Source organism: Neofelis nebulosa, chromosome 16, assembly GCF_028018385.1.
Source record: "Neofelis nebulosa isolate mNeoNeb1 chromosome 16, mNeoNeb1.pri, whole genome shotgun sequence".
NCBI classification, from domain to species: Eukaryota; Metazoa; Chordata; class Mammalia; order Carnivora; family Felidae; genus Neofelis; species Neofelis nebulosa.
The window spans coordinates 11,770,774-11,985,311 of NC_080797.1; the positions used below are offsets into that span (position 1 = coordinate 11,770,774).

Consider the following 214,538-nt stretch of genomic DNA (forward strand, 5'->3'; position numbering starts at 1 on the left):
CACGGCTCATCAATGGCTGTGGTGTGTGTGAGCCAGCTGGTTGTGCCTCAGAGTTGACATTTCCCTGGCCGAGCTCCTCTTCTTAGAAAGAAAACACGGGATGTAGGGCAACTCCAACAGCTGTGTTTAAATGCCAGACTTCATTTGACCTTCAGAAGCAGAGAACGTTGTCCTGTTTCTCACAAACATTCCCATCTCTTCTCAAGGGAGCCCCGTTACTTACAAACACGGCAATTCTACGATGACCATGACTGCCAGGCAGCATTGTGCACGTTGTGCACTGCCTAACTCCAGGCGGAACACCAGTCTACGTAAAAGTACCCTTTTTCTGTTGCACAGTGCTCAACCTGTGCAACAGTGCCTGGTGGCCCTGAGCCTCCAGAAATATTTCCGCTGGGTAGACAGGTGAGTGGGTCCCCTGAAGCTTTGAGAGGGCGGATGTGCTTGCCTTCTTGTTGATATGCGTCCCCTTGAGCAGGAGAAACTGACCAGTTCCACAAAAGGGACCTGGAGGTGGATGGCCCACCCTCGTTGATGAGCATTGCGTATGTCCCCAGCACGATGTCTCACTTACCTTCCCCTCCCCCCACATTCCAGCGGGCCCAGACTTGGCTTGTGTTAAAAGTCTCCGCAGCAACCCTTCCATATCTGACTCTTAATTTCTTGGGGCGGGGGGAATCTTCGATGTACTCGCCCCTGTGTCTTCTGTCTCCTCTCCTGGTCCCTGCCATCTCCCTCCGCCACCGCCATTGTCCGGGTTGCTCAGATCCCGAGCCCTGAGTCCTCCCTGACTCCGTGACGTCCCTCCCTGCCACCGCCCAGGTCAGTAAGTCCTGGTGGTCCTGCCTCCTAGATACACTTGGGTCCCCTCCTTCTTCACCTCCCTACCTCCTAGGTGTCCAGGCTGGCCAGCATCCCTCACCTGATGGGGGGTCCAGCCTCCTTCTGGCCTCCCTGCCTCAACGACGCCCCGCTGCAGACCCTTCTTTTCCCTGTGGCACCCAGAGGGGCCTCTAAGAAATTAAATTGAGAGAAGCCAGACCCCAAAGGCCCCCTACTGTATGATTCCTTGTATATGAAACGGCCAGCAGAGGCGGATCCACAGGGACAGAGAGCAGGTGGCTGGTTGCCAGGGGCTGGAGGGAGGGAGGATGGGGAGTGACTGCCCCGGGGTTCGGGGCTTCCTTTCGGGGCGGTGGGAGTGTTGTGGAACCAGGTAGAGGGCAGCGACTGCACAACACCGAAAGAACGAGATGCTGGTTCATCTGCATACTGAAAACACTGAATGGTGGATTTTATGTTATGTGTGTTTTACCGCAATCAATACAGAGTCTGATCAACCGCCCCCCCCCACGGCTCCCTAGATGCCCTCACAATAACCCCAAATTCGGTGTCGGGCCCCCAGGCTCCAGAGCCTCACCGGCCCCTGGAGGGCTCGTCCTCTGCATATCCCCGGGGTTCCTCCTCCAGGCCTCTGCACGGTTTCCCCTCCCCCTTTCCTCAGACTTTCCAGGGCTGCCTCTTCCCCACCTTTGAGGCTGCACCCCTGCTGACTCCTGAGTGCCTGGGACCCAGTCGGGGGTCTTTGTGGTCTGGATGAGCCGAACATACCAGCTGGGTGGGTTCCTCTTGCCCCATGCGGCTTCTGGCCACTGGCTCGCAGGGGCCTCTGGCCAGCTGGTCAACCCTTGCCCTCCGGCGGGCCCGCCAGAGCTGAGCCCTGAGCACGGCCTCCTGAGAGCCCGGCTTCGTCTTCGCCCCTCAGAATCCTTTCTTCTGCCAAAAGATTCATCCCTTTGGCACGAGCAGCGTTGGATTCTGCCTCAGTGCTTTCTGCTTCTGCAAATCCTCCGGGCTCCCATGCCCCTCCCTGCTAATACCCGTGCCCTTGAGAACTTTCGACTTCTTCTGGCTTCGGGGAGGGGTTGTCCAGAGAACCAGAATCACACCCGGCGCTTGGCACACACCACGGGCTAGACCACGGGGTAGGAAGGACAGCACCGGGCTTGTTCTGAAACGTCCCTACCTGTGTAGCGATGGTTCCTAAGGTGAAGGTCAGGAACGTCTGTACCTTGTCAGCTGCTATGGCTGCCTTGAAACGCCCTCGAAACTTTACCCGAAAGTCACCTTCTCAGTGAGGGGACCTTCCTACTTAAAATTGAACCCCCCCCCCCCATGCCCTCCCTGCCTCATTTTTCTTCAGAACCCTCATCACCATCGATGAACGGGGCAGAGGCTTTCCTAGGCCATAACTGCCTTGTCTGAATTGTTGGGGCGATGCTCACAGACGGTCAGAGAACAGCCAGCCCGCCCCCCTTGGCTCCTCAGGGCACAGTCCTGGCTGGGCCTCATCTTTCCTCTCCAGGACCATCGACGGCCCTTGCCCAGCTCCCTGCTCTGGCTTCTTGCTTCCAGACCTCCCTTGGAAGGGGCTGCCCAAAGGCAGACCTTAGCACTCCTCGGCTTAGCACTGACCGGGTGGCTTCTCAACTTCCGCACCGCTGACACTGCGGGCGGATAACCCCCTATTGGGGGAGCTGCTCTGACCATTGTAGGACGTCCAGCATCCCTGACCTCAGCCCCTGAGATGCCAGGAGCACCCGCCCTTGTGACAATTAAAAATGTCTCCAGATGTTGCCAAACATCCCCTCGGGGCAGAACCGCCCTTGGCCAAGACATCACCTTTTCTCTTAGGGATAATTTCAAGCAGATACAAAATCAGGGAGCACAGGGTGAAGAACCCCCGGGACCTGTCACCCAGCTGCAGAGTTATCAACCCCTGGTCAACCTTGTTCCATTCCCACACCTACCCAACACCCTCTTTATTACTTTGAAGCAAATCTCAGACATCGTATTAGTTTGTCTGCAAATATTTTGACAGTTCCCTCTAGAGAACAAAGACTCGGGGCACCTGGCTGGCTCATTTGGCAGAGCGTGCGGCTCTTGAACTCGGGATCATCAGTTCAAGCCCCATGGTGGGTGTAGAGCTTATTTAAAATAAAATAAAACAAAATAATGGCGTGTCTTCTAATCTATGGGCTTCTTGTTCATCTCTTTGATCCCTTGCAATTTATCTGTTGGAGAAACCACCTCTTGACCCCCCAGAGTCTCCACAGTCTGGATTTTTCCTGGCTGCACGCCTGTGGTGGCGTTTGGTATGTTCTTCTGTCTCCTGTATTTCCTGAAATTTGGTGGTTGGGTCCAGTGTTTACGCAGACTCGGGGTGGATTGTTTCTGGTGAGAAGGGTTCGGAGGCAATGCTGGGTTCTTCCATCAGGAGACGCACAGTCTCTGGTCTTCCTGTCTCTGATGTCAGCGGCTGCCTGCCTTAAGCCCTGGCAGGCTGCTTCTCCAGCTGCCCGGTGCCTGCCTCGGCCTGCCCCGGGCTTGTTGCGGGACCACACCGCTTGCCTGCGAGATGTTTCCCGGGCTGCCGGGGTGGGGTGGAGGTGGAGGCAGGCTCTCAGAGGCTGTGCCTGCTCTCCCCAACATCGTGGGCGCCTTAGCTGGGCAAGCAGGTCTCGTGCCTTGAAGGCCGTGCTGTGCACCACGGGAAAACTCTGTGGCCAGGACTCTATCTCCCAGAAGTCAGAGGTGAGGACTTCTCTCCCAGCCCTCGGGCAGTGGTGGTTTCACAGGTAAAGGGGAGAGAGAGGGCACCGGGGCAGCAGCTACAGCTGGGTAATGGGACGGGGGGTAGCACACAGGCCCCATCCGGGACCCGAGACTGGTGGAATGCTGTGGGCCCAGGAGGAGCAGTGGGCGGGCCTGCCTGCTCTCGCTGGATGCCGGGATGTACCCCTCCCTTACGTATCAAGGCACCTAGAGACTTTAGTCTGAGCTCCCTGCTTTGGTGGGAGGACTACACAAAGCCGGGTGCTGTGGGATAAGAAGGGAGAGCTCTGCTGGGCTGGGTGTCTGAGGACCTCTCAGAGGGAGCGACACTTGACCTGCATCTTCAAGGACATCTTCTTCCTCTGGACACGTCGTCCGTGTGCAGTGGGGCCCACAAGAGAGATGTGTTTAAACGCTTTTGTCTCCCCAAGGCGGTCAGCCTGCAGCTGGCACTCACCATGTGGGAATGGTCTGGAAGGGTCCAAGGGAAGAGGAAGCCACCGTGGGAGTGGGCGACAGCCACAGAGGTGGGTGGGAACTAGCGAGTCAGGGCTCCTAACACCAGCTCCTGTGGGTTGCCCTGGAGGACCCGCTTTACGTGGATTGTTTTATCACAAGAACCCTATGAGAATGGAAGTATTATTGACATTTAACAGACCAGCAAACTGAGGCACAGAGTGGTCAGTGATTCACTCCAGTCACGCAAGTGGTAGAGGCGTAAGTCAAACCCAGTTCTGGGTGATTCTAAAGGTGTAGAAAATGTAACTGACTGTGGTTCCTTAAGTAAGTCAGGGATCAATTGTCACCTAAAAGATGACTGGAGGTGGGGTCGAGGGCTGGCTTGGCAGTTGCACAAAATCATCAGAGCCCCAGGCTCCACCGTCCTGTTTATGGCTTCCATCGCCAAAGTCACCTCATAGCCCGAGATGGCTGCTGGAGCTCCAGCTGTCTCATCTGTTTTATAGGCAAGAAGAAGAAGAGAGGAGAAGGAGCACAGACCTTCCTCCTACTCTAATTGGCTCTTTAAAGAGGGTCTCTATTAGTCCCACTCAACAGCTTCCAGATCATTGGCTACCGCAGCTCCAAAGGAGGACGGGAAATGCAGTCTTAGTTGGGCACGTCGCTGTGCAAAGACCAGAGCTCTGTGAGCGAGGAAGAGGGAGATGATATTATAGGGCCTCCCTCCCCACCTCACCAGCCCCCAGGGGAGCCATTTTCCACGCCTCCCAGTTTCCCCGGAGCAGCGTGTCCCAGGACGCATGTAATCCAGACCCACCGATGGGAGTAACTTGAGGCTTTGAAAGTCATTCAGCCCTTCTCTTCTGGACTGCTTTGCTGGGGGACGCAGGCCCAGAGAGGCATGTCCTGGGCCGTGTGCTGCAAGATGAGGTGCCACAGTCTCACCGCTCGTCCCTGGCTTTGCCTGTGGTCTCCTACGGGGGACCTGCGGCACCGTCTGATGCGCGTAGAATCTGTTCTCGTTTATTACGCCGGTTGGTGGTTTCGAGCGTGTGGGCTGGTGTCAGAGAGACCCGGCTTTGGCCCTTGGCTCCGCCTTTCCCTGGTTGCATGACCATGGGCAAATGTGCTTGCTTGTTCGTGAATTTTCATCCCCTCGCCTGTGAAACGGGCATCACGATTCTGCCACACGTATGTCGAGGGCTTATTTGGCACCAGCCCTTCTGAATGCTCCATGGACACTAATATGCTGAGCCTCGCCAGTGGGCCTGTGAGATAGGGACGGCTGTCATTTCCATCGTATAGGTGAGGAAACTGAGGCACGAGGAGTTTAAGTACAGCGAGGGAATCACCAGGCTGGGAGAGAAACCTTATCTGACCGGAGCTCACTGATGTCTGTGACGGGCTCCATTTAGCACCTCGTGCATAGTAGGTACTTGGCACACGTTGGCTAATGCTACCCTGTTCCCCAGTCCCCTGGCCTTTGGTGCCCACACTTGGCTAAACGTTGTCTGCCTGGCTCTTTGTAGTTCCATTCGTTCCACTGGCTGTTTTTATTTCTATTTCCTTGGAATTCTGGATTCTAGATGTGCGTCTCAGTGGTCATTTGCAGCACGCATGAGAAGACCAGGGCTTTGGGGCGATGTGACAGCTTCCCAAATGGGAGTAACTGGGAACGCGATGTTCATTCTGCAGAAACCAGTGACCCAGCTGCCTTCCCTGGGGGAGTGGCCCATGGACTCTTCTTTTGTAGCTTTGCCAGGGTGACTGGGATGGTCTCTGCTGGGAGAGGCCATGCCAACAGGGTGTCATGTCTATGCTGAAGGCTTACTGGGAAGAAGCACCAGGACAGGGCAGCAGGCAGATGTGGGAGAATAGGGATGGGAGCCATGAACTCTCCTGCCATTATTTCTTCACAGAGCCTCGGGCCTGGAGAAGACCAGGCCTGGTGGCCCTCTCAGCCCTAGGACAATGGGACTTTCTGACAACAGCCCCAGAAACAGGACTGGGGATTGAGGCAGACCCCGCCGACCGACTTCCTAATACCTATTCTGTTTGTGCTGACAAAACATCGCTTGGCTTTTTAATCAAAAGAGCCAGCCATGACCATTCTGTCACCAAATGCTCATGCTGATCATGTGACCCAGGCAATCGGTCCCGAAGTAGAAGGTCTGCCCGGGGCATTTCTGGGAAAGCTTTTGCTCTCCGGACGAAAAGAGGCAGGTGTAGTTAGCATGGCCCGTGGCCTTTCCCCGTCCTTAGACTTGTCTTGTATCCAAGTGTGAGGACTAGGGCCATGGCACAACCATCTTGTGACTCGGAGGCCAAAGCACGAGGATGGAGGGTGAATTATATTAGGGAAGGTGGAGTCACAGTCCCTGATCCTAGCAGCTGCTTGCTTCTGGTTGTGTTATGTGAAAAAGAAAAAGAACCCCCTGCCTATTTGTTTAAGCCTCTATCGGTTGGGTTTTGTTTTTTGCAGGCGAATGTGTTCCTAACTGATACCGAAGTGAAGGCAGAGGGTGGGTTGGGCCAATCAGGGACCCTGCGTGCTCAGAGAGGCTCATAACTGCTCCTCAGGACTGCTGTGTGCTAAGGCCTTTACTGGGCCTTGGTGACATCCGGCAAATCAGGCCCAGACCCTTCCCTCTAGGGGGTCATGGTCCATCAAAAAAGAGGACACAAATTGTTCATTGGTACAGACTGTTGTACAATGCTCCGGGTATAAGAAATCCCTTCCCTTTGCAAAGTCAGATGAAACCCTACTCGAAGGCCCACGTACCAAGCTTGGCAAAAACTACAATTGCTCAGGATCACCAGGGAGCTTAGGGCTTGGTCAGCCCTAAAAACTCGAAGGGGACCTTTGTCTTCCGCCTTTCACATTTCTGCGGACCCGGTCTGGTTTTCGTTAAATAAGATTAGCTGCTATAACGAGGAAACCCCGAAGTCTCAGGGTACAGCACCATGAAGATTTATTTCTTGTTCATGGGAGTTGGGTGTGGGCTGGTGGGAGCTGGTGAGCACATGGGGGTCAGCTTGGTGCAGCCTTTCCGTCTTGTGGCTCTGCTTCCTCTAGGTAGGTCTTCGGGGTCCTCTCATTCAGCAGGGAGATGGGGAAGGAGAGATGAGGCCGACACATAGGAGGGTCTTTGGCCTGGGAGTGATGTCATCACTTCCTCTCACGTTCCATTGGCCGGAACTTGGTCACGTGGCCATCCCTTACAGCAAGGGAGGCTGGGAAATGGAGTCTCGTTGTGTGCCCAGAGATACTGTGGACACCTGTTGGCCCTCAGAGGTGATGGCCAGCGGTCTCCCTTCGTCATCTCTCCAAGCCCCTGTCTACAGCTGTTTCTCCTCACAGAGCAGCCAGTCAAGGCCCTTGGAGCACCTGGACCTTCCCAACATAAACACCTGAGCATGGGCCATCTCCAGGAAGCCCACTTGACCGGGGAAGGGCCCTCTTCTCTGGAGCCACCCACACCTGGGGTTAGAACAGGTTTCTCAACCTCGGCACTATTCTGTTTTGGGTTAGATGGCTTTTGGTGGTGGGGGTATCCTGCACACGGTAGGATGTGAGCAACATGCCTGTCCTCCACCCACAAGATGTCCATAGCACCTCCCAGCTGTGACAACCAAGTCTCCAGGCGTTGCCCAATGTCCCTGGGGGTGTGTATGTGGCAAAATCGTACCTGGTTGAGAACGCTGCATTAGGAGATGCCAGAACTTTAGATAAAAAAGGCTGCCTTCTCCTTGGTGGACGGCTGAGGTGCAAGGAGGGAGAGGCACACGTTGTGTCCTGGCATGTCTGTGGCAGCAGAAAATAAAACCAAGATGGCAACTCATTTACCAGAAAATCATAGTTAAAATAACAACGAGATGAGATCAACATTGTAACGAGGTCTCTGTAGGGCTGGGCGTGTTCCAAAGGCAGGACCGTCAGGTCAACTGCACGGGATCAGGGTGCTTTTCAAAGGAGGAGACACTTCCACCAGGTCACAGGCTCTCTGTCCCTATTGTCCCCGTACAGGCCCACTGTACCACTGGTCACGCTGCAATGATTTGCTTCTTCTCTAAACCCTGCCTTTTGTCCTACTGTGTCCCAGTGCTGTGCACATAGTAGGTGCTCAGGCTACTGAATGAATGAAGCAATCAATCGATAAATGAAGGAACTGATCCAGCACAAGAAGATTGAACTTTGGTCTGTGCAGTAAGGAGCCATTGCAGGGTTTTGAGCAGGGGAGTTGCCTGCTGTTGGGTGGAGGCAGGGAGGCCAACTGTGGTGACTGTTCAGGTGGGAGCTGATGAGGGCCGAGAAGAGCTCTTTCAGAGAAACAGTTGTTGATGACTGATTCGTTGTGGCAGGGAGGGAGAGAGGGAGGAGTCTGGATGGTGCAGAGAATGGGGGCCTAGGGTCACGGACTAGGAGTGGAGGGGGCTGGGAGCGAGGCGCCTGGAAGACCACACACCCCCTTGTGGGGAGGAGTCCAGCAGGTGGGAGAGTCTGGGGTCTGAAAGGGAAGTTCAACTGAGCAATGGAAAATTAGGAGTCATTCACGTGTAGTGCCTGGAAGAACAAACACGTAATTCTACTTTTCGGAAGCTGGCTGTAGCTGTTTCTGCAAACACACAAGGCAGTCACAGCCCTGATGTTCTGAGAAAGAGCAACTTTCCTTTGGAAGAATAGTCGAAAGAGCTCTTGGCTGGGTTAAAGGTCTTGGGTTTGCCTGGAAGCAAGGTCGAAGGGGGAGAAGTGCTCCATTTCCCCCAGAGATGGGGAATGGGTGTGTGTATGTGAAAACGCCGGAGGGCAGGAGCAGGCCATTAAGAGACAGGGTTTCCTCAGAGACAGGGGCTGACACCCTTGAGAAGCTGAGATGGCCAACATTCCGTTTGAAATGACTCCTCCTGTGTAATTACCCTTTACGTTTGAACTCCATAATAGAAAGGTAAATAACCCAATTAGAAATGGGCAAAGGATCTGAACAGGCATTTCTCCAAAGGAGATAAACAGATAGCTGACAGCACAGGAAAAGATGCTCAACATCCTTAGCCGTTAGGGAAATGCAGATCAAAACCACAAGGAGATACTGCTTCACACCTAGGAGGAGGGCGAGTATCAAAAAGACAGAAACAAGGGGCGCCTGGGTGGCTCAGCTGGTTAAGTGTCCAACTTCAGCTCTGGTCATGAGCTCACGATCTGTGAGTTCAAGCCCCGCATTGGGCTCTGTGCTAACAGCTCAGAGCCTGGAGCTTGCTTGCTTCAGATTCTGTGCCTCCCTCTTTCTCTGCCCCTCCCCTGCTCATGCTCTGTCTCTCTCTCTCAAAAATGAGTAAACGTTTTTAAAATTAAAAAAAAAAGGCAGAAACGAACACGTGTTGTTGAGGCTGTGGAGGAGTTGGAGCCCTCACGAACTGCTGGTGGGAATGTAACATGGTGTAGCCACTGTGCAAAACAGTCTGGAAGTTTCTCAAAAGCCTCAGTATGACTCAACAATTTCACTGCTAGAGAACACCCAAGAGAAACGAAAAGGGAATCCATTAAAAAAAGAAACAAAACCAATCAACCCGTACATGAAATGTCCACGGCAGCGTTATTCACAACGGCCAAAATACGGAAACAACCCAGTATCCATCAACGGATGAACGGATGAACAGAATGTGGTATGGCCATGCGGCGGAATATGATTCAGCCATAGAAAGGCATGAAGTACTGATACGCGCTCCCATGTGGATGGACCTCAGAAACGTTATGCTAGAAGACATCCGGATGGCCAACAGGCACATGAAAAGATGCTCAATGTTGCTCCTCATCAGGGAAATACAAATCAAAACCACACTCAGGTATCACCTCACGCCAGTCAGAGTGGCCAAAATGAACAAATCAGGAGACTATAGATGCTGAAGAGGATGTGGAGAAACGGGAACCCTCTTGCACTGTTGGTGGGAATGCAAATTGGTGCAGCTGCTCTGGAAAGCAGTGTGGAGGTTCCTCAGAAAATTAAACATAGACCTACCCTATGACCCAGCAATAGCACTGCTAGGAATTTACCCAAGGGATACAGGAGTACTGATGCATAGGGGCACTTGTACCCCAATGTTTAGAGCAGCACTCTCAACAATAGCCGAATTATGGAAAGAGCCTAAATGTCCATCAACTGATGAATGGATAAAGAAATTGTGGTTTATATACACAATGGAGTACTACATGGCAATGAGAAAGAACGAAATATGGCCCTTTGTAGCAACGTGGATGGAACTGGAGAGTGTGATGCTAAGTGAAATAAGCCATACAGAGAAAGACAGATACCATATGGTTTCACTCTTATGTGGATCCTGAGAAACGTAACAGAAACCCATGGGGGAGGGGAAGGAAAAAAAAAAAAAGAGGTTAGAGGGGGAGAGAGCCAAAGCAGAAGAGACTGTTAAAAACTGAGAACAAACTGAGGGTTGATGGGGGTGGGAGGGAGGGGAGGGGAGGTGATGGGTATTGAGGAGGGCACCTTTTGGGATGAGTACTGGGTGTTGTATGGAAACCAATTTGACAATAAATTTCATATATTGAAAAAAATAAATAAAAATAAATAAAATTAAAAAAAAAAAAGAAAGAAACGTTATGCTGAGCAAAAGAAGCCAGACACAAAAGGTCACACGTGTTGTGTGATTCTTCCAAAAGATGCGAATCTGTAGAGATAGAAGGTAGGTTAGTGGCTGCCAGGGGCTGGGGCGGGGACGGGGCGCAGGGTGACGGCTACGTGGGGTGATGGAAATGTTCTGGAATTAGATCGTGATGATGGTCACACGGCATTGTGAATGTGACTAAAAACGACTGACCAGTATACTTTAGAATGGTTAAAATAGTTCTTTGAGGAAGATGGGGTGGCAGCTGCAGCAGAGGCGGGGTCACCTACTCCTGCCCCTGCCTCCCTTCTGTTCCCTCTCCCCGAGGAACGAGGAACGAGGAACCGGTCAGTCAGGAGGCCACAGCACGGCTTCCGCTTCTTGAGATAGTGGAAAGACAGCCGCGGAACCAGAGGTGGCGGATCACCAAATTAGGATGACTCTGAGCAGCCATAACGTAAAATCTTTGGAGAAGGTGTGTGCTAACTTGAGCAGAGGTGCAAAGGAAAAGAATCTCACTGTGAAGGGACCAGTTTGAATACCTACCAAGGCTGTGAGAAACACTGCAAGAAAAACTGTCCGTGCTGAAGGTTCTAAGACTTGGGATCTTTGCCAGATGAGGACCCACAAGCCACTCACTGGTTGACATTGTCCTGCGGCTGCTCGGCAGACATAACCTCCATCAGCAGCGAGCCAGCGGTCAAGGTTGAAGTGACCACTGCAGGTGATTTAAGCGGCATTTCTCATACATCGATTACCAATTGTTAAAAAAATAAAATAAAATAAAATGGTTAAGGGGCACCTGGGTGGCTCCGTTGGTTAAGTGTCTGACTCTTGATTTTGGCTCGGGTCATGATCTCATGATTTGTGAGTTCAAGCCCTGTGCTGGGCTCTGCTCTGACAGTGCAGAGTCTGCTTGGGATTCTCTCCCTCCCTCTCTCTCTGTCCCTCCCCTGTTCGCACTCTCTTCTCTCAAAATAAATAAATAAACTTTAAAAGAAAGAAAGAAAAGAAAATGGTTGATAAAATGAAGTTTATCTCGACACAAAAAAATTTCTTAAAGTAGGTTCCATGCCCAGTGTGGGGCTTGACCTCATGACCCTGAGATCAAGAGCTGCGTGCTCCACCTACCGAGCCACCCAGATCCCCCCCGCCAATATTTTCTAAGTATATGGGAAGTCTCTGTACTTTCTGCTTACTTTCCCCGGAAAGCTAAAAGTACTCTAAGGTGTATTAATTAACAAAACACACAGAAAAACACGAGGTGGCCATGAAGGGTAGGAAAGCTGTAGCCTTGGGCCCCGTGGCACCACCTGCAAGCTACTAGGTGTGGGGACCCCCTCCCTGTGCATCTACCGTTGTCACCGCCAGCCTGCACCTCCCTGGCCCCGCCACGGTTCTCCCCTTCCTCTTTCTGAATGACTGAGCTTCCCTTTGGTCAGCAGAGGCTGCCTACAGAGAGCCGGTCAAAGGGCTTGTTTGTTGCCTTTGACCCTCATGACAAGCCCGTGAGGAATCGAGGGTTGAGGGAGGTCAGGACATTTGCCCAGGATCAATGAGTGGTTAAGTGGCAGAGCCTGGCCGGGCGGGACCGCGGGTGTGTCCGGTCCCAGTGTGCACAGGAGAGGGGCGTTGCCGTTGGGTCAGTTCCCAGGCAGCCCCTGGACAGCAATGCCCTGAGTCTGGAGACAATACACCCACTGGCCTGGAGACACAGAAGCACACTCACACATTCTGACACATGGACGTATACTCCCCCCTGCACGGATCACACCTACACACACCCGCTGGCACCGAGATACAGGCAAACACACATGGACACACACCTGCACTCACACTGAAACAGTCACATCCACGTGTGAACTAGACACGCACTCGCACAGATGCTGAAGCACATTCGCCCACCTGGAAACACACACACACACACCGAAACGGACATTTATACCTACACAGTGAGACATAGACCCAGACAACTCATACACACACAGACACGCACAAACGCGGAAACACAGACAGACCCAAACAGTAACACACTCCCATGAGGGGCTGGGCTCGGTAGCTGGGCTCCAGCCTGCAATTTAAAAGTGCTGATTACCTAAGTCCTGGGCTGGAGGAGGGGGAAACAGGCTGGCTCTGAGTTTCCCGTGGCCTGTGGGTCACTTTGACCCGGCCAGGCCTCACCACAGGCACTTAGCCATCTGGTGCCCAGGCAGCCGCCTCCAGCTGCTCTCACTGGGGAGAGTAGGAATCAGGGAGAGGGCAACTCGGGGACCAGGGCGGAGTGCTCCTAGGGGCCGCTCCCCTTAACCTAGGGCCACGTCTCCTTCCAATTGCTTAACCTCAGACTGTCAGAGTCCTTGAGTGTGGCGGTTACTGAACCCTGACGGTCACAGCTAACGGTAATAGCAGCAGCAGTGACAGCATTACTGAAGAGCATCGATTTGCTAAACATCTTCTGTGCGCCAAGCACCGTGCTGAGAGCATTGTCACCTTCGATCCTCACAACAAGCCTAGGAGATCAGTACTAGCCTCGTACCATTATGCTGATGAGGACACAGAGGTCTGCAGAGGCAAAACACCCTGCCCAAGCTGGTCTTAGAACCCAGGTTGTATCAGTCAGCTCTTGCTACAATAATGCTGCATAACAAACCAGCCCGGACGCAGGGGCTTACGGAGAGCGTTTATGCTCCTGTACGTGTCTGCAGGGTGAGGGTAGGTTGGCTGGTCTAGTGTGAGCTGGTCTCTTCCATGTTGGTTTGTTCTGGGGCCCAGGCTAAAGGGGTGGTGGTCACCCAGGATTTGTGCTCCTCATGGTAGGTCACCAGAGCACCAGAGGGCAGAGCATACCGCACAAGCCCATTTGAGGGCTCTGTTTATGTTATGCCCATTCCTGTTCCATTAGCCAAAGCAAGCCGCCTAGGCCCAAAGTCAATGGCGCGGGGAAGTCTGCTCTCCCCACAACGGGAGGGGAAGAGTGAGGGTGAATACCCGCTGAGCGACAATTCAATCTGATGCTCAGGTTTAACTCTGAAACCCAGGCTCACCACCCGTATGTGACGTTGCCTCCGTGGGCGGATAGCTTTGCACAGGATGGGACATTAAGGGTCAGGCTTCCTGAGGGTGGAGGTCCTGGCTCCGACACTTCCTGGCTGTTGCTTAAGCTTTCTGGGCCTCACTTTTCTCATCTGTGCGACGGGTTGTGTGTAGTACCAATGGGATGATGTAGATCAAGTGTTTGCCAGGAGGCCAGCACGTGGGGAGCCTTCAGCAGACAGCAGCTGATGTTACTGGCTGTTGTCTCTAGCCGTTCTCACCTGGGGGCCGCAACCCCCTTCCCAGAGCCATCTGGAAATGTCTGGGGGGGGGGGTATTTCAAAGCGTGGGCCGGGGACACTCCATGTTTGCAAGACCCGCCCACACCACAAAAAATGGTCTCGCTCAAATGCTGAGCGCCCTCCTCCGGAAACCGGACAGATTCTCACGCGGGCACTCGGTGTCACAGATGGAGAGATCGAGGCCCGAGGAGGGGTGGGGGCTAGACCGGGAGGTGGCCTTGGGGTTCCTCGGTAAATACAGCGAGTCAGCTTGCCGCTGGGATGCCATGTAACAAGGACGCATGGAGCAGGCAGCGGGGGTCACTGGTGAGGGGGTGGGATGACAGCTTTCCCCGGGGGTGGCCCCACTGGAACTCAGCTGTACCGGCGCTACTCTCCTGAACCGGGCTGCCAAGCCCCAGATTTATGAAAACAAGAACAGGCCAGCGGGTGACGACACGCACACCTCTGCGGAGGAGCGATCAGCCGCTCACAGCGATCAAAGCTCACGGCCCCAGGATGGGCAGCGACACCACGACACCAGGCAGGGGGAGGGGGCGGGGCGCAGCCGCACTTCGGTGACGTCCTGGCCGCCAGAGGCACAGCCTCGGGGAATCATGGGAGACAAAACCCACCCGAGGGGCAGTCTGCAAAATACCCTGTGTTCTCCCAAAGTGCCAGTGTCGTGAAAGACAAGGTCAGGCGAAAGGAATGTTCCACATCAAAGCCGGCGGAAGGCAACACGTGGTCCTGCGCTGGAGCCTGGATCTGATGAGAAAACGCACCAGGAAGGATGTTTTCGGGACAATCGGTGAAATTCGAATGTGACCTATATGTTGGATATGATCTTGTAGCAATAATACACTTCCTGATTTGGGTCACAGTCTCGAGGTTTCGTAGGAAAACATCTTTGTTCTTAGGAAATAGCCACTGAAGTATTTAGCGCCGGGAGTCTGCAATTTACTTTCAAATAGTTGATAAAAAAAAATGATTACATATGGGGTGCTTGGGTGGCTCAGTTGGTTAAGCATTCGACTTCGGCTCAGGTCATGATCTCACTGTTCATGAGTTCGAGCCCCACATCAGGCTCTGTGCTAACAGCTGGGAGCCTGGAGCCTGCTTCAGATTCTGTGTCTCCCTCTCTCTCTGGCCCTGCCCTGCTCATACTCTCTCTCTCTCAAAAATAAATAAACGTTAAAAAAACAATTACATATAAACAGACAAGGCAAATGCTGGGAAACGATAATAGGTAAACCAAGGTGAAAGGTATATGGGTTTATTGTATAATTCCTGCAAGTTTTTGGGGGGTTGGGAAATTTTCCAGGTAAAAAAGTTTTTAATCACTTAAAATGTGCAGCAGTCTGGTTCGTGTCATTAAGAAGTTCAAGAGATTGTTAAAGATTAAGGCTCATGTGTCTTTTTGAAAGAAGGCACAGGAAGTGCATTGGTAAATAGTGCAAATAAAACAGTATTCTAATCAGAAAGAAAAGCACTTGGGGAAAATGCCCCAAATTGTAAATAATGGGAGAAAAAAACCAAATTAAGTAAGGTATCATTATTCAACTATTAAATCAATGTAAATATGTTTGGAATAATAATATTCGCTGCGGGCAGGTCAGGGAAATGGAAACTTCACCCTTCTGCAGAGGCACAAAGCCTTATTTATTTTTTATTGAAGTATAGGTGATGCACGATGTTGTGTTAGTCTCAGGTGTATGACATCGTGATAGGACAAGTCTGTCCATGTGCTGTGCTCACCGCCAAGTGTAGCGACCGTGGGTCACCACCCATCGCTACTTTTTTCAACACCACGGACTGTATTCCCTATGCTGTGCCTTTTATCCCGGTGGCTTCTTCATTCCAGAGCTGGAAGCCTGTATCTCCCCCTCTGTCTTCACCCCCTTTGGCTCATCCCCCCCAACAGCTCCCTCTCCCCTCTGGCAACCATTGATTTGTTCTCTGTATTTATGGATGTTTCTGCTTCTTGTTTGTTGGTTCGTTTGTTTTGTTCTTTGGATTCTGCATATAAGTGGAACCATATGGCCTTTGTCTTTCTCTGTCTGACTCATTTCTCTTAGCAGAATGCCTTCTAGGTTCATCCATGTCGCTGCACTCCTTGGGAAAGGAGTTTGGCTGTCTGGACCCTTTGCCTCTGGGGGTGAATCCTAAGGAAATAATCCTAAACCAGACTTCACGCATTAAGATGACCCATGTGCCCCAAGAGGCAATGTCTTTGCTGAGGCCTCTCAACCCTTAGTTCTCATTGCTTTCCAGCCTCCTTCCTGGGTGCACCCCTGCTGAGATTTCCAAGTCACCTAGCATTTGGGGCCACGACTGCCTGTTCCTGTACCCGTGGCAGCCCCTGTTTGCCTCCCCAGCACTCAGTAGCGCTCAGAGCTCCACCCCCACCCCCACCCCCACCAGAGTGTTTCTGGAACCAAGCCAATAAATGGGAAATGCCATCTTCTCCTAGAGTCCAGTCACTCGCCATTCCCCGGCCACCGTTGCTTGATTGGGGTGGGCCACCTGACCCAAAGGTATAGTTCTCACACCCTCAGCCACCTGGATGGACACCTGGCTCGCGTGGAAGCAACTGGATCTCATTTCTGAGGTTTATTGTTTTTTAGGATTTTATTTTTCAAATGTTTAATTTTGAGAGAGAGAGCGAGCGAGCAGGGGAGCAGCAGAGACAGAGGGGGACAGAGGATCCGAAGCAGGCTCCACGCTGACAGCCCGACGCAGGGGCTCAAACCCATGAACTGTGAGATCACGACCTGAGCTGAAGTCGGACGCTCAACCGACTGAACCACCCAGTCGCCCCTTTTAGGATTTTATGTTTAAGTAATCTCTACACCCAATGTGGAGCTCGAATTCACAACCTGGGGATCAAGAGTCGCCAGCCAGGTGTCCCTCATCTTTGGGGTTTAAAAAACAAACGTATTATCTAATTTCCAGACGTTGGGAGATGTTCCAAACATTGGGATTTGCTTGCTAGCTTAATCCCAGTGTTTAGGAAAATAAACTATGTGATTGGAATCCCTTGAAATCTGTTGAGATTTGCTTTATGCCCCAGCATATGGTTGATTTTGCCAAGTGTTGTATATGACCTTGAAAAGAATATATGTTCTGCACTTGCTGGAAGGACATTTTTTTTTTTTTTTTTAAGTAGGCTCCACGCCCAACATGGGGCTTGAACTCACGACCCTGGGGTGGAGTCAGGTATTCTACTGATTGAGCCTGCCAGGTACCCTGAGGGCCATTTCTGAGGAGATCACGGTATAGAGCTGGCTCGTCATGTTCATGTTCAAATATGTAGCCCCACAGGGTTTTTCCTGCTTTTCCCCTCAGTTACCGAGACAAACATTTTAACTCCACAAGATATTTTTATTAGTTTCACCATCTAACTTATTTTATTTTTTATTTTTAATGGTTTTTATTTTTTTTTATTAAAAAAATTTTTTTTTAACGTTTTATTTATTTTTGAGACAGAGAGAGACAGGGCATGAACGGGGGAGGGGCAGAGAGAGAGGGAGACACAGAATCGGAAGCAGGCTCCAGGCTCTGAGCCGTCAGCCCAGAGCCCGACGCAGGGCTCGAACTTACGGACCATGAGATCGTGACCTGAGCCGAAGTCGGACGTTTAACCGATTGAGCCACCCAGCCGCCCCTAATGTTTTTTTATTTTTGAGAGAGAGAGAGAGAGAGAGAGAGAGAGAGAGAGAGAGAGAAAGACAGCAAGCGAGCATGAGTGGGGAGGGGCAGAGAGAGAGGGAGACACAGAATCCGAAGTGGGCTCCAGGCTCCGAGCTGTCAGCACAGAGCCTGACGCGGGGCTTGATCTCGAGAACCGTGAGAGGGTGACCTGAGCCCAAATCGAGCTGGACGCTTAACTGACTGAGCCACCCAGGCACCCCCCTCTTTGTTTCCATTTTTGAGGGACGACTTCACTGGACTCAAATTCAGTTTGGGCCTTCCTTCACCCAGTGATTCATTTGGTACATTTGACGAGTGCCTGACCGGTGCTGGGTGTGTGCCAGGTGCTAGAGATCCAGTGGTGGCCAAAGCAGGAAATGCCCTTGCTCTCCAAGAAGAGGAGGGAAGGGTGTGCCTGACAGGGAACAGGAGGTGCAAAGGCCTGGGGCTGGAAGCAACTGAGAAGAGGTCAGTGTGGCTGGAATACAGACAGCAAGAACTGAAATGGCGGGGCCATATGGGACCTCTGGAGGCCATGGTGAGGACTAATGACTTACCTCAGTCCTTAGAGGAGTAGTCAGGCTTCTTAGAAAAGATGAAGCTTTAACTGGACCTTGAAGGGTGGATGTGATGGGAAGAAACAGAGAAAGGAGCAGAAGCACGATGTGTTTTGAGCATTGAGTATTTGGATAAGTGCCGATCCTGCGCTGGATCCTGTGCTGGGCTTTTTTTTTTTTTTTTTTTTTTTTTTTTTTTTTTTTTAAATTTTTTTTTTCAACGTTTTTTATTTATTTTTGGGACAGAGAGAGACAGAGCATGAACGGGGGAGGGGCAGAGACAGAGGGAGACACAGAATCGGAAACAGGCTCCAGGCTCCGAGCCATCAGCCCATAGCCTGACGCGGGGCTCGAACTCACGGACCGCGAGATCGTGACCTGGCTGAAGTCGGACGCTTAACCGACTGCGCCACCCAGGCGCCCCTGTGCTGGGCTTTTTTATGTCGTTTCCCCCGTCCTAGGGAGGCAGGGTTGCACAGTGGTAAAAGGCCAGGGCTGGCTTTGGGCTGGCTGGCTTGAAGCGCATCACTTACTCAGCTGTCTGCCTGTGGGCCAGTCCCTTCCCCAGAAGTTGGTTCCCTCATTTGGAAAGCCAGAATAACACTCCCCGCCTCACAGGGCAGTTCCGAGGCTTAAGCTGAGTCTGCAGCTTTGTAAGAGCTTGAAGAGCTTGGCTGTTTGTTTTAATTGGTAGAGTTTTCTCTTCTGCTGAGCATCAGAGAGGGTAAGTCACTTGCCCCGGGCCCACAGCCAGAAAGTTGGGGGGGAGGGGGACTTCGAGTCTCACTTGCTGCTTTGATTTCCTACTCACAGATCCCATCCCTCTCCGCTTTCCATGGACAGGGTCGCTGGGGCCCAGAAAAGTGGTTTGCCCAAGAACACCCCAAATGTGGGAGTGGTAGAACCATTCATTCATTTATTCCTTATTGAGTGCCTGCTTTATGCCAGGCATGATCCAGATGCCATGGAGAGAGTTGTGTATAAAAGGGATAAGAATCTCCATCCTCGTGAAGCTCACATTCTAGCGAGAGGGACAGATACTACACAGAATAAATAAGTAAACTAAATCAATTTGTTAGATGACTATAGGGGCTGTGGAGGGAAATAAAGTTGGGAAGAGGATGGAGACTGGAGGGGGAGGTTGACATGTTCATAGAGCAGAAAGGTGATACTCGACCTGAAGGAGGTGAGTGAGGGAGGGAGCTCTGAGGACATTGAGGGAGCAGCATTCCAGGCAGAAGGCGCAAGGCAGCGTGTGCAAAGGCCCTGAGGCGAGGGTGTGCCTGGGGTGTTCCAGGAACCACAGAGAGGCCAGCAGGAAGGCAGGGGTTGTCTGCTCTGTGGACGCTGAGGGGTCAGGGATGCCCTGCTAGTACCCACTCCTTGCTGGCCTTCAATGGATGGATTCAGGTGAGCCCTCTTCTCAGCCATAGGAGGTTGCTGGGAGAGAGGCTCCTTCCTGAGCCTGGGGAGGAAGGGAGGGTTTACTCATTACCACTAGCACTGCCCTGCCCCAGCTCCCACCCCAGCTCCCGCTGAACCTGCTCCTCTCTGGTTCCTGGACACTCCTCGGGCACAGTGGGGACAGGGGGGCCTGAATACAGGAGGGAGGTATTGGGCATTGTGGCTATGACTCCTCATTACCCTCCTGTTTTTATTTTCATTTATGTATTTTGAGAGAGAGTGTGTGCACGTGGCGGGGTGGGTGGGGGGGCGTGGGGTGATAGAGGGACAAAGAGCGAGAATCCCAAGCAGACTTCATGCTCATCGATAAGCCTGACACAGAGGCTAGATCTCATGACCATGTGATCATGACCTGAGCCGAAATCAAGAGTGGGATGCTTAACTGAACCACCCAGGCGCCCCATCGTCCTGGTTTTAGACAGCATGCATGAGGTCTCCAGTGCATGATGCCTACTCCCGCCCTCCCATCCCTGCCCCCACCCTCCTCCCCAGGCTGTCTGCTCTGCTGGCTTCTCACCCCCTCTCTTCCTGGGAACTCAGTGGGCCTCTGAGCTGGGCTGGCCCTAGACCCCAGCATGTCCATGAGGGTAATGAATGTGATCTAAGAGCTGAGCCTCCGTTACATACAGAAGAGGCAGACAAACATTTGTTGAGAACCCACGGCATGTTGGGTGCTTTTGTGCTTATTACCGACGCTGATCCCCGTGTCAGTCTTGCTCAAGAGATATTATGCCTATTTTGTGATTCAGAATAGGGAAAGGCTTCAGTTTTACCCAAAGTCACCCAATATGCAAATGCTGATTTTAGTAATAGAAGTCCATTTTAGTGATTACTGGGAGCCACGCAGCCAGATCCAAGGCCAGGTGAGGGTAGGGAGAGGAGGGGAAGGCAATGAAGAAATGAAGAAATGGCTTTTAGTTTTGATCTCCTTTTGTAGCAAGTGTCCAGCCACTGGCCAGCAAGGTCATCAGCAGATGTTTGCCCTGGAGCCGACTAGGAGATGTTGTGTGATAAATGGCTTCCCATATCTGAGGAGTAACCAAGGGGCAAAGAGAGATAACCCTGAGGGTGGAAAAGAGCTCTGTTTGTTACCACTTCAGGAAGGGTGACTTTGGGTTTGTATCATTAATACACACCCTGTTCAACAGTGGAGCGGGCTACTTTTGGAAGTGATGAGTCTCCCATCACTTGGGGCATGTAAACAGAAGTGGCTTTTCTATTTGCCAGGGATGCTGAGAAAGGAATATTCCAGTGAGAGAGGTTGGCCTGGATGATTTCTGCAAGTTTTCAGACCTGGGAGTTTTCCAATGGTCGAGCAAAGCCTTCTGCCCCAAACTATCTTCCGCAGGAGGCTTTTGATCTGAACAGCCCCAATCACATTTGAATCTGCAGTCTGGCTTCTCTATGCCTGGGTGTTTTCTTTTCACAGAAGGTGGCAGGGGGTGGATTAGGGGTGGAGGAGTGGATTTTTCTAGTTGCATCAGCTCTGGTGTGACCTCTGACATTTACCTTTCTTTGTTCCCAGATAAACCAAACACACACAAACTAATTTTTCTGGCTTCATAAAACAACCAGAGCAGCCAGGTAGGTCAGGAGAAAACTGGAGCTTCAGCAAAGTAGACAGGTGGTGGGGGTAGGGGAAAGGCCCTTAGGAGCACTCCACCTTGGCAGGCTCCCCAGAACGGACTCTGGGTCCAGGAGGCCCTGCCTGGACACCCCGAGGAAGAGAGCCCTCCCGACTCTTGTAACTAACTGATCAGGAGGCAAACCAGCTTTTGAGCACCTGTTGGGTACTCAGCTCTGTTGTGGCCAGTGGTAATTAAGTGCTTCCCGTGGGTCAGATCATGTGTGCTGAGTTTCACTGACATGTATTTCCCATTTACTTTGGAGGAAACTGAAATTTGCGCATAGTCATACAGCATGCTCCAAAGCCAGCGTCCTTCCGGCCCTTCCTGTCTTGTTGGTGGACCTGCTCCATCCTAAGGATGTGGTCAAGGTTGGGACTAGGTGTAAAGCAGTCAGCACAGGGGCAAGCATACCAGGGCTAAGGGGGAGAGAAGCAAGCCACCCAAATCAGGAAGCAGCTGGCCTTGCAAACGTCCTGCGTGGGCTGGCAGCTTGCTGGGTGACTGCACAAATCTCTGGGAATCTGAGTCTATTTCCCTATATACGTAACACCCGGCTACAGAAGGGGCTTTCTGGGACCTGACCATCTAAAACCCCACCTACTTTTCTAAACTTCCTTCCCATTCTAGTGGGCACCTCCTCCACCACCACTCCACAGATCATCAGCCCTTTCTGGATTCCTGAAATATCCCTAGTCCTGTCCTGTCTCCTGGCCTTTGCACATACTGCCTCTCTTCCCAATTTGTCCTGCCCTCACACTTCACATGTCTTGCACCTTCTCCTGTGTTCAGGCCTCCCTCAAGGGATTCTCAGGCACTTTGCCTTGTCATCATCTGACCCAGCCCCCAGTTTCCTTCCATCATAGAACTTACCCAAGTTATAATCCGTTATTCATGTTTTGTCTCTTCCATTAGGAAACAGTGAGGGCAGGGACCTGTGTTGTTCCCTACTGTACCTGCAGTACACAGACAAGTTCAGCAAGCGCCCGGTGAGTGTACCAGAGAATGAATGAACAAAGAAGTGGAGGAGGTGTCTCTGACCGAGCCAAAGAATAGGGAGGCCGCAGGGGCGGGGGCCCAGGGTCCCGGGGAGTAGCCTCTGCTGGAGGCTACAGAGTGTGCTCGTCCTGTACCGCCTCTGGGCGAAAGCAAATTTCAGAAGGGGGCAGGGGACCCCGAGCCTGGGCCAAAGTCCAAGTCCGCAGGGGGCTGCGCAGGAAGCTACTTAAACCTAGGACCCGCAGCCTCCGCCTCCGAGCCCCACCACCAGCCAAGGACAGGGAGGCCAGGTCAGTTGCGGGCCGGGTGCGGGAGCGGGGACCGAAGGGTCTAGGCGAGAGCCGCCTCGGAACTGGCAGTCACTGCGGCGCACGACCCTGGGACGTATAGCTCTGGGCTCCGCGAGATGCCGTCGCGAGCTCCAGGAAAGTGGCGCTTCGCGAGGACAGGGGACTACATTTCCCAGAAGGCCGGGAGGAGTTGGGGTCACAGGCAAAGCGCCCCGGGCGGCAGAGCTTCCCGGTACGACAGGGCGGCTTCGGGCGGGGGGCGAGTTGGCGGCGGCCGCGAGGCCCCGGCGTAGGCTCTCTAGAGGCGGCCCGGCTGAGAGCATCTGGCGGCCCGGGAGCGGAGCCTATGAGCAGCTCGGTGGCGGGGCCGGACTGCTGCGGAGGCTTCGGCAATGTTGACTTTAGACAGGTACTGATCGGGCCGCGCGGCTGGGGAGGCGGGGAGAGGGATCCCGCTGCCAGGTGGGTCTTCCGGGCTCTACCGCCGCCGCCAACGCCCAGTGGGCGGGGCCACCCGTTACCAGGCAGCGGGGGCGGGGCGCGGTGGGGGCGGGACTGCGCGCTCGGGGGCGGGGCGCTGGCGTGTGCGCGCGCGCGCGTGCGTGCGAGAGGGATCGTGGATGTCACAGAACGAGTTCCTGAGATTTTGTGTGTGGGGGGCGGTGTGTGTGTGTGTGTGTGTGTGTGTGTGTGTGTGCGCGCGCGCGCGCGCCTCTGGGATTGTGTGGTCAGTTGCCCCAAGAGTGTGTGCCCTGAGTGTGAGTGTGTGGGACTGGGACTGGGCGTGGAAGCGTGTGAGGGAGGCCACGCAGGTGTATTTGGGAGTGTGCGTGGTGGCAGCATGTGGCTGTGTGGGACATGGGAGGCCCCTGCCGCAGTTGCATCCCCCCTTCCCCGGGCTGGAGGCCAGCTCTGCAGCGGAGTCAAGAGAAAGGTTTGCACCCTGGCATCTCCACCCCCTGGCGCTGAGCCGGCTGCAGAGCGTCGCCTCCTTCCCGGGTGGATGGGTGGAAAGAGTTTACAGCCTTTCAGTGTTGTGCTAGGATGGGGTGGGATGGGCCCTGCTGGCTGGAGACCCAGCTGCCCAAGTCAGGCCCTTTGCAAAGTTATAGGCCAGAGAGTTTGTGTGTTCTTGCTGTCTCTCCCCAGACTCCCCCTTCTAATGGCTGTTCCTCTCCAGGGTGTTCCCTCCTGTCAGAGCAGCTTCCTTTCCACCTTTCCACCTTTCCACCTGTTTCACTTGTCAGCCACTCTCTAAGGAGCCCGGGAGATGTGCCTCTGCCCCAAGCGGCCTTTCTTTAATCTAGAGCATCTTACCCCCTTTATTCATTCACTGATACAGCCAGTCTTTGAGAACTTTGAGAGGCAATAAGCCCAGAAGCATAGAACCTTCTCTGATGGGGGTAAAACTGGTCAATGTTTTAGAGAGTAGCTGGTGGAGAGGTGGGATTGAAATCCCTATATCTGTGAGGAGTTGACCTGCAATCTGAGACCCGAGTGATAAGCCAGCGGGGCCAGATGCCGTGGGTGGAGGGACAGCAGGGCAAAGGCCTTGAAGGGGGGGGAGTATTTGTTCATCCAACAAAGAGCAGGCTAGCATCTGACCCTGAGAGAGTGCAGGATGACTTCAAGTGGATAGGTGGCCTCATGAGGATGATGTTATCCCATGGAATCCTTATGCTCTTTTTTTTTTTTTTTTTAATGTTTATTTATTTTTGAGAGAGAGAGAGAGGGAGAGAGACAGAGCGTGAGTGGGGGAGGGCAGAGAGAGAGAGGGAGACACAGAATCGGAAGCAAGCTCCAGGCTCTGAGCTGTCAGGACAGAGCTGGATGTGGAACTCAAACTCGTGAACTGCGAGATCATGACCTGAGCCACAGTCGGACGTTCAACCAAGTGAGCCACCCAGGTGCCCCCTTACGCTCATAAACCGTAAATGACCATCCAGGGATCTCTGGGCCACATGGTCCGTGGTGGGACTGCGATTCTTGTGTTCTGCCTTAGCAAGTGTTAGGAGTTTGGAATGCCAGAGGGACCTGGCTTAGGGGGCGGATGCTTCCTGGATGAATGACTCCGGGTGGAAGGGTGGGTCGCCATTGACCTGAGGTGGGACGTCTTTGAGCCAGAGGCCACCATGGGAGGGGGCAGCGGGCCCAGCACAGGCCCAGTGGAATGCTAGGGTGCTGCCGGCTAATCTGAGCAAGGCCTGTGTTCTAGACCTGGCTGCAGGGGTGAGAATCAGCCACGGGGAGGGGATGATTAACTGGGTGTGTGTGGGAAGGGCTTTTCCGCTCTCTCCCTTCCAGAGCTTGGTGGGGCTGTGCGGTCGGAGAGAACGGGGAGTGTTTCCAGGGACAGGTCAGGGTGACCCTAGCTGACTAAAATTCAGTTTTTTCCACTGCTGTTGATACAGATAAGCTTCCTGTTACCGAAGGATTTTTTTCTTAAAAACGACAACAACACAACATTACTATGTATTTGTCTTGTGGTAGTTCTCCTCCTTCAATCAAAATCTCTCTGTTTTTTTTAATGTTTATTTTTTATTTATTTTGAGGTGGGGAGGGGCAGAGAGAGAGGGAGAGAGGGAATCCCAAGCAAGCTCCACACTCAGCAGGGAGCCCGATGCGAGGCTCAATCCCATGACCCTGGGATCGTTACCTGAGCCGAAATCAAGAGTTGGATGCTCAACCGAGACGCTCAGGCGCCCCCCCAAAATCTCTGGTTTTAATCAGTCCCTGGCCCAAGTGAGCACCAAGGTTTCTCTTCACTCCATGGACATCTGTGCTAGCCCAGCACCATCCGATAGAAATAAAATATGTCCCGTTTATCATTTAAGCTTGTCTAAGGGGCACTTGGGTGGCTCAGTTGGTTAAGCGTCCGACTTCAGCTCAGGTCATGATTTCGAAGTTCATGGGTTCGAGCCCTCCCATTGGTCTCCGTGCTGACAGCTCGGAGCCTGGAGCCTGCTTCAGATTCTGTGACTCCCTCTCTGCCCTTCCCCTGCTCAGCTCTCTGTCTCTCTCTCTCAAAAATAAAATAAACGTTAAAAAAAACAAACAAACTTGTAGCCACATTTTAAAAAGTAAAAAGAGGGGCGCCTGGATGGCTCAGTCAGTTAAGTGCCTGACTCTTGGTTTTCGGCTCAGGTTGTGATCTCATGGTTCATGAGTTCGAGCCCCCTGGTGGACTCTGTGCTGACAATGCAGAGCCTGCTTGGGATTCTCTCTCCCTGTCTCTCTGCCCCTCCCCCACTGGTGCCCTTTCTCTCTCTCAAAATAAAATAAATAAACTTAAAAAATAAAAAAAAGGGGCGCCTGGGTGGCTCAGTCGGCTAAGCGTCTGACTTCAGCTCAGGTCACCATCTCGCGGTCCGTGAGTTCGAGCCCCGCGTCGGGCTCTGGGCTGATGGCTCGGAGCCTGGAGCCAGCTTCCCATTCTGTGTCTCCCTCTCTCTCTGCCCCTCTCCCGTTCATGCTCTGTCTCTCTCTGTCCCAAAAAAAAATAAACGTTAAAAAAAAAATTAAAAAAAAAAAAAAGAAATCAGTGACGTTACTTTTGACAGAACATTTTATTTAGCCTAATACCTGAAAAATATTATTTCGTCATGTGGCACACTGCAGGTTCTCAATAGCCACCTGTGGCAGGTGGCTGCCGTATTCGACGGAACAGGGCAGCCCTTGGGTACGACGCTCTTAACCAGCTAGTTTTTGTGCCTGTTCCAGCTGGTACGGAATGTTGGTTTTGTTTTTAAGTTCAAAAAGTCCCTCGTTGGGATGAGGAGTTGACCTACTGTGACCTCACCGATCAAGGTTGTTCTTGGCCCTCCCTACCCTCCCTGCCATGGGATGCCAGAGCCTTGCTCCCCAGCCTGCCAGTTTGCTGTTCACAGGCAGGGGCGCCTCCAGGACTCAGCAGATGGCTCCAGTGGGGCCTAGGGGTCCCGGCTTCTTGGAGAACCCAGTGTGGCAGGGCACAGTCACATGGGCGCCTCTCATGCCCTTTTCCTTTTTAAAAAAAAAAATTTTTTTTTAACGTTTATTTATTTTTTGAGACAGAGAGAGACAGAGCATGAACAGGGGAGGGGCAGAGAGAGAGGGAGACACAGAATCTGAAACAGGCTCCAGGCTCTGAGCTGTCAGCACAGAGCCTGACGCGGGGCTCGAACTCACGGACCGTGAGATCATGACCTGAGCCGAAGTCGGACGCTTAACCGACCAAGCCACCCAGGCGCCCCTCTCATGCCCTTTTCCATACGGACTCACCTGCTCTTGTGAGCAGATGGATGGTGTCAGGTGTCAAGAGACGCGCTTCAGTTTCTGGATCTGTAAAATGGGGGCAACAGTTGTATGGTCCTCATTTGTGATTCAGGAGCCCGAGTAAACCATTGGAGACAAAATCCCTGTGGCAGGTGTGGGATGTCTTGACTGCCTTTCGGGGAAGATGCTTGCCTGCAAAGAAATTGTTTTTAAAGAATCTTTTGATGTTGGGGCACCCGGGTGCCTCAGTCATTTGAGCCTCTGACTCTTGTTGATTTCAGACCTGACCCAGGGTCGTGGGATCAAGCCCCGCGTTGGGCTCTGCACTGAGCGTGGGGCCTGCTTAAGATATTCTCTCTCTCTCTCTCTCTCTCTCTCTTTCTCTCTCTCAGCACCTGGGTGACTGAGTCCGTTAAGCATCTGACTCTTGGTCTTGGCTCAAGTCATGGTCTCTCAGTTCGTGAGTTCGAGCCCCACATCGTGCTTGCTGCTGTTAGCGTGGAGCTTGCTTGGGATTCTGTCTCTCCCTCTCTCTCTCTCTGCCCCTTCCTCACTCATGTATGCACTCTCAAAAATAAATATTTAAAAAATTTAAAAAAAAGATTCTCCCTGTCAAATGAAATTTTTAAAAATCTTTTGATGCTATTACTTTATTTAAGTAAATATCAGTCCATTTTTTTGGATGACTTATTTTGTGAAGTTCTCAAGGACATACTTTTTATCTTCAGTATTTTGGATCAGTCAAGACAGGAGGGTTGGGGCTTTTTTCTGCCCCTCATTGTAACCTTGGAGAAGTCATTTAAACTCACAGAACCTCAGTTTCTTCTGCTTCTGTTGAAATGATCATGCGGCTCTTCCTTATTTGTCTGCTAATGTGGGGAATCACATTGATGCTTTGATTGTTGAACCAGCCCTGCATTCCGGGGGTGACTCAGGATCCTGATGTGTTAATCCTTTGTATATGTTGCTAGATTTGCTTTGCTTTGTTTTATTGTTGAGGATTTTGGTGGCTGTATTCATGAGGAGTATGGTTTGTTGTTTTCTTGTTGTGCCTTTGTGTGGTTTTAGTATTAAGGTAATGCTGGCCTCTTAGTGTGAGTTGTGAAATCATCCCTCCTATACTGATTTCTGGGGGAAATTGTGTGGTTTTGGTGTTATCTCTTCCTTAAATGTTAGTAGAATTCATCCAATGAAACCATCAGGGCCTGGAGCTTTCTTTTTTGGAAGGTTTTTATTTTTTTTTTTTTTTTTAAATTTTTTTTTTTTTTTTTTTCAATGTTTTTTTTTTTTATTTATTTTTGGGACAGAGAGACACAGAGCATGAACGGGGGAGGGGCAGAGAGAGAGGGAGACACAGAATTGGAAACAGGCTCCAGGCTCCGAGCTGTCAGCACAGAGCCCGACGCGGGGCTCGAACTCACAGACGCGAGATCGTGACCTGGCTGAAGTCGGCCGCTTAACCGACTGCGCCACCCAGGCGCCCCATTGGAAGGTTTTTAAATGTGAATTTATTTTCTTTAGTAGATATAGGGCTATATCTTGAATGAACTTTGTTGGCTTATGTCTTTCCAAGATTGGACCATTTCATCTGAGTTGTTGACTTATGGGCATAAGCTCCTTTATTACCCCTCTAATGTTTGTGAGGTCAGTAGGGGAGGCCCCTCTTGTATTCTCGGTATTGGTAATTTGTGCCTTCCTTTTCCCTTGGTCAATGTAGCTAGAGACATTTTTTCCCAAAATACATGTTTTGGGTTTGATTTTTTTTTTCCTCTGTGTATTTCTGTTTTCAGTTTGATTGATTTTTGCTTTTATTTTTTCCTTTTGCTTGCTTTGAGTTTAATTTCCTTCTCTTTCTCTATTATGTTAAGAGTGAAGCCTATGTTACTGTTTTGAGCCTTTTCTTTTTCATCAAGATAACACTTATCTCTTAGCCCTCTGGCCCGCAATTTCTGATATTGCATTTTCATTTTCGTTCAGTTCAAAATATGTTAAAATTTCCCTTCAGACTTCCCCTTTGACCCATGGATCATTTGGAAGTGTGTTCTTTAGCAAATATCTGTCTGTTATTGATTTCTAGTTTAATTCTGTCATGATTCAGGAGCATTCTTTTATGCTTTCTGATTCTTTTATTTATTAAAAACTTTTTTAAGTTTACTTATTTATTTAGAGAGAGAGAGAGAGAGCACAAGTGGGGGAGGAACAGAGAGAGGGAGAGAAAGAGAATCCCAAGCAGGCTCCACGCTGTCAGCACAGAGCCTAAACCACGAGATCATGACCTGAGCTGAGATCAAGAGTCAGACGCTTAATGACCGAGCCACCCGGGTGCCCCCTGATTCTTGGAAATTTAAGATTTGTTTTACAGCCCGATTTGGTCTGTCTTGGTGAATGTTCCCATGCGCCTGGGAAGAATGTGTTTTGCTGTTATCGTGGGACGTTCTGTGAACGTCAGCTAGGCCAAGGGGTTGACAGTATTGTTCAGGCCGTCCTCGTCGCTACTGATTTTCGCTCCTGCTGCTCCTACCTGCTCCCTCCTGCTTCCTAGCTGCTCCCTCAGTTCTGAGAGAGGTCTCCAACTGTCACTGTGGATTTGTCTGTTTCTTCTTTCAGTTCCGTCGGTTTTTTCTTCATGTGTCGGCCTCAGTTTTTAATCTGCAAGATGGGCATGTCTCACAGTGTTGTCGTGTGGACTGAATAACACAGTAATAATAACTAACATGGATCCGACTTTGCCAGGTGCCAGACACGGTACTAAATGCTTTCTTCGAATTATCTCATTTAATCCTCCTGACAGTCCTGTGAAGGAGGCACCGCTACCTCAAAGCTTATGGAGGGCAGGATACCTGGGTGGCTCAGTCAGTTTAGCACCAGACTCTTGATTTTCTCCTCGGGTCATGACCTCACGAGTTGTGAGGTCGAGTCCCGAGTGAGGCTCTGTGCTAACAGTGTGGAGCCTGCTTGGGATTCTCCCTCCCTGTCTCTCTGCCCCTTCCCCCACTTATTCACGCTCTCTCTCTCAAAAATCAATAAATAAACACTAAAAAAACCAAAGTTTACTCGGGCTCGTGGGGGGTGGCTCAGTCAGTTGAGCGTCCGACTCTTGATTTCTGTTCAGGTTACCATCTCATGGGTTCGTGGGATTGAGCCCCACATCAGGCTCTGCCCTAGAGTGCGGAGCCTGCTTTCGCTGTCACTCTTTCTCTGCCCCTGCCTTTCTCTGTCTCTAAAAAAATAAATAAATAAACGCGAAAAAAAAAATAAAACAAACAAACAAACAAAGCTTACTGAGGGCACTTGACTTGCCCAAGCTTATGAAGGGTTTGTGGAGCCCGACCTGGCTGGGATGCACCGTGTCTTAGGACTGTGCTCTCTGTCCTGCCTCATTAAAGCCACGGCTGGATGCCCGGTAACTTCCCAGTGAAGGTCAGCTGGCTTATTGTCATGATTACTCTTAATATATGACACTTATTTAAATAAATGTACTCAGCAGCATCGGCCTAGTGGGGTGTGTCCTGGGCCCTTGAGGGTGAACGGAAGAAAAGGGGTCTGCCGCTCACGATCATGTTGCGGAGTTGAGAGGGCACCCAAGGTGAGGTGAGGGCCTTGAGAAGCACGGGACCCGTGGATGCCACTCCCAGGCCTGGGGCTCACTGATTAGGGTGCACGTGAGCCGCCAGAGCGGTTTTGCACTTGGCCCGGGACACACGAGTTGAGTGAAGCATGAATGAACATCTTCCCCCTTCCTGAAAGGAGTTGCGGATTTGGGGGAATTAGAGCAGCTGCTGGCCATTTCTTTTTGTTGTGGGATTTAGGAACGCTTCAAATGCCAGCTGGGGGCTACCTTTCTTGGATCCGTGTCCCCTCTCTACCTTTTTCCTCAGGATGACTGTATTCCCGGAGGGCCTCTCCAGAAGAGGCGAGATGTCTGCCAGCAAAACAGGGAGGGGACAGAAGAGCCTCAGCCTTAGAAGCACCCTCTGCACCTTGTACTCTGATACTCGTTCTCTCCTCTGCCCAGAATGTGACCTTGGGGGCGAGGGGCAGTCTTGTCACCCCTACGTCATCAAAGAGAAACCCTGGGCTGAGACTGGTCACGGAAGGCCTGCCCAAGTGGTCCTTCCTGGAGGGTGGGAGTACCCTGACCCCAGCCCAGATTGTGAGCTGCCCGGAGACCTTCTTCTGAGCCAGATGCACCCCCCCACCCCGCCCCCGCCCCATGCAGAGGAGCTAAAACGCGGCTGGGAGCCTGCCTGAGTATAAAACTTCTTTGAGGAAAAAGATTCCAGCACATTCATTCTTGTGTCAGACACAGGGCTCTAACCAAAGGCTGCCCAGTAAATGTTGCCTGAATCGACCGAGAACGCCAGGGGCCCGCGGGGTCCCCCGGGAAAGGCAGCCCCCACCCTCACCCCGCTCCTCCTGCCCTTTGCTGTCTGTGGTGTGTGGATCCCACTTGCGATCGATGTGACTTTGACTCTCTGGGCCTCTACTGTTTGTTTGGATGTCACAATGTGACCCTGGGTGCTGTTGACCTGCAGCGAATCCTTCCCTGAAGTGTCCTCAGAGCCTGTAGGCAGTACAGTGAAATTGCCATGAGCCGCTTCCTTGCCGACTCGTAGCGTTTCGGGAGCTGAGCCCATTCGTCCGTGACCTGAGTGGAATTCTTCCGTGGTTGGGTAGGTAGCGCCTCTCCTCTGTTCAAACACAGAGGTCTGCAGTCTGTGACCTTGGAGCGGAGTTCCATTCTTAGAATCAGCCGGTAGAGAAAGCCAGGATTTTTGCTGCTTTAACAAGATTGGGGTAGGGACGGGAGGGGTGCGGGACCCTCCCCTTAGTCAAGGCTGCCCACTTGTGTGCAGGGGTGACCGAGGGACCAGGGACCCAGGACCCTCCTGATGTGCTCAAGTGTGACCCGGGGTGTTTTGTTCTTTTCTGCTGATCCAGTTTTAGGAGGGAGGTCCGCCCTTTCAGGTGAGTTTTGGGAAGTGACGACAATCAGGAAAGGACCTTCTTCAGGTCTCTGGAGTGGGAAGCCAGAAGGGCCTCCCCTCTGCTGCCCGGAATACCCCTGTGGACCATTAGTCATTCTCCCCTGCTGAGCAGGCCCTTCTCCAGGCAACGCAGATCCCCCACTCTCAAGGTGACCGAGGTGACTGGATGCTTCCTTCCCAGCAAGACAGTTTGACCCCAGGGCACGGAGACCTGGGTGGGAGAGGAGGTTTCGGTTTTAACCCATTCAGCCCTAATTGGGGGATCCTGCTTGATGTTACCTGCTGCCAGCTTCGGCAGGTGTTAGCTGGTTAACCTTTCAGTACCTCAGTTTCCCTTCTCTGCTTCAGCTCCCACAAAGGGTGAAAGAAAGAAGCATATTTCTCCTGCTCCTCTGCTGTGTCTCTTTGGGAGCGTTCAAGACTTTTGTCCTTGCCCCACCGGCAGCAAGCAGTGGCTGCAGCACTTCTGAGTCCCAACAGAAAGCCCCAGTTTCTGTCAGGAATCCGGAAGGGCTGATCTGGCCAAGGCCTGGCTCTGCTCTCCTCCTGTGATCTGGGAGCTTCTCTGAGCCTTTGGCTTTCTTATCTGCAAAGTGGGGATTACGATAGTGCTTGCCGGGATGAGGTATGTGAACTTTAAATAAATGCTTTTTGATTGTGGTACCTGGCATCGTGAAGGTTCTTGAAGGAGGTCTTAGTCCTCAGACCCCCGCCCAGAGTAGGGCCTCCCTAGTAGATGCTCAGAAAGACATGGAGTTGAATCCTTAAAAATATCTGCCGCATTTCCAGAGGATGTTGTTTTCCCCCAAGGGCCTGGTGGGGAAATAGGGGACACAGTTCCCAGTTCCCAGGCTGAGGCTCTTGCTCACTTTCCTCCCTGGGGAGGTGTAATTTACACGCAGTGAAATGCCCAGACCTTAGTGCCCAGTTGGAAGGTCTGACACGCAAGCTCCTGACTGGCTGTCCAGGCTCCAGTTGAGATGGGGAATATTTCCATCACCCCAGAAAGTTCCCTGTGCTCCTCCCAGTCAGTGCCCCACCTTGCTTCCCAGGCGGTCACAGTCCAGGTGGCTGCGCCTTCTTAGGCCTGCACTGAACCACCGGTCCGGCTCTCTCCTGCTCAGTGTCCCCAGGCCTGGGTTTCCAGCCGTGACGCCCTGGCCATCGTCTGCACCCTCTCTCCAGCTACCTGGGACTCTGCTCTGTACCTCACGCTTTACCCTCTTTCCTCTGGCTTGGTCACGCTGGCACAGGGTCAGCCCGTGGGACGGGAGGCGCCACGCTGAGGGCACGCCAGGTTTGCCTGGGACTTTGGGATTTCTTGTCCTCAGCCAGCCACTAGCTCGCGGCAAAAAGTGATGAGGAGCTGGGAATCCCAAGGCAGCGCAGGCTGTGTGGGCATGGAACGGGGCCCTGAGAATCACACCCGCAGATAACGCAGTTTGCCTATCCTTGAAATGAGGGTGCTGATGATGGCGGGGGAGAGGGCTGGAGGGAGGGCTGTGGGAGAGGATATTTTACTTCTCTGTACTTCGTGAGAATAGACCACTGCCAGCTGCAGACCCTGCCTGTTGTTCTTTTCATTGTCATGAGCAAACGCTGCCTTAACTGTGCTGGAGGGCAGGCGAACAGGAGCAGAGAGTTCTGGCTTAGAAGAATAGTGGCCCTAAAAGGGAGTCTGGCTAACAATAAAATCCTTGTCTGTCCCGTTGCCGTATGAATTCCCGTGGGAAGTGTCTGCTCTTGTGAAAGCTAGCAAGGGTGAAAAGTACATTTCACGTGTCAGGTGTGCTGGCCCTAAGCTCCGCTGTTTGATGATTCAGAGGGCAAGCCTGGGTCTCAGAGGACCTTCTGTGGGCAGCCGTGGGCGGATGGATCGTGAGGACGCCTGGCTTATAGAGTTGATAAATGGGGTGAGTAGTAGTATCTCGAGGGGACGATGGGTAGTGGAATTCAGGGAAGGGGGGGTCAGGGCTTCAGAACTCCTAGTAATCCCTGGTGCTCCTCTCTACACACACCTCCCACCCAGCTGTACACCCTACGGATGGGCAGGCCCCACCCGGGGAGACTGACCTGTCTTGAAGAGATCCCATCCCTGGGGTTTCTGAGAACCTGAGAAAGCCCTACCCCGCCCCTGGTCTGGCCAAACCACCTCCCGCCAATGCCTGTGAACACTGCTTGATTTCCCAGTGTAAAAGATGCCGTAAAAATATTTCCGAAGCGTGGCGTCTGGGCGGCTGGTGAATCTGCGGCCTCAGAAGCAGAGGGATCCGCCGGCCGCCTGCCGGCTGTCCACCGGCAGAATCTCCACGGTGGCCACTAGGGCAATTTCCTGCCTTCAGTTTGAAACCAGGAGGGAGGGGATCAGAGTCCCAGGAGCACAGGCAGCTGACCTGGAGGGCCCCTTAGGGATGTACCTTTAGCCCCTGCGTTTTGCTCGTGATGAAATGAGAGCCACTCGTGGAAGATACAGAGAGGGAGGAAAAAAATGGCCCTTAGCCTGGAGGAACGATTATGCCATAGGGACAGATGACCAAATCCTCATAACAGGGTGGACACTAAGGGCACAAAAGAGAGGGCCATGGGTGAAGTTAGAGGAGAGGCTCCCACTGGGTCTTGAGGGATGAGTAGGAGTTTGCCTAGAGGTGTCAGAGGCGTGGAGAGTATTTCAGACATGTGCAGACCCATGGTAAAAGGGTCTGGAGCAAGGTGTTTGGTGTGAGTGATAGGGTGGGGCAGGAAGGGTGGCAGGTGAGATGGACGCAGGGGGGTTCATCGCCTGTCAGTGAGCGCTGGGCTGGGTGAGCGCAGGGCAGGGGAGGAGGCCTGGGGATCAGAGCATGGCAGGAGGTGAGGCATGGGAAGCTGGCTGGGGCTAGAGTGCCCCAGCCTGAGGGCAGTGGGATCAGTGGGGTCAACGGACATGTCGGAGTCATGGACGAGAGGCGAGAAGGGTCAATGACGGGCAAGTTGTGGCCGGGTGTTGAGGGTTGAGATGGGGACCGGGGAGGAGGGGCAGTGAGGCAGGTGCTGCTCCGTAAGTGGCTGAGCAGGCCCAGAGCAGCACTCTGGTGGCTTCCCAGACCAGCTCTCCTTCCATCCCCACCCTCAGCCCCATCACAGACTCTCAATGGGCGGGTCCTTCCAGGCCCGGGTGCTTGATGAATGTTTCTTTTCACACAGAAGACAAGAACGCCCTTTGGTTCAGTCCCAGGTTCTAGAGGCTTTGGGGCTGAGGTGTGCGTGTCTCTCTCTAGGGTGGGCAGCCTGTTTTGAGGCCTGTTCTGGCTGTTTTGTCCTTCATGAGTGGCTCCGCCTCTCCTGGCGTGTGCTCCAGGGCAACTTGGAATTTCTGTCATGGCCCGAGGCTTCATGAGGGGCCCGCCCTGAGAGCTTGGTACTGGCGCAGGGGGACCTCTGACCTGGGAGCAGACGGAGGAGGAAGCTGGAAGGCAGGCCAAGGGGTTTCCGGCCTCGTGGGTGTTGGCAGCGCCCGGGGTGCCCAGAGGCTGTGGTCCCTGTGAGGCCAGGGTCTGTTTGAATGTCACCCTTCCCCGTTGGCTGAGTGGGTCCTCCTGCGTCATTTGTTTATTAATAATGGGCTTGTGTGCCCGTGTGGCCACTTTGCCCCTCAGTCACCTTATCCACGTGTTTACTTAGTGGTGCCTTTGTGGCTTTGCTGGTTCATTCATTGGGTTCATTCATTCTTAGCTTTGCCCTTGGCCTCGTAGAGGTGAAGGTTTGCCCTTGCCTGGGAAGGATGTGCCGGGCCGCGTCCTCCATGCTCAGTGACTTCCCAGAATCTTCCCACGCCACACTCTTGGGCACTGTCTAGATGGCAGGCTGAGTTAGGCCGGGAGAAGGGGGCTCGGTGAAGCAAGAGTTGGAGTAGAGGGGGCTGCTTGTCCTCCAGGGCTGGGTGACCTGTGGGGCCGACCAGGTCAGGAGCATTGCCTACTCAATCCCCAAGAAAGGTAGAGACGGAGATATTCCTTGAAAGGATACTATTAAAGGGGCGCCTGGGTGGCGCAGTCGGTTAAGCGGCCGACTTCAGCCAGGTCACGATCTCGCGGTCCGTGAGTTCGAGCCCCGCGTCAGGCTCTGGGCTGATGGCTCGGAGCCTGGAGCCTGTTTCCGATTCTGTGTCTCCCTCTCTCTCTGCCCCTCCCCCGTTCATGCTCTGTCTCTCTCTGTCCCAAAAATAAATAAAAAACGTTGAAAAAAAAAATTTTAAAAAAAAATAAAAAAAAAAAAAAAAAAAAAGAAAGGATACTATTAGGATCCCCAAACGAAGCGAAACAGAACAGAAAATACCATCAAAGCCAACATTATGAGGGGCGCCTGGGTGGCTCAGTCGGTTAAGCAGCCGACTTCGGCTCAGGTCATGATCTCGTGGTCCGTGAGTTTGAGCCCCGCGTCGGACTCTGTGCTGACAGCTCGGAGCCTGGAGCCTGTTTCAGATTCTGTGTCTCCCTCTCTCTGACCCTCCCCTGTTCATGCTCTGTCTCTCCCTGTCTCAAAAATAAATAAATAAAACGTTAAAAAAAATTAAAAAAAAAGCCAACATTATGACAACGCTGTCACTCTGATGGACTTAGACTTATTTTACAATTTAGGCTTATTTTTACTTTGATTTGACGTGGAGAGTCACCATATTTTCAGTGCATTGGCCCTCAAGTCCTTTCTAAAAGCAGAAAGAAAAAGTCCAGAGAGTAATGTAGGGATACAGCAAATACCACTCGAAATCGGAAGTGTCCTACTATCTTTTTTTTTTGATATTTATTTATTTTTGAGACAATGCAAGAGACAGAGTGCAAGCAGCAGAGGGGCAGACACAGGGAGACACAGAATCTGAACTGGGTTCCAGGCTCCAGCCCAGAGCCTGACGCGGGGGTCAAACTCATGAACCATGAGATCATGACCTGAGCCGAAGTCGGATGCTTAACCAACTGAGCCACTCAGGCACCCCTATCTTTTTTTTTTTTTTTTTTTAAGTTTTTATTTATTGTGAGACAGAGAACGAGAGAGAGAGAGAGAGAGAGAGAGAGAGAGAGCGTGCACCACCCCCCAGACACACATGAGTGGGGGCGGGGCAGAGAGAGAAAGGGAGAGAATCCCAAGCAGGCTCCACACTGTCAGTGAAGAGTCTGATGCGGGGCTTGAACTCACAAACTGTGAGATCGTGACCGAAGTTGAAATCAAGAGTTGGGCTCTCTGACTGAGCCACCCAGGCCCCCCCTACCTTTTTTTTGAAGAAAGAAATCAGTGTTCCAAGTGTTCAGCTCTTCTATTTTCTTGTCCCCAGAGGCAGGATGTCGCAATTCTGCCCGTGGGGGGATGCACTGGGGCCATGCCTGGAGACGTTTTTGGTTGTCGCAACTGGGGAGAGCTACCAGCACCCGGTGGGTGAAGGCCAGGGGTGCGATTTGAACACCCTAGGGTGCAGGGACGGCCTCGCCACAGAAAGTGATCCTGCCCCAAGTGTCCACAGTGGAGGGCAGGAGACCCCGCCACGGATGTGGCAAATAGTGTGAATGTGTTAGCATGTTGCATGCCAGTCTTTTTTTTAAAACACACGCACAGAAAGAACATTTAGCACCACGTGGTTTGTGTTATTTTCTAAACATGTGTATATATGCTGTGGGAAATCTACAGCTCTCTTTATTCATTTGACTTTTTTTTTTTTTGAGATTTGTTTAAGGGATCTCTCCACCCAACATGGGGCTCAAACTCACGACCCCCAGATCAAGAGTCGATGCTCCCACTGACTGAGCCAGCCAGGTGCCCCTCATCTGACATGCTTTTCTTTAATGTTTATTTTTGAGGGAAAGAGAGAGAAAGACAGGGTGTGAGCAGGGGTGAGCAGAGAGAGAGGGAGGCACAGAATGCGAAGCAGGCTCCAGGCTCTGAGCTGTGAGCACAGAGTCCCATGCGGGGCTTGAACTCACGAACAGCGAAATCAGGACCTGAGCTGAAGTTGGACGCTTCACCGGCTGAGCCCCCTAGGCGCCCCAGCACATGTTTTAAAGAATATCACAAGTCAGGGCGCCTGGGGGGCTCAGTCGGTGAAGCGTCCAGCTCTCGATCTCAGCTCAGCTCTTGATCTCAGGGTGGTGAGTTCAAGCCCTGCGTTGGGGTCCGTGCTGGGTGTGAAGCCTACTTAAAAAAATATATATGTCACAAGTTGACACAAACGGCTAATTGTTTAAATTCTGTAGTTTCGCTCCGTTAGGAATGGGACACCTTCCATTTATCCTTCTTCCACAGGTGGACAGCTAAGTGGTCATGCTTTTCATGACAGGCGTGCCAGATGGAAACATCTTTGCACATGCGCTTTGCACACTCATGGGCGTGTCTCTGGGACAGGTGCTCGGGAGTGAAATCGCAGGCAGTAGGAACACAGCTTTCAGTTCACAACTTCCTCAGCGCTCAAGACTATCTGTCGTCAGGTTTGGCGAGAGGAGGCTCATTAATGTTGCTTCAGTTTGCATTTACCTGATTGCCAGCCCCTCAGCTTTGCTCCAAAGCCCTCTGCACGGTCCCAGTCACAGCACCTGGTGACCCAGACATTGGTCCTGGCGGGGTCACTCCCCCTGCAGGGTGCTGGCTGCTCATCCTCTCTCAGAGCCACCGATTTCCGGGCACGGTGTCCCCACACTCCGCTCTGCTGCTGCAAGCCCGGCCACCCTTCGACAGGGCACCACACGGCTGATTGGCTTTCGCCTTTTATCTTCCGTTTTATGATTACACAGTAGTAACCTTCGCTGGACTTGCCTGTGCCCGCGCCTCCCGGCGTGTTCCCGGAGGGTAACTTTGTTTCCGAGTTCCGGAGGCTTGTCACTCCTTGTCCCGCAGGTGGGGGCCGGCGGGGACTGGGCAGGTCTCCTGCTGACGCTGGCTGTGTCCCTGCAGGCAGACCTCTGCGTTATGACCCGGCTGCTGGGCTACGTGGACCCCTCGGATCCCTGCTTTGTGGCTGCCATTCTCACCATCGCTTTCAACCCGCTCTTCTGGAATGTGGTAAGTACCCTGCGCCCATATGATCTGGGCCAGCTGCACGGACGGACAGATGGATGGCTCTTCCCTCCCCACGTCTGTCTCTGCCAGCGTGGAATCGTCCTTTCTGTTTCCCCATCAGTCTCAGAGCCCGGGTAGGGGATGCGGACCAGGGAAGCCCCTCATTTTGGGGATCCCACAGCATCCTGACAGCGACAGCCCTGGGCTGCTGTGGGCTGGGCCAGTGGGGCTGTCCTGTGATGCGGCTGCCCAGCTGTGCCCGACGATCTCAGCCTTCTCCTCGGTGAAGTAGACGGCCTCGGCTTGGGGGCTGCCTTCCTCCTCTGCCATGCTTCGCAGGGAAGCAGCTTTCTTGGGAATCCTCGCCCCCTCGGATGTGCTCCAGAAACATGATTATTTGTCCTGAATGAGGCTTCCTGCAAAAGGGTTCGCACATCGCTGGACTTTGTGTGCTGGGTGGCAGTGAAAACAGGAGACAGAGCAGCACCCAGTTCTTCTGTGGGCCCAGGGGACGCCCAGGGGACGCTTGGAGCACGGAGAGCCGGGTGGGACCAGGCTGTGTGGGAAGGGGGCCCCGAACCCTCTGAGGAAGGTGTGGGAATGCAGGACAGTCTCTCCTGCTGTAGTTTTTCTCTGAGATGCCTCCTCCCCCGCCAGGATGTGGGGGAAGCTCGTGGGGTTTCTGGAAGCATGGAAAGGGGTGGCAGCGGTGCCCCCTGAGGCTCCTGCCCTGTGCCTGATCTCGGGTTTGCTGATGCAGAGCCACGGACATCGTGTGATCACCCTTGAGGGTAGCCTGAAGAATAAGGCCAAGCTCAGCGTTAGCAACACGCTGTTCCAGACTGTTTTCATTTCAGGTGACCACTTGGTCCCAGGGGCAGAACAGGACATGTTTTTCATCTGGTTTATGAGTTAGGTCTTTTCTCTATCTGGGGAGGTCGGAGGTGGGTGGGAGCGGGGGGTGGGGTGGGGGTGGGGCTGCTCATCTCAAGGAGGCCGCATTCGGAATGTTCTGTCCCTCCTCTGGCCGCCCTGAACACGCTGGGCCCACCCTGAGGTGGTTGGTGGCGGCCCGCAGCTGAAGGCGACCTGAGGGGCGGGATGAGCTCTGAGGACTTGCTTTGCCTAAAACCATTCCTCGGGCCTTCGGGGACCCCCGCCACACCCCACATGGGACCGCCTCCCTGTTCATTTCTGCTCTCCGTTCCTTCTCTGCCACTCACCGTCCCCACCCCCCAGCTTTCCTCCGGCAGCACAAGACAATGAAGGGTAAAAAGGGTATGTGGCAGGCTGAAAAATGGCCCCCGAAAGATGTCCACACCCCAATCTTTGGAACCTGTAAAGGTTTACCTTGGATGGCAGAAAAGGGGAGCTCTGCAGGTATTAAGGATGTCTGGATGGGGAGATTGCCGTGGATTGTCGGGGTGGCCTGAAATGTAGTCACATGTGTCCTTATAAGGGTGGAGGGCAGAGGGAGATGTGAACACACTGGCTTTGGAGACTGAGGTGATATGGCCACCAGCCAAGGAAGGCGGGGCCACTGGTGGGGAAGGCGGGGCCCCCAGAAGCTGGCACAGGCCAGGACTGGATTCTCACCTAGAGCCTCTGGGAGAGTGGGGCCCTGCTGGCTCCTTAATTTGGCCTAGAGATACAGATTTTGGACTTGTGGCCCACGGAGCTGTGAGAACGTGAATTCCTGTTGTTCTAAAGCACCTGGTTTGTGGTGATTGGTTACAGCAGCCACAGGAAACTGGTGCAGGATATGAGACAGGTTGTTGGTCCCTGCGAGAAGAACCTGCAGTCGGCTAGGACTGTGCAGTGCTCTCCCCTGTTCACCGTCCTCCCCCGGAAGGCCTGGCTTTGACCGCCAGTCCCACTGGCCTCCCTGTGCTGGGGGCTCGGCTCACCCGCCTGCTGGGTGTGCAGTGGGTCCCCGGGACACTTTTTCATGCACAAGCCCCTTCCATTATTTCCCGCTGGGCCTTCCAACAGTGTGGTTTTGCAAGTTCATTTTGAAGTCACTTGGTGGCCCACAGCCAGGTTGAGGTGCTTAAGATTTGCGAGGCAGGCAGCTCGTGTCTGTGCGCTTGTCATAAGGCTTGTTTCTTTTGTCGTAGCGTTTGATTTGCCTTGTTTCTGCAAAAGTTGTACGCTGGCGCAGTGTGTGGTCATTAGCGGGAGGGAGAGCTTTTCGGTCGGTTCAGAATGGGAGAAGTTATGGAAACATATTGTGGTTTAGCGGGCTGCCGCTGGCTGGGCAGTGGGAACGGGACCGGGAGGCTGGAAGAACTGGTCTGAGTGGGACCCCAGCTCTGTGACACTCTGGGGACGAGAATCCCAGCAGTAAGGGAGGTCACACCTGTGAAAGCCTTTGATGAGCATTGATTCAGTCCTCCCTCCCCGTGCTTGGCCATTGTGGTGAGTGTGGTTCACGCAGGATTTCAGCTGATTGTCACAGCAAAGGCTGTTATTATCCCCTTGGGAAACCAGCCTCCAAGAGGTCCACTCATCTCTTACTTACTGATGGCCCACTGCATGCCAGGCGCGGGCGGCACACTGCCCTGGTTCTAAAGGAACCGACGTTCCAGGAGGCAGACACCGTGTGGGTAAAAACACGCACTGCATACAGCAAGATGGGGCTGGGGGGGGCGGCGATGAGGCAGGGAAAGGGGGGAAGCTGGTCAGGGCAGGGGTGACCTTTGAGCAGAAACCTGCCCTCGGGTGGGAGGGAGCCCTCGGGTATCTGGAGAAGAGGAAGCAAGTGCAAAAGTCCTGGGTGGTTTCAAGGCTGGAATCCGACAGAGAGAGCGTGGAGGGTGGCAGGTCAGGGAGGGGGCTGGCCTAACAGAGCAGGCCTTGTAGGCCGTGGGCAGCATGTGCAATGGTTTCTGAGTGGGGAGCCGTGGAATGAATGGCCTGATCTGACTCCGGTTTTCTAGGCTGGCGTGGGCTGGTAAGCGCAGATGAGGGGTGAGGGTGGGCCGAGGGCGGGGCTGGAGGCTGTCACAGCGCTTGCGACCCAATGGTGGCCTGGACCAGGGTGGCACCAGCGGGAGTGGGAGAAGTGGTCAGAGTCTGGGCATGATTTGAGAGCAGGAAGAGTCAACGGGATTTACCCTGGTTTGGTGGGGAAGTGCAAGAGAGTTCTAGCTGGGACCTAAGAAAATAGGTATTTGGTCTTCAATCTGGCTCACAGCTCCCCGAACCCTTGAAATTTCCTAGGTGCTAAGTGTCATCAAGGTGTCTTGTGTGATGTTAATGAGGTGACTTATTAATGACTTATTAATAAGGTGACTTATTAATGAGGTGACTTATTAATGACTTATTAATGAGGTGACCCCCCCACACCATCCTAAGGACTGGGGAAGGGTGCAACCTTGCCAGAGGAACCAACCACCTGACCTCCGGGGAGGGGGGAGGAGCTGGAGGTCAGTTCAGTAGCCAATGGCTACCAAATAATGTAATCAGTTGCCTCTGTAACGCAGCCTCCATTAGAACCCGAAACGATGGGTTCCGAGAGCTTCTGGGTTGGTGAGCATGAAGATGTGGAGAGAGTGGCATGAGAGAGCGTGGGCACTCTGCACCCCTTCCCCATCCGCGCCCCCCTCCCCATTCATCTTTTCCTCTGGGTGACAATTCGTACCCTTTAGTATCCTTTGTAATAAACTGGCCATCAAGCAAATAAAATGGTTTCCTGAGGTCTGTGAGTTGGGCAGATAGTGTCACACTTGCGTTGAATTGTAGGACCCCCCTCCCCCCCTCGCCCGCCAGCTAGCGTCAGAGAATTGGTTGGATGTGTGGGTACAGACTTGTAGAGGGCATGGCCACGTGGGACAACCTAGGGGCTGAGGGCCGTGGGGAAGAGACCTCTGTTCTGCCCGTGCCTGGGAGATTCTCGGTGGGGACGCAGGCCTTGAGGGTCTGGAATTCAGGGCAGTGGAATGGCTGGGGTTGGTGATGATGTCTGGAGTCACAGAGAGTGGCCGCCCAGGCCGAGCCTGGCCTTGGCTCCGGGCCTTCCGATTCTTCCATGGCCCACTGTCTGCCTCCCCGGGGCTGTAGCTCCTTGAAGAAGCTACGCCATTGGCTGGAGGGGCCTGCCCACTTGTCAGTGTCGCGGGTAGATGCGTAGGCACATCCTCCCCACCGGCACTGGCCCCGGGCCCATCTCTCTCTTCTTCCTGCCCCCTTCTCTCCCCGCAAAGGACTCTTTGTTGCTTCTGCCCTCTCCTTGTTGAAGCTTTGGGGAAGCCAACACTATTGACCTTCACCGTTTCTTGAAACCCTGTGCCTCACACTGCTTTTCTGGCTCGCTCGGCTGTTCCTTGTGAACAGCTTTTCCTCTGCCTGTCATTCATTCATTCATTCATTCATTCATTCATTCCACAAACGTTCATAGCACACAACAAACTGTGTGCCAGGCACTGCGCGAGCCTGCAGGACCCAGGGAATAAAGCTGCCCGGTCTCCATTGTTAGAGGTCACAAATAGGTTTGTAATTAAAATGGTGAAAAGGTCAGGTGCTGCAGAGGGACTAATTGGGGCTTTTCCCAATTAGTCATCTCAGGGCACCAGGACCTGTGGCTCTACCTGGGCATGTCCAGGCCCAAAAGAGAGCTTGCTGTTTGAACTCTGGCCAAGAACCTCCCTGTGTGCTCCCCTACCAGGGGCCCAGGGCAGAGATCCAGGGGCCGGCCTTCACTCCTCACTGTTGCCCACCCGCCAGGACCTGTCCTCAGCAGTCCACTTGCTCGCCCGGTCAGCACTGTGGCCTTCCAGCCAGGTTCCCCGGCACCCCCTGTGCCTTTCCAGCCTTCCACTCCGCACACTCCCTCCTTTGTGAACGAACACAGGCCAGGGCCCAGGGCCAAACCACCCAGTGCCCCAGCTCTCAGTTGCTTAAAGGTGCCCCACACCTTCCAGCAGAAGGTGTGAGCCCTTTCCCCGGCCCCTGGCGCCCCTCTGCTGGGCATCCCGTTGTCTGCACACTCAGTCATCCTGGTCCCTTCCCTTCCCTGGTGATTCAGCCTCTTGCCGGGGGCTTCTTGCGTACCCCGTGCCACCTCTTCCAGGCAGTCGTCCCTGCTTCTCACAAACCCCCTCCCCAGCCCACCCTCCGGGTCAAGGTTGCCAACACTGGCACTGTCGACATTCTGGGCCATCCTCTTCTCTGTGGGATGTTTAACACTGTCGCCTGCCTCTACCCACTAGGTGTCCTGACAGCCTCAAATGTCTCCAGATGTTGCCAGGGTCCCTGAGGGGCACAGTTGCCCTGGTTGGTCTGAGTGAGGCAGCCCTTTGTGTCCCCTGCATGTGTCCTGTGTTCCCTCTGGTGTCACTGCTTCCCCTGGGCCTTCCCCTTGGCCTGAGTGTTCCAAGAGAGCCGGAGCAGCCCCCGCCTTGCTCCCCTGTCCCCCCAACCCTGGCCTGTGCCCGGCACTGTGTGCCATGAGGAAGGGCAGAGTTTCTGCTTCACCTCTCCGAGTGTGCGCCCAGCGCTGCCTGCACAGACCTGCAGCCAGCGTTTACTGGGTTCTCAGCAGCTGGCCTCTTCCCCAGTTTTCTGCCCTGGCATCGGAGGAGGGGGCGTCTCCATCTGTGACATTTGCATCTGCGTACTGAGACTCTGCAAAGGAGGGGATCTGGGGTGGTGGGGGGAGTGAAACAGTGGGCCCAGCTATTCACGGCATCTCGGTAGAGATAAGATAGACGAAGCCTTGCGCCGTTCCAGCTCTGGGAACTCCCTCCAGAGTCAGAACGCAGCGAGCCAGTGGCAGGTGATGATGAGGTAGCCTTGAGCCCTCTCGCTGTTTACAAAAGAAAATGGTTTGCAGGCTTTGGTGTCTTAACTATTATCGAAGGCAGATTGCTTTGTCACGGACGTCAAAGCTGATTGAGCCTATCAGCATGTTTGGACCCGTGCTACACTCTCGCCCTTGGGAGAGCTACAGGGGCGTTACTATTGATCCGGCTGGGACGGCAGGTGGGAAGGGGGACCCCCGACCAGCCTGGCCCAGCTTTCTGCTCCTCTCGGAGTGCCTGCTGTCTCACACCCAAGCCTGCTTGTGGGCTTTCTCCTGCCTGAGACCCACCACCCATCCTTCCAGGGTCCACGTGCAGCGCCCCTCCTGCCCCCCCCCCCCCACAGAGCCCCCCACGACCGGCTGTCCCACACTGCGTCCCAGCCTCAGACTTCTCTCTCTGAGGGTGGGATCTACAGCCTGTGTCTAGGGCAGCCGGCACCTGCAGGATGGCCAGCCTGCCTGTTGGCCAGGCCTCTCCTGGGTTTGGCCTTGAACTTTCTGCATCCCCAGAGCCTGTCAGTCCTGGGTTGGGCACCCTATCTGCAGAGGGTGAGTGTGGGAGGAGGCAGCTCTTCCTCTCCAGGAAGTAGGGGCACTGGCCATCTAGCCGGTGTGGGGTGGGGGTGGGGGGGTCCCTCCGCAGGGGGATGTTTTGTTGGCTCAATACCTGAGCCGGCGGCCGGGGACTTTGGAGGGAGCCAGAAAGGCAGGACAGTAGGTGGCGCTGTGGGCAAGGCGAGCGCAGAGCAGGGCAGGTGGGCCTGCCGCCTTCAGTGTGCCTTTGCTTTGCTCCCTCATTTTCTGGTTTCAGAGCCCCAGCCAGCAATCCGTTGGTTAATTTCAGGCGCCCCAGAGGACCCCCATCGGTGCCAGGGAGCTGACCCTGAAGACGCCGCTGGGCTGAAGCAAGGGCACCAGCCTGGCCCTTGGGAGGGCTCCTGGGAGGGAGGCCCGGGTCCCATCCCCTGTAGTTCACACCCCACTCTGGGCCTTGGTTTCTCCATCTGTGAGGTGAGGACCCTCAGCTGAGGTCCTATCGAGCTCTGAGACACTGTGACCCACCCACTTTACCAAGTGCTGCCCTGGAATGTCCCTTTGCTGGGTCCAGGGGAAGCAGACATCCCTGCCCGCTTGGAACCTGCTCTTGGGCCACTGAGGTAAGGGCGTTTATCGGCAGTGCGATCTAAAAGTCAGGGCTTGACTGATGATAAAGCTTGCCGGTAGAGACAGATCTGGAAGAGAGGAGACGAGAGAGGGGTTGTGAATCTCCCGGGCTTGTGAGCTGCATGGGGCCTGCTGAGGTATGGCTGGGCTTTCTAGACAAGTGGCAGGGGTGAAGGGTGGGGGCAAGAGTTGAGAAGACCCAAGAAAAGGGGGTGTGTATGGAGAGAAGGTGGACAGATGGGCCTGGGGCCCCGGAGGCAGGACCCTGAACACTGGCTTGCAACCCGGATTGTCTGCTACAGGCTGGCAGTGAGTGTGTGTGTGTGTGAGTGTGTAAGTGTGTGGCCGTGCACGTGAGAGTGTGTGAGTGTACATGAACGTGTGTGTGTGTGTGTGTGTGTGTGTTCTTTTCTGAGCCAGGGAGTAGATGGGTGTTTTTAGCTGGATGAAGTCCTGGCCACCCCCTGCGGCCCCATCCCTGTCCGAACGGAGAGCTGCACTCGTCGCTCTGTGGGGCTGCGGGCAGTGGCCTGGCGGGGGAGCGTCGTGACATTGGCCATGTCTAACTTTAGATTCTCTGTGTCTGAGCAACGTGGTGATGAAGTGCATATGGCGTCTCGAACTGGGTCAGCTCACAGTCTTTGCCGGGATCCCTTGGAGCGACATAGTTAAGAGCAGAAGTGGGAAAAGCAGAAGGAGGCTGTCTCCTACGTGAAGCCCGGGCGAAACACTGGTGGACCCAGCTTTCTGCAATGGCCTCATCTTTGCTCTCAGCTACCTGATATTCTGGAGATGCCATTTGAGTTTTCTTACAAATTCCGCGCCGGGTGGGGGTGGGGGTCCAAGCACTTTTTCCATTAATGATTTGTTTTTCGTTCTGGACTTTGTGGCTTTGTGAGGACATCAGGCACCGTTAGTAGGTGTGGGATTGAAATGGGCACGTTGGAAAGGGCTCCTGGCTGAGTGGCTTGGGGAAGGGGACATCCTGGGACCCTTCCCTCATGGAGGGGTCCAGGGCAGAATTTTATTACCCTAGCCTTTCCTGGGTATTCTGTGCCAGCCTGCCCTGAGCCCTGAGCCCGAGCAGACAGGGCTGAGCATCCCCTCTGTGGCTCTCCCGCCCAGCTGCACTGCTCGCCCACGTGCCCTGTGCATTCATGTTTCGCCTCCTCCCTCAGACTGAGTGCTCCTGGAAGAGGAGGGCGGCGTCTTGGAGCTCAAGACAGGGTCTAGCCCAGCGCTAGAAGGGATGGATGGAAACGTGTCCTTCCTTCATCGAGGGTGAGCTCTGAGTAGCCCCGGGAGTGGTGGGCCAGGCAAGGTCATGCCTTCCTTTCTCCATCTGTGAGGAGGGTGGCAGGTCCTGACCCCACTAATGCCCCCGTGAGTGCCCTGTCGGGAAGTAATGAGATGCAGCCATGAGCGGTTTAGCAGCCTGGGAGCTGGCCTGCCGGTGTTGTTGGCTTTGCCTCCCTCCCGGGTCTTCTTCTGAGGCCGAGATTCCATGGAAATTTTCCAGGGCTTGAGTTTTTTGTCTTGTTTTATTGCTAACTTGCTCTGTGACCGGAGCAAGTCACTTTGCTTCCCTAGACCTCAGTTGCCTCATCTTAGGTCTGGGGGAGCAGCCTTTGCCCGATTTCCTTGCCATCTGGCAGCAAGGCTGTCGGGGAGGGAATGGGTGCAAAAGGGTTTGGAGGCATGAAGTGTCCGGTGTCATATTTGGCTCGAAGGAGGGGCAGCCGTGGGGGCTGTCTGGTCGCAGGCACACCCGGAAGAGCTCTTGCATCAGTGGAAACTCCCAGGGCCTTTATCCTTCCAGCCACTTCCCCAAGCTTTAGGCCAAGTGTTTTTACTTGTTCCAGAATCTCCTGCCCAGAAAGTTTCCGTGGCCTACAGGTACCCCTTGGAGAGGGAGTTCTAGAGCTGGTGACCCCTTCCTTGTCCCCAGGAGTCAGGAATCAGCCAGGGAGAGACTTTGATTCAGAAGATGAGGGGGATGCACGTTGCTGGCCAGTGCTCTGGGGCCACACCTCACCAAGCGATACCCGCAGGCTCTCCTACGTTGCTGGGTGCCTCTGCCTTGCTGGGGAGTTCCGGTTCACCAAGTTGCCCGAGAGGCGGCCCCGCTCTTGCCACATTTGTCTCCGATTCCTGCCCTCCTCCTTCCCTGTCTTGGCACAGGGAGACTCAAGAGGGCTAAGATGGGAGGTGGTCAGGCGCCGTGACCAATGTGGGGCTTGGGTTCCAAAGCCCCTGGGTGATGCCCCGTTGCATTTCAGGGAAGGCTCCCATGCATGTGTGCCTGCTGGACATGGGATAACAATTGTAGTTTGTTCAATGAGGGGACAGTATAGGCCTGGGGTGCTGGGCTCCTGAGGGCTCCTGAGGTTTTGGTGGTCCAGGGAGCCTGGACTGACTGGGAGACACCGAGGTGTGCACTGGGCAGGGGACAGAGATCATGAAGAGAGGCTGGAACCAAAGCTGAGCAGCTGGTCTGGAAGTCCTGGGTGGAGAGGAGTGGAGAATCCAGGCCAACTGTTGGAAAATGGGGAATTAGGAAGGGCCGGGGGGTGGGGGGCCGTGGGGAAGGCAAGGAGCAGAGGGTGGGAGGTGGAGCCTATGCAAATGTCCCAACGGTAGTTTCCGAAGTCAGGTGCCTCTTGTCCGGGGCTCTAACCCCGTACAAGGCTCTGCAGGTGTTTAGGTGGTCACCCCACCTGCTTACACATCTTTGGTACTTTTCACTCTGTCCCAATGCCCCTGCTTGCAAATGCCGCTTGGTGGGCCCGCTCGTGCCGGCTGGGTGTGCAGAGGCCTCTGCTCTCACCCTCCTGGCCACTGCGGCATGACATTTAAATTGATTCCCAACTGGCCGGGAAATGGCACACACAGCAAGCGTGAGGGTCTCCGGCCTTCCAAGGCTGTGCTCACAGGCAGAGGATCATGGAGTGAGGACCGTGAGGATGCCAGCCCTTCGGCTTCATGACTGGGGCGGGGGGGGGGGGGTGTGTTATCCTTCAGGGTCATCCTGTGGCTTAGATGGGAGTACAGCTTGGTGGGCGGGTGACACTCCGGGCACGTAATAGGCATCAGTCCCTTTGCCTTGAGTCCCCATCTGTCCGCCCATACGGCAGGCAGAGCTGTCATGGGCATTACATGATTAAGAGGCATGAAGGGGATTTGTAAGCAATAAAGCAAAGTACGAGCAGAAGGAGTTAGGTGATTTATAATAAACATACATTTGGTCTTCATTCCTGTTCCTGGCACAGGCTTCCTAAAGCCTTTGAATTTCCTAAGCGATGAGAGCCGCAAAAAAAAAAGTCTCTGCTATGTTAATGAGGTATCTTATGGGAAGTCCCTGGGTCACCTAAGGCTGGGTACCAGTGGAGCCAACCCTGCGTAGACAGTTGGAACTTCCACTCCCATCCCCGACCTCCCAGGAGGGGAGAGAGGCTGGAGATTGAGTTCAGTTCCAGTGGACCATGCTTTGATCTCTCATGCCTGTGTAATGCAGCCTCCATAAAGACCCAAAAGGGTTTGGAGAGCTTCCCCAGGTTGGTGGACGTGTGGAGTTTAGGGGAGAGTGGCGGCCTTGGGGAGCATAGACGTTCCACACCCTTGGGGTGGGTGGTTCAATCAATTAAACCTCCAACTCTTGATTTTGGCTCAGTTCACGATCTCACGGTTCATGGCATCGAGCCCTGGGTTGGGCTCCTCCCTGGCATGGAGCCTGCTTGGGATTCTCTCTCACGCTCTCTCTCTCTGCCCACCGCCCCCCCCCCCAATAAATAAATAAACGTTTAAAAAAAAGAATCTTCACACTCTTTCCCCACACCTTGCTCTCTGTATCTCTCCCCCCTGGCTGTTCCTGAGTTAACATCCTTCATAATAAACTGGTAACTGCGGAAGTGAATTTTTCTCTGTGAGCTGCCCTAGCAAATTAATCAAACTGGGGGAGGAGGAGGTGGTCACTGGACCCCCTAATTTATATGCATCGGTCAGAAGCATGGATGACCACCGGACTTGAACTCGGCATCAGTCGTCAGGGGCAGTCTCGTGGGATGGTTATCCGAGTTAATTGTTTGATGGTCGTGGGAAAAGCATACATATTGGAGGCTACTGTAACTTTTAGTTTTATTTGCTCATGAAGTTTTTTCTTTGATTATTTTATTTTTTATTTTTTATTTTTTTTAACATTTTTTATTTATTTTTGAGACAGAGAGAGACAGAGCATGAACGGGGGGAGGGCCAGAGAGAGAGGGAGACACAGAATCGGAAGCAGGCTCCAGGCTCTGAGCTGTCAGCACAGAGCCTGATGCGGGGCTCGAACTCACGGACTGTGAGATCGTGACCCGAGCGAAGTCGGACGCTCAACCGACTGAGCCACCCAGGCGCCCCTTCTTTGATTATTTTTAAGAGTTGATGTATTTATTGGGGGGGGGGGGAGGGGGGATCTTAAGCAGGTTCTGTGCTGTGCGGCTCAATCTCACAAAACATGAGATCAGGACCTGAGCCAAAATCGAGCTGGACGCTTAACCGACTGAACCACCCAGGCGTCCCTATTTACTCATGAAGTTTTAATTGCCTTTTTTGACCATGCCTCTATTTCAGGCCCAGACTTGCCCCTTCTTCCTGAGGTGGGGGGGGGGGTCTGCTCTTCTCCCTCCAAAAGCCTGGGACTTCTCGAGTATCCTGGTGGCGAGCACGGTGGGTCACAGAGCCCCAGTGGTGGTCACATCTCCGTGGGAGGGGTGAGGTGAGGGGAGAGGGTTTGCCCAGTGCCGCTGAAGTGCTGAGACCTGTCCCCTGGCCCCCTGCCTGCCATACCCACAGGAACTCATATGGATCCCGGTGAGGCCCAGAAGCCCCTGCTGTCCAGGAAAGCCTGTACCCTCCTGCCTGTGCCCACCCCTTCCCACCCGGCCTGGGCTGGATGCCATCAGTAGGGTGTGACTCGTTACCAGCCACCGGTTCTCGAGGTCTGTGTGCCTGCACGAGGCTAGGCGCAGGGTGGGTTGGTCTCCCCGGAGGCGCCCCAGCAGTTCCAGGGTCAGATGTATGCTGAGGGCCCCGGGGAGCCCCCAGAGGACGTGCTGCCCCGGGAAAGGCAGCTTGAGCTGGGCCGTGGTTCACTGCCGAGGAAGGGCGCTCATCCGAGTTCTTTCCCACCCCGTGGGACCACCTGTGCTGCCTCTACGACCCTGCCTGCCTGCTGAGCAGAGCATGGAGCCCCCCTCCCAACTTGTGCCCAGCGGCGAATGGCGGTGACCTTGACAAACACGTGGGAACACTTAACTGTGTGCCCCATCTCCTGCAGGATGGCAGGCTGAGCCGGCCCCTCAGCTTTTCCCCTGTTTCTGCGAGAAAGACCACTCAGCCTCAGCAGACCTTTTTATAAGGCGTCCGAGGCACTAGTGCCTTCTCGAGGCTTTCTTCTCTTAGCGATGAAGAGCATTGGAGAAGGGCGTTGGTACTGTCCCGAGCAGACACCTCTGTGTTCTGTTCTGTAGAATCTGTCTCTGGTCACGTAGGTAGGAATCTTGGGCATGGTCACAGAGGAGGTGGGTAGGGGTGGGCACCTGCCCCGGTCAGCCAGCTGGTTGGATGCGGTGGCCCTGCTCTGTGTCTCCCCACCAGTCTTTGAGGGTAGGGACCAAGAGACGGTGGCCTACAGTGAAGGGGCAGAGCAGCCCTAGGTAGGAACAGTGCCGTCCGCGGAGGGCACCGCCCCAGATTCTCCAGAAGCCGCAGCTGAAGACCAGAGAGGTTGCTTGGCCTGCCGTGGTCGCACAGCTGTGGGAGCAGAACTGGGCCCGGCAGCTGGGGCTTCTGCTCCTGCGCATTACCCTGCTGCCCCCATCCCGTCCCCTGGAGGGCCTGCATGGTGCACACACAGCCCTCAGTGGCAGCATGGCCTGGCCTGGATGAGGCAGAATGCTGGGGCCCTGCTGGCGGGAAGAGGCCCTCAGAACACCTGCTGGGTGTTCTGCCCCCCTGCCCCTGGAGCCTGGGGTGCTCGAGTGTATCCTGCACTGACTTCTGGGCAGCTCAGCTTCTGGGCTGCTGTAGACGCTGCCCGTGTCAATATTATGACCGCACGTGGATTTCCTGTGGGCAGGGCCACAAGTGCGTGGCCATGAAGGCCAGCCATCTGGAAGGGAAGGCTCTGCTGGGGTACGGCTGACACAGGTGTCCTCGTGGCCCGTCCTCGGTCTGCTCAGCCTCAGGAGCTCAGGGCAGTCATATCCCCCTCCCCTGTCCCCCCACAAGTCCCCCTGGCCCATCTTGCCGGGCCAGGGAGGGGTGGGGCGTGGGTTTCTGAGCATATGAACCTGTCTCGCTGATGATACCTCTTAGCTGAGGGACCTGGGCAAGATTTCTGGCTTCTCCGAGCCTTGGTTTTCTCATCTGTAAAATGGATACAGTAGTCAGGGCCTCAAGGGTTGGACCAGAAGGTAGGCAGAACAGCACCTGAGCCAGCTCAGCGGCTCGCTCTTTCTTACTGTCCCCTTTGTGCCTGGCAGTTCTTCGAGGCCTGGTGGCCGGGAGCTTCTGTTGTGGAGCTGTCCTGTGGCTTTGTGGCTTTCGTCCTTCGGGACGGGCTCAGGCAGGCCTGCAGGGGCCTTCCCACCCAGCTTGGGAGGCGATGGCCTGGTCCAAGTCATGACCGGCTATTGACCGCACGACCTCAGGCGAAGTCCTCAACCTAAGTTCCGTGCCTCGGTTTCTTCATCTGTGAAACAGGTTCACTGTAAGGTTCTGTCCCAGGGTTGTGGTGAGATGAGTGGAGTAATCCACGTGCAGAACGCAGGGCAGTGCCAGGCGCAGAGTCAAAGCCGGATAAGTGTGAGCTGTCGTCTGGGTCCCGTCTGACGGCTGCCGGGGAAATGCTAGGTGACTGGCTGGCATGCTGGCCCTGCCAATCACGTGATGTGACCATGGGGCCTGGAGGAAGGGGCAGGGAATTGTTTGTAGAGGACGGAAGAGATGGGAAAGCGTGCACACAAGTTCTGGCCTTTGCCGGTCACATCGCTCGTGGCCGCCGGGTCCCTGGCCTGTGCCCAGCTGGGCCCAGGCTGCAGGGCCCATGGAGATGGCCGGTGACAGGGCAGTTCCAGAGTGGGGAGGGCGAGTGTGCGGGAGCACGGGGCGGTGTGAGTGGAGGAGAGGTGGGAGGAGAGTGGGCCGCACCTCATCCGAGGCTCGGGAAGGTCGGGGGTGGTAATGGGAGCTGAGGCTGGATGGGTGGTCTCGGGGGCCTTCCGGGGAGTTTGTACCTGCGCTGGGGGTGGCAGGGAGCCGATGGAGGCGGGGAGGCATGACGCCCACTGGATCTGTGGGCACGTCAGAGACCCCGGCCCAGTCCCTGCGTTGTTCCTGGCTGTGTGTGGCTTTGTGTCAGGGCCTGCTTGGTCACAAGGCGTTGATGCCTGCACCTGGGGGCTCTGCACCGTCGTCCTCCTCCTGGCCCTTTTCAGTCCTGCTTTAGGCAAGCGTAGCGTGGTTGACAGGGCCGTGGGGCTGCATAGACCTGCCTCTGCTCCTCAGTTTCCTTGGTGAGGAAACATGCGCATCAGGGGTAGGGCCCAGGGCCTGGTGGTCCACAGGTGGGGGTGGCGGGGTTAGGGGACCGTCACGCGGGGCTTGCCCTTCCCAGGCATGGCCAGGCCATGTGCCCAGGGGTGCGATGTTGGAGCTTTTCCCTGCTGAACCCAGGGCCTGCCCGCTGGGCTCTGTTGGATACCTGCTGGTCACCGTTTGGACTGGCAGTGGTGGTGTGGGGGGTGTCGCACAAGAGACTTGTCCCGATCCTGGCCATCTGGGAGCCTTCCAGCCTGGGCCAGCTGTGTCTTTGCTGTGATTGGCCACGAGGCCGGGTCTTGGCAGGTCTGGCGAGACATCAGGTGAGCTAGAGCGGCCAGTAGGGCTCCAAGGCTCTGACGATCCAGGAGGGCCACCCGGGCCCCAGGAGCGCGTGGGTGATGGAACCTCGTTGTGCGGTTCCAGTCCAGCCACGTACTGACCAACTGGCAGCTGGGACAGGCTCATCCACTCTGAGCCTCAGTTTCCCCATGTAGAAACTGGGGGAGGTAGGCTATAGTACTGTCTTTTTTTTTTTATGTTTATTTTTGAGAGAGAGAGAGAGACAGTGGGGAAGGGCAGAGAGAGAGGGAGACACAGAATCTGAAGCAGGCTCCAGGCTCCAAGCTGTCAGCACAGAACCCGATGCGGGGCTCGAACTCACGAACCGTGAGATCATGACCTGATCTGAAGTCTGATGCTTAACCGACTGAGCCACCCAGGTGCCCCTATAGTACAGTCTTTTCTGCTTCTATGTATTTGAGGCTGTTCTCTGGCTCTATCCTGTGCCCCGGGTTTCCTGGGGATCCTAGCCATGACTCGCCGGCAGGCCTGAATGTTCACCCCACTCCAGAGCCCCAAATATGCCATCCAAACTGCCTCCCCACCCACCATGATGGCCCGTCCACCCTTCATGCCTGTGACACTGGCTTTTGGGCGCTTCTGAGGACCCACTGTTGTGTGAAGGCCCAGAGGCCTATGGCAAGGAGGCTAGCCCTGAACTGCAATCTAGCTAAATGTTCTCCATCCCTCACTCACACCGGGCTCCTGGCCAGTGGACCCCCTTTCCCAGCAACTGCCTGCCGCGGAGTGCCACTGAGGGGCGAGCGTGGCCTTAGATAGGCTGCCCGGGCTCCAGTCCTGGTCCTGCCGGCCCTGAGCAAATCACTTAGCCCCTCTGAGCCCCTCGGCTCTCTCTGCCCTGCTTGACACCCCACAGGCCCTGGGATGCCGGTGCCTTTACCAAGGGCTACCTCCCCCAGGTCCCCGCCCCGAGGGAACCCCTGCCAGTCCTGGACCTCTGCCTCTGCCCGGGTTGGGGAGTGTGGCCCGTCGTGGCACCCAGCTCCCACAGCACCGCTCTCTGCTCCACTCTGCCCGCCACCCCCCACTGCCCACCCTGCAGTCCTGCTGAGGTTTGCTTCGCGCCCTTCATCCCGCAAACGCTCTCAGGGGACTTGCGCCACACAGCTCTGGGAGCTGGCAGGTGTTAGAGACAAATAGGAAGCCAATTCTAGAGCCTGATGATGAACCCACGGTCTGCTATGTTCTGCTAGAGCATCCCTGTCACAGTTCCAGAACGAGACTGCTGGAAATGGCTTTCCCGTGGCCATGGCCTTCAGGGCTCCTGGGCCAGCCCCCGGCTCTCTTCCTCCGGGTCTTTCCATGTGCATCACCAGCCTTGGTCCAAGCGCCATTTTTTTATTTTTCATTTCTGGTCGGTCTGCTGTGTGCATTTTCGTAAGCACCCCATGTCCTTTGCAGAATGAAGCATGGGGTAGGGACAAAGGCCAGCAGAGCCCAGTGCGGGGCTGTTGGGCTTGGGGCTCAGTCTGAGGCGTGGTCTCCACGCAGGGGAAGCCATGGGAGGAGCGAGCCCCCCTGCATGGGTGCGTCCCCACGAGGGGAGGGCTGGGCAAACCGACAGGCTCCACAGAGGTGGGGGTAGAGGGGTCGGTGAGCGCCAAAGGCTCTGGGGACAGCCAGGGGTCCAGCGAGACGGAGGAGGGATGCGGGGTCCGAGATGTAGAGCTCTGGTAGGGCCCTGGGGACCTGCTGGGGCTGTAGGCTTTTCCAGGTTTTTTCAGCATCCTGCTTCCTGCTGAAGACAGAGTCTTGGTTTCTGTTTCCCTGTGAGAGGTGGCAGCCCATGGGCCGTGGTGACAGCATAGTCTACAGAGGCTCTCACTTCCCCCGTTAACAACACCACCAGGGGCTTTCCCTGCAAACGAAGGGCACCTCAGCTCTCTTCTTCAGCTCGGGAGGCCTCTGGAAGGAAGGAGGAGGCTTTGGACAGCACACAGGAATCCGCCGGAAGGCAGGCTCTGTCCCGGAACAGTCCCGGCCGTGGCTGGTACCCCAACCAGACCCTTCCCTCGGGACTTTCCTTTATTACTATTATTATTATTTTAATGTTTATTTATTTTTGAGAGAAAGAAAAACAGAGTGTGAGCGAGGGAGGGGTAGAGAGAGAGAGGAAGACACAGAATCTGAAGCAGGCTCCAGGCTCTGAGCCGTCAGCACAGAGCCCAACGCGGGGCTCGAACCCGCGAACTGTGAGATCATGACCTGAGCCAAAGTCGGATGCTTAACCGGCTGAGCCACCCCGGTACCCCTATTAGTATTATTTTTTAAAGTTTATTTATTTATTTTGAGAGAGACAGAGACAGCACAAGTGGAGAAGGGCAGAGAGAGAAGGAGAGAGAGAATCCCAAGCAGGCCCCACACTGCCAGCACAAGAGCCCGACGCGGGGCACAAACCCCGAAGCTGCGAGATTATCACCTGAGCCGAGACCAAGAGTCGGATGTGTAACTGACTGAGCCACCCAGGCTCCCCCCTGGGGGCCTTCCTGTCTGGGCAATGGGGGTCGCAGGGCTGGGGGTCCAACGGCCCGATGACTGTGTCGTTAACTTGAAACAGACCTGGCCCTGTTATCGGGAATCACGGTCTGGGGGAGGCTCCTTACCTGCCTGTCACCCCCCTTGTCATTTCCCTGCCCCGCTGCCTGGGCAGGTGGTGTGATGTGCGGCCCATGTGTCCTGTCTTCTCCCCGACAAGGAATGTATCAGCTGCTCATGGATGAGCCCTACTTTCCATTGAAGTGGCCGGTGCTTAGAGGCCTCATATGGGAAATGAGTAAGCCAGACGGTCTAGAGAGGGCGCTACAGACACGTTTTCAGAGAGCCTAACGCAGAACAGACTGCCCCAGCTGTGGAGGACACACATCAATGGAGGGCAGCTCAGGGTCTGACTGGGCCCCCGGGGTCGTCATGACAGGCACGGGCGGTCAGCATGGACAGGCCGCCATCCTCGGGGCCGATGAGGCCACATCAGCCTTCAGAGAAGCCGGGAGTGCTCTCTGAATGGCACCCCAGTACAGGTCCTGCAGAGGCCAGAGGAAAGGGGGAGATTCAAACACTCGGCTGTAAATAAATGTCTCCTCTGCCGGACCTTAGAGACGGGGCCCCTGCCCTCTTTTGTGATGCATGCCTAGAAGACTGGTTCTGGAAAAGTTCTTCCTCACTTTTCAGAAGAGGAAACTGTCCTGGGTGGAGGGCACTTGTCCAAGGGTGTCCCATGAGCCAGTGACAAATGGGTGCCTGGGCCTTTGTCAGTGCTGGGCTTTCCTGGCGCTGGAGGAGGTGGTCCCTCGCCGGGCTGCTGAACAGGCTCCCTCTGGGGGCAGAAGCCACGTGTGCTGCAGCTCTGTCCTCCAGCACGTGCCTGGCCCGTCCGCCCCTGCACTTCCCAGTGCCTCCTTCTCTTCCTAGATGTCACCTTTCTTCTTGGAGAGATGGTGGGGGGTACACCCGGGGTGGATCCTAGCTCTGCCACTTACCGGCTGGCCTCAGTTTCCTCCTCTGTGATATGGGCATAATGAGCCTATCTGCTTGTTGGGTCTCTGAGAAGTCAGTGATTTGGTCCCTGGTGCCCGTTTGCACTCTTGCAGATGCGTGCTGTGGTCACATCCCCAGATGGCACAGCGGCTGTGCACAGTCTATCAATGTTGGGTGAATAAAGGCATAGACATATGCCTCCCGCCCCCTCCCCCCTCCCCTCCGCCCGGCCGCTTTCACTTCCGTGCTGTCGGTTCTTGTAAAAAAATCTGCTGACCCTGCACTGGTTGATGATGATACAGTCTTGCAGTGAAAGGGCTCCATTTGCTGGGGCCCAGCTGGAGGCGAGCTTCCCGCACCCCTGCTGGCAGAGCTCCCCACCTGCCAGAACATGCTTCCCCACAGCGCCGCATTTATGCCTCTGGAGCCCATGACAGCTAGCTCAAAGGCAGGATGGGGCAGGATGTAAATGCCTAGGATGTTTACATCTGTCGGTGCCTTCGTCGACCGCCAAGCCCTTCACTTGTTTTCTGGAGGAGGGAGGCCTGATCCGGCACCCGTGGCAGGTGGCAGAGGTGGAGGGGTCCGGGGCCCTAGTGCTGTCCCCTCACACTAAAAGCTGAGCACCTGCACGAGCTGTGACTTCGAGAGAAACAGACAAGAAGAGAGAAGAGAGGAGGCGTTGAAGGCTCCTGGCGTTGCCGCAGCTGACAGGGTTCTGCTGCGAGGCCCCTTGGCTTGGCCTCTCAGTTTGAAGGTTTCATGCCCCCTCCCCCAGGAGCCTCTGACCATCCAGGCTGGCGTAGCCCCCGCCCCCTGGCAGGGTATGTGCTGCGTGGAAGGGACAGCGGGAGGAAGAACCAATTCTCCCCAGTGTACCCCATCCCCTGCTGCAGCAAGGATATGACATCTTTCAAGACAGGCAAAAGCAATAAAGGGGAACGGATAGGTAGCCACAGAAGAAGGATCTAGATTTTGCTAGACTTTCCAAATAGACGTGCAGGGTTGGGATGGTTCGTGGGGCCTCACCTTGCTGAGCTGCTGGCTGTGAAGGATGCTGCGGAGGGCCCACGTGATGAGCTGAGCGGGGTTAGCGGCAGGGGCATCCATGGGCTTAAAAGACGCATGATTAGAGGGGCTCCAGAGGGTGAGGGAGGCGGGAGCATGATTTCATTTGAGGCGTCCCTCTGAAACAAAACCCAGGTGGCAGCTGGGAATGGCAGTCTCCCGTGCACATTAGCCTTCTCTCTCTCTCTCTCTGATCCTCACGGCCTCCAGGGATAATTACAGGATAATTATGGGCGAGAACATGGAAAGAGCAAGCGCTGCCTGCATTCCAGAAGCTAAGCGCTGTGAGCCCAGCTGGAGACCTGGGGGGCCTCTCCCCAACTGCCGGGTGGCTGACAGAAGGGCCGGTCTCCCTCTGTGGGGGCTATCGGAGCCCTGGCCCCCTGTTCTCTGGCTGCAGATCTGAGCCATGGCCCGTGTGGAGGGTGGCTTCTGGGTCCCCAAGAGCCTGGTGCTGGGGCCCCCGTGAGGGGATCTTACAGCCTTTCTCATCCCCAGCCCACCAGGTGCCTTCACACCTGCATGGAAACCTGCACGCTGGTTACTTTGAAGAATGGGTTGAGCTTGGGGTTTCTGGAAGTGGTGAGTGGGGGCGTCGGACCCTGACTGTGCCTCCTGGGTGAGGACCCTTCAGCATTGCCCCTGGCGCGTAGTGGGACAGATATTACTCCAGCCTGTGCCGGGCTGGAGCAGTGTGTTCAGAAAACACTGTTCCCTGAGCACGGATTTGACACCTTCCGCGGTCAGACTGAGACAGCCCCCCCTCTCCTGGGGAGCTTGGAAAGTCAGGTGCGAGATCCAGTGGCCTAATTTTAGACCTTGGGTCTCCATGTCAAAACAGCAGCAGGATAATTAAAAGAAGAAGAAAGAAAGAAAGAAAGAAAGAAAGAAAGAAAGAAAGAAAGAAAGAAAGAGAAAAAAGAACAGAATGACAGGCTGGCCTTGGATAATTAAAAGAAAGAAAGAAAGAAAGAAAGAAAGAAAGAAAGAAAGAAAGAAAGAAAGAAAGAAAGAAAGAAAGAAAGAAAGAAAGAAAGAGAAAGAAAGAAAGAAAGAAAAGAGAAGAAAAGAAAAAAGAAAAGAAAAGAAAAGAATGACAGGCTGGCCTTGGATAATTAAAAGAAGAAAGAAAGAAAGGAAAGAAAGAAAGAAAGAAGGAAAGAAAAGAGAAGAGAAGAAAAGAAAAGAAAAAAGAATGACAGGCTGGCCTTGGATAATTAAAAGAAGAAAGAAAAAAGAAAGAAAGAAAGAAAGAAAGAAAGAAAGAAAGAAAGAAGAAAAGAAAAGAATGACAGGCTGGCCTTGGATAATTAAAAGAAGAAAGAAAGGAAAGAAAGAAAGGGAAAGAAAGAAAGAAAGAAAAGAAAGAAAGAAAAGAAAGAAAGAAAGAAAGGAAAAAGAAAGAAAGAAAGAAAGAGAAAGAAAGAAAGAAAGAAAGAAAGAAAGAAAGAAAGAAAGAAAGAAAGAAAGAAAGAAAGAAAAGAACAGAATGACAGGTTGGCCTTGACCCCTTGTTAATTATGAAGCAAGCACATTTCCACCAGGGACAGGAGGCCTCACCCAGGAGGGCTGCCGTCCATTCCCGCCCGTGGGGCCTCGGGGGTACCCAGACCCCTTTATTTTTTTTTTTTTTGTTTTTTTTTTTTGTTTTTGTTTTTGTTTTTTTTTTGTTTTTTTTTGGGACAGAGAGAGACATAGCATGAACGGGGGAGGGGCAGAGAGAGAGGGAGACACAGAATCGGAAACAGGCTCCAGGCTCCGAGCCATCAGCCCAGAGCCTGACGCGGGGCTCGAACTCACAGACCGTGAGATCGTGACCTGGCTGAAGTCGGACGCTTAACCGACTGCGCCACCCAGGCGCCCCTCCCAGACCCCTTTAAAAACCAATCATGCATATGTTCTTTCTGAAGTCCCTCCTCCCTAGCACAGACGGGCTAATGCAACTGTGTCATCATGATGCGGGTCCTGGAGCTAGGATGCGGGCCCCTCTGCACACGGCCCCAGACGCTACACTTTTTCAGGACCACGTGCCTGTTCCAGTGTTTCTGACCCCTGTCCGCCCCTGCTTCTCGCCGCCTGCAGTGCACCTGTCCCGTCTCCCTCCCGATCTGCCGCTTTCCTGCTGTTTTGGGCAGCCACGCAGTCAGGCTTGTTAGACTCATGTGTGAAGCGAAAGCACGTCAACCCGAGGCAGGAGTCAGCGTTCCCCACGAGCCCCCCGTTTGGACGGGTGAGGGCCCTGGGAGTGGACACCTGCGCAAAGCTGCATACCTTGGTTGACCTTGAAGATCAGCCATCTGGGGTGGCCACCTGGGGTCCCTGCCTTACCTGACATAGCCATCTGCCCCTCACCCCTGGGGACAGGGTCAGTTTGTTGTCTGTAGTATCCCCGCAGTTATTGTGTTTAAAATTGTAAGTGTACGTGACACGTGCACATGATAACAATTCAAACGGTGCCCAGGGGCATAGGGTAAAAATGTCTGCCTTGAACTCTGTTCCCCGGCCCTCCCTTCTGGGAGGTTCTCTGTGCGGAGAAACTCTCTTTCCTACAAGGGTGGCCACCTTCTTTTCCTTCATAAAAGCGGAGCTTGCTGATCTTAGAACAGTAACAGGAACTGGGGCGCCTGGGTGGCTCCGTCGGTGAAGCGTCCGACTTCGGCCCAGGTCGTGATCTCGCGGTCCGTGGGTTCGAGCCCCAGGTCGGGCTCTGTGCTGACAGCTCGGAGCCTGGAGCCGGCTTCGGGTTCTGTGTCTCCCTCTCTCTCTCTGCTCCTCCTCGTACTCTCTCTTTCTCAGAATAAACGTTAAGCGTTTTTTAATAAAACAAAAAAAGAAGAGTAATGGGAACTAATGTTGTGTTTCCTCAGCACTAGGCCCTGTTCTACCGAACTCTTCGAGCAGCTCTTGGCGCACTTGGAGATTTTCACTTTCCTGTCCATAGATCTACGATATTCTTTTCCGTTGCTACGCAGGATTCTGTCGTATGGGTGTCCTGTAATTTATTCGTCTCCCCCATGGACTTTCACCACCGTAAACGGTGCTGTCGTTACACATCCTTATCCTGCTCATTTGGTCACACGGGCAAGTACATCTCGGATCTGCGTTCAGTGGAACGGGGTTCCAAGAACCAGTGTGGCCGTGACTGTGACGGAGATTGGCAGGGAGGCGAGTGCGTGAAGGCCCAAGCCCCCGGGGCTCAGAGCAGACCTCCCCGGTGGCTGGTGCGCCTGACCTCTGACCCCTGAGTGCCACAGGAGACCCTAACCGCTGTCCTAGCCGTGTGTCTGCGCGTCCAGCGGGGGCTCGTGTTTAAGCTCAGTCTGCATGGCAGCACAGGGAAGCTGTACGAGGTCGTCCCCAGAGGGACCGGGCCAGACAGACGTTGTGCTGTTCTGTCTCGTCCTCCCTGCGGGTGACAGAGAACCGAAGACGTCCCCGTCCTCGGAGGTCACGAGAAATGTTCCAGCGGGGTGGGTGATTAGCACAGAACACAGTATCTTGAACCCAGGCTGTACCCTGCGAGAAGAGAGAGTCCTCGTGCTCAGTGCTCTGTCCCCTCAGCTGTCAAGCACTTTCAGGGACAGTCACACCGCTGTGTGAAGGGGATTCGGTTACCTCAGGATGCTGCTTTTTTATGTTCCTTGCTGCGATTGGGTGGAGTTAGCTCACCTCCCTGAGCTCACACTGGCTCCCCGCTTCACAGCCTCTGGGAGGGTGCGTGGGCATGGTTTGGGGGCACGGGGACTGGGGGGCCACGCGGGCTCAGTGTGGCCGTGTGGCGGGGACGGGGACACGGCTCCCTCCCATCTGCTGGGCAGGAAAGCTGACCATCCGCCCACTCAGCAGAACAGAACTGCTTTTGCCCAAAGAATGGCTGAAATGTCTCCGCTGCTGTTGTCACCAGTAGGCCGTGGGTCCGGGAGGTGACCACCTCAGAGGAGCTGGCCGGAGGCACGCGGGAACCCTGGGCTGACATTACAACTTATCTAGGAATCTGAAAGTATTGAGAATAAGACGTTAGTTAAAAATGCCGCGGCTGTTTGTCACTGCAGGGGGTCCGTCCCACTCCTGGTCAGTAAGCCTTCTGGACAAATGTCACTGAGTTTGGGCGTGTGTTTGGCCTGTGTCACCTCTGCATTCCACTGCCTGCCATGGACTCTGGGACAAGTTTGGACACGGGCCATGGGGCCTCTGGGTCCCTCGAGGGCAGGGGCGAGATGATCCCCAGCCCTGCTCAACCCTTCTAGGAATCCTGCTCCCGCCCCCCTCACCCCCCAACCCCAGCCCGCGGGGCTCCCTGTCCAAGGTGCCGGTGGCCCTTGCGGACGGCCTGGTGTGTGCAGTTCGACCAACTCCTGAGTCTTCCGTCTGTGGACTGTGGGTCCTGACCTCCCGCAGAGGGTTCTTGTGAGGATGGGGGAGGTCGATGACGCCCTCACCGCCTGTCTCTCTCTGGGTTTCTTTGGTTCGGCTCATGTGTTGGTGCTTCTGATTCCGTAACACTCTCCGGAGTTCAGGTGTCCTTCTTTCTTTCAGGGCCTTTGTCTGCCCCCTTCACCCCCCCACAGCCAGTTTCCCTTGTCACCGCATTTGCAATTCTCTCCCTCCAGCTCAGTCACTGATTCGCATGATTTAGACTTGTCCCTCCCGGAGTACCGCTGGCTTCTGTCGTGAAGACACCTCACCTTGCTAGATACCAAGTCCGAGATCCAGAACAAAACCTTTGCGCCTGCTCTGTCCCCACCCTTCTTCCAAAGCCCAGGCACTGGGGGGGGGGGCCGGGTGACCCTGGCACTCTCACTGCCCCGGATTTGGCTGTGAGGGCTTCAGGCAGTGCGGACACCCCGGCAGGAAAGCAGGGCGGTCGGAGCAGGACAGAGAGCGCCATGCCATGTCTTCCTGCCCGGAGGAACCTTCTTTCTGTGTTCTGTGTGGGTCTCGTTTTTATCTTTCAGGCCACGGTGTGAGGGTCGCCCTGCCAGGGAGGCTTCCTCGACACCCCCAGCCCACGCTATTCTTTCTGCCAGCACCCATTCTCCGGAGATCGCCAACTCTGGCGATCCACCCCGGAGGCCTTCTGAGGGCCACGCCTGCCACGGGCTGGTACCCCGGAGCCGCCCAGAGGACAGACCCGCAGGCGGGAAGGCCGAGGCTGGCCCTCGCTTGCAGCTGAGTCGGGGCTGGTTCGTAAATACTCGCGCTGTTATCAGCAGGCGTGAACCAGCATTCGGTGCTCCTGCCTGGCAGAACTGTCTGCTGTTGAACCAATTCTCTCGAGTCTCTGCCATCGCTGCTTGTATTAACAGCAAGCTGCTAATAGGGAACATCAGGTGCCACCTGATGGGGGAGCCGAGCTTTGCTGTTAAGGACACTTGGAGCCACAGAGCGGTGCTCAGCTCGGGGGGGGGGCCCAAGAAAGGCCCAGGCTTCCCGAGCCTCGTCACCGGATCGCCCAGTTTCATCCTGCAGGTTGCTCAGACTCGTGCGGAGGCCCAGTCCGCTCCCCACCTTCTCTCTGTCCTTTAAAAGGAGATGCGGGGGGGGGGGGGGGCGGAGAGAAACTGCGCCCGGTGGACAGAGGCCCGGGTCAGCACGCAGCAAATGAAATAATCCCAATTCAGCTTTGATGGCAACTGTGAGGGTAAAGAGACGACCTTCGCCGGCATGTAAGCTTGGCAATTACCGGGAAGTAATTGGGCGTCCGTGGACTGCTCCAGATTGTGAGCACCATCAGGCCACCGACGGCCACGCTGTCTGATCAGAGGCCGGTTCAGCCTTGCCCCTGAATGGAAGCCACTCCTCCCTCTTATGCCCAGACCCCTCCCCCCCAGTGGTAACAATTGTAGCTGTTCACCACCCCCCCCACCCTACACACACACCCCAGGATGAACAGTGGCTTCCTCTGGGGCTGGTTGGCTTTGGAGCATCTCTGTGCTGTGTCCATGAGCAAGGGGCTTGGTGGGCTGGACAGCGTGTGTGTGTGTGTGTGTGTGTGTGTGTGTGTGTGAGAGAGAGAGAGAGAGAGAGACAAGGCTGCTGCATACTGCTGTTCACAGCCCTGCAGATGCTGTATCTTTGTCTTTCTCTCTCTGTGCCCTTAGCAGACTTAGCAAACATTAGAAGTGCTCTGGGTTGCTTAAATCCTGTTATGCCCAGCGCCCCCTGGCCTGGCCAGGGGAGGTTGTCACCAGCTTGAAACCTGCTCCTGCAAATGTCCTGGGGAAGGCCTTGCTGTGCCTGGGAGGGAGCCCAGGCCGTTTGAATGCGCACCCGCTGGGTCCAGGACTGCAGAGCCGGCACCGGGGCCGGAGGGAGAGTGTGGGCTGGGCTGGCCAGGCCAGGGTGGTGGCCATGGTGTCCAGCACATTCTTGCCCCTACCTTGGCTGCGGCACATGCTCTTCTCCCCCAATGCTGTCATTTCCTTTCTTCCCCCGTGACTGGGCCACCGCAAATGCAGAAGTGGCACTCAGCCTGGGCACTCAGCACATCGGGGATTCAGCCAGTGTCCGAGTGCAGGGCACCTGGGAGGCTTGGGGAGGAACAAGGCATGGCCCCCTTTCCCAGGGTTCAGAGGATGCTTGAGGAGATAAGGTAGGTATAGATTTCAGGGCCCAGAAGTTGCTATGCTGTGAGCAAGGCACAGGCAGGTGGCCCGAGGGCTTGGAGGGGACAGAGCAGCCGGGCCACAGGCACAGACCCCCTTCGTCGGGGAGATTTTGGTAGGAAAAGGCAGGCAGGAGAGAGATAGGGTTCTCAGGCAGGGGCAACTTTTTTAATTGACAGATTTTAAACGTGTACAGCAGTGGAGAGAACAAACCTCCCAACACTCACCTAGATTCCAGAACATCTTGCCACATTTGCTGAAGTCATGAGTGCAGTGACACGTGTCCCCTCATCCTTTCATTGTAGTGTCTCTGAAACTGGGGACATTTCCTACCTCAGCGCAACTTCATTATCACAAGAGAGAACATTTTGAGCAAAAGTTGGGAAGCAGGCAGGAGTAGGGTTTGTTCTCGAATGGAATGGATGAATGAGTCATTGGATGTACCCAGCCCCTAGGCCTTGCTGTCGAGAGTCTGGTGGAGGAGCTGAGGCCAAGACCCAGGATGCAGGACAAATGGTGTTGCTCCCCAGGCCGGTGGGAATGGCTCCTGGGGACTGGACCTGCCAGGGATGAGGTCACCAGAGGAGGGTCTAAAGCTTGGCCGGCTGCACAGGTGTGATGTTGGCAGGCAGAGGTCAGGGACAGCTCTTCTCGGTGGCAGGAATGGTATGAGAGAGTCATGGAATCCAGGTGACATGGATGTGCTGGGGACACGTGCAGGTGCACGGCCTCTTGGGGTGACCTGGGACGCCAGGACCGTGTAGAGCTTCATGGTGGTTGCATCTGACCTTTTGAGGGTCCCCCCCGGGGTGGGTGAGGTGTCTCAAAATGCTTTATTTATTTATTTATTTTTATTTTTATTTTTTTTTCAACGTTTTTTATTTATTTTTGGGACAGAGAGAGACAGAGCATGAACGGGGGAGGGGCACAGAGAGAGGGAGACACAGAATCAGAAACAGGCTCCAGGCTCCGAGCCATCAGCCCAGAGCCCGACGCGGGGCTCGAACTCACGGACCGCGAGATCGTGACCTGGCTGAAGTCGGACGCTTAACCGACTGCGCCACCCAGGCGCCCCTCAAAATGCTTTAGATGGAGCTGTAGCCTCATGGCTTGCACCCATGGCTGAGGTCCCACTCGGCGCACTCAACGTGCCCGGGAGAGTCGGGCTTTCCGGCGCGTACGGCCTGGCAGGGGACTGGAGGATGTGCAGGTCAGACGGCCCACTGTGGAAGCTGAGGCCACTGAGTGGCCCTTTGGAGTGGAAAATGCCCCGTGGGGTTAATGAGGGCCCGGGGCCAAGGTGGGCTCACTCAGGAACAGCACAGGTGTGGTCACCTGTCATCAAGCAGTCGCTGGATGCAGCCTTCCAAAGCACATACATTTCTAGCTCCCTTGTCGCAAACACCGGAGGTGGCAGTGTGGTGGCTCAAGCTGCCTGTGTTTCTGCCCCAGTCTCAGGTGGGGGTGAAGTTCCTGTCTGGTGGGAGAATGCTCTTGGCACCCACGCCTGCTGGCCAGCAGTGAAGGAGGCAGCCCCGTTCTGCTGTCGTTGACGGACCTGCGGGACGTTGGAGCTGGTGGGGATGTTAGCCTAACCCCCTGTCCTTTACACACAAGGAAACTGAGGTTGTGATGTGTCCCGGCAAATCGGAGGGACCCAGCCCGAAGGAGAGCTGTCCTGGGAGCTTACTGATTGGAAACATAGGTTCTGGATTCAAGGCTGGGCTTTACTACTGCTTAGCTGTGTGGCTTTGGCTGAGTCACTCACCCTCTCTGTGCCTCTGTTCCTTTATGTGTCAGATGAAGTGCTTTTCTCACAGATCGTGGTGAGGACTCTGGGGGACAATCCCTGGACGGTATCCTGCACAAAGCAGGGGCTCTGCTTCTCCTGAACCCTGTCCAGTGCTCTCTCCAGCCTCTAGGCCGTTCCCAGAAGAGGCATTAAGACTTCTCCTAGCCAGGCTGAGTAGCTGAGTTCCTTAAAGCTGGATCTCTCAGCTCTCCCCAGCACCCTGGTGGCAAAGCTTCATGTTGTTACAAGCAACTGACAGTCACTAGGGTCGCCTTAAATCACGTGCATGGTTAAGCTCAGAGGTCGAAAGAAGGCATGAGCTTGATTTGGCCTCTGCCACAGGGACCAGCCTTGAAGTATTTGTCTGGGAGGTGCCGCTGCTGTGTTCTGAGCGGAGGGGCCCTGGGCCGGAGGTGGGGAGCACCGTCTTCCGCGACTGCTTCAAAGGACCGCCACCTCTAGAGGCGGAGCATCTCGGGGGTTGTCCCTTCACGGTGCCGTGGGCCTGGTAGAGAGCCACGACGCTGTGTTCGGGAACGGCCGGGGCGATGCCATGGAGCTTTCTGGCGGTGAAAGCGGTTTCGGGGTTGAGTCAATAACCGAGTGGGAGTGTGAGGTCCCTCCGAATGCTGGGGCAGCATAGCCCTTCTCGGCAATCCCCGGGGACGCGGTGAAAATGCAGACTCACTCGGCGGGTCCGGGGCGGGGCCCAAGAGTCTGCATTTCTCAGAGGCTCCCGAGGGATGCCCGCACTGTTGGTCTGCGTTTGAGGAACTGGATTGGAGGCGGCGAGGCCGGCCTCCGAGGGAAGGCAGCTGGAGAGGAGCACAGGCGCGTGTCCAAACCCCTTCTGGCCTCAGGAGGCTCCAGAGAGGGCAGCATCTCTGAGGAAAGGAAGCGGAGACCCCTACCCCGCCCCCCCCACCATCGCTTCCCAGTGTGGCCTGGTGGCCTTGGGCCCTGCCCCTCTTCCCCCGACGGCTGCACACAGGCCCGGCCTTGGCTCAGCCTTGGTTCACACTCAGTCCTCGCCCCCTCACCGCCTGCTGAGGGTCGGACAAACGGACGTGGACCAGCCACAGAAACCTGAGAGGCCACGCCCTCGTCTTTCTTCCTTCGTGAAAGACAAGCCCAGCACAACGCAAAGCCCCTGCACTCGACCTGTTTGTGTCCTTGGTACGGCGCGGCCCGTTCTCAGAGACAGGCCCTGCCCAGCTCTGGGCGCCCTGGGAGGTGGGTAGGTCGTGGCAGGTGGGGTGGCAGGGTGAGGCCCGGAGAGGTAATGTGGGGGCCACGGTGAGGTGAGCGCGCTCAGCCGGGGTCACCCGAGCAGGCCAGCGTTCTGCGGGCTGTGTCATGTCGGTCCACGGAGACGGGGCCCCTTTTCCTGGATTAACTTCTAGGGAGCTCAATTAGGCAAACCACTTTCCTCAGCCCGGGGCTTGCCTTAAAGGATAACAAGATTAGCTGCACCTTTCTGGCTCAGACACTAATATTCTAATATTCACTAATGGGGCTTCACTGGCCCTGAAGCACCTTCTGGAAGGCAGCGCTGGGCAGGTGGGGGCCTGGGTGCTGGGCCCCCGTGGCCACGGCCCATCGGTTGGGCTTAGAGCCAGGGTGGGCGGCCCATTCCTCTCCGGGCAAGGGGCTCAGAAGAAATCCTTCTGGGGTTGCAGACCAAGCTGGCGGCCTTGGGCACAGTCCTGGCCTCATCGCCGCACTCTTGGGCAGGTCACTTCCCCTCTCTGAACCTCACAGTCCTTGCCTGGAAAATGGGCACATAAACAGTTCTCGCTGGAGGCCTTGAGAGTATGTGCTGGATTCTGCTTTTTCTGGGGCCGACTTTTCGAGACCAGTGAGTGGCCTTCTGCTGGACGCCACCTCTGTCCTGCTCGCTGGGACTGGGGACCAGGCTCCTGCTCCTGGGGATGAGAACCTGCCCACACTCCCTCCCTTCCCACCCCCCCCCCCCGCCCCGCTGCTGCTGAGGCCTGGTGATCACAGGGGCACCCCGCAAGTAGGCAGACAGCTCGTCGTCACTGGCCTGCTAAGTGGGTGACAGGCAGCTGGCCACGAGGAGGGGTGCCCAGCAGCCACAACCCTGGGGAGCTTCCGAGGGCTCCTCCCGGATGGTGGGCAGCTTGGGCTGTGGGGAGGCATGGAACTAGGGGTGGGAAGTGGGTCTGAGGCTGAGGGGCTCAGGCCTGTGTCCCCTCCGCCCACCCTATAAGCCCCCCCATGGCTCCCTGCCTACCCTCCTTGCAGGCCGCTTGCCTGCATCCTCCGTGCCCTCCCCGCCTGTGGGCTGGGTCCTCCACCCGACTCCTCCTCACCCCTTTCCTTTCTGTCTTGCCTTCAGGTCTCAGCTCAGATTCTTTTCCACGATGGGGTCTCTGTCCCCTCCGCCGCCCCCCCCCCCCGCCCCAGGCCTTCGCCCCTCACAATCTTGTGCCCCCGACGTGCTCCTGGGCCTTGGGCTGTGGAGTGTGGGCGCTCTCCCGAGCGGTGGCTATGTTCCCTGTCACCCCTGTGCCTGGCCCGCGTTTCCTGGCCGCCCCTCTAGGGACTGGCACGGCGGTGGAGGGGACACAGCTGCTGCTCAGTAGCCGCAGCAGGCCACAGGGCGAACGAAAACAAAAGCACGTGCACCAGCAACCCTGTCTGCAGCAGCTTTGTTTACAAGAGCAGAGTCCCGTGACAGCCGAGTGTCCCTCGGCCGGGGAGCGGATAAACCAAACGTGGCTGTCCACCCATGCCACGGATCCCTTCCCTCACAGCCTCGGAAAGGAGCAAACCACTGAGGCGCAGGCACCGGGTCGGTGGAAAGGTCCCCGCCTTAAAAAAAAAAAATTAAAAAAAAAAAAAAAAAGAGGGCACCTGGGTGGTTCAGTCGTTTGAACATCTGACTTCGGCTCAGGCCATGACCTCATGGTTCCTGGGTTCGAGCTCCGAGTTGGGCTCTGTGCTAACAGCTCAGAGCCTGGAGCCTGCTTCCGATTCTATCTCCCTCTCTCTCTGCCCCCCAGCCCCACCCCTGCTCATGCTCTCTCTCAAAAATAAATAAACATTATAAAAAAAAAAAAGAAAAGGGCGCCCAGGTGGTGCAGTTGGTTAAGCGTCTGACTCATGATTTCAGCTCAGGTCATGATCTCATGGTTCGTAAGTTCAAACTGTGCTATCAGCATGGGGCCTGCTTGAAATTCTCTCTCTCCTTCTCTCTGCCTCTCCCCTGCTTGTGCATCTCTCTCTCTCTCTCTCTCTCTCTCTCTGTCAAATAAAGAAAACTTTTTAAAAAATTTTAAAAAAGAAAAGAAAACTTCCCTCCGAGGAGGTTGAGGGGGTGGGGGTTAGAGACTACATGGTTCCACATGTAGGACGAGGGGGCAGAAAACAGGGGTTGTTGGGGCAGGAGTGGGGGAAGGGCCTGACTGCGAAGGGCACAGGGAACTTTCCAGGGTAATGGAAGTGTCCTCTGTCTTCATTTGGCTGTGGTTGCATGACTGTATGTGTTTGTTGGAACTCAGAACTCTGCATTAACAAGGGTACATTTCTTTCTTTTTTTTTTTAAACGTTTTTTCATTTTTGAGAGACAGAGAGAGACAGAGCACGAACGGGGGAGGGGCAGAGAGAGAGGGAGTCACAGAATCCGAAGCAGGCTCCAGGCTCCGAGCTGTCCAGCACAGAGCCCGACGCGGGGCCCGAACTCGCAAACTGTGAGATCATGACCTGAGCCGAAGTCGGTTGTCTAACCGACTGAGCCACCGGGGTGCCCTAAAAAGGGTACAGTTCTATTGTATGTGAGTTTTAGTTTTAAGTCTATAAATCTGACCTAAAAAAAACTCTCTTCTAATTAAAACTAATATTATTTCCAAAAAAAAAAACAAAAAAAACCCAACAAAGAAAAAAGGCTGGCTGACCGTAACTGTTAATATCATTACAGTGATGTTGATGTTGATGTTGATGTTGCAGTTCCACACCTGGCCCCACCTAAGATTCCCAGGAAAGGCCCCAGCTGTGATTGAAACCCTGCGTCTCCAGACAACCACTCTGGCCTCCAACCAAATACTTTCAAATTTCCTTTCTGAGTCAGGCTGAAGTCCGTGTAAATATTGACCAAAGAAGGCAGACTAGATTTTACACTGTGTTTGGTTAGTGGTTGGAGAGCCACTCCTGGGCTATTTTTCCAGCAGCTTTGTACAGGTGGGCCTTGCTTTATTTGAAATAAATTAAAAAAAATTTTTTTAAACGTTTATTTATTATTGAGAGACAGAGAGAGACAGAGCACGAACGGGGGAGGGGCAGAGAGCGAGGGAGACAAGACACAGAATCCGAAGCAGGCTCCCGGCTCTGAGCTGTCAGCACAGAGCCCGATGCGGGGCTCGAACTCATCAACTGCGAGATCAGGACCTTAGCCGAGGTCAGATGTTTAACCTACTGAGCCCCCGAGGCGCTGCGATTTGAAATAAATTTTTAAAAAGATCCTAAATGAAGCATTGTAAGTGTGGTAGGAAAATGCATCTATTTAGATGGATCTCATAGTGGATCTTTTGATAAGGTAATTACCTCTTCCTACCCCTTTAGTGTATATATTAAGTAAAATTTAAAAATAGATTTTTGGTCTGCTTAAGCGAGGGCTGTGTTTTTGAGATATATAAGTCCACCTTTGCCCCGGCCCCGGCCTCCCCGGGACACATGGTGGCCGTCTTCTTATGAAAAGCCACATGGTGTGTCGAGTGAGTGACAAGAGTTCCAGGGGCTGTCTCATGGTGAACTGGGTGTCCTTCCTGCTTCCTGTCAAGGTGGGCACAGGTGGCATTCCTTTAGTGTCCTCCCTCTGCCATGGTGCAGGGATGGACAGGGAGAGCAGATCAGACGGGGTGGGCTACCCTATGGGTTCCTGCAGCCAGGCTGTCCCCCCCTGAGAGCAGACTGGATGCCAGGATGAGGTCCCACCCAAGTCACAGCTGTGTGACCGTCTTCCAAGTCAACAAATGTGGCCCAAGCCCCCTGGAAGGCAGGGTGGCGGGAGGGGCCCAGCACTCAGCCCCGTCCATGTCCCAAATGCAGCAGGCTCCATGGGAGTGGGTGGAGTGCCTTGTTCAAGGTCCCACTGCAGAGTCCGGATTTGAACCCAGGTTGTCCGTCCTCCCCACCCTCCCTGGGCCAGGGCTGCAGCCCTTCAGAAGGCTGTCAGCTTCTCAGAGGAGCAGAGCCTCAGGGCTTTCCTTTCCTCCCTCCCACTTCCCCCTTTCCCCAGACAAATATCAGGGCGGGAGAGGTGGCCACGAGGCAGAACGTGGTGAGTTGTACAGTGATCCTGTTGGGGGCCAGTGCAGGGAGAGGGCTCCGGAATCTGCTGGTCCCTGGGGCGGCTTGCATCTCCCGAGTGGGGTTGGATGTGGGGAAGGGCAGGTGTTTTGGGTGGACGTGCCTTTCCCTGGGCAGGTGACTTCTGCATTTGGCCCTCGTCACCCTGAGGGCATGGGGTCCGGGGACCTGCAGGGATGGGGTCTGCCCTCTTGGGGCTGTCAGCAGCAGGACTAGGGGAGGCAGAGGATCCAAGGCCCGGGAACAGGAAAAGTAGCCAAATAGAGTGTCGCTGTCCAACCCTGGGCTGTTCCAAGTTCTTGTCATGGGAGCTAGGCAGGCAGCAAGGGTTCTCACCTCAGAGCTGGCCCGCAGGGACTCCCTCTCTCCTTCCTTCTTTTTCAAAACGTTTTTTCTAAATATCTTTTTTCTCTCTCTTTTTAAAAATTGTGTTAAGCTGGCGGGGCGCCTGGGCAGCTCAGTCGGTTAAGTGTCTGACTTTGGCCCCGTATCGGGCTCTGTGCTGACAGCTCAGAGCCTGGAACCTGCTTCAGATTCTGTGTCTCCCTCTCTGTGCCCCTCCCCCATGTGCACTCTGTCTCTCTCTGTCTCTCTCAAAAATAAACATTAAAAAAAATTGCGTTAAGGGGCGCCTGGGTGGCTCAGTCGGTTAAGCGGCCGACTTCGGCTCAGGTCATGATCTCGCGGTCCGTGAGTTCGAGCCCCGCGTCGGGCTCTGTGCTGACAGCTCAGAGCCTGGAGCCTGTTTCGGATTCTGTGTCTCCCCCTCTCTCTGACCCTTCCCCGTTCATGCTCTGTCTCTCTCTGTCTCCAAAATAAATAAACGTTAAAAAAAAATTAAAAAAAAAAAAGAAAAAAATTGCGTTAAGATGCACGTAACAGGAAGGTTACCATTTTCGCCGCTTTTTGGGTGTACAGTTCATGGTATTAAAAACGTTCGCCCTTCTGCTTTCTGTCCCTGAATTTGACGATTCTAGGTACCTGAGATAAGTGGAATCGTATGGCGTTTGTCCTGTTGGGTTTATTCACTTAGCATCACGTCCTCAAGCGTGTTCATTGTAGCGCATTGCAGAATTTTCTTCCTTAAGGATGATGAATATCCCACTGTATGGATATACTACATTTTGCTTATCCGCTCATCAGTCAGTGGCCCCTTGAGTTGCTTCCACATGTTAGCTGTTGTGAATGACATTATGATCTCTTTAAGATCCCGCTTCAAATTCTTTTTTTTTAAATATTTTAAATCTTTATTTATTTGAGAGAGAGAGAGAGAGAGAGAGAGAGCGAGCACCAGTGGGGGAGGAACAGAGAGAGAGGGAGACACAGAATCCGAAGCAGGCTCCAGGCTCCGAGCTGGCAGCACAGAGCCCAACGCGGGGCTCGAACTCATGAACTGAAGTCAGACGCTGAACCGATTGAACCACGCAGGCTCCCCTGGGGTGCGAGTTCTTGACAGAGAGTGACAAGTGTCCCGGGCCCCCACGTGGGACCAGGGGTGCTGGTTGTCTCCCAGGTAACTCTGGGGACTTTGGACTTGGCTTAAGTATTTAGGGGAAGCCAAGGACAGAGGCTTGGAGTCCACATCGGGGAGAGGGTGCCGTGAAGGTGACTCCTGGGTTTGTGGCCCTCGGGGGCCAGGCATCCACGTGTATACCCCTCATAGGGCTGCTGTGTGGAGTCACCCGCAGGGGACAGGAAAGCAAGTGTCCACCACCTTCACGAGCGCTCGTCCCACACAGGGGAGACTGTGTCCTAGGCGCCGCGGTCATGTGGGGAGAGAGGACTCCAGGACCCGCAGCCACTCGCTAAGCCAGACCCGTGCCAAGGTCTCACGGACCTGGAGGGAACGGTGGGGTGGCCCTCCCCCCAGGGACCTCACCCTTAGCGTCCTGTTTAGCGACTTTTTTTCTTTCGTGAATCACGCTTCCTGTTGTAACCTAAGAAATCACTGCCTTAACCAGAAGTCATAAAGATTTTCTAGTACGTTTCCCTCCACAACTTTTATAGCCTTGGGTTTTACGTTTAGATTTATAACCCATTTTGAGGTCATTTTTGTACCTGAGGTCTGAGTTCCGGTTGGAAGTTCACTCTCGCCTGTGACTTCCAGGCCCGCCTGTTGCAACGCTCTCCTTTTCCCACCCAATTGCCTTTTGCACTTTGCCACAGATCAGTTGACCTTAGATGCGTGGGTTTATTTCTAGACGCTCTGTTCTGTGCCGGCGATCTATTCGTCCGTCTTTACACGCGCTGTCTCGGTTACTGCTGCTTCATAATCCAACCGGAAATCTGGTCGGGTTAGGCCGTTCTAAGGCCTTTGCATTTCTATCTAATTTACAGTCAGGTTGTATCAATTTGCAACAAGAGGGCTGTTGGGATTTTGTGGGGTGGGGGTGGGGCGTAGAGCAGAGGAGAGCTCTGACCTCTTGGCGATACCGAGCCTCTGGGCCCGGGGACACTGTGTCTCTCTCTCCACGTGTGCGTGCCTTAAATTCTCTTAGCAATGCCTTGCCACCTTCAGTGTGCCTGTCTTGCATCCGTGTATAGATCCTATCAGCTTTTCCTCATAGGTGGTCACGTGTCTGCCGGGAAAGATGTTTTACTCCTTCCTTTCTGATTTTTAAATTTCCTTTCCTTTCCGATTGAGCTAGCTGACACCGTCAGTCCAGCGTTGAGTAGGTGGCGGAAACAGACGGCTGTCTTGTTCCTGATCTAAAGGGAAAGCTTTCAGCGTGGTGTGAGCCGTGGGCTTTGCGTCGAGGCGCTTTGTCAGGACGCGGAAGTCCTTACGTTCCTGGCGTGCCTGAGTTTTCGTCGGGAACACGTGTTGGATTTTGTCGAACACTCTTTTGTATCTGTGAAGGTGATCATAACGTTTTCCTTGTTTGTTTGGTGTATGTGGTGGATTTCATTGCCTGGTGCAATTTTCAATGGCCAAACCAACTTTTCATTCCTCAGATAAATCCCACTTGGTCATGGTGTATTATTCTTTTGATGGGTATAGTGCCAGTCAGTTTATGTACTTTGTTTTTCTTTTTTTTTTAAATTATTTATTTATATTCGAGAGAGAGAGAGAGAGAGAGACAGTGCATGAGCGGGGGAGGGGCACAGAAAGATGGAGACAGAATCCGAAGCAGGCTCCAGGCTCTGAGCTGTCAGCCCAGACCCCGACTCGTGGCTCGAACTCACAAACCAGCAGATCATGACCTGAGCTGAAGTCGGACACTTAACCGACTGAGCCACCCAGATGCCCCTATACTTTTTTTTCTTGAGTGAGCATTGGTAATTTGTGTTTTTCAAGGAATATATGCATTTTTTTTCTAAGCTGTCAAACTTATTGGTATAAACCTGTTCACATGTTCCTTTATTTCCCTTTTAACATCTGCAGACTCTGTCGTGATGTCATCTCTTTCATTCTATTGATCATTTGTGTCTTCTTTTTTCTCCATCAGTCTGGATCGAGGTTTTATTGGTCTTCACAGGAAACCTGCTTCGTTTCACTGACTTTTCTCTAATGTTTTTCTAATTTCTATTTCATTGATTTCCACTCCAAAATTACACTGACGTGGTTTCTATTTTCTCTCCTTTGTCTAGTTTCTTAAGGTGGTTGAGACTAATGATTTCAGACTTTGTTCTCTTTCTTTAAAAAAAAATTTTTTTTAAGTGTATTGATTTATTTTGAGAAAGAGAGAGAGCACGTATAGGGGAGGGGCAGAGAGAGAGGGAGAGAGAGAGAAAGAGAGAGAGAATCCCAAGCAGGATCTGCACTGTCAGCACAGAGCCCGATGCAGGGCTTGAACTCATGAACCATGAGATCATGACTTGAGCCAAAATCAAGAATTGGACGCTTAACCGACTGAGTCACCCAGGTGCCCCTCTTCTCTTTCTGATAGAGATGTTCGGTGCTATAAATTTGACCCAAGTGCAGCTGTAGTGCTGTCCCACAGGGTTTGTTATGGTCGGTTTTTATTTTCATTCAGTTCAAAAATCTTTCTAATTTCCCTCTTGGTTTCTTGTTTTTCCCATGTGCTTTTTTGGAAATGTGCTACTTAGTTTCTAAACGTTTGGGAATTTTTTTTAGAGATCTTTATGTGATTAATTTCTAGTTAATTCCATTGTGGTCCTAGAACATACTGTTATGTCCTCTTGGTTCATTCTGACGAAATCTTCTTTATCCTGGTATGAATGTTTGCCCTGAAACTTACTTTGTCTGATATTAATATAATATGCTAGCTTTCTTTTAAAAAATGATTTATTTGCTTATTTTAAAAATTCCAGTATAAATTGACACGTTGTGACAGGCACCGAGTAATGGACAGAATTGTACACCTGAAAATAACGTAACACTCCAGCTTTCTTTTGACCAGTGTGAGCCTGGTGTCTCTCGTACCATGGTTTTACTTTTCAACCTTATAAGTAAAGTATATTTCTTGTAGCCAGCATGTAGTTAGATCTTGCTTCCTCCCCCCCCCCCCCCCAATCCAATGATCTGTCTTTAATTGTGATGTTTAGGCCATTAACATTTTTTTTTTTTTAATTTTTTTTTTTCAACATTTTTTATTTATTTTTGGGACAGAGAGAGACAGAGCATGAACGGGGGAGGGGCAGAGAGAGAGGGAGACACAGAATCGGAAGCAGGCTCCAGGCTCCGAGCCATCAGCCCAGAGCCCGACGCGGGGCTCAAACTCACGGACCGCGAGATCGTGACCTGGCTGAAGTCGGACGCTTAACCGACTGCGCCACCCAGGCGCCCCAGGCCATTAACATTTAATGTGATTATTGATGTGGTTGAGTTTAAATCAGTGTCCTCCATTCCTTCATGTCTGGTGTCTGGAAATCTTTTGTGTATTTATCTGTTTTTTGGTTGTTTCATGTGAGAGGCTAAACTCCACCCATCTTGACTGGAAGTAGAGAGGACAACTATAATATCTTCATATTATGTAATACTCATCCCATGTTCAGTTTTCTCTGACTGTCTTAAAAGTATCTCTTTACAATTGGTATGTTAGAATTGGGATCCGAATAAGAACTACCTTGCATTTGGTTGCGTTCTTAAATCCCTCATAATCTAGAGTAGTATCCCATCCCTTCTTTCTGTGTCCTTTATTTATCGAAGACACGGAGTCATTTGTCCAGCAGACTTTTCTGGGTTTGGGCGATTATATCTTTGTGATGCTTTTTAACATGTTCTTCTGCTTTAACATGTTCTTTCCTATAAATGGATGGATCTAGAGGATCCTTTATAGAATGTGCTGCGTGTTCATTTGAAATACATGAAGTTGCCAGTATTGGACTATTTGCCCTACTAATGGCCCTGCTGTTGAGCCTCACACTTCCTGTTGCATCATGTCTGGGAGCCCCTCTTTGAGTGACAGAGATTGGCCAGTGGATTCCAGAGGTCGTCCTGGCCCTCCACTGTCCAGACCCCCCCTGTTTCCTGATGGTTTTCGTCGTATTGCATGTCACCTGGGTCCTTATCTCATTGAGGAGTTGCAAAATGGTGGTGTTTTCATCCTGTCGCTCTTCTTGCATTTATTAGCTGTGATTCTTCTGTACATAGAAACTTTTCCTCATCAGTGATTTGGTTACCCTGAAGTGAAGCGCACTTAGCAACGGCAGGATGAATGCTTAATTTTTCCCCTTGTAAAAACCAAGTTTCAGAATACTGTGTCAGTGTCCTAGTAAGCTCCAAAGAGATTGATGATTTCTGTGTGTGTGTGTGTGTGTGTGTGTGTGTGCATATATTTGACATATTTCAACTTGAAGTTTTCGTCAGCGTTCTGACATTTCTGCATGCGTCTTTGTCAGTTTCTATTCCCACATTCAACATCTTGTACGTTTCCTATTATAGACTTGGAATTGGCCTTTGAACCAAGAAGCTCTGGTGACTTTTAGTGGAAAATGATATTTAGAGACCACAATCTGGATGCTACAGGTGCTCATTGCAAATGGAGAGGCGTGTTTTGTGGATCAAGCTAGGAAAAATGAAGTTTTTAGAAAGAAACAAATCATAAGTTCATACTGGCATTCCTACTCTGAAAGTTTTTGCTTAACTTTAGAGATTTTATTTTTGTATCTCTTCTCTTATAGGGGAAGTCTGGCTCCTAAATATGTTAACATAATTTATATATAGTCAAAATAACAATACCTATATTATTGCTAACAATATGTTTACTGGATGCAGTTTAGAGTTTCTTTCTGGGGCTTTTTGTCCTCAGGCTATTTTATTGCATGAGGGAGGATTGGTCAAAATACTATGTTTTCTCTAAATTTTTTTTTTAAGTTTATTTATTTATGAGAGATATAGAGACAGCATGAGTCATGGAGGGGCAGAGAGAGAGGGAGACACGGAATCCGAAGCAGGCTCCAGGCTCTGAGCTGTCAGCACAGAGCCCAATGCGGGGCTTGAACTCGCAAACCATGAGATCGTGACCTGAGCCGAAGTCAGACGCTTCACCAACGGAGCCAACCAGGCACCCCCAAAATACTGTTTTAAATTGCTTGAAAACAATTTCATATATAGTTAGGTCCCTTTATTTTGTTTTTTGATTTTTAGTGATTGCTTTGTTTTTATAAAACATTAAATGGTCTCACGCTCAGGCAGGAGACCTTCTGTGTGCCACGGGCCCCTCAGGTGTGACGGTCGTGCTGCTGGGTTGAAATTTTGCAGGTTGCCTGGGGGTGGGCAGCCAGTGTCAGGTTAATAAAAAGCTTTGTGCCCCGCCTTCCAGAGTATGGCTCGGGGACCCTCTCTCAGGCAGTCAAGTCCAGAAGTGAATTCACTGCAAGGGGGAAAGTCCCGGATGTACCTCGGAATTGATTTATTCACTGAAGAAGCCGGTAGGCAGTGTCCAGTGAGCAGGTAATGACTGCATGAGGTTGTGGGCAGCACCAAAAGGGCGTGTAGCTGTGGAAGCCATTGGATGCGACCCTGTGCCGCTGGTTCTGTGTCGTGGAAGGGTGGCTGGCCCAGGCTTAGGGTTCCAAGGACTGAGAGGGTGCTCTGGTCAGATGGGGGTGGGGCTCACAAAGGAGCCAGGGCTGTGTTCACCTAAAGGACCGGGTAGAGCTGGGTGTCAGGGAAGGGCAGATGTGAGCAGCCCAGGGCTCCCTGGGGCTGGGCAGCCTTGCCTTCATCCAGGGCCTTTGGACCCTCCCCTCTTCATGGACCCTCCCCCCCCTCCCCCCCCCCCCCCCCCCCAACCAGCTTCCAGTCAGTGGCTTCCCGTCCCTCCTGGCCCTTCCAAGCCCTTGCTCATTTCTACTTAAGTTTGTTTATTTATTTTGAGAGAGAAGGAGAGAGAACGAGAACAAGGTGGGGAAGGGCAGAGAGAAGGAGAATCCCAAGCCGGCTCCACACCATCATCGCTGAGTGACGCAGGGCTCGAACTCATGAACCGTGAGATCATGGCCTGAGCCGAGATCAAGAGTCCGACGCTTAACCGACTGTGCCACCCAGGCGCCCCGCCCTTGCTCAGTTTTATTTATTTATTTATTTATTTATTTTTAATGTTTTTTATTTATTTTTGGGACAGAGAGAGACAGAGCATGAACGGGCGGGAGAGGGGCAGAGAGAGAGGGAGACACAGAATCGGAAACAGGCTCCAGGCTCCGAGCCATCAGCCCAGAGCCTGACGCGGGGCTCGAACTCACGGACCGCGAGATCGTGACCTGGCTGAAGTCGGACGCTTAACCGACTGCGCCACCCAGGCGCCCCCCTTGCTCAGTTTTAGATGGAACCGCCTGTGTGGGCCCCACGGAGTCCGTCTATAGGACGGGCAGAAACAGGTCAGAGAGAAGGTCAGAGAAGCTGCTCACCAGTCATGTTGGCTTGAAGGCCTCTGAGCTTTCGTACATTCACACATTCATCATTCACGAGCCCCAGTGGTCACTGGGGTCCTTTCTGTGCCGGACACAACACTAGGTACAGAGAGAGGTGGGATGCCATTCGGACGGTTAAGCCAGGCCCGAACTTCCTCAGTGAGCATGTGCCAGGAGTTCAGAGGTATGAGAAGGTCCTGGTTGTGGCTGGGATGATCTGGGACATTTGGCTCAACTGACTGAGCCATCAGCCTTTCTTCATCTGCATGGTGGTGGCCTGTCAGGCCGACAGCCAAGCCTTCTTTAGGTCTTTCAACTCCCCACCCGCCCACATCAGAATGAAAACAAACAGCATTGCGAACATCTGAAGGTTTGCCACGCTCCAGACGTGTGCTCCAAGCGTTCTGTGTGCATTAACTCACTTCATCCTCACAGCAGTGCTGTGCGATAGTGTATTATGTGATCGTGCACAGCTCCACCGTGCAGGTCAGGAAACTGAGGCAGAGAGAGGGAACGTGATCTGCCCTCGCTCGTGTTTGAACCCAGAACCCGATGCTTTTCGCCGGTGTCCTGTCCCGTTGGCCGCCATGATGAATGCTTAACGGTTGGTCATCTAGTGAAAAAGCCTCTATCTCACCTCAAATGGTGTATTTCAAAAATCCACCCTCAGGGGCCCTCACTGCAAGGACATGTAGGAAATTTAAGAGGCAGGTATGTGTCCAGAAAAGGTCCTCATCAAGTCAGAGAGATGGCTCTCGAGGCCCCAGCGTGGACTCTGAGAGTCTCCTCCCATGGCCCTTGCTTTTGTCTGTGGACTCCCAGAGGAAGGGGGGGCAGGTGCTGGTGCTTTCAGTGACTGAGGCATCCTTGGCTTTAATTATCATTATGAAATTACACATTTTACACGAAAACAGGCACCATTTGTTATGAATGACTTTGTATGGCTTTCTCCCCGTTTTCACTTCAAAACATTCTACTGTCTAACACCACATCTGGTCTATAATAGATCCCCAGTCAATTTGGATGAATTGTGTGTGGATGGAGGCGTGAAGGAGTAGATGATGGATGGGGGTGGGTGTGTGGATAGGTGGGCGGATTGAGTGGAAGGATATTTCTTTTATTCTTTTGTTTTAGAGAGAGAGAGTACGTACAGGTGCCTGAATGCACGAGCTGGGGAGGGGCACAGGGGGAGAGAGAGAGAGAGAGAGAGAGAGAGAGAGAGAGTCTTAAGCAGACTCCATGCTCAGCCTGATGTGGGGGTCGATCCCACAACCCTGGGATCATAACCTGAGTTGAAATCAACAGTCGGACGTTCAACCAACTGAGCCACCAGGTGCTCCTGAAGGATGCTTCTCATAGCCTTCCAGAGCTGGAGACTTGCTCTGGTCTGTCTGAAAACACATCCCAGGGGCGCCTGGGTGGCTCAGTCAGTTAAGCGGCCGACTTCGGCTCAGGTCACGATCTCGCGGTCCGCGAGTTCGAGCCCCGCGTTGGGCTGTGTGCTGACCGCTCGGAGCCTGGAGCCTGTTTCGGATTCTGTGTCTCCCTCTCTCTCTGACCCTCCCCCGTTCATGCTCTGTCTCTCTCTGTCTCAAAAAAAAATAAATAAACGTTAAAAAAAAATTGAAAACACATCCCAGATGTCCCTCTCTCTATCCCTTGTGGCCACAGCCCATCTTCTCAGCTGTTGTCACCCACACCCACTGTGTTCCCAGTGAGATACTCAGACAGTCACAGGATGCTTGGCAGGTCCTGGCACCCCCTGGTTCTAGCAGGTGCCACTGGCCTGCCAGCATCCCCGAGTAAGGATCTCCCGAGGACGCATTCTTATCTGGCCCCGGGCAGAGCAATCATGGAGATCTTCTATAATCTCACAACTCTCTGTGGTAGGCACTCTTCATATTTCAAGCGGAGGGAGTGGCTCAAGGGCACGCGGTCTGTAAAGAGCCCATGGCTCTCAGGCCTGCTGAGCTTGGCAACGACCTTGATGGTTTACACACACAGGACTTCCAGGTCGAGAGTCACTGACGTTCCTACTTCCACGCTCGCGCCTCTGCTCCCTGGGCCTTAAACCCAGCAGGCTTTGGGTCTGAGCGGGAGGGACACGTTGCCGTGCGATGCTGTGGCTCCTGGCTGAAACACATCACATTGTCTTGGGGACTTGCTGAAAGCAGAGTTCTCCTTCCCTGTGGACGCCGATGAGGGTTATCTTTGCAGCTGAGAGGGCCGTCATTCTCAGGGGCACACGGCGGGCCGGGCTTACGCGCTGGAGGCCTGACGTCTGAAGTCACCGTGGTGTGCCTGCTGGAGGCCGTGCGGGGAGTCCTGGCGCGTGGGCAACACACACAGCCACGGCCCTGGCGTGCGCCTTGTGTAACTCTGTCCACACACGCGCAGGCTGCCAGCGGCCAGCAGCTCACCTGCGTGCAGCCCGCCGCGCCCCGGACCGCCGCGCCCGCCCCATCTGCCCGGAAGTAGGCCGCGCAGCCTCTCGAAGGGTTGCTGTGCGCGGGCAGGCCCGCCGTGGCCTCCTTGTCCAGATGTTTCACCTCGGACCGGGTGCCAGGCTTTTAACGGGAAAACTCTGCATGGTGAACTGTTGTTGGGTCACAGGTTTTTAAAGTTCCGTGACTTTGACCCGAACGCTTCTTGGGCTGCCAGTTGCAACCTCTGTCTGAGCCACCGGATGCCTGCTGCAAGGGATACCGAGAACGGAGCCCCGGAAAGTGGCAGAAAGAAGCGTACACCCTATTGGGAGGTACGGGTGCTCACTTCTGGGGACAGACTTTGCAGCTGCCTCCTTTCGGGCCAGACCCAGCATCGTCATCAGCACCATCGGTGGGGGGGAGGGGGTGGGGCGCAGGAGTATAAAAGATGCCAAGCTTGCTCTGGGGGACCAGAGACACGAGGGAGAGACAGTCTCTTCCACCCGGACGAGGCTATAGGGCTGGCATGCTTTCATCCATACGTGCTCTGGTCTGCCCACCATCCTGGGAGGTGGAGAAGGGATTTACTACCTTATTTTTTGTACTTTACAGCTGAGTTGGTTAAGGTAGAGCCGTGATTTGCCTGCAGACGCACAGCCGGCTGGGGGGGGGGGGGGTCAGGAATTGTGACTTGTGTCCCTGGATTTCCATCCCCTTCCATTCTTGCTCCACCCGCCCACGTCCTGTTTCTTCTGCCCCGGCACAGAGCCTGCGGGACACATTTGCAAAAAAAACCCAGAAAATGAATCAACACTTTGGAAGGCTTCCCCGTTACAGAGCTGAGCCTGGTGACCCTTGCTCAGGGGTGTGGGAGAGGCAGGGTTGCCAAATGTGGCAAACACAAGCACAGAGCCCCAGTTCAGTTTGGGTTTTAGGTAAACAGCAAAGGCAACATTTGGGACAACCGATGCTACAGATTATTTGCCGTTTATCTGACATTCAGATTTACCTGGGGGGCCCTGTGTTTATCTGGCAACTTCAGGAGGAGGGAACATGGGCATAGACTAGGGGAGGGCTGGGAACGCCCATCTCCATTTGGGGGATTCTGGAAACCTAGAAGACAAGCAACGCCAGGAACGGTGACAGCAGAGCGTTTGGTCATTCTGCCTCCTGTGCCTACGCCCACCCGTCCAGCCCGCGGGACAGTGACCTGCGTCATTCTACAGCTCGGCCGCTGGCGTCCAGCCCCCTGCAGTCGAGCTGCGCTGACTGCTTCCGGCCTCTTAATTGGATGAAGTGTGCAGCTGGGCGCCCGAGGAAGGGAAGGTGGGGTGGCCAGGCAGGGAGGCAAATTAACCTTGGCTTCAGCAAGGCCACTGGCTGCTGACTTATTGATTGCCTTGAAATAACAGCCCAATCTAACACAGGCTGACCGAAAGGCAGATAGTAGTTATTCATAGGACTCCTCGTTTCCTCTTTCCCACATTGCCTGGTCCCGGGGTCTGCCACTTTTGGTTATTAGATTGCTCAGAAAGCACATTTATTACCCCACTGTTCCCCAGGTGAAGGGGCGGGTGTGGAGGGCCACCTGGGAGATCAGAGGTGGCCATGTGGTCCCCAAAGGGCCTTCGGAGGAAAGACGTCCCATCATCCCCAGAAGAGCCAAGGCCTGGCAGAGGGTCCAGCCTGGGAGTCCAGAAGCCTGAGTACTCGTCTAGGCCCTTCCCAGCCCTCGGTTTGCAGGGCTGAAGAATGGACCCTCTTCCTGGTCACCCAGGAGGGTACTATGGTTATAGAAGTGAGGAGTGTGGGCTCTGGGCCAGGGTCCGGTGTGCATCCTGGACACATCCAGTGAGCCCCACAGAAACAGGGGAGCGTCCCCTCCTTTATTATTATTTTTTTAAATGTGTATTTATTTTTGAGAGAGAGAGAGAGAGAGAGAGAGAGAGGAGAGAACGCATGCATAGGGAAGGGGCAGAGAGAGAGGGAGACACAGAATCCAAAGCAGCCTCCAGGCTCCGAGCGGTCAGCACAGAGCCCGACGCGGGGCTCGAACTCACGGACCGCGAGATCATGACCTGAGCCGAAAGTGGACACTTAACCCACTGAGCCACCCAGGCAGCCCAAAAGGCCCCTCCTTTAGAGGCTGATCTCAGGACCCCGTGGTGTCATACGTAGAACAGTCTGCCAGGGTTGTGACACTGACAGCCATTCTCGTCTGACCCTAGAGCTCAGATTCAACAAGGATTGGATTTTTTAAAAGCAGCTCTATGGAGGTATAGTATACATACTCTAAAATGCACTCATTTCAGGTGTACAGTTTGAGTCTTGACCAAGGGGTGGGCCTGTGTAACCACCACTCTGATCAAGGTATAGAACATTTCCTTCCCCACACGCCCTCTCCTCCAGTCCAGCGCCCCCACGTGGCCTCAGTGCCCAGCCCCCAGCCCCCAGCCCCAGCAACCACCGCTCTGACATCTGTCACTAGAGCGGGTTCCGCCTGGTCTAGAACCTCGTGTAAATGGAATTAGGCAGAAGGCACTCTTTTGCATCTGGCCCCTTTTGCTCAGCGTATGGTCGATGACAAGCGTCCCTTTGCACGGTAGGATGTGCCAGTGGCCCACGCTGTGTCTGTGCAATCCGTACGGTGCGTGGCGGGTTTCTGGGAGGCCGAGCCGTCCCCAGGAGCACAGAATGCCACCTGCTGCCACTTCCATCCTCCTTTTGCAGCTGGACAAACAGCTCCCGAGAGAGAAACGCCTCCCCGAGCGTGGAGAACACGCTGGGCAGTTCTGAGTCCAGCATGCAGTGTTCCCGATTCCCCGTCTAGCGCTTTCCAGACTGGGCTTGCTGGGAGGGTCACAAGCCCCTCAGCTAGAAGTACGTGACCCCTTATGTAATTTCTAACAGATTTCCATGGCCTTTTGAAAGCATAATCCCATCGACCGGGAGGAAAAAAATCAATGGCCTTTAAAGCGGTAAACTTAAAAATCACATACAAGGAACAGATGTGCCAAAGATCGCAGATTTGAACCACAGCTGGCTAACTAGAAGGGTGGAGAGAGGGGCCTTCCCTGGATACAAGGAGCCCAAGGGGTCATTCTGCTGCTCCTCTTTCTGGCTCTGTGACCCCACCAGTGGGAGGCCGTGGCTTCCTCATAGGTAAATGGGCCGTATATCACCCACCGCAGGCTCATTTTGGGGATTAAGCGAGCTCAAGGAAAAGCACTCAAAATTGTGAGATGCTTGAATTCATGGTTATTGTGATTTTTTTTTTTTAATTTTTTTTTCAACGTTTTTTATTTATTTTTGGGACAGAGAGAGACAGAGCATGAACGGGGGAGGGGCAGAGAGAGAGGGAGACACAGAATCGGAAACAGGCTCCAGGCTCCGAGCCATCAGCCCAGAGCCCGACGCGGGGCTCGAACTCACGGACCGCGAGATCGTGACCTGGCTGAAGTCGGACGCTTAACCGACTGCGCCACCCAGGCGCCCCAGTTATTGTGATTTTTATCATTAGACTCTTGGCATTCCCCAGGGTTCTGGGATGGTCACCAGCCCTCTTCCTCCCACCAGAGCTCCCTCTGCCCGGGTGTCCTGCCCACCCTTGTGGCTTGAGTCTGGAGTTCATGTTTTGTTTTGTTTTGTTTTGTTTTTAACGTTTATTTATTTTTGAGACAGAGAGAGACACAGCATGAACGGGGGAAGGGAAGAGAGAGAGGGAAACACAGAATCGGAAGCAGGCTCCAGGCTCTGAGCCATCAGCCCAGAGCCCGACGCGGGGCTCGAACTCGCGGACCGCGAGATCGTGACCTGAGCCGAAGCCGGACGCTTAACCGACTGAGCCACCCAGGCGCCGCTGGAGTTCATGTTTGATGCCAGGCTGCTTCCTCTGGCCAAGGACACCTCTGTCCACTTTTCTGCCGGGCAGTCATGCCTAAAGGGCTTCTCTTTACCCCTTGGTCTGTGCCCCTTGGTCGGCTGCTTTGGAGGGTGACCGTGTCTTCCAGGGGGACCTTCAGCAGGAACCCTGTGCAGGCCACACAACCTGTCTTGAAGTCTGACCACCCCAGACACCCTCTGGATTTAGTGCAAATCTGCCTGGCTGGATTTCGTTCTATGGGATCAGGCACACAGATGGAAACTCTACTCCATGTGCTATCTTGGGAGACTCTGAGCTTCCTGAGGGCCGGCCTGGCAGTTTACTGAGTCTTTGAGCCACGGCTGTACTTGGTGCAGTGCTGAGCACACATCAGTTGGTTGAGTTGGGTTGAATCCTACAAGGCGAAGTGCTTTGTCAACATAAAAGTCTTTTGTGCATAAAAGAACATTATAGGGGCGCCTGTGTGGCTCAGTCAGTTAAGCGTCCGACTTCGGCTCAGGCGATGATCTCGTGGTTTGTGAGTTTGAGCCCCGCGTCGGGCTGTGTGCTGACCGCTCAGAGCCTGGAACCTGCTTTGGATTCTGTGTCTCCTCCCCTCTCCGCCCCTCCCATGCTCATGCTCTCTCTCTGTCTCTCAATAATAAACTTAAAAAAATTTTTTTAACTAAAAAAAAAAGACATTATAAAGCAAGTGAAGACTACAGAATGGAAGAAAATATTTGTGAATCATGTATCTCATGAAGGGCTGGTATCCAGAGTATATAAAGAGCTCGTACAGCTCATCAACAAAAAGATAATCAACCCAATAGAAAGAATGGCAAAGGACTTGCACAGACTTTTCTCCAAAGAAGACAAACGGCCCATGGGTGTTCAATGTTATCATTATTCGGGGGGATTTCAAATGGTGTGATTTTCACACGCACTAGAATGGCTACAGTTTTTTTAAATGGAAAATAGCAAGTGTTGGTGAGAACGTGGAGAAATCGGAACGCTTACACACTGCTGGTGGAAATACAACATGGTGCAGCTGCTGAGGAAAACATTCTGGAAGCTCCTCAGCGAGTCAAAAATAGATTTACTCTATGACCCAGGGATTCCACTCCCAGATACGCACCTGAGAGAAGTGAAAACGCACGTCCACACAAACTGCTACATGCATATTCACAGCAGTGTTATCCATAGTGGCCGAAGGGCAGAAACAACCCAAATGTCCATCCCCTGCTGAGTGGATGAACCCAATGTGGTCTGTCCACATAAGGGGATATCATTTGGTCACGAAGTCACATGCCACAACGTGGATGAGCCTCAAAAACATTATGCTAAGTGAAGTAAGCCAGACACAAAAGGTCGCAAGGTTCTGTTTATGTGAAACCTCCAGAAGAGGTAAATCCATAGATACAGAAAGTAGATTCGTGGTTGCCAGGGGCTGGAGAAGGGGGTGCAGAGTGATAGCTAATGGGCACAGGGTTTCGGTGTGGGGTGATGGACGTGTTGTGGAATTTGACCCCGGTGATGGTTGTACAACTGAAAAACACTTTGAGTTTTATCTCAGAAAATGCTTTTAAAAATCTCAAAATGGCCATGAGAAGTATGAAGTCTGACCCCGCGCCCCCCGTGGCCATCTGCAGGGCACTGAGTGGTGCACTCGCAGCCCCTTGAACGCTCAACCCTTCCTTTTCGAATGAGGCCCCAGCTTCCCGTGGGGTCAGCAGAGGCCGCCTGCCTGGAGCCGGACAAAGGGTTTGTTTATCTTCTGGGAGAATTGAATAGTGATGGCAACAGTGGATCTGCAATCGGGGGGAAGGCCCAGGAACCACCTCACTTACCTCCTTCCCGTAAACTCCAGCCTACACCCTCTCCCTCTAGCCCTCTACCACCCAGGAAATCTGAGGACAGGAGCCACCTCCTCTAGGGAGAGAGTCAGAGAGTCAGTGGCCTTGATCTGCTAGTCACTGTCTCACTGATTAGTTGCCGGGAAAGACAGATTCGTTTGGGAAGTGGAACTGGGCAGCAGACAGAGTCATTGCTGAGGCCGTGATGGAGATAATGGCCCCACCAGCCCCCAGGATCTGGTCCTCCTGTAGGATCCCAGGACCACAGAGGGCCCCCTGGACCTTCAAGACCCTCCATATGTCACACACACACACACACACACACACACACACACACACACATACATTCAGGGCCCAGGTGGGTGACCGGCTCACATAACCAGAGACCGACCACCTTGACTCCCAGCCACTTCCCCTGCAGCATCCCCTGCTGTATATTTGCCTTTTTGCACCGCCCCCGTGCCCCCCCCACCCCCCACCGGGCAGCAGGCGCAATGGAAGTCCAATGGCAGCATGTGTGCGGAAGGAGGCTGGGGTCCTGGAGACAAGCAGAGCCGTCTGTTCATTGCACTCCGCTGTTAGCTGTTGAAAGTTGAGAGTCTAGATAGGATCCGTTTGAAAAACTACAATAAGGATTCTGTGGCTAAAATTAAAGACTTGCAAGTCTGTGCCGCAGGGGGCGCTGGGGAAGCAGAGGTGAGGGTGCGGGTTGCCCCAGGGGTGAGAGCGCCCTGCAGGCGGGGCGTGGGCGCTGGGTCTGTGATCCCCCCTCAGCCTCCCTTCGTTCGCCAGCTCCTGTGTGTGTCTCTGTCCGGCTGCTCCTTCTCTGTTTCCGTGTCATGTGCCGAGACTGTCGGGAATGTGTGTGGCGGGACGCTGGGTTTGGAGCAAGGCCCAGAGGCTGGTCAGAGCCCTGCTCTGGCTGGCGTGTGTCTTCTGATCCAGGTCTCTTTTTGCTGCTCGATGGGTTTGTTGTGTGCTTCCAGAAGGCCCTTGTGGTCCATCCAGACGGGCGATCCCTGCGGAGCCGGGCTGAGATCCACACGCAGCCGCTGCGTGCAATTCTCCCTCCTTGGAATGGGGGCTCCAGAGCTTTAGAGCACAGAGAGACCTGCTCCCCGCTTCCCCCTCGGCCCCGGGATTCTCCCCAGTGAACATCTTATGTTGCCTTATTCTCTCCTCTGCACCGTTTAGGTGGCGAGATGGGAACAGAGAACCCGCAAGCTGAGCAAGGTCTTCCGATCCCCCTACCTGGCCTGCTACTCCCTGGGTGCTGCCATTTTGCTCCTGAACGTCCTGCGCTCGCACTGGTAAGCACTTCCCGGGCCGACCGACCGGACAAAGTCCGTTTCCATTGGAGGCATCCAGGGCACCTGAGGGGGCAGCCCCTGCAGGCAGTGTTACGCGGGTGGGTGCATCCAGATGCGGGGAGTGTTGCGTCCGAACGCAGTCACCCCCTCCCTCTCTGGGCCATCAGACTCCCATCTGCAGAGGAGTCCTCGTGGCCCCAGGAAGGCGACAGCGCCACATGCCTGGGGTGCAGGCACGGAGGAGCACCGCGGACAAGGCCAGGTGGTCCCCAGTCTCAATGTGTAGACCAAGCTGCTGCAGGAGTCCCCTCCAGGAAGTGTCAGGGCAGAAGGCAGGTGACACTTGGGGACTGGGCCTCATGCAGGCTTTTTGTAGCAAGCTGCTCAGCTCATGTCTGGACCTGACGTGTTACCTTCCTGCCAGGAGAACTCATTCCAGATGATAAAGCGCTGCCCTCGGGCCTGGTGGCGAGAGCTGGTGCTGATGCTCAGACAGGAGGCGCGGTGCCCTGCAGGCCACCCCTGAGCCCGGGGTCCTACCTCCACTGCTCTGTGAGAACCGCTGTGGGCGCCACACTGGCTCGTGGACTGAACATGGCCCGTGAGGTGCTGGAAAAAATGAGCGATGATGGCACAGGAGAATTGCAAGGTCCAACTTGTCATGACAGATCAGAAGCCCTGGTGGTCCCGGCCCCCACGTGGGAGTGATCACTGGGGAGCCGAGTGGCGGCCGCTCGCCACGTTCCCCACGCCCTGCCTCCCCCTGTGGGCCCCAGGGAGAGGGATGGCTATCCCAAGGGTCCTGGTCTTCAGAGAGGGCGTGGCCCCTGCCCTGGATTAAATGACACTGGAGACACTTCTCCATAGAGGCCTTATTCCCCGCACAGAGGGGCAAGGGGCTTGGCTCGAGGCCCTGCCTAGGGTGCCTTCAGGCCTGCATGGCCCGTGTGCTGACCAGCTTCCAGGCCCTCTGACCCCAGGGAGCGTTTTCACATTTGTAGTCTCTGAGCAGAGAAGGGTTCCATTGTACAGACGAAGAAAGTGAGGCTTGGCAGGAAGCAATGGTTTGTTCGAGGTTTTCCAGCTCACGGTGCCTGATGTGGGCGGGAGACCAGGCTGCTTCACGGTGGACAGCAGCTTAGGGAGAAAAGACCCCATTCACTTAGGAGGTCACACTGCCAGTGCGACCTTGGGCTGGGCTCATGGATATAGGAGGGGTCAAGGGAGGGGGGTTGGTCCTATTTGCCTACCCTTGCTGAGTGGGGTGTCGCCCCTTAAAATGGAAGGGGGCCCTGGGCTGCCGTCAGCTGGGCAGGACTCAGTAGCACGTTTGAGCCCAAGCTGAGAGACCAGGCCCCCTCTGGCAGATGGGGGGCTTGCTTCTCTGTGAGCCCTGCCCCAGGGCTGCTCTCTGGATTCCAGGCACACACTCCCAGGGCTGGGAGGAGGGCCGGTCACTGTGGTGAGGCCGAGGAAGGGTAGAGGGCTGGAGAGAACTTGCCCTTGTCCTGGCTCCCTGGTCTCAGTGCATGCTGGGTCCCCACCAGGGCCTGCACGTGGCCCGGGGAGGGCTTGGGCCCCACGGCCCTCAGCCCAGAGGCAGCAGACCAGGTGTCTCCAGAAGCATCCGTCAGTGCCCTGAATTGCTACTATCCCTGAGCACCAGGCTCGGGCAGCGTGCTGGGCTCCTACCATGGCTCCTCACGCTTCACCCCAACCCTTTGGGGGTGGGTATGGGAGCCCACGCGTCAGCTGGGGGCCAAGGCTGGTGAGCGGTTGAGCCAGGAGGCAAACCCAGCTGACTCGGATGTGCTGGCCCCTCTCAGGGAGCCTGTCTGTGTCTCAGTGCCGAGTTCCCATTTTCCTGCCCACCTTGGTAACGGAGCCTCTGTCTCACCCCTTGCTGAAGCCGGTAACTTGGGAGGCATCCTTAACTGTTTGTTGTTATTTCCCTGCTCGGCCCAGCAGCACACCTAGGATCCCCCCTGGGGATCTATCCTGGATCTACCCTGGGATCTGGACTTGGGATCTATACCCTGGGTCCACCTCTGAGATCTACCCTTCTCCCTTCTTGTCTCTGGATTACGCGGCATGGAGGCCCTCGGGGATCCTGTGGGGATGGGCATCAACTTGTGTCAGCCCTGCCTAGCACCCCCATCCCGCTCCCCTGTGCGGTAAAGAATGACACCCGGTTTCCTCATCTGGCCCCGGCCGTGTCTGGGTCACCTCCCCCCTTCCCCTGGCAGGGCCCCTTCCCTGACTCTTCCTGCTGCCTCATTTCTGTCGGGTCTGGCTCTCCTCCTGCCTTAGCTCCCGGCATCCATAGCACCTCCCAGCTGCACCCTATGTGTGGAAGCCCCAGTGCGACGACCCGCTCCAGCCACTTGTTGGTCTCCGGGGCTCAGAGGGCTCAGAGGGGCTCAGTGAGCACTCAGGCTCAATGCAGAGTGGACCGAGCCTGCCCTGGGAGGCCGGCTGAACCCTGACCCCGGAGAGAGAGGCCACAGGACGGCTCCGAGGCTCCAGTGCAGCCTGAACACTGAGGAGTGCACCAGACACGTAAACGAGTTGCTCGCTCCTTGGCCCTGTCCTTCTCTCCCCTGGGCCTCACTCACTCTGCTGTGGTCACAGTGCCAGGGTTACAGAGAGGTCTGGCTTTCCCTCCCACCGCGCTCACCCATGGGGACGTGGCTGCCTGGGGTGCTGGGGGCGGGGAGAGGGGGTCTGGCCCAGACAGCCCACTCTTGGCCCTGACCGGCATGTGACCACAGGGCTCCTATGAAATGGGGGGCCTGCCTCCGTCACCTGCACATGCACCCCCGGTGATCCTTCGGTGTCCCTGGCCTGGCTGGGCACGGGCTCAGGTGGGGTGGCCCGTGGGGTTAGGTTGGGGAAGATTGTGGGGTCAGGCCACACCTGTGATGTGGTAGGAAAGAGGGAGCCAGGAGGGGGTCAGAGCCCGGGCAGTGAATTCACGTACCGGGTCGGGTTTTCAATTTGCAAGGGGCTACTTTGCCCTCCTGCGCTAACCTCTCTCACTGTGCAGCTGAGACGGACGTCCCTTTGGGTTCCCACTTGGAGGGGTGCTGAAGCAGGGAGAGGGAGGGAGAGGGGAAGGGATGTGGGGAAGGGAGGGGGAGGGGAAGGGGTGGGGGGAAGAGAGGGGAAGGGGCGGCCGGGGGGAGGGAGGGGAAGGGGTGTGGAGGAAGGTGCCCTCCCAGCAGAGAAGCTGTGCAGGCGGCAACAGCCAATTCGTGTCTGCTCCGGTTACGAGACCCGCACTCCCCGTTGGCTGCTGGGCATGTTCGGGCCTCCTGTGCTGCCCACCAGCCTAACTCTCCTGCGGGGTTCCTCCCTCAATTACTCGGAAAACTCAGCCGGCAGGGCGGCCCGAGCAGGCTCCTTCCTTGTTCCGCAGCCCCGATCGTGGCGCAGTCCAGCCTTGTTAGAGCTACTCTCCAGCTTAACTGATTTTTCCCTTTGTTTTCTTCCCTGAGGAGCCTTTGCCCAGAGGGCCTGCAGACACTCTCACCCTTCGGAATGAACGAATGAGTGAATGGATGAATGAATGAAGCCCATACCCTCTCTGTTCTGCCTCCCAACTAGTTGTCGAACTAGTTCAGGGGTTGGCAAACGGTGCCCCAAAGGCCCAAGCCCACTAGCCACCTGCCTTTTTACGTCTCACGAGCTCCTCTAGGTGCAGGCGGAATCAGACGGTATTTCCTCTTTTGCGTCTGACTTATTTCATTTAGCGCAACATCCTCAAGGTTCGTCCCTGTTGGAACACGTGTCAGAATCTGCTTCACGATGCTAAGTGAAATGAGCTAGACACAAGGACTAACGGTGCCTGATTCCGCTCATATGTGGGATCTCAAAGCATCCAACTCATCGAACCAGAGAGCAGATGTGTGGGAGCCAGGCCCTGGGAGTGGGGGAAGCAGGGGGACATGTTGGTCCAAGGGGACAAACTCGCACTTAGAAGATGAGCAAGTCCTGGAGATCTAATGCCCAGCATGAGGACTATATGCTTAATTCCGTCTCGTATACTGAAAAGTTGCTAACAGAGTAGGTCTTAGAAATTCTCTCTGCGCGCACGCACGCGCGCGCACACACACACACACACACACACACGCGCGCGCGACCACTATGTGAGGGGACGGAGGTGTAACCCACCTTATTTTGCTAATCATTTTATAACATGCGCACATGAAGTCATCGCGCCGTGTGCCTTAACCTCACGCGAGGGGATATGTCAATCCTGTCTCAGTAAAACCAATAAAGAACAAAAGGATTCTCAACTTTTTTTTAAAGACTATCCTTCCTTCTTGAGGCCGAATGATATTCTCTCATAAGCAGACACCATGTGTTGTGTACCCATCTATCCGGGCACGGACTCTTGGGCCACTGTCACCTGTCGGCTCCCGGACTCATGCTGCAGTGGACGTGGGCCAGCCCTGCCCTTGATTCTTCCATACCTAGAAGAGCATACGGTAGTTCTGCGGTTGACTTTTTTGGGGAACTGCCATACTGTTTCTCGCTGTTTGACCTTCCCACCAGCCTTGTTCGAGGTTTCTAGTCTCTCCGCACCCTCGCCAGTGGTTGCTATTATTATTTCTTGATAACGGCCGTCCCTTTTTTTTTTTTTTTTTAATGTTTATTTATTTTTGAGAGAGAAGGAGCACAAGTGGGAGAGGGACAGAGAGGGAAGACGACACAGAATCCGAAGCAGGCTCCGGGCTCCGAGCTGTCAGCAGAGAGCCCCACGCGGGGCCCGAACCCACGAGCCGTGAGATGGTGACCTGAGCTTAACCCACTGAGCCACCCAGGCGCCCCCCGATAATGGCCATCCTTAAGGGTGTGGACTGTTTTGATCTCTGTTCCCTGAGCGTTTTTTCACGTGCTTATTGGCCATCTGTCTATCTTCCTTTGAGAAATGTCTATTCAAGTCCTTTGCTCATTTTTAAGTCAGGTTGTTGCTGTTGACTTGTATACACAGCTTCATTTTAAATGGTTCTATAAGTGTCTACATGGTATCCCAGGTTTTGTCTCTCGGCCTACAAAGCTGAAAATATTTATTTTCTGGCCTTTTGTGAAAAAGTTTGTCAGTCCCTGGACTGGTGGGTGACTAAGATCCCTTCTAACTCAGATCCATAACTGTGTGATTTTCCATGTCAGGTGTCAGCAAAGTTCTTCCGTAAGGGCCAGATTATAAGTATTTTTGACTCTGAGGGCCATGCGGTCTCTGTTATAACTACTGGAGACAGCCCGTCAGCATGTAAAGAGTTGAGTGTGACTGCGTTCCAAAAAAACTTTATTTACAAGCACAGCCAGCGGGGCCAGATTTGGCCACAGGCTGTGGTTTGCCAGCCCCTGCTCTCCATGAAAGGAAAGTCCCATTGCCGCCTTTGGACATCCAGGTCCACCTGGAGGATGACGTCCGGGACCCTGGGAGACGGTGGGAGTCAGAGCAGCCTGGGGGAGGGGCAGGTGCCCTGGGTGGGCCTCAGCTCTGCTCTCGATGGGCTGGCCTTGAACAGGTCACTGAGGCCGGGTTGGTCTCCTGTCTGAAACAGAGCAGGAGTCCTTGATTCTCTCCCAGGAGGGGTCACCCGTCCCTCACTGACCAGCTCCTCGCCGAGGGTGTGGCCAAGCAGGGGATCCTGGGCTGGGGCAGTGATGGTCAGACCTTCACGCTTCATTCTAGGCAGCCAGTAGGAAGTGGGTAACGGAGGATCTGTGATGCCTGGATCAGGCAACTTCTCCGGCAAGAGCTAGAAGGCCCCAGGTCCCTGGTCTCCTGACAGGGGTGCCTCCTTCCTGCAGGCCCCCAGCCCAGCACTGCGGGAGACCAAGCAGACAGGGCCACCTTCAGACGTGTATACACCAGCAAAGACCTCTCTGGCTTATTCTTGCATCCGGGGCCTGGGAGAGCTGGGAGGAAGTCCCGCCGTATCCAGCTTCTTATAGATGATAGCTCCTCAGCTCTCCCTTCTCCCTGGCTTCTCGGTACTGGTGTTGGTGTGGCCCGGGGTCTGTCTTCCGGGCCATGACTTTTCTCTTGGTTGGACTGGCCACCCCAGAAAGTTTCTGGGAGGAGAGAGAGGATGCTCACAAGCAGGACTGTTTTCTGTTCACCTTCCCCACCAGCAGGCTCTTTCCTTCCCCTCTGGCCCTTCTCCCACTGCCCTTCCCTCTGCCAGCTTGGTGATCGGGTGGGTGGGGCTTCCAGAAAGGCTGGTGAGAATCCTGGCAAGACCAGCTCCTGCCCGTAGCCGACAGCCCCCCCACATTATCCTGAGCACACCTTTCCACACATGGCTTCTTTTGATTCTTCGAGATGTGTTCTCTTTTTCTTTTGTCGTAAAATACACATAGCACGACACCTGCCACTTAGCCATTTTAGACTGTATACAGCTCAGTGACGTTTAGTACACTCGTAATGTTGCACAACCACTTTTGGCTAATTCCAGAACTTTTTCACCCCGAACGAAAACCCTGTACCCATGAAACACACGCCCCCTCCCCCCCACCTCACCCCAGGGCACTGGAAAATCTGAATTTGCTTTCCGTCCCTATGGATTTGCCTGTTCTGGACATTTCCAATGTGTCCGTTCTTATCTGTGTGGAAGCCACAGCTTCCGTGGTCGGGGCGGGGCGGGGGTGGGGGGAGAGCAGCAGTGAGGCAGGGTGGGGGGCAGAGAGCACATACAGCACGTGCACGCAACTGAATGGAGCTCAGATCACGTGGCTGTCAAAGCCCTGGGCAGGGGTGGCAAGAGACCACTGAGCAGCGGGTCTGCTGGGTGGTCAGGGCCCCGTGGCCGCTGATGGGGGGCAGGGGGGAGGGCCAGGCATCCTCGTCAGCCGGCCTGCCCCAGCCGGGCAACCAGAAGTGGTCTGGGGGCCTCGGACAGGATGAGTAGACTCCTTATCTGGAGGCCATTAGCGCTGACCTGTTTGTGAAGGAGAGGGAGGCCTGACGGGTTGGGGGGCCTCTGTTGAAGCCCCCTCCCTGCCGGCTGCATCCCCTGCACAGCCAGTCTCAGTGGGATCCTGGTGGCCTGGAGCCAGGGTGGCAGTGTGTGGACAGCCAGGCGGGGCCCGGGCTCCCCGGGGCTGGCACTACAATTGCCTACCTTCTGTCAGGATCGCGGCCTCACGGCAGATGTGCAGGTGCACAGGGCCTCAGGGGGCTTCAGGTATATTGATCAGTCACTCAATGGAGCTGTATTCCAGGACCCTTCAGAATTGCCCGAGGTCTGGTGAAAACAGGGACATGAAAGGATGGGGACAGCCGAGCAGGTGACTTCCACTCACAGCGGGGAGCGCACCTCCAGCAGAAACGGGGCTGGCGCCGGGGCCAGGGCGCCTTCTCCCCCTCCGTGTGCTAGTTGCCCCGGGGGCAGGTGCACGGCGTGCACGGACTGGCCAGATTGGTGGGTGTCAGCACGTGTGCCTCTCTGTCCCTGTTGCCATCTGTGTGCCAGTCATTCCTGAATCCAGGGCCCTGCTGGAACCGCTCACAGGACGTGGACAGGGCAGGCCCGACGGGCAAGTGGCCACGCAAAGGCGCCAGCAAATGGGGCAGATGGGGACCGTTCACTGCAGCGGAGGGCTGTCAGAGGGTTCCGTGAGAGCGCGGCTGGAAAATGGGGTGGGGCCTCCCTGGGGCTCCCGGGCTGCGGGAGGACTCAGATCCCTGTTGCTGTAGGGCCGCGGTGCTCGGCTCCTAGTGTCCCCACTGCTGCCAGGAATGTGGTCCTCCCCACGGCACAGTGCTCTGACTTCTTCCAGGCCAGCGGGAAAAAGTCTCTTGGACTTCTCTCTGCCCTCCAGGCCCTCTGTGAAAGGTTCCCCAGTACATTCCCACTTGACCAGGGTAATCTCCTTTCCAATGAACTGTAATTACATCTGGAAATGCCCTCACTTAGCCCCATCAGGAAGTGATGCCTTGGTGTTCGGAGGGCAGCCCACACCCAGCAGGAGGAATTCTGCGGGCCGGTACTGGGGAGCCCCTTGGAGGCCTGCCCACCCCGTGGTGGAAAGAAGTTCTAGGCGGCGGGAACAGGAAGGGCAGGTGGGGTCAGCTTTAACTCTGCAGGCTGGGGAAGGGCCTTGGTTAGACGTGGGATATGGAGTGGAGGTTCTCCAGGAGGAGGAGGCTGGGGCAGGAGGCAGGTGGAGACGGAGGCCAGAGCTGGGGAGGAGCCAGAGGTCCACGCAGACTCAGAGTCCTGTGATTGGGCAAGTGACTGACGTGGGAATGAGGGGGTCCCCTCAGACACCTTTCATCTCGAATGCCTAGAGTTCTGTCGTGTCCTGCCTGGGCCCAGGGGAACTGTGGGTGGGGCCTGTGTCGGAACCTTTGGAAGCAGAGACCTGAAGCCCCTCAGTGCAGGTGGGAGAGCTGGACAACTGGCTGCTGACCAGGAGGGGGGCCGGGGAGTCTGGGTTAGGCTACTCTGAGGCACACGGGGCCTGGCTGTTGGATTTTGAGGACGCTGCATCTCAACAGGGTAGGTCCAGATATTGGGGTCAAGGCCCAGGTAGTGGGGGCTGAGGACCTCCAGCTGGCAAAAGCAAAAATAAGGCAAAAATAGGGCCCTGCCCCCAGCACAACCGCCCGCCCACCCCTCTGCCCCCTGAGGCCCACTAAGAGGCTGGTTGTCGCCTGGGCTCCTCCCCTGCCCCCCCCCCCCCCCAACCGCTCTGTTTCCTGATTTGTAAGATAAGACAGACCCTCTCTTGGCTGTGATGGGTTTTGGAGACACTTTGAAAAGGTGATGTGTTCATCAAATGTGCGGGATCAGTACAGCATCATAGCCCTAAATTCTAGACACCTGATGACTTTTCAAGGGGTTACGTAGGAGAACATTTTTGTTTTGTTTTGCTTTAGCACTTGTAGGTTTATTTTATTTTATTTATTTTTTTTAAAGATTTTTTTTTAATGTTTATTTATTTTTGAGACAGAGAGAGACAGAGCATGAGCAGGGGAGGGGCAGAGAGAGAGGGAGACACAGAATCCGAAGCAGGCTCCAGGCTCTGAGCGGTCAGCACAGAGCCCGACGCGGGGCTCGAACCCATGAACCCCGTGAGATCATGACCTGAGCAAAGTCGGATGCTTAACCGACTGAGCCACCCAGGCGTCCCTTGTAGGTTTATTTTAATGTGGATTAGGAAAAAAATAAGTCCACGCACCAGACGCTAACGTTCATGAATCGTTTTGCTCAGCGTGGCTGGACCCTGAGGAGCGCGCTAACCTAAGCCTGAAAGGTAGACTGTGAAGTGAATCGCCGTTCAGGTTCGCCTGGAGAACACGTGAGGGCGTCCTTGAAGGGCAGAAGTTTGTCAGCGCTGGCCAGTTGCAGACAGACATGGCCACCGGCCGGTCTCTTGGCCAAGCCGGGTGCCTGTGGTGTGGTGGGGACACAGCGGGCTGCGACACCCTCTCTCCGCCTCCACTCTGGGTTCCGGGATTTCAGGGGAGCAGAGCACAGACATCCTCAAGTCACACGGGTGACCGAAAGCTCAATCCAGGTTTTAAAAATAGAACCCAAGACAAATGAATGAGTCTCTCCACTCCCACCCCCGGTGCAGAATATTTCCAAAGGAAATTGCCTCCTGTTATTTCATTCTATTATGAAGCGTGGCTCATAGAGCCACTCATCCCTCCATTAATTTTCCATAGGGAATGGACTGTGCCTTCCCGGCTTAATGGAGGATCTAGAACACGACGGATCACCTGACTGGGGCCGGGCCCTGCCCTTCCAGGAAACCTGACGCCTGTGGTCCCAGAGAGCCCGTGGGCCAGGCAGTGCACAGGGCATCTGCACAGAACCCTCGGGAAGGGCCTTGCCCGCTTTCTCTGCTGACCCCAGAGAGAATGGCCTGCAGAGCTTTGCGGGGAGTGGGTGCTGAAGGAGCTTGGAAGGTGCTTTCCGCTGGCCCCTTCTCTTCCTCTCTTCCCACTGGAGAAGGCATGGAAAAGGAGCCACACGTGGACAGAGGCCCGGGTCCAGTCTTGGGCAGCTGCCCAGCCGCTTCAGGGCCTTCTGCCCATCACTGGCCCTAGATCTTCCCTTTGTTAGGAATCTCCATCTGCTTCCAAGCAGATGGCTTCTCCTGCAGGGTCATCCCCCTGGGAAGCTGCTCCAGGCCAGCACATCAGCGAGAAGTTTCCATTTTCCTCGCTGCCTTTGCGGCATGCGCTCAGAGCCAGGCGACTCACGGGCTTCTTGGAGGATGTGAGTGAATTCTGGTGGAGGAACCAGAGCCAGCCCGGCGCGGAGCCTGAAACCGAGGCCGGATTCTCTGGAACCCCGTATCGGTCCCCTCTGGGCGGTGGCTGGGCTCCCTCGGCCCCCTGGGCCCCCAGTACCTGCCCTCCTGCTGCAGTAGCTGACGATGTCCCCTGCTCTGCTCCTCCCTGCCAGTGACTTCCCACTCACCAGAGCACATTCCAGATGACCCCAGGGCGCGTCTCTTCCGCAGGCTGCTTTCACACCGAGCTCCTGTGCTGGGCTCTGCCCCCAGCCTCTGCCTGGGCTGTTCCTCTTTCTGGAATTCTCTCTCTGCCCTTCTCCTGATGAGTTTCTTCATCGGATCCCAGCTTGAGCCTTGCCGAGGCCTCTCCTAGGCTCGTCAGGTGTGCCCGCCCATCCCGTGGCGCCTGGTGCTTTATCACACGGTGTCACCCTGCGTTCACACCTCTGTCCTTCCCACTGTCCGCAAGCCCCATAGCAGAGCCCGGCATGTCTCACGCTCACCAGAGTGTGCACAGCCATCGGTTGCAGCTCGACACAGGGTGATGAGGGGTTACCGTCACCGTCTACAGAGGCAAAAGCCAAGGTTCGGGGCACCCAAGTCTGAAAATCGGTACCGCTCTTTGCCAGGGGCTCTTTTATTGGGCTGCCATAAGGTGCCCCCCCCCCCAGAGCACTCGAGGCAGATGGGTACGCTGGGCTGGCCAGGGGGTGCCCTCTCTGCCTCATTTCCCTCGGTTTGGGGGCCAGGGGGCACCCCAGGCAGGGAGGAACAGGTGCTAAACCTGCCAGGGGCCAGGTGGGGGGGTTCACTCGAGCCCACAAGAGCACAGAGGCCTGAGCATCACCCCCACCCACCCACCCACCCACCTACGTACATACTCCGTCTCTGCTGGGTGTGCAGGTGAGCCCCACTCGGGGTGGGGCGGTCAGCCTTACCGGAGCCCGCGCCCTCCTACACACAGGAGAGGTGGGGAGGGTGCGGAGGCTGGGCGGGAAGCTGCCAGTTCCATGGCCTCAGCTGCTGGGTCTGCGGGGCTGAAGGTGTGCCTGCGTCACGGGGCTGCCCAGAGGGTGAGGGCTGCTGGTTTCCCAGAAAGTCAGGTGAGGGCAGAGAGGGGTGGGGCATGGGTGTGGTGACCACGGACAACAACAGGGTGTGCATGACCCTGAGCCGATCCCAGCGGCTTAGCCTGGACCTTCGGGGTGACCCTGAGCCTGGGCGGCCGGAAGGCTGAGGGAGGGCGGTGGTGGGTGGAGAGCCGGGGGCGTGGGCAGCGTGACCGGTGCATAGGTGTGCTTTGACATACGTGTGCCGCTGTTTGACAGGTCACCATGCGGGCCTCTGTGTGCAGCGGGAGGGGAGGGAGTGGGTCGCGGGTGCTGCTTTTCCTCCACTCGATGTGAACCATAACCCGTCCTGTCTGGTGCTTGCCAGGTGCCTGGGAGATACTTGAGCGAAGCAGAAGCAGCCTCTGTTCTCTAAGAGCTGAAAGTAGCTGGGGAAGAGAGTTCGAAGGGGGTGGTTTTTAGCTCAAATCAGGATGGTTTTATGATAATTTGAGTTTCCCAGTGGAATGAATGAGTGAGGATGGTGAATTTGTTCTGCCTGAAAGAGACTTGCAAACAGAGGTACCTTGTGACGGATGGATAGATACAGGATAGACTGATGGATGGATGCATGGGTAGATGGATGGGTGAGTGGATGGATGGGTTGATGGAGGGATAGATAGATAGATTGATGGGTGGAAGGATGGGTGGAAGGATGGATGGATGGAGGATAGACTAATGGATGGGCCGGTGGATGGACAGATGGATGGATAGATAGAGGATAGTTGGATGAATGGATGGATGGATGGACGGATGGACAGAATGATGGATGGACAGAGGATAGACTGATGGATGGGTGATGGGTGGATGATGGAAGGATGGGTGGATGGATGGATGGAGGATAGACTAATGGATGGGTAGGTGGATGGATGGAAGGGTGGATGGATAGAGGCTAGACAGGTGGATGGATGTGTGGGTGGGTAGGTAGATAGTGAGCTGCCCAGCTAAGAGGTACCTAGTAAAGAGTGAGTACAAGTTGGGGCGCCTGGGTGGCGCAGTCGGTTAAGCGTCCGACTTCAGCCAGGTCACGATCTTGCGGTCTGTGAGTTCGAGCCCCGCGTCGGGCTCTGGGCTGATGGCTCGGAGCCTGTTTCTGATTCTGTGTCTCCCTCTCTCTCTGACCCTCCCCCGCTCATGCTCTGTCTCTCTCTGTCCCAAAAATAAATAAAAAACGTTGAAAAAAAAAAATTTAAAAAAGAGTGAGTACAAGCAGTTGTCCTGCATGAGGCAGGAGAGCCCCATGTCTGTTCTGAGTGTTATGATCATGGGGGAGTGGGAAGTATATGTTAGTGGTACACGCATGCACTTGCTCCCACGCACATCCTTTCCTTTGAGTATGCCCCCCCCAGTGCCAGCTCCCCACTAGTGAGGCAGACCCTGAACCTTGCTTCTATGCATTACCATGAGCCCAGTCACTTTGCCCTGCTTGCACCATACCTTCCCACCTTCAGTAGCCAGTTGGAGAACCTGAACTTCCAAACCCACGAGCCCAGTCCCTTCCCGCCTGTTTTCATCACTTGCCATTTAACAAGGCCTCCAATGGCTTGGCCCCAAAAGGAGCTTGGTGGGGGCATTTCAGAGGTGAAAGGAAGACATTAAGGGGCCTCTGAGGTGCCACCTGGGATGCAGCCAGCCCTGCCCAGGGACTGCGGAGGCCGCAAAGGGGGCAGAGTGTGCCCCAGGCTTCTGGGCACTGTGTCCACTCTAGGGGCGTGCGATGCCACCACCACACGCACGCTCTGCCAAGTGCAGGGGCACGTGGGCACAACCAGGGGCATGCATCTTTCCTGATTTGAGCCACATTTGCCTCTGAAGTACTGGTTCTAACTGGACAGGAATCAGAGTTTGCAAACTGGTGGTCTCTGGGCTGAATCAAGCCCGCTGTCACACGGGAGTCTAAAGCAGTTATTGTTGCCTATTGCTAATAATTAGAGTATTTGACATACAAGTCATGATTTCTGGCTTCTTAAAAAAATAAATTTAGGAGGGCCCAGGCTCCTCATTCTGGTCACTTCTCTGGTGGCAGGAGGGGGATGGGGGCTGCAGGGACAGGACGGTGCTCTCCAGGAGCACCACAAGCCACCTGCAGCCTACCTCATTCATTTGGGTCACCGGCCTGGCCCCAGCAGGCTCTGAGACCCCTGGACTGGCTATTCTGGGGGTCACCTGGGAGACAGAGGGGGGGGAAGGCTAGGGGAGCCCCTCTCCCCGGCAGTGATCTCCTGACTCTCCCCCCAGCTTCACGCAGGCCATGCTGAGCCAGCCGAAGATGGAAAGCCTGGATAACCCCACGGCCTACCGCGTGGGCCTTGCGCTCCTGGGAATAGGCAGCACGTTTGTACTTTCCAGCTTCTTTGCACTGGGCTTCACCGGGACCTTCCTAGGTAAGACCCCGAGGACTGGGGGGCACGAGCAGACGTACCCTGGGCTCAGTGGGGAGCAGGGGCTGGGTGGCCGACCTCCCTGCCCTCTGTGACATCTTCGTGGGGTGCACGGGAGGACCTTGCCACCTTCTTGCTCTGCCACTAACTCTGGGGCTCAGGGCGCCTTCCCTCCACCAGGCCACTGCCTGGTCAGCTTGGGAAGCTGGGCTCTCCTATCTCATCCAGCTGGTCGGCCGCCAGGCCAGGTGGGATTTCCGCTGGCTGCATTTGGGCCCCAAACCAGGGCTGGTGCGGGTCTGGATCGGGTGTGGCATAAGGGGGTGCTGTTCCTGCTCTGCATTTCCCACTGCCTACGGCTCAGGTGCTTTTGGGCCGGGAGCCCAGTGCTGGCCTAGCTAGAGGTCCTCATGACCTCAGCAGCTTCTAGCAACTTGGAAGCCCAAGGAAGAGAGCAGCCGGGGAGGCTGGAAGAGCAAGGGCAGTCTTGGGGCCAGGAACGGAAAGGAGGCGGCGGCCCACAGAGGGGGCCCAGCAGGCAGCCGGCATGTGGGAGGTGCCCACCCCTCTGATGGGCTGATCTGGGGGGTCCCGGGTCCTCGCCAATCTCAGCCCCCAGCCCACTTCATAGACCTGGCCTCAGTTTCCTCCAGTGCCCAGGGCTGTCCCCGGCACCCTCCTGGTTTGCCTGGGTCTCTCTATCCACAGTCGCCTGGGGCCCCAGGGTACTGCGGGCTGCAGCGGGGAGCCTGCAGCTCTGAAGGAGCTTGTGTTCACAGGCGGACGAGACCTCCGGGAGCGGCGTGTGCAGGAGGCCTGTGCCGAGGCCCGGCCTGGGCCTGTTGGGCACCTGTGGCAGTGGGGCCCGCAGGTGGTTTAGCGCCTCGTGCTCAGGCCAGAGCTTTAGGGTGCCCGGTGCTAGGGGAGGGGCACGCAGGCAGGAACCTGGGAGGAGAAGGTGGGAGCTCCTGGGTCTGCCAGGTGGGGGTGGGGCACTGGGCCAGTGGGAAGGAGGCCTGGGAGCAAATAGCAAGTTCCGGGACAGAGTGGCAGGCAGGTTGGCCGGGGTGTGTGTGGGGCGGGGGTGGTGGCGGCAGGGGTGGGGGGAGAGGCATTCAGGCGAGGGCTGGAGGTCGGGTGGGGGCCACATCACATGTGTCCCCTAAGGCCATGCAGGGGCCTGAGGCTTCACTCCTGGGCACGTGGAGGCCATAGGAGGGCTTGGAAAGATCTCATCCCAGCAATGAGGAGGTTGGACTGGCTGGATAGTGAGGTGGGAACAGGGAGGAGGTGGGGATCACGGTGTAGGCGTCACAGAGCCGGGGCCAAGGGCCACAGAGGGAGGAGGGCTGCCGTCCTGTCCAGTCCAGGTCCTGGAAGACCAGGAGTGAATAGCCCTGTGGCATGCGGGCCTGGCACAGGTGTGGGCACAGAGCTGGGAAGGAGCCGGTGGAGCCCCGGATGGCGTGCGGGGCAGGACCTGGTCAAGGCGTGTGAGGTGAATCGCCCAGAGGAGCCAGGCAGGGTGGGTGGGCAGTGGGAAGGAGCCTGACAATAGCAGTCACCGGCGGCACACCGCCACCCGGAAGAGACGGCCGGGAAGTGCCGCTGGGCTCTGGATGTAGGGCACAGCGGCCACTTCCCTCCTGTGAGTCAGCCCCAAAGCGGGTTTCTGTGCCATCCGCCTCCAGGCCCGCAGCCCCATTTCCTGCCTCCTGGGAAGAAAGCCTTCCGCAGCCCCCGGGCAGCTCCTGTGTCCCCGCACCCTTTGTCCCCAGACAGCGGACTCCTCTGCCTGCCCCTGCCCTGCTTCTGCCTCGGATGAACAGCACCGTGCCCGTGGCGGTGTGGGCTGCCTACCGGCCAGTGCCAGAGACCGTGTCCCTGTGCCTCTTGGAGCGGCCTCAACGTGAGGCCTCGTCACCGTATCTCGGAGGGGTGGAGGATAGGCCTGTCCGGGGTCGGCCGTCTGATGGTCGCACTCTCCACTGCAACCAGCTGCTCTGGGCTGGCTGCAGGCCGTGGTGGGCAGCTGGGGTGGAGAGGCAGAGCAGGCCCCCTGGATCCCTGGGGTGGGAGGAGCTCACCCAGGCCCCTACTGGGTGAGAAGGGAGGATCTGGGGGCAGAAACACTGGGTAGCAGGCAGGGAAGGGCCTCTTGCAGGAGGTGACATCAGCTGAGGGAGAAGTGCCGAAGGAGGAAAGATGCTCACTAGACAGAGAGCAGGGAAAGGCATCCCAAGCAGAGGGAACAGCATGTGCAAAGGCACAGGGGAAAGGAGCAGATGGGGGTGTGGGAAGGCTCAGTGCCTTAGCCCTATCAGGACCCTGTGCCCTGTGAGGTGTCTGCATGCTGGTGACCCGAGTGGACCCACTGCTTGGGGTGTCCCTTGACCCAGTACGCTGTACAACCTGCTCCTTGGCTGGGCTGGAGCCTCCTGGAGGGCAGACCTGTGGTGCCCACTCTGGGGGCCTCCCTCAGTAACTGCGCAGCCAGGCTGTGACCCTCCGGTCCTGCCCCAACTTGTCCACAGGCGATTACTTCGGGATCCTCATGGAGGCAAGAGTGACCACATTCCCATTCAACATCCTGGACAACCCCATGTATTGGGGCAGCACGGCCAATTACCTGGGCTGGGCCATTATGTGAGTATCGGGCCTTCCTGCCCGCCCTCCCTGCCTCCTGAGGAAGACGGGCCAGCCTTCTGTCATCTGTGGAGCCGAGGTGTTCCTTGGGACTTTCTTCTCCATGGAAACAAACAACATCCTAGAACACGGGTTAGCGAACTTTCTCTTGAAGGGCCGGAGAGGCGGGGCTCCCAGGCCATAGGCAGAGCTCGGATGCTCAAAAGCAGCCGCGAGCCAGTAGGTAAATGAATGGCTGTGGTCGGGGACCAACACCGCTTCATTCTTGGACACTGTAATTTGAATTTCATAGAATTGTCATGTGTCGTGAGATAGTCTATTCTCTGTTTTTTTTTAACCATTTAAAAATGTACAAATCATTCCTGGCCCACACACCACAGACTGCCAACCCTGTCCTGGAACATTAGGGCCGGCAGGTCCTGAGTGACCGCCAGGGCTCATGCTTCACCTTCACGCTGTCCCGAGGCCCCAGGTGGCGAGGCATAGGGGGCGCTGTGCGCTCTGGGCCTCAAACCACGCCCCCTCCGGAGCACTTCCTGTTTGTCCATTTTCTGCGTTAGGGCTTCTTCCGTGGGCAGTTTTTCAGTAGAAAGCCTTCTGCTTTTATTGGACGCTCGAAACCACGTGCCTAGAATGTTGCAGGTGCTCCCAGAGACCAGAAAGGTTCCAGGACATCAAGGGACGAGTCTCAAATGGTGGCGTGTCAGGAGCGGGATGTTTCCTCGCGACCCCTGCCTTCAGGTGCAGCCCAGATCGGAGCGCTGGGCTCTGAGTGCAAGGCGCTAGAGGGGGACCTGTGGGTCTGGCAGGGACCTGTCCCCCTGCCCCAGCCCAGCCCCTCTCACCTGACTCAGGCAGTGGGAAGGTTCCATGCCCCTAGATTCACTCAGGCCACAGAACATCTCCCTAGGCCCCACCCTGCAGCCTCTTGATTCCCGCCTGAGCCCACGCACCCAACATTCCCTCCCTAGCTCCTTAGAGATGCGCCATTGCCTGGGGCTGCCAGACGCTGACCTGGCAGGGCTGCTCCAGGCCTCCTGCAGCCCATCTGTCTCCCACCAGGGGCCCCACGGCTGGGGGAGCCCTGGTGGGCCCCGGGGCAGCAGGATTCCTGGGGGCACTGGGCACCGGGGCCTCCTGCTGTCTCTGGGCCCCCACCTTCCCAACCCCCTAGCCCGAGTGGGACACCCCACTCCCCAAGGTGCACAGCCGGTTCCCTAGGGCCAGCCCTGCCATCACCTCAGGCTCGGGGCCAGGCATGTGGGTCAGTCTGGACCTCAGCCTCCCTGTCTGCAGAAGGAGAGGATCCTTTCTACACAGGGCTGTTAGGGTGTCAAGGTCAAGAGTGTGAGAGCACGTGGAAAGTGGGGAAGTTTCGTGTGGGTGTAATGGAGAAGGGCCCAGTGTGGGGGCTGTCCCGGGGGGTGCAGGCCCCTGCCCCCTGGCCCCATCCTCCTGGGCCTCCTCCCCAGCTCCTCGGGTGCCTGACTTATGGGTGGGGAGGCTCTGCTCACTCCAGGCTCTGCTGGAGCACCCAGACAAAGAGACAGGGTGAGGCCCTGGGCGGAGGAGAGTGGGCAGGGCAGAGGGTCTCTGCACGGTGCACACAAGTCCCGGGGCCCCCAGCCTGGGACTTCTGTGAAGGAGGTAGAGCGGGGGTCACAGAGCCCACCTGGGGCCGTGTTCCCTGCTGGCTCCCGGGCTCTGTGTGGCCCCATGAACTAGTTTCCCTCTCTCCTCCCGGCCATCTGGATGCTGTAGCCCGGCCCCTGTGGAGCCTCTGGGATCAGAGGTAACTGGAAAAAGCGGGACCAGCTGGACAGCAGATGCACCCGGGCTCCTCCGTGTGGCAGTCACCAGCAGGGAGCCTGTGAAGGGTCCCCTGGACCCTCCACATGCAGCTGGGGGTTGGGGGGCCCTGGACCCGTTTCTAGAAAACACCCTGAGAACACTGTCACTGGAGGGCAGGCAAAGCATTTGTCCCCCCCCCCCCCCCCCCCCCCCCCCCCGCCCCGCCTGAACATCGTCCTCTGCAGAAAAGGACATGCTTGGCCACCCGGGCAAGTCTGAGAGGCTGGACGTTCTTTTCATCCCTGCTGCGTCCTGAGCCGGGGGCCGGGGACATGAAAAAAGGGAGCGTGGGCCCCCCTTGGAGGACCGAGCCCTACCGTACAGGCGGTCAGCCGGCGGTCATCGGGTCAGGACCAGGACGGCGGGGGCCCTGGTCCGAGAGAGAAGGCCGGGCGCGGGAGCTGATAGTGTGTTCTCCACAGGCACGCCAGCCCCACCGGCCTGCTGCTGACTGTGGTTGTGGCCCTCATCTACATGGTCGCCATCCAGTACGAGGAGTGAGTAGGCCCGCCGTCACACAGGAGAAGTGTGACCGGCCGAGCGGCCGACAGGAAGCTCAGAGCGGACCCAGTGGGGCCTGGGGTGCCGGGCAGGCAGTGACGCGGCAGCCCGGGCCTCCTGTCCACGCTGCCGTGGGGGGCACGGCCTGGGGCGGTGGCATCACCCCCGAGACCTGCTGATGGAGCCCCTCCCCCTCCCCACAGGCCCTTCACCGCTCAGATCTACCAGCAGAAAGCCTCCTCGTCCCGCAAGAGGAGCTGACCGGGCCTGTGGCCACTTCACTGAGGGTCTGCCGCCCCGGCCTGCCCCGAGTGCCAAGCCCTGCGGTGGGGAGCAGAGCGCCTGGCCGCGGCTCTGTGTTTGCGCCTGATGAGGGCCGCTCAGTGCCTTGGAAACCTCTGCCTCGGGGGCCCTGGACATGCTGCCGTTTGGCCACTGAGCCCCCAGCCTCGCTGCCCCCAGAACATCCTAACTCAACAATAAAGGCACCCTGACGCCAGCATCCCCTTGGGCTCTCTGTCCGGCCAGGTGGGGATGGGGAAGGAGTTTGGGGCTCCTGGGAAGGGAGCATTCCCCTGAGGGCTCCAGGCCAGGCTGGTGTGGCCCTCCTTCTGCCTGAAGCCGCTCAACCCTGAGGCCAGCATCACCATCCGCACTCGGCAGGGCAAGGACTTGCCCAGATGTTTGAGCTTCCTGTGCGTCCCGTCTCACCCCCTGCCCCAGCACCCCGTCTTCCGTCCCTTTCCTTTGGGGAGCCAGCCCAGCCTCCAGGTGGAGGTGTCCTCATACCACCCAGCAGCCCCACACGCCAAGGAGCTCCCAGCCTCTGTGAGCTGCCGTCAGAGACTGAAACACATTATGCTGAAAATGTAAATGGTGACATGATGGTACATGGTGGGGGTGGGAGCCTGTCATCAGCCAAGGAGATCGGGGTGGGGGACCCTCTGAGGAGGGGACATTTGAGCTGAGACCCAAATGAGCAGAGGGAGCAAATGGGAGGATTCCAGGCAACGAGAAGGGTGAATGCAAAGGCCCTGTGGTCAGAACAAGCAGCAGGCTGTTTAAGGGCCCAGCTAGTGAGGAGCATCAGCCAGGAGGTGCTGGGCCCCGTGGGGTCGGGCCAATGAGCGGGCCCAGTTGGCAGCCCCCTGGGGCATTTGCAGAAAGCTGGGCTGTGACCCTCATGCTCTCTGAACCCCAAGCCACCAGGTCCAGCCCAGATGAGCTGGCCTTGGAGACATCATCTTTGTGCGGTGATCTGAGGGCTAACAGAAAAGCCCAAATGTGGTGACAGTGCAACCCCCTTTGGCCTATGAGGGGCCTGGCACTGGATGGAAATATCATGCCCCTGAAGGCTGACGTGGAACGGGCTGTGGGAAGGGACCGGTGAGGCTAACGTGCTCCCCCAGAGCTGCTAGCAATGCTTGAGCCTGCAGGGGGAGGGGAAGGGCCGGGCCGGCTGGACCTCGGACATTCGGCAGGCACCTGCTCTGGGGCCCCGCCCCTCACTGGCTGTATCTCGAGACTACCACACGGGCTGGGGTCACCCCCGTCTGGCAGCATAGGCTCGGTGACCTGTGCCGGAGGCGCAGGTCTGTCTCACCCCAAGCTCACACTCCCTCTCTCCCGCTGAGGTGGGAGGCGTCGAGGAGAGGTGGGGGATCCCGATGCCATGGGGTCGGGGTTCCCGGATGGAACCGGAGGTCCTGGGCCCAGCACCCAAGTCTCCTTTCACCCCCCCACCCCCGGGGTGAACTCAGCATCTCTGGTTAATGCTGACATTTCTCTCCTAATCCCTCGTGAGCCTCAAATCACCAGAGGAGCAGGCCATGTGATCACGTGGGGCCTGTTGGTCAAGCCTGGCTGTGGAGTCTAGTGGACAGGGCTGGCCGGCCCCTCCTCCTGGCCCCAGGCTTACCTGCAGGCCGCCAGCCCTCCAAGGACACAGGATCCGCCTTTCCCTCATTCGTGCTGGGAAACTGCCGGGAGCCCAGACTCCACCTGCCCACGGGCTCTTAAAGCCCCAGCCCCCCACTCTGTAAAGGGGCCACCATAGCCATGCCTGCCTCGTGAATGCACTTACCGCCCAAGCAGTACAGGCTGGGCCTCCCCTGTCACCCAGGGAGCTCCTTGAGCCCTTTTCTTTGGTTTCTGGAATCCAGAGTCTATCTCAGGCCTTGAGGGCCCACAGGAGGCATCTAGTCTGATCTTACCCGATGCTTCAATCCCTGCTTCTGCTGGCATACCCCTAAGAGCAGGGAGCTTACTCCTCCACAGGTCCCTCTGCACACATAGCCTTTAAGGATATGCTGCCCCCCCCCACCCCAATGTCAGGGCAGAACAGAGAAGCCCCAGGTGTCCTGACCCATGGGTCCACACAGTGGACAGCTGGCCCCCCTGAAAGGGTCTGCTGTAAAGGGAGTAGAGCTCAGGCTGCCAGACAGCTGTGATCTGGGCTTGATGAAGGCAGCCTGTCCGAGGGGAACACCAGCTCTTTTTTGCCATTCTCCCGTTCAGGTGGCGGCTGTGGACCAGGGTGACATAGGACACCTTTGTGCAAGGGGCTGGCGGGGATGGGCGCCGGCTGGCACGACAGCGTTCTTTCGGGAAACAGCCACTCACCTCCACCCCCGACGGGGGCCTGCCCGGCGCTCTCCTCGAATAGATTTTCAAGGACGCCTACACTGCTCTTTGCCATCAGGCCCTGCTGTGTTGCAGATTTCTTGCCTTGGGGGCCAGCTGTCCACTGTCCAACGTGCCCTCACCGTTTGGTCAAATATTTTTAAAAGTTCCCATTTCACTTTGAGCAGGAAAATTGCTGCCCTGCCAGTAAATGATATTTACAAGCAGGCTCAGCCTCACAGATGCTGTTTGTTGCTTTATGACCAAACACACAGAAAAGGAAATCATTTGTAACCATTGTTAACCTGGGCAACATAAAAACAAGGCTTGGGCTGGCGGGACGTGGGCGGTGGGAAGCTGGGAAGCTGGGGTGGGGGGAGCAGGGGAGGTGTGCACATGTCCCCCCTTCCCCCAGCGCGATGCCCAGAATGTCCACAGGCGGACCAGACAGGCTGATGGCGACGTGTGTCTTGCCTGACCACAGGGCTCACCTATTGAAAATATGTCCCCACCCCAGGACCACTCGGGTTCAGTCAGCCTGTGGCAGGGCCTTGCCGTAAAGTCACCAAGGCCACCCCGAAGAACAGAAAAGCCTAATTCAATTAACGAAGAGCTTGGCGGTGGGCAGGGGCGTCATCCCTGTGTGCAGGGGTGGGTGCCTGCCTCAGAGTTGGCCTCATTCCTGTGAGGTGTGGGCATTAAGGGGGGGGGGTGTCCAACTCCCAGTTCCTTTCGCTCAGCTGCTTTCTGAAGTTCCAATGCTTCAAAAACATCAGCATGTGTTACTTTTGTAACAAAGAGGTAGGCCTTTGCAAAAAAAAAAAGCCAGAAAAGAGGCAGCCCAAACTAGCAAGCCTCACCCCTGCTTGCTCCCTGGGGGAGTGAGGCCCCACGGGCCACGCACAGTGGTGGGCAGGTGCATAGGCTTTGGGGGACATCCATTTGGGGAATGAATGACCGATGTGCTCAGGGCTTAACTCGGCGCACTTAGGACAAGTCATAACCTGGCATCTGTGAGGTGGGGTGACGTGCCCAGAAAGTACCGGGGATTGTGGCTGAGAGCCCAGGCTGGGCCCAGTACCTGCCACTGGCGCTTACCAGCTGGAGGGGGCTGGGGGCACGATGTCAGCACCAACCTTGACATCTGCCCTGGGATGGGGGAGGGAGGCTCTATCCAGGCTGGGTTCCACCCACTGGATCTCCTTAGGGAGGGCTGGGTTCAAATCCTTGACCTTGCCGCCCTTGAGCCTCTGCTCATCACGGTGGCCTTCCCAGGAGTAGAGGCCACCTCGACTCTGGCCCCTTGGCACGGGCCGTCAGGAAGGAGCCAGAAGCCATTGGATTTCGGAGCCCAGCTGCCCATACGGCGCCTTTGCGGGAGGCAGAGGGAGGGCCCCTCATCTGGGGGTGACGTGAGCCCCTCCCGTGACCACCCCTGCTGGCATCCTTGTCTGGTCCCTTTCTGTGGGGAAAAGCCCTGCCCCACTGTCCGCAGCGGCCCTGCGTGCAGGCTCAGTTCTTTCTCACCTCAGATGGCGAGGGCAGGGTCAAGAGGGGTGGGGGAACCCAGTCCAGCTGGCCTGTCACATAACTCCTGCATAAAGGACACCCAAGGGGTGAGCCCTTGGGTGCTCCTCTTGTGATACGTGCTTTCGAACCCCCTCAGCAACAGGAGACACGAGGCCTGGGGGCAAGTGTGGAGGGGGTGGGGCTATGGGGGGTGTACTCTGAGAAATGGGCCACGGATGTCCCACGGTGGGGGACAGAGCCACAGGAGGGGCGCCGTCGGTGGTTAAGAGCCAGGACCGCCAGTTCCCTGGGTTCAAGCCCCAGCCCCGCAGTCTCAGTTTCTCCGTCTGTAAAATACAGACAGTAATAGCTCCTGCTCCTTAAGGCTGCCAGAAGCAACCATGTGAAAGTGCATGGCACAAAGAAACCCTCTTCTGGCATCGCCCTGCGGAGGGTGTGAGGTTCAGTTGGAACTCTCGTCACAGAGAGGCCGGATAAGGTGAACCCACTCCTGGTTACTGATCAATCTGCCGCCTGCTGGGTTTGCCCCTGCGCCCCGCTCCTTCCAGCCCTGCAATCTCATGGGTCATTTACTGTTGTTATTACTACCAAGTTCCTGCCCCCTAAACCGCATGGACTTTCTCATCCACAATGGGAACCAGAACCGCCATCTTCCAGAAGAGGAACCCGGGACGCAGAGAAGGCGAGAGGCTGCTCTGTGCCCAGGGCCTTCTCATGCACTCACTCACTCGCTCGCTCGCTCACTCACTCCGTGTCTGGCAGGCCCAGCTCCCCAGCTCTAAAATGGGAATGTTCGCCCAAGAGACTCTCAAGACACAAAATGCTACGGGGGAGGGAGGAGGGGACGTTGGCCGAGGCCTGACCAACGAAGGGCAAGTCTCTGGTCCTGTAGGTCCGCCCAGGGAAAGGATGCGGATGCGGACAGCCCCCGCCCGAAAATTCCTGCCCGGCTTCAGAGCATCCCCGGCTGGGCGAAAGGAGACGCTGAGGCCCGCAGTAGAGCGCGGGGCGGTGAACGGCTCATGTTGGATCCCGGCCTGGAACCCTGCGCCCCGCGTCTCCGCAGACCCCCCCACCCTGCCGCTCGTTCCCCGTTCCCCGCTCCAGCCCGGAGAGCGGCGCCTGCGGCCTGCCTGCTGCGCCCGCGGGGCCTCTGCTGCCCTCTGGCGGCCAGAGCGCGCAGCGCCGACCTCGGCGCCAACGCTGCCTCCGGGGAACAGGCGCGCGCTTGCAGACGGGAAGGGGGCATCGGCGGGGGCTGGTTACTCCGTACGGTGGAGAGAAGGTGGGTACGCAAGGGCCTGCGCAAGGGGCCTAGCACTGCTTAGCGCCTGCGATCACGCCGCTGCTATGACTGGACTGCTGTTGTTACTCCTGGGTAAACTGAGGCCCAAAGAGAGTGAGGGTCTGTGTGGGTGCGTGTTTCGGGTGGGGTCCTTGCCCCAAGCCACGAAGGGTCAGAGGCACAGCCGGGACTACAGACCCGACGCCCTTGCGGCTGCTGGGCCCCGCGCGTGGAGAAAGGGGTCCGCGCGCCCTTAGCCCCAGCGGGACCTGGGACTCGGTTTCTCCCCGCGCGCAGCGGGCGGCAGCGGGCAGAGGCCCGCGGAGGTCGCGGGAGGGGCGGCGGGGACTCGCGGGGCGTGACGCACAGAGGCTGGGAGGGCGCGGGGCGGGGCGGCCACGCAGGCTGCATATAAGGGCGGCCTCCAGGCGCGGAGAACCATAGCGAGCGACTTTGTGCCAGAGCCGGAGCCGAGCTCGAGCCGGAGCCCAGCCCCAGCCAACACCCCAGCCCGAGCGGAGCGCAGCCTCCCAGCCGCGCCGCGCCGCGCCCCCAGCCACCCTCCGTACTTCTCTCGGCCCCGCGTTCGCCCCCGCGGCCCCTCCGCCCAATGAAACTGGCCGCGATGATCAAAAAGATGTGCCCGAGCGACTCGGAGCTGAGTATCCCGGCCAAGAACTGCTACCGCATGGTCATCCTCGGCTCGTCCAAGGTGGGCAAGACGGCCATCGTGTCGCGCTTCCTCACGGGCCGCTTCGAGGACGCCTACACGCCCACCATCGAGGACTTCCACCGCAAGTTCTACTCCATCCGCGGCGAAGTCTACCAGCTCGACATCCTCGACACGTCCGGCAACCACCCGTTCCCCGCCATGCGGCGCCTCTCCATCCTCACTGGTGAGCGCGGGGCCGGTTCGGGCGGCGGTGGCGGGGAGGGAGCTGCGCCACCGGGAGGGCGGCGACCCCTGGTCCGAGGGCGCCCGGCGAGGGCCGGTCCCGACGCCGCGCGCCACGTGGAGACGTCCGGGCGTCGCGCGCCGGGGCGGCCCCCCTGTCGGCCCAACTTCAGCTGTCCCCTCGGCCGCCGCCCTCACCGGCTCCTTTTCCGCCCTCCGTGTTCCCCGCAGGAGACGTGTTCATCTTGGTGTTCAGCCTGGACAACCGCGACTCTTTCGAGGAGGTGCAGAGGCTCAAGCAGCAGATCCTCGACACCAAGTCCTGTCTCAAGAACAAAACCAAGGAGAACGTGGACGTGCCGCTGGTCATCTGCGGCAACAAGGGTGATCGGGACTTCTACCGCGAGGTGGAGCAGCGCGAGATCGAGCAGCTGGTGGGCGACGACCCCCAGCGCTGCGCCTACTTCGAGATCTCGGCCAAGAAGAACAGCAGCCTGGACCAGATGTTCCGGGCGCTCTTCGCCATGGCCAAGCTGCCCAGCGAGATGAGCCCGGACCTGCACCGCAAGGTGTCGGTGCAGTACTGCGACGTGCTGCACAAGAAGGCGCTGCGGAACAAGAAGCTGTTGCGAGCCGGCAGCGGCGGCGGGGACCCGGGCGACGCCTTCGGCATCGTGGCGCCCTTCGCCCGCCGGCCCAGCGTGCACAGCGACCTCATGTACATCCGTGAGAAGGCCAGCGGCGGCAGCCAGGCCAAGGACAAGGAGCGCTGCGTCATCAGCTAGGAGCCCCCCGCCCCCAGCCCCCAGTCCCCCCCCCCGCGTCGGTGACCGAACTTGAGGAGGACCTTTTTGTTTCAAAGTCACGTCCGGGCCAGCTCGTGCGCCCCGGGGCCGCGTGCGCGCGGACTAGCGTCTTCCCTCCCTGCGGCCCTGGGCCCGCGCACACTGGGGAGGCACTAACGAAGAAGGGACAGTCATCTGCTCTGGAAGGAAAGAGAACTGGACGAGACTGGGACTCCCCCCCTCCCCCCCTTCCCCGCAGGCGCCTGCCACTCCCGCGACAGGGGGGTCACAGGCCGGCGAGGGTGAATTTGTCTTGTTTCTGACAAAGACAAGAAGGGGGGTGGGGAGAGTGAGTTAACCCCTGTTGGGCTTTGAGAAACCTGTCCTGCCCCCTGGAGGGTCAAGACAGGACACCTGGGGCATTATCTTGTCTGTGATCCTGGGTTGCCATGACAGCTACCGAAAGCCTCTGCCCTCCCAAAACTTAGGGAGGTGCGGGTCAGATCATAGCCAAGTGACTTGTTTACATGAGTGTGTGAAATTGCACAAAGGAAAACAAAACACACACCTTGCACTTTAAAAGTTCTGATGTCATCGTGGACATGAACAAAATCTTACCCAGCTGTTTGTACCACGTGTGTGTATGACCATCCTTAAAGTTATTGTTACTGTTTTTATAAAATAAAATAATTTAAAAACAGATAGTCATGCTTTCTTTGCTTTTGGAAATGGCTCAGGTACAGAAGGGTGAGAAGGGAGGGGTGGGGTTTTTACTTCTGTGGCATTAGCCTCCCCTTCCCCAGACTGGAGATGACCCTGGCCTTTTGAAAATATCGCCCCCACCACCACCTCCATGGGAGAAATGGCTCCAAAAAAGCTCCAGATGATCGGGCCAAAGCCCATCTATGTGGGAATGGTTCCTTAGCCAGGGCGACGAAGGGTTCAGGTCCTTGCTAGAGCTGCAGCCACAAAGGGCCTCTGGGATGTGTCCCAGCTGTTTTGTCCTAGACTCCCTACAGGCCCAAGGCAATGAAACGTCCTCAAACCTGCAACCCACAGTCGGCCTGAGGTGTCACTAGGGCCCTGCTTTCCCAAAGGAAATGGAGCCTTGAGAGACCAATCCAGTGTTGGCCGCTGTAAGAACCGTGTCCCCCAACTCGTCTCCGGGGCCTGCCACGTGGCTGTCTGGAGACAGTTCAGGATCCCCTGGCCACATGCGCCCCTCCAGCCCCTGGAAACACATTGCTGCCAGCGCTGTCTGCACCTCCCGGTCTCCCCTCGGCAGTTGAGGGAACCCGTTCCCGACTCGGGACCCAGCTCTCCCTGCCACTTGTAACTGCAAGTTCGGGGCAAGGGACACCTGCCAAGCCCCAAATTCGTCGCCCCCGAATTACAGAGAACACCCTCTGCGTGGGGTTGCCATGAGGATTGTAAGTGAAGTGTTTGTAGAGTGCTTAGCACAAGAGCTGCCACCCAGTAATGCAAAATCATCGGTGGTCTCGAGAGGTGCTCGGCCCTGGGAAGGGCAGTCAGTACTGTCCCAGGGAGCGGTTTCAGCCCTGCCCTGGTGAGGGCTGTTCCCTGCCATGACTGGACTCCCCTCCGGGCCCAGGGGCCAGTCCCAGGCGGGAGGGGTGACCCACCAGGCCAGCTGCGTCCTCGGGGCCAGACGCAGCTCCGTAGGGAAGTAATTGTTTTTACGCTGGTTTTGGCGTGTATGTGCCGAGGGGGAGGGGGTGCAGAGTGGAGGTTCTCACAGTTTGTTCTCTCCTCTAAGCAAAATGAACATCTTCCCTCTCAACTATCCAAGACAGGTGTCCTATAATGAATTTCTCAGTACAGAAACCAAGATGTCCTGAGAGCAGAGTACAAGTTCTTTTAATTATACTCTTGAAAAATGCCGTAAGTCAAAACCCTGGAATACAGGAAAGGCTCCGTCTCTGCCCCAGGGAGAGCCCTGGTCTGTTTCAGCCTTGCAGAAAGGCCCCGGGGGTCTTGTAGTTCCGTGTGCTTCGTATTTGGTCAGAGCCTTAAAACTGGCCCATACGCTGCTCTGAGATTTTGCGAAAATAACTGATTCAGTTAAATAACAGTCTCCAGGGGGAACTGGTCTAAGAGGTGACTACTACCCACCTCAATTCAGAGCCTGTTCTTCTGCCCGAGGCCACTGAAACCGGATACCCCCCTTCACAGGTCCGCAGGTCAACACAAATGGGGCCCCTGCTAAAAACATCTTCAACCAATATTCCTGCCAAAGAGGTCAGTTGGCAGGCATCTGTTAAGCCCCTGACTTGGTCAGCACAGCTTATGTGCCCATTTCTAGATCTAACCAATACGTAGTTACTTCTCCCCTCATCTTTGACGGTCAAGGGAAGAGCGCAGAAATAAGGGTCCCATCTGGCAGAAATGAGGGGTGTTATCAACATTTATGAACCAGAACCGGGCTGTAGACCTTCCGGGTGTAGGCTATCCCCGCGCCTTCAGAACGATCCAGAACCATACCCTCACACCCGGCTGAGGGGTGATCAGAGCTGTCACTCAGAGCTGCAATTCTCCGAGCAAAGAGCACATCACAATCGCCTCTGTCTGCGGTACAACGCATGTTGGTGGCTGACTCTTCAGTGACCAGGCCAGAGGGGAAACTGAGTTTTTAAACCGGGACCACAGGAATCTGAAACGCTGGAAGAGGCAAGGCCCGCTCACCTGGGAACCTGTGTGAGCCTGTGCAGAAACAACACTACCCTCCGGCCCCGTGGGCAGCACTGTGGGGTCTGAAGTGGGCTGGTCCTTCTTGAGCAAGAAACGACTGAAGGGGATGGAGACAAAGGGAGCAAGACCTACAAGTAACAAGAACACGTAGGTGGCAGAGAACCTGGAGACGGGGGCTGCCCAGGGCTCTGGGTTGACGCCCCCCAAAGACACAGTTACATTCACCGGCTCAAACATAAAAGGGAACAAACTATTCTGGGGGGCGGGAGGAGGGAGGAAACCACCCTGTAGTCTTTCAAAACAGTATTCACTGCCTCACGGCTTTGTTTTACCATTTTAAACCCGTGCCGTCTGAGCGTAGCCCCCATTTGTCCAGTGAATTCTATGCAAATGTGTCATGACACTGCTGTGAACAGAACAATGTGTACCTGGTACACACTGAGCATACCCAGGGGTGGGAGAAGAGGGAGGGAGGAAGCAAAGAGGAGCCGCCTCCTTCCCCACTGCGCGCTACAGATGTGCCCGCGGAGCCCGAATACACGGCAGATGGCCCCTCCCCGGAGGCAGGGGCAGAACCCGCTACCCACTCCCCAGCCTCCGAGAACAGTCTTCCTTCCACCAGCAGGCACTCGAGTTATTATGCATCTAGACATATGGATATATACTCTACAAGGAGGCCCCGACAAAGCCAAGCTCGCACGCTGGCTCCTCACACTAGTCAATGCCAAGTTCAGCTACGGCAGCAGCCACACCAGCCCCCGCCTCTCCGTTACAGAGTTCATAGCTGGAGTCTGAAAGAGCTACGCTCCGGGGGGGGGGGGGGGGGGGGGTGGCGGGGAACACGGTAAGGCCATGTGCTCTCCCCCTTCTTTCTCGGGCATTCCTGGAAGCCAGCCTCATCTACTCCTTGGGGATCTCAAACATGCAGAGGCTCTTGTACTTCTGCAGAAGTTCGTTCTTGGTCCTGACTTGCTCTCGGAGGCTGTGCAGCTGCTGCTGCTGCTGCTCAGGACTCAGGTGGATGCCGGGCATGGTGCTGATGACCTTCCGCATCTCCTGGAACTTGGTTTTGAGGGCGTTCAGGTCCTGGTGGATGTCGGGGCTGTCCTTGTCCATACTGCAGGGAGCAGAGGGAGGTCGTTAGCATTCATGGCTCAGACTGCGGCAACGCCTGGCTTCCCTCCCCTGTACCCCACAGAACTCGCTGTCTTCCTACGTCATCTTTTAGAATGCCTTGTTTTCTATGTCCCCTCACTAGGCTGCGCACCCCCACAGGACAGGGACCAGGTGCTGGGCTCACAACCGGCTCAAATGTAAAAGGAAACAAACTATTTCGGGGCAGGGGGGAGGGGAGGAGGGAGGAAGCCACCCTGTAGTCTTTCAAAACGGCTTTCTTTTACCGTTTTGGTGACAGCTGCTCACTAAAGGCACCCCCACACCTAGGACTGTCATCGCAGCCCCTCTCGGCGCGCCCGCAAAATTAGACGCTGACACTGCATTAGCTCCGAGGGCAGGGACTGTGTCTGCCTTGTTCAGAGCTGTATCCCCAGCCCCCGGGCGCTGTAGGCACTCATGTAACATTTGTTGCAAGAATGAATGCACACATCATTACCAACACCGGGGAGAAATGGCAAGCAAAACTTGCTGAAATACGACATTTCTTCGAATTTGAGACGTTTCCAGGCCAATCAGGAAACCTTATCAGCTAGCAAGAGCTAATTTTAGCTGATGTTTTGATGCTTGAACCTGTTAACATAAGCACCAATTTCCACGGAGCTATTCATACATTTTAAATTAGTTACAAGCTATTGGAAATTTTTCAGCAGGTACCAAGCTTCTCCTACCAGTCATGTAAATTCCTTGCCTTCCGGTCAAGCTCATTTTAAAGACAGGATCATTCGCTTCATCTTCCAGCTAGCTATTGTCAGCTGCCCAGAGATCCAGGCTCCCCTTGTCACTACTAAATTAACAACAGGAACAAAACCTTCACCTAAGATCAAAGAAACAGGCTGTCGGGTGCTCCCGTACATTTTTTAAAAGTGAGTGAGTGGATGAGCTTTTGCAAACAAACAGCTGGGACTAAAACTAAGAGCCAACTCAGTAAGCTGTGCTCAAAGTCACCCTTTGAGGCGTAGGAGGGAGAAAACTGTCAATGATCATTTGTTTTTTTTAATAAGCGTCCATCCCTGATGGGAAATTTCAACCCAGATGGTGCTAATTCACGTTTATTATTCATCATGTCTCTGCTTACGCAGACAGAATATCCATCTTCCCTGCTGATCCACTGGGTACGCTCACACCCAGCAAAGGAGAGGGCCCTGCTCACTACTTCCCAATAGCTCTAACTCAGAGGCAAGAGAGAGAATCGCTCATTCTAGGGACTGTTAACCAGCCAAACATTTCTTGTCATTTGATGCCCTCGCGTTCAATATACAGTTAATGGTACACCTTATCCCAGTTTCTAGGGAGGAGTAATTCACGAGGAGTATTCACGAGAATTGTAAATCATTTAGAAAGAAGCGAGGGGGGGGGGGCATCTTTTATTTTAATCATTTTAGATCTCAGCTCAAATCTACCACTCTGCATGGAATCCATCTGGATCTCTGAAATCATTATACTTGGGTGGCATATGTGTTAACACATTGTTACGAATGTAAGTCCCAAGGGAGTTTTGAGATTTAAAAAAAAAATACAGTTTTAAGAAAACTGATGGACATCATGAGTCTGAAAGGACCCGGTAAAAGCAAACAAATGAAAATACATAAAATGAGAATTTGCACAGAAGCAATGATAATTCAGGTCGGGAAGCAAAACATAACCTGGCCCCCAAAGAAGATTTCATTCTGAAAGAAAAAGTGGGCCAGGCTCAGGATGCTGGCTTCTGAAAACCCCTGAATCTCAAGGGTTGCCCATATCCTTTACCCGGCGAACTTTCGGTAAAGGAGCCCCATAAAAGCTTGCCTGGAGGGAAGCTATGGGGAAAGGGGGGCACGGAGCCTACAGCAAAGGCCCCTGCTGCCAGCTTCTCAGCCTGCCCTAGTTGGTGAAGGTAAATAACCCAGAGCTCCTGGAGCGAGGAAAACACTCTATTCAGGAACTGGCTCGAACCAAGTGAGAACCTGCTAGGCCAGGATGACTGTGAAATACTCGCACCAAAAGAAAAGAGGCCCAAATATTGAGTGAATAAAGGCAGAAGGCTCCAAGTGGGCCTGCCTTTGTGTTCAATGTGAGTCATCAGCCAACTTTAGAAGGGGGGGTGGGGGTGGGGGGGAACAAAAACCAAAAAAACAAGGAGACTAGGCCAGGCCGAGAAGCACGAAAATTGTACAAGTAAGGGCCAGGTTAGGGAACTTCGGTCCTGCTCACAGGAGTTTTGAAAAGGCGGACAAAAATACTACCGCTGTGGCTTGATTGACAGGCCACTTCTTCTCCATCTTTCGAGCACATCCTGGGCGATACTCAGCATCATGTGCACACAGACATTCTGTATGTGTGTCACCAGCCTCGGGGCAAACATCACAGGCTTTGGAAGGTAGCCTAAGAATGGTGCCGAGTACAGCGCAGCTTCAGGTTTTAGTACGGGTGCTTTGGGACTTGAAGATGCCAGCTGGCATCAGCTGGGCAAGTGTGTCCACTGGTAACTCAGAAGCAAAGGGAACCCAGCCGGTCACTGAAGCCAACCTCCTCCCAAACTTGAGACCACGAGGTAGCATGACCCCTTCCCATTTCTTCCTCCTCAAAATGTCTGTGACCCCCCCAGTGTCACGGCCCCACTGTCCTGTAGCTGACCCACCCTGGGACCAGTCCTTCTCACCCTCTCCTCCTTTCACGCTGCTTCAGAGACTGGAGTCTTTCTAAACCAGTGGTGGTGCTGGTGGCGGGGGAGGGGGAGGCTGTTGTTTTTACTTAATAGGTGCTTGAGGGAAAACCAGTTAAAAAAAACAGACTCCAAGGCTTAGAAAAGGAAGGTCCCTCTAATCCACGTTCCGGAGATAACCTCTGTTAACACGGGATACGTACTGCTTCGGACCCGCTTCAAAACATACAGACTTTTTTACTTGCTTTGACAAAAATGTTACCATTCTTGCTTTTTTCACTTAAGTTGCACCTTGGATGTCTTTCCATGTTACCACATGTACAATTATGCAGCTAAATTATTTGGCTACTGATGGGAATTTGGATGTTTGTAACTTACCACTTGCAATCAGAATGGCAACGGACCTTCTGTACCTATATCTGTAAGTCTTGTGCACGTATTTTGATAAGATGATTTCTCAGAAGTCAGTTTCTAGGTTGAAGGTTGTGTGCATTACCATTTTTGACAGACTGCCAAAATGCCCTCCAAAAACACTGTACTGTGACCGTGGACACGACGCTTGTCCCTCACACCCTCAACGACGCTGTTACACAGCCAGCAGCCATTGGTATTTTCCCTGCCTCAGTTCTGCCAGCGCCCAAGAGGGGCTCTGAACCTCCTACCCTTGCTTTTATCTGCCCACAGGATTACATGTGAAAAATGTTCCCTTTAGGAAGAGGCAACAAAAGGCTCTGCTGCTAAAAGAAACTTGAAAAAAAACACTGCTCTACAGAACAGCCCAGAAAGTGTTCATCCACTTCGACCTCTTCAGATGCCAACAACTCCCAGCATGCCCTCCTTCCTGAATTTCAGGAGCCTTGTGCCAGCGGTTCCTGCACATTTTCTCCCTGGAGTCTGGGGGCACCTGCAAATGTCCAAAGTGGACCCCCAGCCTCCTCGGTATGCCGCATTTCAGATGGAGGGCGCTGAGCTGGAACGCTGTGCCCCACATGTGCGTCCACATGCCCCAATTCCATGTGCTTGATGTGCACCCAGCCTCCAGTCCGGCCCACTCCTCCTCCTTACCCCTGCCTCCTCCTCTCACGGGTACCAATTTCTAGACCCTTCCAGACCTGGGTCCTCTCCTCCTGAAACCCTCTGCCCCACCCACCTCTACAGAATCCAAGTCTGAGCTCAAAAATTCCAAGACAACACCTGCCGGGCAAGTCTGCACTTGAAGGGGGCCACTGAGGGCCAGCTACAAGCAGCCTGTGGCCCTTCCAGGCCCAACTTCCCACTCGTCCCCAGACTCCGTGTCAATGTTCCCTGCGGCACCTGTCCTGCCGCACCAGGTCACTGCTGACCTGTGTGCCTGCCTTCGCGGAGTCTGTGTTCCAGGGAGGCGCTCGCGAAGTTATGCTGGATGAATACAGATGAAGTGGCACAGGAGGGAACAGGCTTGTAAACTGGCCCAGAAATAATTCTTCCAAACAGGCTGTAAATATCCCCTGTCTGGGTGCTCCCCCTGTTCACTGGGATTTGCCTGAAGGAGAAGTGAAGGGCACAGAGGGCTCCAGTCACATGAGCACAGACAAACCCCATGGAGCCGGTGGGGTCCTTTCGCAGCCTTCTCCACTGATGTGAGGGCTGCTTCCTGCTCAACCCGAGGACAGGCCTCAGCTGGCAGGGGGGGCCGGTCAGATGAGAATAGACCTTGCTTCGGAAGAAGCAGGTCAGTAACATCCCGTATCCACGAAAGTGGTCTCGCCTGGGCTCTGAGGTCTTGCTGACCTGCCTCGACAACAAAGGGACTTGTTTTCAGCGATATGGCCCCAGCTTGAGAGGTAAAGGACAACGCTCTGTTCTCGTCGCTTAAACTACTTCTGCACTGTCACAGATGGTTCCCCTTTACCTACCCAGCAGCCTAGAACACTTTAAGGAACTAAAAAATTCAACTTGAAAAACTGTTTAAGTACCCACGTTGATAGAATACTTGTACTAGGTGAGCCACAGCCATCAAGGCAAGGTATTGACAATTGCAGTTCAGAATTCCTAGGCTGGGACACTTGGTTCCAGACTTAGATGAGATCTGGCAAGTTTGAGGGGGAAAAGCAATGAACTTTCCCTGGTCCAACGAGCCTCATTTTATTCCTCCTTTGTTCTACATGTACTTCTATAATGTGATTTCTATACATAACAGGAAAGGTCTCAAAGAGTTGGGAGTGCTAACATTTCTTACCGGCGTAAAACTGACATTTCTCTTTCCCCTTTCCTCATTCTTTAAAATTAACACAAATGTGTAGTTTTAATTATTCATTCAACCACGGGGCAGACAGCAGGAGGGCTGCAAGTCTGTGGAGCCTCTCTCCAGCGCCAGGCAGGTGCATCCCAGCCAGGAACACAAGAAGTAGGAGTGCTCCCCACCCCTCCCCCTCCCCGCACCTGCCCTCCAGTGTGGGAGGTGGCCTCTGAGCAGGTCCATAAGCATATGTGGCATTTCCCTGGGCAGAGACAGGGCAGGAGGGCACGCCTGCAGAGGGCCTGGAGTGTGCACAGGGCTCGATGACCCCACGCACACAGACGCACTAGGATCACAGCGACTCGCTCTGGGGCTCTGGGCTCTCTGCTGCGTGGTCCAGGCAAGCCTCTGAAGAAGGTCCGCACAGAGCCCTGAATGGAGTGATACCAGCTGGGAAGGACAGTATGGGAAGAGGAGGGAGCCCTAGAGACTGGTAAGTAGAGAGAAATTAAACTGATAACATGTACAGGATGAACTAGAGACAGGAGAGATAAAGGCAGTTTCTAATTAAGAAGAAACTAAATAAGGGGCGCCTGGGTGGCTCAGTCGGTTGAGCGACCGACTTTGGCTCAGGTCACGATCTCACGGTCCGTGAGTTCGAGCCCCGCGTCGGGCTCTGTGCTGACAGCTCAGAGCCTGGAGCCTGTTTCAGATTCTATGTCTCCCTCTCTCTGCCCCTCCCCCGTTCATGCTCTGTCTCTCTCTGTCCCAAAAATAAATAAACGTTAAAAAAAAAAAAAAATTAAAAAAAAGAAGAAACTAAATAAGATCCATGGGGCGCCTGGGAGGCTCAGCTGGTTAAGTGTCCAGCTCATGGTCTCACAGTTTGTGAGTTCGAGCCCCGCGTCGGGCTCTGTGCTGACGGCTCAGAGCCTGGAGCCTGCTTCGGATTCTGTGTCTCCCTCTCTGTCTGCTCCTCCCCTGATCATGCTCTGTCTCTCTCTCTCTCAAAAAATAAATAATAAACATTAAAATAAAATTTAAGAAGTGACTGTAAGATCCAAAAATGAGGTTGGAAGACCTGGACCATGAGTGTTGTCAACAGACTTGGAGGTAAAGGGACAGATTCCAGCCTAAATGTTCCACTAACCAAATCTCAGCATTTCAGCATTTCCTAGCATCTCAGACCAGCTACAGGAAGCAGGCCAGGAAAGGTCAAGGTGCTATGGGTAAACGTTGCCAAGAAAGGAAAGAGGGAAGAGCAGCCTAGAGAGATCATTAAATGTGCCATGAAGATTTAAGAAGTAAAACAGTTTGGTGCTGGAGAACAGAATGTCCAGAAGTAGAACAGAAAACATATGGGGATTCAGTGCACAAAAAAGGCGGCGACTCAAGCAGAGAAAACAATGAATATTCAGTCAGAGAAGTGGGAAGATGAAAACGCAGGGCCCCCTTCTTTCCGTCAAAATAAATTCCAGAAGCTTCACAGAACTGAAAGTAAAAAATGAAACCGTAAAAGTCCTAGGAAAAGGGGATCAATATTTATCGTCTTATCAGAGTGGGAAGGCCTTTCTAGTAAGGACCAAAATTCAGAAGCCATAAACGTAAGGCTTACGAAATCTGCCCACAGAAAATGATATGATTCCAAATGACAGAAACAAACAAACAAACGAAAACCAGGAACAAAGGCAAAAGAACAGCAACAACTTGGGGAAAATATTTACAATACACTTGACAGACAAAGGCATACCTTCCCCGCTGTACAAAGAGCGCATTCAAAGAGGCACGGCCTAATAGAAAATGGGCAGTTTGCGGGGGAAAAAATACAAATGACATAACAAGTTGCATATGAAAAGATGCTTATGTGATAAAGCAAGACACAGATCAATACGACATATCCTCTCTGACCTATCAGATCAGCCCCAGTGAAAAAGCTGAATGGTGAGGGCAGGGATATGGGGGGAAAGACACAAATACACTGCTGGCAAAGTGCACACTGGCCCATTCTTTCTGAATTTGCCAGTTGTGATCCAAATTTTAATTCACATATCCCTGTGCTAGAAATTTACTCTGGAGACTCTCAAGAGTTTACAAGATGGCATTTACAAAGACGGTCAGTGCAGCTCTGAGTGCAACAGCAAAAAGCCGGAGACCACGGAGTGTCCTCGGGGAGGGAACTGTTGACGGAAAGGACACGGCTTCATGAAATGGAGGGCGGTACAGTCTGGGGACCCGGGAGGGAGGTGGAGGAGGGGAGGGACAGGCCCAGTTGTCATTTTGTGCCTGTGGGTTGCTCTTTGAATCTACCTACAACCGAAAGTTTTAACTTTTTTTACAACGGTAATCTTTACGTATTTTTTTTAAGTTTATTTGTTTTGAGAGAAAGAGAGAGTGTGCAAGCGTGCAGGTGACTGGGGGAGGGGCAGAGAGAGGGAGAGAGAGAGAGAGCAAATCCCGAGCAGGCTCCATGGTGTCCTCGCAGAGCCTGACTCGGGGGCCTCACTTGCGAACCGTGAGATCACGACCTACGCCGAAATCGAGAGCCGACTGAGCCACCTAGGTGCCACTACAACTGTAGCGGTTTTTTTTTTGTTTGTTTGTTTTGTTTTTTAATTTTTTTGTTTTAACATTTATTTAGTTTTGAGAGAGAGAGAGAGAGAGAGAGAGAGAGAGAGAGAGAGAGACCGAATGGGAGAGGGGCAGAGAGAGAGGGAAGGAGACACAGAATCCAAAGTAAGCTCCAGGCTCTGAGCTGTCAGCACAGAGCCCGACGTGGGGCTTGAACTCATGAACCGCAAAATCATGACCTGAGCTGAAGTCAGGTGCTTAACTGACTGAGCCACACAGGTGCCCCAACAACTGTTAATTTTTGAAAAATGCTCTCTGGATGGTAGATTTCTGGGCCATTTTGGGTTAATCGAAGGAGTCCAGTCTACAGGATTGCGATTTGGAGAAACGGCTAAGAGGATGTCGCCCTCTTCACTTAGCGATGGCTGCGAGTGAAAATGAAAAATGAGAAACGCCTGTACCCTCCACTCCGGCAATTCCACCGCTGAGGGTTCGCCTCCTCATAAACGTTCTCAAATACAAGGGTGCTTCCCGGGGTGGCCGGCAACGGCAATAACCAGGAAAACCCGCGAGTGTCCGTGAACAGAACACTGGCTACGTAACTGGTGGTGCAGCCACCTTACTGGGGAAGGCCTTCGTGTGTGAGAGTGGAAAGGTGTCCAAAACAGACTAACAAGTGCAAAACAAACACAGTACAGTATGATCTCAGTTTCCAGAAATTTTTTAAAAGACGCGCATATACAGTTCCTGCCAGGATACTTACAATTAGAAGTTACGACTGGTGAGGGAACTTCACTTCACACGATTCTGTTTGCAACCGTGACTTTTGTGTACCTGAGGGTGCAGTACTCTGAATTCTTTATGAGAAGAGAAGGCCTAAGCTCACGGCAGCGTCTTTCTTCCTCACCTGGCCAAGGAGTAAACACGTAATAAAAGGGCCCCTGGGGAAGCTACAGGGGAGGAAGAGATCAAGGGCCTGCATGACCGAGCGGGTCCTGGCCCTCACCGCCTCCAGCCAGGCCTGCCAGGACGGCGTCCTCACTGGCTTCCAGGCAGAGAAGCCACCTCCATCTCGAGCACTAATCTGACTCCATGGCCGGAAGTCCTCGCTAGCTCCCCATTCCCCAGAGGACAGAACGACCGTGCAGGTGGGGGACATGTGGTCCTTGGCGCGCTGGCTCTTCCCGGCCCTCCAGTTCTCCCTCCCTTGGCTCGCGCTTCCGCCCCAGTCCCACCCCTACCAGGCCGCCGCCGCATCACGTCCTTGCCCCCGCTCTTCCTCCTCCCTTTCATAATTTAGGACTCCCCACTGGCATCCATCCCAACAAGGCTTCCGACTCCTCCAGGCTTCCCAAGGCCTCCTCTGCCTTCACCGACCCTACCACAGTCTGTCTCCTTTCCTCATCAGCCTAAAGACCCAAATACATGCCTATACGTATTGTAACATCACATCCTAGCTTTTTTTTCACGGTGAAGGCATCTTTCCTTCTCTCGGAGTCATTTTCCTCCAAGTGGATTTTTGCTCTTCTGTTTTGTCCTATCTTTGGCTAGGGCTTTTCCTCACATGCTTGGTGACCTTGGCTGCCCAGTCATAAAGTTAAGAGTAAAATACTATTTGGATTATGTGCATAGTGCACTGCTTTCACTATACTAAGTGAAAGAAGAAAAAGGCATGATCCTATGATAAAGTGTTGATTTTGACTTGCATCAGATGGGGAGGGAGAAGCTGAATGCGAATAGAAAACATAAATATTTTATATTGCTAGTAAAAAGCAGGGTATGAATAAATAATGGAGAATATTTAAAAAAAAAAAAAAAAAAGTAAAACACTAAAAGGCTCAGTACAAGCTCTTAGTAAGAGTGATACTTCTTGGGGCACCTGGGTGGCTCAGTCGGTAAAGCATCCGACATCAGCTCAGGTCATGATCTCGCAGTTCATGAGTTCGAGCCCCACGTCGGGTCCCCTGCTCATTCTCCCTCTCTATCTCTTTCAAAATAAATAAATAAACTCAAAAAAAAAAAAAAAAGAGTGATACTTCTTTTAGTTTCTTAAAATGAACTAAGTTCTTTCTTGAGAAGCCCCCATGTCTTTTCTTTGGGGCTGATCAGACACTCCAGAGGAGGGATCTCTGTCTCTTTGGCTGCCAGTCTCGAAGCCAGGTCAGGAAAGAAAGCTAGGGCTGGGTCTCAGAATTCAGTTTGTGAACTTTCTCTTAACCTGTTTTCAGGATTGGCTCCCTTTCTCCAACTCCTGCCATGTGCTTGGTGTTCCCCAGTCCAGAGATGCTCTGGCTTATCTTTAAAAATAAATCTTGGGAGAGAGTAACCCTTTGTCTGCCAAGATGGAAGAAGGGTTGTCACCTGCTTGCTTGGAGTGGGGAAGAGAACTACGGGATCTGACTCTTAAACAGACTTTAGGTAATCCTCCTGTTCATAGTTCTACTTCACCTCTGTTTCCAAGAGGGCCCTGGAACTGCCAACTCCTGAGATTCAGGGGGGAAGCCATGGTCACAGGCAGCTGCTTATGGATGCTTCTTGGGGCTGATGGATGGATGTGCCATTGGCCGTCTATTTTGTGATAGCTGCCTCCTCTCCTGTTCTTTTTGGTTTCATTAAACACTCTTCACTGTCCTTTAAGAGGGTACAGAGATAAACACATGTGATCAGCTCACCATCTTTCAAAGAACACTGCTCTTGAGTATACTTTACAACGATCTCATGATTTAAGTATGTTATCCCATTTCACAAGAGAAGAGACTCAGAGAAGCTAAGATCACCTAGCTCGAATACTATAAAACTGTAATCTGAACCCACTGTTTGAGGTCCATTCTTTTTTTATTCTTAATTTTTTAAATGTTTATTTATTTTTGAGAGACAGAGACAGAGACAGCAAGCAGAGGAGGGGCAGAGAGAGAGGGAGGCACAGAATCCGAAGCAGGCTCCAGGCTCTGAGCTGTCAGCACAGAGGCCAATGCGGGACCTGAACCCACGAATCAGGAGATCATGACCTGAGCCGAAGTTGGAGGATTAACCGACCATGCCACTCAGGCGCCCTGAGGTCCATTCTTATTATTCAGGTATTAGAGAGATGAACTAAGGCCTGGGAAGGTTACATATGTACAAAGATTACAAAGCAAGCAAACATCAGTGTGCGGATTTGAATCCCAGGCTACCTGACTTCAAAGCCCATGTTCTTTCTAGTGTGTACCTTACTGCTCCGTGTTTAAGGCCAGCCCAACCCAACTGCTCTACTGGGGTGCAAGAATATACTCTCAGGGGTCCAGGAACTGTCTCTGCGACTGTATACATCTTGTGTTTTCATTTTTCTTAAAACCAATATATTTGGGTTAGTTTGGATAAGCCATTTATAATCCAGAACTGCCCTGGGATTTGGGGGTCTGCATTTGTGTTTCTTTGCCATATGTCACTGCTGCCAGGAAGTGCCACTTGAGGACCGCAGGCTAATGAGAACAGAACAGAGTCTGCCTTACCCTATCAACAATACGCTCACGCCAAGTGAAGCCAAATGAAGGCAGGGTCTAATGTGAGAACAAAGGCTTTGCAGTTGTTCGAAAAGTGGTGGAAAAGCATGAAGTCATTCCACAGCAAGTGAATCTAGTCTGGCTAAACTCAAAAGAAGCTGGGCCGTTGACACACTGCACCTTCATATCGTGGGGAGCAATTCCATTTCAGCAAAACATCCAAGAGCACGTTAATGTTCACCTGAATGTTACTGTAACAGTAAAACTCTGTTTTAATTGACCTTATTTTGGTTTTTTAATGGCTGAGTAAGTTGTTAGTGTCCCTGACCCCTAGTGCCATGTGGATTTAGTAACATGACAGCAAAAATAATTTAGGCAAACATGGGGATCAAGAAGACTTTTGGTTGTACTTTTTTTTTTTTTTTTTTTTCCCCCTTTACAGGGTCAGTTTGAAAACGGGCTGACCTGAAGCCTGGCCAACAGAATGATACATCACCGTCTTTGGCACTCTGTAAGAACACGGCACTCCAGGGCAACTTGTATCTTTGTTTCTTTTAACGATTCCTATCATCGACCCTCCAATCTCTTTGAATTATGGGTCATTCCCACTCATGTCTTTTTTTCCGTTCAGACTGGTGAGCAGTGTGGGGGTGGAAAGTTGGCCCTTTTTACGGCGTACACCCCACAGCACTTAGCAGTGTGCCACACAGGGAAGATGACCCACATCGGGTGACAAAACGGAGGCTCAGAGAAGCGTGACCTGCTCCAGATCACTGGGATGCAAACTTGAGTAGTGACCGCAGAGCCTGTGCATTTCAGTCCCTACACTGGCGTCATTTTTAGGAACAGCGCCTGGCCGTCACGAGGTCTCGCAGCTGTCGGGGCTCAACCGTTTGCTGAGCTCACGGTGCGACTAGGTGTGGCCTTGGGAAAGGCCTCTTCCCCCGGGTCTGTTTCCCCGTCGGTAAAATGGGGGTGTACCCGAGAGCACCTCGGCCTCTGAAGCTCTGAAACAGGTGACGAGAAGCGGGGAGGGGGAGGGGCGTGTCGTGGCTGGTCCTCTCTTGGGCTCTTACCATTTGATGATGTTGTGAACCAAAGGTAAAAAGGAGTAATTCTCCTCCTCCTTCACGCCGGCAGGTGACTGAGGCCTCGGCGCCGGCGACTGCTGTGGCTGAGGCGCGGCGACCGGAGGCGGCGGCTGCGAAGGCGGCAGCGGCTTCGTCTCGGGCAGCGGCGGCTCGGCCGGCGGCGGTAACGCATCCTCGGCCTGCCGCCCGGCGGCCACCCCGGCAGAGGCCATGGCGCTCGGGACGCCGCCGGTCAGCAGGACCCCGGCGGTCAGCTCACCAAAGCGTCGCGGATTCCAGACGTCACCACCAGGAGCCCGCGGGGCGGGGAGAGGGACTTGGAAGAGGATTGTGCGCGTGCGCACTAGGGCGTGGGCGGGGCGACAGCGCGGGCGGGACAATGGGGCGGGGGGTGGGGCTGCTGTTATTAGGCAATGGGGGTTTGACGGGTCTGGGTTGGCTTGGATTTGATTGTAAAACGGAGCAGCTAAATTATTAAGTAGTCAGAAATAGACTTATTTCAGAAATAACATCTTATTCCTATTCCCATGACGAGGAGAGTCCAAAAGTAGCTAAAAAAGGAAGACTGAGATACGTAAGGCTCCACGCAGCCAGCCCTCCAGAAAGCCTCCCAAAGAACCGTCTGGAACCACACGCAGAGTAAACAACTTACCCACTACCTGTTAAGTGTGTGAAGCACTGGGCTCTACGGGCGTTAACAACCTAGTGATGAAGAACCTACAGCTCCTACACCGCGTGCGTGCCTCCAGGGGGAGAGGCAGCAAACCCTGGCCAAGCAGGTCAGGTCGTGTACATCTCTAAAAGCTCCGCATGGCTAGATGGGGAGGAACTAATAATCTAACATTTAATATGCATCTTCTAGATGAGGGATGCAATGTTAAATGTGCGGGCAGGGGGTGGGGAAGGCAGTCCTGACTTCGATACAAGGCAGAAGGGGATTGACTAATGCGGGGAGTAAATATATCCTAGAGGAAAGTCAGTGGTCAGGTATTCTCCATACCTGTGGGCCAGTTCCTTAAGCCCCTAGGTCTCAGTTTCTTTATCTGTAAAATCTTTAGTTCGAGGTCATGGCAGAGAACTGCTTTCTGACTTCAGATCCATGGCTGACTTCCAAAGGTCTGGTTTGCCTCTAGAATCCTAGGGCAAAGGGAGGGGACCCCTGGTGGTTTTGTAATTATACTTCACAAAACAAGTATGATATGGGAGCTGTATAATAAATTTCTGGGCAATGGGACACCCATCCTAAGCTTAGCTAGGGGGTGGGAGAGGTCATGAGCTGGGAAAACTCCAACCTTCCTCAGTTTACCATCAAGGGTCTTAAAGAGAGGCAAGCAGGCCCACGTTCAGGTAGCAAGATGAGCCATAGCAGTTAAGAGCAAGGTGGCTATTCCCAAGAAAAGCATCGATGCTAAGGTTTTCAGATGCATCAGGAGAGGTTTACGGAGGCGGATCCCAGGGAAGCCAGAGCGTAGAAGGAAGTACGAAGTTGGAGAGTGTGTTAATAGAGGCTCTTTAGTGATGGGCCTTCGTACAACTTTCTGTGGCAAGAATTGCCCAGAACACCCCGGAGGAAAAGCAAGGGGAGGGAGGGTCTGCGCGGTTTTCTTCTTGCTACCCATGGACCTCTCCACGTCAGGGAGGAGTTTTAAGAGTTCTGGTAGAGAGTGGAGGAGAAGGGCTTGTTGGGATCAGACGAGGTGTGCTTGAAGAGGCATCTGGGGAAATGGCTTGGAGCCATCTGGGGGAAATAATGATGGGGTAATAATAATAGTAATTACCACAACCACTGTGGAATAAAAATAGGTACAAGGAAGAATCACGATTGTTATCCCAGTTAATCCACAGAAAAGCTCCAGGAGGCAGATGTTAGTATCTTCATTTCTTAGATGAGGAAACCAAGGCTTATGATGGTTAAGATACTGGCCCCAGGGTCACACAGCTGGCCTGACACCAAATCTATGGTCTTCACCAACACCTAGGAGACCTCGGGTCTCTACTGGTTCTGTAACTTTATGATTCAAAAGGTTGAAGTGAAGTTTTTATTCAGAATTCAAAAAGCAATCTGATACTCATCGATAACAAACCCATGGCAATCGCACATCATCTTTTCCCTCCCGGTGTGTTTTGTAACTTAATCACAAGTCTCAACTTTATCGTTGGCAGAATAATGAGGACATCTCTTTTAAAAAAACCAAAAAACGAAAAACCACTTCAAGTATAAGTAGATATGGCTACAGAAAACAAATTGAAAACGTAGGAAGCATAAACAAGTAGGGTGCATTGACAGTTCGCCCTAAAAATAGTTAATATAATTAGTGGCCAAGAGTAAAGCTGACTTCATAACATTGCGAGCAGATGTCAGAACAATCTGCTTGTGCCGGCTTCATTAAAGCCGAAAAGTGAGTCTGTTCATAACTGCTCTGCCCGGAGTCCAAAAAGGCAGATGCTCCCTGATACGTAAGGACTGTATGTTGTTAGAGACATCGCCAAGTTCAGCTGTTGGGTCATTGCTTCCTTGGGAAGATTTACACTGTTGCTCAAAGAGCCTTCCCAGTCAAGTTGGTAGTTACAAGTTCAGGGCTATGGAGCCAGCCTGCCTTGCCTCCAGGCCCAGCTCAGCCTGTGTGACTTTGGAGAGCTGAAGGACCTCACTGTGTGCGGCCCCATACCCTCCCAGGAGGACTCAGTGGGTTATTACATACAAGTTACTTAGAGAAGTGTCTGTGAACAGTAAATATTCGTTTTTATTATTCAGATGTGGGGCTTGCTCCTTCACCAATGAGCAAAACCCAGGCTGATGGCAACTAAGAGGAATGAGGTAGATCAAAGCTCCCCAATGCGAATATAACACAAACCGTAAATGCAAGCCGCGTATGCTGTTTTCGATTTTCTAGTAGCCGCATTATAAAAAACTCCCCCAAAAGACAAACCAAACAAAACAAAAACAGGTGAAATTAACATCAGTGATATATTTTATTTAACTCAATATGTCCATAATATTATTTAAACATGTAATCAGTGTTAAATGAGTAGAGGTGCTTAACTGTTTTTCATACTGGCTTTGAATTCCACTATGTATTTTGTATTTAAAGTACGTCTCAATTTGAACAGCCACATTTCAACTGCTCATTTCCGAATGCAGTCAGCGGCTACAGAACTGGGTGGTGCCGTCTAAGAGATCAATCTGTATCAACATAGCTCCTAATCATAATAGAGGAAAACAGCAGTTGCATAAAGGAAATAGAGTATATTACTACTTATAAGTGTTTGAAACATGAAAAATGAATACTACGTATTGTCTGTAGATACAAGACACATCAGTAAAAAAAAAAAAAGTGTTTTAAAAGGGGCTAAAGGCTATGCCTCACGTTCATGAGACGGGGGATAGGCATGTCACAGCAACTTCCTGTATAGTGTTATATTTCTTTTATGTGTTATTAGAAGACTTGAAGCAAATAGGAAAAGTATGAATAATTGGCAAGTGTGGGAGCAGTCACGTGGGAGTTTGGTACAGAAGAATCTCGGCTCTGCTTCGATCTGGCCGTGTGACCTTGAACAAGTCATTTCACCGCCTTGTGCCTCAGTTTTCTTATCTGCACAATGGAATCATAACAGCACCAATTTATTAGGGCAACTGTAAGGGTTACGGGAGTTAATGGATGTGAAGAGCTGTGTGAAGTGGCATATGTATGGTAAGCAATATTAAGTTTTGGCTACTACTGCTGCTGTTGCTTTAATTTTTCAGAAAAAAAGCCCCTTCTAATGATTTCTTATAAAACGAATGTTACCACAAGAACAAATACAAAAACCGGGCTGCATCTAAGAATGGAACTTTGAGATGCTCTAAGTGGACCTACGCCACAAATACCCATGAATGTTCTTATGATACATTTCTTCTACGTGAAGTCCAAAAATAGTCATTTCTCAGTCAGACGGACATCATGGGGATTGTTAAATCGATCATGTCATCGGATGATTGAAGGCTTTTTCATCAAAGCCGTATTCTTACACATGATTCATCCTTTTCTCTCATTGCCTAGAGCCTCAGGCAGGTTGGAAAAGCTCCATGATACTTTGATTTTGTGAGTTAAAAAAAAAAAAAGGCAGCAGTCATTGTTGAGGCCAAACGCAGTGCAACATATACCAGGAAGTGGCTGCCTCAAGCCACGATTCACTGTTTAAACGTCAGACAAAAGCCTCTTCCTCGGTCAATGCTGCAGATGGCCTGCCTTCTCTCTCTGAACTAGATTTCATTCTTTTCTTTGTATTCCTTCCAGCCATTCTCTCCTCTAAGACACTCTGTTATGCCCAATTTCTCAAATCATTTATGTTAGTGGTTTCATTTCTTGGAAGCCATCACCTTCGGGCATTTCAGCACACAAATCCGACCATATTCCTTTCAGACTCAGTTTAGTCCTCATTCCTTCTGCTTCTTATTTTCCATCAGACTTCCCCGAGCCTTGGTACAACAAAACGAGAGGAGGAGCGCCTGGGTGGCTCAGTCGGTGGAGCGTCCGACTTGGACTCAGGTCATGATCTCGAGGTTCGCGAGTTCGAGCCCTGCATCGGGCTCTGTGCTGACAGCTTGGAGCCTGGAACCTGCTTCAGATTCTGTCTCCCTCTCTCTCTGCCCCTCCCCCACTCATGCCCTGTCTGTCTCTCTCTCTCTCTCTCTCTCTCTCTTTCTCTCAAAAATAAATAAACGTTAAAAAAATTTAAAAAATAAAAATGAGAGACAATCCGTTCTCAGAACTAGGTTTTTTTCTAAAATAGTCATTATTATTCTGATACTATATTCTTTCCAATCTCTTTATTAAGTCATTTTCTAATTGTTAGTTAGCCAAGGTGGTGTGGGGGTGGTGGTTTTTTTCCTATCTGCCAGCTGCTTCCCCAACGCCTCAACGTTAACCTGTTCTGTTAATCCTTTTTTTTTTTTTTTTTTTTTAATGCTCTTTTTCTCATGATGGCCTGTCTGGTTTTTCTTACCCTTCTTTCCTTTTTGCGTCCCCCCCCCCCACCGCCCCTAGAAGTTACTTTGTTTCCCTCATTGGATTTACTGTAAGTCTTTTGCTTCTTGGTTACTAACCCTGATTGCAAAATTGTAATTAAAAATGATTATGTCAGGTAGCCTGGGTGGCTCAGTTAGATGAGCATCCGACTCTTGATTTAGACTCAGGTCATGATACCGGGGTCATGGGATCGAGCCCTGCCTCGTGCTCCACACTGACGCTGGAGCCTGCTTGATATTCTCTCTCCCTCTCCCTCTGCCCCTCCCCCCCCCCCCAAAATGTTACAAATTATTATGCAACGGGCAACTGGAATGCTAAGGAGGCTGTGTGTCTGGTCCCATTCTGGCCCCGTGGCTGGGCTTCCAGACCTCTTGGGACGTGAGGAGACGGTGTGTAGCCAGAGGCATTCATAACATCCCCAAACTCCAGAATCCAACCAGCTCCAAGCTGAAAAACGGGGGAAGCATGGTGAGGGAACAGCGACATTTGTCCCATTGTCCTTCATCCTCTCCTTACAGCATGACTTTGAAAATGGGGTTCTGCGAGCTGTGAACAGTTCCTGCCGGTTCTCTGGTTCAAACACACTGTGTGCTCCTCGGGGCTGTCAGGAGACAGCCCTGGTCTGTCCAGGCCCTATGTTTTGGGCAGCAGCTTTGTGCCTAGGACTGTGTCAGGATCTGTGAGACAGAAGGGAGGGAAGAGAAGGCTCCAGGCCAAACCGCAGGAGAACAGTCGCGTCGGTTCAGAACTGGAGGGGTCCCGGTGCTTGTCTCTGGTGAGCCCCTCATTTTGCAGACGAGGAAGCAGGAGCCTGGGGAGACAGAATGACTGACTCGTTTCGGGTCGTGCGGCCCGTTGGTGGAAGAACTGGGACATTGACACAGGAATGGGTATGTCGTGCCGACATCAGGAAGAAACCAGGAACCCAAGGGGACGTCCGGCCTTTCGTGACGATGGAGTCTCCAGCCTGTTTATGCCAGACACTCCTCAGCATCTTAACGGGTTTTCAGGCTGGAGAAAATGTACGTTGTTGTTCCGGCTTTGGAAAAATCCAGGGCCGGCAGCAAGGGGCGGGCTTGAACGTAGCTCCCGAGTGGAGTAGATGGGCAAGCGCGCGAGGGTGTCGCGCCTCTGGCTAGCCATTGCTGGTTTGCGTAAGTCTCAATTTTCCAGGTGGCCTTGGTGACAGTTGGCAAGGGGGACTGCTTATGTCACCGCCTGACTAGGGACTGCAGCAAACTGCAGGGAGGGGGGCTATATGGGAAGAGTCGTCCCCAATCCAGGGAGCCGAGGAGCCTCCTGCAGGCGCAGCTTTTGAAAACTCCTTGGCCGCCAAGCTTGTGAAAAAAACAGCAGCGGTCCGAGCGCCCCCAGGAGGCAGCGCTGTCCTCCACGCGGGCCCTGGGACTGTGTGTCAGAGCCACGCTGGTTTCCTGGCCGAGAGCTGGGTTTTCTTGTAGCATGATCCCGTGCGGAAAGCATAAGGGTGCAAAATTAATTTATGAAGCAGTTAAGAGGAGGCCAGAAGCCAAGCAGCGATCGGTAACAGGGCAGCCCCTCACGGAGTGGTCTCAGGCTATGCACAGCACTGGCTGAATCGCGTGCCTTGGGGGACAGATCTGGAGAAGAGGCCAAAACCCACATCTGCCAAGCACTAGCTCCGTGACGGCAGGCGAGTAATTCAACCACCTTGCACTTGGGCATCTCAGTCGTAGCATCCCTCCCGCCTGGGCGTCCAGGGATGAGAGCCCATCCTCGTCCGGTGCCAGGCCCTGTGCCTGGAGCTCAGGGGGCCCCCGACGAACCGAGTCAAAGGTGTGATTCCGACCCATGTCTTCCGGCGGCTTCCTGCTCTTTCCTCTTATGGCTGTGGTTTCCACATCTCGGGAGTTACCTACCCACAGCTCCAAGTCAGCCAGGGGAACAGGACAAGAAAATTGAAAATCAGAGCAGAGAGAAGTCATGTCGCTGCGTTTTTTCTCCTCCCCCCTCCCCCGCACCTTCGCATTTCAGCCGTGGTGTCGGTGACCGGCGCGACCAGGCTCGCGGTATGGTCATCAGTATGACATTGCTCGGGTGATGAGGGTTAGGGTATCAGTCAGTATTGACTGACGCTCTGCCCCGTGCCAGGCTGGCTGTGCATTGGGCGCTATGAGGAGGTGAGGGCCATAAGGAGCAGTGTTGGACTCAGGAAGCCTTTAATTGTGCGGGAGAAACGATACTGCACAAGCGAGAAGGCTCTCTGGGGTCAGCCAAGAGTGAACTTCCGGGTGGAGTTGTTAGCTTACCGGCTATCAGCTCCTCCTGCAGGCAGATGCCCCCGAGCCTGGTCTGAATGATGGGGGCCCCGCCAGGGAGCTGGGCCTCCTGCTCAAGGGGTGGGGAAGACACATGTGCAGAGAAAGCACTCTTAAGATGGCCTTTGTGGGTAGAGCGACAGCAGATTCCTGCGGGATTGTTTTCTAAGGGAAACGGAGGCCAGGCCAGATGGCAGGATGCGGCATGAGCAGATTTGGGGATTGGCACAGCTCGTCTGGAGAAGCAAAAAGCACAGGGATGACAAAAGCGAATCCTCCAAAAGCTACCGTTGAAATCCAAACGGGCCCAGCCCCCGCCCGTCCCCGACAGCTAAACTTCTAAAACACAAGTCAAGAGAAAGCCTGTAAGTGCGGGAAGCTACCTCACGGTGGTAAAGAAGTCTCTGAGAGAAACTAGCAAAACCAGAGAGAAGAGCACATCCTTCAAGATGCCAAAATCCTTCCCGCCCCCACATCTTTGCTGGACACGGGGCACGCAAGGGTTCTCTCCCTTTTTGAAACTCGCCATTTGTCTGAAAGTCTGTTTGGCATTTCGGCAGCCGGCAGCATCTCATTCCCGAAGAATCTGCCAGGTGCGGTGGCCATGAGTGAGACGTGGTTGCTGCTCCTGGAGATCTTGTGGTGATCGGGGGTGGGGGAGGGGGGCAGGGTCGTGAGCAGGTGGAAAAGAGAGATGGAAATAATCTACAGTGCAAGGTGAACATCTCTTGCAAAAACCTTTTTTTTTTTTTTTTTTTTTTGGTCAAATATTATCCATTGTCTACACACGCTCTACCCAGCCTTCATTCCAGCCCTGGGAGGTAAAATGTGATGGGCCTGAACTAGCCTGAAATGATCATCTCATTCCCCTTGGCCAGTGACTGATCCGGAGGTGGCCACGTGGCCTGGTTCTGACTGTTGATATATCAGCAGAAATCTGTTGAGTGGGGCTTCCAGAAAAACTTCCGTTCTTGTATGAAAAGGGGATAAATAAGTGTGGCTGGGGCTGCTCGTCCCTCCTTTCTCTCTTGATGGAATGAGGATGCAATGCTTGGAAATGTGTAGCCATTTTGGGATCATGAGGCTACAATGTGCAAGAGATATGTGGCAGACCACATATAGACAAAGAGCTTGCAAAGGGCAACCTCCGGGCTCCTTAGGTATGAAAAAGAGGCCATTCTATTGCCAGCCCCCAAATTCATCCTTAATGGTAGTTTCCTTAGGTAACTTTTTAACTTATAAAAATATTTATCATTTTAAAATCTATTAACAAAAATAGAGATTCAGTGGAGGAACTTTTGGAAAATGCAAAAAAAAAAAAAAAAAAAGCACACAAAGGAAAATAAAGACTTTCTTCAAACACCTAAAGATATCCACGATGAACAGTTTGTTGCCTATCTGCTCCTGTATTACAAATGTGTATATGTGTTTTTAAATTTTTTTTTTAACGTTTTATTTATTTTCGAGACAGAGAGAGACAGAGCATGAATGGGGGAGGGGCAGAGAGAGAGGGAGACACAGAATCGGAAGCAGGCTCCAGGCTCTGAGCCATCAGCCCAGAGCCCGACGCGGGGCTCGAACTCACAGACCGCGAGATCGTGACCTGAGCCGAAGTCGGACGCCCAACCGACTGAGCCACCCAGGCGCCCCTGTATATGTGTTTTTAAAACCAATTCGGAAAAAAAAATAATTTGGGATCATATTGCCTTGTAATCTGTGTTGTTCGTCCCCTTAAAAATTTGCCATGAATGGCTCCCCATGTCAGCTAATATTTATTCACAACATGGCTTTCTTTCTTTTTTTTTTTTAATATAATTTATCGTCAAATTGGCTTACAAACAACACCCAGTGCTCATCCCAACAAGTTCCCCCCTCAACACCCATCACCCAACATGGTTTTCAATAAAAGGAAGCATGAGGCAAAAACTAACCCAGGGGCACCTGGGCGGCTCAGTCAGTTAAGCTACCGACTCTTGATCTTGGCTCAGGTCTTGATCTCAGGGTCATGAGTTCAAGCCCCCCGTTGGGCTGCACACTGGGAGTGAAGCGTACTTATAAAAACAACAAAAACAAAACACAAAAAAACTAGACCAAAGAGAAAAGACAGCAAATTCGTACAAAAAGCCAATAATCCTCAGGATTGTCTGTGGGACCAGGTACCCTGAGAAATCACAGTGATGCAGGTAGCCTTGGAGACCATTTTTTATTGAAAGGAAGCATTTTTCGCTTTCTCTGGGATTCCTGTTTTTAAAGTTGTCCTGGGACCTCATTTTTAGTCTCTGAAAAATTTTTATTTTTATTATTTATTTATTTATTTATTTATTAAAAAAAAATTTTTTTTTCAACGTTTTCTATTTATTTTTGGGACAGAGAGAGACAGAGCATGAACGGGGGAGGGGCAGAGAGAGAGGGAGACACAGAATCGGAAACAGGCTCCAGGCTCCGAGCCATCAGCCCAGAGCCCGACGCGGGGCTCGAACTCACGGACCACGAGATCGTGACCTGGCTGAAGTCGGACGCTTAACTGACTGCGCCACCCAGGTGCCCCTATTTTTTATTTTTTTTTAACGTTTATTTATTTTTGAGACAGAGAGAGACACAGCATGAACGGGGGAGGGGCAGAGAGAGAGGGAGACACAGAATCGGAAGCAGGCTCCAGGCTCTGGGCCATCAGCCCAGAGCCTGACGCGGGGCTCGAACTCGTGGACCGCGAGATCGTGACCTGAGCTGAAGTTGGACGCTTAACCGACTGAGCCACCCAGGCGCCCCTGAAAATTTTTTAAAGGAAAATTGTTTATTATGATCTCTGTCTGCCAAAGGGCAAATGTAGTAGATTTTGAAATTAGACATATTTATATATACATCCCTGCATACACGCCAATGGGTCGTGCATAGTTCTCTATCAGAGACATCGCTGGCTCACAGACCTGGAAACAGGCTCAGAGCAAGTGACACCCTTTGGCGGCCTGGCCTCGTGGTCTCCTTCTGGCTCCTGGTGTTTCCATCAAGAATGGAACAGGCCAGTCTTTGCTTTCATTCTTTCCTCTGCCGTGGCTTCTTCCAAGTTCAGACAGTAGGCAATGGAGGATTCCCTTCAGAAGGCGTTGGAAAGGGATAGAGCTCCTGCCTCTGCCCTCAGCCTGGCTACAGCCACCCTTGTGTTTACTGCATTGTCATGGGCACCCAGTGAAGCCCCGATGTAAAAACACAAGCGTTTCTTTAGTGGCTGGGGGGTGGGGGGCGGGGAACTTTGAAGGGCGTCTTGGTCGCACCTCCATCCACTGTGCAAAACAGATCTGTAAACACAGCTCCTTCCAGGTGAGTTTGTAATCTAAATACGAACACAGGAGAAGGGGAGATTAGAAATTACATTCAAGGGTAGGGTTTATGTTTTGGTTTTTTTTCTCTCCGCCCCCCCCCCCCCCGGAATTAAAAAACAAGGCATTAGAACTCCCGCATAGGCTTCCAGAGGTCAGTTACCAGGGTTACCAGATAAAAGCTCTAAGTTTTGAAATGTGAAAATGAGGTCCAGCAGAGAGCTAGGGAGGGAAGGAGGGAAGGAGGCGAAGAGAGGGAGGGAGGGGCAGAGGGAGGAAGGAGAGGGAGAGAGGGAGGGAGAGGAGCAGACAGGGGAGGAGAGGGCGAGAGGAGAGGGAGGGAGGCCTGGGAGATTTTGCATGGACAGAGTGCTAAGTGGCAGATCCAGTCTATGAATTTGACGGACAGTTCCTGGGTGTTCCTAAATGCCAGGATGCAGCAGGAAACACGGCAAAGCCCCTGCTCTCACGGACCATTTGTTCGCCGCCAAAGACACTTTCTATTTGGCTCCCACAGTTAACAACAACAACAAAAAATCACCATGTAAAAACCAACAGATTTTTATGGAAACATTTCCGTATTTTCAGCTTCTCTTGAAAAATCCCAAGTTGTCCACACTGCCCCTGTTTTGCACGTGGCAGCTCAGAGTGGGATGGGGAGCGGCTACTTTGTTTAGAGGGGCGGGGGCTGCAGCCCCCCCACCCCCAACAGTCCATGCTCTGTGTGTGCGTGTGCTTTGCCCACTGCTCTATTCGGGCACCCCCAGGACATGGGGGTTCATGCCCCCCGAACCACCTAGTGAGGTTTGGGCCCTTTCCTGAGCACATTAGAGCAGTGTGTATGAACACGTCTCGATCTGGCCACCAGATCGCAAGAAGCTTTGGAAGAAGGACAATGCCCACGTGTCCTCTCAGCCCGTCTCCGCTGCAGTGGCCATGTGTGCGGGAGCATGCCCACTCGCCCGGCTCCTCCTGGCGGCTCAGGCCTGCGCAGGGCAGCGCAGGATCTCATCAACATCCCCGTGCACGGCGTGCAGACGGCGTGCAGAAGTCCATCTGCGCTCACACGGGAGCGGCCCAAAGTGCCAGCAAATCGACGTCAGTGGGGGTGCGTGTGACCGCTAACATCTTGGAGCTGAAGAGCCCCCCGAGGTGCAGTTCGTAAGGCTTCGGGGTCATCTGGTCGAGGGAGCAACCAGCCTCTGGTTGAATGGCATCGTGTGTCCTTGCATGCTGCTGAGACTCGTCCCCCACCTCCTGCCCGGTCCTCCTCCTCCTCCTCACTCACCACTCCTTCCTGGGGTCACCTGCCCAAATAAATCCTCAGGCCCTCCTATGTGGGGAGCCCAGGCTAAGAAAGATGACCCCAGGTGTGGCCCTGGAACGTGGGTCCTCAGGAGGGGCCCCCACTACTGGCTCTGAGGGGGGAGGTGACAGCTGTGACAGGCAGCGGCAAAACAGTCACGAAGTCCCCACCTGTGGCCTGCTGGAACGGCAGGGATTATAGAATTGGATAGTTGCTGTTAGCTCTGCCCTGGGAACCCTAAAAACAAGAACGGCGGGACCGGTTCAGCCACGTATGGATGCGAGGTGTGCCGAGGCCAGGGCCCGGGAACATGTAGGGAGTGCCTAAGGACGAGGACTGGATGGCAGGACGACAGAGCTGCAGAGGAGACAGCACGCAAGGCCTCAGGGGGCCTCTCGCGTGAAAGGCAGGGCCCTGAGGGCACGGGGTGTGCCCCTGCATCCTGGCATGGAGACGCTGTGGGCAAGCCCGAGCACCGTGGAAATCTCCAGAATTTCTCTGAATCCTTCCACAGCAGCAGCACCTCTGTCTTAATAGAAGGCAGTAGCCTTGGGGCGCCTGGGTGGCTCAGTCGGTGAAGCGTCCAATTTGGGCTCAGGTCATGATCTTGCAGTTCCCAAGAGTTCGAGCCCCGCGTCGGGCTCTGTGCTGGGAGCCTGGAGCCTGCTTCGCGTTCTGTGTCTCCCCCTCTCTCTGCCCCTCCCCACTCACGCTCTGTCTCTCTCTGTCTCTCAAAAACGAATAAATATTAAAAAATTATAAAGAGGGGAGCCTGGGTGGCTCAGTCGGTTGGGCGGCCGAGTTCGGCTCGGGTCACGATCTTGCGGTCCGTGGGTTCGAGCCCCGCGTCGGGCCCTGTGCTGACAGCTCAGAGCTTGGAGCCTGTTTCAGATTCTGTGTCTCCCTCTCTCTCTCCCCCTCCCCTGTTCATTCTCTGTCTCTCTCTCTCTGTCTCAAAAATGAATAAACGTTAAAAAAAAAATTATAAAGAAAGGAAGGGAGCAGCCTCCCACAGTCTGGGGACCCGGCACGGACTCCACCTGAGCCGGGTGACTCACAAGACATTCGTGTCCTCCTCAATACCCACTGCTGCCACCCCTTTCCCGGGTCCCCGCTCACAGCCAGGGCCCGGTGCCATGCGGTCTGAGGGGATGCAGACTCCCGCTCTGAGAGGAAAGAGCTCCCATGCTGACGGGATTGCGGATCAAGGAGTGAGACCAGCAGGTGCTTGGGGAACAGAGGTGGGGACGGGTGCTGAGGGTGTTGAGCTGGGCGTGGGGTCCAATAGAACCCCGGGGAGGAGAAATTTAGTGAGACAGAGATACATGCCTATGGCCGGGGATCCCTGTTACAAGAAAGTCCCCTGGAGCTGTTCTCATACCCTGCCAGGAGTGTCCCTAATAAGAGCCTCCGGTAAATTAGACACAGATGCCAGGACCACCTTGGTGCATTATTGCGGAAAGGCTCTTGGGAGTTCAGGGTGGTGGGGAGGTGAACGTGGATATGTGGGATGAGACCGGGGCCCCCAGCTCCTGACTCTGGGCCTCGGGAGGGCCCAGGGGACACCAGCTTCACTAACGCAAAAGGGTAAGGGGGCATCGGCATCTCTGGGAAACTCGGTGACAGCTGTCCTCTGTAAACCGGGGCTGAGAGTGTGAGCTGCGGCTGTGAGGCTAGGCTCCCTGGTATCGATGGGGATTATGTGGTTGAGGCCAGGAGGCAGCTCTTCCCCTCAGAGGCAAGGAGGATGTCATTCTCTAGTCAGCGACAAGGCTGAGTGATGACGGTGGGATATGCAATGACCAACTGAGCAGGGCGTTCCAAGGACCAAGAGTGGTGGAAGCCACACAGGTGTTACCTGGCTTGTGTAACTGAAAAATAAATGAATAATGAAATCAAGAAGCTTCCTAGAAAGATAATGGCTGTGAGGGGTAGGAGCGACAGTTTTAAAGGAGTCAGTTTCTATGCGAAAATAGCATCTATTCAGTTCACGCTTGAGCTAACTGAAATCTGGATAAAGTAACTTCATAGAACCCCAAAAGAAACGTGGTTTTACTGAGAGGGCAGAGATTTCCTTGAACTGATCTATGCCAAAAGTGGCACAGGAGGAGAAAAAAAAATGTTTTCAGCTTATTTATTTATTTTGCGAGAGATAGAGAGAGTGAGAGTGGGGAAGGGCAGAGAGAGAGAGCGAGAGCGAGAATCCCAAGCAGGCTCTGTGCTGTCAGCACGGAGCCCGACACGGGGCTCAAACTCACGAACCATGAGATCATGACCTGAGCTGAAATCAAGTCAGACGCTTAACTGACTAAGCTACCCAGGCGTCCCAGGAGGAAAAATTTTTTATTTTTATTTTTATTTTTTAAACGTTTATTTTTGAGACACAGAGAGAGAGAGAGAGAGAGAGAGAGAGACAGATTGTGTGTGTGTGTGTGTGTGTGTGTGTGTGTGGAGGAGGGGCAGAGAGACAGAGAGACAGAGACAGAGAGACAGAGGATCCAAAGCAGGCTCTGAGCTGATGGCAGAGAGCCTGATGTGGGGCTCAAGCTCACAAACCGTGCGATCATGACCTGAGCTGAAATCAAGAGTCGGACGCTCAACCAACTGAGCCACACGGCAGCCCCTAAACGTTCTCATCTATGGCTTTTGGTGCCCATTTGTAGGCCTGGGGACACGATCGCTGGGCAATGGGTTTGCATGTGTTCAGCTTTAGTAGATACTGGGAGACAGCCTCCCAAACTGGTTATTCCAGTTCACGCTCGCGTCAGCAGTGTATGCGAGTTCCAATTCTCCACATCCTCACCATCGCTTGATATTACCTGGGTTTTTTTTTCACGTTCGCTATTTGAGGGCTATCTGTTTGTCTTGCCTTTCGCAACCTTTTACAAGACAGATTAGGTAACAAGAGGAAGGTGTCATGACAGCTTTTGATTTCCAAAAATGATTACCACAACCTCTCTTGTCCTGTAGAGTTTTTATTGTGACTTTGACTCTCCTTCCATTAAGAGATGGGATCTGTGCCACAAGTCTGGGTGGGCTTGGGATTATGGCCTACATGACACTATCTAGTCTCTGAGGCTGTCATAAATGGGATACGACCCCAGAAATAAACCCTCGTGTATATGGTCCCATGATCTTGGACAAGGGTTACACTTGTATAAGGTAGTCCCTAGAGAAGTTAAATTCAGAGAAACAGAAAATAGAAAGGTGCTCACAAGGGCTGGGGGTGGTGGTGGGAAAGGAAGCTGTTATTCAATGGGCAACTTTATGTTAGGCAGGGTTTTTTTTTTTTTTTTTTTTTTTTTTTTTTGTTACCACAATTTAAAAAAGTGATACAGCTTCTGCCTCTTTCTCTTAGAGCCCACCTCTCAAAATCCTGTAGTCAGGTTGTCAGGAAGCCCAGACTAGTCCTGGCAAGGAGACCACATGATGAGACCCCAGATGTGCGTTCCAGCCTGCAGCCTCGCTGAGGTCCCAGCCGCGGGCCGGTCTCACCCACCGGACCGCGAGTTAAGGCAACGATAAGTCAGCCCCGACTTCACGGCTCCCCGGCTGAGGCCCCAACATGGTGCAGCGGAGACGAGCGGGTTCTTTATACCTATCTCAGTGTCTGACCCACGGAATCCGTGAGCACAACAAAAGGATTATTTTATGCCACCAAACTGTGTGGCGGTTTGTTTCCAGCAACAGTAGCTGGAACAGGTGTCTCAGAAGTCAATTTTCCCCAGGAGCTTCTACTCTAATTCTGTGCGGGGACTTCCAAAAGGAAATGTGAAGGGCAGCCACGGCAGGTTATGAAAGACCAAGTCTCATTCCCTTCTGCTTATTTACAGACAGTTTCTGAGGATAAGCCCTGGGCTACAATTCTCGGCTTTGTTGCCTCCTTGTCCAAACAGCCCTCTGGGGCTTTTCCCTCCGGCAACATTGATCTTGTCCCGGGGTATTCTGAGTTCTCTAGGTCAGGAGGAGATCACCACCAGCACAATAACCTGGTGGTGCTGTCGTGGCCCAGAATGTGTCTGGTGGGTCTCGGCGTTTTCTTTCAGCCCTTCCAAGGAGGGAGAAGGCTCTCTGGGTTTTCTTGTCTGGAGAGAGCAGTTGCGGGAGGGAGGGAAGGAGGCCCAGGACCGGCTCATTCATTCAGCAAGTTCTTGCCAAGTTCTGCAGTCCTGCAGGCTCGGCCTGGAGGACAGACACATCAACCAATTAGAACCAAGTAGTCGGATGTCTACACAAGGTCATTTAAATCACTGATCTTTTCCCTTACACTTTTAAAGTTGGTTATTGCCAGTAAATCTTTGTAAATGTTTCCTTTTAACTTTGATTTTTCTATGAATTTGTAGTTGATTCTTTTGAATTGTCTAGACTGTCAACCGTATTGCCAACAATTGATGATGGTTTTGTCTCTTGTTTTCCAATCTTTCTAATTTGTGTAATCTTCCTGTTCTTGTTCTGTGGCTGGCTGGGACCCCCTGAATAATGGTGGGTAGGTAATGGCTTCAGTAACTATTGTCTTGTTCTTAACTCATTGGGAACATGGCAAATGTTTTACTGTTTTTCTATTGTTTATTTTTTAATGTTTATTTATTTTTGACAGAGAGAGCCAGAGAGCGAGCGGGGGAGGGGCAGAGAGAGGGCGACACAGAATCCAAAGCAGGGTCCAGGCTCTGAGCCGTCAGCACAGAGCCCCATGCGGGTCTTGAACCCATAAACCGCGAGCTCATGGCCTGAGCTGAAGTGAAACGCTTCACAGACTGAGCCACTCAGGCACCCCGCAAATGTTTTACTGTTAAATATGATATTTGCTGTAGATTTGGGGTGAAAACTGTAAGTTAAGGACATTTCCATCTACTTTAGCAATTGACTCATTCATAATTTTCCTTATTTTTCTTTTCAAACTTTTACTTAAGTTCTAGTTAACATACAGTGCAATATTGGTTTCAGGAGTAGACTTCAGTAATTCATCACTTACATACAATCCCCAGTGCTCATCACGAGTGCCCTTCCTAATGCCCAACAACCATCTAGCCCATCTCCCACCTGCCTGCCTCCATCAATCCTCAGTTTGTCCTCTATCGTTAAGAGTCTCTTATGGTTTGTTTCCCCCTCTCTTTTCCCCTCCCCTCCCATATGTTCATCTATTTTGCTTGTTAAATTCCACATGAGTGAAATCATGTTGCATTTGTCTTTCTCTGACTTACTTCACTTGGCCTAATACACTCTAGTTCCATCCACGTCATTGCAAATGGCGAAATTTCATTCTTTTTGATGGCTGAGTAATATTCCTGTGTGTGTGTGTGTGTGTGTGTGTGTGCGTGTGTGTGTGTGTGTGTGCGTGTGTGTATGTGTGTGTGTGTGCGCGCGCGTGTGTGTATGTGTGTGTGTGTGCGCGCGTGTGTGTGTATGTGTGTGTGTGTGTGTGCGCGCGCGTGTGTGTGTATGTGTGTGTGTGTGTGTGTGTGTGTGTGTGTGTGTATCACATCTTCTTTATCCATTCATCAGTCGATGGACACTTGGGCTGTTTCCATAGCTTGGCTATCGCTGATAATGCTGCTATGAGCATCAGGGTGAATGTACTCCTTTGAATCTATATTTTTGTATCCTTTCGGTAAATGATACTTAGTGTGCAATTGCTGGGTCATAGGGTTATTCTAATTTTAACTTTATGAGGAACCTCCATACTGTTTTCCACAGCAGCTGCACCAGTTTGCATTCCCACCAACTGTGCAAGAGGGTTCCCTTTTCTCCTCATCCTCACCAACACCTGTTGTTTCTTGTGTTGTTAATTTTAGCTATTCTGATAGATGTAAGGTGGTATCTCGTGGTTTTGATTTGTATTTCCCTGATGATAAGTGATGTTGAGCATCTTTTCATGTGTCTGTTGGCCATCTGGATGTCTTCTTTGGAAAAATGTCTATTCATATCTTCTGCCCGTTTCTTAACTGGATTATTTGTTGTTGTTGTTTTTTAATTTTTTTTAACGTTTATTTATTTTTGAGACAGAGAGAGACAGAGCATGAATGGGGGGAGGGTCAGAGAGAGACAGAGACACAGAATCAGAAGCAGGCTCCAGGTTCTGAGCTGTCAGCACAGAGCCCGACACAGGGCTCGAACTCACGGACTGCGAGATCACGACCTGAGCCGAAGACGGACGCTTAATTGACTGAGCCACCCAGGCGCCCCTGGATTATTTGTTTTTTGGGTGTTGAGTCTGATGAGCTCTTTATAGATTTTGGATACTAATCCTTTATCAGACATGTCATTTGTAAATATCTTCTCCCATTCCGCAGGCTGCCTTTTAGTTTTGTTGATTGTTTCCTTTGCCGTGCAAAAGCTTTTTTATCTTGATGAAGTCCCAATAGTGTTTCCCTTGCCTCTGGTGACATGTCTAGTAAGAAGTTGCTCCGGCCAAGGTCAAAGAGGTTGCTGCCTGTGTTCGCCTCTAGGATTTTGATGATTTCCTGTCTCTCATTTAGGCCTTTCATCCATTTTGAGTTTATTTTTGTGTCTGGTGTAAGAAAGTGGTCCAGGTTCATTCTTCTGCATGTCGCTGTCCAGCTTTCCCAACATCTTTTGTTGAAGAGACTGTCTCCTTTTCCATTGGATATTCTTTTTTTTTTTTTAATGTTTCTTTATTTTTGAGAGAGAGAGAGAGAGAGAGAAAGAGAGAGAGAGAGAGAGAGAGAGAGAGAGGGAGAGAGAGAATGAGTGGGGGAGGGGCAGAGAGAAAGAGAGGGAGACACAGACTCTGAAGCAGGCTCCAGGCTCCGAGCTGTCAGCACAGAGCCCCACGTGGGGCTCGAACTCACCAGCCATGAGATCATGAACTGAGCCAAAGTCAGACGCTCAACCAACTGAGCCACCCAGGCGCCCCTCCATTGGATATTCTTTCCTGCTTTGTCAAAGATTAGTTGACTATACAGTTGCTGTGTTCATGACTTTACAATAGACTTCATTCATTGGTAAGTTTAATTTCCGCTCAATAGACAGACTTTAAGACTGAAAATGACCAAAATGGTATCATTTGGTGACTGGATAAAGAAAGAACAGTTTGCCCGAGTAACAAATCCTCCCTGAGGCTGGAGTATGTTTGGCAAGTGTGAGAAGTGGTGAGAGGGCCCATCAGGGAAACTCTGCCGAGGACGTCACCCCTGCTCCCTCCATGTAAAATCCTATCACATAACTCTGGGAACATCACACTCCTCATTAGTAACAGAAAAGAGCTAGACAAGGTTTTTGGCCATAAGGTCCTATGGCTATAAGTCTCTGGGGCTTTAAAGGGGACAGGAAACTGGAAGGCAATAAATATTTGAACCTTAAAGTAGCTATTTTGTGGTGGGAATATAGGTAGTCTTTATTTTTTAAAGTTCTTTAGCGTTATTATACGGTCTTTTTCATAAAGAAGGGTGTGTTTGAACTACGAAAGATACAGTACAGCATTTCTGGGTTCTGGCTGCAGAAAAAAGACTTGAGAAAACTGGATTTCACAGTCTGAGTCTGAGGATTACTGAGGAGTATCCATGGCTGACCTTCTGTGGTCCAGGTCAGGTCGTTTTTCCAGCTTGTGTCTGGGGCTTAAGCAAGCTTCCCTTTGACAGGAAAAGGGACCTGTGCATTGGGCTGTTGCAGAACTGGACCAAACTGAACGGAGAGGTCTGCCCCCTGCCCGTCTGACTTCCCAAGGTCTTTCATCTGGTCCAGTAGCCAGTACTTGGCAGCTTCCCACCCTGCTGACTTCTTTTTTTTTTTTTTTTTAATTTTTTTTCAACGTTTTTTATTTATTTTTGGGACAGAGAGAGACAGAGCATGAACGGGGGAGGGGCAGAGAGAGGGACACACAGAATCGGAAACAGGCTCCAGGCTCCAAGCCATCAGCCCAGAGCCTGACGCGGGGCTCGAACTCACGGACCAGCGAGATCGTGACCTGGCTGAAGTCGGACGCTTAACCGACTGCGCCACCCAGGCGCCCCCCACCCTGCTGACTTCTTACAAGCCTCACTACATGAGATCAAGTGTGGGGCAGCAGAAAGTCATTCTGAAACCTCAGTCAAGAGACGTTTCCTCCAGCCTCCATCTGCCTCTCAGGGCAAGGTCTTGGCCAAATGCTCACAGTTCCTAAAGCTGGACAGGCTGGCTTCAAATTCCAGCTGTACCACTTTCTGGCTAGGTGAGCTGCGTATGTATGGAGCCTCCGCTTATTAGTAGATACTAATAAGCATCTACTCTGGAAGTCTTGGAAAGATTAACGAAATCAATCAGGGAAAGGGCTTAGCACTGTGCCTGATACACAGGAAGTGCTCAGTAAGTGCTAGCAGTGGTTGATGGTAATGAAGAGGATGATGACGGGAGCGATGGTGATGGTGCGGGGGATGCCGATGATGATCACGGTGGCAAGGATAATGGCGTTGACGGTGACGATGGCGTTCTTGAAGATGGTGATGACGGTGATGTTGGTGACAATGACCACGATGGTGATCACGGTGGGGTTAGCGATTATGATGATGGCGATGTTGGTGGTAATGGTCTGATGATGATGGTGGTGTTAGTGCTGATGATGGTGATGGTGATTGATGATGACCATGGTTGTAGTGGTTGTCCTGTGTTGGTCTCAGCCTATCAATAGCGATGCTATCCACTAGGACTGACCAGGGCATTCACCTGGGCTTGTATTGTTTGTGGTGAGCCCCCACAGATATTTCCCTGACCAGAGCCAGTGTTGTGGCTGGACCAGCCCTTGTGGTTCTTATTATGATTGAAAGATACACCCCAGCAATAACTATCAGAGAACTTTGAAAACACAAAGTTTATTACCACACTCCCAGGACCACACAGCAAGGTCATGGAGAGAGAGAGAGAGAGAGATGACTGAGAACAGACCAAGAGCTCTGCCTTTATTGGGGTTGAGGGTGGGGAGCCTAGGGTTTTTCAGATTCACTCTTTATTGACAAAATTTGAAACACGGAGCAGGAATTAGGGCGCCGGAAGGGAGAAGCAGAGTGACTCAAGGGGTCCGTGATCTGGGTCACCCAGGACTTTCTAAAAGGGGAACTTCATGCGTAGGGCAGCCTGGCTCTTTATCCAATTGGATAGCTGGTAACTGTGTCACACAGCTGGCACTGTGCTTATTCGACGTGGAAGTCTTTGAAACAGATGCCTCAGCAATCAAAAGCTTAATGTCAGCTACTTACATTATAATCAAAGCAGCTTATTGTCACTGGCCCTTACACTACAGTGATGGCGATGATTATTAGTAACTCCTTCCAGCCTATTCCGGCATCGGAAGAGGGAGGGGGTTGACTAATCAGTCTCCAAGGCCCATCCCAGGGGGTCTTCTGTGGAACGTTTTATTATCCATAGAATCAACCCAAAGGTATTAGCAGCCGGACCACATGTCGGGGCACTGGAGTCCCCTCTTGAGCCTGAGTTTAGCCTTTGCAGCTCACTTAGGCTATAGAACAAGCAACCAGGCCTGATTTCTGTGATAATGTGCAGTCCTACGGGGGCTGAACTTCATTGCTTTAAATCATCTGGCATACACTTCTGGGCTAGGTGTTTAGGGAACAGGGACCCACGAACCCTTCCATCTCTCTAGAGAAAGGATAGCTATTCTCCGTACATTCGTGGGCAAAACTCCACCTCCCTATGGGCACCTGGTGAATTAGCAGTTGACCCCAGAAGGCCTGAACCCCGTCTTAGAGTCGGTGAAAACTTGTGAGTTTCTAATCACATAGCAGAACTCCTAGTTCCTCACTCCTCTCCAACAAGGCCTGGAACCACCTGCATAATAACACGCGCACTGCTCTGTAACTTTGTCCCTGTGATCTTCATGGTGGCACTGCAAAGCTGGGGGTGGTTTTATTACCCGAGCAGCCACGACCCACTAGAGCCCCATGATGGTTAACATTTGCTGAGCCCCGCCCTCACCCAGCCCAGCTCTGGGAGCAGGATGTGAATGCAGTGTTCAGTCTTCATTTTTTATTTCTGGCCACGTCGATGACCTCATTTCCCTGGAGGCAGCAGGGCCGAGCCACGCTCATGGCCACATACATAGCGATGGTGGCGGGGAGGGAAGGCCACTGGAACCCGTCCCTCTGGCTGTGGATGCCTTGCCCTTGCTCCCACCAGCACAGGCTCGAGGAAAGAGGGATGGCTTCAGCTAACGGAGCCACGAAGGACTGAGATCGGGACAGCACACCCAGGTGAAGAGACTGGGACAAAGCTGCAAGCCACCGACCCCCTATTTCTCAGCAGAGTCCTTCCTCACACTGTGACATCGTCGTCTCATTATGGGGTGGTTACTTTGCTGTCTTGAGAAAGTTCTTTTCTTCTCTTGTCTGCTCCTCCCGCAAGGACCTCACAGATGGATGTGCCCAGGATTAGGCCCAAGGTGATTGCAAGAGAAGAACATAGATTCTGCTTTTGGAGGGAGTTTAATTTTATTCATTCATTCATTCATTCATAGCCTAGTGCAGGGCTTGAACTCACAACCCTGAGATTAAGACCTGAGCTGAGATCAAGAGTCAGATTCCTAACCAACTGAACCACCTAGGCACCCCTGCTTTTGGAAGGAATTTAAAGAGAGAAACCAGGGGCACCTGAGTGGCTCAGTTGGTTAAGCATCCGAATTTGGCTCAGGTCATGACCTCACGGTTTGTGAGTTTGAGCCCCCCATCGGGCTGTCCGCTCTCAGCAGCGAGCCTGCTTCGGACCTTCTGCCCCCTCTCTCTCAGCCCCTCCCCCTCCCCTGCCCGTGCTCGTTCGCTCCCTCTCTCAAAAACAAATAAACATTAAAAAAAGAAAAGAAAAAAAATGAAAAGAACAAAAACCACCCCAAAGCAACCTGATCCCTGTTCGGCCCGTCCTCAGACTGAGTAGTACCCTGCCTGCTGGGTATGAGCAGCCTATCCAAGCAGAATGACTGTAAAACAAAGTACATTTGACACCCTCTCTGTGCAAGAAGTCTTCCTCATCCTCCAAATCCGTTTTTTTTTTTTTCCTAATAAAAGAGCTCTGAAAAGAAAAATAGGTCTCAACCCTAAATACTTTTTAATCATCTCCTTATTGGACACGGCCGGGCAGTCCTTCCCCATAGATGCGGGTCAAGGTCAAGGCATCCCTTGAAGACCGAATACTTGAGGTTTTATTAGCTAGACTGCCGTCCCTGGAGCCAGTGTCCTGGAAGGCCATCCTTACCGATAGGATGAGATGAGGAAACGCAAAGGAAAAAGGATCCAGAGTGTTTTAAAACTCCTAAAACGAAGGCTCAGCCCCAGAGCTGCCCGCTGAGCTCCAGGAGCCGTCCCATCCTGGCTGGACCTTGCAGAGCACTTGGCATTGCAGCAGGGGCAAGGGGCCGGGACCGCTGCTGCTCAGTGCGCAGGCGTCGCGGAAGGTCCGGGAGTGGACCTGATGGAGCTGGAAAGAGCAGGGCTGTGCGTGTCCGGAGGTGACAGAGGAGGCTGCCGAACAGGGACGGTCCCTTCCATGCCCTGTCCCCGAGGAGAGCCGTCGCTGTCTCCGCATCACGGGCCCCCTCCCAGCCGTCACCGGGTTTTGTCCTTCGCGGCTGCCGCTCGACACCCTACCCGTTCGAGGCAGTTATGTGACGCTGGCAGATCAGTCTTCCTCATGCTAACCTGTAAGCCCCCCGAGCATCCCAGAGTCACGCAACTCCGCTCTCGGTACTTCCGTGTCCCAGATACTCCTCCACACACCTGCTCCGGGAACTTAGAGAATGCAGAACACGCTGACGAGTTTCTCCCTTGCTCCCCCAAACACGCTCTCAAGCCGTCACTCAGCCAACGTATGTTTCTCTCTACTGGGCGGCCGACACTGTTCTAGACACAAAAGGTGCCCTGAACACGGGACAGACAGGTCCCATGGTCCCGGAGCGGATGCTCACCGCGGGCAAGAGAAACAAGCATGTAAATGCACAGGACAGTTTCAGAGAGAAGTGACAGCTAAGAGCAACGGAGGGCTCAGCACTGTGACCAAGAGTCACTGGACCGACCCTCTTCCCCAAGGAGGTGGCATTTGGGTTTGGACCTGAATGTTGAGAAGGCGACGGGAGCCAGGGAGCCGCGGGGTGGGGCGGGGGGGCGGGGGGGCGCTAAGGGGGGGCCCTGTGAGTCTCAGGTCGTCCTTGAGGGGGCGCAGCTCTGAGGACGAATACACGGGCCCACTGTGGCCTTCCACAGACGCCTCGTCTTCTCTGGCTCCTCACAATCGCCCTGGGAGGTGCGTAGGTCGGGCCGGTGAGATTCAGGAATCGACAAGGTTCGCGTTATCGATAAATCAGATGAGCTCTCCTAGCCTTCCCTGTCTGTAGAGACAAAAATACAATGAGGGCAATTCTCTCTAACGGTTTGCTTCACTCTGAGGTAGTCCATGCAATTCGTGGGTTTCGGTAATTAGGACGGTTAGGACCGAGCGACACAACAGGGACTATTGTCCGCTCCACAGCTCAGCAACAGATGGTTTGAGTTTGAATAAGGCCCATTCGCCTTGGTGCAAATGGCAAAATTCGTGTGAAATGGGATTTTGGAGGCTATGTTAGTGCTGGTGCCTCTTAGTGGGGAGAGCAGCCAAGGCACACAGCCCCTCCCCTGCTTCATCCAGCCTGACCCACTTAGGCAAAATGGGGGCAATGGCGAACCCCAACCCGGGAACACGAGGAGGGCGCCTGGCGCGGTGGGTGGGGTCGCCAGAGTTCCCAGAACCTGCACCAACGAAGGAAGAGCCCAGAGGAGAGCGGGGAGAGGCTGGAACATGCCTGACCCAGGTGGGGACGCACATCGCACCGACCGCAGCTTGGGCCTGACACGGTGCTCAAGCTTTCAGGTTTGGACAGGGAATGGCGATGTGAATTTTCTCTACTGATCCAGTCGCTCGCCTGGGCTGTGGCTGGAGAGTTCCCCAGACCCTGTCAAACAGCGCTGATGACCTTGAAAGCCCACGGATGGGCCCAGGTCAGGGAGTGGCATTTGCCACAAGTCCCTACAGGTAGGCAGGCGGGTGGCAGCAAGAATTCAAGTCTGAGAGAGCAACCCTGATGGGGGCCAGCTGGGCTTGACCAGGAAGCATGGTGTTAATAGCAGCAGCCACACCCTGGGTACCTACTACGTGCCAGATCTCGACCGGGTTTATTTCCATACGGCATCTAATTTAATCTATTTAAAACTTACATCCCGTGACAAATTTTGGTCTACTATATGCGACGCATCGTTCTCGGTGCTAGGGAGTGGGGAGCAGGGGGGACCAAGAAGAATTTCAAGAAGGCTCGGTCTTTGTGGGGCTTCTAAAAGGAGACGAGAAAGACCGCGTTCAAACAGCGGCGTAACCCGACTTCAGACGGTAAAACTATCAGCTCTGGCTCTGATTCGGAGCTGCGCCTTTGAGGCGGAGACTGCCTAATGCACCCCAGTGTCTGTGTTCTTCCGCAGCAGTAGAACCCCACGTTTTACCTGCATGTGTGCGTACGCAGAACACAGATTTCATTCTCCCAGCCCCTCTTTCTGCTAGCTGAAGCAATGGGCTACGTGGTGGCCGAAAGGATGTAAGTAGAAACCATGTACAAAATTTTAGGAAGTATCCTTAAAGGCACAGGGCACGGCCTTCCTCTCTTTCCTCCTTTTCGCTACGTGGATTGTGGACATAATGGCTGGAGCTCCAGCAGCTATCTTAGACCATGAAGGAAAAATAAGCTATTTTGGTTAGCCTTCGTTCTTTGGAGGTTTTATTTCTGTTATTCACAGCTGAATCTAATCCTAATCTAGTCCCTCTTACTGTGTGATTTTGGACAACTGGCTCGACCCTTCGGAGTCTCCCTACTTCATATGGTTGCATGTGTCCGTGGCTTTCCCATTTGAGCGCGTGTCAGAGTTACCTGGAGGTTATGACGACAGCACTGTGCCTGACCTGCAGGGCTTCTGATTCAGTAGGAGCCCCAAATCACACACTTCTAGCAAATTTTCAGATGCTGCTGCGGCTGGCCAGACACCGCACTTTGTGACTGCAAGGCCGTATGCCCACCCCTGCCCCACGCTGTGCAGCCCCCTCAGGAAGGGACCCGAGGGAGGTCTAGACTGCACACACTAGGGCAGCACATCTGGTCTCAGCATGCTGTCAGACATGCCACCGGTGACCTCTCACCTCTGTGCCGACTCCTGAGGCCCTGGGGTCCTGACCTCCGATTCCGGTGGGAGTGAATCCAATTCAAATGCTGTTTACGGAGGGATGCGGCGGAGGGCCCGTGACCTGTCCCCAAAACGGATCTCTGTACGAGCCCGACCTCTGGCACACTCCTCCACCTGCAAGGAAATGACCCCTGCTCCAATGAGTCACAGGGTGGCTCATCACTTGGGCCATCGGGCAGCCAGGACTACCTTCTGGGCCCTCCCTCCTGCCACCATATGACATCCTGCTATTTGTGGTGGCGAGTAGGCGGGGACGGCTCCCTGGCCCAGAGCTGCCAGATGGTGAGCAGAGCTGGGACACGCTCCAGACATGTGCACCTGCTGTGGGAATGTCATTCCCATACTTAGGGGTCACGTGAGAGGTAGGGCGTGAGTCTCGAGTCTGGGATGTCCTTTCTGCCCAGGCCATTCGGTGATGCTCTGCTAGGTCTGAGGGCTGGCCTCATCCTGTCCACCCCAACACATCTCTCCGGCAGAAGACCGATCCTCTCCTCAGGAAGCCGGGCGCCGGCGACATGCCAGGCGCGCCGGGGACAGCGGGGCTCAGCAGCTGTCTGTCCCTCCCCTCCACGCTCCACCAGTTTCGTCCAAGGAGTAGGTGCAGACCTATGAAATTGCCGCTCAGCAGGTGTCAGTGCCAAGGGGACTGGAGATGAACACGCGTCCCTGAGCTGGTGGCTTGGAGGGCAGGTGCGGGCAGGTCCAAGCCCAGACTCTGCTGCTTGGAACTTGCGTGACCTTGGGCGAGAGGCTGAACGTCTCCGAGCCTGCTTCCTCCTCTGTAAAATGGGGGTAAGAAGAGTGTCTGTACCCTGCATCAGCCAAGGTGCTTGTTGTGAGCTACATACACCGGCTCTACTAATGTAAGGAGGTTGTGACACCAGGGCACCAAAAGATAGGCACAAGAACGTTGCGAGCAGTGCCGTTTGTCTGTCATGGTCCCAAACCGGAAATACCGAGTGCCCGCCCACAACAGCGTGGGTAAACCCATCGTGGTACATCCACGCCACCCAGGGAGGAGAATGCAGAAACCCCGACTATGGACAACAGCGTGAACGAATCTCCCCAACATGATGTTGAGCGGAAGGAGTCCGCCACAAAAAGAGTGCAACCTGTATGCTTCCACTTACGTAAAGCTCAGAGACAAGTGGAGCCAATTCAGAAATCCCAAGGTGCTTGCACTTGGGAAGAGGGGTACCGGGGAGCCTCTAGGGCCCTGGCCGTGTTCCGTTTCTTAATCTGGGGTCTGGTTCTCAGGTGTGTTCGCTTTGTCTGAAATCGTTGAGTTGCGTATTTGAGGATCTGTGAACTTCTGGAGCCGGGAGAGGCCTGCCTCAGATCCTGGCTGCTAGTCCTTAGTCCTGGGGCCCTGGACAAGTCACTGGACCTCTCTGAGGCTGTGTCCTCGGCTTGTGCCACCATCACCGTCAACACTGGACACCGCCCACGGGTCCTGGGTGGTCCCACTCCTTGACATCACAGCCCCTAACTCAGAGTCCAGGGTCGGCATGGTCTGCTTGGCCAGCCCTGGGCACCTGCCCATGCCCAGGTTGCACAAGGAGGCTGAGAGCAGGGTCTGGCACAGGGGACTTCCGCAGAGCCCCGGGAGGGGGGGCTCTGCCCAATGAGGTAGGTGATTTCCCAGACGCCCCCCAAGATTCTGATTAACTGGGGAGAAACACTGCCATTATTATTTTTGAGCTCCCCCAATGATTCCAATGTGAGTCAGAGTTGAGAATTTCTGCCCTGAATCTCGATCTTTGAATTCTGAAAACTTTTTAAAGGGAAATGATGAAATTATCTAAAGGGCCGGGGGCCTTCAGAGTTTCTGGCCATTCAAATCCAGTGCACTAGTGTGCCTGGCTTTAAATTGACCTCATGGATGGTCATCGAAGCTTAGCAGCCTCAGCCCTGGAGGATCATCTGCCAAAGGGCTTGTTAGATCAAGTCTGTTTTTTAAGTGGTACTTAAGCGGTTAAAATACGACTCCGTTTACTATGTCAGAACTGCTTTAATTTCCAAACAAGGCAGAGCTGGGGGCAAATAAAATCGCTATGTTTGGGAGCAGGAAGGAGCTGTTCCGGTGACTTTGATGGTCTGGTGATCCGCCAGACACGCAAGAGCAGGTGCCCGGGTCTCGACTGTACTCGGGTTTCATGGAGCATAAAAAGGAAATAAGGAAACGAGGAGGAAAGTGAGCTAATTCTGGGAACAAAGCTAAGACGGCTATAGCTGGGGATTGGCTGGGTCATTGCTTCCTTCTTGAGTCACTTTTGGCTAGTTTTTCCTTTCCACAGTCAGAAAAGACCCCCATATTTGTTTCCCAAGGCTGCCATAGTAATAAATGCCATAAACGGGTTGGCTTACAATGACACGACACGATTCTTTCACCGTTCTGGAGGCTGGGTCTGCGCTCCCTCTGAAAGCTCTAGGAGAGGATCCTTCCTTGCCTCCTCTAGGTCCTGCTGGCCCTGGACATCTCTGGCTTGTCTCTAGTCACTGCCTTCATTGTCCTGTGCGTCTCCTCTTCTGTCTCTTATAAAGACACTGTCATGGAACTTGGGACATACCCCTTGGGTAATCCATGATGAGCTGGGCTCAAGATCCTTCATTACATCCGCGAAGACCCCGTTTCCCAGTACAGACACCTTCCCAGGTTCTGGGACGTGACGTATCTTTAGGGGGGCCCCGCTACACCACCTTAGTTCAAAGTTCATTTCTACTGGAACCTAGACTGGTTCGGGGCTCTGAATCCAAAAGTACACCTCGACTCAGCTCTGGATTCCAGATTTGGGCAAACTGTTGGCTTCTGAACGACCATTCTTAGAGCGGGCCTCCACCGAGCCCGGGGCCACGATTCTCAAACTCCAGTGCTCTGCTTCTGGAAGGTTAAATGCAAGGATGGCGGGAAGTGTCATTTGAAATGCGGATTCCAACTGAGGAGGTCTGGGTGGCGTCTGTGCACATTTCAGTGATGCAGGCAGCTTCTGATCTGTTCAGGGAGACCGGCCCAGCAGCCTCCCCTCCATGCTCAGGAATAAGGACTGAGCCCAGCCGCCGAACCTCCATTCTGCTCCTCCCTAGAGGCCTTCGGAATCCTGGAGGGGCTCTCCTGCCTTGGCTAGGAATTCCAATAGAGCCAGAGTCCTTTCAGGGAAAATCTGCCCTCTCCCGCCCCCTCCCTCGTCCCCCCTGCCCTCCAACCCCTCTTTTCTGTCCTCTGAATAGTGCTCAGACAAGCCCTCGGCCCCACCCTCTGCCTTCTCACCCACACAGTGGGGACAGTGGGGACGGCCCAGGGGACACATATATGGCCTCTCTTCCTCCAGCCAGGGGGGGAGGGGGGCGTGCAGCAGGACCACAAGCGCAGGGACATTGAGGCCAGCAGGTGGACTGGGTAGAGATCACAGGGTATTTTAAGTGGTTCCCAGAAAGTCACGTCATTTCTTCAGCTGCGGAAGCGGAGAGAGCCCTCAGCATTGTGGGCGGCACCAGATGCAGAGATCCTGGGGTAGGGGGGAGGCTACTGTGCCCCAGACACCCTGCTGGGGGCGGGGAGGTGGCTGGGAGATGGTGATGTGAGTGCCCCTGTGCTTAGGAAAGGGCATGGCCCACTTCCTTGCAGAAGTTGGTAGCCAGGTCCTGCCTGGAGGACAAGGACCCATCACCCAGGCCAGGCTCGGAGACCAATGACACAGGGGGAAAGTAGGACAGTCACCTCAAAATGGCACTGCTTGTCTTTGAACTGTGAGATTGCTCATGCAACCCTAAGAGGGAGACTTACTTAATTCCCTTAAAAGGGCCGTGTATCTCACCTAGTGTGACCCCGGGGTCCAGCTGTCTATCGCTTTAACCCGATGGGAAGTGAGAAAGGGGGCGTTGATATTATCTGCAGACAACTACAAACTCCTTTAGAAGGAAGTCATACTCCACAGAGGATACATTCAGTCATGACATTTATTTTCCTTCGGGGCCCCTGTTTTCACTTTCCTCACCATTGTGTTTACACTGGGCTAATGGCCGGCCGGAAGTGCCTTGCCTGATGTGTTTGGCTGATGTCGACGTTGACCTTTCCAGGAATGCTTGCAAACCAGGCATCTCTGGATGGCTTACCACGTCCCTTTCTCTGCTCCCCACCACGCTGCGTCTCCCAGTAAGGAAGTGGCTATTTTAGGCCAAGGGAAAATGAGACGGCAGGATTCTCCCCAAAGGCAGCCGTGCCTGATTCAGGGTGAAGAAGCACCACACCATGCCAGGAAGACAGGACAGCCCCAGACAGTGCCCCTGGATCCAGTCCTTCCGTGGGTGACTTATGGGCAAAAGGGAGGCAAGGAAGGAGGGAGGAGAGAACGTGGTCATTCGTGATTCATGTTCTTTGGTATTAGGCAACCTGGCCCAGTGGGTGACAGTCACAGAGAGGAGACCAATTCCACAAGAGGAATGACTTCTGGAAGTGAGGAGCTCCCCATCGCAGAAAGTATGCAAGCAGGGGCAGGAAGAAGGGATCCTTTTTAGTTACTCTGTGCTGTGAGGAGCATAAGAAACAGAGTCTGAGCCCAAGCATCCCCCTGGACAGGCAGAATGAGACTTGATGTGGGGGGGGGAGTATCAAGGGTGCCGGAGAAGTGGGCTTCCTGGTTTTCAGATGAGGCCCCAATGCCTAAGTCCTTCGGGAAAGCGCCTCTCACTGCCAGTGTGTGGCCCTGGGGGACCGCCTCACAGACCTGCCTCTCAGGGCTGTTGGGGGACACTCTGAGAAAACCAGAGCCGAAGGAATTGCTTGACCCCAGAACCAGAACCTCGGGGGGGGGGGGGGGGGTCGTGTGAGCCTGTGTGAGTTGGAGTTCCTTTTTTTTTTTCTAATGTTGTATTTATTTATTTATTTTTGAGAGAGACAGAGGCAGAGGGAGTAGGAGCTGGGGAGGGGCAGAGAGAGATGGGGACGCAGGATCGGAAGCAGGCTCCAGTGCGAGGTTTGGAGATACTTAAGTCATCATGGTGGAGTGGGGGCATTTGTGGAGACTGCTCAGGATCTACGTTTTGATTCAACTCTCTTGATTCTACTCCCTTGATTCAGACGGCCCACAATCAGACTCTTCCTTGAACTGTAGCTTGCCGGCCAGGACAGGCAATGCTTCGGCCAGGAGCCCTCTGGGGGGACTTCACTGGGGCTCCGAATCCAGGGACTCTTTCTAGACATCACCAGCGGAATGGCGCAGTTGTTCTGTGATGGCCACGGCATGTGCCACGACTGGCAGAAGGCAATTGTTAGATCTTGGAAAATCCCTCCCATTCAGATCTCCCCTCTTTCCCTATCTAGTCCCCCTAGGGAGGGCAAGTCCAAGCCTAAACCTGATTTTGTATGTCCACAAACCCACAGTGATGAGACCGTCCGAAAAGCCCCGTAATATCAGCGCAATTCCGCTCATGAAATTTCAATTCTGTAGCAATCGCTAATAGGGTCATCGGGAAGTGCTGTGAAAATGATCCAAGGAAACTTTCTAAGGAAACTTTCTCGGTCCCTGTGAGGTGAGGAGGTCGTAACACGCCTGTATCAGTCATCTTCTGCTGCGTAACAAATCATCCCCCAAACTTAGTGGTTCGAAACAACAACAAACAGCGATCATCTCATACAGTTTCTGTGGGTCAGGAATTCAGGAGAGGCTTAGCTGGGTGGTTCTGGCTCGGGGTCTCTCATGAGGCTGCAGGCAGGGTGTCAGCCAGGGCTGCATCATCTGAAGGCTCGACTGGGGCTGGAGGAGCCACTTCCAAGGTGGCTCACCCACAAGCCTGGCTACTTGGTGTTGGCTGTTGGTGGGCGTCTTCAGTTTTTTGCCACACGGACTCCTCCATGGGCCTGAATTCTCCAGAGAATGATCCAAGGAAAGCGGGCTGAAGCCACAATGTCTTTTGGATCTAGCCTTGGACTCATTTCCACAATATCTTATCGCTTCCTACGTCAGTTCTACTCAATGGGTAGAGGGCTCCCCCAGGACATAAAATCAATCAGGGGGACAAGGCTCAGCGGGCACCATCTTGGAAGAGCGGCCACAGTGCTGTATGTTTGGGCCCACTTGGGAACACTTGGTCCTCACTCACCTGGTTTGATTCAAGAATAGTTAGAAACTTCTCAACTTTCGAATGCAAGGAGATGGGCTAACCTTTCAAAAGCATGCCAGACCAGCCATTAAAAAAAAATTTTTTTTTTGGTAACGTTTTCTTTATTTTTGAGAGGCAGAGGGTGATCAGGGGAGGGACAGAGAGAGAGGGAGACACAGAATCCGAAGCAGGCTCCAGACTCCGAGCTGTCAGCACAGAGCCCGACGCGGGGCTCGAACTCACGAGCCGTGAGATCGTGACCTGAGCTGAAGTTGGGCACCTAACCGACTGAGCCACCCAGGCGCCCCTAGACCAGCCATTTTTAAGCACAACTGGGTGAAAGGCCAAGTCAAAGTTATATCAGCTGTTCACCCCAAGTGCTTGGAATCTATTCACACTTCCTACCCACAGAATGGCACTGGCATGGGGGATTTTACTTGCCTCATACCCTCATCTGCCCACCATCATCCTCATGCTGCAGGAGTGAGCATGGGGCCCTCGTCTGGCTAACTGTGGTGATCTGTTGCCCTCCCCAAAGTTATTGGTCCAAGAACAGGGCAGGTGACCAAGCAAGGCCACCAGAATCCTTCCACAAAATTCAGTATGTGGATTCTGGAAGAGAGAGAAACTCTCTCTTAATCTGAGCCATGAGGGTCAGCCAAGGGCTTATGGGGTATGGTGGAAGCTACCAGAGGATGAAGAAGAAAAGGAGAGAGGAGATTTTTTTTTTTTTTTTTGAGCACCTGGATCCAGCCATGACTGAAACTGTGCTCTCCAACTACGTAACACAGTAAATCCCCTTTTGGATGGTTTTGCTTGTTAACTTTTGCTTAAGTTCCCATGATGTGGAATTTCCATCATCACAACTAGAAAATTGTGGGTTTTGTAGTGACAACAAGCAAATGTCACCGATTTCACTTCTTTCTGACAGCATTTTTTAAAAATTTTCTTTTTATGTTTATTTATTTTTGAGAGAGAGAGCACAAGCAGGGTGGGGCAGAGAGGGAGGGAGGCACGGAATCCGAAGCAGGATCCGGGGTCCGAGTTGTCAGCACAGAGCCTGATGCGGGGCTTGAACTCACAAACGGTGAGATTGTGACCTGAGCAGAAGTCGGACGCTCAACCCACTGAGCCACCCAGACGCCCCTTTCATACAGTGTTAAATGAGCGACTTGTACCATTTGTCTCCAGCCCACGAAAACAGCCCGTCCTCCGCCACCTAGGGAAAGAAGCCAACAAAAACTCGAAGGAGCATGAACCCCTGCCCCAGCTGCCACCTGGTCTGCACCAAATGCTCCAGCATCCAACCGACCCGGCTCCAGAATGGTCCCCTTGGTATCCTAACCGTTCTCAAGCTCTTCGGGGGCAAAGACTGTGCTTTCTGCTTTCACAGCCAGCTCCTGCATGGGCACTTACACACCAACATTTGAAAATGGCTTCTTAAGTGGACTAAAACACATCAAGCTTGTTCTTTTAATAATAGCCAATGGTGAATGAGCCCCAAGTAGGCTCCAGGCATCAGGCCGAGTGCTTTACCTGCAATATCTGATCTAATCACGTCAGAGGGAGGGGAGTTTCTATTATTATCCTCATTTTACAGGCGCCAAGACTGAGGTCCCAGGAGTAGGTAACTTTCCCAATGTCACAGGCTGCTGGAGGTGGGACCTTGATCTTAACACTAACCTGTTTTACTCATCTCTTAGCCCTGAAATATCAACACACACGCTCACACACTCAATTTTCTCTCGCTGCCCCGGTGGTCTGGCACTGGCCAAGGGCCTGAAACTGAAACGCAATGTTCTCTCTGTGTTATTAGCCATTATCACCCCTAACGAGCCCAAGAAATGTTTTCCCGAGAAAGCCCGGGGTGGAATTCTCGGACAGCTCGAGTGCCCAGGGCCCGGCCTGGTATTTCACAGGCCACTTGTGCATGTCTAATTGTGTTTTCTGTGTCAAAAGGGCAGGCTGTGCTCGTCACAGGCTCGTTAGGACCCCGGCCAAGGGGTTGTTTGTGATTTCAGGGCTGGTGAGGTAAGTGCGGGGTGACGATTTTGTCTCCAAATGGGCCACTTGCCGAGCAGCAAATCAGTGTCCAAGTCAGCACCCACCTCCTTCCCGCTTTCTGTGTTTGTTTTCTGCAAGCTTCTGTTTGTTTTGCTCCTGCGGACAGAAGCAAAAGAGAATATATGGCTCGCAATGGGTGTGGGGAGCAGATTTTTCTGGTCCTTGTTGAAGCAGAGTGAGCCGCATTAGTCTCCTTCTTCTGGGGGCAGGGATTGAGCTGAGCCAAAGCAAAGAGTCCCTTCACTTCACGGGACCTGCTGACGCACCTGCCATGGGACACACATGCATTCCTTCACAACGCTCATAATTAGGCCACCAAATTCCCACCCAGGGCTGCCTATAGCTTTAGAAGAAATCCCAGCATTTTGCTTGCAATTAGGGCATCTGGCCACCAGGAGGACCAAGGCGCCGTGGACAAGACCAAAATGGCAAGGCTCCTCCTTTAAGCGTAATTAAACGCCAGCAAGATTCACCTTCTTTTCCAGTCGTGTTTTTTATATATTGAACACTCTGCATAAAGCAGCACCAAACCAGCGTGGCATTTGGAAATACCTGGTTAATTTTAATTTTTTTATTTTTTTTAACTTTATTTATTTATTTTTGAGAGAGAGACAGTGTACGTGAGTGGGCGAGGGGCAGAGAGAGGGGGAAAGAGAGAGAATCCCCGGCAGGTTTCGCACCGGCCGCACTGAGCTCGACGCAGGGCTCGAAGTCACAAACCGTGAGATCATGACCTGAGCTGAAACCAAGAGTCGGAGGCTCAGCCGACTGAGCCACCCAGGCGTCCCTGGAAGAGAGAAGACTGCTTAGCCTCACCCTGGTTCTCCAGACTTCAGCCCACCAGTCTCCAGTAACCAGAACCCCTGGAAGCTTGTGCCTCCCTGGCTGCTGGGGACCCATCATGATGAGCCTCAGGACCCACCCAACCCTCCAGATGCTCCCTCTGCGTCTTCGAGGAAGCATAAAATTACCTCCAGTTTGGTTTCAGTGCTTGCTGCATTTTCTTGTATTTTTGTTGTTCAAATTTTGGCATCCTATGACGTGGCATATAAGCAGATTCTCCACTCCCCCAGATGCATCATCATGACAGTGCCCCATCCGTCTCCTGATTCTTATGAATGAAGGAGGGCAGCAGGTGGGGGAGAGGCGGAACCTAAGGAGTTAAGAGAAGTGCACCCAAAGGGAAAATGAGCCACAGCCAAGCGTGGGACCCGTCCGTGTCTTCCTTTCATCGCTCGATGGACCGCAGTGTTTGCATCCCCGACACAGACACGGAGCCTGGACCGCCTCATTTACCACCTCAAAGGGGAGAAGCACTATTTGATGTGGTAAAGACTTGGTAACCACTTGGCTTCGGAGGCTCAGGCGGCAACTTGGCCACTAGCTCACAGCTCGGTAGCACTCTTTTGCGGGGACAGAGGGGAGCTGTCCTCAGCCTGGGAGCAGCCCCGGATTCAGCCGGTGAGAAGTGACTCACTCTCACGCAGACTGCAGACTCCATTCCTCCCAGAAGCAATAAACAGCCTGGCCTCTCCCATCCTCAAGGCACAGCGCTTATGATACCGTCAGCCCTTTGCAGGCAAAATTTCCTTTTCTCCGAGTATGGCAGTCAGGGTGACTCATTCTTCATGACCCAGGTTAACCCAAACACACAGGAACAGAGTGATAAAATCCTTGGGTTCCTGAGGAGAGCATGGGGGAACAGCATAAGCAAGAAGAACGTTCTTGAATCAGGGAGGTTCTTGAATCAGAATCCTTGTCTGCTATCAGCAGACGATGGCTTTGACGGTGTCTACCCCTCCCCCAGCCACGGACGGTGACTGAGCCCTTACCGCATGCGGGCGCTGTGCTGGCTCTGTGGAAGATATGGAGGTACTTGGCAGCGAACCCTCCTCTAGCAAGCCCATAGTCTAGTAAGGGAGATAAAACCCTGCTGAAGGGGGAAAATGATCCTTGTCTAAAGAGAGGTGCCTACTAAGTACAGCAGGCACTATGGTTACTTTCCCAGCATCCTTCCCTTCCTTATTCAGGGATGGAGTGGAGATACCTAGGTTTCAGAGAAGGTGGTCCCTATCTGGAGGTGGGTATGTGACCCAGGGCTGCATGATGGAAATGTGGCCGAGGGCTTCTGGGAAAGCCTTACTGCGCAGGCGGCAAGATGGCCGAAGCAACAGCAGCTGTCTTGCAACCAAGAGGCAACTTGAAGACTAATAGTCAACACAATGGGGATGATGAGTGAGAAAGAAGAAGAGATTCGCCTGGATCTCTAACGACTCCATGGAGTAGCTAAATCAGTGCCTGGAGCCGCCAAACTCCCAACTTCTCAAGGTGTGGGAACAATCACCTCCAGATATTTTATGAGGCCACTAGTGGGTGGGTTTCCTGCTACTTGCAGCCCAAAGCATTCCTGACTGGTACATTTGGATACTGGGGGGAGTATGGAAGAAAGAGAAGTTAATTTTCAGGTGAGTGGATTAGGGACAAAGGCCTCCGCACTCTGAATTGTATGGGGCAGGCTGGAGAAAGGGCGTGCTGGAGGAAAAGGCCATCCACGGAGTCATAATAATAATGGCATCATTTATTTAGTACCTCCTATGGTCCAGGGCGTGTTCTAAGGACTCCGTACATATATTATCTCATGTAAAGCCCCGCAGCAACCCAGAGAGAGAGGTTATTATCACGTGCATTTGGCGAAGAGGAAATAGCTGCACAGAAGTTTAGTAACTTTCCTCTTAAGACAAGGAGGCAACATTCAAACTCCAACCAATCTGACCCTGGAGTCTGTGTTCCTCACACAACATACTTCTCTCTCATCTGAGAACATTTCCCGGGTAAAGTGATCGCTAACCCAAGAGCCGAAGGAGGAGTAGGAGTTGAACAGGCGAAAGTTTGGGAGAAAGGAGGCGGGTGGGGGCAGGTGTTGACGGCGGAGGGGGCACAGGGCAGCAGCTGGGGCAAGAGAAAGCGCCGGAACTGATGTGCACGCGTGCTTCTTCGCTGCAGCGCGATTTGCGAGAGCAGACGATGCCGTCCCCAGACAGCAGACAGGTTAAGTCTGTCCCCCATCCGCACAAGGGATGTCACGTGGCCATGTTACAGAATGAGGACGTCACGGCGTACTGATCAGAAAGCCTCTCCAGAAGGGAGCCAGTGAACAGGCAAGGTGAAGGGCAGCACGTGGCCCCCTTTCTTGTAAGAAAGCGGATGGGGAGGGAGCGTCTGGCTCTATTTACCGTGCATGCAGAAAAGCTCTGGAAGGAGAAACGAGAAACTGAAACCGTGATCGCCTATACGCACGGGGCCAGGCGGGGGAGGGCAGCTGTTGGCATGTGGCTCTGCGTTCTGGAACCGTGGGAATGTCACCTATCAGAAAAACATGTAAAGAAGGGGAAGAGAGAGAGAGCACAGGTGGCCGGGGGACCCGCCCAGAAGTCGGTCAGTGAAACTGGGCAGTAGGCAGTCAGGGGTTGAGGGACAGACGGGGAGGTGGGATCAGTCCGGTGCTGAGGTGAAGGGTTCGGCCTTCATCCCATGGGTGGTGGAGGACCAGGATGCTTTTTTCTTTTTTTTTAACTTTTTATTAAGGAAAATGTTAAACATGCACAAATATAAAAAGAGTAGTATGATGAACCTCTATGTGGCCTTCACTAAACTTCAACAATTACCTGCCAATGGTCAATACCCCAAACCATCATCACATCTAAAACAAGGGGGGACCTGGGGGGCTCAGCTGGTTACGCATCTGACTTCAGCTCAGGTCATGATGTCACGGTTTGTGGGTTCGAGCCTCCCGTCGGGCTCTGTGCTGACAGCTCAGAGCCTGGAGCCTGCTTCGGATTCTGTGTCTCCCTCTCTCTCTGCCCCTCCCCTGCTTGCGCTCTCTCTCTCTCCCTCTCAAAACCAAATAAATATTAAATAAAAAAAAAAAAAAAACGATCCCAGTAATTCCTTAATATTGCCAAGTGTCCGACCAGTATTTGAATTTCTGTGATCGCCTCGTAAATGAATGTTTTCCAGTTGGTTTGTTCGGTTTGGGCCAATTCGGGATCCAAACAGGGTCACGAGTGGCGCTCAGTCGGCCCGTCTCAGAGGCCCCCTGTCTGCAGGTTCTCTGTGCTCTCTGTTTGGCCCCCTGCTGGAGAAGCCAGGTGGTTTGGCCTGCGTCCTGCTGAGCACACACTCATGGTCGTGTTCTACTTGTCCTCCTGTCTGTCCCCGCACTCTCTATACACTGGGAGCTCCAGAGTCTGACTAAATCCACATCTACTATTTTTTCCCATTTTAAAAAATTTTCAAGTGTATTTATTTATTTTGAGAGAGAGAGAGAGAGAGAGAGCGCAGGAGGGGCAAAGAGAGAGGGAGAAAGAATCCCAAGCAGGCTCAGCGTTGTCAGCACAGAGCCTGACGTGGGGCTCGACCCCACAAACCATGAGATCATGACCTGAGCTGGAACCAAGAGTCAGATGCTCGACTGACTGGCCACCCAAGTGCCCCCTGTTTTCTTCTTTTGCAAGACTACTCCAGACACTCTGCCGGGGTCCCAGCTGGGCTGCCCGGCTCGTGACTGTCGATCTTTCTGTGGTGCTGAGATCAGTCAGCCCTTTGCCACCTTGCCAGCCGCAGGGGTCTAGGCAGAGAAGGGCTGTGGGCAGATTTGGATTTTGAAGGTCCCGTACGGCGATACTGTGGAGAACTCACACTTGACCTCATCCTCAGGATTTGAGGGAGGAGGCGGGGGAAGGCCCCTCTGGGTCTGGCCTGAAGTACGGGCTGCGGGGTGGAGAGAAGAGGAAGTCTTTGTGAGGACGTATAAAGAGAGACAAGTCACATCACGGGCCAGTGATGGGCTGAGCGGCCCAGGGAGGGTCGCGGGCCCCTCTCTGAGGTCACCGAGATGGAAAACGTGAGGAGGGGGAGGGCCGAGAGGCAGACGGTAAGTTCGATTGGGACACGCGGAAGGCCAGAACTCTGCACGCGGTCAAGGGGGACATGTCGTACAGCTGGCCCGCCTGCGCTGACCTCAGGAAAAGGGCCGGAGGTGGAGGGGCAGATCCTGAGACATCAATGCCAGCTCCTGGCTGAAGCTGCAGGAGAGGGTGGCAACTCGGGGGCCACACGGGCGAGAAGAGAAAGGCCACGTGTATGAGGCGCCCTGCTGACCACGAGTCATAGGCGCCGGGGAGTCCACCCACAGAGGGCTGGTCGCGGTCCGGGGAGGGCGATCTTGGGGGCAGAGCAGATGTGGAGAGCAGGGGGCTGAGAAGTGAGGCGAAGGCATCAGCTCGTTACACCGTGAATCTGATTAGAAGCCTCCCGCGGACTCGGTACAACCACTCGGGGAAACTGGCGGGATGGACCACGGCGGAGCGCGTGTCTGTTCCAGGACACGGCGATTCCACCCCTGGGCCAGCACTGACGGAGACTCGCAGGGACGTGCGCCAGGAACTCAAGAGAGGCCCCAGCAGCCCCGCTCGGCCCAGCACCGGCCGGAAAACCAGGCGGATTAGCCATCAGCGGTAGACCGGAGAGCCGCCTATGCTCCGCTCCGGACCATGGACAGACCGCAACCATCCTCCACCCGCGGCCGACCTGCACGGGCTGGTGTCCCACGGGGCAGCGAGGCACAAAAGGGCTCGTGGGGAAACATCCTATCTATAGGAAGTTCAAGGACAGGCAAAAAAACCCCAAGGTACAGTGTTAGAGGTCAGAGAGCTATGACCTCCGGGAGGAGGCCGAAGGTGCCCTCGGGGCCGGTTGTCAGTGTCGGTGCCCGTGGTGGCATGGGCGTACCCGCCATGAGGACACCCCTTGGGCTATGCACGTGTCTGCTGAAAGGTCAGACTTCACCGAAAGCTTACTGAAGGGTGGCAAACTCCGGAGGTGCCCAGTGACCCCCGAGATAAGCTTCACGCCCTGGGGCGGGTTTCAGCGCGCCTCCTCTGCTCGGCCCCTGCTTCCCACCCCACCCTCATCACCTCCACCCCTCTGTCTGGGACCTCCCACAGCCCACGTCGGACTGACAGGCTCCTGTGCCTCCCGCAGGGCCCTCCAGGGCCTACCCCCAGCGGAGGAAGTCCTAGACTTCTGTCTTCACCGACTCTACCTTCAGGGACTGTGAGGGCACAGACAGACCCCCCCCCCCCCCGCCCCCAGCCTGACCCCTCCACCTCCCTTGTCGCCCCTCCTCAGCCCTGAGTGGAGATACCTCCTTGTTCACCGTGGAAATGTTTGTCAGGCTTAGGTCAGGCTGAACCACGTGGAAAGAGCAGGGGCCTGGGAATTTCTAGAAGGTTGTTTTTAGAACCTGTTTCTGGAACCTCTCTAGAGGTTCAGGGGCAGCAGCTCCCGCTTCCAGCCTTCCCTGACTCACTAGAACAGGCTATTTGGCTCCATTGTGACCAGCAGGACTGTGGGGGCTGGGCTCAGGTCCCGCTCTGCCGCTCTCCACCGCTGGTAAGCCTTGGGCAAACCCTGTCACCTATCTGAGCCATTTCCGCATCTGGTAAACGTGCCTTCCCGTGGGGCTGTCGTGAGGATTACAGGACTTCAGACGTGCCACCCGAACCTCCTTGGCTCTATCTTGAGCACAGATCCAGAATCTGGGCATGTCTTAGCCTCTCCACCCCGATGCAAGCCACCCTCCTCGCTGCCTGAGCTGGTCTTCCTGCTTCCTCCTTTGTCTCCAGAGGCCACACTGCACGCGGCAGCCAGGGGGATCAGATCACACCCCTCCTCAGCTCAGAGCCCCCCCTGTGACTTCCTCTGTCCTCTGGAGAAAAGCCAAATCTCTCCAGAAGGTCCAGCCTCGACCAGTTTCCTGTCACTTCTCCCACTGTCCCCTTCCCTCACTCCACTTTAGCCACACTGGCCTCTTTGCTTTATTTATTTATTTTTTTTCTTTTTGAGAGAGAGGGAGAGAGCGTGAGCACACGGGTGGGTGTGAGCAGGGGAGGGGCAGAGAGAGAGAACCCCAGGCAGGCTCCACGCTATCAGCGTAGAGCCCAACACGGGGCTCGAACCCAGAAACCACGCATCCGTGACCTGGACCGAAATCAAGAGTCGGAGGCCCAGCCAACGGGGCCATCCAGGCGCCCCAGCTCCCTGCTATCCTTTGGACAAGGCACATTCCTGCCTCAGGGCCTTTGCACTTGCGGTTCCCTCTGCCTGCAACACTGTTCCTCCAGGTATTTGGTGGTTCCACTCTCTCCATCTCTTAGCTTAAATGTCACTTCCTCTGTGAACTTTTCCAAGTGCAGCCACCATCATCGCAATACTCACTGTTCCCTCACCCAGCTTTGACTTCCTCTAGAGCTCTTACCACCATCTGCCACGGCAGATATTTTCCTTACTGAGCTGCTAATTGTCTGCTCTTTCTTACTAGGACCACAGCTCACGTGGCAAGGATTTGGACTTCTCTTCGCTGGCATATGCCCAGCACGTGGAACAGAGCCGTGCATACGCTAGGTGCTCGGCGAGGGTCCGGTTGGAGTCCATTCTGATTACTGAAGGCCCGTGCCACACCAATTGCTAAGCGTTTGAATATCACTTCTGGCTGAGAAATCTCTGGCTGCACCTAGACAGCCTTGGGTTTTCGGAGCAGAGAGGAGCCAGCACGGTCAGGGGACATTTGGGGTTGCAGGCAGAGAGGAGCCCATGGGCCCTAAAATATCTTCTTCTTCAGTTGCCACAAGCCTTCGAATTCCACGGAAGCTCCTTTCTCTGGGATTTAACTCACTCTCCGCTTCTCCTTTCGATGGAAACACTCCAGTGTCAGCGCGCCAGGGCCTGACGTGCGTTTCAGGCTGCTCGTATGCGGCACAATAATTCTGGAGAAACAAACCACTCCAAGCTCCGAGTCTTCCAAAATAACAGTTTATCACTGTTTGAGAGTCTTTGGGTCGGCTGGCGACGCTGCTGGTCCAGGCTGGGCTCACGCGCATCGGCCTGACTGCTCCATGAAACCCGTCCCCCGGCCGGCTAGCCCAGGGGCGTCCTCACGGCTGTCTCAGGGGGCCCAGAGCCAGGGGACACCGCAAGGCCTCCGGAGGACAAGCTGGGAACTGACACCCCGTGGCTACAAGACAAACTGAGTCCGAAGGTGGGTGGACCCCACCCTTGGATGGGAGGAATTGCAGAGTCGTCGTCAAAGGCTGTGTGTACAAGAAGGGTGGAGAATGACAGCCGGTTTTTGGCATCGATCTTTTCCGCTGTTTCCAACCCACCTTTTGCGCTGAGGATAAGGCAGAGGTAACAATAAGAAGTGAATAAATGCATAGATAAATCCTGTGACTAAGAGCCAGTTTCTGGGTCCGTTTTCTCTCTTGGGCCTCTGAGCTGTCGGGTCAGAAGTCTAGCTACCTGGCCACAGAGACCACGTGGAGAGACCCAGCCAAGCTCAGCTTTCCAGCCACTTCCCCCAAGCCACCAGGTGTGGGAGGGAAGTTCTCCTGGACCCTCCAGGCCACACCAGCAGGCCACCCGCAGCCAAAGCCACGTGCAACAGAAGGATCACCCGGTGAAGCCCTGCCTGAATTTCCGAGTCACAAAATCAGGGGATCCGATCCCGTGGTGATTGAAGCCACTGGGTTTCGGATATAGTAAATGCCTGAAGCAGGATTTGGACGTGGCTCGTCTAACTCCAGGTCCTACGGCCGCCGAGAACCGGACTCCTCAGAGCTGAGGTGTTCGGTTTGTCAGCAAGGAAGATGGTCTCCAAAGGAAGCTTTGCGACAGCCACGCATGTTTCGAAAATGGGAACGTCAATGGCAATGTTGGCACTGACCTTGACGGCCCGTCACGGGGCCCGGCGCCCCCAAACCCCCCTCCCCCCATCCACTAGGTGCACACGTGAGCTTCCCTGTCCACGCAATGCGGTGCCAAGCATCAGAGACTGCGAGCATTCCGGCCCAATGGCCAGCATCTGTCACCCAGCTCAGATCTGCCTGTGGATCTACGAAGCCTGTGGGTTCCCTGCCTCAAAAAGTGCTGCTCTCCGCCCAAGGCTTATTTATTATTCAAGTCTGCCCTGGAGATGCCTGAGTGGCTCATGCAGAGCCTAAGTAAAGGTGCAGGGTCATGACTGCAGTGACTAACTGCTGGCTTTTGTCCTTGTTCCTTCGTGTCCAAATTGCATCCACAGTTTATAACTCATTTGGTTTATAGTCAAAGAAAATGTAAACACGGGGCATAATGGGAAGCGTGCCCTGACTCAGGTTGCCTGTGCTCCCGGTGTATCCACCCAATGCCCCGAATGTGGGGAGCGTTTGTGCCGGGCCCAGGGCTTGTGTCTGAAGCTCTGTGGCGGTACAGCCACATCGTGACCGCCCCTGTGTGGTTTGGGCTCCTCCTGTTTGCAAAGCATTTGCGTGAGCTCGCCCTTCCCTGCCTCGCCATGACTCGGCACTGTCCTTGGCTTAACTAACGCTGTTTTCAAACCCATAAAGCTGTCTCGGACAAGATTTCCCACTAGGATTCCCAGTGAAGATGCGGCCACTGGCAGTGTGGGTCCAACCTGAAGATATGTCCCGTGTGTTCTGGGAGGTGTTTTGAAAACACAAATCACCATTTAAAAATCAGGATTTCACTTCAGAATGGTGGCAGACCCTGATGGTTACTTCACCAGTATCTGTTTTCCCTATTTCTTTTGGTTGTGTATCCTGATTTTACACAGGGCGACCATGTGCCCAGATGAAAGACTACATTTCCCAGCCCCCCTTGTGGCAAGGTAAGACCATGTGACTCTGGTTTTTTTTTTTTTTTCATGTGACTCAGTTTTAACCAATAAGATGGAAGCGATGGGCCCCTTTTGCACTTCCCTCCTTCCTTCGTCCTGTGTCTGGGAGAAGGATGAGTGGCCTGGAGCTCCAGCAGCCATCTTGAACTATGAATTGACCTTGAGAATAGAAACCACATGCTGGAAGGGTGCAGGAGGGAGAGAGAAAGGCCTGAGTCTCCTTAGTGATTCTAAGAAGCCATGGAACCAGCCCTAAACTACCTGCCCTTTTTTGTTCAGGAGTAAAAACAAAATCAACACAAAATGAAACTTTCTTATAAAATCCACTGTGATTGGGGGTTTTCTGTGACAGGCAGCCAACCTAATCCTGGGACACTGCTTCTCTTGAAAAATCACAATATCTAGTAATCTGGGATGCACTCTTTCTTTATAACAGAACTATTGAGATGTAATTCACACACCAAACAACTCACCCATCTATAGTGCACAAGTCACTGGTTTGCACACCGAGTTGCGCATCCATCATCACTATTTACCTTTCATTACCCCCAAACATTTTCATCACCCCAAAAAGAAAATCTATACCCACTAGCGGTCAAGCCTCATCCCCCCCTCATCGGTCCCACATCATCAATCTACCTTCTGTCTCCGGATTTGTCTAGGTGGGCATTTCACATAAATGGAATCATACAATATGTGGTCCTTTATGACCGACTTCTTTCACTCAGCATAGTGTTTTCAAGGCTCATCCGTGTTGCAACACATGCCAGGGCTTCATTCCTTTTAATGGTTGGATAATGTTCCACCTCGTGGGCAAGAGACAGTGTAGGGAAAACAGGAGGGACTTAATTCCTATAAAGCCACTGGTCTGAGGCAGGGGTTAAAGGTTTCCATAAGCTTAGAGACAAATACCTCCTTCTGGGAAAGGGAACAAATAAGGGATAATGCGTCATCAGGGGGTAAGGGTTGTCGGAGCAAAAATTAGAAACAACAACTTAAAGCCTGCCTGTGCAAATATTTCTATCTTCCCGGAGCCCTAAAAGTGTTGTCCATGAAGAAAGGCACCCTGTGATAGTCTTATATCCACTAAAAAGTAATAACCACAAGATAATGACCGTGGGATTGAAGGATGCTTTTCTAATCCCGGCCCCTCACTCTTTGGATGGGTGCCTTTATAAGCTTACACACTACCCCTTTGGAGAGTGATGTTATATGGCCTGTATATAAGCTATCTCTAATAAACTCCACCTGTTTTCTTTCTCTCAAGTTCAGTGTTCATTTCTATGGCATTGAGACTGAAGAACCTGGTCCTGGGGGTCCAGTAACAGTTACACCACTCTTTGTTGAAACATTCAAGTGACAGACACTTTTCTGAGCAGCTGCCCATGGGGTGAGAGGGGGTCAGGGCTCCTGCTACCGACAGGGTGCAGCTCCCGAGTCCTTGTAGCTGTCCCCCCACCGAGACTGTGGGTGGGCTTTTATCATCGACCTTCAACATCTGTTTTCTTTTTTTAAATGTTTATTTATTTATTTGGAGAGAGAGTGCACAAGCAAGGGGGGGGGGGGCAGGGAGAGAGGGAGAGAGAGAATCTGAAGCAGGTGTAGAGCCCGACCCCAGGCTCAATCCCGCGAACCGTGAGATCATGACCTGAGTCGAAATCAAGAGTTGGACGCTTAACCGACTGGGCCACCCAGGCACTCCCGCCTCTTACAGAAGGTGTTTTATTATAGAAGACTATTTCTTGGTTTCCAAGTCTCTAATAAACGCAGAACAAAAGGTCAACAGAGACAGTCCTGTACTTTTCTTCCATCCAGCGGGCTGTGCCCATGAAGTTCCCATCCAGACCCTGTGGGCATTTGGATTAGCTGTCCCTGGTCTAGTTAAGCTCATCATTTTAAAAAAAGATATTTAAACAAGAGACTGGGAGCATGTCTGGCTCTCCCTCTGAATACTCCCCAGCTGGTTGATGTTCCTTTTAAAAAGAAGGAAGAAGGGAGCATGTTCAGGGAAGGACTCCTTTTCTCAAGGGCTATACTGATAGCCATGATAGGTGGTAATTTGATTTTCCTTTTAATCACCTTAACTGGTGATGTAAAAAGTTGGCAGCCTTAACGCAGCCCCTAAATGTTTTTCTCCGTGTCTTTATTTTTGTGATCCGAGAAACCCCAAGACGGAATCACCCCATACCACAGAGTGCTTTAAGCCTCTGTCTCATTTTGATCCTCAGAAGAAAACCATAAAATACAGAGGGTGGGTCTCTTCATCTCTGCTTTACAAATGACAGACTTCACTCGATTAAAGAATCTGCCTGGGGCACCTGGATGGCTCAGTCGGTTAAGCGTCCCACTTCGACTCAGGTCATGATCCATGGCTTGTGAGTTTGGGCCCCACGTTGGCTCTATGCTGACAGCTCGGAGCCTGGAGCCTGTTTCTGTCTCCCTTTCTCTCTGCCCCTTCCCCTCTTGTGCTCTGTTTCTCTCTCTCTCAAATATAAATAAACATGAAAAAAAAAAAGCTGCCTGAAGTCCCTAGTGGGCCCCCGCCTCCCCACCATGCTGCCTCTGAAATGTCTCTTGCACACAATAATTGGAAATTACCATTTAATCAAAATCTTCAAGGTCTAGGAACCTCCAGATCAGTGACATCGTGGCACATAAGCGGACTTAAAGCTAGACTTCTATCGCCGCTAAGGTGGCTGACACTGCTCTCTCCTCCACCGTCCATGTGACTGGGATGCGGCAGGGGCAAAGACAGGCCAGCCGTGCTGCCCGCACCCCGTGCTGGTTCACGCTGGTCCATCTGGGAGCCGTGCCGAACACTCTGCCTTGCTTTGGGGGAACAAAAGGAAAATGTTGGTTCCGTCTGAGGTTTGCAAATTAGCATTGTTCCAGGGCGTTGGGTTCCATTTAACCCCTTGGAACATGGGAGCGGGTAACCCTTCAGGCCCCCAGGGACTGCTGTGCCTTATGGTGAAATTGTCTTTAATTGCCAAAGGAACAGCCTGCTCTGCCTTTCCCTAATTCCTGGTTTTTCACAGGCAGATAAACACCAGCACTGAATCAGAGCCGGGGAACGATCGCCCCCTCCGAAGGCCTCTGGTGGGGCAGGGTTGGGGTAGAAGCTGAAATACTCCTCCTTTTGGGGTGCTCCCGGGACGCACCGATGAGATGTGCATTTCCAGCCTTCCTCACGACCAGCCCAGATTACCGCTTTGTCCTTCCTTTGGGAAGCAGTGAAAAGCTCTCGCTGAGGATTTTTCTGGCAGGCCACTGTGGGGGTGGTGTGGGGCAATGGATTCCTATTGATAGCTTAATCCATAATTGTTCCCTTTCTTCTTGTCACTGGCATGGCAGAAACCCAAAGTGGGAGACAGGAAAACAGAACCCATTTTGAGCCTATTCTTTGAGAAGCCTATTCCTGGTCCACAAGGCGGGGGTGGGAAGGAGAGAGAGAAAAGATGGTTAGGATTTGGTCCCCCAGGGATCCTGCAGTGCCGATGCTGGGGAAATATGGCTCTCTGGGAGGACCAGAGTGTGAAGGGTGACTGAGGTGGCAGGGTTGGCCCTTAGGGGGAACAAAAGAAGGCTTCCTGGAAGAGGTGCCATCTGGGTGTGGCCTGGAAGGGTGGGAGGAAGGTTTCCGTAGGGGCATTCCAGACAGAAGGAAGAGCTTAAAGCAGAACAAGGGTCTGGTTTCTACTTAAGAAATGACAGTGGGAGAGAAATGAGGAAAAGTAAGTACTTGGAACAGATGAGTGGTGAATAAACACATTAATCAGGGAAATGCAAATGAGGACCAGAGGCAACTATCTTCTCACACCCACTGAACTGGCAAAGATAGAAATCTGACAATGCCATGGCTTAGCGAAGATTCTCGGGACAACAGGAATGTTCACCCACAGCCGGTGGGTGTAAATTGTTATAGGAGCACATTGGAGAACAGCCTAGCATCCTGCTGTCAGGGGGTGCTCGCATTCCCTATAACCCAGCAGTCCCACTCCCCGGTTTTCACATGCTTCGGCCACGCACTCGAGAAAGTTCTCAGCAGCAGCAGCGATCATGATCATGATCAGGATCACTATAGTAAAGACTAGGAACGCCACACATGTTCACTGGCTGCAGGTTTACTCACACCTGGAATCCAGTGCAGCAGGGGAAGGAATCAGTACTTCTCCCCAAACAGATCCTGGGCCCCTGGGCCGACCCTAAATCAATCAGTTTGGTGGATGGGAGGGGATAGAATATGTTAATTGCTTAGGCCAGGCAGGACTCCCTCCAAAGGTCCCATCTAAACTGAATGGCTGGGCTGGGGGTGGGGGAGCATTGGTCCCCAAAGGAAACCGGAGGGGGGGCGTGTACTGTAGAGGACACTGTTGGTGCCCCTCCCAAATCCTCCCTGGCCCTCCACGGGGCTGTCAACATAGGTCTGTGTCCCTGCCCCAGCTGCTGAGCGCTCTAGGTCCCCTGCTTGGGTTCCCTGAGCGCTTCCTGTCCCAAGGGAGAGCTGTCCCCGCTCCCCTTCTCAGGGCAGCCTGCGGCTGGCCTGGGTGACTGGTGAGGGAAGGGAACTCCAGCTTCCGTGCTTCAGGGCAGGACAAACTGGGGGGGGGGGGGGGGGTGTGATTTGCACCTGAGAGCAGCTGCAGGCTCAGGCCCACGACTCCCCGAAAATCTCATCTTCCATTTCCTCCCTTTCCTTCCCTCCCTGGCCAGGTTTCTCCTAGGAGCCTTTGAACCTTTCACTCGGCATCTGTGTCTGGGGGAGTCCAGGCGCGATTTTGTGCAAAGGGAAGTGAACAGAGACTGAGCTGCAAACGCCACAGATGGGAAGGGGAATAAGTGGGCAGAACTGGATTTGATAAACTTGGAGGAGCCGCCAGCCTCTCTGGACTGCAGCTTCCTCGTTTAAAACCCAAAAACACAACCAGGCAGTTTACAGAAGAAACTACCATCAATGTCCAAGAAACATGCGGATATCGCACAGTGCTGCACTCAGAGAAAATAAAACCTTTTTTCATCGGTCGGAGGGCAGGGATCAGAGCGATGGGAGTATTTATTGATGGAAGTATAAATTGGTGTAATCTTTTGGGAGGGTAATTGGATAATATCTACAAAAATGTTAAATGGGGGTGCCTGGGTGGCTCAGTCGACTCTTGATGTCGGCTCAGGTCATGATCTCACAGTTTGTGAGATCGAGCCCCGCACTTGGCTCTTTGCTGACAGTGCAGAGCCTGCTTGGGATTTCTCTCTCTCCCTGTTTCTCTGCCCCTCTCCCGCTCACACACTCTATCTCTGAAAATAAATAAATAAACTTAAAAAAAAGTTAAATGGGAAAACGCTTTGACTTGGCCATTCCACCTCTATGAATTTATCCTCCAGGCGATATCTGCACAAGAACGCAAAGAAATGTGTACAAGCAATTTACAATTGTACAATTTGCAACTTACAAGTGTAAATTCAGCACTGTTGCAACAGCAGCAACTTGCAAACAACCTAAATGTCCTTCAGTCGGGGTTTGACTAAAAATGGCAGGACAGGGGTGCCTGGGTGACTCAGTCGGTTAAGCGTCTTGCCTCTTGGTTTCTGCTCAGGTCGTGACCTCATGGTTCATGAGTTTGAGCCCCACGTCGGGCTCTGTGCTGACCGCACAGAGGCTGCTAGGGATCCTCTCTCCCTCTCTCTGCCCCTCTCCCACTCAAGCTGTCTCTGTCTCTTTCAAGATAAATAAATAAACTTAAAAAAAATTTTTTTTTAATGGCAGAACATTCCTGAGATGGGACACTAATCCACCGTTAGGAAGAAGGTGGTCAGGTTCTGGGTCCTGGCGGGGAAACTTGCCCACGACGTGTGACCAAGTGAGAAAAGCCAATTGCAAAGCAGGGTATACAGTGGAATTCCATGTTTGTAAGGAGTATTTCTAAACGTGAATATTGTAAGTTTACAAATGCATGGAGAACAATCCAGAAGAATACATACTAAGCTGTTCTAACTGTAGTTACTCTTGGGAATGGGGCTGGCAATTTTTTAGATAGCTTTTGGATTTTTTTATTACTATTTTTTTGGTAGTATTTGTCTGATTTTTTTAAGAAACATGGGTTGTTTTGGCCATTTTTTTTTTTTTTAACTTAGAAATTTAAAATAGGAGGGGCACCTGGGTGGCTCAGTCGGTTGAGCCTCCGACTTCAGCTCCGCTGGTGATCTTGCAGTTTGTGAGTTCAAGCCCCATGTCCGGCTCTGTGCTGATGGCTCAGGGCCTGGAGCCTGCTTCCGATTCTGTGTCTGCCCCTCTCTCTGCCCCTCCTATGCTCGTGCTCCCTCTCTGTCTTTCAATAATAAATAAACATTAGGAAAAAATAAATAAAATAAATTAAATAAAATAAAATAGAGGAGTAATTTAGTGCCTGCTAAGAGCTTTACTACTGGTTATGCTCTCCGGTCCTCATAAAAGCCCCACTGAAGTAGGAATTGCTACCCTTCCATTTTCCAGATGAGGAGACTGAAAACCAGAAAGTCACAGAAGTCCCAAGTTGCAGAGCCAAGATCCAACGCCGATGGCCTGACCCCGGGTCTCAGATTTTTAACCATGGTGCTACCGGGCCTCACAAAAGACAATTGAGAGATTACCCTGCTTTGGTTTCAAGCACCTAAGCTCCTCTCTTCAAATAAAATGCTGATTGAAAGCCTGGTTTGTAGAACAGAGGAGAGTGAACTGCTCTGGCAAAGAAGTAAGGCTAAGCAGCCATTGTGTTCTCTCTGGTCCCTTCCTTCAGGGCACTCCCCTCCCCAGGACCCAACGGGTTCCTAAGACCCCACTTTGAAAATCCCCGAGCTTGGTGACTGGGAAGGCCCCTTCTTTTCTTTTTTTTCTTTCTTTCTTTTTTTTTTTTTTTTTTTTTTTGACACGCCAGGATTCTAACAATACTGCTTGCTTTGAAAGGGATTGAAAAGGGAAAATAAAAACGTGTTACTGGGTCGTTCAACACCAAGTGGAGAGTCATCGTGCTTTAAATAAAGAATGAGGGTCAGGTTGCTTCTGATTTAGCCTCGACAAAGAGATGGAACCATTGGCCTCCACCGAAAGCTTTTATGTGGGAGACAGTGTTGGCCCGGTGAATGCTGTTTTGTTTAAAAAAAAAAAAAAAAAAAAAAAATCCGGACCCTCATCATCACCAGTCTGGATTAGTACCTCTCCCCCGACGCCACACACACTTTATTTTTTGTTTGTGTCTTCTCAGAACAGGCGGCAATTTCTGTCTGTTACGTTCACCGCTACACCTCCAGCAGTGCCGGCACACGGCGCATGCGCGATAAGTACTTGTTGAATGAATGCACGAATGAACCATCACAGGCCTGATTGGTTGATTTTCCTGCAAGGAGGCACCAACCCACAGTCCTTAGCCACATTGGCTCAGAGATTTGGGCAACAATCAAGATAAATAGTAACATTGGATTTTAACCCATCGAATTAAATAACTGTGAGTCCATAGTGATATAAACGGAGGATTGCGTAAATAAATGGGGAAGAAGGGGCAATTTTTGCTCTCAAAAGAGTCCCACTGAATAAATATAGCGAGTCACTGCAGTGTTAACTGTCACAGAGGAGATCCACTCACGGATGCTAATATTAGTGGGAGAATGTTTAAGGAGGAATGAGACTAGTGCAGTTATAAAGTACGTCCCTCCCAAATATTTATTAATTACAGAGGTAGAAATAATGGCTCCACAGTGGGAGAGACCTGTCAGACACCACTTTAACCAAGCGGTCAAGGTTAACATCCTCAGCCATGGGACACCCTGAGATCACATACCTCCTGAGAATGAGGTACCAAGAAGGGCATATGGTCAAGGCTGTGGCACTTTTTCCAATGATGCATAGCCTCAGTCTAATCATGAAGAGACATTAGGCAAACCCAACATGAGCAACGTTTTACCAAATACCTGACCAGTGCTCTTCAAAAATGTCAAGGTCATGAAAGACAAAGAAAGACTGAGGAACTTCTACAAGATGGGAAGAGGTCGAGGAGACGAGACAACTTAAGGCAATGTGAGATCTGGGACAGAGAAAGAACATGGTATAGGGGTCAGCAAGCCACAGTCTGTGGGCCAAATGTGGCCCTCTGCTCACTTTTATAAATAAAGTTTTATTGGCACACAGCCAAGGCCATTCATCTCCGCATGGTCTGTGCTACAACAGCAGAGCTGAGAGATTGCAACAAAAATCATACGGCTCGCAAGGCTGAAAAAAGCTATCTGGTCTTTACAGAAAGCGTTTGCTACCTCTTGCATTAGAAGAAAAGCTGATGAAATCTAAATAACAACTACAGTTTAGTTAACACCATTTTAACAATGTTGATTTCTTAGTTTTGAGAATTGCACAGTTAAGCAAAACTGGAAGAAAGGTACATGGAAACTCTACTATCTTTGAAACTCTTCTATAAATCTAAAATCATTTCAAAAATTTAAATATTGTGGGGCACTTGGGTGGCTCAGTTGGTTGAGCGTCCAACTCTTGGTTTCAGCTTAGGTCACGAACTCACGGTTAGTGAGTTTGAGCCCCGCATTGGGCTCTGCACTGGGATTCTCATTCTCCCTCTCTCTCTCTCACTCTCTCTATCTAAACAAACAAACAAACAAACAAATAAATAAATAAACTTTCCTTTAAAAAAATTTAAATATTGTAGAACAAATATTGTTAAAATATCAATACAACCCAATGCAATCTACATATTCAATGCAATCTCTATCAAAATAACACCAGCATTCTTCACAGAGCTAGAACAAATAATCCTAAAATTTGTATGGAGCCAGAAAAGACCCCAAATAGCCAAAGCGATCTTGAAAAAGAAAACCAAAGCAGGAGGCATCACAATCCCAGAATTCAAGCTATACCACAAAGCTGTAATCATCAAGACAGTATGGTACTGGCACAAGAACACACACTCAGATCAATGGAACAGAATAGAGAACCCAGAAATGGACCCACAAACATATGGCCAACTAATCTTTGACAAAGTAGGAAAGGATATCCAATGGAATAAAGACAGTCTCTTCAGCAAGTGGTGTTGGGAAAACTGGACAGCGACATGCAGGAGAATGAACCTGGACCACTTTCTTACACCATACACAAAAATAAACTCAAAGTGGATGAAAGACCTAAATTTAAGACAGGAAGCCATCAAAATCCTTGAGCAGAAAGCAGGCAAAAACCTCTTTGATCTTGGCCGCAGCAACTTCTTACTCAACACATCTCCAGAGGTGAAGGAAACAAAAGCAAAAATGAACTACTGGGACCTCATCAAGATAAAAAAAAACCTTCTGCACAGTGAAGGAAACAATCAGCAAAACTGAAAGGCAACTGACAGGATGGGAGAAGATATTTGCAAATGACATATTAGATAAAGGGTTAGTATCCAAAATCTATAAAGAACTTACCAAACTCAACACCCAAAAAACAATCCAGTGAAGAAATGGGCAAAAAACATGGATAGACACTTCTCTAAAGAAGACATCCAGATGGCCAACTGACACATGAAAACATGCCCCACATCACTCATCATCAGGGAAATACAAATCAAAACCACACTGAGATACCACCTCACACCTGTCAGCATGGCAAACATTAACAACTCAGGCAACAACAGATGTTGGCGAGGGTGCGGAGAGAGAGGATCTCCTTTGCATTGCTGGTGGGAATGAGAACTGGTGGGGCCACTCTGGAAAACAGTATGGAGGTTCGTCATAAAACTAAAAATAGAACTACCTGTGACCCAACAATTGTACTACCAGGCATTTATCCAAGGGATGGAGGTGTGCTGTTTCGAAGGGATACATGCACCCCCTTGTTTATAGCAGCACTATGAACAATAGCCAAAGTATGGAAAGAGCCCAAATGTCCATCGATGGATGAATGGATAAAGAAGATGTGGTATATCTATACAACGGAGTATTACTCAGCATTCAAAAAGAATGAAATCTTGCCGTTTGCAACGACATGGATGGAACTGGAGGGTATTATGCTAAGTGAAGTTAGTCAGAGAAAGACAAAAATCATATGACTTCACTCATATAAGGACTTTAAGAGACAAAACAGGTGAACATAAGTGAAGGGAAGCAAAAATAATACAAAAACAGGAAGGGGGACAAAACAGAAGAGACTCATAAATATGGAGAACAAACTGAGGGTTATGGGAGGGGTGGTGGGAGGGGGGATGGGCTCAATGGGTAAGGGGCACTAAGGAATCTACTCCTGAAATCATTGTTGCACTATATGCTAACTAATTTGGATGTAAATTTAAAAAAATAAAAAATAAAACAAGTTAAAAAATAAATAAATAAAAATTTAAATATTGTAATGAAAACAAAATAGCCCAGATGCTTGGGCAGGAGGGAGATGTGGGCAAAGGAGGCCAGGCTCAAAGCCGGCCATGGGGCGCCACTGTGGGTGTTGGACGAGGGATTCATCTCACTTGCTTGGGTTGCAAGACACAGAAACCCACCCCAGACTACTTGAGGCAAAGGGGGATGTCATTCAAGGCTAAAGGTGTGGTTGTAGCTGTGCCTCACCGGAGCCTGCAACCAAGACCTTGAAACCAAGAAAGCCACTGTGTGTGTGTGTGTGTGTGTGTGCGCACACACACACACACACACACACACACTTTCAAGTGTATTTCTCTGCATCTCTGCATCTCCAGGTCTCTCTGATTCTCTGTGTGACTCTTTCACTCCTACCTCTCCTGGTTCTCCGTGTCTCTCTGTCTGTATGTGTGTCCTTTACTCTCTCTCTCTCTGGGTCTCTCCTTGTCTCTCCCTCATCCTTTCTGCTGGTCTGGTCTCTGTGTGTCTCTCAGTGTCTCCTTCTTGGCCTTCCTGTGTGTCCCAGGGGCACGTCTTCTGTGTAGCTCGTGTTTCTTCCCTCGCTGTTGCATTACTTCCCAGTCCATGTCTTCCCGTGTCTCACTGGGTCTCTCTCGTCTCGTGAGACTCCTCATCTCTCTGCCTCCCTCTGGACACCTCCAGCATCCCTCTCTCCACACTGCGCATGGCACCCAGGGGGATGGCACCCAGGGGGATGATGCCCCGGTGGCACCACTGGGCCCAACTCAACCTTCCCCGGTGACGAGATCTGGCTGCCCATCCCAGGCCAGAGTTCATTCTTGGCCCAATCAGTGGTGACCAGGGGCAGGGGCAGGGGGCACAGCCTGAGCTCCGGGGCCTGCACCTGGAAGCGGGATTGTTACAGCAGAGAGCGCCCCAACACCGTGGTGTGGAAAAGACCGATCCAGCAACAGGCAAAGGACCCATGGCTGGGGGCAGGGAACAGGGGTTTAATGCTCACGTGAATCTCTGCAACACATCACCACACAGTGGTTTAAGACAACAAACATTGATTCTCTTACATTCTGCGGGTCGGAGCCCAACACGAGTGGGCAAGTTTACATTGCTTCTCGAGGCTCCATCGTCACCCCTCCTCTCTCTCTCTTTCTGACCCTCCCGTCTCCATCTTATAAGGACCCTTGTGGTGACGTTGGGCCCACCTGGATATTCCAGGATACTCTCCCCATCCCAAGATCCTTAACTCAACCCCACCCACAAAGTCCCCATGTAAGGCAACATATTCCCAGGTTCCAGGGGTGAGGATGTGGACATCTTTCAGGAAGAGGGGGGGCATGGTTCAGCCTCCCACACTGATTATCCACTAAGGTCAGACGCTTTGCATACAAGATGCCTATGCTACCTCTGGCCACATGTGCCCATCCAAGAAGGAAGATGAAGAGGAAGCAAAGAGAAGCACTGCTTTAGATAAGGAAACCCTTTCCTCAAAATCGTTACCACCTTTCCACTTGGGTCTCACTGGCCAGAAACCCAGAAATCTGTCCGTTGGCATTGATCTTTGTCAATGCTTTTTCAGCATCGATTGCTATGAGCATGTGATTTCTGCCTCCACTTCATTCTACCAATATGCTGTATTACATTGACTGCTTTTCACATGTCAAACTGTCCTTGCATTCTGGAAATAAAGCCCACTTGGTCATGGTGTATAATCCTTTTAATATGGTGGTGAACTCGGTTTGCTGGTATTTTTGCATCAATGTTCACAGGGGAAGTTGGTCTGTAGCTGTCTTTTCTTGTAGTGTCTTTGCCTAGCTTTGGTATCTGAGTAATACCTCTTAGAATAAGGAAGGGAATCTCCCTTCTTCAATTTTTTGGAAGAGATTGAGAAGGATTGGTATTCTTTGAACGTTTGGTAGAATTCACCAGTAAAGCCATCTGGTCCAGGACTTTTTTGTTGTTATTGGGAGATTTTTGATTACTGATTCAATCTCCTTACTAAAGACGTGTTGTACCAGAATTTGAACCCAGATTTATATACTGCCATAGTCTCTGGTTTTACGAGTACGCTCTGTGTGTGTGTGTGTGTGTGTGTGTGTGTGTGTATGTACAGGTATGCACATGTGTGCAGCTACAGATAATAATGTGAAGAGAAGGTATTTTCTGCTTTAGAAAAAAACTCCCTTAGACTATGTGTGACTCAAGAATAGAAACTGTCTTATTCATTATTTTACCCCAGTAAATAGCACTCAATAACTTTCATCCTTAAAGAAAGCCATTTTTCCTAACAACTTGCACTAATTACACAGCTTCCTCCAATATTTATGGGACTTCCTTTACCATATCTTAGTTCAGGTTTCACTAAAAGCAGAGCCTGTAACAAGGCCCTGGGTGCAAAGAGTTTATCTGAAAGAAAGGTGATCCCAGGAAGGGAATGGGAAGTTGGATAAGCCAATAATAGCTGTGTTGTGTTCATGAGTGGGCAACAGCTGTGAACTACTGGGGTCCGTTCCTGCTAAATACACTCAGAGAGCTGTGTCTCTGTGCAGTGGGGAAGCTGGGACGTTGGTTCACCAACTCCTAATGCCTAATGGTGAGGGTTGTCCCCAGGGGCATTAACTGTCCTGATTTTCAGAATTGTGCCCATTGGGGGTGGGGATGGGGGGGAGGTTGCTAAAATAAAGAAGAGAGACCCAAGCCCTTGACTCAGGGTTCTGGCTATCTATAGCTGCCAACAAACTATCCCAAATGTAGTGCATGAAATGACAAGAGTCATTTTGTTACAATCCCTTATAACTCTAGAGGTTGCCTGGGCTCAGCTGGGCGGTTCTCGCTCAGGATCTCCCTTGGGGTGATGGTCAGGTGGAAGCTGGGGCTGGGAGCATCTGGAAGGCTTCATTACTAACATATCTGGTGGCTGGTGCCAGCTGTTAGCTGAGACCTCGGGTGAGGCTGTCAGCCACAACACCTCCTGTGGCCGCCCCCGGTGGCTTGGGTTCCTCACAGCATGGCAACCGGGTTCCAACAGTGAGTGTCCCAGGAGAGCCACACAGAGCTCCCTTGTGACCTAGCCTCAGAAGTCACCTAGCATCACTTCTGCCCAGGTCCCAGGGCACCCAGATTCAAGAGAAGAAACAGAGCCCACCTCTTTGTAGAGGAAGTGCTGACTCATTGAGAGGAGAGCATGTCCAAGGGGAAATATCGTGTGGCCATCTTGGAAGACGCAAGCCCCATATGCAGGCAGCTGACCGCGTGCTGGGGACTGGAGCAGCAAGTGACGGCGGCTAGACCGAAGGACACAGGGAAGGGGCGGCAACCACCTCCCCTCCCCCCTCCCCTAGTGCCCCTCCTGTGGGGCTCTCATGTGGTTGAGTCCCCAAGGAGCTCTGCTGTTCATTTATGCAGCATATCTCTGTGTCAACTAATATTTGCTGAATGTGTGGATGAACACGGGTGTGGCTGGGTTATCCCTTTAACGGGCATGGCGAGGACACCAGGGGCGGCTGGATTGGGGTGTTTATTATGTTCCGGACATTTCTCCAGAACATGATGGACGGGTGCAAATGAGGAGCTAGGAGGTCTGGATTCAAGGCGACGCATGGGAAGGAGCCAGAGAGCAGGAGCCCGAATTCTAGCTCCAGTTCTGGCTGTGGGCACGTCCTTGACCGTTCAGCACCTCCCAGCCAGACTGGAGGCCCACAGCCCCTTCTAAGCTCAGATACGTGCTATGCTTCATTTAGCAAATGAGAGCTACCCCTGTCCCAGAAACTCTGACGAGCTCACCGTGGGGTCTTGTTAGCTTTTGGGGGGCCGTGGTGGCCACAAAGGGTGCATCGCCATTTACAGATGAGGACACCGAGGCTCACAGAGCCCCTTGCTCGTGGTATCACCTACAGGAGGGAGGAAGGGGCTGTTCAGGCATCCATGTGCCAGACTCCATGCTTGGAGATTAACAGATATCAACTAGTCAGTCCTAATTGGAAACCTGTGTGTCAGATCATGTGTCCATTTTACAGATGAAGAAATCCAGGCTTGGCAAGTCGAAGTGATCTTGCCCACAGGCAGGCAGGAAGTATGGGGTGGAACTGATTTCCACTGTCCTTCGTGCTTTTATCGTGACAGAGTGTCCAGGCTGGCGAACTTCCTTACGCTTCCCTCTGCACACAAGGCCGTCCCGATTCCCAGGGGAGCGAAAGACCCTCTGCCAAGCTGGTTATTTCCCTAGGTGCCCACAGAGATCTGGGGGGGGGGGGGGGGCGGGCAGGGAGGGCATTTTCTCCCTGGGAGGCAGGTAAATGTGTCCCCCTGGCACCTTGGGGATTTTCCACCGGAACCTGTGACCCGGCTATTTCAGGAAAGGTTTCTACATCAACGCAGTGGGCAGTGAATGCGTCTGTTTGTTTTGCTTTACCTCTCCTTTTTTCCCCAAGATGTGTTTGGCAACAGCATATGAGCCCTGTAATCCTCGCTCCAGCTGTGCCTCAGCACAGCGTGTCCCTACGGACGCCAACGGTCGCCAGACAAACGTGTGGTGGGGGTAGCTGGGAGCTGGCTGGACATCAAACCTCCCGTGACACCATCTGGAGTTACATCACCGGGACGGCACCAGGCCGGGGAGGGGCTCAGGAGATCCACCTCTGCTGGGCTTGTCCACACTCCGGGGAGCCCCAGGTGCCCCATGGAGGAGGCCACGGCCCACACACCCCATCTCTGCCTCCAACAAGCCTCTCTGCTTTCCTTGGTCTTGTGAGGTTCTGCGTAGGTTCTGCTTGAAGAGACACTTCCAAGCGGGGAGGGGGTGCAAAGCATCCGGGCTCCATCGAATCGCTCCCCTGGACGGACTGGGAAGCGGCCCAGAGAGGGCGCAGGGTTGCCCAAGGTCACCGGTAAGTGCGTTCTGCCCACCACGCACGTTCTCCCACCCACTGGGAGGAGACCCACGTGGGGATGGCCCGCCACACTCCTCTGGCCCCTGGCTGACTTGTCAGAACTGACGCCGGCTGAAAGCCGCTTGTACCTTGTGGACCACCTCTCCTGGGCACCGGAGGGCCAGGCAGAAACGTCTAGTGTCTGTGCAAGCCCGGTAGTGTTTCTTGGAGCCACCTTTGAGGTAGCCTGGGCTCCCTCTTCCCCTGTATGGTCTTTCCAGAACCCAGAACTCCTGGCTCCTAATCCACCCCTCCCTGTGTGTTCCGGAGAAATGTGCAGACCCGGACAGGCACCCCAGTTCTGCTGCCTTTTGCAAAGCCACCATGCGGGTAAGAGGGGTCGCCCAGCCGCACATGTGGGCCTTCCAGGGTTCAATCTTAGTTTCCTGCCATCTTGGAATCGGTGACTTGGACAGAGTCGATGCGGTGCTTCCCATTTCCTGGGTGCTGCCAACCGAGTCCTGAGCCCTTTCCTGTCCACAGTCTCACGGGTCCTCAAAAGAAGCAGAAGCCGGGAGGAAGGGGGGGCGGGGGGAGGTGGAGGGAAACAGTCCCTCGCAGAACGCTTACTGCGTTCGGTACCCTCAGCTCTGCGCCCGTTACCCCCATTTTACCCTCATGAGGGGCTCTGCACGCCCCGTGTTCTGGCTGGGGAACTGAGGCCCAAAGAGGTAAGCGACACAACTCTCCGAGCTGCCGTGGGCGTGCGTGACAGCTTGGGTGACGCCAACAGCACCGCCTCCACGTCATTGTCCCGACTCTGGGTTTCCTCGGGGGCAGAGGTGTTTGGGGTTAGGAAATGGAGATGTGGCTCCAAGCCCAGCTCTGATGCTGCCGACCTTCCGGACCTTGGGCAAGTTCTACGGCCTCTCAGACCCTCAGTCTCCTCATCTAGGAAATGGGAATGACAGTGCCCACGTCTCAGGTAGTTGGGAAAAATACAGAGCGCGTTGGACACCCTGAAGTCCTTGACAGACTCAGCCCTGCCCTGTGTTGGGGGGTAGGTGACATTGGTCACCCTCCTGCAAGCCTGCCTGGTGACAGGCTCAGGGACCAGGGGAAGCCGCTCTCCTTCCGCGGCATTTGGGACAGCAGTCAGGCTGTCCTGGCTGGAAATAACAAGCTCACAGTTGCAACAGGTGACCAGGGACAACTGTATAGGGTTGAACTGGTAAGCAGCACCATCGGAGGAAAGCAGTGTGCCCCGGGGCCAGCAAAAGTGGGGCCTGCCACCACCCCTAGGCCTGAAGGGCAAGAGGAGGGAGGAGAGAGCCGTCTTCGGCAGAGAACGCAGCCCCCGCCAGCCCTCGGCCTGGGAGGGACTCGGTGGACAAGCGCCCCAGACTCTGTGCAGCCCACACTCATTCCCCCCGCTGGTCCCACCCCACGGGCAGTCAGAGCGCAGGGGGTCAGTGCAGGCCAGCCTCCTGGGGCAGGGGTGGGGGGGTGCAGGACACGGATGGATGCCAGGGGTGAGGCGGGGACAGGGAGAGTGTGCCGCAGCCTGCCCTCACCCCGCTCCTGGATCTGGGGCGGGGGGGGGGGGTCCTGCAATTTCACCGCCCCTCTTGAAGCAGGTGGCTTCGCCCAGCTGCCGATGTGCTGCTTGTTTTTCTTCCCTCTCCACCCGCCCCTTTCCCCTAAGCCCCCATTTCGAGTCTGCAGTGTTAATTGAAAGGCAGCCGCTGCCAGATTGCCCTGAGAGCGCGGAGAACAGGGCGGGGAGGAACGTGTGTGCTGCTTGGGCACCGCCGACGGAGCAGGGAGCTGGGAGCTGGGAGCGTGCAGAGGGGCGCGGGGTGGGCGGGAGTTGGGGGCCCCTGCAAACATCCTCCAGGCCTCCCTGGACCAGGCTTCTCCCCGTGAATACACCTGAGGTGGAGTGTGGGTGCAAGGAAGCTGATTTTTTTTTCTCCCGGATATATTTTTAAAACCTCTGTTTGGATGGCCCGTTGCTATTCTGGGCACCGGGGCCTCTTTTCCAGCCGCTTCTGATGAATAATCAAAGGCAGGGGGGCCGGCTAGACACTTGCCCTCCGCAGCCTGCCTCCTGGGACCCCTGCTCTTCGTGGTTTTCTTATTTCACCCCCCCGCCCGGTGGGAGACAGAATCCCAGCGCTGGCTGGAACCATCATCTGTCCACTCCGGCTTATTTGCTGGTTTGACCTGCAGAACCCTGATGCCCCTCAGCCCCTCCTCCTGCCCAGGGCCCCTCCGGGAGCCTGCCTCACACACAGCCTTACCCAGGACTGATGCTCAGCAGAAGAAAACACTGGAATACGTTCATACTTAGAAATGCATAGCCCTTGGTGGCTCAGTCGGTTGAGCCTCCGACTTCAGCTCAGGTTGTGGTCTCGCGGTTATGGGCTCGAGCCCTGTATCAGGCTCTGTGCTCTCAGCGTGGAGCCTGCTTTGGATCTTCTGTCTCCCTCTCTCTGCCCCTCCCCTGCTCGCATTAAAGAAAGGAAGGAAGGAAGGAAGGAAGGAAGGGAGGAAGGAAGGAAGGAAGGAAGGAAGGAAGGAAGGAAGAAAGGAAGGAAGGAAGGAAGGAAGGAAGAAAGAAAGGAAGGAAGGAAGAGAGGGAGGAAGGAAGAAAGGAAGGAAGGGAGGAAGGAAGAAAGGAAGGAAGGAAGGGAGGGAGGAAGGAAGGAAGGAAGGAAGGGAGGGAGGAAGGAAGGAAGAGAGGAAGGAAGAAAGGAAGGAAGGAAGGGAGGGAGGAAGGAAGGAAGGGAGGAAGGAAGGGAGGAAGGGAGGAAGGAAGGAAGGAAGGAAGGAAGAAAGGAAGAAAGGGAGGGAGGGAGGGAGGAAGGAAGGAAGGGAGGAAGGAAGGGAGGAAGGAAGGAAGAAAGGGAGGGAGGGAGGGAGGAAGGAAGGGAGGAAGGAAGGAAGAAAGGAAGGAAGGGAGGAAGGAAGAAAGGAAGGAAGGAAAGGAGGAAGGAAGGAAGGGAGGAAGGAAGGGAGGAAGGAAGGGAGGAAGGAAGGAAGGAAGGGAGGGAGGGAGGAAGGGAGGGAGGAAGGAAGAAAGGAAGGAAGGGAGGAAGAAAAGGAGGAAGAAAGGAAGGAAGGAAGGAAGGGAGGAAGAAAGGGAGGAAGGAAGGAAGAAAGGAAGGGAGGGAGGGAGGAAGGGAGGAAGGAAGGAAGAAAGAAAGGAAGAAAGAAAGAAAGGAAGGAAGGAAGGAAGGAAGGAAGGAAGAAGGGAAGGGAGGGAGGGAGGAAGGAAGGAAGGGAGGGAGGGAGGGAGGGAGGAAGAAAGGAAGGAAGGGAGGAAGAAAGGAAGGAAGGAAGGGAGGGAGGAAGGAAGAAAGGAAGGAAGGGAGGAAGGGAGGAAGGAAGAAAGAAAGAAATTCATAGCCCAAACCAGGGCTCTTCCTCTTCCTCCAGGACCCCCTCCAGGATTCCCCACAAGCCGTCAGGGAAGGACTGGCTTGGCCAGCACTCTTGCAGTGCTGTTGGTGAATAGTTAGAACACCGCCCCTGCCCTGGTCTGTAAGAAGCTCTGTAGACCGCTGTGGTCGTTGCTCATTTGCTTTCTTGATCGTTTTTTTAACTGAGGTGCGCAACATAAAATTAGCCGTTTTAAAGTGCACACAAGTCGGTGGCATTTCATGCACTCACAATGTTGCACGACCAGCCTCTGTCTAGCTGTACGGATTTCCGTTAAGAACATCTCATGGAAGCCGCATCACACAGTACTTATCCTTTTGTGATTTTGTTCTTGTCTCTCACTCAGCATAATGTCCTCAAGGTTCATCGTTTTTACGGAGGACTCGCATTCCATTGCAGGGACGCTACGTCTGGGTCACCCGTGCCTCCGTTGATGGACACTGGGTGATTTCCGTCTTTTGGCAGTTGTGAGTAACGTGCCACGAGTGTGGGTGTGCAGGGTTTTGTTGGAACGCTTGTTTTCAGTTCCTTCAGGTGGATGCCGAGGAGTGGGGTTGCTGGCTCCTAGGGTGACTCTGTCGTTGGCTGTGGGAGGAACGTGATCGTCCCCACGCCTGTTCTGGGTGGTTGCACATTTCCCCTTTCAGTAGAAGGCAGGGCTCTCTCCTGTCTTCGGTCTCCAACACGGTGTGCAGTCCCAGCTCAAGGTGAAGACCACAGGCTCCTGAGCTGTGGTGGCCCCATGGGTACGAGGGTGTGGACCCCACCCCCGGGTGCAGGGGTGTCTGTCGATCTGCGGCCTTGCCAGGCTCATGTGACCACTGTGATGAACCAGACTGCATGTCTCCAAGGCCTTCCCGAGATGCCCCCGGCCTCTCCCTGCCCCCCAAGTCCCCGCAACTCCCACATTCTCACCAGAGCTGATCTTGGCCTGTGTGCCTCCATGAGCCCTGCCGTGTACAGTCGTGCAGGTTGTGTCCTGCCCAACGGTATCCTTCCAAGGGGACGGTGGTGGTTGAAATCTAGTTGACGCTGTCATCCAAGCCCTGCGCCCTGGGGGTGACATCTACCTTCAGGGGATCCATTTTCTACCTCACCCGAGGGCACCTTGTGGGCCAGTGGAGCCTCTGGCACTGGAAGGGTGTGCCCCTCACCCACTCCCCTGGTACAAGACAGCCCTGCCATTCTGCTACCTTCACCTGTGACCTTCCTTCCCCCTGTGGATATTCACCCCTTTGACCTAGGCTCCAAAAGTTATGAACACCGCCCGTGGTCACGGGTCGCCCCCGTGCCTTCCCCGGGCCCTCCACCTCATCTCACGGCTTCTGGCTTTATCCGCCCCTCCCTTCCCCCCAAGAGGCCCAGCCCCCTGTGCTCAAGCTTTTCTGGAGTATGAGGACCTTCCACCGGTCCCTAAGATCTCCCTTCTCCCCTCCACACCCAGGACTGAGAGCCCAGACGGCTGCCCAGGCCCCTAATCGCTCCCACCCCTGCTCCTCTGAGGTGCCGTTTCCCTGGGGTGCGCCCCTCCGTACACATGCGTGTGCCCCGTCACGGAGAGGAGGTTCCTGCGTAAACACCGTCCGTCTGCACCTCACGCACATGCCCCCACGCTCACGCAAGGGCATAGGTCCCACGTGCGCCCCGGGGCCTGGTCTCTCCTTCCCGTCACGCCTGGGCGGGGGTGTCTGTGGTTACATCTGACCGTGACGCAGACCCCACACGCGTGTGGTTACACACCTCCACCGAGCCGGGAGGCTGCCTTATGGACACTGCACTCGGGGAGTTGTGAACCTCTTAAAGCCGCCTCGAGCGTGCCAGGCTGGGGCCGGGAGCTCAGCAACTCTGGGTCCTGAGGAAGGTGGGGAAACCCGAGGGTGAGTCAGGAGGCAAGGAAAACCTGGGGGCAGACAGGCCCCTGGGAGCTCCTCTGGCCTGATATCGTGGGAAAGGCAAAGAAATGTTCCGTGCCCACCTCTGGGCCCCAAGGCAGGCATGGTCTCCTGTGAGGAGCTCATTCTGGGTGGTCTTCTCGGGGCTGAGGGCTCTTGGGGGCAGGGGGCTTGACCGGGGACATGTGGTGGGAGGATGAGGACAGGACAAGGCCACATCACCAGGCTCCCGACGGCGGTCCCTTCGCTGGCTGCCTCTCTTCCTGCAGGAGGTGAGGGGCAAGATCTGGGGATGTCTGGTGGAAAAGCATGGTAGACAGAGTAGGGAACAGCCGATGCAGAAGCCCTGAGGTAGGACCGTGAGTACGTTGGCAGGGATAATGTGAGCAGGGAGGATGGGCAGGCAACCGGGCCGGAAGGTGAGCAGTGGCCAGGGCACCTCAGCCCGTGTGGCCAGTGTGAGGGGTCTGTGCAGGGACTCTGCTTTTCATTGGACGCTCCCCTCTTCTGGCCCGGGGAGCAGGCTGCGGGGACAGGGCCGGGGTGTGAGCAGAGAAACCACTTAGGCCTAATCAGCTTTAGGACCCAGAGTTTAGGACCAGAGCCAGGGGCCCAGGGAGAGTGTGGGCAGGGGGGAAAGGGTGAGCTGGGAGGGCAGGGTAGAGCGGTGGTGAGGGACACAGGCTCTGGCATCAGAACACACTGGGTCCAAGTGCCACCGAGTCCCCCCTAGCCAGCTGTGCGACCTGTAGGCAGGCCTCTGTATCTTTCTGGATCTGCATTTTCTCATCCCTCCAAAGGTAAATAGCGGCAGCTAAGACACGGTGTCGCCCCCCCCCCCCCCCCAGCAGCCAGTGGGCAGACATCTGCAGGTCTGATTCTGATTCTTTCCCCAGCTTTATTGAGGTATAATTGACCAGTAAAATTGTAAGAGAGTTCAAGTGAGGGGAGGGAAGTCAGGGCCAGATCTGGGTGGGTAAGGTGGTACTCACTCTCAGCATTGTGTAGGTCCAGGATGGGCAGAGGTTCTGGTTTTCTCCGCTCCTGGTCCCGAGCCTTTGACCTCTTGGCAGTTCCTTTAGATCCCCCTTCAAGGGTTCAGGCATTTTCATTCGTCTTCATGAGGAGTCCACCTCTCCTGAACATAATGAGAATAGCTTTGTTTGTCCCCAGACATTAGGGTCCCGACCGGAGCTCTGCCTGCTTCTTTTTCTTTTTTTTTTTAATGTTTATTTTATTATTTTTGAGACAGAGAGAGACAGAGCATGAACGGGGGAGGGGCAGAGAGAGAGGGAGACACAGAATCGGAAGCAGGCTCCAGGCTCTGAGCCATCAGCCCAGAGCCCGATGCGGGGCTCAAACTCACAGACCGCGAGATCGTGACCTGAGCCGAAGTCGGTCGCTCCACCGACTGAGCCACCCAGGCGCCCCCTGCTTCTTTTTCTTAAAGGCAGTGTTACCTTGCTGACCTGAATTTTATCTTGTGGTCCACTGTGACACTCAGATGACTTTCTACCTCTAGTAGCAGCCTGGATTTCCAATTCCTAATGTGCTTTTTGGAAAATATGTCCTGTGTTCCCATGTTCGCCCCTACGGTAGGTTAGCTGTGCCCGGAAGCCTCCCCAGAGCCACATGGAGTGATGGGGGTGACATTCCCTATAAGAAGGGAGTAGATAGGTGGCACTGATACCAGAGCTTAGGCAAAGAGGAACCACGCGGGTCCCCAACTTGCCCCCGGCCTGAAGCCCACTTCACTCTCTGTTGAGCGAGGCGCCCTGGGTTCCCTCCCTGTGTCCCCCACAGAAGTCCAGTGGGACCTTGGGGCAGCTTGGAGGACTCACTCATCCTCTGATCCTTCTAGAAAGTTACTAAGTGGACCGCCAACCCCCTGCCTCTCTGAACCGCCTCATACCAACATGGGCCTGTCAAGTGTCCAAGCAGTTCGGAGAACAGCGGAACACTAAGTAGCGACCTGCGGCAGCACAATTATTGTTATTATTATTGCTATTACCCCTAAAAGGGGGATAATCATTGTGACCTACTTAGGGGAGCTATTGTAGCTAATGGCTCTGGAGGGTTGCAGATTTAGCAGGCACTGAGTGGGAGGCAGTCGACGCTGGGCAGAGCGATCGCGTGTGTGCGCGGAGGCCTCTTGTCTTGCTTCCTGTGACTTGGCCGGAGGCCTGAGGAGCATTTCTGGGGAACGTGAGTCAGGCTCGTCCTGGCTACGGCTCTGAGCTGGGCCGGTAGCAGAAACCCGTTCACCCTGGCTGAAGCAAAACGAGACACTTTCAGAGGCCGGAGAACACAAGATAACGTGACAAGCACCTGCGTGCTCGCCAATAAGTTTTTATCTTCCCGTTTGCTTCAGTTCGTCATAAAGAAACGAAATCCAGTGGGGGCCCCTCTGTGGCCCTCCCAGCCCCTCCCCTGCTCCCTCTGTGCCTGGATGACACCGCTACTGGGGCTCTGGCATTTCTTATTCTCGTGAGTGCTGCTGTGCTCCTATGTGTCGTGTGTATATGTCCGTAAAGGTCACCTCGTATCGCTTCGTGTGTTTACTTGCAACTTATAAAGAGCTTCCCGCTGGACTTACCCTTCTGTAGCTTGCTGTTTTCCATTTCGCATTAGGTTTGGGAGACCTCTTCAAGCTGGCTCAGGTGGTCTTAGTTCTTGCAGTTCACTGTTGTATCAGAGTCGGTGGAACGACCCTGCCGCCATGTTGTGAAATCCTCAGGTGTGGGACATCAGGTTGTCCCTAAGCCCTCCGTGACCTACTTGTCTTGGCTGGAGTCTCCTCCAAAGGCGGAAGTGAGACAAGGGCTTGGGTGCCGGCAGCGGACTCGGAAGGTGCTCTCAGGAAGCCGAAGTCAGGACGATCGGTCTCACGATGATCTACTGTGTAACAAGTGACCCCAAACTTGGTGGCTTAAAACAAGAATCAGCGGTATAGAGGGCCCAGAAATAGAACCACATAAACAATAAGTAATTCCAGATTGACTGGCCAAAGATTACTTTTGTGGTGGAGACTGAAGCTGCAGTTGAGTTAGGTATTGAGTCTTGGTTCACTGACCGTGGGGCTTAGCCCAAGGGGCTCTATTCTGTTTGTTTCCCCGTTAATAATATCTGCATATTTATTCCTACATGTACCTATGTATATTGAAAACCTTCAGTTTTCATGGAGGCCTTCATTTCCAAGTGTAGGGGAAATTTAATGGGGTTTTTTTTCCCCCTCTACTCTCTTAGGTTTTCCAGCGGGACCCTGTAAATTAGACTGACAAAAGACAGAGGAACAAGAGAAAAATCATTTTACTACAAAAAAGGGTGGAACTCTGCCCATAGGCATGCGCACAAAAGGACAATACCTTTTCGGAGAAGTGACAAGACAAAGGACAAGGACTTTGAACTTCGGGGGCAGCGAACTGTGGGAAGGTAAATACATGGGAGACCAAATAGAAGATAAGGCCTAGTGGGTAAGGTCTATCATGTAGATTCCTCTGGTGCCTTCCCTGGACTGATAAGGATCTAGAGTTGTCTCTGGTGATGGACTTGGGTCCTTCCTCATAGACAGGGGAGAGGGCACCTTGGCAAATTTGCGTACTGCTTTTAAGCAAATGGGGGAGGGCAGAGAGCTTTTTTATAACTGCTTCTCGATTGCCTTCGGCTCAAAATAATCCTTCTGCCAAAGCGGGAGGTTTGGGGTGGCATGTAGCCTACCCCTCAAAGCCAGCATCTCAGGGTTCATCGGGGTTTGTCCCTTTCCGTATCCCTAACCCTCTCCTCCAACAATGAGGCACCTGGCTCCCAAGACCCTCCCACACTACTCATCGGGTCCCCTGAGCTGAACCACATCCTACTCAGCCACTGCCCTCCTCACCCTTCTGGGGCTTTGACACCTGTCCCGGCCACCGGCCACCCCTCCGCCCGCCGCCACGTCCTTGGGCTAGAAACTGTTTCCGCGTCCAGAACACCATGAGGTACTGGGCCAAGATCCCTGAGGGGTGAGCAGTGTTCTTCTTCTCCAGCTGCCATGAGTTCTGGGAACAAAAGATCCCTTGGGGAGCTTAGTTTTGGCCAGTGATTTAGTATTTGAGGCGGACCAATGGAGGATTCTAGTACCTTCCCCCCACCTTGCTGACCAAACAAGAGGGTTTACTGGGAAGAAGCGTCTATAGGGAACTCCTTCTGGGCTTGCGACTAACTCACAGCCTGCGCTACGCAGCCCAGATTCTGAAACTCTGTCCTTAGAGCCTCCTTCCTCCTTTCGGTTTCCCTGCTAAAACGCAAATGGCGCTAAGGAGAGGTAATTCTTTTTTTTTTTTTTTTTTTTTTTAATGTTTATTTATTTTTGAGAGAGAGAGACAGAGCATGAACAGGGGAGGAGCAGAGAGAGAGGGAGACGCAGAATCCGAAACAGGCTCCAGGCTCCGAGCCGTCAGCCCAGAGCCCGACGCGGGGCTCGAACTCACGGACCGTGAGATCAGGACCTGAGCTAAAGCTGGACGCTCAACTGACTGAGCCACCCTGGCGCCCCAAGGAGAGGTAATTCTTTAAAGGTGTGAGGGAAATGAGGAGGGCGGCAGGGCTATCCGGCCCCACCCCCTGCCTCAACCCCACCCCCACCTCTGCAGTGGGCTCAGGATGACTCTGAATTGAATCCTGCTCAGAGCTGGAGTGGAGAAGTAGGGGAGAAGAAGGGAGGGGGCGGTGAGAGGCAGAGGCGGTCTGGAGCTCCCTGAGGCCTTCTGCTTCTGGAGTCAACAGGCCCCACGTGCCCAGCTCTGCTACCCCCCCAGTACTGCACCACGTGGCCTTTTCTGGCTGTAAAATGGGGGTGTTAGACCCCTTTGAGCTCTGATGTGGTTCTCCTTGTGTTGTTTGGGACACACACCTGAAAGTGAAAGCCCTTTCTCTGAACCAGCCGGGCCACTGGACAGGGACACTGCCACCCGGGTCTGTGAGAGGTCACCCTGTGCGGTGGGTGTGGGCGGCCTGGGCGCAGGGCCCTCGCGAGGGCTTGGTGCTTAGTGGGGGTCTCTCCACCGTGGATCGGGCATCTAAGAAGGTCCGTGCGGAGCAAATAAGTGAAGGGGGGGGGGATTGAGGGAGGAAAGGGGATGGCTGTAAACCACCCACTGTCAGGAATAAAGTGGGTGCAGAGGCGGAGTCATTAGCAAGTCTTTGATTCATTCTTTAAACAGCGCTATTAAGATATAATTCACATGCCATGCAATTCACCCACCTAACGTGCACAGTGCAGTAATGGGCAGGCTATTCACAGACTTGTGCAGCCATCGCTAGTCAGTTTTACATTTACTTCACCCCCAAAAGAAACCCTGCTCACATTAGCCATCACCCTGTCCCCCCTGTCCCCCCCCCCCCCACCCGGCCCCTGACAACAGCTCATCTGCTTTCTGTTGCTATGGATTTGCCTATGCTGCACATTTCCTATGAATGGAATCATGCAGGATGCAGGTTTCTATGACTGACTTCTTTCACTGGGCATAATGCATTCAAGTTTCATCCACTGGGTAGCATGTGACAGAAGTTCTTTCCTTTTTAAGGATATCCCATTGTATGGATGGACCCCATTTTGTTGACCCATTCAGACGCTGATGGACGTTTGGGTTCCTTCCACCTTTGGGCTCTTTTGTTGTGAACAATGCTGCCATGAACATTTGTGTACGAGTTTCTGTGTGGTCTTTTTTTCTTTTTTTCTAATGTTTATTCATTTCTGATGGGGTGCCTGGGCAGCTAGTCGGTTGGGCGTCCGACTTCGGCTCAGGTCATGATCTCACGGTTTGTGAGTTCGAGCCCCGGGTCGAGCTTTGTGCTGACAGCTCGGGAGCCTGGAGCCCGCTTCAGATTCTGTGTCTCCCTCTCTCTCTGCCCCTCCCCTGCTCGCACTCTGTCCCTCTCTCTCTCTCTCAAAAGTAAAAATAAACATTAAAAAAAGTTTATTCATTTTTGAGACAGAGACAGAGTGTGTGCAGGGGACGGGTGCAGAGAGTGACACACAGAATCTGAAGCAGGCTTCAGGCTCTGAGCTGTCAGCACAGAGTCCAGTGCGGGGCTCGAGCCCACAAACCATGAGATCATGACCTGAGCCAAAGTCGGACGCTTAACCGACTGAGCCACCCAGGTGTTCCCGTGTGGTCTATATTTTTAAAACAGTTAATTGTCGAATAGATACTATGTGCAGCTTGTACAAAATCCAAGATGTCTGTGTGTGGGAGGTCCTGGCCCAGGGTGAGGGAGCCCTGTCCCCTCATTGTTCCCTCCTTCCTCTCCAGGAGCCATGTCTTGAGTGTTTATTAGGCTCATCCCCTCAGATGGGCATCCACGTCACAGCAGAAGCCTGTACCCTTGCTGCACCTCCACCGGGGATGTTCTAGATGAGCTCCTCCCCCCCGAAGGATTAGCAGCTTTGTCCACTCAGTGTGGACAGAGCCTTGATCTGAGCAGGAATGGAGGCCTTCTTAATCCGTGATGATGACACCCATCGGGACAGGGTGCCCCTTGGCTCACAGAGCATCCGCACATCAATCAGAGCCTGGGACTCCACCAGGACCTGAGAAACACAGGCGGAGGGCTCTTGGCCCCATTTTGTAGACGGAGAAGCTGACGCGGCTCTGTGAGCTCACCCCAACCTCTTACCCTCCTTGAGCTCTGAAGAGGGGGACAGCGTCCTGGGGAGCGCTTCAGAGGGGACAGACCTGGCCTTGAGTGGCGGCACCTGGCTATCGGAGCTGATTCCCGGAAGCCTGGCGCTCTCCTCTTGTAAGACGTGCCTGCCACTGGGGTTGTCGTGAGGACAAAAGGAGACAGCGTGGGTGGAAATGCGTAGCCACACGGCTGAGGCATGGTTGCTCAACAAATGGAAGCGGGGCTCACTGGAAACCCAGCCAGATACGGAAGGACTCCGTTTGTACAAAGCGTCCAGAATAGCCACATCCACGGGGACAGGGGCTGGAGGATGGAGAGGGGGAGGCTGCTGATGGGTGTGGAGTTCCCTTTCGGGGTGGTGGAGACGTATAACCAGATAGGGGAGCTGAGTGCACAACACTGTAGGTGTACTGAATGCCAATGAACCGTGCACATCATGATAGTTGAAACGGTACATTTCACGTCATGTGTATTTCACCGCATTTTGTAACAAGGAAATCCAACCAGAGACAGAACTGTGAGGCCCCAAGGAATCCATCTTTGTGCGCTTAGAAGCCGCTGACAGGTCAGAGCGTCAGCTCTGAAAAGCTGTTTTGCAGGATGTGAGCCAAATTGTTGGGCTGCTGTTGGAGCCCCGGGGACTCATGTCATCTGTTTCTCATTTTACTGGCAGGGCCGACCAGTCTTGCTGGTTTCTTCCCTGCACGTGTCCATGCAGGGGCAGGGCTTTGCACACCCAGGCTCTGGCAGAAGAAAACAACCTGGCTCCTTCGAGAATTACACCAGGCACTCTTCCCACCCCCTCCCAAGAACCTTCTGCAAGAAGTCACGGCCCCACACAGCTGCAGGAGTTTCAAGCCCCTCTGTCCACCACCATCTCCCCCCCTCCAAGGTGGGAACTGGACCTGTTCTCCTAAGTCTCCTCTTGCACCACATTCTTGCTGCCATTTCCACGGGCGGTCCTGGCTCAGGCCCCACGCCCCTGATCCCCCTGCCCTGGGTAGCAACGCGCCCCTCTCTGCGGGGCAGGGACCGGCACCAGCCTCAAGGGCCCGTGACCTGTGTACAGTTAGAAGGGCCTCTGCTGCCCCCGTCTTGAGCAAGGGGCCCCGCAGTTTCATTTTGCACCAGGACACAAAGATGACGCAGGGACTTCACCTGTTTTGCTCAACACTGTCTCCCTGACATGTGGGGCGCTCACGTGCCGTGTGCGTTCGGCGACTGAACTTTCAGGCTCCCTGGCCTTCTTTCTTCCGGTTCTGCTGAGCACCGTCTGCTGGCTTTTGGCTGCATTCCCAGGTCTGACCGTGGAAGGGGGGGCAGGGCAGGCGTGGACCTGTTGCGGGGGGTGGGGGGGGACCCTGACGTCCTTGGCATTGCCTGGGGACCCAGGACGCCCCCCACTCACTTCCAAACACCCTGGCCTGGCCCGTGGGTGGGACTCAGCCAGAAGGGGTACAGACATCCTCACCCCGTCTCTGGAGGGGACCCCTGAAGGGCCAGAGGGCTGCCCCGCTAGGAGGACGAACACGTGCCCTGGGTCTCAGGGGTGCAAGGGGAGGGGGGCTCGGTTTCCCAAGCTGGCTCTGACAGGATGGCCGGCGTGGAAAGGGCCTTGGCAGAGCGGAGATGATTGCGAAAGCTTTGTGACGCTGTTTCGCTGTGTCCCATTCAGTAAGAGGCCCGCGGCATTGCAAAACCCTCCTCCGCTTCGTCCTCCACATCTTCAGCTACAACCCGAGAGCATTCAACACCAGCTCACTGCTCGGCAGCTCCTCAACAAGTTAAACACAGAATTAGCACGGGACCAGCAAATCCACGCCGCAGTATATACCCAGGAGAATTCAAAACAGGAGTTCAGAGAAAAGCTTGGACACAGATGTTCGTAGCAGCATTTATCACAGTAGCCAAAAGGTGGAAACAGCCCAGATGTCCATCGACAGATGCTCGGATTGGCACGAAGGGGTCTATCCATTCAATGGACTACCGCCTGACCATGAGAAAGAATGAAATACAGACACATGTTGCAACGTGGATGCACCTTGAAAGAACCCTGCGGAAGGCCGCCTGGGTGGCTCAGTTGGTTAAACGTCCGACTCTTCATTTTGGCTCAGGTCGTGACCTCGCGGTTCATGGGTTCAAGCCCTGCGTTGGGCTCTGCGCTGACAGTGTGGAGCCTGCTTGGGCTTCTCTAGCTCCCCGCCCCCCTCTCTGCCCCTCCCCTGCTCATGCGCTCTCTTGCGCTCTCAAAATACACATTAAAAAGAAGAAGAAGATGATGAAAGCATTATATGAATAGAGGAAGCCAGACACAACAGGCCACATATTGTATGATTGCCTTTATATGGAAATATCTAGAATAGGCCAACCCATAGAGATCTGCTACACTGAGCGGGTTCACCATTTACTTGCTGTGTGACTTTGGGCAAATCACTGAATCTCTCTGTGCCTATAAAACAGGCATGATGATAAACTGTGTTGTGGTGTTATCGAGAGAACAAAACGACCTACGATTTGCATGGCGTGTAGAGTCAGGCGGTTCCTGCTAAGTATTCTGTGAGTGTCTGCACTTTTCATTTTATGCAGACTTTCAGGAAAGGCTTCAATGAGAAGACACTGGATCTTGAAATACGAGTTGAATAAATTGAATTAAATAAGCGGGGAGAAGGGCCTTGTGCTGGCCATCACCCACAGTGGGGCCAAGTCCTGGGCTGGGCATGTCATAGCCCTTCTTTGGGGGATGTAGGGCTCCCCAGCAACTACCCAGTGACTGCTATCGTTGTATCCAGTTTACAGAGGAGGAACTAAGGTTCAGAGAGGTTCAAAACTCGCATAAGGTCACACAGTTTACAAGTGGCAGAGCCAGGATTTGAACCAGGCCTGTCTCAATGCCAAGCGTTCCTCCACAGCCCACAGAGGACTGTCCAGGGCGGAGGGGGGCAGCTTCTCTGACAACAGGATGGCGATTGAGGAAAGTTTCTGCAACTTGGTTACCTACACTCTTTTCTTTTTCTTTCTTTTTTTTTTTTTAATGTTTATTTTTTGAGAGAGAGAGAGAGAGAACTAGTGGGGGAGGGGCAGACAGAGAAGGAGACGGAAAATCCAAAGCGGGCTCTGCGCTGACAGCAGAGAGCCTGATGCGGAGCTCGAACTCATGACCTGTGGGATCATGACCTCAGCCAAAGTCGGACGCTCAACTGACTGAGCCACACAGGCACCCCCCGTTTCTTTTTTTTTTTTTTAATTTGATTGTATAAAAGACAGAAGACCAGTAATTCTACTCCTAAGTATTTACTCGACAGAAATGCAAACATATGTCCACACAAAGACTCGTGCACAAATGTTCACAGTAGTTTTATTCAGAATCGCCCCAAACTGAGAACATCTCAAAGGAACAACAGATGAAACGGGTAAGCAAATGGAGTATTTTACATGGTGGCATACTATTTAGCAGTAGAAAGAATGACCCATGAGTCTAGGCAACAACATGCATGGATGTCAAAATAAATACGCTCAGCAAAAGAAGCCAGCCCCCCCGCCCCACACCACCACCGAAAAACACATGCTGTGTGACTCCGTTTACGTGAAGTTCTAGAACAGGCAAAACTAAGCAAAGGTGGAAAAGACCAGAACAGTAGCTGCTGTCGAAAACAGCAGGCAGAAACGACTGGAAGGAACGAGGGCAGGCTTAGATGGCAATGCTCCGCGTCTTGGAGGAGCCTGAGCTACACAAGGCTCGCTGCTTGCCAGCGACCGTTTCCCCGTTTCCGAGTAGATTTTACACCTGTCCGTGACGCGGTATGTATGCGTCACCTTTGAGAAGAACTGCTAACGAGTGTTGACCTCCGGTTAATGATCGGCAGGTAAAGTGTCTGGGGGTGAAGTATCTTCATGCCGGCAACTCCCTTTGTTTTTTAATTTTTTTTTAACATTTATTTATTTTTGAGACAGAGAGAGACAGAGCATGAACGGGGGAGGGGCAGAGAGAGAGGGAGACACAGAATCGGAAACAGGCTCCAGGCTCTGAGCCATCGGCCCAGAGCCCGACGTGGGGCTCGAACTCATGGACCGTGAGATCATGACCTGAGCTGAAGTCAGACGCTTAACCGACTGAGCCACCCAGGCGCCCTCGGCAACTCCCTTTGAAACACATCAGTGGGTGGGCAGAGGGATGGAAGGATGCGCTGATGCGTAACAAAGCCGGGGCGCCTGGGTGGCCCAGTCCGTTAAGCGTCAGGCGTCAGGCTCCCGTCGGGCTCTTGGCTTCCGCTCAGGTCATGATCTCACGGTTCGTGGGTTTGGGCCCCACCCGCATCAGGCTCTGTGCTGACAGTGAGGAGCCTGCTTGGGATTCTCTCTCTGCCTCTCTCTCTCTGCCCCTCCCCCACCCATGCTGTCTCTCTCTCTCTCTCTCTCTCTCTCTCCGGGTTCCCAGGAATCACCAGCCCTAGAGCCCCAGGTGGGACTGACTTCACCTCCCTGATCGGGGCAGAGGCCCTGAGGAAGGGACCCCCCCCCCCCGCCCCCCCCCCGGCCCAGGCTCTTCTGGTGGGAGGAAAACACCTCTGGCAGATCCGTCCCTGTGCCTGACTCCCTTTTCCTCTCCATGTGTCTCTCTGCTTTTCAAACATGACCGTCTTGGTCGCGCCTGGCATCGGCTGTGCTGGCACCAGCATGCCCATCAGCAGGCCTGACCCTAACTCTGGGGACACCTGGCACCATAGCTGCTGGGCGGGTGGGGGGCTGTGTGGCGACCCCCTGGGATCCCGGCGCGGGGCAGGAGCTCCCCACTTCAGTCTGGCTTCCGCTTGCCACGTGCCTCCCCTCCCACCCTCTCCCCCGTCACCCCATCCCCTTGGGTAGCGCCCCAGCTGGGGGCCCACACTCCTGGCTTCCGGCAGCACTGGCCCCAAGCCAGAAGCAGAACAGATGACTTTGGAAGACATCTGCCTTCAACCTTGCTCCCCGTGCCTCCCGCTGTCCTGCCTGATTTCCAGGATCTCTGCCCCCGCTCCTCGGGACAGAGACTGTGAGGCCGGCAGTGCCCTCCGAGGTCTCCTCTTCTTCCCCAACGTCCACATTCTGCAGATGGGGAGACTGAGGCCCACAAGGGGTCTCGCCTCTCTGAACCTCAGTGTCCCCCCCCACGACACGTGGAGATAGAAGTGTCCCCCCCATAGCGGTGCCGGGAGGCTAAAATAGGTCCTGGCGGTGGCCAAGGCTCACAGCCTTTTGCAGACCAGACTCAGGTTAAGGCACACGCTTGCCCAAGGGCACACACTGAGCACCAGGAACAGGGCCTGAACCCTGAGCTGAAGCGGCCGGAAGGGCACAGGGAGTGGAAGGTAAGGTATGGGGTGTGCAGTAGCCCAAGCGGCTCCTGGGGCCTGGCCCAGCCTGGCCCCAAAACGGGGGGAAGGGGTGGGACTGGCCGGCAGCTGGGAGGCTGTGCCCTCAAGCTTCGGCTCCTGTCAGAGGCTGACATTTATAACTGTGCCTAATGTTCCTGCTCGCCTAAGGGAGCCTTTCCCTCCCTAATCTGCCTGGCATTACCCAGCCTTGAAATGATGGCAATTACCCCCGGGGCTGGGTAAATGGCTGTGGGAGGAGGTGAAAAGCTTCATTGCCTTGCCTCTGGCAGCCTGCCCCTCCTCTCCCCTCCCTGCCCCACCAGGCACGCCCACTGCCTGCCTCTCCATCTCTCTCTCTCCTCGCTCTCGCTCTCGCTCTCGCTCTCGCTCTCGCTCTCCCTGGGTCCTACATCACAGGCTTCAGTTAGTGCCCTCGGCCCCTCTGGCCCCTGATCCAGGAACTTCAGCCCCACCGACAGTACAGAGTGCCTCCTCCCGCCAAGAACGCTTTGCCCGCGCTCTCCCCTCCTCTCCCCTCCTCCATATGCAGCTCCTAACAGACTTATCCTTTGTCTCCTGGGGAGACTGAGGCTCAGACTTAAACAAATTGCCCCCGTTCTCCCCGGAAGGAGTTAAGCCAACACTCTGATCCGGGAGCCCTGCCTCCAAGCCCCTCGCTCCTTCTCCAGAAACAAACGTGCCACCACTCACCATGAGCATTGCCACCACCTGGGCCTCTGAGACGGCTGGCAAGGAGGCACCTTGGAGCAAGGAGTGCCCAGGTTGTGTGGCCTCTCTCAGTCTCTGTGTCTTCATCTATGAAATGGGACTGCAGTGGATCGGTGTCCACGGCAGCACGAGCCACGCTCTCCCCCAAAGGCAAAGCACGCAAGTGTCCATCAACAGTTGAATGGATACACAAATTGTGATCTACCCAACAGCGGAATATATTCAGCCAGAGAAAGGCGTGAAGCACTCCCACAAAGTACAACATGGATGAACCTTGAAGACATGACGCTGAGTGAAAGAAGCCAGGCACAAAAGGCCACGTGTTGTATGATCCCTTTTAAGTGAAAGGTCCAGAAGGGGCAAATCTGTTTATAGAGAAGGTAGGTTGCCTAGGGCCGGGGGAGGGATGGCTAAGAGGATCCGCCTTTCCTTTGAGAAGGATGAGAATGTTCTGATGTTGACTGGGGCGATGAGCGCACAACTCTGAATACACTGAGAGTCTTTGTATACTTCCCATGGATGAATGCTATGGAATGTGAGTGATCTCTCAATAATAATACTTCCTACCTCTTAGTGTTTCCGGGAGGTTGAGATGAGATGGTTTAAGCACAGTGCCTGGCACACAGTAAGCACTCAGTCAACGTAGCTACAGTCTAGCTGCTCAGTGTGGTCCGCGGACCAGCGGCCACACCTGGGGCTGTGCCTGAAATACAGAACCTCCCCCTGCTGCTTTACAGAGTGCAAGCAGAGGAGGCAGAGAGAGAGGGAGACACAGAATCCGAAAGAGGCTCCAGGCCCCGAGCCGTCAGCAGAGCCTGACGCGGGGCTCGAACCCATGAACTGTGAGATGCAGACCTGAACCGAAGTTGGCTGCTCAACAGACTGAGCCACCCAGGTGCCCCAGAATGTGCATTTTTTATAATCTTTTTTTAAAGTGTATTTATTTATTTTGAGAGAGAGAGAAAGAAAGAGAGAGAGAGAGTGCACACGTGAGTGGGAGAGGCGCAGAGAGAGAGAGGGAGAGAGAGAGAATCCCAAGCAGGCTCCACTCTGTCAGCGCAGAGCCCGACTCAGGGCTTGATCCCACGATCCACAAGATCATGACCCGAGCCGAAGTCAAGAGTTGGGACACTTAACCGCCCGAGCCACCCAGGGATCCCCGGAATTTATATTTTAATTGAGTCCTGTGCATGGTAAAGTTTGAAGAGCGCTGAACTGCACTGATAATTCTGTCATTATTCTAGGACAGGGATTCTCAAATTTGGCTGCCCAGCAGAATCCCCTGGAGGGCTTGTTAAAGCACATACTGCTGGGCTCCACCAAGAATTTCTGATTCCAGGGGCCCCTGGGTGGCTCAGCTGGTTAAGCGTCCGACTCTCGATTTTGGCTCAGGTCATGATCTCATGGGTTCGTGGGTTCGAACCCATGGGTATCTGGTTCTTCTTTGGCTGCACAGAGTCTGTTTGGGATTCTCTGTCTCCCTCTCTCTCTCTCTCTCTCTCTCTGCCCCTTCCCCCACTCTCAAAAATAAATAAGCAAACAAAAAGAATTTCTGATTCCAGAGCTCTAGGGCTGGGCCTGAGAATATGAATTTCTAAAGCATCGCCAAGCGATGCTGATACTGCTGCTCCAGGGAACCCTCTCTGAAAACCACTGCCTCTGGGGTTTAGGAAGGTGCACCTGCCAGTCTCCCAGGCCCATATGGGTGGCTAACCACACAAGAGAGCAGGGATAGGACGGGCCTTCGGTACTGCATGTGGAAGTACCCGGGGAACGTTTACTGTGCCCACTCTAGGCCGCCAATCCACACAAACTGACGAGAATCTCAGGGTGGGGCCCCGGGCATCAGCATTTGGAAAACTCGCCTGGTGACTTCCGGGTGCAGCCAGGGCTGAGCTGCTCCGGTGCTGCCCAGAGGGGAGTGAGCAAAGGGAAAGGAACCCAAGGCACAGGGGAGTGATCAGTGTCCCACACTCATGCTTGATCCAGGCCTGGGCCCAGGACGGCCCCCTTCCCTGGACCAGGGATTACCGGGCCTGACCTCCCTGTGCACAGGCAGAGATGCAACTCAGCTCACTGTGCACCCTTTCTGGTTCCAAATATGTAAGAGACTGGGGGAAGGCAGAGGCCCTGGAACAGAGTGAAATAGAACAGGCTGAATTGAAATTGACGACCTCCTCCACTCTCCCTGCAGAGCTTTTCAAAGCCCTGGCCCCCGGCGGTTCTCCAACCCACCTATTACCAACTCCCACTAGGAACTGCTCTGTTGCCTGGATTGTTGGGATTTTTTTTTTTTCTCTTTACAGAACAATTTATACTAAGCTGCCTCTAAATAGAGCTCTTTAAGGTAGGATTTGGTTAAAGTCGTCCTGTGTTTAATGGGCTTGGGGCTGGATGGGGGCACTCTGGTGCTAATTGCCTATTATTCCCCCCCTGAGTCCAGGGTCAGTATTTCTGCAGCCGCCCATGCATGACTGGTTTCTCCTGGGCCTGCCCACTCACTCACTGCTGTCTGCCCCCATTTATCCGGGAGATCAGTGGCTCTGGTGCTCAGGCTTACCAGAGACTATCTTGGAAGCCCTGTCCCTGCCGGTTTCTGCAGGCCTCTCTCAAGCTAGAGTACTTCCTTGGGGAGCTGCTGGCTTCCTGGAAGGCAGAGAGGAACTAATGAAAAGAGAGGTACTCGAGGGGGCTGGGAGGCAGGACATAGGCAGGAGCATGGAGTATACTGTATGAATGAATAAAAACTGGGTTTGGGGGTAGACCCTTAAGGAACCATTAATTCACACAGCCCCTTTGAGCAAATTAGGAAAAATACCTCTTTCTCTTGGAGCATAGCTTGGTGGGAAGGGCACGGGCCGATCTGGGCTCCACTTGTTTCCTGGGCCAGGCAACTTTTGCAGTGCACAACCTGAACAACTGCACAAGGGAGCCTGTGGATACTCTTGCCTCTTCTCCTGGCACCAGGACCGTACTGCACACAGGCAAATAGGACCATTAATTCATCAAATGCTCATCAAATGTGCTGAACTCTGTGCTAAGCTCTGGGGACACAGCTGAGAAAGGCCTTTGCATTTCAGATCCAGTCTGTTCACAGATACAGGGAAAAGTAACGAGTTGAAATGAGGCGAGCCAGGCACTGTGCTGAGAGTATCATCATGAGTCTTCTCATTTTTCCCTCTCAACAGCTCTGGGCTATAGAAACAGAATTCACCCCTGGCTCCACAGAGACCTATTACAGAGTGACTACGGTGCCTTAGACAGAAATGGCCCAAGACAAGGAAGGGGCTAGGAAGCGACTCCCTGACGGCTCCGGCTCCGTTCTCTTGAGCTCAGATGGCACCTCCCACTGAAGTCAGGGGACAATGCAGCCTGAAGGGTGAGCTTAGGGCCGCAGACAGAGCAGAAAAGGGTGGAAGCTGAATCTGGAGTAGCAAATATCACTAACTGTATTTTGCAGATGAAGAAACAGGGACACTGAGGCCCAGACAGATTCAGTAACTTGCCTGAGGGCACATAGCTCAGAAGTGGCTACGCATGAGCGGGGAACCAACCGCGCAGAGCCTCCCAAAGCACAGGGGCTGCAAAGGTCCAAGTGAGAGATGTCTCTTCCTGAGGGGAAGGCTCAAAAATGACTTCCCCAGGGGGCGCCTGGGTGCCTCAGACGGTTAAACGTTTGACTTCAGCTCAGGTCATGATCTCACAGTTCGTGGGTTCGAGCCCTGCATTGGGCTTCGCTGTTGTCAGCACAGAGCCTGCTTCGGATCCTGTCTCCCTCTTCTCGGCCCCTCCCCTGCCCTCGCTCTCGTGCTCTCTCTCTCCCTCTCAAAAATAAATAAACATTTTTTTTTAAATGACTCCCCCAGAAGCGAAGACTAAAGGGAAAGTCGGGGCAGGGGTTAGGAAAGGGTGGAATAAAGCTATTGGTAGATGAAGGGCATGTGCAAAAGCCCTGGGTCAGGAGAAGCGATCGTGGCGTCGAGAACGAGAGGGGCAGAGCCAGCACTGGGGTAGGAAAGCTTAGGGTGGTCCCCCGAGGAAAGCCTCCCCAGCAAAATTCACAAGCCGGGGAAACAGGCACCTGGCCTAGTCTGCCTCCCAGGAAGATCACTCCAGAGCGAGGGTGGGAACTTCAGGAACGGTCTAAAGCCGGCTGGCCATAGGAGTGGTGAACTGGACAGCCTCGAGCTTTGTAGGAAGCGGAATCGTCGGTAAGACCCAGGCTGTGGGATGGAGGGGGAAGGAGGACACCAGGGTCACTGCTGGACTGGAGGCATGGACAGCCGGAGGGGCCTTGTTGCCCGCTATTGTAAAGGGGGTCGGGGAGCGAGCCTGGGGAGGGGTGTGTTCCAGGCAAGGTTCTCGGTTGCAGACAATAGAATCCAGCTCGCAGGCTCTTCGGGAGGGGCCGGAAGAACTCAGCACCTGTGCCCGGGCCAGACGGTTGCAGGTGGCACCAGACGTTACCACTGGTGCCACTAGCCCCTGGGCGTCCTGGTGGCCACCGTCACCAGAGTGGCTCCTAGACCTTCTGTAGCACCTCACCCAGGCTCGTGTGACTGGCCAAGCCCAGACCACATACGGATGCCTGGTTGCCAGGGCCTCTGGGAAGCATGCTTCTGTCTCACTGTGTGGGAAATTCCCCCAACCTAGGAAGGATGTGAGTCACCAAAAGATATGACCAGTGTTGGCCAGACAGAGGCAGATGTGAGTTCCATTTGGCTCATGCTGAGATCGAGGGGTCTGTGAGGCCTGCAGTGGGGGTTATCAGCAGTTTTGGGTGCATATGCTGGCTGGAGCTCATGGGGAGGTGTGGGCCATGTCATTTAAGCCATTTTCCCCTCAGAGATTTTAAGCACCCTTGAAGTGTTGTTTACAAATTGTGTGATGACTTTTAACCCTCACTCAGATTATGGTTAAAAAGTATTACGATACTCAGGTTCTGTGGACTTAAGAAATTGTGTTTTCAGTTGATATATTGACTTGTTTACTTATAAAAAAAAAAAAAAAGTCAGGGGGCGCCTGGGTAGCTCAGTCAGTTAAGCGGCCGACTTCGGCTCAGGTCATGATCTCGCGGTCCGTGAGTTCGAGCCCCGCGTCGGGCTCTGGGCTGACCGCTCAGAGCCTGGAACCTGTTTCGGATTCTGTGTCTCCTTCTCTCTGACCCTCCCCTGTTCATGCTCTGTCTCTCCCTGTCTCAAAAATAAAATAAAACGTTAAAAAAAAAAAAAAAGTCAGGATTCACTAATATTTGCACTAGGGTGGGGCTGGATAAATTCGAATCTTGAATTTGAATTTGGGAGTCGTAGAATTTCTTATCTGGAAAGAACCTCAGAGGGTTGCAGCCATAGGCACGGGTTTCCCCATGTCAGGTCTGGACCGAGACTGAAGTGGGTGCAGCTTGGCCTTCAGAGAGCCCTGGCCTCAGGCCTGGCTCCACCTCTGTAAAATGAGGCTGGAGAGTCCTGTGTCCAAGGGCTGTTAAGGAGTAGATGGGAAAATATGGACGGCACTTGGTTCCAGGCCTGCCTGCGCATACCAGGCAATAAATCAGTGACCAGCCCTCTGCTGTACCTAAAAGCCCTTCAGGTATTTGAAGACAAGTATCCAAATGAAAAAATTTTAACTATAGCATAGCATCAAAAACAACAACAAAAAACCCTTATGAATAAATCTACTGAAAGACACATAAGACCTCTACACTAAAAATTATGAAATGTTATTGAGAGAAATTTTTTAAATAGAGAAATATACTATGTTTTTTGGAACGGAGGATTCGACGTTTTAAAGATGTCAGATCTACTCCAACTGCTCTGTAACTCAACTCAACATAAACGCAATAAAAATCCCAACAGGTTTTTTTGTTTTGTTTTGTTTTTTTAGAAACTGATAGGCAATTATAAATTTATAAAAAAAAAATACAAACAGCCAAGAACAATCAAAGCAATGTTTAAAAAAAAGAACAGGGGGTGCCTAGATGGCTCAGTCGGTTAAACATCCGACTTTAGCTCAGATCATGATCTCACTGTTTCCAAGTTCGAGCCCCGTGTCGGGCTCTGTGCTGACAGCTCAGAGCCTGGAGCCTGCTTCAGATTCTGTGTCTCCCTGTCTCTCTGCCCCCTCCCCCGCTCTCTCTCTCTCTT

General features: G+C 53.6%; 3 protein-coding genes and 1 long non-coding RNA gene across 9 annotated transcripts; 3 read left to right on the plus strand and 1 right to left on the minus strand.

Annotated features, from left to right (window-relative positions):
* The first annotated feature begins 22,868 nt into the window (after positions 1-22,868).
* On the plus strand, positions 22,869-108,596 carry PEMT (phosphatidylethanolamine N-methyltransferase). 4 transcript variants are annotated; one of them, XM_058705995.1, is made up of 7 exons: positions 22,869-23,043; positions 38,789-38,896; positions 89,228-89,343; positions 102,954-103,099; positions 105,631-105,742; positions 108,016-108,090; positions 108,298-108,596. In XM_058705995.1, exons 1-7 carry the CDS (start codon positions 22,981-22,983, stop codon positions 108,353-108,355), a joined length of 678 nt encoding a protein of 225 aa, XP_058561978.1. In that variant the 5' UTR covers positions 22,869-22,980; the 3' UTR covers positions 108,356-108,596. The 4 variants fall into 4 exon arrangements, with proteins under 4 accessions (XP_058561978.1, XP_058561975.1, XP_058561976.1 ...); XM_058705992.1 differs by lacking the exon at positions 22,869-23,043 and adding an exon at positions 31,432-31,561; XM_058705993.1 differs by lacking the exon at positions 22,869-23,043 and adding an exon at positions 31,745-31,856.
* A 5,308-nt stretch (positions 108,597-113,904) lies between these two features.
* On the plus strand, positions 113,905-115,908 carry RASD1 (ras related dexamethasone induced 1). 2 transcript variants are annotated; one of them, XM_058702996.1, is made up of 2 exons: positions 113,905-114,427; positions 114,732-114,814. In XM_058702996.1, the coding sequence occupies exons 1-2, from the start codon at positions 114,142-114,144 to the stop codon at positions 114,812-114,814; spliced, it is 369 nt and encodes a 122-aa protein (XP_058558979.1). In that variant the 5' UTR covers positions 113,905-114,141. The 2 variants fall into 2 exon arrangements, with proteins under 2 accessions (XP_058558979.1, XP_058558978.1); XM_058702995.1 differs by having other exon boundaries at positions 113,907-114,427; positions 114,658-115,908.
* A 1,165-nt stretch (positions 115,909-117,073) lies between these two features.
* MED9 (mediator complex subunit 9) lies at positions 117,074-131,397 on the minus strand. Of its 2 annotated transcripts, XM_058702997.1 has the most exons (3): positions 131,082-131,397; positions 118,861-119,037; positions 117,074-118,048 (listed from the first exon to the last, which is right to left on the minus strand). In XM_058702997.1, the coding sequence occupies exons 1-3, from the start codon at positions 131,306-131,308 to the stop codon at positions 117,949-117,951; spliced, it is 504 nt and encodes a 167-aa protein (XP_058558980.1). In that variant the 5' UTR covers positions 131,309-131,397; the 3' UTR covers positions 117,074-117,948. The 2 variants fall into 2 exon arrangements, with proteins under 2 accessions (XP_058558980.1, XP_058558981.1); XM_058702998.1 differs by having other exon boundaries at positions 117,074-119,037; positions 131,082-131,393.
* Positions 131,398-131,511: 114 nt separating this feature from the next.
* Positions 131,512-135,776, plus strand: LOC131497765 (uncharacterized). Its single transcript, XR_009255134.1, has 3 exons — positions 131,512-131,875; positions 134,538-134,788; positions 135,544-135,776. It is a non-coding gene; the product is annotated as an uncharacterized LOC131497765 (long non-coding RNA).
* The last annotated feature ends 78,762 nt before the right edge of the window (positions 135,777-214,538 follow it).

Bases quoted from the DNA above. Each gene is read 5' to 3' on its own strand.
- PEMT (XM_058705995.1), top strand. From the start codon at position 22,981: ATGAGCAGCTCGGTGGCGGGGCCGGACTGCTGCGGAGGCTTCGGCAAT. The intron at 38,897-89,227 runs GTAAGTACCCTG...TGCACCGTTTAG, and splicing joins ACCCGCTCTTCTGGAATGTG to GTGGCGAGATGGGAACAGAG. The intron at 103,100-105,630 runs GTAAGACCCCGA...ACTTGTCCACAG, and splicing joins CTTCACCGGGACCTTCCTAG to GCGATTACTTCGGGATCCTC.
- RASD1 (XM_058702995.1), top strand. From the start codon at position 114,142: ATGAAACTGGCCGCGATGATCAAAAAGATGTGCCCGAGCGACTCGGAG. The intron at 114,428-114,657 runs GTGAGCGCGGGG...TGTTCCCCGCAG, and splicing joins GCGCCTCTCCATCCTCACTG to GAGACGTGTTCATCTTGGTG.
- MED9 (XM_058702997.1), bottom strand. From the start codon at position 131,308: ATGGCCTCTGCCGGGGTGGCCGCCGGGCGGCAGGCCGAGGATGCGTTA. The intron at 119,038-131,081 runs GTAAGAGCCCAA...TGCTCCCTGCAG, and splicing joins GTTCACAACATCATCAAATG to TATGGACAAGGACAGCCCCG. The intron at 118,049-118,860 runs GTACAAGAGCCT...TGTTACTTGTAG, and splicing joins AAGAACGAACTTCTGCAGAA to GTCTTGCTCCCTTTGTCTCC.